General features: G+C 42.1%; 23 protein-coding genes and 4 long non-coding RNA genes across 51 annotated transcripts in view; 17 read left to right on the forward strand and 10 right to left on the reverse strand.

Annotated features, from left to right (window-relative positions):
- LOC130210218 (uncharacterized) overlaps positions 1 to 4,523 on the reverse strand; it is a 5,831-nt gene extending 1,308 nt beyond the window's left edge. Inside the window, exons 1-6 of one of the 4 annotated variants that reach the window (XM_056440241.1) lie at positions 4,324 to 4,523; positions 3,594 to 3,911; positions 3,198 to 3,455; positions 2,976 to 3,107; positions 2,657 to 2,713; positions 1 to 2,276 (exon numbers count right to left, since the gene is read on the reverse strand). The exon at positions 1 to 2,276 is cut by the window's left edge and continues 1,308 nt beyond it. In XM_056440241.1, coding sequence (XP_056296216.1) covers positions 2,134 to 2,276; positions 2,657 to 2,713; positions 2,976 to 3,107; positions 3,198 to 3,455; positions 3,594 to 3,911; positions 4,324 to 4,372 — 957 coding nt within the window. In that variant the 5' untranslated portion in view covers positions 4,373 to 4,523 and the 3' untranslated portion in view covers positions 1 to 2,133. The other 3 variants (XM_056440240.1, XM_056440239.1, XR_008834770.1) reach the window with 3 other exon arrangements.
- Positions 4,524 to 12,843: 8,320 nt separating this feature from the next.
- Positions 12,844 to 15,420, forward strand: LOC130209659 (uncharacterized). The gene is made up of 2 exons (XR_008834662.1): positions 12,844 to 13,348; positions 14,141 to 15,420. It is a non-coding gene; the product is annotated as an uncharacterized LOC130209659 (long non-coding RNA).
- An 18,807-nt stretch (positions 15,421 to 34,227) lies between these two features.
- On the reverse strand, positions 34,228 to 39,689 carry arsia (arylsulfatase family, member Ia). Of its 2 annotated transcripts, XM_056439663.1 has the most exons (3): positions 39,622 to 39,689; positions 36,503 to 36,694; positions 34,228 to 36,009 (listed from the first exon to the last, which is right to left on the reverse strand). In XM_056439663.1, the coding sequence occupies exons 1-3, from the start codon at positions 39,687 to 39,689 to the stop codon at positions 34,608 to 34,610; spliced, it is 1,662 nt and encodes a 553-aa protein (XP_056295638.1). In that variant the 3' UTR covers positions 34,228 to 34,607. The 2 variants fall into 2 exon arrangements, with proteins under 2 accessions (XP_056295638.1, XP_056295637.1); XM_056439662.1 differs by lacking the exon at positions 39,622 to 39,689 and having other exon boundaries at positions 36,503 to 36,816.
- A 6,348-nt stretch (positions 39,690 to 46,037) lies between these two features.
- Positions 46,038 to 52,855, forward strand: tcof1 (treacle ribosome biogenesis factor 1). 3 transcript variants are annotated; one of them, XM_056440186.1, is made up of 8 exons: positions 46,038 to 46,205; positions 46,784 to 46,830; positions 46,926 to 47,008; positions 47,926 to 47,981; positions 48,099 to 48,246; positions 50,540 to 51,922; positions 52,017 to 52,090; positions 52,534 to 52,855. In XM_056440186.1, exons 1-8 carry the CDS (start codon positions 46,098 to 46,100, stop codon positions 52,564 to 52,566), a joined length of 1,932 nt encoding a protein of 643 aa, XP_056296161.1. In that variant the 5' UTR covers positions 46,038 to 46,097; the 3' UTR covers positions 52,567 to 52,855. The 3 variants fall into 3 exon arrangements, with proteins under 3 accessions (XP_056296161.1, XP_056296162.1, XP_056296163.1); XM_056440187.1 differs by having other exon boundaries at positions 46,929 to 47,008; XM_056440188.1 differs by lacking the exons at positions 46,038 to 46,205; positions 46,784 to 46,830; positions 46,926 to 47,008 and adding an exon at positions 47,145 to 47,296.
- Positions 52,856 to 55,039: 2,184 nt separating this feature from the next.
- Positions 55,040 to 60,218, forward strand: tmco6 (transmembrane and coiled-coil domains 6). Of its 3 annotated transcripts, XM_056440190.1 has the most exons (13): positions 55,040 to 55,215; positions 55,781 to 55,887; positions 55,993 to 56,105; positions 56,217 to 56,400; positions 56,496 to 56,600; positions 56,929 to 57,020; positions 57,153 to 57,269; positions 57,394 to 57,520; positions 58,459 to 58,639; positions 59,033 to 59,127; positions 59,222 to 59,389; positions 59,486 to 59,620; positions 59,707 to 60,218. In XM_056440190.1, the coding sequence occupies exons 1-13, from the start codon at positions 55,125 to 55,127 to the stop codon at positions 59,758 to 59,760; spliced, it is 1,569 nt and encodes a 522-aa protein (XP_056296165.1). In that variant the 5' UTR covers positions 55,040 to 55,124; the 3' UTR covers positions 59,761 to 60,218. The 3 variants fall into 3 exon arrangements, with proteins under 3 accessions (XP_056296165.1, XP_056296164.1, XP_056296167.1); XM_056440189.1 differs by having other exon boundaries at positions 59,222 to 59,620; XM_056440192.1 differs by lacking the exons at positions 55,040 to 55,215; positions 55,781 to 55,887 and having other exon boundaries at positions 56,029 to 56,105; positions 56,189 to 56,400; positions 59,222 to 59,620.
- Positions 60,219 to 76,892: 16,674 nt separating this feature from the next.
- On the forward strand, positions 76,893 to 78,388 carry LOC130210161 (uncharacterized). The gene is made up of 4 exons (XM_056440150.1): positions 76,893 to 77,186; positions 77,287 to 77,348; positions 77,491 to 77,709; positions 78,041 to 78,388. The coding sequence occupies exons 1-4, from the start codon at positions 77,129 to 77,131 to the stop codon at positions 78,386 to 78,388; spliced, it is 687 nt and encodes a 228-aa protein (XP_056296125.1). The 5' UTR covers positions 76,893 to 77,128.
- Positions 78,389 to 79,490: 1,102 nt separating this feature from the next.
- LOC130210162 (splicing factor 3B subunit 3-like) lies at positions 79,491 to 90,884 on the forward strand. The gene is made up of 14 exons (XM_056440152.1): positions 79,491 to 79,523; positions 80,014 to 80,026; positions 80,450 to 80,622; positions 82,836 to 82,973; positions 83,087 to 83,190; positions 83,392 to 83,557; positions 83,662 to 83,757; positions 84,251 to 84,323; positions 84,994 to 85,145; positions 87,366 to 87,521; positions 88,169 to 88,312; positions 88,717 to 88,842; positions 88,972 to 89,117; positions 90,557 to 90,884. Exons 1-14 carry the CDS (start codon positions 79,491 to 79,493, stop codon positions 90,735 to 90,737), a joined length of 1,701 nt encoding a protein of 566 aa, XP_056296127.1. The 3' UTR covers positions 90,738 to 90,884.
- A 1,619-nt stretch (positions 90,885 to 92,503) lies between these two features.
- Positions 92,504 to 97,648, forward strand: LOC130209405 (splicing factor 3B subunit 3-like). Its single transcript, XM_056439036.1, has 3 exons — positions 92,504 to 95,131; positions 96,647 to 96,790; positions 97,453 to 97,648. The coding sequence occupies exons 1-3, from the start codon at positions 95,042 to 95,044 to the stop codon at positions 97,498 to 97,500; spliced, it is 282 nt and encodes a 93-aa protein (XP_056295011.1). The 5' UTR covers positions 92,504 to 95,041; the 3' UTR covers positions 97,501 to 97,648.
- A 1,286-nt stretch (positions 97,649 to 98,934) lies between these two features.
- LOC130209406 (uncharacterized) lies at positions 98,935 to 99,792 on the reverse strand. Its single transcript, XR_008834595.1, has 2 exons — positions 99,548 to 99,792; positions 98,935 to 99,385 (listed from the first exon to the last, which is right to left on the reverse strand). It is a non-coding gene; the product is annotated as an uncharacterized LOC130209406 (long non-coding RNA).
- Positions 99,793 to 101,346: 1,554 nt separating this feature from the next.
- On the forward strand, positions 101,347 to 104,548 carry LOC130209402 (membrane-spanning 4-domains subfamily A member 4D-like). Of its 3 annotated transcripts, XM_056439031.1 has the most exons (7): positions 101,347 to 101,553; positions 101,703 to 101,847; positions 101,969 to 102,079; positions 102,387 to 102,443; positions 102,544 to 102,672; positions 102,762 to 102,875; positions 103,606 to 104,548. In XM_056439031.1, exons 2-7 carry the CDS (start codon positions 101,716 to 101,718, stop codon positions 103,651 to 103,653), a joined length of 591 nt encoding a protein of 196 aa, XP_056295006.1. In that variant the 5' UTR covers positions 101,347 to 101,553; positions 101,703 to 101,715; the 3' UTR covers positions 103,654 to 104,548. The 3 variants fall into 3 exon arrangements, with proteins under 3 accessions (XP_056295006.1, XP_056295004.1, XP_056295005.1); XM_056439029.1 differs by having other exon boundaries at positions 101,347 to 101,847; XM_056439030.1 differs by lacking the exon at positions 102,387 to 102,443 and having other exon boundaries at positions 101,347 to 101,847.
- Positions 104,549 to 104,837: 289 nt separating this feature from the next.
- On the reverse strand, positions 104,838 to 107,501 carry aldob (aldolase b, fructose-bisphosphate). Its single transcript, XM_056439028.1, has 9 exons — positions 107,385 to 107,501; positions 106,751 to 106,863; positions 106,449 to 106,660; positions 106,294 to 106,348; positions 106,044 to 106,204; positions 105,866 to 105,949; positions 105,581 to 105,755; positions 105,293 to 105,492; positions 104,838 to 105,065 (listed from the first exon to the last, which is right to left on the reverse strand). Exons 2-9 carry the CDS (start codon positions 106,860 to 106,862, stop codon positions 104,970 to 104,972), a joined length of 1,095 nt encoding a protein of 364 aa, XP_056295003.1. The 5' UTR covers position 106,863; positions 107,385 to 107,501; the 3' UTR covers positions 104,838 to 104,969.
- A 2,352-nt stretch (positions 107,502 to 109,853) lies between these two features.
- On the forward strand, positions 109,854 to 118,921 carry rnf20 (ring finger protein 20, E3 ubiquitin protein ligase). 2 transcript variants are annotated; one of them, XM_056439014.1, is made up of 22 exons: positions 109,854 to 110,116; positions 110,514 to 110,699; positions 110,829 to 110,897; positions 111,015 to 111,113; positions 111,227 to 111,374; positions 111,478 to 111,663; positions 111,806 to 111,921; positions 112,139 to 112,285; positions 112,391 to 112,465; positions 112,582 to 112,701; positions 112,940 to 113,119; positions 113,202 to 113,337; positions 113,467 to 113,588; positions 113,731 to 113,887; positions 114,020 to 114,326; positions 114,968 to 115,085; positions 115,228 to 115,377; positions 115,468 to 115,680; positions 115,964 to 116,089; positions 116,553 to 116,693; positions 117,138 to 117,242; positions 118,166 to 118,921. In XM_056439014.1, the coding sequence occupies exons 2-22, from the start codon at positions 110,529 to 110,531 to the stop codon at positions 118,340 to 118,342; spliced, it is 3,063 nt and encodes a 1,020-aa protein (XP_056294989.1). In that variant the 5' UTR covers positions 109,854 to 110,116; positions 110,514 to 110,528; the 3' UTR covers positions 118,343 to 118,921. The 2 variants fall into 2 exon arrangements, with proteins under 2 accessions (XP_056294989.1, XP_056294990.1); XM_056439015.1 differs by having other exon boundaries at positions 109,854 to 110,105.
- A 204-nt stretch (positions 118,922 to 119,125) lies between these two features.
- LOC130209403 (transmembrane protein 109-like) lies at positions 119,126 to 123,674 on the forward strand. Of its 2 annotated transcripts, XM_056439032.1 has the most exons (4): positions 119,126 to 120,103; positions 120,519 to 120,578; positions 121,865 to 121,967; positions 122,259 to 123,674. In XM_056439032.1, exons 1-4 carry the CDS (start codon positions 119,864 to 119,866, stop codon positions 122,615 to 122,617), a joined length of 762 nt encoding a protein of 253 aa, XP_056295007.1. In that variant the 5' UTR covers positions 119,126 to 119,863; the 3' UTR covers positions 122,618 to 123,674. The 2 variants fall into 2 exon arrangements, with proteins under 2 accessions (XP_056295007.1, XP_056295008.1); XM_056439033.1 differs by lacking the exon at positions 120,519 to 120,578 and having other exon boundaries at positions 119,129 to 120,103.
- Positions 123,675 to 124,400: 726 nt separating this feature from the next.
- LOC130209400 (uncharacterized) lies at positions 124,401 to 137,776 on the reverse strand. Of its 5 annotated transcripts, XM_056439024.1 has the most exons (16): positions 137,394 to 137,774; positions 137,207 to 137,252; positions 135,610 to 135,758; positions 135,343 to 135,463; positions 134,944 to 135,216; positions 134,552 to 134,848; positions 134,099 to 134,457; positions 133,224 to 133,268; positions 131,279 to 133,058; positions 130,469 to 130,744; positions 128,974 to 129,267; positions 127,929 to 128,231; positions 127,696 to 127,853; positions 127,530 to 127,601; positions 127,374 to 127,418; positions 124,401 to 126,963 (listed from the first exon to the last, which is right to left on the reverse strand). In XM_056439024.1, exons 9-16 carry the CDS (start codon positions 131,319 to 131,321, stop codon positions 126,799 to 126,801), a joined length of 1,356 nt encoding a protein of 451 aa, XP_056294999.1. In that variant the 5' UTR covers positions 131,322 to 133,058; positions 133,224 to 133,268; positions 134,099 to 134,457; positions 134,552 to 134,848; positions 134,944 to 135,216; positions 135,343 to 135,463; positions 135,610 to 135,758; positions 137,207 to 137,252; positions 137,394 to 137,774; the 3' UTR covers positions 124,401 to 126,798. The 5 variants fall into 5 exon arrangements, with proteins under 5 accessions (XP_056294999.1, XP_056295000.1, XP_056295001.1 ...); XM_056439025.1 differs by having other exon boundaries at positions 135,343 to 135,758; positions 137,394 to 137,776; XM_056439026.1 differs by lacking the exons at positions 137,207 to 137,252; positions 137,394 to 137,774 and having other exon boundaries at positions 135,610 to 137,131.
- A 1,899-nt stretch (positions 137,777 to 139,675) lies between these two features.
- LOC130209407 (uncharacterized) lies at positions 139,676 to 142,711 on the forward strand. Of its 3 annotated transcripts, none has more exons than XR_008834597.1 (7): positions 139,676 to 139,899; positions 140,438 to 140,506; positions 141,221 to 141,311; positions 141,423 to 141,549; positions 141,647 to 141,782; positions 142,226 to 142,296; positions 142,462 to 142,711. It is a non-coding gene; the product is annotated as an uncharacterized LOC130209407 (long non-coding RNA). The 3 variants fall into 3 exon arrangements; XR_008834598.1 differs by lacking the exon at positions 139,676 to 139,899 and adding an exon at positions 139,910 to 140,005; XR_008834596.1 differs by lacking the exon at positions 139,676 to 139,899 and having other exon boundaries at positions 139,910 to 140,506.
- A 3,395-nt stretch (positions 142,712 to 146,106) lies between these two features.
- On the forward strand, positions 146,107 to 152,350 carry LOC130209398 (uncharacterized). 2 transcript variants are annotated; one of them, XM_056439018.1, is made up of 11 exons: positions 146,107 to 146,208; positions 146,526 to 146,583; positions 147,802 to 147,816; positions 148,010 to 148,140; positions 148,218 to 148,353; positions 148,869 to 149,153; positions 149,339 to 149,674; positions 149,771 to 149,952; positions 150,978 to 151,079; positions 151,198 to 151,293; positions 151,375 to 152,350. In XM_056439018.1, the coding sequence occupies exons 1-11, from the start codon at positions 146,122 to 146,124 to the stop codon at positions 151,600 to 151,602; spliced, it is 1,656 nt and encodes a 551-aa protein (XP_056294993.1). In that variant the 5' UTR covers positions 146,107 to 146,121; the 3' UTR covers positions 151,603 to 152,350. The 2 variants fall into 2 exon arrangements, with proteins under 2 accessions (XP_056294993.1, XP_056294994.1); XM_056439019.1 differs by lacking the exons at positions 151,198 to 151,293; positions 151,375 to 152,350 and having other exon boundaries at positions 149,771 to 149,821; positions 149,890 to 149,952; positions 150,978 to 151,066.
- An 893-nt stretch (positions 152,351 to 153,243) lies between these two features.
- Positions 153,244 to 159,517, forward strand: prpf19 (pre-mRNA processing factor 19). Of its 2 annotated transcripts, XM_056439020.1 has the most exons (17): positions 153,244 to 153,393; positions 154,514 to 154,792; positions 154,986 to 155,135; positions 155,884 to 155,960; positions 156,597 to 156,738; positions 156,910 to 156,983; positions 157,095 to 157,160; positions 157,268 to 157,309; positions 157,427 to 157,501; positions 157,597 to 157,672; positions 157,788 to 157,897; positions 158,030 to 158,185; positions 158,285 to 158,354; positions 158,442 to 158,615; positions 158,844 to 158,926; positions 159,144 to 159,249; positions 159,357 to 159,517. In XM_056439020.1, the coding sequence occupies exons 2-17, from the start codon at positions 154,774 to 154,776 to the stop codon at positions 159,452 to 159,454; spliced, it is 1,518 nt and encodes a 505-aa protein (XP_056294995.1). In that variant the 5' UTR covers positions 153,244 to 153,393; positions 154,514 to 154,773; the 3' UTR covers positions 159,455 to 159,517. The 2 variants fall into 2 exon arrangements, with proteins under 2 accessions (XP_056294995.1, XP_056294996.1); XM_056439021.1 differs by lacking the exons at positions 153,244 to 153,393; positions 154,514 to 154,792; positions 154,986 to 155,135; positions 155,884 to 155,960 and adding an exon at positions 155,997 to 156,103.
- Positions 159,518 to 160,992: 1,475 nt separating this feature from the next.
- tcirg1b (T cell immune regulator 1, ATPase H+ transporting V0 subunit a3b) lies at positions 160,993 to 168,821 on the forward strand. The gene is made up of 21 exons (XM_056439016.1): positions 160,993 to 161,107; positions 162,201 to 162,319; positions 162,600 to 162,678; positions 162,810 to 162,958; positions 163,083 to 163,178; positions 163,320 to 163,381; positions 163,464 to 163,590; positions 163,731 to 163,813; positions 163,916 to 164,009; positions 164,167 to 164,379; positions 164,462 to 164,612; positions 164,728 to 164,867; positions 164,964 to 165,121; positions 165,212 to 165,302; positions 165,379 to 165,497; positions 165,633 to 165,846; positions 166,303 to 166,413; positions 166,498 to 166,584; positions 166,677 to 166,797; positions 166,969 to 167,140; positions 167,965 to 168,821. Exons 2-21 carry the CDS (start codon positions 162,203 to 162,205, stop codon positions 168,056 to 168,058), a joined length of 2,478 nt encoding a protein of 825 aa, XP_056294991.1. The 5' UTR covers positions 160,993 to 161,107; positions 162,201 to 162,202; the 3' UTR covers positions 168,059 to 168,821.
- A 955-nt stretch (positions 168,822 to 169,776) lies between these two features.
- On the forward strand, positions 169,777 to 171,242 carry mrpl18 (mitochondrial ribosomal protein L18). Its single transcript, XM_056439035.1, has 4 exons — positions 169,777 to 170,005; positions 170,133 to 170,301; positions 170,699 to 170,933; positions 171,033 to 171,242. Exons 1-4 carry the CDS (start codon positions 169,939 to 169,941, stop codon positions 171,108 to 171,110), a joined length of 549 nt encoding a protein of 182 aa, XP_056295010.1. The 5' UTR covers positions 169,777 to 169,938; the 3' UTR covers positions 171,111 to 171,242.
- An 11,562-nt stretch (positions 171,243 to 182,804) lies between these two features.
- On the reverse strand, positions 182,805 to 187,049 carry LOC130209340 (uncharacterized). Its single transcript, XR_008834586.1, has 3 exons — positions 186,912 to 187,049; positions 184,554 to 185,315; positions 182,805 to 184,439 (listed from the first exon to the last, which is right to left on the reverse strand). It is a non-coding gene; the product is annotated as an uncharacterized LOC130209340 (long non-coding RNA).
- Positions 187,050 to 188,192: 1,143 nt separating this feature from the next.
- On the reverse strand, positions 188,193 to 198,756 carry si:ch211-203d1.3 (protein phosphatase Slingshot homolog 3). Its single transcript, XM_056438902.1, has 17 exons — positions 198,623 to 198,756; positions 197,659 to 197,817; positions 196,240 to 196,277; positions 195,949 to 196,135; positions 195,044 to 195,159; positions 194,846 to 194,914; positions 193,983 to 194,048; positions 193,680 to 193,862; positions 193,416 to 193,509; positions 193,210 to 193,338; positions 192,923 to 192,969; positions 192,642 to 192,788; positions 191,609 to 191,809; positions 191,231 to 191,420; positions 191,061 to 191,135; positions 190,832 to 190,918; positions 188,193 to 190,485 (listed from the first exon to the last, which is right to left on the reverse strand). Exons 2-17 carry the CDS (start codon positions 197,698 to 197,700, stop codon positions 190,348 to 190,350), a joined length of 1,809 nt encoding a protein of 602 aa, XP_056294877.1. The 5' UTR covers positions 197,701 to 197,817; positions 198,623 to 198,756; the 3' UTR covers positions 188,193 to 190,347.
- A 510-nt stretch (positions 198,757 to 199,266) lies between these two features.
- grhpra (glyoxylate reductase/hydroxypyruvate reductase a) lies at positions 199,267 to 202,312 on the forward strand. Its single transcript, XM_056438903.1, has 9 exons — positions 199,267 to 199,465; positions 199,674 to 199,804; positions 200,159 to 200,231; positions 200,314 to 200,430; positions 200,523 to 200,611; positions 200,801 to 200,902; positions 201,063 to 201,198; positions 201,367 to 201,497; positions 201,633 to 202,312. Exons 1-9 carry the CDS (start codon positions 199,380 to 199,382, stop codon positions 201,752 to 201,754), a joined length of 987 nt encoding a protein of 328 aa, XP_056294878.1. The 5' UTR covers positions 199,267 to 199,379; the 3' UTR covers positions 201,755 to 202,312.
- Positions 202,313 to 202,391: 79 nt separating this feature from the next.
- On the reverse strand, positions 202,392 to 205,052 carry LOC130209337 (zinc finger and BTB domain-containing protein 5-like). The gene has a single exon (XM_056438900.1). The coding sequence runs from the start codon at positions 204,669 to 204,671 to the stop codon at positions 202,692 to 202,694; it is 1,980 nt and encodes a 659-aa protein (XP_056294875.1). The 5' UTR covers positions 204,672 to 205,052; the 3' UTR covers positions 202,392 to 202,691.
- Positions 205,053 to 205,585: 533 nt separating this feature from the next.
- tomm5 (translocase of outer mitochondrial membrane 5 homolog (yeast)) lies at positions 205,586 to 207,023 on the reverse strand. Its single transcript, XM_056439291.1, has 3 exons — positions 206,933 to 207,023; positions 206,296 to 206,500; positions 205,586 to 206,078 (listed from the first exon to the last, which is right to left on the reverse strand). The coding sequence occupies exons 2-3, from the start codon at positions 206,414 to 206,416 to the stop codon at positions 206,044 to 206,046; spliced, it is 156 nt and encodes a 51-aa protein (XP_056295266.1). The 5' UTR covers positions 206,417 to 206,500; positions 206,933 to 207,023; the 3' UTR covers positions 205,586 to 206,043.
- An 88-nt stretch (positions 207,024 to 207,111) lies between these two features.
- On the forward strand, positions 207,112 to 229,889 carry frmpd1b (FERM and PDZ domain containing 1b). 3 transcript variants are annotated; one of them, XM_056439288.1, is made up of 18 exons: positions 207,112 to 207,234; positions 207,498 to 207,557; positions 212,943 to 213,126; positions 215,316 to 215,426; positions 216,311 to 216,483; positions 217,707 to 217,809; positions 218,273 to 218,318; positions 218,614 to 218,718; positions 218,807 to 218,902; positions 220,243 to 220,368; positions 220,458 to 220,577; positions 221,505 to 221,638; positions 222,465 to 222,591; positions 222,834 to 222,926; positions 223,190 to 223,372; positions 223,700 to 223,901; positions 224,110 to 225,069; positions 225,305 to 229,889. In XM_056439288.1, exons 4-18 carry the CDS (start codon positions 215,320 to 215,322, stop codon positions 227,881 to 227,883), a joined length of 5,154 nt encoding a protein of 1,717 aa, XP_056295263.1. In that variant the 5' UTR covers positions 207,112 to 207,234; positions 207,498 to 207,557; positions 212,943 to 213,126; positions 215,316 to 215,319; the 3' UTR covers positions 227,884 to 229,889. The 3 variants fall into 3 exon arrangements, with proteins under 3 accessions (XP_056295263.1, XP_056295264.1, XP_056295265.1); XM_056439290.1 differs by having other exon boundaries at positions 207,113 to 207,234; positions 223,700 to 223,847; XM_056439289.1 differs by lacking the exon at positions 207,498 to 207,557.
- A 1,249-nt stretch (positions 229,890 to 231,138) lies between these two features.
- Positions 231,139 to 235,561, reverse strand: slc25a51b (solute carrier family 25 member 51b). The gene is made up of 2 exons (XM_056439282.1): positions 235,474 to 235,561; positions 231,139 to 233,742 (listed from the first exon to the last, which is right to left on the reverse strand). Exon 2 carries the CDS (start codon positions 233,667 to 233,669, stop codon positions 232,734 to 232,736), a length of 936 nt encoding a protein of 311 aa, XP_056295257.1. The 5' UTR covers positions 233,670 to 233,742; positions 235,474 to 235,561; the 3' UTR covers positions 231,139 to 232,733.
- A 650-nt stretch (positions 235,562 to 236,211) lies between these two features.
- Positions 236,212 to 243,348, forward strand: ints10 (integrator complex subunit 10). 3 transcript variants are annotated; one of them, XM_056439277.1, is made up of 18 exons: positions 236,212 to 236,344; positions 236,482 to 236,549; positions 236,645 to 236,748; positions 236,870 to 237,009; positions 237,094 to 237,175; positions 237,245 to 237,385; positions 237,535 to 237,709; positions 238,138 to 238,307; positions 238,419 to 238,558; positions 238,708 to 238,861; positions 239,035 to 239,117; positions 239,465 to 239,620; positions 240,879 to 240,987; positions 241,305 to 241,384; positions 241,513 to 241,675; positions 241,811 to 241,904; positions 242,183 to 242,251; positions 242,753 to 243,348. In XM_056439277.1, the coding sequence occupies exons 1-18, from the start codon at positions 236,216 to 236,218 to the stop codon at positions 242,907 to 242,909; spliced, it is 2,214 nt and encodes a 737-aa protein (XP_056295252.1). In that variant the 5' UTR covers positions 236,212 to 236,215; the 3' UTR covers positions 242,910 to 243,348. The 3 variants fall into 3 exon arrangements, with proteins under 3 accessions (XP_056295252.1, XP_056295255.1, XP_056295256.1); XM_056439280.1 differs by having other exon boundaries at positions 240,879 to 240,960; XM_056439281.1 differs by lacking the exon at positions 242,183 to 242,251.
- The last annotated feature ends 445 nt before the right edge of the window (positions 243,349 to 243,793 follow it).

The following is a 243,793-nucleotide window of genomic DNA, read 5'->3' on the forward strand; positions in this document are numbered from 1 at the left end:
AAATATATATTCTGATGATGTTTAGGCCAGCAGAGAAGGCCTTGCTGGCCCTGACGGCCCGCCACTGAGTGTAAGCCACTCCATTTCTTACCCAGAGTTATCTCAGGGTTTTCACTAAACCATCAATAGTGGCCTGCATGGCACTATGGTCTGCCTCGCCACCAGTGGCCTTTATTTGATTCCCCAGTGTTGCTTAGTTTATGTTGGACAGGGCTTTAGAGTATGTGTAAAGGTATTTTTATCGAAGATTTGGCCATTAATATAATTTCCTTGACAGCAGCTCCCGTCCCTGCATATTTGATTATACATTTTTTTTTAAAGGATTTTATATTGAAAACACAAACTGTCTTTTGTCAGTAATGGACCTGTGGCCTTACCATTTTTTAAAGCAATAACTAAGGTTCTCTGGCTGGCGTAATTATTATTATTTTGTAGATTTCTTTTCCCCCTTATCATCCATGATACATTTGTTTAAGCCCCTAATATTGTGGTTTGTGATTAGAGTAATTTCAGGCAGGAATATGTACCACTTTTAAGATCTGAAGTTTGTATTGGTACTTTCTCTTACAATAAAGCATGTTTAACATGACCTTAGTTTAACCATCTATCCCTTTTTCACTTGCCAATGGCACAACAATGGCTGCAAATTACATGTTTATTTATTTCCGGGCAGATGGCTATATTTGTTTCTTGAAAGTTAACTGACTGGTTAATATTAGATTAGATCATGAAAAATAAGTCTAAATGTGCTCAACTGACTAACCTGAAGCCACAAAGGCAGAGGAAACATCGAGAACTAGAAACGTGATGATTTTAAAAGATTAATGCATTGAATGCTCAGTATGACCAGTTGTATAAGTTTTTCTTGGTAAAGAATAAAAAGTAAACACGAAGGACCTACATGTACCAGTTGAGATGCAATGTAATATATGCTGTATGTCGGCTGCTACTAAAATTTATAAAAATCTCTAACTTTTATATTAGAGTAGGCGACATGATTAAAACTACACAACTCACTCCTATTAATCACTACGTTAAGGGGAAATGTAAACATTAACTGAACCAAACATAATGACATTGTCTTAATAATAACACCGGCAACTGACAAACCAAGTTTGAAAAGAAGCAGAAGTGTTAACACCAAGCAGGTGGTTACTGCACACTTCCTGGCGTGAGAGCCAGAGGAAGATCGCATGATCTAATTGTAAATTAACTCCTACAAATGTTTAATTAATCCACACTACATGTTGAGGGCCAAAGTGAAACACTTATGTCCTTCTGTACACATGACATCTATTGCACCTGTCCATCCTGGAGAGGGATCCTCCTCTGTTGCTCTCCTGAAGGTTTCTTCCCTTTTTCCCCGTGAAGGGTTATTTGGGAGTTTTTCCTGATCCGATGTGAGGTTCTGGGACAGGGATGTCTATGTGTACAGATTATAAAGCACTCTGAGACAAATTAGTAATTTGTGAAATTGGGCTATACAAATAAACTGAATTGAATTGAATTGAATTCTGCAACATAATCCAGGAAAAGTGGAGAAAACCCTCCTATCTGCAGTTTTTGTGCATTTTTATTTATTTTGTATTATGTATTCCTTAATAAATAGCATTCTGCAAGAAAACAATAAGTTGTTGTTTATTCACAAAAAAGTGCCTTTTTTTAAACGAGAGGTTTTGCTCTTCGGCCATCGATATGCGTGAGCATAATAGTTTATACTCCGACCCTAAATTAATACAGCCGTTTCATGAATAGATTTCAATACCGGCAAATGCTAACTTTAAATTACTTTGACATCAGGTGAGTAATACGATGACAGACATTGAAAAGATGTTTGAAAAAACAATGTAAGTGTTTTAAGAAAAACATTACGGTAAATATGCTCATAAGTTAGAAACAAGTACAACTTAAGTATCTTAAGATAATTGTAATACAAGAAAATATATTGTTATCCTGTAATTTAAATATTTTACAAGTAAATCTTCTGAGAAAATGTCCACAAATTGTAGAATACAAGAGTGAAACTGGTTTAAAATCCGAGCGATTTTCTAACTGTAAATTGCATTAAATTAAGATGAAAAGCCTCCTGGCCTCTTGACAGACTCCTCCATCTGTCTTTAAAATCACCCGCCTTTATGGAATTTGTCGAGGTCGATCTGAAAACATGACTTGGCCGTACTCCACCTCCATCTCCATCTCGGCTCTTTGCTGCAGCTGCCTCCCCGGTCGCTGCACCATCCTCACGTCGGCATAGATCAATTCCTGTTCACCTCCTTCTGCAGAGTGAAAGGAAAGAGTGGCACAAATATATATTTAATGCTGAGATATACCCAGTACTCCAATTATGTTCTGAAATACACATTTGAGGTACTTTACTGGAATCTATCATGACTACTTAATTCAATCAACTCCAACAATGAAATCCTGCTTTTATATTCATGCTAAATAAATTGGTATAACTGAATAACATATGTACATATTTCTGCATTGAGTTCTTCGACCTTTAATACTTTATGTACATTTTCCAGATGATTACATATGTTTTAGTATGCTAATGTTCAAGACTTGATGCAGATTTACATTTTCTCATGTGTAGTATTAAAACTAGAGATTTAGAGAAGGTTTATGTTCGGGAAAAGTAAGTTTTGTTTCATACCTTTAGGTTTGTTGTTTTTCTTTTTCCTCTGAGCACAGACTGCAGCCACCCCGACCACTAACAGAAGTAAAAGTGCAGCCAGTACATAGGCTGTTATTTGTAAGTAGACTGTTTCTGTAAAGAAACAAGAGACACACATATATGTAAGTTAGCGAACAAAGATATGGGAAATGAACGAAATGAATCAATTGCAGCAGATTTAGTTTTCACTTACTAATAATTTCCCATGAGTCTTCACTGGGTGGGTGAGTCAAAGTGTTATTGGAAGATGTGCTATTAGTGTTGGGCTTAATTGACACTGTGATGCCAGACTCCTTACCAGGATGGGAGGTTGCTGTGATTGTGGTGGAAGCTGCAGTTGGCTCAATACACTGCCGGGTATTATTGGCTGCATACACCCACTGGGATATGTGCGTCCCATTGGGTGAGGTGCAGTTAATGTATATGAAGCCTGTGGTAAAGGCAAAGATCATTGGCGGGTGTACAGCTAATCATAGGTATCGTTACCATCAGACTGCTGTCTTCTCACACTCTCACTCACCACAGGTAGGTATGTTCACTTGCTTTAAGTCTCTACTGACGTTATTCCAGACCGAGCAGACCAGCCGTCCTGAGACGTGCTGTCTCAGAGTGATGTTGTGCGTCTCAGTGTTTCCAGAAAAGAGCTCAGAGTCTGTCAGAGCTTTTCCATCCAGAGTCCAGCTGTACTGAGGACTGTCCGCTCCCTGAGAGGAGCAGGACACCTCCACCTCTCCCTGGGACAGACACTGAGGGACCAGCTGGACAGAGGACACAGGAGCTGAAGGGAACACTCAAATTACTTTTCATACCAACCTAACCTTTGTCATTCTAGAGTTTCTAATACAGAGCAGTCCAGACATTGATACACATGAACAGCACGTAGAATATGAGATGCATGTAATAAATAGTTATTTACCTTGAATGGTCAACTGTAGGGTCTGTACTGACTCGCGTCCCGTTAAATCAAAGATCTGAAGTCTATATTCACCACCATCAGTCCTGCTCAGTTGATAGATCACAAATGTTCCATTATTGGGAGTAAATAAGGATCTGTTTGCTATCAGATTAGATTCCAAGACATTCCTTCTCACATCCAGTATGATTTGGCTATTTTTCAACAATTGGTATCTAAGTATGTCAGAGTGGTTGTTCATCAGCTGGAGGACCACCGTTCCTCCCAAAGCTCCATAACACTGAGCTCTGTCCTGTCGGCCATCACAGTGGGTTACTACACCTGGACATTTTGGAACAAAAAGATAAAAGTATTTTAGTCTTATGCAAATCTAAAGCATCATTCGTGGGTTTAGTGCAGCTGAAATAATGTCATGTGGTATAACTCATATAACGCTTCTTAAACTTTCAAGTGACTTTAAGAGAAAAATAAGGGATCACAGTCAGGGATGAAGTAATGTAATATTAATATTCAGAAAGTTCCCCTCATGACTTGAGATCCATTTCCGATTTGCTATTTTTTATTAGAAATTACGATATTTTTTAAAAGCTACAGAACCTCAGGAGAGCTCAAATAGTTTCTAACAGCAGACTCTTCTGTCTTAGTTGATCAATAAAGCTGGTATTTCCTCAGAACCAAGTTATTTGATCTGCATCATTGGTGTGAATGTCGTGTTAAAAGTGAAATAGCTCACCGTGAGAGACTCCGAGTAGCATCACTACCAATCCAACCACAGCTTCCATGTCTCCTCAGTGTTCAGCCTCTGTTGACTCAGCAGCTTACAGACAAATGTTTCTCCTTTTACCCCAAAAGCAGACATGCACATCTTACTGAAGAGCCTGAAATGTGTCCCGTCAGGGAACCAACTCTGAAGAGACTGTGTAAAAACGTAATAGCGACCAGAGCATTGTTGTATTCGTCTTTTAATAGGCACAGAAGAGAAAAGGAAGTGACATGAGTTTCACTTCCCCCTTTAGCCTCCAACCACATGACCTTTGTAGGCGATAGACTGAGTGGAAGAGAGGGACACATTCCTCCTTCCTGTTGAAAGAGGATTTGAGATAGCAGCAGCTGGTATTTGTTATCCCTCCATCTCAATATTTCCAATAAATTGAGTATATGATACATCCTCTCAATCATCTCTTAATGAATGATTACAAGTTCAATTCAACCAAACATTGTCTGAACCTCTCAAACTGCCTCTGTCACATAAAGTATTTACATAAACAAAATTATATTTTAAATTCTGATTATTGAAATCTTCAGATTAAGATTTTTAAATAATTATACATTATTATTTCTATTATAAATAAAGGAAGTTACATGCACATATGTGCGTGTATTGGATTGTACAGGCTTAATGTTCATTTCAACTGCATAATGATACATTTCAGATAAACTCACTGAAGGTTAAAGAGTGAAAATAAAGAGTTAGGATCCACTAAACTCTTTGAAGCTCATATAATCAATTGAGTGGACATACATTTCAGTTTGTATCATGTAACCTTGAATACTTGAATACTGCAGTAAAAATGAAATGATAGTTATATTTTTAGTACATGATGTCAGCCTCAATGTCAGAGCAGCATTATACAGCTTCATCAATTATTATTAGTCAATTAATGCTGCTGTTTCTTCAGGATACATCAGGTCTTTGCTATTTGACCAAGCAAAATGTCCTACTTTTTATTCCTGTGACAAAAGTATTCTGTGTTTTGTCAGATGTGTAAAACAAAGTAATAAAGGTGATGAGGAGGTCGGACCATGAGGCAGGAGGATATGCCCAGGCCAGGAACAAGTAGGCAGGAGGAAAAAAACAGGGCCAAGGAGTCAGGAGGCAGGGACCAGGAGCCAGGACCGGTTCCAGACACAAACACCATCCATTGAAACCTGAGAGGCGATAAGGCACAAAGACTCTGGGGAGGAAGCAGAGTTAGTAATGTGCAATGGAGAGACGTAAATGTGTCCATAAGGAGAGAGAGAGAAGAGGAGAGAGGTGCTCAGTGTATCCTAAACGTCCCCCAGCAGCTATAAGCCTATAGCAGCATATCTAGGGGCTGGACCAGGTGAACCTGATTCAGCCCGAACTATAAGCTCTGTCAAAGAGGAAAGTCTTAAGTCTACTCTTAAATGAGGTGACTGTGTCTGCCTCCAGACTGAAGGTGGAAGCTGGTTCCATAAAAGAGGAGCTTGATAACTGAAGGCTCTGGCTCCCATTCTACTTTTTAAGACTCTAGGAACCACAAGTAACCCCACATTTAGTGAGCGCAGTGGTACTACAAGCTCCTTAAGATATGGTGGAGCATCACCAATCAAGGCTTTGTAGGTGAGGAGAAGAATTTTAAATGTGATTCTTGATTTTATGGGTAGCCAGTGCAGAGCAGATAATGCAGGAGTGATGTGATCTATTCTCTTAGTTTTAGTGAGAACACGAGCTGCAGCGTTCTGGATCAACTGGAGGGACCTAAGAGACTTATTAGAGCAGCCTGATAATAAGGAGTTGCAGTAATCCAGTCTAGAAGTAACGAACGCGTGAACAGGTTTTTCTGCATCTTTTTGAGACAAAAATGCATCTGATTTTTGAAATATTACGTAGATGAAAAAATGCAGTCCTTGAGATTTGCTTTACGTGGGAGTTAAAGGACAAGTCCCGATCAAAGATAACGCCAAGATTCTTTACAGTGGTGTTGGATGCCAGGGCAATGCCGTCTACAGAAACCACATCACCAGATAATTGATCTCTGAGGTGTTCAGAGCCGAGTACAATTACTTCGGTTTTGTCTGAGTTTAACATCAAGAAGTTGCAGATCATGCAGGTTTCTATTTCGCTAAGACATTTGAGCTCACCTAAACAATGTATCATGTCACCCTCCTATCTCTAAGTTCAACTTGATTACATTCAATTCAATTAAAATGGGCTTTATTGGCATGAAAATTCCAAGAACAATGTTTCTGAAGCATTAAACTAAATGTCTCTTCAGACTCTGGCGACTGTTGATTAAATACAAATATCCAAAACATGAACACTTTTGACATTGCACTGACCTCTATTTGTAATTATTAATGGATGAGAAAAACACAAAATAATTTACATAACTCAATCTTTAGGAGATAAACACTTAAGTAATACATGTGACTATGCATGAACATTATATGGTCTTTAATACACATTTAAATGCAACATCTACATTTTTAGAATATGCATAGCTTCTAAGTCAAGTACCTGTTAGTTTGTAAACGTGTCGCTTCAGAAATCTCCGCTCCAGGACCAGCCGGCTCCGGAACAGTTTCTTCCACTCAGCTGTCAACATCCTGAACTCTGCCCCACGGTGATACCATCCATCCCCAAATCACCACCACAACTCCACCCCCACACACTTGGCGCCTTCACATTTATGTATGTATATATATACAAAATATCCTATCTCTAAATATTAGAATATTGTATATATATATATATGTATGTATATATGTATATACGTATATATATATATATATATATATATATGTGTATGTGTGTATGTATGTGTATATATATGTATGGACTGTATGTATATGGATGTATATATAGACTGTATATATCTGTTTCTGTTGTTTATATTATTTATATTGTCCAGCATTGTATTTATTCACATACTGCATTGCACTTTACTCTTGCTTCTCTTTTGCACTCTGGTCAGACGCTCAATACTTTTCGTTGTCTCAGTACTTGTACTCTGCAATGACAATAAATTGAATCTGATCTGATCTGTTAGTTTGTAAATGTGTCGCTTTTAAGAAAAATATCTGTTTCCATGCATTTTTCAGATAATCCAGCATGTTTTGAGAGATCAGATTTACACAAAGATGTGGGAGAAAGAAATGCTTAATCCTTCAATTATCAAATTAAATTAAAGGTCAACCCATTTGGAGATACATTGTTTTCCCCAGAGGGTGACGATGTGGAAATCGACTGTACAATAATTTCCAAATGGCATCAAAATGAGTTGCAGGGCTAATATGACAATTAAACTGCGCTGTGGGCCTCTGGATGCTTCATCACTCTCCAAAGGCACCAGTGCACCAACCATTTCACAACAAGACAATTTATTCAAAAGAAAGCTTCCTTCTTTCAGCAAACAACAACTGTAGAGATGCAGAACTTCTCACTTCAACCATCACAACAGAGTACTCTTGGTGTTCCATCAGAGCCTTCAGCCATCTGGTTTTTCTTTTTTTTCCAAAAAAAAGAGACGATGATCCCAATCAATGCAGTAATCACCACAGCGGCACACACTCCACGTATGAGCTGGGAGAAATATCCCTGGACTAAGACACAAAAGTCACATGTCAACTCAGTGTGTGTGTATTTATTTTTAGTGTCATAAACATCAGACTGCTGTCGTCTCACACTCTCACTCACCACAGGTAGGTATGTTCACTTCCTTTGAGTCTCTACTGACGTTATTCCAGACCGAGCAGACCAGCCGTCCTGAGACGTGCTGTCTCAGAGTGATGTTGTGCGTCTCAGTGTTTCCAGAAAAGAGCTCAGAGTCTGTCAGAGCTTTTCCATCCAGAGTCCAGCTGTACTGAGGACTGTCCGCTCCCTGAGAGGAGCAGGACACCTCCACCTCTCCCTGGGACAGACACTGAGGGACCAGCTGGACAGAGGACACAGGAGCTGAAGGGAACACCCAGATTACTTTTCATACCAACCTAACCTTTGTCATTCTAGAGTTTCTAATACAGAGCAGTCCAGACATTGATACACATGAACAGCACGTAGAATATGAGATGCATGTTCGTTTAAGAGTAGACTTAAGACCTTCCTCTTTGACAGAGCTTATAGTTAGGGCTGAATCAGGTTTGCCCTGGTCCAGCCCCTTGATATGCTGCTATAGGCTTATAGCTGCCGGGGGACGTTTTAGGATGCACTGAGTAGTATCTCCTCTTTTTCTCTCCTTAAGGATGAATTTTCATCTCTCAATCACACGTTACTAACTCTGCTTTCTCCCGGAAGTCCTTTTGACTTTCGTCTCATGGGGTCATCGGACCCCTGAGGGCATAGATCCTATCTGCCAGATGGATCGGCTGGGTCGTGGAATTCCAGCTGATGACTACACCACTGTGCTGTTGAGACTCGCCCACTCCTCCTCCCACCGCCATCTGCCTGATGGATCGTGGAGGTCTCCATCGTGGAATATGCCTACTATGAACTATTCATACACTCTGTCATATTCATTGAATGTATTTTAACTCTAAATCTGTCCTTCTGTACACATTACATCTATTGCATCTGTCCATCCTAGGAGAGGGATCCTCCTCTGTTGCTCTCCTCCAGGTTTCTTCCCTTTTTTTCCCCCTGAAGGGTTATTTGGGAGTTTTTCCTGGTCCGATGTGAGGTTTTGGGGCAGGGATGTCTATGTGTACAGATTGTAAAGCACTCCGAGACAAATTTGTAATTTGTGAAATTGGGCTATACAAATAAACTGAATTGAATTGAATTGAATGTAATAAATAGTTATTTACCTTGAATGGTCAACTGTAGGGTCCGTACTGACTCACGTCCCTTTAAATCAAAGGTGTGAAGTCTATATTCACCACCATCAGTCCTGCTCAGTTGATAGATCACAAATGTTCCATTATTGGGAGTAAATAAGGTTCTGTCTGCTATCAGATTAGATTCAAAGGCATTCCTTTTCACATCCAGTATGATTTGGCTTTTATTCAACAATTGGTATCTAAGTAAGTCAGAGTGGTTGTCCATCAGCTGGAGGACCACCGTTCCTCCCAAAGCTCCATAACACAGAGCTCTGTCCTGTCGGCCATCACAGTGGGTTACTACACCTGGAAATAATAAAAAGGAAAGGTTTACAAATTAATATATCACATCGCAAATACTGATGCACCATAGAAGTCATCTAGAATATTAAGATTTTAAGTCAGGGTGCAGCCATAAAACCAAGATGTCCAAATGTTTTCTGTGAAGGTTAAACATTGTGTAGCTGCAGTGAAATATTAATACAATGTAATAATATTTATATTTTGTCTTTCAAGCAACTTTCAGAAACAAATAAGGGTTTACTGGCAATATAAAGAACATGAGTTAAATATGTATTAGTTTAAATAAAATGTTAAAGAAACAACGTAGAGAAAAAAACTAAATACAATTATCTGAATTAGCTCATTTCTTTTAAAGCATAAAACAGGATGGTTGAATTGTACTTCCTTTTATGCAGAAACGAAAATGTTCTGTATTGAAATAAATAGATGTGACCACAAAACCTTTCACGGAGACCTCATGCACAAACTTCCCTCTGCCTGACAGGGCCTTTAGTTCTTGAATACATTGTCATATTCATTGATTGTGTTGTTACTGTGTTTTAATTTGTGAATAATGATTCTTCTGTACACATGGTATATATTACACCTGTCCATCCTGGAGAGTGATCCTCCTCTGTTGCTCTCCTGAAGGTTTCTTCCCTTTTATTCTCCCTGAAGTGTTGTTTGGGTGTTTTTCCTGATCTGATGTGAGGTTTTGGGACAGGGATGTCTATGTGTACAGATTGTAAAGCAATCTGGGACAAATTTGTAATTTGTGAAAATGGGCTATACAAATAAAATGAATTGAATTAAATTGTACTTCATGTGGAACAGCATGTTGTAATTGTGACTGAGAATTATCAGCATTAGCTTGATAACTGTGCAATCCTTCTTTTAATGTGCAGTAGTTGAGTGAGAATGAAATAAGGCTAACGTCATAAGTTACACCACAGTATGTTTCAACATAATACATGGTAGTCAATTGAAGATAAAATGAAAAAACAAACATATTTAATTGTATTCAATTATTGTATGTGTCATGAATTTGGTCACAGTGCATGAGGTCAGAGGTTGTACTGCAAAGCACAGCGATAAAGATGATGTTGAACTGGATATATTTGATCCAGCTGCATGAAATGTCTCAGTTTTAAAATGAAACAGCTCACAGTGAGAGACTCCGAGTAGCATCACCAACAGTCCGATCACAGCTTCCATGTCTCCTCAGCGCTCAGATAAGAGAGGAAGCCAATTATCACCTCAGTTCTTCATTTAGGAACATGCAACAGTATGAATAGATGTAGTTAAAGCTCTAAAAGGATGCTGAAGACAAACTATTTCACAGAAGTCTTGAAATAGTTTCTGAAGATTCTCAGTTGAGTTTCACCATACCAAGAAATGCATCCTTTGCAACACAGCTTATCACAGACAGAGTTTCTCTTTTATTCTTTTCTCTGTCTTTTACACTGAATCATCCTCGAAAATATAACATATGGGTGTTAATATTAAAAACATTTGCACAATGTGTACATGTGCGCGGTGTGCCATCTCTCTTTTCTTAATGAAGTGTGAAAAGTGTGTCAACGTTACAAACCTATATAGATGCAAGATAGTTGGATATTTCTTCTTTCTTGTTCCTGTTTCTATAATGTTGCACTCTGCAAAACTAATTCTACATCTGCAGAAAATATATTTATAAATTAGATGAGTGGTCCACTTAGAGGTGGGGTGTTGTTCCCCCGGGTTAAAAGGAGGAAACGGACAGTCAGTAGCACAAAGAGGGCCTAAAGGAGGAGAGACCAATGTGTCGGTTTATCAAGCGACCCAGTTAACTATCGACTTTCTGCCAAATGCGTCTGTTATTGTCGTACTTTTTTTGTGATCAAATCTTTTATTGGTTTACGAGATATGCATATACAAAGGAAAAGATGTACACATTGTACGTAAACAAAGGTACTTAGACGAAATAAATAATAAATAAAATAAATAATAAAATAAAAAAGAATATATATATATATATACGGGTAGATATGCAACAACCTGCACACATATCCACAGATATATATGCACATACCTGCATACCCTAATACATACACATGTGGAAGTTGCATTAAAACGCAAATCACAATTCCTCAAGTTGAGCACACAAGTGTGTGTCTCGTTTATTCCGTATAACAAAAACGAATGAACACAAGATGGCGCTGCCCAGATACCAAACCCGCATGGGGCTCGACGTAACCAACAGCAACACAACACTTAAAGGGACCGCGATCCCGGAACAGTCACACTGATGTGTGTGACTCATTACTTTAATAATTGTGTATAGAACTACACCAGGAACAAGGGTGAATTATGACATCACATTCACGACACACACATATAAATACTGTTAATTTACCCCCCTCCCACTGTTGGCGCCGCTCACCCCCCACCCCCCTCATACATCTTCAGATATTATAAAAGGGAATATATTATAGTATGTTACAATTATAACTATTGTTGAATTTTGCTTTAAGCCGTGGACGGACCAGGATACTTCTTTCTTTAGCACCATGTATTCTGGCTAAAAGTTCCATATTCACTACATCAAGGTAGCTAGCTAACCACTGGGGTTTCGTTAGAGTGTGCGGAGGACTCCAGTGCATATCTAGCATTTTTGTTGCAGGTGTTTAAGACAGGTGTTGAAGCCACATATTGCTGTCCTCGTCAATGCAGCATTTGTTTAATTCTTCAATTAAATGTCAAACTTCACGTGGACAGTCTCTGGTCCAAACATATCGCATTAGACGTTGTAGAGTCTGTTGAGGAAAAGAGTCGCCTGTTAAAATATAAACATAACAAAAGGTCTTTGGAGCCTGTTTTGTGCAAACATGTGTCTCGTGGAAGAACTCTGTAGCCCAGTAAAAAAGATATATATATAGCCTACGTATATATATATATATATAGATATATATATATATATTATATTCATAAAATTTAAACTCATATCTTTGGGTGTAAAACAATTGATGATAAAGGCATTTCAACTACACCACCAGAGAAAATTTGGGCGCGCGCCTAAGCCGTTTTCCCGAACGCCTATGACAAATCCCGAGCGCCTAAGGCAAAAAAAAGTCTGCGATGAAAAAAACCAAAAACTGTGTTCATCACGTGCACGTCAGCGAATATGTTCTCAATAGTATGTTTCAAGTAGGCTACAGCCGAACCCTCGTTCTGTTTTGTATAATGTCTAACGGTGTTCCCTGTTTAGCGGAGGCTACGGCCCACAGTCGCCTCTACTGTCCCCGAATAAACGGCAATAAGCGAGACAATGTCTCGTAGCGCTCCTGGCCCAGGGTCGCTACATGTTGTATTCATTATAATGCATTGGACGAGTCCAATGTGGAGATGAAATGAAAATATAAAATATCTTGACTATATCTGGAAATATGTTAGTGTACAGATGCTTGCTGTTTAATTTTAAGTTTGCCGACAGGAGGAACGATGTACTCATTCATGTTTTCTGGACATATTTCTGACACTGAAGGTGTATTTTTTTACATTAAAAAAAATGTATACACAGCGCTGTGGTTGTGATTGACATGAATGTTACAATACATGCATGATAAAATATTACAAACATTTACCAGTTGAATAACAGGTGATAATAATAAACATATCTCATTCAAATTACGTGACCCGGTCAGGTGACGTCACAGCAAGGGGCGACGTCACAGCAAGGGGCGACGTCACAGCAAGGGGCGACGTCACAGCAAGGGGCGACGTCACAGCAAGGGGCGTGGTCAAATGGAAGGTTCGGAGTTCCTCCTAGAACACGGATGTTCCGTTCAGAGAGTCTCACTCACTCAACCGCCTCACCAGTGAACACGGAGTTTTCTCTGGACGAAAAGCAACTCAACAAGCACCCAGTGAACAATAGGGTAAGAACTCAAACTGCTTATTAGCTAGTTGTACGTGTGTTTTCACCTAGAGTCCAAGTTAAACACGCACCAAGTAGCTCGCTAAAGTACGGTTTAAAAGATATTACAAGCTAGCTAGATTGCATTAGCTCTTAAACTTTACTTAAGCATATTTTCTCTATTCTGTGAATTCTTCACTTCATATAGTTGTTTAATCCTGATTGTCTTTACTGTATGAAACAAATATATGAAGTGAACAATTTACAGACTAGATAAATTATGCTTCAGTAAAGTTTAAGAGCTAATACAATTTAGCTAGCTTGTATTATCTTGTACACTTTACTTTTTAGCTCTCCACTTCGTGAGTCTGAACCTGAGTGTCTTTACTGGTTCAGACGTATTAGCAATACAATAACTATAAAATAAGTATGTATCACGCAGACTGCCTCATTTCAAAGTTTGATATAATATTGGATCCGGTTGGATTATTGATTCTGATTCATAAACATGTGAGCTGTATTTAAATGTCGCATGCTGTACAGTTGAAAGCAATTTAACACGTCCTATGTATTGTTGGGTATCATTGTTCACTCTTTAAAATGCTTTATGTTTAATAAAAGTAATGCGTGGTTGTTTCTCTGCAAAGTGTAGCTGTCAAATAAGTGGACTGAAGTCAAGGATCAGCAGCCCTGCTCCTCCTTCATCCCCTTGGATTCTACATTTAGAATGTGTCATAGATCTACTTTCCCTTCCCGATGTAGATAATGTGTCAAAAGAAGTGTAATCTTAAAGATCACTGCCGTCACATCACAGACCACAAAGAAGCTGGCCGGCCACTGCAGGGGACAGCTCTCTGGGTGACCTCCATCGGCAATGAGGTCGGCCAGATACTGAAGAGTGTCCTGACGGTGCAGGAGCGGCCGGGACTGGACCTGATGGTCTCCGGAGTGTCTGTGTTGGATGCGTACCCTAGAACTCGCAGGAATACAGGACTGGTACCTCTGGAGTATCCTTAAGAGGCAGTGGCCCCCTAGGGCCATCAGTATGTACGATTCCCGTCAACATACTGTAGCCTTGTGTCCGGGTTGAGCTGGCGGGACTCGAGTGGAGTTGGCCGAACTTCACGTTGATCCACATCTCCGGTGGATGACGAATCTCAAAAAACGTGCACGGGTTCTTATTTTCTCCTCCTGCCCCTTTAACCCTCGTGTTGCCTTTACTCAGAAATCATACACCCTGCGGTCAAACTGGAGCCTTGCGCACACACAACCACACGTTTTAGTCCCGAGGACAACGGCAGAGGCGATAGAGGGGACCCTAAGCATCGGCACACGTCGAGCAGTATGCCAGCGCGCAGCCCTTGCAGATGTACTTGTTGCACCCGTTGCACACGGTGTATGTTTTAGAGTCCTTCTTCGAGGGGCAGATCTGACACCTCTTTCGCTTACTGCCCCCCCCCCCCCCCCGCGCGGCACGGCGGCGGCGGCGGCTGCCTCGGAGGAGAAGGAGGAGGAGGAGGAGGAGGAGGCCACCCGGGCAGCTTTGGCGACAAAGGCGGCGGACGCCTCCGTGCGCGGCAGACGCTCCCGTCTCTCCATGAACGGAGCGGCGAGCGCCTTTCCCAGCAGCTCGAGAAACACCCTCCTCTTGTTGCGTTTGCCGGGCATCCAGTCGGGGTGGACCTCTCGCATCGCTCTGACCCAAAGAACGTAGGCGCGTGGGATTCAACTCGGGTCTTTTTGACCCAGAGTACGGATACGAGTCGGGTCTTTCTGACCCCGCAGAGCACGGACACACGCCGGCTGGAGCGCGAGAGACGCCGGGGTCACTCTGACCCAGACCTGGGTCACTCTGACCCAGACCTGGGTCTTTTTGACCCAGAGGACAGGGGTAGAGGCTTGTAATTCACATATGTACGTGTATATACAGTTACGAGGGTCAGATTGACCCGAGGACAACGGGAGGGTTAAAAGAATATGTGAAATTGTCTGATTGTTCGTATAGTTGGTTGTTATGTAATTGTTATTTATTCGTTGTTGTTTTTGACTGGTGTAACTTGTAAAAACTTAAAATAAAATGATTGAAAGAAAGAATATGTGAAAATAGAAATAAGTGTGTTGTCCATTGAAAGAGTGCTCCGCTGCAGAAGTTAATAAGGAGAACAAATAATGGGTTTCACTCCGACTACAAATACTTCTGGTACAAAATGAACTCTGTAACTATCATGAAACACAAATGTCTTATTTATGCAGGAGGTAAACTAAACTGAAAGTTACATTCAAAGATGAGGACATAATGTGAGTGAAATCTAATACAGCCAGTAGATTTCAACCCAACACAACAGGATTTTTAAACTGCAGCATCAACTAATACTAGACAAAATCTCAAGGGCTGCATTTTTTCATATATGTAACATTTAAAAAATCAGGCACATCTTGTCTCAAAGCAAAGCCAAAAAACGTGTTACTTCTACGTTAGATTATTGCAATTCGTCATCATCAGGCTGCTCTAATAAGTCGCTTAAATATCTCAGTTGATCCAGAATGCTGCAGCTCGTGTTCTCACTAAAACTAAGAAAAGAGATCACATCACTCCTGCACTAGCTGCTCTGCACTGGCTCCCTGTAAAATCAAGAATCACATTTAAAATGCTTCTCCTTACCTACAAAGCCTTGACTGGTGATGCTCCATCATATCTTAAGGAGCTTGTAGTACCATATTGCCCCACTAGAGAGCTGTGCTCACTAAATACAGGGCTTCTTCTTAGATAGTGTCTATCATTAGGCTGAATCAGGTTCACCTCGTCCAGCCCCTAGATATGCTGCTATAGGCTTATAAGCTGCTGGAGGACGCTTTAGGATACCCTGCTTTCTCCTCTTCTCTCTCTCCTTTCTCCAGACGTCTCCTCACGCTCCGCTGCCACAAGGACAGATACAGGAGAACATTCCTGCCGACGGCTATGAGGCTCTACAACAGATCACCTCTTGCCAGATCGCAATAACTGCAATAATAACTTCATATCCACACTATGTTGATCTGCACTTCACACATTTCATTTACTTACACTACACACATACACACACACTTCATTTTCATTTACACTACACACATACACACTTTGCATTTTGCACACTGTCTATATTTAATATTTTTAAATTTAATTTAATTTGTCATTAGTATTGTATTGTGTATTGTGTATGCATATATGTTGTATATATACATATATATTTTAGTTTATATTTTACTTTGTATACTTCTTGTATACATCTTTATCTTTCATCCCTGTTTTTTATATTTTATAATTTTTTTATTCTTGTGTGTTTAGTTTATTGGTGCTGCTACTGTTACGACAAATTTCCCCTTGGGGATTAATAAAGTACATATCTATCTATCTATCTATCTTTACATCTCTCCATCGCACATTACTAACTCTACTTCTTCCCCGGAGTCTGTGCCTTCTCGCCTCATCGGGTCCGTTTTGACCTGGCTGTGTCTGAAGCTGGTCCTGACCCCTTGACCCTGCTTCCTGCATCTGTTACGCCCCTGAATAAGGGGAGAAATAATCACATGAGTGATATTGTGGTGTTTCCACAGCAAGCTGCTTTACTAGAATGAGGAAAACACCGCGAAATCCCACTGAGTATCCAGGCGCAGCCAAAAGCAATCGACCCCAGATATCTGATCAGGCTACTCAGCAGATGACAGACAAAGCAATTTCCAATCAACCCTCAACACAAATAGATACAATAATACATGGACAAATCACCATTCAAAATAACAACAGATCATCAACAATAGCATTTACACTTGTTACACTCTCCCCTACACAATAAATGTCGTCTCGACATTAACAGAATCCACCTTCTCCATTTCTTCTCTCCACATGACTCGGATGATCTTCTGTGAGGTTGGACTCAAAGGTCAGAGGTCAAAGTTCGACGATGGTCAACAGTCCATATCTGGTAACTGGCCAGTTCTGTAAAACGACCCGTATCTTGTCCATGACAATAGATCAGGGAACCAGCCCATCCTTTTCCCACGACAGTCTGTCACCAGATTTTACATTGTCTCTGGAATTAGTCACATATATCCAGTCAGTAGGCTCGGGGAGGGCTGGAAGTAGTATGGCTGTAAAGATGGCAGCCATGGAACCAGTCCTGCTGCGTGATAGAACGGCAACATCTGATGTTCTGGCTGGACACAGTAGCAGGAGGGGATGCCAAGGTGGTTGTAGGTCATGCGCGTTGGCGGGTGTCTGTCTCTCTGTGGTCGCTGGTAGGGCAACTCCTCGGATCCAGCAGCAGCACTTGAGGGAGAAGTATCCAGTGAAGGTCCATCGAGCAAGTTTCCATCCGGTAAATCCATTGTCTCACTTAGCAACTCCTCCAGCTGGTCTCTCGCTGGGGGCTGTGCTGGCGGTGTCAAAGGAGCTTGTGGGCCAACTATCTTTTCTGCCGGTGGAGGCCTGTGTCTAAGTTTGCTTTCTGATTCACCAAATGCCTCATGTCTTTTCACTGGCACTATGGACCGGAGTGGCTCGTAACGGTGTTCGTACTCCTCACTACTATCTTCGTCAGATTCCAGCGGTTGAGGTACAGACTGATCTCTTCTCTCTTTCCGTTTTCCTCTAGTTTTGGTCAACTCTGGTTGTGTGTCAAACGGTAAGTGATCACAGGGCATTAGCAAATTTCTGTGAAGAACTCTGAAGCGTCCCTTCCCTTTTTCTGGTTTTACTTCATAAATGGGCAAATCAGAGCCCATTTGTCTCACTACTGTGTGAACTGTGTCCTCCCAATAGTTGCAGAGTTTTCCGGTTCCTCCTCTGGGCGACAGGTTCTTTACCAAGACACGCTCACCAGGTTGCAGCACTGAGCTCCTCACTTTTGTGTCATAGTATCTCTTGCTTCTCTCAGCAGCCTGTTTAGCGCTTTGGTTCGCGATGATGTATGCCTCCTCCATGCCGTGCTTCCATTTTTCCACATAGTCTCGCTGGTCACTGGAACCTGAAGTCTCATGCAATCCAAAGAGCATATCAACTGGAAGTCTTGGTGATCTCCCATACAAGAGGTAGAACGGAGAGTAGCCAGTTGTCTCACAACGTGTACAGTTGTAGGCATACACCAATTTGTTCAAAGAGTCCTTCCAGTTAGATTTCTCTCTCTCCGTCAGCGTCTTGAGCATTTGCAGGAGTGTTCTGTTCATCCGTTCAACTTGGCCGTTTCCCATCGGGTGATATGGTGTCGTCCGGGACCCAGCCACCCCGCTGAGTTTCTGTAACTGACTGAACAGTTGGTTTTCAAATTCTCCTCCTTGGTCGTGGTGGATGCGAGAGGGGAAGCCAAACTTTAAAGCAAAATCATTAAAGACCAGGTTTGCAGCAGTTTTTCCCGACTTTGACGTGGTGGCGTATGCCTGGGTGAAACGTGTAAAATTATCAACAATGACAAGTATGTACTCATATCCACCTTTACATCGGTCAAGGTGGAGGAAATCCATGCATACCATCTCAAATGGTTGTGTTGTCACCATGTTTGTCAAGGGGGCCCTCGTGTCACGACAGGGCCTTTTCTGTCTTAGACAACTGCAAGTTTTATTTACATAGTGCTCGATGTCTGACAGCATGTATGGCCAGAAGAAACGATCGCATACTAGAGACACTGTACGATCAGCTCCTTGGTGTCCCATGTTATCATGCAGCTCTTCCAATACTTTCCTCTTGTATTTTTGTATTTTTCTGGCAAAACCAGTTGTTTACGGGCAGTGGTAGTTCTGTACAGGATGCCATCACCATCTATTGTCAACTTGTCCCACTCTCTGAACAAACATTTTGTCTTTGTGCTGAATGTCCTCAGCTCCCTAGCCGGTGGCTTTGAACCTGACAGTTTACTTTTTAACACATGACAGATGACCAGGTCACATTTCTGTGCTTCCCTTAACTGTTCAGTTGGTATGGGGCTGATTGATGCGGTGGCTAGCTCATTTTCAGCTAAAACTGACATGGATGCAGCTGTGAAGGCCCAAGTTGCAGGGGACATGGTCTGTGCTCCCACAGCTTGGGTAGTAGCAGTGATGATGTGAGGTGGCAGTTCTTCAGAACATTCTCTCATTAACGACTCAACATCCAACGGCAATCTTGATAGAGCGTCAGCATCACCATTTTCCTTCCCTGGCCTGTACTTGATTGTGAAGTAGAAATCGGCCAACTCTGCCACCCACCTGGAAGTAGTTGCATTCAGTTTTGCGGTCGACAGGATATAGGTGAGTGGGTTGTTATCACTGTACACAGTGAAAATTGGAGCATAGTACAGGTAGTCGCGGAACTTATCAGTAATTGCCCATTTTAAAGCCAAAAATTCTAGCTTACCCGCATGGAGGTGATAGTTCTTTTCAGCTGCCGTTAATGTGCGAGAGCCATAGGCAATGACTCTGAGCTTGCCTTCCTGTTTTTGATACAGTACCGCTCCAAGACCTTGATGTGATGCGTCAGTGTGTAGAACGAATGGCTGAGTGAAATCAGGGAAACCCAACACTGGTGGATGGAGCAAACACTCAATCAATTGTTCAAGTACCTGTTGGTGCTTGTCTGTCCATTCAATCAGCTTTCTGGAGGGAACAACATGACTCACTTTCTTGAATTTTTGTTTTCCTTTGCCATTACTGCCAAATTTCTCATCGGGGCCTGCTTTTAGGAGGTCATACAAGCAGCTGGCTCTTTTTGAGAAGTCTTTGATATACTGCCTGTAATAGGTGAGTAGACCCAGCATTTTTCTAAGTTGGCCCACCGTCTGTGGTCTGATGTCTTTCAGCGTTCTCACCGCTTCCAGGTCAGCAGGATCAACTTTGTTGCCCTCTTTAGAGACGATTCTGCCCAAGTAGCGGATCTCTGCCTTGAATAGGTCACACTTACTTGGCTTGAGTTAATGCCGTATTCTCTAAGACGTTTCAGCACACTTTTTACGTCGTTGACATGGTGATTGAAGGTTTTACTGAAAACCAACGTGTCATCCAGATATGGAACACAGATTTCATCACGGAGTCCTTCCAAGCATTCCTCCATGCATCGTTGGAATGCTGCTGGGGCGTTCATGAGGCCAAAGGGGATACGAACCCACTCGTAGAGTCCCCATGGAGTTACAAACGCTGTCAGCGCCCTACTCTCTTCTGCCATGAATCCCTGATGGTAAGCTTTACTTTGATCTAGGAGGGAAAACCAAGATTTTCCACCTAGACTGTTCATGATATCCTGAACTCTGGGGATAGGCTGGCGATCTGGATGGGTCTTCCTGTTCAAGTCTCTATAATCTATGCACAACCGTAGGGTGCCATCTTTTTTCCTGACGCACACAACTGGTGAGGAGTATGATGATTTTGACTTTCTGACCCAGCCATGTGCGATTAGATCATGAAGGTAATCTTTCATTTCCTGATAGAGTGGGCTAGGCACAGATATGTACGAGCGCTTGACTGGTTCAGTGTCTTTGAGAGAAATGGACATCTGCAATTTGTCGATATAGCCAATGTCATCATCCGATCTGGAGGAGTGGCACTCTTCTCGAAGCATCTGTTTCACTGTTGCTCTCTGATCCTCTCTGAGGTGACTTAGATCCACAGGTGGATCCCACTGCTCACTGTCATGACTTGTAGGTTTCATACTAGTGTGATTCACTGTGGCTTGTATTTCACTCTTCTCAAAGATCTGAGTGGGCAGGACCGTCATAATGTTCTCTCCAATACCGATTGAAGTACGTCCTGGCAAAGTTATGTCGTGGTCTGTCGTGTTAGAAACATCAACAGTAATAACTGGAAGCACACCTTTCCTGACTTTCACTAGTGTGTCGTAAAACTCAAGACCATCTGGCCACTCGGGGTTCAGGTCTGGCTGGAACAGCATGGTCATGTCCTCTTTAAAGGGCTGCACAGCTACACGACAATTAATTTGGATGCAACTGCGTTTTGAAACTGCAACCTCTTCCCTCTTTGTTTTTACTGCATACTCACTTGATTGCTCCGCGCTTACAGCTCGTATGAAGGCTTTTACCTTGTTTCTTTTGAGACTTGGGAAAGCTTTCCTCACTGTGTTGTACTGTTTTGTCTTTTCAGTCTTTACCAGGATGTGTTCGATAACATTGAAGCCTATGATGGGACGAGACAGGTGCCAACCTTTCATCACAAGCACTGGAATGATCCGTTTTTCAGCTTTGTCAGTTTCAGAAGCTAGCCTAAAAGTCATTTCAACCCATCCCAAATAAGGCATTTCAGTTCCATTTGCAGCAGTCAATGTCAGATCATTAGGTGAGTCCAAGATCTCTGAAACATCTCTCAGCTTTGTTGTTGGTAAGTGTTCCTCTTTCCATCTTTCATCGATTATGGATACCTGAGAACCTGTGTCCCATAGAGCTTGAACGTGGTAGTTATTCAGGTGACATTCAACAAGACACTGCCTACCAACTAGTGAGGTGACTTTGTGGGCGTGGCCAGCTCGAGTTGACAGCGGTGGATCATTGGCCTTTTTCCCTTTACCGGAAGATTTTTCACAGTAGCTTGACATGTGGGTACATTTCTTCCTATGTTCAATTCAATTCAATTCAGTTTATTTGTATAGCCCAATTTCACAAATTACAAATTTGTCTCGGAGTGCTTTACAATCTGTACACATAGACATCCCTGCCCCAAAACCTCACATCGGACCAGGAAAAACTCCCAAATAACCCTTCAGGGGGAAAAAAAGTGAAGAAACCTTCAAGAGAGCAACAGAGGAGGATCCCTCTCCAGGATGGACAGATGCAATAGATGTAATGTGTACAGAAGGACAGATTTAGAGTTAAAATACATTCAATGAATATGACAGAGTGTATGAATAGTTCATAGTAGGCATATTCCACGATGGAGACCTCCACGATCCATCAGGCAGATGGCGGTGGGGAGGAGGAGTGGGCGGAGTCTCAACAGTGGGCGGAGTCTCAACAGGACAGTGGCGTAGTCATGAGCAGGAATTCCACGACCCAGACGATCCATCAGGCAGATAGGATCTATGCCGTCTCATAGGGCCCGATGACCCCATGAGACGTGAAGTCAAAAGGACTCGGGAGAAAGCAGAGTTAGTAACGTGTGATTGAGAGATGAAAATTCATCCTTAAGGAGAGAAAAAGAGGAGATAGGTACTCAGTGCATCCTAAAACGTCCCCCGGCAGCTATAAGCCTATAGCAGCATATCAAGGGGCTGGACCAGGTGAACCTGATTCAGCCCTAACTATAAGCTCTGTCAAAGAGGAAGGTCTTAAGTCTACTCTTAAACGAGGTGACTGTGTCTGCCTCCCGGACTGAAATTGGAAGCTGGTTCCAATTTAGAGGAGCTTGATAACTAAAGGCTCTGGCTCCCATTCTACTTTTTAAGACTCTAGGAACTACAAGTAGTCCCGCATTTAGTGAGCGTAGCTCTCTAGTGGGGCAATATGGTACTACAAGCTCCTTAAGATATGATGGAGCATCACCAATCAAGGCTTTGTAGGTTAAGAGAAGAATTTTAAAAGTGATTCTTGATTTTACTGGGAGCCAGTGCAGAGCAGCTAGTGCAGGAGTGATGTGATCTCTTTTCTTAGTTTTAGTGAGAACACGAGCTGCAGCATTCTGGATCAACTGGAGGGACCTAAGAGATTTATTAGAGCAGCCTGATAATAAGGAGTTGCAGTAATCCAGTCTCGAAGTAACGAACGCGTGAACCAATTTTTCTGCATCTTTTTGAGACAAGATGTGCCTGATTTTTGAAATATTACGTAGATGAAAGAATGCAGTCCTTGAGATTTGCTTTACGTGGGAGTTAAAGGACAAGTCCAGTTTTGTTGTTGACATGTTTTGGAACAGTACAGGGTTTCTTTACAGGATGAGCATTGTTTCAGTCTGCCAGGTGAAGCAGCACAGCCACAGTTTAAACATTTCTGGGACTCCTCACCGGCTATGGTTAACACCCGTCCCTCGGTGTTGACCAGTCCCCGTTTAAAGGGACCCTCTCAGGTTGTCTGGCACCTCTGTGTTTACATCCAGCTTGAAAATGCTCTCCACTTCCACATCGGTAGCAGTGCATACAAGGTTCATTTAGTCCGGTCTGCTGGCAGGCAAAACATCTCCGTGGAGCACGTGTAACACGGTTGGCAAAGTAACTTGGTCCATACTGAGGCTGACTGTACTGATTGTAAAACCGCTGTGGTGAAGCAGATGTCTGTGGATCTCTATCCGGGAAAACTGGTGTTGGGACATCGGGCCGTGGCTGAAACCGAGGCTGCTGTAAGCTTTCTTTAATCTGAGCTATTTCTGCGCTGAGGCCCTGTAAAGAAGCTACACCTGTCCGAAGCGCCTGTATTTCAGTCAGCAGTTCAGGAGAGACCTTAGTTTGGGCTTCCTTCTCTGGGCACTTAGCAGTTAGTACATTGTCTGATTGCACTACACTTGCACTTGTAGCTGACTGTGGAGTGGTGAACTTCTTTTTGTTTCTCCTTTCCAGCTCAGTAGCACAAGCAGTGTTTAACCTCTCTAGCAAAAGCTCATCTGCGGTTTCAGAATCTAGTAAGAGGGGCTGCATGTCTATCCTGATACTGTCGTTTTGGAGTCCAGTGAGTAATGTGTGCAGACACATGCGCTGAACTAAAGTTGGGTCATACTTCAGTCCGGATTCTGACTCCTGGGAAGCAAACAGCACTTTCTGCTTCAGATCTAAAACTCGCATGAGGAAACTCTGGGGGCTTTCTTTGCTGTTTTGTGCTTCTGCAGCTAACTGTTTGTAAAGTTCAGTGGCACTTTTTTCTTGGAAGTGTGAGCGCAGGATACGTCTCAGTGTAGAGAGTGTCAAGTGAGGTCTTCCTTCCAAATAGCTGCGTAACTGTGAGCCGGGGGAAATAGATCTAAGTACAGCATCTACTATCTCTATTTCAGGATAATTTCTATTAAGTCCATTCTCAATCTGATGAGCAAGGCTGGAAAAAGTCAGTTTCTCCTTCTGACCTAGTTCGCCAATTTGCCCTGCGATCTTGAAATCTTTGCGCCAACCTGTACTCGGCTGCACACTGCACTGCGGACTGATGGTCGGTTGGGACTGGTACTGCGTCTCAGGATCCCGAGAGGTAGCGGAGAGCGGCTCCACTCGTCCCTTGGTATGCTGCTCGGACGTTCTTTTTTCGTCTTTGTTCGTCTTTGTCGCTGCTGTTAACACAGCTTCCTCAGCCTGTGGTGTTCCAGGACCTGTGTCAGTGGTTAGATCTGTGATGTGATCATTTAGGAGTAACAGTTCTGACATACCTTCATCTTCCAGCTCTGACAGCTCTTCTCTGTCCAGGTATTTCATAATGTGCGTCAGAACCGACATGCGTGATTTCCCTTCAATCCTCGCTCTCTGCTCACCAATAATATGTAGGAAATCACACACTGCCAGCAAATCGTCTTTTGTGAGTGTATGTAGCTTTATCGCTATCTCCTCCTGTAGGTCTTCCAACGCCATCATGTTCACAGGTCAGTAGAAACGCTTACTGTGCAGGAGTTGACTACGAAGTGGATGTTCGTTGATGTCCTCGATGATCTTGACTGGTCTCGGTGACATGTACTCAGTCCACAGCTTCTAGCTCTCCTCGAACAGCAACACCTTTCACACTGCGCCTGGGTTATTTAATGGGGGGATTTAGCTGCCTCAGGGTTTAGTTGCCTGGTCGTAGACACCAAACGTCTAAAGAGCAATCCCAGCGGTGCCTCCAAAATGTTACGCCCCTGAATAAGGGGAGAAATAATCACATGAGTGATATTGTGGTGTTTCCACAGCAAGCTGCTTTACTAGAATGAGGAAAACACCGCGAAATCCCACTGAGTATCCAGGCGCAGCCAAAAGCAATCGACCCCAGATATCTGATCAGGCTACTCAGCAGATGACAGACAAAGCAATTTCCAATCAACCCTCAACACAAATAGATACAATAATACATGGACAAATCACCATTCAAAATAACAACAGATCATCAACAATAGCATTTACACTTGTTACACATCCAGCCCCTGTTGTCCTGCCTCAAAGGCCGACCTCATTGGTCCGGCCTCCTTTGCGATGCCTCATGCCTGGTGGGCCAGCCTCCTGCCATGGCCCTGCTGATGCCCCCCATCACCACCTCTCCTCTCCTTCTGTTTAATGGATTGTGGAAATCTGGATCATGGTCCATGCCTACTAATTATTAATAATAATAAGTCTTATTTATTGAATGTGTTGTAAATCTGTAATGTTGTTCATCTGTACACATGACATCTATTGCTTCTGTTCATCCGGGGAGAGGGATCCTCCTCTGTTGCTCTCCTGAAGCTCTCCCGCTTTTTTGGGGGAGTTTTTCCTGATCCGATATCAGGTCCTGGGACAGGGATATCGTATGTTTAGAGATTGCAAAGCCCTCTGAGGCAAAATTAGTCATTTGTGATATTGGGCTGTATAAAATAAACTGAATTGAATTGAAAATAGACACCGCCATCAGTTCCTGCTGGTATTTAAAGTCTTTATGTGGTTTACAGTGAAAACTAATGGCTAAATAATAGTCATTTCTGGTTTGTTTATCAATTAAATGATTGTTATTGTTGATGAAGATGCAACTTAATCCCATGTATTCAGCATTTTAATGCAGTGTTAACTTAAAAGCAGTGGCGGGCCGTGCATTTTCTATCTAGGCCTTCAATGCCGTCTTACTACAGCTGAACAACCTAATGTAAGATATTAGTTCACCAGTGTTCCAGTGCGGGGCTTTTATTGTGAAGGAGCAGACGGAAAAAGATAAAGTTGTCGTGTTTCTTGTGTTATTAAGTAACGTAAAACCCTCAGTTACACTGAGAATTCAGAGAATCGTATCGTACATGTATATTTCTATTGATGTATGTGTGTGTATTATACACACACATACATCGATATAAATATGATGAAGATGAAAGTTCCTGTTTACCCAAACACATGACACAATTAATGAGTCTTTTCGATATGTCCCTCTTGTTCTTCACCTGTTCATTGTGCAGCTCCGTTGCCGCTTGTTCGTTGATCTGTAGATCCGCTCCGTGTCCCCAAAAGTTGTCAAAGCACCGTTGCTTGTAGGTGCCGAGTCGTACTCTAGTGTCTCGTTGCTGCCTCGGTTAGACAACTCAAGTTTCAAAGCCAGTGTGGCTCCCAACACCAAATCGATCACTTGCAACAGGCATCCCCAGCAGTCCGGTGTGCAGAGCTTCTCGGAGCCTGAGCCATCGGTAGCGCTCGTAGTTGGAACTTTGAAAGTGGCGAATGAGCCCCTGTCCCGCCTGTGACGGGCTTTGTAGCGTCGGCGTCGGTCTTAAAGTTCGTTGAGAATGGCCTTATAATTATATCCTCGACCAAATCGATATCTTCTCCTCCTTCCGCCATTGTGGGTTGAAAAAACAGCTTAGTAGTACGCGAATTATTTCGTTTATCAAATTCAGTTTCCTAGTTCTGAGGTTCTGCATCTACCTGCCCATAGACCCCGCCTCTCAATATTGGTAATCCAATCAAAAGACGTGCAGCACTCCGCCTGCTCGCTGCTCATGTGCCGGTTCCGGGGCCTTCTAGAAGGCCTAGAGGAGCCAACTCTAAAGCTGATTGGTTGACACAACATTGTCATTCCCATTCACTTGAAGCTACCAGCGCCCGCAATGTCGATTCTGAAGGCCTAAGGGCAGATGTTAGCCCCCTGGCAACACACGATGGCTGAATATGATTGGATAAAAGATCTAACATAAAGACCAGCCCTCCAAATCTCAACCTGGCGCTGGCAGCAGCGCAACCAAGAGGAACGCTATGAAATTAAGAGAAAAACTCTTACTCTGGGAAATAAGTGAATACATATTTGTGGGCAAATATATTTAGCAAAAAATAGATATTCTGATGATGTTTAGGCCAGCACAGAAGGCCTTGCTGGCCCTGACGGCCCGCCACTGCTTAAAAGCAACATCCTCCCATTAAAAAGTGCCTAAGTAATGTGCCTAAATCTCCATCACATCTTTATTTTTGGTCTCAGGGCTACAGTGACAACATTAAATTTCCAAGACTTTAAATGGGCAAATGACACAAAGAGACCACTGTTATGAAATAAAATAAAAGTATTCTTCTTTATTCAACATAGATCAAGTACTAATATGTTCTTAGAGACAACACTAATTTTATACAACAGACTTTAAAAAAAACTTTTAGAGTGCAATTGTTAACAGTCAGTCTTATTTAAAAAAAAGATCAAAAATACAATTATTTACAACATATTTTCTGATCAGACTTTAAAAAACTGGGATTAGATCAGTCAGTGGTTCTCAAACTGTGAGACGCACCCATCTAGTGGGGTGCACTGGTATTACAGGTTGGTCGCAGGGGGAAATGCAGAAAGACCTTTGTTGAGAACTTCACATATTACAAAAGTAGAAAGTACACCGATAAAAACAAAGTCATTAATAAATACATGGCGAAATGGATGTACTTTTGTGTCAATGTTAACGTACAGTTTGGAGTTTGGACTTGGGAGTCCAGACGCCGAAGGACGGGAGGACGCAGGATGGTCTTTCTGCAATTGGAACAGGATATTTTCAGATTAGACAGATACATATATATATATATATATATATATATGTATGTGTATATATAATAAATATATATGAATTATATCTGTATCTATGTTTATGTACTATATATACAGGACTGTCTCAGAAAATTAGAATATTGTGATAAAGTTCTTTATTTTCTGTAATGCAATTAAAAAAACAAAAATGTCATGCATTCTGGATTCATTACAAATCAACTGAAATATTGCAAGCCTTTTATTCTTTTAATATTGCTGATTATGGCTTACAGCTTAAGAAAACTCTAAAATCCTATCTCATAAAATTTTAATATTTCCTCAGACCAAGTAAAAAAAAGATTTATAACAGCTGAGTGTTTGTCAAGGCTCAGAAAACGCTTGCAGGTGTTTGAGTTAATTAGACAATTCAAGTGATTTGTTTAATACCCTACTAGTATACTTTTTCATGATATTCTAATATTTAGAGATAGGATATTTGAGTTTTCTTAAGCTGTAAGCCATAATCAGCAATAAATCAGAATAAAAGGCTTGCAATATTTCAGTTGATTTGTAATGAATCCAGAATGCATGACATTTTTGTTTTTTTAATTGCATTACAGAAAATAAAGAACTTCATCACAATATTCTAATTATCTGAGACAGTCCTGTATATATATAGTATAAGTATACATATATATTTAAATTTGTACACAATATATATACAATTATATGTGTATGACAGGAAACCAGTGGCAAGAAGGAAAGAGCTGTACCATATATATATATATATATATATATATGTACATATATATATATTTACAGACAAAATTCTAATTGTGTTCAAAATTCAATTATATCTAAATGATAATTAAAAGGCAGGGTTGTCATATTTTGTTTGACTGTAAAAATACTTTAAAGTGAATAATTGGAGTAAACTCGTAAGCAAGAACAGCTGAAGTGGTGACGTCATCAAGTCAGCTGCTGTTCCAATTGCAGAAAGACCGCCTGCGTCCTCCTTTGCAGTCTGGACTCTCAAATCCAAACTCCCAAGTCCAAACTCCAAAAGTACACAAGTCTGTACTCTGTGTACTTGTTATCGATAAACAGCTTTTGAATTGGAACATCTACTCGGGCTGCGACTGATGACGTTTCACAAGTCCACAAGACCACAAGTAGGCCCACAGAGAAAAACGCTGATTGATAAACGGCACGACTTTTCTGCTGTTGCCCTTCAAAAAAAAAGCTCAACATTGAGCATGAATTGAGAGTGGGCGTAACAACCCCGTTTAAACAAGGTTTGTAGTGGAAAGCCGGCTCATTAATACTGATAAAACGTGATGGCTCCCACATTACTTTGGTATATTTGATAAGGGACAGTGCACATTAATAAAATAATTTCTGTAAATGTGCCAGAGTTAGGAAAGATGCTATTTTTCATCTGTGTTCCCGAGAGGTAGATGTCACAAAACAAACCTAAAAACAGAGATAAGATCACAAAATGACTGCACTAATTTTGTTTTGTTTTGCCAAGTTGCACGTTATTGTTGTTTTGAAAAAACCTGCAGTGTAAAACTCAGTAAAACTCTTTATTGCCAAATATTGGAAATTATTTAGTTTAGTTTTTCATAAGGTTGCACTTTATTGTAATTATCTTGAAAATATGTTCAGTGCAAAACAGGTTAATTACAGCCAGAGTAAGCTATTTGTTTGTCAAGTATTAGTTATTTTTTGCACAGACAGAACTTTGTTTGCATTGTTCTAACAGAGTGATTGCACATTGTATTTGTTTGTTTTTTCTGATGGAGCAATCTGGTTTATCCCTGGCTCCGCTACCCCATGTCAACGTGTCCTTGGGCAATATAAATGGGTGAATGATGTCATGTAGTGTTAAAGCGCGTTGAGTGGTCGGAAGACTAGAAAAGTGCTCTTCAAGATCAAGTCCATTTACCATTTTTTTTTTAAATCACAGATGGAGGAGTCACAAAAAGTGGTTATTTCAATAAAGATTCAGCATGGACCATTTTGTTCCAATTTATTTGGGGCAGTGGGGTATAAACATTGTTCTTCCTCTGAAGTGGAGTGTGACACAAACAATTTGAGAACCACTGGATTAGATTGACACACCATGCCCAACATTTCACTGAAACACATCGTCAGCGCTTCCTGTAACAAATCTGTTTCAACACCAAAAAGAAAACGTTTCCAGCTCCCAAGGAATGCAAGTAAAGTCTTGTTCTTTGAGACCTCAGTTCATTGTTGAACCTGTTCCTCAGGTGAGTTCACTGAAGTCCAAATTTGAATAGTTTCTTTTCAGTTATTTGCCTGAGGACAGACAACGGAAAGAATAGAACAGAATTATTTTGCAGTGAAAGAAATGACAAAATTACTCCTTTAGCAATGTTGTTGACTGAAACGCTGCCATTACTTTAGTGACCTTTTTTTAAATGTCCAAACAGGTGTATAACGGTTTACCTGTCTTCTTACAACACCTCACTTTCCAGCAGACACAGACTATCACCACCACGATCAGAAGAACACCCACAGCAGAAAGGACTGTGATCAAGATATGCGAGTTGTTTTCTGAGAGACCACAATGGTTATTATACGTAGAACTGCAGCACTTAAACGCACTCTTTTTCACTTGGTTGTTATTCATATATTACATTTTGTTCGGCGCTTTAACTATCTATACATTGGAAGAATATAAAAATATTGATGCTGATTGGAGAGAAAGTAGTCCTCCTTGTCATCCCTGTACCTATTGCACAACATCTAGACAAAAGGTGAAAAAGATTGTTTTCATGCACTGGTTCATTTTGAGATTTTGGGTTATTTTGCTTCCATAGAATGTGGAAGACAAGTGGGAAGAAAACATTCAAAATACACATTTTGATTTATACGTTGTGTATATGTATCTTTTGGCCTTGCTTCACCAAATCTTGGAATTAGATCATTCCTCCTTTGTATAATTACAAATTACATGTCAGACTTGTCTTAATAAACTGGGAAATAAACTGGGAAAGTTGTATGGGGATATCTATTAGATTACATTTGTTTTTACCCTGTTCAAACGGTATCTTGTTAAATGTATATGCAATACATATCTTTAAAGGGAGTTTTCTCAAATATATATATTTTTTATTTTTCTTTCATACAATAATCTCCACTTTATCCACTTGCAGTTATCGAACATTCTGGTTTTATTTACAGAGGGCTTTGTTCATGTCAATTATACAATAAATCGTGATTAGAAATTGTATTTATGTATTTTCTATGGCTTTTGAAAGTATTTTCTGATATTTTGAGTGATAAGAAAAACCAAAACAGAATGTTAAAAAATCCTTTAACTCTAATAAGTCAACAACAACAAAATTGTTTTCAAACCTGGCTCTCAAAACGTGTCTTAATGTAATAAATCAGCTTCATGGTGATATACAGTATATATGTGTGTGTGTCTGTGTGTGTTACCCTAGCCTCCTCATATGATCATGTGGTTTGTTTTAGTGTGAGTCTTTAACAAGGTACACATCCTGCAGTTTCTAAGAACTACAATTATACATAAGAAAAAATCTAGTTTTGGAATTATGTTTTTTTGTTTTCACTTCATGCTCTGATGTGAAACTTGGATATATTCATCTTTAAAATAAAAAAATTAATTTTGTCAGGAATAATTTGCAAAAGTGCAATGCAGATTTTTAAAATGCTGATTGAGGAAGAAGCTCTTGAAAGTAAAGATGTTTCGACAAACAACTCTACAAAGCCTTTATATCGGCATTTGGAGTGCTTGGATTACAGTAACTGTGTACAGTAGATTCTTATTCTGTATCCTTTAATCATCATGTTTTGTATTTTCACTCGCCCAGTACTGATTACATTTTGGATTACATTTATTGGAATATATAGACATGTTAGCTTACACAAACTGGAAAAGAGGAAGGTTATAAACACTTGCCTTGAACATCCAGTTTAACATGAATGGTTCTCAGGAAGATCCCATTTGGATCGAAGACGTCTACGGTGTATTGACCCGAATCATTCGTCTCCACTTTTGTGATCTTGAGTGTCCCGTTGTTGATGAAAAACTCCGTCCTGTTTCTATAAGGCCCCTGTATGGTCACCTTTTCTTTCTTCAGAGAGAATACATTTATGGATCCGGCGGGAGGCTTTTTTTTACACCACAGCTGTTGGCCGCTGGCGTTGGTCATCAGTTGGATGGACACAGATCCTCCGAGAGTAACAGAGCACTGAGATGAAATCTGTGTGGCATTACATTTCGTCTCTGGAAAGAAAGCTGGAAAAAGCCATATTCAAAGTGAATCATCTTAAAGAGTATAACATTTGAAATGTCATTCACTTTTACATATGATTACAATATTTCTTTCATAATGAGGATGTTACCATGCGATACTCCAGCTAACATCAAAAGAACAATAAGCACTGGCTCCATATTCCTCTGTGATCCACAATAACTTTAACCTTGAAAAGATTACTGAGCCGCAGAGATGTGAATAACATGAGGTTGTCACATATACTGACAGGAAACAGTATACCGTTGACGGTTAGATGTCGCTCGGAAGGCAGGAAATGGTTTCACTTCTCCTTTTATGATGATGTGGTGCCCTCGAAAGGTAGAAAGGTATGACGACAGAGACAGTGATGTTGTCAGGCCGGACAGCAAACTGTAAAACCAATCAAAAAGCTGAAATGCTTGAGATTTTAAAAAGCAGATAATGTTAGTCCAATAAAATATTGCCATTAAATCCACCAAACATTTAAAACATCCAGATGTACTCTGCTTTTAGGTATATGCTCAAAGAAACCGTGTGCCATCTACTATCTGCTATATTGTGTCTGTGTTTCAACCTGTTCAATACAGTATAATGTATATATTTATTGAATAGATGTAAGTATGTGATTTATAAGTAGCTTATCTATGCTTGCATCAAATCACATGCAATTCACTCTGATATTATAGCTGAGCTCTACAAACAGATGTGAGACAAAAGTGAGATAGAGGTTATAACTCCATTTTGACCAAGAATGTAGCCTAGTTAGTGCATTTTCTGTTGTAGAGCAGTATGCTGATAGGAAACACTGGCAGCATGTACATACATCTATTTTTGTTTTGCTTATTCAAACATGCTTTGAATAGGATGAAAGTTTTGAACATGTTCCAACCAGAGTGAATTTTTTTAAGTACTTCTTGTTTTTCTGGGAAACAAAGAAGTGAGAATTACAACCACACCCACATGTGGGTGACTGCAAGAGTCTGCTTTTTAAGGGGACATCCAGGAATGAGGTACTGTTTAACGAATAGATTACACCATTTATATATGCAAATAAGGCTTTGTTTTAGCCAACTCTTTGGTGGATTGAAGAATAATCTATAGACGCAAAAAGACAAAGTATAGTAAACACATAAATGTGTAATTGTATTGTTTTCTTTGCCCTTTTCTAAAAGACAATGCTTTATTCGACGCAAATTAGTCAAAATGTCAACATTTTGCATGAAAAATATGCTGATTTTGACTGGGGTGTCTCCATGAAACATAAAAACTGACTCCACCTAAAATATGGCTTGTAGTTTACATTAAATGCGAGAGATCTGTCAAATGGCAGATCATATGTTTCCCATCAGAGTTCCAGATCAGCTAACATTTCTGCGCACAACTTTCTACATGAGGAGAGAATTACGTGCTAATATCACTTGACAGTTGACACACACAGATACACATTCTTCTTTGTTATCTCCTCCTGGCATAAGCCTGGAGAGAGGTTGTGTTTATGCGTGTGTGTGCCTGACTCTGGATCTGTCCACAGCTAATGTTACATTCTGCTGCTGCAAACTGCTCAACAGCTCTAGCTGCAGCTCAACGACCTCTCGTGGTTGGAGTGACTCACGTTCTCAGAAGCGCAAAAACAGTTTGCCCACTGTTGTATTTTTGCCCAGTGTGTTGGAGCCCTTTGCTTGTATAACTTTACATCACTGCTTGTTTTTCAATTTAAATAAAGACTGGTTGTTGATGCTTCACAGCACTGGTTGTAATGATTCTTTCACAATACAGCGGTCGTCTTTGGAGACACACCAGAGATCTGCACTCTACTGAGACCATCTTTTCAGTTTGTACCTGTGTTTTCTAGTTTATGTTTTGCACGATGTTTTTGCAGAATTTGAAGCACCTTAAGCTCATTTCAATTCACAAAGCCTTGCAAGGCAATGATATTTTAGTAACAAAGTGATGTAAGTAGAAGAGGACCTTTTCCAATATTAGGGAAAGATGCTGAGAAAAGGAGTTTTAATGAAATAAATAAAGCTTGAGGTAGAGGTAGTCATTTTTTATATTCATAGTTGGAAATGGTTGCATAGGATGTATCCTTGTCACCTTGTCATCTATGTCACACACAACCATTCTGATATGAAATATTGGTTGTGTCTCTCTCACCCATACATTTGATTACGTACATCTCTTGTAAAAACAACTCTCATTTTCATTACAGAATATTAAAATTAAGCAGACATTTTTAATTCTAAATGGATACAAACTATTCAAACAAGTAGCACTCTCATTGGATTTTTTCTTCTTGACACACTAAACATATACCTGCAGCTAAAACTTCATAACTGCGGCCGGCTCTTGCAGACGTCTGGTTCCTTGTTCAACAAAAACACATTTTTCTTCAAGTGTCTCATCTGAATCTCTGTCAGTCATGTGCTTTCTATATCCTGTTGGACATTATCCTCGTGTTGAGTCTTCTGAAAAATGATCTGCTATTGGACAGTTTCAGCTTCTTCTTCTTCCAATCCTTGTTCTTTTTTGGGTAGACAGTGTCCCAGCTGTCCTCCTCGTCATCTCCGACCCAGGGTACCCAGGCCCCTCCATTCAGGTGGGGGTCAGCCCGTAGGTCCTCTGATGGGTACCTTACTGGCACCGCAGTGCGATTATAGTATACCAGTCTAGCCAGAAGCTCTTGGACAACATCTGGTCTCTGCTCAGAAAGGTCAAAGCGTTCGTAGGGATCTCCGGAGATGTTGAAAAGCCAGATCGATTGTTTGGGTTTAGTGTGGCGCTCCAGGTTCCACCAGCTGCCGGGGAAACCGGAAAGCATCTGTGGCGGTGTCCAGTCTCCGTAGCCAGGGTCTCCTGTGAGGAGCTTCCAGTCTCCAGCTCGTATGGAGGCCTGAACAGCTGTATTCCAAATGCCATATCCTTTCTGCAGGGAGCCACTGCGTGCATGGTTATACAGAGGGTCAATATTGTGGAGGATCTCCAACCTAGGTGACTCTTTCCCCTCACTGATGGCTTCCCAAACATCATACCCATCCACACCCTCTGTCAGGGTTTCATTGCCACCTGCTAATCCCACCAGTGTGGGGTACCAGTCTGTGATGTGCACCAGGGCTTTACTCACTCTCTTCTTCCTCCTCAACAAAGGGCTGTGGACGAACCCTAGACCCCGGATGCCGCCTTCCCAGTAGGTGCCTTTACGTCCTCTGAGCGGCCAGTTACTGCCACCGGACAAAGGCTGCCCACCGTTGTCAGTAGAGAAGATGATGACACTATTTTGGTAGTAACTATACTTGCGTAGAGCGTATGTTATATTGCGTACTGCCTCATCTACAGCTGACACCATAGCAGCATATTTCCTGCGTGCCACGTTTTCCAGCCCGCGGTACGGGTAGATGTACTCGCGCGGAGACTGCAAGGGTGTATGAACAGCTTGGAAAGAGAGAAATATGAATAGTGGCTGGGACTGAGGATCGTGAGTTGCCAGTATCCTGCGAACTCTCTGTGTGTAAAGATGTGTGGAATATTTTCCCCTCTGACCCCATGCGACCGACTCCCCCTCATGGAGGTCAAAACCACACCGCCCGGGGCCGTCACAGGAGTCGTAAGTGTAGTAGTTCACGCTGCCCGTTAAGGAGCCAAAGTATGTGTCGAAGCCTCGGCGAGTGGGCAGGCACTCCTTCTTGTAGAAGCCCAGGTGCCACTTGCCAACCATGTGGGTGGAGTAGCCGAGCTCCTGTAGCCTCTGGGGTAGGGTGACCTGGTCAAAGGGCAGGCAGTTGGGCTGGCGGGGCCGGATGATGGAGTGCTGCAGGCCAGTATGAATTTGGTACCTGTAGGATCATGATTCAGATAACTGTCAGAAGGACACAATGGTTGTCCATAATCAGACCCCTAACAAATGGATAAATAATTACACACAGAAAGATGCGACAGAGAGGAATAGAAGAGATAAGGGGGAGATTGTTCACTTTTCCTCCCTCAAACGTAACAAATGTTGAAATGCTGTGAGTTTAGTTTTTTTGTCAAAATCTTTTTTTTTTATTACAAAAATATTTTAGCATTTTAGGTGCTATACAATTCAAATAAAAGTATAATATACAGTTGCTTACAGTTGTATTACCAGGGCTAAAATATGAAATGATTTTAAAATCTCATATTATCTACTTTTTCAGACAAACTAATCTAATTTCACCTCTCAGTGGAATCTCAAGTGTATAATAATAATAATAATAATAATAATAATAATAATAATAATAATAATAATAATACAGATAATTACATGTGGCAAATAAAAGAACGCAACAAGAAAAAATTAAATGTTACCTGCCGGTGATGAGCTGACTGCGGGAGGGCGTGCAGATGGGCTGGATGTAATAATTCTCCAGCTTCACTCCATCGGCAGCCAGTTTATCCAGCGCCGGTGTCCTGATTTCAGAGTTGTGATAGCCGATGTCGTTGAATCCCTGATCGTCTGTCATGATGAAAATGATGTGAGGACGCTGTGGAACGGGAGACCTGTCAACATAAGTTTGATCTGGCTCGTTCTCCACCTGGTTAGGACTCATGAGGTCCCAGGTCAGGTACCCGAGGCTGAGCAGACTCATCATAGAGAACCCGGTCAGAGCTGTCGTTGCCATGATTCTTGTGACACTTAACGTCAGTCAAAGAAGTGTTCAGTATATTGTCAGCAAATCATTGTGCAGTGAGGCTGAGGGTGAACACATGTAGAACTCATCAAATGCCTAAACAATTGGTTCGGTGTTCCCTTAAATGCTGTCCAGCAATCCAAAAAGTGCCACTCCAAGAAAATCTACACCTCCTCCATTCTTACTGCTCTCCAAACTGTTTCAGCCTCCTTTGAAAACATTCTCGACTGGTCCCACTAACCCCGCCCCTTTGCCTTGCTGCCTCAATAAAATAACATCAGCCCCCTACCACCAAAAAACACACAGAGAAATGCCAGTGAGTTTACAGCCCATATGAAATCTCTTGTGGTATAATTTTAAATATCTCGGCAGTGATATATTTTTGCTAGATTTGGATATTTATCTGTAAAAACCTTGAATTTGATGGCTGTTTGGTTGCAAATGTTCACGTTTGCTCCCTTCAGTGTAAATGCAGCTTCAAACATGAAAGCAGAAAAGGTTTTTACCCTTCTCTTCATTCATGCCATTTCATGGAAATTTGATGTCAATGAACCACACAGCAAACTTTACAAATTACTAGAAAGCAAGAAAAAATATCATTCCCATCAGACCTCTTTTAGCAGAGGATGACAAAGACTCCACAGAAAAACCTGGTGTGTGGGGGAGATGTGAGTCTCTGGGCAGCTACGACGCACAACAGACACAGTCACAGACACTGTTCCCCACTCCCCCCCCCCCCCCTGTACTCACAAACACTCTCTTATTATTCCTGCTGTTTTATGAGTGCTGTAGACCTGAGGAGAGAAACCGAGCAGGCTTCCCAGACTCTGATAACATCTCCAACCGAGTCTCAAAGAATCACTCTACAAATCATTGTGCGGGTCAACAGAAAGCAGCAGGACTGCACCGCCTCCGCTCACACATACTGAAGAATAAGTTTGACTGGGAATCAAGACTCGGTGGAGGGTTGAGGAGCAGAGAACAATTAATGTAGAAGATATCATTAAGTACACGTCATGCCAGTTGTGCAGGAGGATATGCAGAATAAAAGAAGATGAGTTTTAGGAAAAACAGTTTATAATGGAGTGGGGGAGATGATGTGACATTTGTTGGTCTTTTAAGATGGTCTAAATGTCAGATTAGATGTTGCCCAAGAATCCTACACGTCAGCCTGCACGTTGAACCTGGACCAATCTTTCCATCTCTTACTATCTACAATATAGCATTTGGACCACATATATTTTGACTAGGTGGTCAGGCAGGAAGGCCCAGACCACCATGGTTTAATGGAGCACGTTGTCAAAGTATTTGTTTTTAATGGATTGAGACATTGCGCTGAAATCTAGGCTAAATGAATAACATACTAAAGTAATTGTGTTGGCCCAAATATTTTTCAAAACCTAAACCTAAATATGGGTTGTTGAGGTGAACCATGGCCTCAACACACTGGAAGGTAAAAGATCTTTTCACATCACTTTGCAAATGTTTCAGAGAGACAGCCAAAGGAAGTATGAGCCTCCCATAAAGAGCATTAAGCTGCGGCCGGGGATGTTTGCCCAGCAGCTGCAGCAAAGGCATCTTTGGAGCGGAGCGTCTGAGTTTACGGCAGGACAAATAATTGAGGTGCACCTGAATTTTTACACCCTGGTGTTTATTTATGTAGTTTTCCTTGAGGGAATGGCTCGGACAGATGAGCGTTATCGCAAAAAACAGCAAAAACAAAAAAGATATTGGGCAAGTGAGGGACTGGATGTTATGAACAAAAAACATATTTGGTTTTTGACAGTTATTTTCAGTTATTTGTTTGTCAAAACTTTTCTTAGGCTGCTCAATTTCAAAATGAGCTAAAAATGAAAAATAATTTATTAGCATTCTTGTAAACCGCAGATGTCATATACCAGTAATAGCATGATTCAAACACGGTAAACAGTCATGTCAAGAAGAAGAAGAAGAAGAAGAAGAAGAAGAAGAAGAAGAAGAAGAAGAAGAAAAAGAAATAGTCGAGTGGCTGTTGACCCATTTGTCTCAGTTGAAATTGAAGTATAAACCTGCTGGTCACATTCTCAGATTTTTCTCTCAACTCAACATCCCTCGCTCCTGCTTTCTCCTAGATTACTTTATATCAAATAGGAATTTTCAGACTAAGGTGGTTGAAAACACATCTTTCCTCAAAGGAGATTTAATGATGCGACAGTGACCTTGAAAAACGGCTGCTTCAGAAAGTCTATGATTGTGCTGTGAACATAGTTGTGCATCACACTCTTAATTTATCCAATTTCTTCCAGAGGAAGTGAATAGTGTCGTCGAACAAACTTAACAACGCTTTTTTCCTTCTACTTCTTATTTGAAAGTAGATGTATAAAACTCAGTGTAATTTCATTATGGAAGAGGGCATAGCTTCACACTAGAAGATTTTCTAAAACGTCCACCTTTTCTCCTGTGTCCATGGTTATGTTTTCTTTCAGTCAGATCAAAAGTGTAAGCTTAATGACTAAAAATCATGAGCAATATAAACGTATGTGTTTTGTCTCCAGAATGACTAGGTTCAACCAACATAACCAATCTTCAAACAAACACAAAGAAACACAGACAAACTCTTTTTGTCATGGGAGTATTAGGGTGGACCCAATAGCACGACTCAGGAGACAGAACTGCCAATAATGATCTTTACTCCGAGTACCGGCAGGTACAAAACAGGCAGGAACAGATAAATACAATTTGTAACGCTGGAGGGCTGGAGGGCTCGAGGGCTGGAGGGCTTGGTCAGAAAAAAGCCAAGACAAAGTGGCAGAGGACAAGACCAAGTGAGGGGACCTAAGTAGACAGGGACTAACGAGGGAATGGGCAACAGGTGAGACGGGCATGAGGACCAGGTGAAGGGAATGAGGGATTGACTAGGGAGTGATCAGAGGCAGGTGAAGGGAGTTGGACTGACGAGATGGGAAGCATCATCTGGAATGACATGATAGTTAGTGAAACAGGCAGACAGGATGAAAACAACTAATAAAAGGAAGGTGTGGAGCTAAACTGTTACACTTTTTACTTATAGGTCACTTTCCAACCAGGTTTTAAGCCATTTTTTTCGGAGAACCCAGAAGTAAAATAATGAGTTAAAAAGAAAGCAGGATCGGGGGGCTGCTGTTGCTCTGTGTTGGCACCAGATGTTGGTTTTGGCTGAAGGAAGAGGCGCAGTCACTGAATACGGCTGCTCCCCTTCACCATGAACACTAACCTCTTTCTAATCAACGTAGCCCTGCCAGTAAACCTTGACATTACTCCCCCTTTTGCCCACTTTTCTAATCTGAGTAAGACTGGATGGAGCTTTTCTTTCTGCCTGTGAGCCAACAGAGAGCAAAAACCTTCACTTCAATAGGTCGAGTACAAAAGTGCCTTTGTTAATCGAGTTTTTTCAACATCAGTTCATCAAGTCTTGGGTGAATTTCGGGCAAAAGAGTGAACGACTATTTCTATACAAAGATAGACCTGTACTAACTACAGAAGCTCAGAAGATAAGAGAAAAGGGTTGAAAGTGTTCAGGCTAGCTTGCAAACTGAAAGAGAAAACACTTTTTGAATGTCTTATGTTTATTTTTAAAAACAAAGAGCATATAGACCAATTTAAAGTACAGATAAAATCTGTTTTGCGATTATCTTCTGGCATTGTGCCATATCTTCTTAATCTGTATTTTCAGCTCAGTCAGATTTATGGGGTTCTATTGCCAGAAATGGAAAATGTCCAGTGGGGTGTTTGTCTCTGACAAAGTGCAGTGAGTGAGTGTGTAGTTACTGCTAAATTAAAAAGATGTTTTTACAGATGTTATACATATGTATAACATAATATATAGAACGGATCAAAAAGTCTGATAATTAGAACTGAATCACATTTTGACCAAATATGCAGTTACTCAGATTAGATAAATATATGCTAGTAAAAGCACAACAAAGTAAACATAATACCAGTTCTATCAGATCTGGGTATGGGAGTAACCCTCTCTCTCTAACAGGGGAAGTGGTTTACTGTGTACCAGATTAGCTTCAACAGCCCCCCCCCCCCCCCCCCCAACTCCACTATCAGTACATTTGCAGTGCAAGAAACAAGCGAATATAGAAGAAAAAATGATGAAGAGTAAGTTGTGTTCCAATCAGTGCAACTCTCAGTTGTATTCAGCTAACATTGCCTCTCCCCAACTCCACACACCATGGAGCACCAGGTGGGACCTCACATGTGAGGCAGCAGTCCAGGGCGTCACTGCTGGACTCCCCGGACTGACAGTGTGTTTGATTTGGCTCTTGTGGATCTGCAGCAGCACCTGGTCAGGAAGACCAGACCCAACACTTCATTATGACCCTACAGCAGAGCCACCTGGGTGAACATCTGAAAGGGACCCACTGAGAAATATCTCTGAGACTTAAAGGATTCTTATGTTTTTTAATGGACTTATCATTTATAATCCTTGATAATAAGATATGATTACATCTTCTCCCCAAAGAATTGTTCACTGCCATTCAAAAATGCGGGAGGGAACCCATTAAAGGTCCTCAGTAATAACACATCTCACCGGTGTAGTTGTAGGTAATTAGCTGCCAAGTGAGCGCAGACATGAGCAGCTAAATGTATGGAATGTAAAGTAGATTTATTTCCCGTGAAACAGAGTGCCATTTACAAGGGTAACCTGTACAAATATTTTGTCATCAAAGTCGAGGGAAATGCCCTGCTTCTTTTTTCTTGCGCTCTGGGAAGTAATGCTATTTGGTCTCCCCTGTCTCACAGATAACTTTACCCTTCTCTCTCTCTAAATTCCTTTATGAAACATATCTGTTATTACTTCAATATATTGTGACATTTCGGCAAAAGTGGCCAGAGGATTTATTACATTTCCAATTTTCCGAATTGTTATTCTTCCATAAAACCTTGGTGGTCTGTCCAATCAACACGAATGGGAGCTGAATCAGCCTCATAACCAGCTCCTTTTGCCAAATCTGTGATGTGTGTGTGTGTGTGTGTGTGTGTGTGTGTGTGTGTGTGTGTGTGTGTATGTGTGTGTGTATGTGTGTGTGTGTGTGTGTGTGTGTGTATGTGTGTGTGGGTGTGTGGGTGTATAGAATATGTATTTAGAGTAGAGGGATGGTGAAATCCAGCTTGGTGAGACCCACTGAGCACTGACGTTGAGTTTTGGAATACACACTGCTTTCCTTTTCTGGTTTGATCCATGAATAGGTCTCTTTCAACCGTTTGCTCGTGCTGACACTCGGCTTACCCAATATTCTCCTCCAGTTTGACCCGAGGTCTCACCACCAGCTCTCTTGGATGCATTGCCCGGTCACCTTTAGTTTCTTCCCAAACCAACCAGTCAAATAAACGTTATGCTTTCATCTAAACAAGTGCAGTGCCTGTTCTGAGTGACTGGAAGTGCTCATTGCAGAGTTATCGAGAACTGCTCGTCACGCGTTGACTCCAGGGAAGTGGAGAGTTGGAAACGTTTGTATAGCCAGCCTCAAGCACCAATAGGGAACTGCAGTCAGCTGCAAAAGACAAGCACGACTCAGTCTGTTTGTTTTTTAGACTTAAGATTTAAAAGTAACGGACAAAATATAAATGTTGTTGCTATAGCGCCACCATTCAGCCAAATTGCTGAATTTTTCAAGATACACAGACAGACAATTCCTTGCTTCATTCATATCCAAATACACCTGACCAAGAGGAGATTGATCTTTCTGGCAGCTTTTGAAAAGTTAGTCTGATTGGTCAAATTGACAGAAGGTTGTGGATCATCTGGCTCTGTGGTTGAAGGATGTTTTTCCAACATGAAGAGATTTCCGAAGAGAGCCGAGTCAAGAAACCTAGAGCTACAAGAGTAACAAATGAAATGGCAGATAACTAATATGATCTCCTTTTCAGTAAACTAACATTACTCCTGGTGAAGATTACCTAGAAGATTAGATTGATCCAAATGATCCAGACCGTCACGACCAGGGCTGGTAGAGGGAGAAAACTCAGGTGCAGAGGAACAGACAGGAGTCGAGGTGAGGCAAAAGCAAAAGTCATTTATAGGCAAATCTAAGGGACCGCCATGATAAGTGCCGGTCAAATTCTCTAAATGCAAAGGAGAAGAGCTTCAATGCTTCTTTATTTAACCACCTCAGCAAAGGAAACACTGGACCTTCCTTTCTGAAAATAAAGGAGATAATGCCGCCCCACAATTCCTTGCGGCGGCAACATTGAAATCGATGCGTCATTCGGACTTTCACGAGAACAAACGATCATGGTCGAGAAACGCAGATCATGTAAATAAGTTGTTTTATAAACTATTGTCTGCATATACTTATATTCATATTATAATCTCCATCACAACAAAGAGTGATATGAGACATTGTTGGTGGAAGATCAAATTCAGCATGTTTGACAGTTTAGTAGCTCTGTGACACTCCCTTGGTTTCATTTATATTTCAACAATGTTTAATAAAGTAATTAAACCAGGTTGTTTATGTTGTTAATAAAGTAATACTATGAACCAGGTTGTTTATGTTGTTAATAAAGTAATACTACGAACATGAGCATTTTTGTAGTCCATCTCCTGAACATTGTAGTTTCACAGCTGCAGACTGACGTCACTAACATCCGTCTGCCGTCGTGTCATAACTAACTTAGTGAAACTAGAGTTGGATTCTCTAAACACCTCATTTGTCTTTTCAGAATCAGAATCAGAATCAGAACCTTTTATTGCCAAGTGTGTTTTTTTAACATACAAGGGATTTGTCATGGTGGGTGGTGCAGTAACAATCAACAACAATCAACAGAGATGAGTCCAATGAGGGTGGTGTCATCCGGAAACTTCAGGAGCTTGACGGACTGGTGACTGGAGGTGCAGCTGTTGGTGTACAGGGAGAAGAGCAGAGGGGAAAGAACACTGTCTTGGGGGGAACCGGTGCTAATGGGCCGAGAGGCTGAGACATGTTTTCCCAGCTTCATGTGATGCTTCCTGTCAGACAGGAAGTCTGTGATCCACTTGCAGTTGGAGTCAGGCACATGCAGCTGAGAGAGCTTGTCATGCAGCAGAGACGGGATGATGGTGTAAAAGGCAGAGCTGAAGTCTATAAGCAGGATCCTGCTGTCGGTTCCTGGGGAGTCCAGATGCTGGAGGATGAAGTGAAGGGCCATGTTGATAGTGTCGTCTACAGAATTGCAGGGGGTCCAGGAGTGGGTCGGTGAGGGTTTGAGGTGGGACAGGACTAGGCATTCACAACCACAGAGGTCAGGGCGACGGGCCTGTAGTCATTGAGTCATGTGATCCTAGGTTTTTTGGGGACGGGGATAATGGTGGAGGCCTTGAAGCAGGCTGATATGTGTCATGTCTCCAGGGAGGTATTGAAGATGGCTGTGAACACCGGAGACCGCTCATCAGCATAATGCTTCAGGGTGGAGGGGGAGATAGAGTCCGGGCTGGCCGCTTTGCGAGGGTTCTGTTTTTTTAAAAGCCTGTTGACGCCTCTCTCCAGAATAGAGTGGGTCATAAGTGGAGTGGGGGGGGGGGCGGGGGAGGTGTTGGAATGGGTGGTACAGACGCATGAACCCCTGATGGGGGGACTGTTGTCCTGGGGCTGGTTAATGGAGCTATCAGGCATGAATTCAAGGCTGTCCCATTGTCTTTCAAAGCGACAGTAGAACTCGTTCAGCTCATCTGCCGGGCAGAGGTCATTCATGGAATTTTTTTTGGGGCTTCTCCAGACAGAATTCAATTCAATTCAATTCAGTTCATTTGTATAGCCCAATTTCACAAATTACAAATTTGTCTCGGAGTGCTTTACAATCTGTACACATAGACATCCCTGCCCCAAAACCTCACATCGGATCAGGAAAAACTCCCAAATAACCCTTCAGGGGGAAAAAAGGGAAGAAACCTTCAGGAGAGCAACAGAGGAGGATCCCTCTCCAGGATGGACAGGTGCAATATATGTAATGTGTACAGAAGGACAGATTTAGAGTTAAAATACATTCAATGAATATGACAGAGTGTATGAATAGTTCATAGTAGGCATATTCCACGATGGAGACCTCCACGATCCATCAGGCAGATGGCGGTTGGGAGGAGGAGTGGGCGGAGTCTCAACAGTGGGCGGAGTCTCAACAGGACAGTGGCGCAGTCAGGAGCAGGAATTCCACGACCCAGACCTCGATGATCCATCAGGCAGATAGGATCTATGCCGTCTCATAGGGTCCGATGACCCCATGAGACGTGAAGTCAAAAGGACTCCGGGGAGAAAGCAGAGTTAATAACGTGTGATTGAGAGATGAAAATTCATCCCTAAGGAGAGAAAAAAGAGGAGATAGGTACTCAGTGCATCCTAAAGCGTCCCCCAGCAGCTATAAGCCTATAGCAGCATATCAAGGGGCTGGACCAGGTGAACCTGATTCAGCCCTAACTATAAGCTCTGTCAAAGAGGAAAGTCTTAAGTCTACTCTTAAATGAGGTGACTGTGTCTGCCTCCAGGACTGAAATTGGAAGCTGGTTCCATAAAAGAGGAGCTTGATAACTAAAGGCAGAAGCAGAGTCCTTTGCTCAGAGCTGGTGTTGCAGTTTCTCAGAGTACAGTCGTTTAGCGCATCTCACCGCCCTGCTAATCCTGTAGTTCGAACATGCCCGAAGATCCTCCAGAGCTCCACTGGTCCACTTAAATTTCCTCTAAACAGGCTTACAGAGCTTTAATTTCTGCCTGTATGAGGGAATTAGGTGGACCATGACATGGTCCGAGTGTCCCAGTGAAGTACGAGGGACGGAAACAGGATACGCAACTGAACTGAAATTGAGCAAAATCTAATTAAAGTTAGGAGCAGACGGAAAAGAAAGAAATGGAAAAAGAAAAGGTCTTTGTTCGTGGGAATGCCTCGATAAAATACTGGGGCCACTGTGATATTCTGGTTTTTAAAAAGCAAATATTGATGAAACGGCAGACTGTGCCAAGATGGAAATAATCTAAAATAACCCAATCAAAAAGACTTTTCAACACAATAGGATATTTTATTTAAACTATAAATAGTTTGCACGGACCACCATGACTGCCATCGGGCCATGGCTGAACGGAAATTGTTTCGCGGAAGAACTACATCCCCCATGGTGCATTGCAGCTGGAAACGGAACCACATCCTGAGTTCAGCGTGCTAACATGCGTGTTTCAATGGAGTAGCAGTGTCTGAGAAGCGTGTTGACAGTTTTGATATGAAACTACTTTTAAGTTAGTCGGTACTGTGTGTTTCTTTGTCTTTGAGTTTAGAACATGTCCGTGAACGCAACACACCCTGAGCTGACTCAGCTGATCTACTGCTATTTGAAGGAGCAGGGTTTCCACTCCGCTGCAGATGAGCTACAGACTCACATCCCACAGGTCAGCTCTCTCTCACACACAAACACACGCACACGCACACACAAACAAACACATAAACACATATCCAGCTGATATAACTCCTGTACCTGCTGGAGTTTGTAAATATGTTCCAGTTGCTGTGTAACAAAAAAGGAACCTGTCTTTTGATTCTGTGCATCAGCAGACTGTCTTTACTTGTATTAAACTACCAACTTATGTTGAGTATACAGAACTATTCTATTCTCCACATATGTCATGAACAACATTAATATAATAGTTTTTAGTGTAATAAGTGTGCTTTTTGTCCCATACTCTCCTTTGCAGTAGTTTGCAATTTACTCGACTTATTTTCTACTGTATCTTTGTTTTTTTGCAATTATATTTTGTGTGATAGTCCCAGGAGCTCTCAACTAGTCAGGACCTCATAATATTACTGGATGTACGTGAATGCATTACTTTCATGTAATTTTTCTGCAAAATGTCTGTCATAAGTCCTATGCCAGTAAGGCTATCAACATCAGGATTGCATTGTGTGTTAGAATAGTCCCCCTGTAATAAACTGCCCGATCATTGAACAATTTGATGTTTTGGGTTTGCAGGCGTTGACAAAAACCTCGTTATTGGACATCTACAGTTCGTGGTTGAAGTAAGTATGATTTCTCAATTCTTTGCATGAATCAAACATCTCAATTTTACTTTATTGGTGGTGATATGTGTACTAAATATGATTTTTATCCCCAGCAGTGACTCAAAGAAGAAGAAGAAAAAGCCAAATTTGGCCAAACACTCCAGTTGTGAAGAACCAAGAAGGCCACTATCTAAAGGTATGACTGCTCTCGGTCTAGTCTTGAAATAGATGGATGATACTGATGAAGGCCGGAAGCCAAAACACATTGTTCTATCAGCAACATTGTTCGGTACACAATTCAATTCAGTTTATTTGTATAGCCCAATTTCACAAATTACAAATTTTACAATCTTTACACATAGACATCCCTGCCCCAAAACCTCACATCGGATCAGGAAAAACTCCCAAATAACCCTTCAGGGGGAGAAAATGGAAGATACCGTCAGGAGAGCAACAGAGGAGGATCCCTCTCCAGGATGGACAGGTGCAATAGATGTAATGTGTACAGAAGGACAGATTTAGAGCTAGTGAGAGTGTGCTCACCTGTGTGAACCACAGTGGGGACCACTGTTGTATAGTATCGGGTCAAGCCATACTTTCCTACAGACAGCCAAACCGGGGCTCAGGACACACACACACACACAGAGAGACACAGACAGAGAGAGAGAGAGAGAGAGAGAGAGAGAGAGAGAGAATCCAATTGGTATGCAACTAATGCCAACATGTTCATAATTCAATGCCCAATCTTGTGATATGCGAAGGTATGCGCTCTACCGAGTGCCCGTTCTAGTTTTACAAGCATTATTTCCTTTCTACACCACAGACCAAATCCCATTTCATCAGATTAAGCTACAGTTAAGATTTTCAAAGAGCAAGCATGGAAATGATTCACAGAGTCAGAAACATGTGTGTGTTTCACATTGTAAAGAGAGAATGACGGATGGCTTGGTGGAGAAAGTTAAGAGAGAGAGAGAGAGACCAGGTGTTGCCGATGACCCACCTGCAGGGACACGAGCCAGTGGCCGAGCGGGTCATCCCACAGTCCTGTTGGTGCAAAGTGAGAATTGATAGTATGTATATTTAACTCATTGTACACACTATTTTTCTGTCCAGCCACGCCAAGGAAAATGAAGGACAAACCTGCTAGCAAAACAGAGATACCAACAAAGGTGATTATTTCAAATATGATTTTTTTGATGTGACATTTGAGCCACGTTTAAGAAATGGTCCGGTTCATGTTCGGTAACTTTACTGATTCGCCTGATCTATATTTTCTATTCTTTTAGTCTGTGCCAGCAAAAAGGGAAAAAAGGGATGGAAATGTCACCACGGCTAAAAAATCAAAGAGCCATGCAAAAGACCCGGCTGGAGGAGATGATTCAGACTCTGACAGCAGTCTGGATGTAGATAAATGGAAGAAACTGGTCTTGACAGGTAGGTGTGAGATGGAGATAAATATTATTCAGAGGATCCTCTGCATGCATCGAAAGAATGAAAAGATTTAGGAGTTGGGCTGCAACAACGAATCGATAAAAATCGATAATTAAAATAGTTGGCAACGAATTTAATTATCGATTCGTTGTGTCGCGCGATTATTACGGCGCTCAATAAGTCACGGAGTATAAACAAAGTTGAGTTGAGCGCAGAGCAGCGCAGGAGAAACCAGAGCGGAGCGGAGGGAGAGGACAGAACGCTGCGTTGTGAGAGCCAATCAGCACTAAGCTGCTCCTCTGTTGATGAATCTAATTGGCTGCTGCTGCTCACGTGGCGCTGGATGCGGAAGTCATTCACGTAGTCGGAGACATTCACGGAGCTAAGTGTGCCTCCGGGTGACGTTATGAACCCAGACACCAGGGCGCTACATGTCACGACGTGTGTGGCATTTCCACAAGAGTATAACGTAGAAAACGTGGTTATTTATTCCGTGGCGGATAGCGGAAAATATTTTTCCGCGGAGAAAGGCAACGGAGATAAGCCACGACGCTACTCACTATGAGCGCTGCGCGTGCAGACAACATTTAACGGAGCGGAGCAGCGCATGAGCTCTGATCGGGCGCTCTTTTAATGAAGTATCGATACTAAAAATATGCTAAATCACATAGTTTTTAATGTACGGTTACTTTGTTAGCATCGCTACACCGTGCAGCGTGACAGCAGCAGATGTAGCGGACTAACATTCAAGCTAACCTAACTTCCCAAACGCTGTGGACATCTGAACGCTGATTGGCCGAGACTCGACACGTCCCATCAATGATGTTTTATTGCGAAGAGCACCACTCCACATTTTTTCCCCGTCTCACTGCAATCTCAACGGCAGCGGGCCAGGTGAAAAAAATAATAGATCGGAACGCGTCTCTGGTATTGTTCAGGGGGCCACGTGGGGACCACTGCTCAGGAGAGGAAAGCTGTCAGTCTGTTTTGACGGTTCATCACCATGGTGACCAGTGGATCTCCAGGACCTTTCCATGACTTTAAACCAAATTTCCATGATTAAACATTTTGTGAAAACTCTGTCTATACGTGACAAAGTGAGAAGATGTAGTATTTAAACTAACAATGAGAATTCCAAAGCATACCGTATATATACCGTGTAAATTAAAATTTGAATAAAACAAATTTGCATTACTTTTCCAAATATTTTGGGATATTTTTTTTTTCAATTACTTTTCTAGGCCTGCGAATAGCCATTTAAAAATTCCATGACTTTTCCAGGTTTTTCATGACCGTACGGACCCTGTTTTGAATAAAGGGTTGACAATTAAAGTTTTTTTGTTTTTTTATCCGATTAATCGATAAAATAATCAACCGATTAATCGATTATCAAAATAATCGTTAGTTGCAGCCCTATTTAGGAGAAGTCCCTAAACTACACTACAGTTATTACCTTCGCATTGAAAATGCGGAAGGTAATGTTTTGATCGCCGTGTATTTATTTGTTTGCGTGTTATTCGCATAAGTCCAAAAGTATTAAACCGAATCGCATGATATTTGGTGGGATGATTGGTTATTATCCGGGGACCATTTGATTAGATTTTGGGATATATCGGGTCAAAGGTCGAGGTCATGAAAAGGTCAAAATCTTCTTTGAAACGCATGAAATTTGGTGGGATGATTGGTTATTATCCGGGGACCATTTGATTAGATTTTGGGATCGATCGGGTCAAAGGTCAAGGTCATGAAAAGGTCAAAATCTTCTTTTTACCATAGGACGGTCAATTTGTATCCAATTGGCATGCAACTAATGCCAACATGTTCATAATTCAATGCCCAATCTTGTGATATGCGAAGGTATGCGCTCTACCGAGTGCCCGTTCTAGTTTTACAAGCATTATTTCCTTTCTACACCACAGACCAAATCCCATTTCATCAGATTAAGCTACAGTTAAGATTTTCAAAGAGCAAGCATGGAAATGATTCACATAGTCAGAAACATGTGTGTGTTTCACATTGTAAAGAGAGAATGACTGATGGCTTGGTGGAGAAAGTTAAGAGGATTGATGCAGTACATGGTGGAAGATGACAGAGGAGAGCTGGGTCCTCTCACTTAAAGGGAGGAAGACAACCCCGAGACAGGATGGCACCTCCCAAGAACAACCTCACCATGGGAAACAGTGATTTCATCCTAACGGAGCCGTGGACAGTAGCTCTGTAGCTGTTTTCTTTTAAGAAATTTGTGCCACCGTGCTATATTTTTTCAATGTCTTCACCGTGTTTACTCTGTCCACAGAGTTCGACATAGCCAAGATGGACACCCTCAAGGCACTGGACTCGTCTGCTACACCCCCCATAATAAAAAGAGTGAGGAAATCCCGGGCCAAGCCTCCCGTGAAAAACGACACAGTTGGAAAGAATAAAACAGTGGATGAGAAAGCCATGACACAAACATCAACAACAAATAGTGCACCCAAGAGGAGCAGGACAAAAAAGACTGCGCCTGTGACCTCCTCCTCCTCCTCCTCTGCCACCCCGAGTCAAGCGCCAAACGCCAACGCCGTAAAAGACAGTGCCGCGACACCCAGTCAAACACCAAAGAAGGAGAAAAGGAAAGATGTGAATCCTAGTAAAGAAAACACTAATGAGGCAACGTCTGAGCCAAACACGACGACGACGACGACGACGACGACGGCGGCGAAGAAGAAGAAGAAAAAGACTGAAAGCAAGGTGGAAGAGAATACACATGAGACTGGTGGAGATGGGAAAGACAAGGACAGTATAGTGGAAAAGCAGCAAGATATAAGAGATGATAATCCTGCAGAGGAGAAGAAGAATGCAAAAAGAACAAAGAGAGATAAAAAAAGTATCAATAGTGTCGAAGAAGCAATAGAAAAGAATAAAAGTGGAGATGGTAATTTAAAGAATCAATCTGAGCCAATAGTGCAAGAAAAGAAAACTGATGAGACAAATTCAGAGCCAGTTGCTGAGAAAGTAAATGAAAACTCAGAACTGATAGCTGAAGGGAAAAAAGCAAAGAAGAAGAGAAAGAAGATCGCTCACAGTGAGGAAACTTCAGAGCAGATAGCCGAAGAAGAGAACGTACAGAAGAAGAAAAAGAAGATCGCCAACAGTGAGGAAACTTCAGATCAAATAGCTGAAGAAGAGAAAGTACAGAAGAAGAAAAAGAAGATCGCCAACAGTGAGGAAACTTCAGAGCAAATAGCTGAAGAAGAGAAAGTACAGAAGAAGAAAAAGAAGATCGCCAACAGTGAGGAAACTTCAGAGCAGATAGCTGAAGAAGAGAAAGTACGGAAGAAGAGAAAGAAGATCGCCAACAGTGAGGAAACTTCAGAGCAAATAGCCGAAGAAGAGAAAGTACGGAAGAAGAGAAAGAAGATCGCCAACAGTGAGGAAACTTCAGAGTCGATAGCTGAGGAAGAGAAAGTACAGAAGAGAAAGGAAAATCCAGACCAGATACTTACAGAAAAGAAAAATAATGAGTATATGTCGGTAAAAACAATAATAAAGAAATCGGAGAGCAGTGACGAAGAGAAAAAGACAGAGCAGAATACTGAAACGAAAAAGAAAACAAAAAAGGACTCATTGAAAAATAATGACACACTGCCTCTAGCTCCACCCAGCCTCGGGGCATGTCCCTCGACAGAGAAAAAGAAAAGTGAGTAGATGGATCACACTTTAAGTAACAAAATGATGTTGTTGTGTTTGTTATTGCAAGTTTGTATTCACTTTTTCATTTGTCATTCTGTCAGAGAAAACCCAGTTGAAATCAGCCGAAGTCACAGTTTCTACCCCAGACTCTGCAGTTACACAAACTCACAAAAAGGTATCACAGCACTTTTCACCTACTCCTGTCCAAGCAGAATAACATGTAACTTTTTTTTGTTGCCTATTTTGTGGTGCCCCCTCAGGACTTGGTGCCCTACGCGCAGCGCGTAGTGCGCGTTATGGGAGCGGCGGCGCTGATCACAACTCTGATCAAAACATAAACTAATACTATTGAGGGCGCCCCATTTGACATTGTTTTGTTTGGCGGTCAGAAAAATAGGTCAGATAAAAGAATAACACGTAATTTAAATCATAAATATTTTTATATTAATTTCAAACTTTTCAAAATTGAAAATTAAAAACATTTTATTTATTTATTGTAAATGACCTCTCGCGGCCCACCTGCAGTACCTTCGCGGCCCACAGTTTGGGAATCGCTGCACTAGAGGATTCATTTACTCTGATCTCTTTTTAAATTTAATATTCTGCAATTCTTCACAGAAAAAGAAATCCTCCACAAGCACAGGGTCTTGAAGATGTTTGATTTTTCATCGGATCTGAAGCAAGAAGGCAACATATCCCATCCCGTCTTCCTCATTTCTGATCATATTTGAATGGTTTGAATATAATGTAAAGAGATTTTTTTGTTTGTATTTTGGTACATTTTTTATCTTTTTAAAAATATTTTTTTCCAGTTTGCTGTATATTTCTTTTAATTGTATCCAATATTGCCATTTTAATGGCATGAAAATGTTAATGGGATTAATAAGTGATTGTTTTATGGACTTGATGGTCACTCTTAATTAAACCCATGTAATGTTCTCCTAATTGTGATTACCTTTGGTCCTCTGGGGTAAAAAATGACTGCTTGGTTTGACTTATTTAAAGCATATAGTATAAATTGTCAACACATTCTGTTTCACACCTTTAGTCTTACTTCAGTCCAAACCATAACACACATTTTTGCCCATCTTTTTGGAATTTAGGGCCAATATACCTTGTTTACATAAAAATATACTCTCTTTTTTTTCTTCTTTTTTTTAAATAAAAAGGAAAAAATGAATTAATCTTACTTTATATTATTTTTGGCTTATTGCAGAGTAGCATATGTCAAAGTTGAGTGAGGATGCTTTTTTATTTTTATTTTATTGTTCTGATGGCAGCAACTATTCACACCTGTTGTCCTCTGGGGTCAAACCCCTTCTGGTTTGACTGTTATTTAAAGAATATAAAGAGGACACATCACCCAATTCTGTGTTGCACCCTAATAACGACTTCATTCAATCAAATTACTTCAAATGTATTTAGGCTAATCATGAAGAGCATAATATCAAACAACCCCCATTATTTTCATACCATTTAAAAAATAAAAAATATATTTTGACAGCAAAAGATTTAATTTTGGGTCTGCTAAGATTTAATTTGGGGCCTGCTAACTCAGCTCTTGAGGTAAAAAAAAAAAAAAAAGGTTACATCGCTCAAACATTTTTTAAATATGTATTCAAAATAATATGAAAACAATTTTAACAGCCACTTTGTAATTTGGCAAAAATACCTATGTTTTCAAAAAGTTTTTTTTTCTTTTAAACGTCTGATAAAGCTTTCTTGAATGCATTGTAAATACCACTTTTAATACAAATTAAACTCCTTTTTATTTTGTAAACCTGTACCTATCTGGAGTCTTTTGGTATGGACAGAGAGAAGATGAAAGCAGTGTGTTCCGTTTTACTTCAGTGGCTTATATTCACACAGGTGTGTCCGCTTGGTGGCGCTGTAGCAGCTGCCAGGTCTATCACAAGGAGATTAACATTCATTTATTTCTGGTGCAGGACTTTTTATTTTTATAAACACATGTATATGAGCCTTCAGTTATCAAGCTTCTCTTTTTTAATATTGCTTCTTTCCATCTGCTGCTCTGAAGGTTTCTTCCCTTTTTTCTGTTTCTTGGAAGTATTTCCTGATCCGATGTGAGGTCCTGGGACAAGGATGTCGTATGTGTACAGATTGTAAAGCCAAATTTGAAATTTGTGATATATACAGGACTGTCTCAGAAAATTAGAATATTGTGATGAAGTTCATTTTCTGTAATGCAATTCAAAAAACAAAAATGTCATGCATTCTGGATTCATTACAAATCAACTGAAATATTGCAAGCCTTTTATTCTTTTAATATTGCTGATTATGGCTTACAGCTTAAGAAAACTCAAATATCCTATCTCTAAATATTAGAATATCATGAAAAAGTATACTAGTAGGGTATTAAACAAATCACTTGAATTGTCTAATTAACTCGAAACACCTGCAAGGGTTTCCTGAGCCTTGACAAACACTCAGCTGTTATAAATCTTTTTTTTACTTGGTCTGAGGAAATATTAAAATTTTATGAGATAGGATTTTAGAGTTTTCTTAAGCTGTAAGCCATAATCAGCAATATTAAAAGAATAAAAGGCTTGCAATATTTCAGTTGATTTGTAATGAATCCAGAATGCATGACATTTTTGTTTTTTTAATTGCATTACAGAAAATAAAGAACTTTATCACAATATTCTAATTTTCTGAGACAGTCCTGTATTATCAGTGAGCTGAGCTAACGTTTAAGAACCGTAGTGCCGCTTCCTGTAAACCTCAAACATTTGGGGTTATTTTCTACACTGCGCATGTCATACCGCATACCTGTCCTCCTCCAGCGCCGCCTGCTGTAACAATGTATATTCTATTACATTGTTTTATATATATATTGTTAATACTTTCTTCTTTTTTTGTGTGGATATTGTATAGTTTATTCTCATTCTTATTCTTTTTTTAGTCTGCTACTGCTGTCGGGTGTTTTGCACATAAGAATTTCACGAACCGATTATACTTGTATAAAAGGGGATGTGACAATAAAAACTTGAAACTTGAAACACTCCAACATGGCAGCTCCAGTTACTGCGCATGCGTCAGACTCTCGCCATCCCTGTTAAACTGCACTCTAGCGCCCCCTGCTGTAACACTCCAACATGGCAGCTCTACGGTCATAAACCTAACAACGTTAGCTTTATTCAATAGTCCTGTTTTTGTCAACAAGCCTTCAGTGACCTCGACAAAACAAAATGTGGCGGTTAAACAAAGTTCGTCACAAAGCTGGCCGGCAATGTGACAGTTTGGAGGCGCTGAAATTAAAGAGACGCGAGCATGAGAAAGGTGAGTGTTGAGCAGCGTTATGTTGACTAACTTTAACGTTGTCGTGTAACTTATGAGTGTTAACTTATCGGCTAGTTAACGAGTTGGCGTAACGTACACTTTCCGTTGGTCGTGCATGGTCGGTTAGCTGTTCACGCTAATGCAGTTAATCAATAATAATAATAATAAAAAGGTTTACCTCACTTTAAGTGCTCGCTAGCTTTATTAAGCTACGTTAACTATGCTGCATTTTTTTCCTATCATGGTTCCTGTATAGATGAGTGAGATAAACAATCAACATAAAGCATGGATTTAACCCCGAATACACACGGACCATGTGTCAAACCACCCTGGGCACAATATCTTCTATATCGACGACACGAATATATGTCTCATCTTGTTAAAACTACATCTGTAACTCAAATGATCCTCCAGCTAGTTTGACATCATCCACAGGGTATTTGACAGATTACTGTCTTTTAAAGAGTATCTTTGCACTGAACAGTAGGTTTGATTGCGTACTCTCTGTCTCTCAGATGACTGAAGCACAAGGTTAAGTGATTGTTGTCTGTGTTAAATGTTGTAGCGCTGAGACAAGCCCGCAGAGACAGGCAGCTGGTGAGCAAGAGACTCCTGCTTAATGACGATGAGGACATGCCACAGGTCACTATGGACACCAACTCCGGAGAACAGGTGAGACAGACACTCATGAATTATGGTCTGGATAATATTAATAATAATGACCAGATTCAGATGATCAAGTCAAATTTCCCAATTGAATCTGCTCCTCGTTTATAGGACGTGGTCAGTTTATTCCTCAAACTTCAACACAGTGGGCCAGAAAGGGAGGCTCACCTGAGAACTTTGAGTAAAGTTCTCCGCGACCCATCAGCACAGCTCACCTTCATCAAGTAGGGTGATAACTTGTGTTGCCACATCAAGCGTGATATTAAATTACATTATTGACATCCATATCTCTGTTTCTCGTGTGTTGTCTGTGTAATAAAACATTCTCCCTGTAGGCAGGAGAATAGCATGCATCTTCTGGTTGGCTTCCTCACTGGCTCAGATGCTACTTGCCGTCTGCACGCTGTTCGGTGCCTTCATGAGCTGTCTCACTCGTCCCACACCAACGTGTCACCTGCCTGTCTGCCTGCCACCCCCTACCTGCTCACCTACCTGTCTGGCCAGAGCACCAAGTTCACTGTGAGTATCCTGTCATACCAGTTGAAGTGTATTATTATCCCCTAGTCACGCAGGATATTTTAACTTCCCATGTTTGTATGTTCATGTGTCCGCAGGAGCTGTGTCTGTACACGCTTGGTAATTTATGCCCAGACAGCGATATTGTAAAAGAGAAGCTCCTGGCCCAGGGAATCATACCAGCTCTGGCCAACTGTTTAGAGGTAAACTCACCTGTAATACCACCTTAGTCACACCTATATCTTCACTGTGCATTATTAATATGTCAGTAAATCTTTAACAAATAATAATAGCTGGACCTGAATATTTGTTAGATATGTATTTGGGTTTTAATTTTGGTATTCAGATTGATATCTATTGTTTTTTAATGATAGCAAACATGCATATACAATATATATATATATATATATATAATTTGTAGAAAAAGAACAAAGGAACTAAATCTAAATCAAATGTATGCCATAGCTCTGATGCCACACAATATAGTAATGTTAACATGTCCCACTTGATATTTTCTGTGCGTCTGTCCAGAACCAGAGCCATAACCTTGCGGTGGTGGAAGCGGTTGGATTCACCCTCTCTCAGTTTCTCCAGGCTAAAGATGCTGCAGAGAAAATAATCCTGTAATTACACACCAGTTTATCTCTCCGTTCTTTTCAGGACTGTTCTCTAAGAAAATGTTCATATGATTTCTCTTGGCTTCGCTTATAATAAACACTTTTCCTTTGCTTGATAGTCTTCCTCTGTGTCTGCAGGGCGGTCCTTGATTCCAGTTTACCCTCAAACTTGTTATCAGTCCTGACTTCTGACCCAAAGTTTGGCCTGGCACCTGCCATTGAGTGTGCGTGGTGTCTGCACTACCTCACATGCAGGTGAGAGCCAAGTGTCATTAGTCTCGTATACAGTACAGAGTAAGTTGTCCTTATATGTCATCGCTTCAAAAAGAGTGGAATTTCATTTCTCATAAGAGTGGTGATCTTTCTCTCGTGCTTTTAGCTCACTCAATAGCATGAAGGACAACCGAGTGCTGTTGGCCCACGGAGCTTTGTTGCAGTGCAGTTCCCTGGTAGTGTCACTAGGTGGTGCTGTGGCTGAAGGAAACAAAGAAGAAGGGATGGAGCTGGTAAGGATTAAATACATATTTCTTTATGGGTTGTTATTTTTAAGGCTCTTGTTTTTAGTTTTAGTTGTTGTGCTCTGTTCTGTTTTTAAAATCTCAGAACAAATCATGTGCACCACTGTTCATCACTGCGTGTGTTCAAGGAAGACTTGAGTCGGTAGCTGAAAAGCAATAAATAAACCATCTTTGTTATCAGATAATCCAAAAGTTACCAAAGATGTAAACTAAGTGACCTCATTGTGTGGTCTTGGTTTTGCTTTATTTCATTACACAAATTGTAAAGGAGTTCCGTACGGCCTGAAGCTATATTATCGTATTATGAGGATTTTGACATATACATTTACTTTGAAATCTAACTATAAAACAAGGAATTCCTTTCTGTCTTTCTTCATGCTCATTGCACATCTCAAGAACAACTCATCTGAACTACTTTACGAGTGTATTGCTGGGGACCCCCCATTACATACTGGCCCTCAACCTTTTAGACAAAATTCTCAAAAACTAAATTATTTTCTTTCTGGATTTTGTGGATCCAGAGGAATCTGACCATGTAAGCCATTTGCTCATAGAAATAAAAACGCCTATATATATGTGTATATATACATACATATACATGACTTATTTGATGCCATTTAGCCAGTCAATGGGAATATCCAACTAAAACACAAGAAGTCTAAATTACTGTGTGACCTTTGCATATCTTGAGAACCATTTATCAGATTTACTTCACACTTGGTGACACATTTAATAATAATAAACTTTGAATTATTAAGCAAACAGCACTCATCGTTACAAGGTCAGGGCTTTGGGAGTCTGCGGACTGAGTCGAGCATGTCATCCACAACTGGCACGTCCGCATGGGCCGTGCCCTTGACAGGCAAGGTAGGCTGAAGTATGCAACTTTTTCACTGACATGGCGATTTTAAATTGTTCCTCTTTAGTTCATCTGTCCTCTGCTGAGGTGCGTGGGAAACCTTCTGTCCTCCTGTCCAGGGAACGACCTGAGCACTCAAGTGGGTGACGTTGGTATCGTGGTTGCTCTATGTGCACTTCTTCAGGCCTACCTGCAGACCCAGCCAGCGTTGGCAAGAGAGAGTGCCTGGGTCCTCAACAATCTCACAGGTTGGAACAGTCTGTCGTAGTCACACCTGATTGCTGCTAATTCTCAAACACATCTGTCTGCACTGATTTGGGTCTTAAAACAGTGTAAATTGTTATTTGTCTTTACTATATTCTGGTCATTTGGATCTGGGACAAACGGGGCCACACAAGTAATATTCTATGGGTTATATATTATTCTATGGGTTTTACCAGGTAACGTATCCAGGGCTTGTTGTATGTAATGCAAAGCAACAAAAAAATCGATTCAGTAGAATCACACAGAATGCCATTTTTAAAAGTTTTAGATCTAAAAGCTGAAGAAGCCTTGTGTACCATGATGATTGTGATATGTATTATGAGTTCATGTGTGTGATGAAGTTTGCTCCAGTCCATTTTCCATCTTGTATTTTACAGCTCACTCCAGTGCTTTCTGCTCTGCACTCCTGGATCTCAACTTGGTCCCTGGACTGATACAGCTCCTCCCCTTTTCTCAAGGCATCAACACCATGGTCTGTGCAAGCTAGAGCCTCATTATATATTTCTCTTGGAGTTCCTTGTTTCTCACACTCAATCTTATTGCCCTTTTTGTTATATTGTTGTTAGATCCTGAGGATTCTAGCAAATATTGCCCACAAGAAAAAAGAGTTCTGTGCTCAGCTGGCCCATCGGGGATTGTTGTCTGCACTCTGTGCTACGCTTAAAATGGCCGACCAGGAGATGGTGACGTTGAGTATGGATGTCCTTTACATGCTGGTAGTTAGTGGTCCACAGGTAACTTATTGCAGCCTGCTCAGTTGGGATAACCAAACCAGAGAGCCAGCTACAGTGGTAGAAACGGCTTTAACTCTAGGTGTTCCTTCCCTCAAGGTGGCAGAGGAGTTTGTGAGGCAAGGCGGGCTTTCACTGTTGGAAGCCATTCAGTACAACAGTGAAGGAGAGATCAGACGAAGAGCAACACATCTCCTGGAGGACCATCTGGTGTCCTACTCATCGTATTGCTCGGTAAACACTGTGTTCCGTTTGTTGAATTGATGATAATTCATTATTTTATTTTGTTAAATTCACTAATATTAACTGTTTTGCTGCAGGACAACAACCCATGTTCTTCAGGCAACAGGGAGGCATCCCATGTACACCTATAGGGGCAGCGTGTCACCGCAACCATGAGGACACACTCGAGAGTACACGACTGCTTGTTTACTTCTTGCAATCTGTAAAAATGTAAAAACAATGTTGTTCAATTTAAAGTCATTTTTAATACCTTTTGACTAATCTACTGGTATCTCAAGTGTTCTTATGAATAGTATTTTATTATATGTAGAGATGAAATATGATGTGTTTTTAATATTGGAGACTTTTTGACTGTTGAATATTGTGCCACCATCACAGAAGAAGACTGAAGTATTTTTGCTCATCACAGTCTCTCATGGTCAACTGGAACAGCTGTCTTACAGAGGATGGGTTTTTATGACCGACTGTAGAGTCAGGGGATGCCAAAGCACCTTTTTGTTGGTATTGTGATGAAGTGTCATCCATTTTGAGCCAATAATGCATTGCCAGTGAAAACTGTACTTCCACGAAATATCAACTTTATTACAGATTTTGGATTCAAGTTTTTGAGAGTAACATATTCTCTGGATAACAATATTTAGGTTTTAGTTTCTGGACCAAATATATTTATTTAGAAATAAGGATTAATAATGAAGACAACATAAGAAGCAGCCTCAAGATCATTGCTCCAGAAAAATCCAACACTAGGTACTGTTATCCCAGCTGTTATCCCAGCTGATGAAATCAATCAACAGAAAAACTACCTGAAAATATTTTGACAATCTATCATAATAAATTAATATAGAAAATAATCAGCAGATTCATTGATAGTGAAATAATTAGTTCCAACCTAACTACACATGAATCTGCAAAAACTCAAATTATATTTTTGATACTAGTGCCAAGGGAGATTTAATCTGAAGACTGCAGTCTATACATCAATATTTCTGATCTACTTATCACTGTAACTATATATATATATAGTTATATAGTTATATATATGCAGGCACGTGCACAGATAGAGCCCTAGTGGTGCTCAAGCACCAGCCCCTTTGCCCTGGATGAGTAAAGTGCCCTTTTTGCTGGAGACACTTTTTTTTAATTCATCCGTATTTAAGAATAAAAGTTACTCTTTCTGTCATCAAGTCCCCCCAAATGTGTTTTAATATCCGACGGGGCATTTATTTGAGTTCTTGTGAGAATTTCGCCTAGACCCGCTCCGCGGCGCTCACGAGCCCCCCCGCCGCGCCCCTCCCTCCTCCTCGGTCCGTGTACGTAATGTTATTTTGTTTTTTCGTTTCATTCCAAATACGGAATACGGAAATCACGTGGTTTTTTCGTTTTCCGTCTGAAAACCAAAAACGGATAAACGGAATACCACCTCCGTATTTCGTTTCTGCTGTCTGAAACCAAAAACGACAGAACGGAAGTGCTTAAAATGAAAGTCAAAATAAAAGCCAGTGATACATATTCGTATTAACCTTAGAAGAATATTAATTAATCAATATAAAGAATAAAGAATTAAACCGGGATATTTTAACGATGCAAACACATAGCAGGGTAACGTTAGAAGAATATAATTTAGTCAATATAAAGAATAAATAATTAAACCTGGATATGTTAGCAACAGTGGTGACGACGGGAAGTTTAATATTCATGTACACAGCAAGAATCACCTTCTCACTTGTTGCATTGTTTGATGCAACACAGTTCCTAATATAGATTAATCAAAGTAATGTTTCTGTGCAGAGTTGTTGCTGTTATTATATTTATATTTCCACCGCAGAGTAAACGGTTCACCTTTATACCACTAGATGGCAGTATACCTGTTATTGATACATATGTATTTAATGCCGTTTATTTCCTCTGATATTTAATGTTCATGGTTAATTTCCAGCATAGTTGTATAAATCATGTATTTACTTCTTTTATTTGGGTCATTTTGGAACTAAACATTCCTACATGGAAGAGTGAGGATATGATGACCACGAGGCAATACATATTGACAATTGAAAAATAAAGAGACAGTAGTTGATTTTTTCTTATTAAGCAGCCTTCAGTTAGCAGCCAGTCACAGCACCACCTGTGCTTCACCTGTAACCTTCATTACTACGTCATCATTATATATATTATATATATATATAAGTTTTTTTCGAGAAATCATAGGTTAGGGCACTTATAAGCTCGTTAGCTTCAGCCTCGACCCTTTTGGTCAGCCACTTTCTTCATTTGTTGAATTATGATTGTTGTATATTTTGCTGATTGAAATAAACTAAATCATCATCAACATGTAACCTGTTCTGTTGTGACTCTGCTGTCTTACTCCTCTGACTACATCACATCACCATCATGTAGTCCTTTGGTCTCCAGAAGGATGGAGCTCTGTGTTGTGTGAACATGTTCTGAGGAGTTGACTCCATGAGTTATTGTATCAGACTGAAACATGGAGAGCACAGCTCCTCTCACATCTCTAAGATGTCTCACATAGTTTATAGTCGTGATTGTTAGGAGTTGTTGTCTGTGTTTAGCCGTATGGCTATATCTCTGCATGTACATTTAGATAAGCCATATTCAGCTCAGAGCCTTCTTTAGCTCAGAGCAATAGGCCATGGCCTTCTTTAGTTTAGAGCAGCAAGTCATGGCCTTCTTTAGCTCAGAGCAGCAGGTCGTGGCCTTCTTTAGCTCGGAGCAACAAGTCATGACCTTCTTTAGTTTAGAGTAGCAAGTCATGGCCTTCTTTAGCTAATAGCAACAGGTTTCGCTCAGAGTAGGCCTAACAGGTCATGGCCTTTAGTTTAGAGCAGCAGCTCACATGTAGCCTACTTATATCTGATCCAATGACATCTGCACACTTCTAGATTAGTAAAGAAAGACAATCTTTGGTATTTTCTAATTCTTTATGTCAAGCACAAGTTAACTACTCCCCTAAAAGAGGAAGCCTTCAGAATTAGTGGTAGCATTGCATTAGGATTACATTCCTGTATTTGAATTGTATTGCTGGATCTCAATTCCTCTGATTCTTCCATCTGCAGTTTTTCTGCTCGCATGATTTACATCATCAAAGTGTTGCCTTCCAAGAGCTGTTCCAAATGAAAAGTGAATGTCAGATGTATGAACCGTCCTGACTGAGCTTCCACTGAAGCTTTATACCTGCTACAAGCTCAGGTCAAAATGGTATTTAGTATTATGTGATTTATAGGTTGGCTCAGATTGTTTATCATTGATGTTTGTTCCTGCTGTGTGATTGTCGTGCTCAGACATCAGCTGTGTTCTTAGTGAAGCAATAGGTGTCAGATTGGCATCCAAACTGAGGGTGTCAGGGTCCTTAAGCTGCCCTTCATAAACAAGCGAGGTTCCCAACCACAAACATCACAAGTAAACGGTTTCTCTCCTGTGTGGACAAGCATGTGTCTCTTCAGATTATTGTGTTTTTTACATTTTTTCCCACAAACATCACAACTGAATGGTTCTTCTCCTGTGTGGCCTCTCATGTGTGTCGTCAGACTTCCATGTAGTGTAAATCTTTTCCCACAAGCATCCTCCAGTGGGAAATCTTCACACTGGGTCCAAATCTGTGATACCCGGCTGTCGGGGAGACCGATTTATCAGCCTGAAACAAGTGATACAATGGTGGCTAATGTATGAAGTTATCATGGCTTCACCGCCCTAAACCGGCTGCAACCGTCTTGTGTGTATATATTTTGGGGTGTACGTTTGTTACCTAGGTCAGAGGTCACTGAACAAGCCATCTTCCAGTGCCTTACTCACACTGGCAGGGGGTCAACACACCGTGTCACTATCAATAGTTGGTGTTTCAGGTCCAGCCTTTCCCATTACAGATTAAAAATGAAATTCGTGCCAGACATTGAAGACATAAGTGTTTATTCAATAAGAACATATTTCTCCCTTTAAACCCCCAACATTTGAAGAAAAGAAAAAAACATCCCGTCAGTTAAGTAAGTAAGTAAGTAGCTTTTATTGTCAATTTCTTCACATGTTAGACATACAAAGGAATCGATAAGACGTTTCCCACTCTCCCACGGTGACACATATAAAAGTGCACAGGCACAACAGACAAGACATTTCCTAATACTAAGTAAACATGAAGATAAATATTCACGTACAGTTGTTATAAATACTATATATATATAAATACTATAAATACTATATATATATAAATACTATAAATACGTAATATAATTTTAGACAAGTGAATACAAGTGATTAAAGTGCAGAGTCTTGAGTGATTTTTTAGGGGGGCGGGGGGATTTGCAGCTTCCTGTCAGACTGGAGGATTTGGCTGGGGGGAGTGAGGGGAGAAAATTTAGCTTCCTGACAGCTCGGTGTATGAAGCCATTCCTGAGTCTGGTGGTGTGGCAACGGAGGCTCCTATACCTTCTTCCAGAGGGTAGGAGGCTGAACAGACTGTGTGCAGGGTGGCTGGTGTCATTCACAATCGAGGTAGCTCTCCGGGTGAGGCGGGTGGTGTAAATGTCTTGCAAGGAAGGGAGTGGGGCACCAATGATCTTACCAGCTGTGTTCACTATGCGTTGCAGTGCTTTCTTGCTGTGTTCAGTGCAGCTACTGCCCCACACAGTGATGCAGCTGGACAGGATGCTTTCAATGGTGCCCCGGTAGAATGTGTTCAGGATGGGTATGGGAGCTTTCGCTCTCTTGAGCTTGCGGAGAAAGTAGAGGTGCTGCTGGGCTTTCTTCGTCAGTGATGCAGAGTTGGTTGCCCAGGAGAGGTCCTCACTGATGTGCACCCCCAGGAATTTGGTGCTGCTCACTCGCTCCACAGCAGCACCATCGATGGTCAGTGGTGGGTGTACAGTGTGGCTTTTCCTGAAGTCAACCACAATCTCCTTTGTTTTGATGACATTCAGCAAGAGGTTGTTGTCTCTGCACCACGTGGTCAAAAGGTTGACCTCCTTCGTTGACCTCCTTCGTTGAACCAATTAATTAAAAAGCACAGACAATAACAACTTAGACACACACAAAAACATCAGCGTTGACAATTTCTCCTTGAGATGTCGATGAGGCCTTTGAGTCCATCTTTGAACGGTTGTGGCAGATTATTCACTGCATTGTCCAGCAGGACACTTGTATCAGGGCACTGCAGAGCAAATTCCCTCACTGCAGCTTCCTGGTCCTGTAAACTTGGAAATGGGTTGGTGCCAAAGTCTGACACTCGTGTCAGTGAGCCCACTTCCTGGTCGTACCAGTCTGCAGCCACAGATGCATTTGGCAAAAGGTCTGTCGACAGCTTCTTTGGGCATCCATCTCTGGCCAAGTAATTTGGTATCCCCCTCCCTGTAATAATAATTCAATGTGGCTGTCACAACCATGCCATGTATTGCAACATGCTCCTTCTAGTATTTGATTAAACATGTTTAAGAAACATTCAATAGTAAAACATTTTGAAAATAATTATTCACATTAAAAAAGGATTGAAAGACCAACCCGAAGACATACCAGGAATCCTGTGTGCATTCCATGCTTGCACAGTTCGGTTAACACCGATCTGGGCCAACTCACACCTTGATAAACAAATATTTCCCCGCCCCCCCAGACTAACTTACTTTCACACATTTCAATATCTTCAGTTAACCATTCTGAATAATTAATGAAAGTGTGAAATAGTTATTTAATTACATGTTGATTAACTGTGTTGCATCAAACAATGCAACGATTAAGTTCCAAAATGACCCAAATAAAAGAAGTAAATACATGATTTATACAACTATGCTGGAAATTAACCATGAACATTAAATATCAGAGGAAATAAACGGCATTAAATACATATGTATCAATAACAGGTATACTGCCATCTAGTGGTATAAAGGTGAACCGTTTACTCTGCGGTGGAAATATAAATATAATAACAGCAACAACTCTGCACAGAAACATTACTTTGATTAATCTATATTAGGAACTGTGTTGCATCAAACGAAAAAACCACGCGCCACCTACTGGCAGATTTAGCTGGCGGATGTTAATCGCGCGCTCGCGGACAAGACATTCTCCGTGACGTCACTGAGTCACCATGGAAACAGTCTGCGCTCTGCGCTTTGAAGTCGTGACGTCACGGAGCAGCGAAACAGAGTTTGTATATAGCAGTGATTTCCAGTAGAGCAGTAAGAAGAGAAGAGAAGAGAAGAGAAGAGAAGAGAAGAGAAGAGAAGAGAAGAGAAGAGAAGAGAAGAGAAGAGACGAGAAGAGAAGAGAAGAGACGAGGCTGCCCGGGAACGCGTGATGTCCGATGGGAGAAGAGGACCGGCTCTGCTCTCCGGCCCTCGGTGACGAGGCGGGAGGAGCGGGAGGCGGCGTCGGTCCTCGTAAACCCCGGTGGTCACCGCTGTCATGCCATCACACACACATCTACAACTTCCTGTTATATCTTTTCACAATAGCTGAACATTTTAATAAAATTAATGTTCATGAATTCATGTGACTAGACAATGTGACAATATGTCAAGATAGATAGATACCCGATACGTTTGTGTGTATGCACTACCTGCATATACGGTATGGCTGAACTCATGCATACAAAGAGATTTAGTGGTTGAAAAGTGAAAGTAAATCGTGGATTAAAAACTCTTACGGTCTGTAATGAAGAAGAAAAAAGGCCTGTTCTCTGACTTTAGATCCGTTATTGAGATCTTTATCGACATCAGCTGGAGATTTGGCGGTACTACAGCAAGTCTCACATTTCCGTCAGGCGCCGTGTTGGTCACCTTGCATGACGGAGTTTTGGTTTGACGAAGGACCCCAAAACGGCGGCTCATCGTTGGCTTTTATAGTTTCATCGAGATTGTTTGTGTAAATGAAACCGAATCCATCTGAAATCAGGAGCATTTGATCTAACACGCCGGTAAATATTATATTGGGCACCTATGCAGCTTGTTAGCGTGCAGATGGACGTTGTATGTCTGTAAATGTGGACGAACTCGAGTGTTAACGCACGGAGCAAAAGTGGCGCTTTTCTATGAATGGGCTCTTAGTCCGTTGAGCACAAGTGAACTGTGTCGGCTTAAGTGCACAGGTGTGACTTATCGAGGCTAAACACAGGTACTGCCTCGGCTTTGCAACAAAGAAGCGATGTTCACAAACAAAGTTGGTTTCCAGACTCACTGAGCGTGAAGTTCGTCTTTTTGTAATGCTAAACTAACATTAGCATTGCTCTTCCGTCATTTGCATGTAAACTAACGGCCACAAAGTTCAGTTGGTGCATCCAGGCTGCTGACCCTCTTCTAAGTCACACGGGCTGTTTTTTTCCAGGAGATAATTCGTTGTAAGGTCACATTTACTAATCCGACCACATTGCTAATCGTTACTTCCTCTACAGTGCAGCGTTGTTCAGTTTGAATTATCCCTCCTTAAACACCCGTTCAGCACGGGGACATTTACAAGACTGGGCAATAACTGCTCAAAGAATGAGACGCAACTGTTCAAACACAGAACAACCCTCCTTATCCTCTTTGTTTGTTTCCCCACAGTCTTGAGCTCGGTGCTCTGTCTGCAGCCCCTGAAGACCGTTGTGGGGAAGCTAGCCCAGCGGCATAGTAAAACGATACGAAACCAATTGTTCTAAAAGCACCAAAATTGGCACACATGTAGATTAATACATTCTGAACAATTTTGGATATGGAGGCATTCAAGATTCTCCCCGTAGCACATTTGGCGGCCATTTTTTGAAAATGGCCGCTATTTACCATTAGCGTCATTGAATATGTACCATAATTTGTCTTTTTGTGGATGCTAGAGGTGATAAGTGTGCTAGAGGTGATAAGTAGTGTACAATTACACATACTTGTGTGCTTACCAAATAAAATGGCTACCATTTTACAAGAAAAATGAATTTTACTTTGCAGCGGCAGCGGTGGTGGCAGTGATGGCGGCTGCAGTAATAGTATAGTGTTGATAGTCATGGTACTTGTAGTAGTAGCTTGTGGTAACATGGTGGTGTTTTGTGTCTTTGCAGGTGAGGCTTTGATAACCATTCAACTGGTGGTGGATTACAGCAGCAGCAGCACCACCTGACATCAGAGACGCGTTGTTCCAGACTGCAGCCATGGCAAAGAAGTTCCAACTGGTCGATACTTTTGAGCAACGTACTCCCACAACACCTCCTGAGACAAACTGGAAGCTGTGTCTTGTATGTCAAGAGGAGACAACAGAGTCACTTGTGTGCCCAGTACTGTCTAAACGCCGAGACCCTGGGAGTGGATACACGACAATGGCTGCAAACTTGGTCAAGTTTGATGAACTAGGAAAACTGCCAAGAACTGTTCAGTTACAGAGACTAGATGAAGGACAAGGTGTTGAGGCGACAATGGTTGCCCACCAGGCCAAGTGGCATAAAACATGTATGCTCCAATACAATAACACAATGCTACAAAGAGCAGAGAAGAGACTCATCGCAAGCAGCTCAGCATTTGGTAGTACTGACAATGTCCCAGGCAAGCGCGCCAGAACACACTCTTCAGAAGCCACTACCAGCGGCACCTCCTGCTTTGTCTGTGGAAAGTCTGGCACAGAGACCCTACATGAAGTAGCAACCTTCCAGGTGGACACACGCGTACGGAAGTGTGCAGCGCAAGTTGGGGACAATGAACTCATGGCCAGGCTCAGCATGGGTGATATGGTGGCTCTGGAGGCCAAGTACCATTCCAAGTGTTTGTTGGCTCTTTACTATCGTGCAAAGACCACTGTAGAAGCCGAGCAGAAAACTGACCATGAAGGTGTGATGTCAAGAATCGTACTGGCTGAACTGGTCCTGTATATCGAGGAAACCCACCTAGAAGAGGGCACCGCCCAGTCTTCAGACTCGCAGATCTTGCAAAGCTATACACGACAAGAATGGAACAGCTCGGGGTTGCTTTGTGCAAGAAAGTTAATAGCACAAGGCTGAAAGAGCGCCTGTTAGCCCAGTTACCAGGCCTGAGATCCCAGAGCAAAGGCCGAGATGTTCTACTAGCGCTTGATGAAGACATTGGTGAAGCGCTAGGCAAAGCCTGCGAGCAAGACTGTGACACTGAGGCAGTTCACCTTGCGCTGCTGCACAGATAGTTCGGCGATATATGTTTGAAGACACTGACCGATTCCGTGGATCATTCCCGGCGGTTGTCAGGAGGACTCTGTGCCAAACGTACTAGTTGCAATGGTAAATATGGTGCTGGATGGCCCCAGCATCAAGAACCAAAGCCATTCCTCTTCGAGACAAGCAGCTCTTTCCATTGCGCAGCTTCTCAAGTTCAACAGTGTCAAGCAAAGTCGGAAACAGGGAGCAACCAAGACACAGGAGCCTCCAGCTGTCAGACACAGTACGTCTCAAGAAACTCCTCTTCCAACCTATGTTGGGCTGATGCTGCATGCTGAAACACGCAAGAGAGGACTTGTGCTGGGGCTGGCATCGGAGTGATGATGGGCCCTACACACCACTCTGGACCACACTCCCTGAGGCATCCAAGACCTGCTATGAGCTGGTGTCTTGCGGATGCAAGAAAGGCTGCAGAAACCGCTGCAAGTGCAAGAAGGCTTCACTGCAATGCACGGGTCTGTGTTTCTGTGAAGGCGAATGCCAGTAGATTAGGACAGAAAACTTGCTAGCCAACATTATGATCTGTAGACATTCATAATCCTGGTGACCAGATTTGAAAAGTTCAGAATCATAATTAACATAGTGTGGCAAAATCTACGTTATTGTATTACATGTATGTACTGCAGGATTACACAATACTGAAAGTTATTGTATTGGCAACTGTTTATTGTGTCCTCTTCTTGAAGCCACTTAGATTTGTTCATTTATATTAGATCTATCCATAAATGTATAACTGTAAGTACTGTGCCTAGAGACTGGGCTTTTGGTCGACTATATAACTACAATCTGACCATACTGTAAACTCCCCGTACTCTGTGTATTATTTTGACTACCATTCCATTGCAATTTTGCCAGCAATTTGAAATAAAAAAGCAACTTGAGCAATTAAAGTGTGTTCCTGAAATCATGTACTGGTTATTAGAGGTATTTGGAATCTTCATCAAATGTCCACTTTTTCCACAAAATGGCGGCCAGTTTGGGGGCCATTTTTGAGAAGATTCATCTAAATATATGTTAAACACTTATTGATGTTAATTCTGATGTAAAAAAAAGGAATTTTGGCCCATCTAGCACCATACTAACGACACATAATGAAGTCTATGTAATGACGCTAATGGTAAATGGCGGCCATTTTGAACAATGGCCGCCATATCTTCCACAGGGCTAATCTTGAATGCCTCCATATCCAAAAATGTTTAGAATATATTAATCTACATGTGTGCCAATTTTGGTGCTTTTAGAACAATTTGAACAATTGGTCTGCTATGCCGCAGGACTACCAAGAGTTCCAGGAAGTGAATAATGCAGATGTGTTCCATACATATCTGAAATCCCCTACAATAGCAATCAAACAATTTTAATGTATCAATTAGGACATTTTTCAAAGTAAAAGTCCTAAATGTTTAAAGAAATCGGTAATTTATTTAATGTTTGAGTTGCTTTCTATATGTATTTCCTCATAGTCCTCATAGCAATAATGCTACACAATAAATAGAATGCTTCAATCAACACCGTGATCGGTATTATCGGATCGGAAGATACTGATTTCGGTGATCGGTATTATCGGTGATCCCCAGATACTGATTTCAGTGATCGGTGATCGGCACCAAAAACCTGATCGGTGCATCTCTAGAAACCAATAAATGTTTTGATTGGCCACATCGAAGTGCAACATGCACATGCTCAAGGTATGTTTTCTCTTAAAATATGTTTAAACTCAATACAGTAACTTCTGAAGAGTTCTCTGTTGTGAATGTTTTGCAGTTCATGAAGGCAAACAGGCATAAGATTGTATATTGTCAAATTATTTATCAGTAATACAGTAAAAATGATGGGAAAACTTTGCAAGTCGATTTAAAATTTTAAGTTAGGGGCCACTGTGCTCCCAGTAAAAAAAGTTAGTCTGGAGCCCTGAAGAGTCACAATGTTTGCATGAATGACAGTTTATCCGCCCAAAAATGAAAATGTAATTTGTATGCCACAAAGACATAGTTAATATATCTCCAGAACACTTTAAAATATGCGACGTTTGTTGCACACATATGTTAGAAACAGTTAATTGTATGCAGGGCAGTTCAATACACCACGGTAAAGGTACAATAAACAAATATTAAAAGTCTGATTTAATAGACTGAGAATATATTTTTGGGGTGGCTTTAGCTCAGTGGGGTAAGAGGGCCGTCCTGCAACCGCAAGGTTGTGGGTTCAATCCCCGCTCTCCCCGCGTGGAATTCACTGACAGCCAATGAAATTGCAGTATTATCTACGCTGTCCAATGTCCTGAAAAGCCACATTTGGACGCGGGTTCGAGACTCAGTTGGGCTGTTTATCAAGAAAAGTGTTCCCTACTTTGCTATTTTGGGAGTGTCACTTTATCCCAGTGGCAGACAGATTATATCAGTACTTGACTTATTTATTTATAACCTATATGTAACATATTAGTTTTCTTCTCATAAACATTTGAATTGCAATTACTTAAATTAAATATGTCTTGACTGTTCACTAAAATGATTCACATATTAATGACACATGTAGACATTAGTCCATGAAATATATTTATTCACAACAAGGACAGTAAATATTGAACACACAGGCCATAGTGCAAGGTCACACAAACAATAAAAACAATAAAAATAGTAAAACAAATATAATTTATATCATAAAAGAATGTAATTATTAAAATAAGAAAAGATATATACATGACAAAACACTGCCCATCTCTCTTATTTGCTCTTGTCAACGGCCCATCTGTTTTTCCCGTCTCATAGAAGGCAGATGCCTGGAACTCTCCACGTCATCTCCTTCTCCATGCCCTGGTCTCTGTACAGGGAAAATACTTTGGCAGGACAATAAATGTACTTCCCTGCTACCCCCGGGAACCCGGTGTGAATGTGAGGGCTGTTTGGGCCCTGCTTCAGTCCCATCCCACAAAAGCGACACCTTGGACCAGTGTTCTGGGGTTCTGTGCTGGGATTCAGTCCTCTTCCTCTTCTGCTGGCCTCTCTCCTCCACCCTTTTCTTTGTGGCAGACAGTTCCTGCTGAAAGAACTGTGTTCCTGCAAAGTCATTAAATGGCATTTTTGGGTTTGTCAGACCCTCAGCACCGTAAGCTTTAAAAACTTTAGTGGAGCAGTAAAAGTATCTGCTGGTAGAAGAAGTGGATGGAGTAACCATCATTCTCATACCTGGACTTTGGCTGACCACAGGAAAGGCACGTTTTTGTCTGCTTCTTTGAAGCCACTGGTTGTTGTTGTTGCTGCTGATGCTGTTGTTGCTTTTCAATAATATTTTGCACAATTTGCTCAATAGAGGCTTTAGTGAGGGTCTGACTAGGTGGAGGTGGGTTCACGACTGCAACAGGCATTGTTACAACCGGCACCCGGGTCGCCTCGCTGCCCTTTGTCAGAGCGTGCCAGAGTTCCTGCCGCTCTTGCAGTTTTTCGGGGCTGGTGTTTAAAGACGAGCTGGTGTTCAGTAATTTGCAGAGGTGTTTAACATATAGTAAGATGTGGTGTTTAGTTGTTGGGTGGAGCATGTTGTTTGGGTCTGTGCAAGAGTTGTGAACTAGAGCAGCATAGTCCTGGTCCACTAGCTTGAGCATGTCCTTCATGCCACGGTGTTTATTGAGCAGGTTGTCAATAGTTGCCTTCATGGGGGCCGGCCACCGCTTGTGGTCCAACACAAACACTCTCCCCCCTGTCTTCACAGGTCCAGTGCGAGCGGCAGTCGGCGAGGACAGCAGCGGCAGAGACGGCCGACATGTTTCTACGAAGACAAAGACAAAGGATACAATAAGTTATTCAGATCTACAGAAGGAAACCTCCTGAAAATGAATATGATTAAAATTCAGTTCCTACTAACTAAAGTCTGGTCCATTACTATGCCTGTGTGTTTGATGTTACCTGGATCTGTCGGAGGCCCGGGAGTCACGCCTGGTTTGACAGCAGCAGAATCCACAGGAGGCGTGGAGGAAACTGGAACAGCTTCTGTGGTGCCATGAAGAGTGAGGATGACTGGACAGTAGGCACGCTGCTTTGAGGAGGTGGATTCAGGGCCGGGGCAGAGTCCGACTTGGTCCTGTGCTTGTCCCAGTCCACAGGAACTGGGCGGCAACCAGGCTCAACGTACTGCAGGCCAAACTTTTCTCCAGTGTCGGTGCTCGAGAGATGAAATGCTGGATACTTCATCTGTCCCAACACCCGTTCGGAGGCTGCGTTGAGCTGGGCCATCAATGCAGGATCAAAGACGGCTGGGAGGTGAACGCCTGGCTGCTGCAACGGAAAAACCTTTGTTTGTTATTTATACTTTGACAGTACACAAAAACTGCTGTTAGTAAAGGCAGAAAGTATCTTTACTTCACCTGCTTTGTTCAGCCAAATCCAATCAATCAGACTGTTTGTAACATGATTACGTACAGAGTATATTTCATTCATACACATGTGTTCATGTTGCAATGGGTTAATATTCAGGAGCCAGTCATCACTATGTCACCAAGGCAGGGGAAGCACCTTGACTTCAAACACACAGCAAACACATGCCAACAGGTGTTAGGAGCACAGCAGTTTCTTGTCATGCACATCAGAAAACAAAGATGGATACCCTCATCAGGACCGGAGTCCATTCATCGTCACGAGGACAACAGGCGGAACACCAAAAGACAAACACGACCAGAACACGGTCGACACCAGACGAGTCCTGCTGCATGTGGGAGAGGAACTCATGGTCCCAGTTGTGTCGGTCGGCAGCACGGTGCTCTGGGTTAAAGACCTCTTTCTCGTCGTCTGGCAGATGAGGAGGATGACGAAGATGCAGAAACAGCTATAAAACACACACAAAACAATATCAAATATGCTGAATAGAATACAGGATTAATAGCAAATCGTCTGAACTGTAAACGATTGTGAATCTTCAGGGAGGGGAAACAAAGAAATAAAAGAGAGCACATGTATACTCACAGCTCTGCACATGTTGCTTTGAAGGAGAGATGCTCAGCATCATCCTCTCCAGCTCTTCATCTTCATCCATCACTGTGATGCAAACAAACAAGTTAGAAAGAAAGAAAGAAATATCTTCTTGCATTTGTGCTTGTATGACTTGCATGTAGATCCCTGACAAGACACCAGACTCACCAATGGCTTCAGCAGGAGCATGTGAGGCGTGTGACATCACAGGTGAGGTGTGTGACATCAGAGGGGTGACAGTGGGTGGCTGCAGCTTCTTCTTCAGGTAGAGTTGTAGCTTATGCATCTTTGTGCCTGCAGTGCAGTTCTTCTTCTTCAGGATGAAGGATGCATAGCCGTCCTCCCTGCTCTCCCAGACCTCTCGCCAGGTGCTGTAGGCACGAGTCCCAAAACCCACCAGCTGGTCATCCTCCGATGCTGCTGCTGTCACAACTGGCTTGTGTTCCTCATAGTTGAGGAGAGACTGGATTCCTCCAAACATGAGGGAATAGTTGAGAAAGGACAGGAGGCTGTCCTTGTTGTGCCCCGCTGCCATGAACACTCCTGCAGCTTCCTCTCTTTGCTGGTTCCTGATGAGGTAGATGGTGTATCAAATGTCATTCTCCAGAAGCCAGCGGAAGGAATGAAACAGCCATTCTCCCAGGGTAAAACACATGTCTGCTCATCTCTCCTGTTATGAAAAAGAGTAGAGTATATTAGTAAGTATATTAATACGCTATAGACAGGCATTGTTTCCAAACAATATAGTTTCTGAACCTTAAGTCCTTTGTTGAGGCACACTATTTACATGTCAGTGGCAGGCAGGCAGGCAGGCTACCCCCCCCCCCCCCATCTCCTGTGCCCTGAACATCTTGTGGAAAAGCATGGAGGTGAACTCACCCATCTCCTGTGTACATGGAGGAATTAACACCCACCCCCCAGTCATGTGACTCAAGTAACAATTAAGTGTGAAGTGTCTTATCACAGAAAGGATCTCCATTCCCTTGTGACCATCCCAAAATACCTGCATCAGATTATGAGTATACTTTTATATACACACCTTATCACATTCTGCTGTTCTCTGTTTTAACAGTGGTGGAGAAAGTATACAGAACTTCTACTTCAGTAAAATATAAATATTAATACCACCACATGGTGGTCCTGCATTAAAATAAAGAAAAGTAAAGTTACAATTACTTACTACTATGTTTTAATATGCTGCTGGTCGTTTAATCTATAATTACACCTTTATTAGTTGAGTGTAATACATGGAGCAGTTAATATACGTGATATGTTAAAGTAAAGCTTCATCAGTCACGTTAACCGAGGAGAAGTGCGCGTTTAGTGAAGTGACGGGAGTCAATAAAAAGAGAAACCCGTGACCCGTGACCCTGTTTACAGTTTACCGTTCCTTCACAGCGTGTATGTAACGTAATATCCACAGTATTGATATGGTCATGTAACGTCATATCCACTGTATTGATATGGTCATTCCGACAGCATTATTTATTTAATGATGTCGCGTTAACTTCCGTTTCAACAGCGCAGAAAGTCACATACACGGAGAAACCAAACTGATAAAACACAACCAACTTTACAGTGCGAACAAGAGACTGTCAAGACTAATTTTCATTACATGTTAGTTCATTGTAATAAGTTAGAACGACTTACTGCTTGACGTAACGGTGGAGCTCCAGAGATCCGTATGTGCAGTCGGTCCTTCTCACAGCAGACTGAATGAGACGGAGGAGGGGGAGGAGCGGGAGGAGCTTCACTCTGAAAACAGCGCCACTGAGCTGCGAGTGGCCAGAGATATATTACATCGGCGATTTTAGACACCGCCATAGAGAATGAATGGGAAGCTGTTTAGGGCCGTTTAGCTAAAGAATCCCCGGTGCCCGCGCGGGTCAGTGGCGCTGTTTTCAGAGTGAAGCTCCTCCCGCTCCTCCCCCTCCTCCGTCTCATTCAGTCTGCTGTGAGAAGGACCGACTGCACATACGGATCTCTGGAGCTCTCCACCGTTACGTCAAGCTGTAAGTCGTTCTAACTTATTACAATGAACTAACATGTAATGATAATTAGTCTTGACGGTCTCTTGTTCGCACTGTAAAGTTGGTTGTGTTTTTTCAGTTTGGTTTCTCCGTGTATGTGACTTTCTTGCGCTGTTGAAACGGGAAGTTAACGCGACATCATTAAATAAATAATGCTGTCGGAATGACCATATCAATACTGTGGATATTACGTTACATACACGCTGTGAAGGAACGGTAAACTCTAAACAGGGAGTCACGGAGTCACGGAGTTTCTCTTTTTATTGACTCCCGTCACTTCACTAAACGCGCACTTCTCCTCTGTTAACGTGACTGATGAAGCTTTACTTTAACATATCACGTATATTAACTGCTCCACATGTATTACACTCAACTAATAAAGGTGTAATTATAGATTAAACGACCAGCAGCATATTAAAACATAGTAGTAAGTAATTGTAACTTTACTTTATTTATTTTTAATGCAGGACCACCATGTGGTGGTATTAATATTTATATTTTTACTGAAGTAGAAGTTCTGTATACTTTCTCCACCACTGTTAAAACAGAGAACAGCAGAATGTGATACGGTGTATATATAAAAGTATACTCATAGTCTGATGCAGGTTTTTTGGGATGGTCACAAGGGAATGGAGATCCTTTCTTGATAAGACACTTCACACTTAATTGTTACTTGAGTCACATGACTGTTAATTCACCTCCATGTACACAGGAGATGGGTGGGGGGAGTTCACCTCCATGTACTTTTCCACAAGATGTTCAGGGCACAGGAGATGGGGGTAGCCTGCCTGCCTGCCTGCCACTGACATGTAAATAGTGTGCCTCAACAAAGGACTTAAGGTTCAGAAACTATATTGTTTGGAAACAATGCCTGTCTATAGCGTATTAATATACTTACTAATATACTCTACTCTTTTTCATAACAGGAGAGATGAGCAGACATGTGTTTTACCCTGGGAGAATGGCTGTTTCATTCCTTCCGCTGGCTTCTGGAGAATGACATTTGATACACCATCTACCTCATCAGGAACCAGCAAAGAGAGGAAGCTGCAGGAGTGTTCATGGCAGCGGGCACAACAAGGACAGCCTCCTGTCCTTTCTCAACTATTCCCTCATGTTTGAGGAATCCAGTCTCTCCTCAACTATGAGGAACACAAGCCAGTTGTGACAGCAGCAGCATCGGAGGATGACCAGCTGGTGGGTTTTGGGACTCGTGCCTACAGCACCTGGCGAGAGGTCTGGGAGAGCAGGAGGACGGCTATGCATCCTTCATCCTGAAGAAGAAGAACTGCACTGCAGGCACAAAGATGCATAAGCTACAACTCTACCTGAAGAAGAAGCTGCAGCCACCCACTGTCTCCCTCTGATGTCACACGCCTCACCTGTGATGTCACACGCCTCACATGCTCCTGCTGAAGCCATTGGTGAGTCTGGTGTCTTGTCAGGGATCTACGCAAGTCATACAAGCACAAATGCAAGAAGATATTTCTTTCTTTCTTTCTAACTTGTTTGTTTGCATCACAGTGATGGATGAAGATGAAGAGCTGGAGAGGATGATGCTGAGCATCTCTCCTTCAAAGCAACATGTGCAGAGGTGTGAGTATACATGTGCTCTCTTTATTTCTTTGTTTCTCCTGAAGATTCACAATCGCTTACAGTTCAGACGATTTGCTATTAATCCTGTATTCTATTCAGCATATTTGATATTGTTTTGTGTGTGTTTTATAGCTGTTTCTGCATCTTCGTCATCCTCCTCATCTGCCAGACGACGAGAAAGAGGTCTTTAACCCAGAGCACCGTGCTGCCGACCGACACAACTGGGACCATGAGTTCCTCTCCCACATGCAGCAGGACTCGTCTGGTGTCGACCGTGTTCTGGTCCTGTTTGTCTTTTGGTGTTCCGCCTGTTGTCCTCGTGACGATGAATGGACTCTGGTCCTGATGAGGGTACGTATCATCTTTGTTTTCTGATGTGCATGACAAGAAACTGCTGTGCTCCTAACACCTGTTGGCATGTGTTTGCTGTGTGTTTGAAGTCAAGGTGCTTCCCCTGCCTTGGTGACATAGTGATGACTGGCTCCTGAATATTAACCCATTGCAACATGAACACATGTGTATGAATGAAATATACTCTGTACGTAATCATGTTACAAACAGTCTGATTGATTGGATTTGGCTGAACAAAGCAGGTGAAGTAAAGATACTTTCTGCCTTTACTAACAGCAGTTTTTGTGTACTGTCAAAGTATAAATAACAAACAAAGGTTTTTCCGTTGCAGCAGCCGGGCGTTCACCTCCCAGCCGTCTTTGATCCTGCATTGATGGCCCAGCTCAACGCAGCCTCCGAACGGGTGTTGGGACAGATGAAGTATCCAGCATTTCATCTCTCGAGCACCGACACTGGAGAAAAGTTTGGCCTGCAGTACGTTGAGCCTGGTTGCCGCCCAGTTCCTGTGGACTGGGACAAGCACAGGACCAAGTCGGACTCTGCCCCCCCGGCCCTGAATCCACCTCCTCAAAGCAGCGTGCCTACTGTCCAGTCATCCTCACTCTTCATGGCACCACAGAAGCTGTTCCAGTTTCCTCCACGCCTCCTGTGGATTCTGCTGCTGTCAAACCAGACGTGACTCCCGGCCTCCGACAGATCCAGGTAACATCAAACACACAGGCATAGTAATGGACCAGACTTTAGTTAGTAGGAACTGAATTTTAATCATATTCATTTTCAGGAGGTTTCCTTCTGTAGATCTGAATAACTTATTGTATCCTTTGTCTTTGTCTTCGAGAAACATGTCGGCCGCCTCTGCCGCTGCTGTCCTCGCCGACTGCCGCCGCACTGGACCTGTGAAGACAGGGGAGAGTGTTTGTGTTGGACCACAAGCGGTGGCCGCCCCATGAAGGCAACTATTGACAACCTGCTCAATAAACACCGTGGCATGAAGGACATGCTCAAGCTAGTGGACCAGGACTATGCTGCTCTAGTTCACAACTCTTGCACAGACCCAAACAACATGCTCCACCCAACAACTAAACACCACATCTTACTATATGTTAAACACCTCTGCAAATTACTGAACACCAGCTCGTCTTTAAACACCAGCCCGAAAACTGCAAGAGCGGCAGGAACTCTGGCACGCTCTGACAAAGGGCAGCGAGGCGACCCGGGTGCCGGTTGTAACAATGCCTGTTGCAGTCGTGAACCCACCTCCACCTAGTCAGACCCTCACTAAAGCCTCTATTGAGCAAATTGTGCAAAATATTATTGAAAAGCAACAACAGCATCAGCAGCAACAACAACAACCAGTGGCTTCAAAGAAGCAGACAAAAACGTGCCTTTCCTGTGGTCAGCCAAAGTCCAGGTATGAGAATGATGGTTACTCCATCCACTTCTTCTACCAGCAGATACTTTTACTGCTCCACTAAAGTTTTTAAAGCTTACGGTGCTGAGGCTCTGACAAACCCAAAAATGCCATTTAATGACTTTGCAGGAACACAGTTCTTTCAGCAGGAACTGTCTGCCACAAAGAAAAGGGTGGAGGAGAGAGGCCAGCAGAAGAGGAAGAGAACTGAATCCCAGCACAGAACCCCAGAACACTGGTCCAAGGTGTCGCTTTTGTGGGATGGGACTGAAGCAGGGCCCAAACAGCCCTCACATTCACACCGGGTTCCCGGGGGTAGGAAGTACATTTATTGTCCTGCCAAAGTATTTCCCTGTACAGAGACCAGGGCATGGAGAAGGAGATGACGTGGAGAGAGTTCCAGGCATCTGCCTTCTATGAGACGGGAAAAACAGATGGGCCGTTGACAAGAGCAAATAAGAGAGATGGGCAGTGTTTTGTCATGTATATATCTTTTCTTATTTTAATAATTACATTCTTTTATGATATAAATTATATTTGTTTTACTATTTTTATTGTTTGTGTGACCTTGCACTATGGCCTGTGTGTTCAATATTTACTGTCCTTGTTGTGAATAAATATATTTCATGGACTAATGTCTACATGTGTCATTAATATGTGAATCATTTTAGTGAACAGTCAAGACATATTTAATTTAAGTAATTGCAATTCAAATGTTTATGAGAAGAAAACTAATATGTTACATATAGGTTATAAATAAATAAGTCAAGTACTGATATAATCTGTCTGCCACTGGGATAAAGTGACACTCCAAAAATAGCAAAGTAGGGAACACTTTTCTTGATAAACAGCCCAACTGAGTCTCGAACCCGCGTCCAAATGTGGCTTTTCAGGACATTGGACAGCGTAGATAATACTGCAATTTCATTGGCTGTCAGTGAATTCCCACTATCCACGTCTTGCCAGCTGCGAGTGGCCAGAGATATATTACATCGGCGATTTTAGACACCGCCATAGAGAATGAATGGGAAGCTGTTTAGGGCCGTACCCCCAGTTGCTTCCCGGCGCTTCACTGCAGCCCACTGCTCCTTAATAACTAAGGATGGGTTAAATGCAGAGAACTAATTTCCCCTTGGGGATTAATAAAAGTGTATATTATATTTCCAGCTTTATTTTCAGAGATCTCACCATAAATCCTGAGTGATGTTGCTGTGTAATTCTAATATATTGTATCCTAAAATCTAAATGTTTTGTCTCAAACAGCCATGCATATTTAAACTGTTTCCTTCAGTTACATTAAATGAAGCCCGTTGTCCCTCCCCTGTCTAGGAGCGATAGAGAAGCAGAAGCTGGTTTATATTCTGAACAGAGATGCAGCTGCCAGGCTGACCATCTCCTCTCCGCTGGAAGCACACAAGGCGAACACACTGGTCTACCATGTCGTCGGAGTCGATGTCGGCTTTGAGAACCCCATGTTTGCCTGCCTCGAGATGGATTATGAGGTACGTCATGAAACATTATTATGGTTTATACGCCTTTTCAGAGATGACACACACTGGGTTGTGCTGCAGATGTGATGAGTTTGTCATGTCTCTTCTCTGACTATCCTGGAGAAAGATTTAACCTCCTGATCTCAGCACCGCACATCTGCTTCATTTCAAACTTTTTTGACTGCATGATATATGCTTGGTTTCACAATTAGTGTCAACGAGAGTAAAAGTAAAATGTCTTGGAAAACTATTACAGCGTTCTTCCCGTTTGCCTTTTGCTGAGAATGAACTGCGAGGCTTTCTGTCAGAATGCCACCAAAACAGATACCAAAAGGTCTGAGCGGCGTTCAGGATCATATTGACGTTCAAATAGTCATCTATAGAGTTTTGGAAAGGCTGCTCCCGGGTTATGTTGGAGAAACATTGTGAACACCCCCCCCAAGTCAGGGCACATGCTGGTTGCTTTCTCTCAACTTGTTGTTCAACGTTTGGATTAGGGCTGCAACTAACGATTATTTTGATAATCGGTTGATTATTTTATCGATTAATCGAATAAAAAAACTAAAAAAAACTTAATTTTCAAGCCTTTATTCAAAACAGGGTCCGTACGGTCATGGAAAACCTGGAAAAGGCTTGGAATTTTTAAATGGCTATTAGCAGGCCTAGAAAAGTAATTAAAAAAATAAAATCCCAAAATGTTTGGAAAAGTAATGCAAATTTGTTTTATTCAAATTTTTATTTACACGGTATATGTACGGTATGCTTTGGAATTCTCATTGTTAGTTTAAATACTACATCTTCTCACTTTGTCACGTATAGACAGAGTTTTCACAAAATGTTTAATCATGGAAATTTGTTTTAAAGTCATGGAAAGGTCCTGGAGACCCACTGGTCACCATGGTGATGAACCTGTTCACTGGTCACCATGGTGATGAACCCGTCACAAACAGACTGACAGCTTTCCTCTCCTGAGCAGTGGTCCCCACGTGGCCCCCTGAACAATATCAGAGACGCGTTCCGATTTATTATTTTTTTCACCTGGCCCGCTGCCGTTGAGATTGCAGTGAGACGCGGACAAAATGTAGAGTGGTGCTCTTCACAACAAAACATCTTTGATGGACGTGTCGAGTCTCGGCCAATCAGCGTTCAGATGTTGACAGTGTTTGGGAAGTTAGGTTAGCTTGAATGTTAGTCCGCTACATCTGCTGCTGTCACGCTGCACGGTGTAGCGATACTAACAAAGTACCCGTACGTTAAAAACGATGTGATTTAGCATATTTTTTGTATCGATACTTCATTAAAAGAGCGCCCGATCAGAGCTCACGCGCTGCTCCGCTCCGTTAAATGGTGTCTGCACGCGCAGCGCACACAGCGAGTGGCGTCGTGGCTTATCTCCGTTGCCTTTCTCCGTGGAAAAATATTTTCCGCTATCCGCCACGGAATAAATAACGACGTTTTCTACGTTATACTCTTGTGGAAATGCCACACACGTCGTGACATGTAGCGCCCTGGTGTCTGGGTTCATAACGTCACCCGTAGGCGCACACAGCTCCGTGAATGTCTCCGACTACGTGAATGACTTCCGCATCCAGCGCCACGTGAGCAGCAGCAGCCAATTAGATTCATCAACAGAGGAGCAGCTCAGCGCTGATTGGCTCTTACAACGCAGCGTTCCGTCTCTCCCTCCGCTCTTGTTACTATGGAAGCCCGTTTCCGCCACTGTGAAAAAAAAATTAACATCCTGTAAGTCATAATTATGAGATACTATCTCATAATTATGACTTAACTATCTCATAATTTCGACTTACTATCTCATAATTATGAGATACTATCTCATTATTTCGACTTACTATCTCATAATTATGAGATACTATCTCATTATTTCGACTTACTATCTCATTATTATGACTTAACTATCTCATAATTTCGACTTACTATCTCATAATTATGAGATAGGGTGAGTCCTAAATACAGAAACACATCATACTTGTTACACTCGGCCAACATTAACACACTCCTGAGATTTAAGCTGTAATTTAATGAGTAGTCATGTTGTATTCCAGTACAATTTTTTTCAATGATAGACTTTCTTTCTGTTTATTGGAAAGCTGTTTATCTATTTTAAATGCATAAAAAAGGCATCCGTACAGTTCCACTTTTTTTATGTGGTGACTTTGTTTCTTTTTTTTTTTTAATTCCTTTCTCTCTTCCTCGATTCACTGCAGAATGACCTGGATGACCCGGAGCGTGGGATGATATTTGTCTGCTCAGCCACCCACAAGACCAAGTCCATGTTCTTCTTCCTGGCCCAAACAGAGCAGGGAGACATCTTTAAGGTTACCCTGGAGACGGATGAAGAAATGGTGAGTGGCGATGAGGGGTTGATGGAGGGTCCTGCTTGTAATTTTTATTTTTATTTTGTTGATCTCCTTATTTTCCATGTGTTTATTTAAAAAGGTTTTGTGTTCTTTCTCAGGTCACAGAAATCAGGCTGAAATACTTTGACACGATCCCTGTAGCAACAGCCATGTGTGTCCTGAAGACTGGCTTCTTGTTTGTGTGTTCAGAATTTGGAAACCAGTAAGTCTTTTGTCAGCATTAATTCTTCTTTGTTCTTGTTAATTAGTATTCATTTTGACAGAATACAACTTTCGACCATTTTGTTCTTATATTACGAGTCTTGAAAACATTCAGATTAGTGTAAAAATCACTTCATAATTCATGTGCCTTTTTTTTTGCTGCTTCTTTTCTCTCATCTTCTCTCCTTTTGGTTTTCTTAAGTTACCTTTACCAGATCGCTCACTTGGGTGACGATGACGAGGAGCCTGAGTTCTCCTCTGCAATGCCGTTGGAAGAGGGAGACACATTCTTCTTCCAGCCCCGCCCCCTCAAGAACCTTGTGCTGGTGGACGAGCAGGAGAACCTCTCGCCCTTCATGTCCTGTCAGGTCCGTGTGGTGCCGGTGCAGCCTGGCCTCCCCGTTACCTGGGGGCAGTATTGCAGTGCCTTCCTTTGTCGGCTCATTGTGTATTTTCTCCCTGTTTTGAACAGATTGCAGATTTAGCCAATGAAGATGCACCACAGTTGTACGTTGCCTGTGGTCGAGGACCCCGGTCTACTCTGAGGGTCCTGAGACATGGACTGGAGGTATGCACGCAGGCTTATCGACACAATATGTAACATGCATGCAGGCCAGGACACCTATACATACACACACATATACACACTTTCTGTTGGCTGAAAAGTGATGAGTTTGTTCATGTCTCTTCTCTGAATAAAAGCTGAAGATTCTCTCAATTGCACTGATTTCAGCAAAAACAGAATGTGGTGTTTTTATGTCGCACACCGTCACCTCCGTGTACTTTCATTACTCGCTGCCTTTAAACTTAGCTGGTTGGTTTTTGATTTGTTATCATGTTCAGTGCAGATCCCACCTGTGAGTAAACACACGAAGCAGGTGTGTTTCTCCAGGTAAAGTGTTCCATGCTCAATGCATGCGCACACAAACGCACGATGAATGTTGCGAGCCTATTGCAGCCCCACTGTCGCTATCACAGCCACCATGTTACCCACACTGTCATGGGCTGCTCTCCCTGGATACAAATATCGCTGCCATTCTTTTGTCTTTCGTCTCTATCAGGTATCAGAGATGGCCGTGTCTGAGCTGCCCGGTAACCCCAACGCTGTGTGGACAGTACGCAAACATGTGGAAGGTAAGAAGCTTCGATGAAATGACACTACTGTCTAAAAATCTTCATGTATGGTGTCTGCCAGTAGTTTACGCTTTAGCTGGCTTTGCTCAGTTTTATCAAGATTATAATTGTAAGGAAACCGCCACATCAAAACCACATGGATGCCATTTTTTTATGTTTTTTGTCGCATTTTGTTCTTTGTCATTCGTATTATTGAAGATGCGTTTTGCAGAATAGCATTTAGTGGCACAGTAAATGTTTGTTTACTGTGCCACTAACCGGGGTCTGTGCAATCCATGTAGGATTTGATAGTTTGTGCATTAGCTTCAACCCAAAGTAGCACACACTAAAACCCGCTCCATCAGAACAAAGTTATGTGAGCGGCTTTACTTCTGTAGCACAGTGAATTCAGCCAGTGACTGAAGTGACAGCGGACGGTGGTCTGCAGCAGCTCAGGGTCTCACCTGTGTAACGGCAGCAAGAGAGGGCTTGCTGCTCAGTGAGTGCAGCTCCCAAGGATCAGACCTTACTGAGGGTCCGTGACTATCAATGACTACTAATTTCATTAACTTGTCTCAGGCATTACTCTGGCACTGCTATGATTTAGATTATCCCTCTTATTTTCCTATTCAGTAACATCCTTTTTCTTCTCTGTACTTTTTCTTTGCATCTATTCCTTTGTTTTTATTAGATGAGTTTGATGCCTACATCATCGTGTCTTTCGTGAACGCTACTCTGGTTCTGTCCATCGGAGAGACTGTAGAGGAAGTGACAGATTCTGGGTTTCTCGGAACGACGCCTACTCTCTCCTGCTCGCTGCTCGGCGAAGACGCGCTGGTGCAGGTGTGTGTGCCCTAAACATCGTCTTCATTCATACCTGTGATGATTCTGGACAACAGTTGCATACAAATAGTCTTGAGCATTTTATTATGTCACGTATCCCGAGTGGATTAATAAAGCCTCCCGTCTGTCCATTTGTTTCCAATCAAGTGGATCTCTATGCATAGTTTTATGATGTATAAATATTAGGGCTGTCAGCGTTAACGCGTTAATCTATGCGATTAATTTGGCCGCGATTAACGCACTAAAATATTTTAGCGCAATTAATGCAACTTTGTTTACTTCCGGTGTCGTTGAAGTTGTTGCACTCCTGTGAGTGTCAAACCGTGGCAGTCCGCCTCCTTCCTCCCGTCTGCTCCTCGATATTCACAGAGAAACAGAGGGCGACGTGTCGGTGACGCGGGGCGGAAGGTGCAGGTGATTATTTATTTTTTTCTCCGCTCGATGCGCGCGCAGACACGCCGGCATGGAGCTCTGCGGCGCGCGAGACGGAGAGCCGAGAAATGTGAACGACACGTCGAGACAGAATGACATGCTGGTGTAGAGACGACCAACAACAGACGTTTAGTTTAATAAAAGAACAAAGACGTCTTTAAGGAAAGAACCGTACGTTACTTCTGCTGTAATCTGGCGCTATAGAGAACATTACAGGGGGGCGGGGCCTCACCCTGATATAATGGTGGGGGAAACACTGGGATGTGTCACATGCAAAAGCTTTTAAAAGGTGAATTTATATTGTTTTGTAAAATCGAGAAAATGAGCCCAGACTCCAGAGGGTTAACGTGACATATTTGTCAGTTTACCAAGGCCACTGGTTCTGCTGTTGATCAGTGTTAACCCTTGTGTTGCCTTCGGGTCATTTTGACCCGAATCAATATTACACCCTCCCCCCGCTTTAGGATTAATTTGACCCCATTCAATGTTTAATGTCGGTGTTCTTTCGGTAGTCAACAAACAAACATAAAGTGCCTCACACTTAAACTTGGAAAACAATATTCATTCTAATAATTTTCTGGAGGTTTTAATTGCTGGCGTCAAATTGAACCCAAAGGGTAAAATATGTTAGTAAATATAAAGGTAACAGGAGGGTGAAACATTGAATCGGGTCAAAATGACCCAAAGGCGGGGGGAGGGTGTAATATTGATTCGGGTCAAAATGACCCGAAGGCAACACAAGGGTTAAAGACGAACTCAATTGTTCTCTGCTACCATAATAAACACAGGAAAGCGCTGACTCTGCATCTCAATCAGGGTTTTTCCTGGGTCAAAATGAGTCTTCAGTGCTCCCAAATTTTTTTTTTATGCACACGGTCTGTGTCGCTCTGTCCATTCACCTCACAGTTGCGTATTGATTAGACAAGAAGACACGCTTATCAACTCAATTACTATTGATCAAAACAGAACGAGGGTTCGGCTGTAGCCTACTTGAAACATACTATTGAGAGCATATTCGCTGACATGCACGTGATGAACAGTTTTTGGGTTTTTTCCATCGCAGACTTTTTTTTGCCTTAAGGCACAATCACACCACACGCGACTATAAAAAACGCAGCCGCACCAAAAACGCCTTGGCAAAAATGTGCCGGGCAAAACAGCGCTGTACGCCTGTGGAGCGGACCTGCGTGCGCAATCAACCATTGAGTTTTGGTTCAATATATGTTTTTTAAAAAGAAAGGAAAGAGTACGGCGAACACCACCATCTATTCCATGAGTTGTGTCTCATGGCGAGGCTTTCAGTTGCACTTCCGACCGAGCAGGAGTCAGTTTGAGTCGTGTTTAGATTTAGAATTATAAAGATCTGCGTAATTAAATACCGCTAATATAATATATAAAATGCGGTTCTCCTCGGGAAAACAGGAAGGAAAGCCTCCTGCTTGATTCGATTGGCTGCATTGGCCGAGTGTGACGTTGATGAGCTGTGCGCTTCCGCGCCTCGTGCTTAAAGTTGAGAATATTTCAACTTTTAACCGCGCCTGAAAAACGCAAGAAACCCGCGCCGCGTGGCATTTAAAAGGCGCGTCTGAAAGTCGCGCCGTACCAGAGGGAATCAATGGTTTTGCGGGCGACGCGTTTTTGAGAGGCGCGTCTGGTGTGATCGAGCCCTTAGGCACTCGGGATTTGTCATAGGCGTTCGGGGAAACGGCTTAGGCGCGCGCCCAAATTTCCTCTTTGCAGGAAAAACCCTGTCAATACTGTTTCTCTCTCTGTGTCCTTCCTCTCTAGTCCGGTCAACTCAATGAGTACACGGAGCGGAAGGAGATGTCTGCAGACGTGGTTTGTATGAGCCTCGCAAACGTTCCACCTGGTGAGCAGCGCTCGCGTTTCCTGGCAGTGGGGCTGGTTGACAACACCGTCCGAATCATCTCCCTGGACCCACTGGTAGGACCAGTATACTAGTTTGTAAATGTAATAGACCCATTAGCAAATATACCATCACTGAACATGTAATGGTTGTGTGTTTGACTTCACAAGTCCAAACGGATGTGAAAAATGAGTGATTATCAGTTGAGTGTATTTATATATATTTGCCTTTTGATTTAGTCAGCCAGTCTTGCTAGTGAGTTGGTCGAATGAACTCGAGCTTTTATGTCCCGATACCGTGGTTTAGGTGTCAACCGATGCATAATACACAGTTTTTAATTAAAGGCAGTGTGAGATTTGGTGGCATCTCGTGGTTAGGTTGCAGATTGCAACGATACGGCCCTCCAGCAAACAATGGTGGCCTATTACTGTCAATACAAATAAGCAAAGTCTCATTCAGGATACTAATAGTGGAGTCTCGCTTTGAGAAGTTCACATGCGCTTCATATTATTCATTAATAGAAGTTTCTACGGGCAGCTACGATACAACTTTTGTGACTTTCTCAAATGATTACTTGTTTCCAAAAGTTTCAATCTGCCTTTGGATAAACTCAATGTAAACGTTCATTGTTAATTTAATTTTTACACTTTAGTGAGACTATTGTCTTTGTACGTTTCCAGCCTTCTGAATTATTGTCAACCCTCTCAATCTTTATCACTTTCAGGACTGCCTTCAGCCGTTGAGTATGCAGGCCCTGCCAGCCCAGCCAGAGAGTCTGTGTATTGTTGAGATGGGAGGGGTCGAGAAACAGGATGAACTTGGAGAAAAGGGATCCATTGGCTTCCTCTACCTCAACATAGGACTTCAGGTATTCATTCTCCTTCACCAACTGATCCAGACATCTTGTTTTTCTATGACATCCCTGTGTGGTAGAAAAGATATTCATACACTTCTAGTATTCTCTGTAAAGTATATATTCTACCATTTTAAGCTTTTTGATACTTCCAGTACCTTATTTTCACAACAACTTTATCTCAATATATGATATACTTGGCACTGGACCCATACATATAGAAATTTGAGTAAATCTAAATCTCATAATTGTTATCTAACCACAACCATTACCAACCAATTACCCAAAAGCCAGAGCAGATGTCTGGACTTTTTTTTATTTTGTTAATATTTGACTCTTAGCACTGAAAAAAGGACAATCTATTTGGATATTTATTTGAGATCCTTTAGTAAAACGTGTGTGTTTGATCCCCCTCTCAGAACGGTGTGCTGCTGAGGACTGTGCTGGACCCAGTGACCGGTGGTGACCTGTCGGACACCAGAACACGATACCTGGGGTCTCGACCTGTCAAACTCTTCAGAGTCCGGATGCAAGGACAAGAAGCTGTATGTTACTGACATGTATATGCATCAATACATATAAGATCCAACTTGATAACATGTCATTTTTGTAATGTTATACGGTCAAATGGTGATTTATTAAAACAGAACTCGTCTGCCTCCTCTCGCTGACAGGTGCTGGCGATGTCCAGTCGCTCTTGGCTCAGCTACTCGTACCAGTACCTGACCCCTCTGTCATATGAGACCCTGGAGTACGCCTCCGGCTTTGCATCCGAGCAGTGCCCCGAAGGCATAGTGGCCATTTCCACCAACACACTGAGGTATGGATGCCACACTGCAAAATGGTCGCCGCCTTATTTGCCGTGTCGATTTTTAGAAAAGGCTGAAGTGTTTGAGAGTGATGCGCACACGGTCATCCATTCTTTGCTGTGTTCACTCCAAAGTAAATAATAAGATCTTCCTGATGCTGTACTCCACCTCCATCAAGTGTTGTGATGGTACCCTGTCAATTAAGTGTGTGGTATCACAGCTCAGTGGAGGACACGATGTCACCAGAATGCCATTGTATCGCATTTCCCTCTCGGGTCGACACAGAAAAACAAATGCATGTTTCTAAAACCTTTCGGCCTGATTATTATATACATATTATTAGGGATGCAGCGATCTGATCGGCGCCGATCCATATCGGCCGATATTGCTATTATCGGTTTTGATCGGCGTTCTCAAAACGGCCGATCAGATGACGTAACATCTGCGAGAACTATCAGACGTTTCAATCGCCGCGCACCGTAACGGAGACCATGCGCCCGGCGAGGGCCGCAGAGTGAGGGGTCCACGAGGGGATCCTCACCACCGAGCGGCGTCCCCGTCCCCCGAGTTGAATCACTGGGTCAACTCAGCCGACTCTTGCATGTCTGCCCCGACAGACTGATGCTCACGGTACACGCATTCGATCAGGAGCGCGCGAGGGTTTTGATAACGTTAGCGGAAGGATTTATGTGACAACATCCGGTTTTGCAAAGTTAGCGGAAAGAACCACGTGAAACAACATCCGTTTTTCAAAATAAGATGTCGACAAATCATACACTACTAGCATATAAAAGTAAACAATGAACTGATTTTGTATCTTTATAGATCGTTTCTGAGATTTAGCTTAAATTATGCTAACATTAAAACAGTTTTACTGTACCAAGGAAGAGTTTATAAAAATAAGTCAGACTTTTGTATGTTAAAAAAAGTCCTGTAAATAGATTTCCCCAAGAGTTCCAGGAAATGAATGATGCAGATGTGTTCCATACATATCTGAAATCCCCTACAATAGCAATCAAACAATTTTAATGTATCAATTAGGACATTTTTCAAAGTAAAAGTCCTAAATGTTTAAAGAAATCTGTAATTTCTTTAATGTTTGAGTTGCTTTATATTTGTATTTCCTCATAGTCCTAGGCAATAATGCTACACAATAAATAGAATGCTTCAATCGACACCGTGATCGGTGATCGGTATTATCGGTGATCGGCAGATACTGATTTCAGTGATCGGTGATCGGCACAAAAAACCTGATCGGTGCATCTCTACTTATTATTATATATTGCACAGCATTCGTTTGGTCGTTTTCTTTTTGTCTGTGCTGTTTTATTTATACTTTAGGTTTTCATGGTTGTGTGAAAGGTGGCATGTTAATTTTCTCGGCTCGCAAGTAATAATAATTTGTAACTGTTCTCCCCTTCTGTTTTCTCTTTTATTATTCGTCTGGCAGAATCTTGGCTTTGGAGAAGTTAGGAGCAGTCTTCAACCAGGTGGCCTTTCCTCTGCAGTACACTCCCAGGAAATTTGTGATCCACCCGGAGACTAATAACCTAATTGTGATCGAGACGGACCACAATGCCTACACTGAGGCAACCAAAGCCCAGAGAAAGCAACAAATGGCTGACGTATGAAACGCTGCTCTAATGATCGTATTGGTAAAACCTAACGCTGCTCTGTGGTCTTTCACAGTAATAATCCAACAGTGCAGTGTTATTATTTTGGTTAGATCTAATGTTTTTCCAATTAAAAGCTTAAAGAGCAACTCTTTAGAACAAACACTTTGCTCTACCTTTCTTGTCCCTTTTAATGGTCCAATATAATTAGTATCCTTTCAGTTTCCTCTGGGGAGTGTTTGATCCGGCTTATAGCCACGTTTCCATTCAATTGTCAAGTGAATTTGAACTCAACTGCAAAAACAGAAATACAAATTTAGGCACATCTCTATCAACAGGCTTAGATGGAACAAAATGGGCTGTTTGGCCAGAAGTTGGTGCTGTCGACTTAATTTAACACACAGCTGTAATCTGCCAGTAAACAGAAGAAATAGTCGGAGAGGATGCAAGCCAGAAATCAATCAAGTGCACACAAAAAAACTTCCACATGGAGTCAAGGATGAACTAATTAGAAATATATGTATATGACAAAGGTGACTGACTGTTTGCTTTAGCAAAAATTAGTTGAGCCATGACTTTGTCTAAATGTTTTCTCACTTAATTCTTTCAGCTGGATAAACATGTAGTTTTGGTCTTGTCCATTTAAAGCATGCATTTATCTTGGAACAAGTTGCCGCTATATCTCACCCACAATCATCTTAAGTGTGACCGTTTCCTTTTTTACATTACATTACATGTCATTTAGCAGACGCTTTTATCCAAAGCGACTTACAAGAAGTGCATTCAACCTAGAGTACAAACCAAGAACAACAAGAACACAGGAAGCAACACTTCCTCAACTCAGTCGAACCACAAAAGCACCACAATAAGTGCCATCCCAGTGCCACTGAAATGCAACTCTGTGTTTTAATCCAGATATAGTCGGAAAAGATGTGTTTTCAGTCTCAGGCGGACGATGTAGACTCTTTCTGCTGTCCTGATGTCAGTGGGGAGCTCGTTCCACCACTGAGGAGCCAGGACAGCAAACAGTCTGGATTTCGAGTGATTAGCTCGAGGTGCAGGAGTCACAAGTCGGTTGGCTGTTGCCGAGCGGAGCGAACGTGCCGGGGTGTACGGTGTGACCATATCCCGGATGTAGACGGGGCCCGATCCGTTCAGAGCACGGTACGCCAGGACCAGTGTTTTGAAGCGGATGCGAGCAGCCACCGGTAACCAGTGGAGAGAGCGGAGGAGCGGAGTGGTGTGGGTGAATTTCGGGAGACTGAAGACCAGTCGAGCTGCTGCATTCTGGATGAGCTGCAGGGGTCGGATGGCCTTAGCAGGTAGACCAGCCAGGAGGGAGTTGCAGTAGTCACGGTGTGAAATGATCAGAGCCTGGACCAGAACCTGTGCCGCCTTCTGAGTAAGAAGAGGCCGTATTCTCCTGATGTTGTGCAGCATGTACCTACAGGAACGCGTCGTCGCAGCGATGTTGGCTGTCAGGGAGAGTTGACTGTCTAGTGTCACCCCGAGGTTCCTGGCAGTCAGGGTAGGGGCCAACACAGAGCTGGTGAAGGTGGTCGTCAGGTCATGGGTGGGGGAGCCTTTCCCTGGAAGGAATAGTAGCTCCGTCTTGTCAGGGTTGATTTTCAGGTGGTGAGCAGACATCCACTGAGAGATGTCGGTCACTCCATCACTCCAGCTCTGAGGTCTCGACACTGGCTTCCTGTCTGTCAAACAATGTATTTAAAAACTACTGTTGGTTTTATAAAGCGGTGAATGATTTAGGGCCAGAAGACATTTATGATCTTCTGCTACGCTATTCAGGTAAGCAGGTTCCCATCTCAAGTATTGCATTCAGATTAGGAAAGACTGAACAGACAAAAAGATATGGCTCAGGGCCTGAACGCGGAGTATCGGGTAGACCTGCACACACAGGACCTATAGACTTGAGTTATTATCTATGCTGAAGCTGCTGCCAATCTGGCATACATCTGCAGGAAAGCAATATTTCTACTGCTGTGGAGTCTTCTATCTGCCTCTGGTTTAACACAGCTGGTTTCAGATGTTTTTCTAATAGTTACGGACAAGTTTAAATGAAACCATCTAGTCTATAAAGGTGTCTTAAAATGTGGCACATCTTGTAGACTTGGCAGAGAACCCTCACTCCAGACTTGCCTCTCTACCTGTTACCAGACTTACCTGCCAGGAAGTGAATCCACATGTGCGGAGGGGGTATGAAGGAGTAATCGTGGCAGTTCTTTCCTCAGGGTTTTGATTTCCGAAATATTATTTGTCACTAAGATTTTAGATCATAGAGTTTAAATGGGTGGTTTTCAGTCGTAAATATTTGTCTTGCTACCCTGGAAACTATGTACTTTGTTAATATTACATATTTATTCGAATCTAATCCAGTTCTAAATATAGTATTTTTCTTTCACAGTAATACAAAAGATCAGAAGCATTATGGTAAAACATTGTTTTGCTTTTCTTCAAGCGTTCTGAAATGATTCATAAACAGGAAGGAAGATAATTGAAGTAACTGGAGTGATGAGTAGATATCAGAAAGGGCCAACAGAGTTGTAAGATTGAAAAAGAAAAAGGTGAATCTATAGACTGAGAAGCTCAATGCAGAAGAAAAAGTTCTGCATGACATCTAGTCATGGATTTGAATTCAAATTGGTGTGTTTGGGGGGGAAATGAGGTAAAAGTCCAGAGATCACAGCAATCTTCATGCCCCTCATAAATCTTATTTCAATCTGAATTTGCCCAGCAGCCATTGTTCAATTTTCTGAGTAGCTGAAACCGAAGAAAGAATGTTTTGACAGATTTGTATTTCCTGTTATCTGATGACCAGTTGCTGGTTTTCTCTGGTTTGGTTCTTGTTCCTAAAAAAGAGTCATGTGTCAGTGGCAGCGCTTGAGGTAAATGGGCTCGATGTCAGGGAGTCAAGTACCGGTGATGCGCTGGGCAGTTTGAACTCTCTGCAGAAGTTTGCGGTCTGAAGCAGTTCCCAGACCGAACGGTGATGCCGTTCGTAAAGATGCTCTCGATGGTGCAGTTGTAGAAGTTCACCAGGATCTGAGGAGACATGTGGATCTTCTTCAGTCTCCTTGGGAAGAAGAGAAGCTGGTGTGCCTTCTTGACCAGGGTTGAGGTGTTAAAGGTCCAAGAGCGGTCCTCCGAGATGTGGACACCCAGAAACACGCTCAACCTCTGTTGATGGGGATGGGGGCGTGTATGTGGCGTTTGATCTTTCTGAAGTCCACACTGATCTCCTTTGTTTTTCCGGTGTTGAGGACAAGGTTGTTGTTGGTGCACCGGTTGCCGGACCTCCTCCCCCTGTAGGCCGACTCATCGTTGTTGTTGATGACGCCCAAGACCGATGTGTCGTCTGCAAACTTGATGATGGTGTTGGAACCATGTGCAGTCGTGGGTGAACAGAAAGTAGAGGAGAGGAGTCGGCACACAGCCCTGTGGAACGCCAGTGTTCAGGGTGAGGGTAGAGGTGGCGCGACTACCTCACCTAACATACTTGGGTCTGTTGGTTAGGAAATCCGTTATCCAGATGCAGAGGGAGGTGTTGATGCCAAGGTCACCTCGTGTGGCATTCAGTTTAGAGGAGGTGATGGTGTTGAATGCTGAACTGAAATCGATGAACAGCATTCTCACGTAGGTGTTTTATTGTCGAGGTGGGAGAGGGCGTCTTCTGTACACCTGTTCTGGTGGAGGGGGTCCAGTGTGGGTGGTAGGCAGTTTAAGAGATGAGTCTGGACCAGCCTCTCGAAGCACTTCATGATGACGGGTGTAAGAGCAACAGGGTGAAATTTGTTGTTTCCATATTTAAGATGGTTTGTCTTTCACCAATAAATGAATGTACTCTTCAAAAACAAGTGTCTCATAAAACAAAAATCTGTTTCTTAACTAAATGTAAGGAGATGGCCAATGCGTTGTTCCCTTTGAGGAGTTTTGAGCATCTTTTTATAATTATCAGGATCATGAGATAATCCTTTATTAGTCATGCAGCAGGAACATTTACACTATTGTTAATTGTAATTGTTTTTCCATTTACTTCCATATTATCGTAACATGCCTAATCAGGATTGTTAGTAGTAACTTTCCAACAACATAAATGTGCATTTGCCTCTTGTTGGCAAGTGGAAAGTTGATGGGTAAATGTTCATATTTATAAATGTATACTCTAACTTCTAAATTCTCCCAAGCGCCTATAACTCACACCTCCCGTGTTCCTTTTTCTTTGTTTGATATTTTCCAGCGTTGCCGTGTGTCGTTTCCCCAACACAGGAGATGATTGGTATGTTCTTGTGGGCGTTGCCAAAGACATGATTCTCAACCCCAGATCCGTGTCCGGTGGCTTCATCTACACCTATCGGCTCGTCAGTGGAGGCGAGAAACTGGAGTTCGTGCACAAAGTGGGTTTGATGCTTAACTTCTCCGAAACTAAACTGTACATTTTATTGCTAATCGCTTTTACAGGTTTATTCTCGAGGAACTAGATTGCAAATTGCTCACATAGTTCCTACCGATTTAGGTACAAAGTGGTATTGAAACTTCTCCAGTCAAACAATACCTGCCGTGGATCCGATTCTGGCCTGATTATGAATATAATGTGTATGGGTGTCAAGACACAAATAGTCAACCAGGGGCTGCAACGCTTCCGCTGCAGTTTTGACGGTTTGTGGCAACATCGGCTTCCTTCCACATTGTGCCGGTGGAAGCCGCTGCTACTATTATTTAGCTTGACTGGCAGATGCAGAACGCATAACTCATGGGTGAGACTGCAAAGCCTGGTTTTAATTTCACAGGTCTGTGATCAGGGTTTTTCCTGGGTCAAAATGGGTCTTCTGTGCTCCAAAATAATATTTTTGCTGCGCACGTTTTGTGTCGCTCTGTCCATTCACCTCACAGTTGCGTATTGATCAGCCAAGAAGACACGCTTATCAACTCGATTACTATTGATCAAATCAGAACGAGGGTTCGGCTGTAGCCTACTTGAAACATACTATTGAGAACATATTCGCTGACATGCACCTGATGAACAAAGTTTTTTTTTTTTTCCATCGCAGACTTTTTTTTGCCTTAAGGCACAATCACACCAGACGCGACTATAAAAAACGCAGCCGCACCAAAAACGCCTTGGCAAAAATGTGACGGGCAAAACAGCGCTGTACGCCTGTGGAGCGGACCTGCGTGCGCAACCAACCATTGATTTTTGGTTCAATATTTTTTTTTTTTAAAGAAAGGAAAGAGTACGGCGAACACCACCAAAACAAAAAGTCACCTGCACCAAAAACCTGATCGGTGCATCTCTAATATGAACCAATTTCCTCCCAGCAAAAAGATGACTGTCTTTTTTGGGACTTTGGCACAGAATTCATTTTCTTAATTTGTACATGCAGATTGTCAGGATGGATGATCTTGAGACATAAAATGCTTTCAATGACACAGCTCATGTCTTTTTATGATTTCATGATGATCTCTCGTCTTAATAAGACTGCAGACTGATGGAAGATATCGGTCCGAATCACTGAGGAAGTCAAAAGGTCATTAATAGATAATTGTTGGCTTTCTCTATCCTAAACCTGCCAGACTGTTCGTTTCAAAGAAGCATCTGTGTTGGAAACTGTTTGGAAGTGGGCGGGCACAAAGTATGTGGCAGGTGATTCGATGAAGAATCTGTCAATCAAACTCTTTAGCAGCAAGTCTCGCGACTTGAAAGCAAAAACACGGAAAAGACGAGGAAACGCATTTTTAACACGCATTTAATTTGAAATGTTTTACTTATAATTAATTCATAACATCTATTTATCTGTATTTCCATTATGACCTGTTGGTGTCTGACTGAAGTGGTCATCTGGTTGTATTTCTACCAGACAGCAAAAGAATATGTCTGAATTTCTCTTCCCCCCCCACAATTTGTTCTGCAGGCTGAGGTGATCGTGAACTACCATGTTGGTGAGACGGTGTTATCCCTCCAGAAGACCACGCTGATCCCTGGAGGTTCGGAGTCCATGGTCTACACCACTTTGTCTGGAGGCATCGGCATTCTGGTCCCATTCACCTCACATGAGGTATAACACACACATGTTGCTGTTGCCAGCCCTTCTTTCTACGCAGTCTTTTTATATAAGGGGCCAAATCTTTCATTACGTTTTCATTTATTATAAATGAGACAGAAAACAAGAGTTGGCTCATTCAATACTTCCCCATCGGTCCTCTAAGTTAAGGAGCCCGTGACTTATTCTCTGCTGCACCGTCCAGCAAATGGATCGGAATAAAAGCCGTGTGTACACGTGAGACGGGAACCCGTCCAGACACAGATGCTCGAGAACTTTATAATTTGAAAGGGAATGAGCAGCGGTGATTTAGACATAATGAAGTTTATTTATGTTGTGCAAGATCGTTTTCACGGTTTATTTCTGCCGCACGTGGCATGCGGAGGAAATGGTCGGAGCCCTCGAAACTCGAGAAGAGACGCAGCTGAGACGGTCCAGTGTGAAAGGCTCTGACCTCACGGAGACGCCGCAATGACAAGCAAGAGGTTCTGCACACGCCTACGAACACAGGCAGTGTGGCCCGGGCGTAATGCATCATGGTTAATGGGAGCCGTCTCATTTGATGAACCTTTGTTTTCTCAACTCTGTTTTCCTCATTGAATGTTTTTTAGCCATTTTTTTGACCACCTTATTTGAGTTTTTTTCTCATGTTTCCCGTTCTTTGTCTTTTTGTCCAGGACCATGACTTCTTCCAGCATTTAGAGATGCACATGCGCTCTGAATAAGTTTTTTCGAGAAATCATAGGTTAGGGCACTTATAAGCTCGTTAGCTTCAGCCTCGACCCTTTCGGTCAGCCACTTTCTTCATTTGTTGAATTATGAGTGTTGTATATTTTGCTGATTGAAATAAACTAAATCATCATCAACATGTAACCTGTTCTGTTGTGACTCTGCTGTCTTACTCCTCTGACTACATCACATCATCATCATGTAGTCCTTTGGTCTCCAGAAGGATGGAGCTCTGTGTTGTGTGAACATGTTTTGAGGAGCTGACTCCATGAGTTATTGTATCAGAGTGAAACATGGAGAGCACAGCTCCTCTCACATCTCTAACATGTCTCACATAGTTTATAGCAGTGATTGTTCGGTGTTGTTGCCTGTGTTTAGCCGTATGGCTATATCTCTGCATGTACATTTAGATAAGCCATATTCAGCTCAGAGCTTTCTTTAGCTTAGAGCAACAAGTCATGATCTTGTTTAGCTAATAGCAACAGGTTTAGCTCAGAGTAGGCCTAACAGGTCGTGGCCTTCTTTAGCTCAGAGCAGTAGCTCACATGTAGGCTACTTATATCTGATCCAATGACATCTGCACACTTCTAGATTAGTAAAGGAAGACAATCTTTGGTATTTTCTAATTCTTTATGTCAAGCACAAGTTAACTACTCCCCTAAAAGAGGAAGCCTTCAGAATTAGTGGTAGCATTGCATTAGGATTACATTGCTGTATTTGAATTGTATTGCTGGATCTCAATTCCTCTGATTCTTCCATCTGCAGTTAATCTGCTCGCATGATTTACATCATCAAAGTGTTGCCTTCCAAGAGCTGTTCCAAATGAAAAGTGAATGTCAGATGTATGAACCGTCCTGACTGAGCTTCACTGAAGCTTCATACCTGCTACAAGCTCAGGTCAAAATGGTGTTTAGTATTATGTGATTTATAGGTTGGCTCAGATTGTTTATCATTGATGTTTGTTCCTGCTGTTTGATTGTCGTGCTCAGACATCAGCTGTGTTCTTAGTGAAGCAATAGGTGTCAGATTGACATCCAAACTGAGGGTGTCAGGGTCCTTAAGCTGCCCTTCATAAACAAGCGAGGTTCCCAACCACATAGGGGTCCTCCTCCAGTGGGAAATCTTCACACTGGGTCCAAATCTGTGATACCCGGCTGTCGGGGAGACCGACTTATTAGCCTGAAACAAGTGATACAATGGTGGCTAATGTATGAAGTTATCATGGCTTCACCGCCCTAAACCGGCTGCAACCGTCTTGTGTGTGTATATTTTGGGGTGTACGTTTGTTACCTAGGTCAGAGGTCACTGAACAAGCCATCTTCCAGTGCCTTACTCACACTGGCAGGGGGTCAACACACCGTGTCACTCTCAATAGTTGGTGTTACAGGTCCAGCCTTTCCCATTAGAGATTAAAAATGAAATTCGTGGCAGACTTTGAAGACATAAGTGTTTATTCAAAAAGAACATATTTCTCCCTTTAAACCCCCAACATTTGAAGAAAAGAAAAAAACATCCCGTCAGTTGAACCAAATAAAAAGCACAGACAATAACAATTTGGACACACAAAAAAACATCAGCGTTGACAATTTCTCCTTGAGATGTCGATGAGGCCTTTGAGTCCATCTTTGAACGGTTGTGGCAGATTATTCACTCCATTGTCCAGCAGTACACTCGTATCAGGGCACTGCAGAGAAAATCCCCTCACTGCAGCTTCCTGGTCCTGTAAACTTGGAAATGGGTTGGTGCCAAAGTCTGACACTCGTGTCAGTGAGCCCACTTCCTGGTCGTACCAGTCTGCAGCCACAGATGCATTTGGCAAAAGGTCTGTCGACAGCTTCTTTGGGCATCCATCTCTGGCCAAGTAATTTGGTATCCCCCTCCCTGTAATAATAATTCAATGTGGCTGTCACAACCATGCCATGTATTGCAACATGCTTCTTCTAGTATTTGATTAAACATGTTTTAGAAACATTCAATAGTAAAACATTTTGAAAATAATTATTCACATTAAAAAAGGCTTGAAAGACCAACCCGAAGACATACCAGGAATCCTGTGTGCATTCCATGCTTGCACAGTTCGGTTAACACCGATCTGGGCCAACTGGCATGTCAAAGATGACACACAGAACCGAGTCATCAGGTCCTCCATGTCCAGCTCCTCCTGATCCACCAGTTGGACTTGGACCAATGCAGCTTTCAATGGGTAGTTAACCCGGTTGTTGATTTCTGGCCAGATTCTCTCGATTCTGTGATTCTGTCATTGCAAAATAGACATTTTCAGATTCTTGATAAACAAATATTTTCCCCCCCCCAGACTAACTTACTTTCACACATTTCAATATCTTCAGTTAACATTCTGAATAATTAATGAAAGTGTGAAATAGTTATTTAATTACATGTTGATTAATTGTGTTGCATCAAACAATGCAACGATTAAGTGAGAAGGTGATTCTTGCTGTGTACATGAATATTAAACTTCCCGTCGTCACCACTGTCGCTAACATATCCAGGTTTAATTATTTATTCTTTATATTGACTAATTAATATTCTTCTAACGTTACCCTGCTATGTGTTTGCATCGTTAAAATATCCCCGTTTAATTCTCTATTCTTTATATTGATTAATTCATATTCTTCTAAGGTTAATACGAATATGTATCACTGGCTTTTATTTTGACTTTCATTTTAAGCACTTCCATTCTGTCGTTTTTGGTTTCAGACAGCAGAAACGAAATACGGAGGTGGTATTCCGTTTTTCCGTTTTTGGTTTTCAAACGGAAAACGAAAAAACCACGTGATTTCCGTGTTCCGTATTTGGAATGAAACGAAAAAACAAAATAACATTACGTACACGGACTGTGTTTGTCCCCTAACGTTGTTTTGTGATCAATCAAAAAACTAAAACTGTTTCTGATTCTGATTCTGATCAACCACAACATTAGCGCTGCTGAAAACATGACGTCACAACTGGTCCGACGGTTCCTAAAAAAATAAACAAACAAAAACTCCGTGATTTCAAAGCCTCGTCCAGCTGTTTACTGACGTTAGTTAAGTTTAGAAAATAGAGAGGGAGAGAGAGAATTCAAGAGAAAAGGGAGAGAGAGAAGAGAGAGAGGGGGAGAGAGAAGAGAGAAGACAGAGGAGAGAGAGAAAAGAGAGAGAGGAGAGAGAAAAGAGAGAGAGGGAGAGAGAGAAAAGAAAGAGAGAGAGAGAATTCTTATTCCGTTCTATTTAACAGGGGCTTGTCTAGGATTTGCGTGGCCAGACTGAAAAAAAATCATAAGGCCTCTCTTGTTCATAGGGCCGGGCCAAATGTGGAGGCGGGCCGTATCCGGCCCGCGGGCCTTAGTTTGAGGACCACTGCTCTTGGCTGTTGATGTCTATCAATATCGCTCATTTTGAAAATGATGTCAGAGGGCAATACGGATCTGTATCAGACCAGCGAGGAGGGCAATACGTGGCTGGCATGATGCCCATTAGCCAATCAGAACGCTTGTACTGTTGTTGCTATATAATAATTCATCTTTATTCATAAAGAAAATGTAAGCTAGCTGTCTGATGCTGCCAGAGGAGACGCAGCATCATCAGTGTATTGATGCTTATACTTCAACTCTGGCATAATATTTTTTTGGCATTGGGTGCCCTTTTTTTTGGTTTGAGCACCTGCCCCCCAAAATGTCTGTCCACGTGCCTGTATATATGTATGTACAGTATATACGTGTGTGTGTGGGAGAGAGAGATCGATCAAAAGGTTGTTATTGTGTTAAGAACCTTTTTTAACATAAGATTAAAACAATTAAAAAGTCATTTTCCTACAAAGCATTCATTCAGATTTCTTCTCAGCATGGCTGTCTCTCGGTCCCTCGGTCGGTGCACACAGATCTCCGTGTGGCTGAACCCTGAGGAACGTTTTGGGTTGTAACTTGCAAGAGGCTCCACCCTTTAATGAAAAAAAGCAAGTCTCACATTTCCCCACTTCCTCTTTCCGCCCACAACATTCCCTTCCCGTTATCTGTCAGACTGCTTCTCTGCATGAAAAACCAAAACAAGGTGCGTCGCTGTGTGTTTTTGTTAAAAAAAACTCCTGTAATCTTTGAGACTGTTTTTACAATCTTGCATTTCTGCCTTCTTAAAGTTGTTTGTAGGGGAGAGAATGAACTTGGTTTGATTAATAATGTGTTCTACTCCAACAACCTCAGGCAGTGTGAGGAAATGGAGGAAACTGAGTCAACAACTATAGAGAGAACAACAGGACAGGATGGACATCAAGCGGCAGACCACATGCTATCGAAGTCCAGCAAACCTCTTCATCGCTTTGTCCAAAAAGGGCCCAGGATTCTTGGGGTAACACATTAAACAATGCAGGGACACATAAATTATGCTTTATGAACTTGGATGTTCAAGCAAAGAGCAGCTGCAAAGTGTCATTCTACTCTCTGTACTTAACTCCATCTCTCTATCTCAGATTGTCATTTTAATCTGTGGCTGTGCAGAGGTACTGATGGGATTTGTGCTGACCCGAGAAGAGGACCACACTTCTCATGTAGTCTACATCCCCTTCTGGCAGGGAGCGCTGGTACATAACATTTGAGACATGCTCTTCTCTTCAAAGTTGCAATATACAGTAGTAGTTCCTTCAAGCTCCTGACAACTTTGTATTAAGTATTTAGTTTCAAAAGTATATCTTTGTTAAATAGCTCCAAAAAAAGTTGTTTTTAACTTTCTACTCCGGTTCTGAGGATCTTTGATTACTTATCCATCGTGGCAGAGAAATAAACCTGACATGTGACCATGGCTTGAAAAGCCCTATACAATCATCAATACATATTGGGTGAATGACAAAGATAAATTAGTGCGATTATAATTGTTTTGTTTGTTTTAAGTTTCTTATCTGTGGAAACCTGTCCATCTACACGGAGATACATCCATCCAAGAAGATGGTTTGTATATTAGGATTTTCTGATCTAGTTTTAGTGTTTAACTTTACATCTCTTTCTTTCTTCATAACTCACCTAATCATGTTGCACTTATCTTTCCTAGGTGACTGTCTGTCTGGCTATGTATATGGTTTCACTTTTGGGACTCGTGGTCTCTATTGCCTTCCGGATCTCCTTCTTCACCGATTTGAGGTTCAGATACAACTCGAACAAATGGTCCCTTTACAAAATGGTGAGTTACAGCACATATGTTTGAGGCTAAATGGATCCATGTTCCCTCTGTATGAATAACTTTCTCTTTTGCTTTTCCTTTGGCTTTAGGACCAGCTTCTTGGTATTGAAGGCATATTGTTCACCTCCTCTCTGTGTGTGTCCGGGCTTCTCATCTTCTTGTCTGCTGTAGCACGCTTAGCTCTGAAATCCACACACACCGGGGTAAACACTCTCATCGTTGCTTCATCTTGAACAAGCTTTTTCCACTAACATTAGAGATTCATAATTCAAATGTAACCATTTGGAGGGAGATATGTTTGAACAGCAGACAACAATAGAATAAGTGAAAGCCACAAATACAAACAGTAAAAGGAATACAAAATGAAAGAATTAGTAGAGAGGAAAAAACATCTGTTGACCTTTCCAAAGTCCTCCAGACCAGTGGTTTCCAACTTTAAACAAAGCATTGTCTGTGTGTTACACCTCACCATCAGTTGTATATTTCTGTGGATTACGGAAAGAGAAACATATCCCATAATAGAGCGTTGTCTCCATGGGTGTTAATGTAATCAAACCCTTCAGATCATCTGACTCCTAGGTATGGTTGACATAGGTTCACATAATCTTAACCTCACTAAAAGAAGCCCTGACTGAATCCAAATCCAAAATGTTATTTATAATGTCTTTCTAACCAGAGAAGCCTCCTAGAGGAAAGGTTGCATTAACGAGTCAAACTAACAACATAACAGTCAATGCCACACAATCCGAATTAAACAGAAATACAATAGTAAAATATCCAACACAATGATATGGAGATATTTCTCGAGACAATCCAAATGACACCTAAACAACCTAAACAACACCTGATGAATACTATTATTAACCAGCTGTATGTCTGTCATCATGTTATTGTCCTCTTCCCTAACACATGGCACCTCTGTATCATCCACAGGTTATTGTCCTGCACATCCCGGCTCCACCGAGCAGCACATCAAACTAATCTCAACCTGTTGAGGTATTCTTCTCTAGCTCGCACCCTGTGAGCGCGTCATCATCGTGTACATCACACATGGATGCCACGCCCCCTAGTGGCCTAAACAGCTCAGCCACGTCTTGTTTTAGTCTACTTACTGTCTGGGTCCGATAGGAATGAACACAGCTATGGCACATGGTGAACTTACGCATCAAGGCGAACATGTTTTAATACCGTTACTGTACTAAAAGTCAGAGGTATGCTATTTGGAACAAATCGTTTGTCTTTAGCCACCAATTACTCACAAATGGCTGATCTGTGCTGTGAATGTGCAACTCTCAACAAAGAGGACAAAGGCCTGTCGCTCGCTCCATAGCTACTTCCATCACCTGCTCCGGTCGCAACAACGTCGAATTCTCTTTAAGTCATGTCATATTTTCAATAATGATAAATCCAAAATAAATTAACATATCTGTGTGTGTATGGGTCAATTTATAGTTCATATTGCATACAATTAGTTTTGTTTTTTAACCCTTATGTCATTAATAAATGTTATCATTGTCAATGTTACCTGCATTATTAATACAGTTTGTCAAGTGTATGGTTATTGAAACTTTTGATAATCAATGTGAACCTCTAATTAGCTGCAGATATTTTAGCGTTTTGGTTACAGGTAATTGCAATTTAAGATGTATAGTATATTGACATACATTTGGCTTGTAATATACTCATCCATCCAGCATGTTTTTTTAAAGCGCATGACTGTATACATTCACCTACATGGATATAAAAAACCTGCAGCAAAACTTTTTTTTGTGCCTGTGAATGTGAAAAAATATATATTTAGCTTCAGTTTCAGGCACAATACATTCAATGTATATGGTCTTTGTTAAAGAATAAAATGATTGTCTAATTGATTATAGACACTGTGTGTATATATATATACACATATTCTGCAAGTCACAGGGCACATGGGCAGACAATGAATCAAGATCTGCATTTTAAATAAAAGATACAAAGTTGAAGGTCCAACATTTTAGGTATATTAAAATGTTTTAAACCATTTCTACAGTCAGATAAAAACCAGAAGCAAATATCTTGCAATCATATAGCTTTTCAAACGGGTTAGAAAGACACCATATCACCTGCCAGACTCATCAACAATGTATAGCGCAAAAAAGCAATGACACCAGCAATGTTTGGTCATTGCATTGAGTAGACAAACAGTAGTTCATTTTAATGGAAGCCTTCCCCTGGTGTGGGAAGATAAATCCAACAGAAGCTTTTCTTTTTGCCATATTTGGTCCATGTGCATTCATTTACATGTTGGATGTTGACAGTATTTAATAGACATAGCTGGCTGTGTACAAAGACTGCAATAAGGCTGTGTCAGCTGCACTGGAGGGTTTGTACTCTCCTTTGGCAGCCAGACCATTGATCTGAAGAGCGCAACACAGGGGGAAAGTACAGGCAAAGTCAAATCGGAGTGTTAATGATCAGCCTAGGCCACATTATTGCAAGACTATAAGGATAAAATCAATCATTTACCAGTCAGTCTAGAGTTGTGTAATAAGACATGCAAGTCATTTAAGAGCCAGGTCTGTGCACAGTCCAACTACACATTATTTATGATTAGTGATTGCAGTTCATGTCCTCAGAGACTAACCTTGGCCCTGCTGCAGAAAGCTTCCTGTGCAGCTGCCTTATTGGCAGCTTTGCCCTGCCAGGCTGCAAGAGCAGAGGCCTGGAGTGCACGGCCGTAAGAGAAGGTCAGCTTCCAGGGGCGATGGAGGGGCACCTGGTTGATGGCGCTCAGGTTGCTGGAGGCCTCCTCCTCACTCTGGCCTCCAGACAGGAAGCAGATACCTGGAAAACACAAAGCAGCGTGCCACTGAGAACAGAGTAGTTGGTGCTTTTCTTAAACCGGTTTGCGGAGTGGAAAGGTGACACTCACCAGGCACAGAAGCAGGGACGGTGCGCCTCAGAGTGGTCACTGTGGCCATGGCAACCTCCTGAGGGGTGAACTTCTTAGTGCAGGAGTGTCCAGCTGTGACCATGTTGGGCTTCAGCAGGGTGCCCTCCAGGTACACGTGGTGATCGGAGAGAGCCTTGTACACAGCAGCCAGGACCTAAATCATGAAGAGGCATCTTTATTACTCCACGTGCCTCAAAATATAATCTGATGAGAAAATGTTTTACTGCTGGTGGTTTGACTGACTGCCAAACATCATGAACCAACCTTCTCTGTGACGTACTGGCAGCGCAGCAGGTCGTGGTCTCCGTCAGGCAGGATCTCTGGCTCCACAATAGGCACCAGACCATTCTGAAGAACATGGACGCCAATATAATATAAATGACTTTTTGATTGTCATTTTTATTTTTTACGGTGATGATCGTGCACACACACGGACACACACCTGTTGGCAGATACTGGCATATCTGGCAAGGACATTGGCGTTCTCTGCAATGGCGAGAGCCGTTGGGCAGCTCTCTGAGATCTTGAGCACACATCTCCACTTGGCAAAGTCACAACCGTCCTTCTTATACTGCGCACAGCGCTCCGACAGGCCATCGAGACCTGCAGTGTGTTATGTGTCCAGAGACATAGTTAGCAATAAAAACAGCTTGCACTTTTGGGCATACAATTAGAAAAACATAAATGTTCACCCTGTGTGGTGGTCTCTCCATTAGTTCCATTTAGACCTGCTGTGCCTTTGTCCACCTACAAAAAGACAATAAAAAAATAAAACATACTCATTAACATACGAGGTTCAACACATTGAAGATGTGTGCATGCCACGCTGCACTTTTAGGCTCCTCACCTTGATGCCGACGACAATGCCCTGGTCCTTGATGACCTGGGGGAAGAGCGTGCCACTGTCTGCTTTCTGGTAGAGTGTCTCATGGAAGAAGATGACCCCACCGACGCAGTTGGCGATTGAGGGGTCAGTGGTGAAGAGGAGGTTACGGAAGTAGCGACGGTTTTCCTCGTTGTTTTCCACATTGATTTTCTGGAGACGCTGCCCCATGGTTCCTTGAAAGAATAAGAAGGTATGGAAGTCATTTCAGTTGCATGCACACACATACACACCTCATACAGAACAAATAGAAACTAGAGGCTCACCTGTTGATTCATCTGCAGCCAGGATTCCCTTTCCAGGAGCCACGATCCTTTGAGCAATGTCAGAGAGCTCCTTCTTCAGCTCCTGAGTGAGGGATGGGAACTGACGAGTCATCCTAGAAGACAGCAACAAGTTAATTCACAGTTGGTTAGAAAGTCCTAAAAGACTGAAGTATGAGGAAGATTTTTTTTTCTCCATCAAAGCACAATGAACCCTTCTGGTGGCCTCTGACTTCCTGCTTATCTTGCATCACCTCTGTAAATATTTGTCATGCATGGTTGAACTTTGGCCTTCAAACATTTAGTGCCTAAAATCCTGAATTCCTAATTGAATAAAATGTTATTTAGGCTACTACATGACGCCTTCTAATACTTTTAGCAGAAGACAGAAAAAAAGCACAAAATACGCCTGCACCACAATATGAAGGCCAATAATTAGAATAAAGTAATTTCTGAAGTTCTACACAGTTTAGACTGTAGCAAACGTGCATATTAAGACAACTGCAAACACTCCTTTCATCGCTGCAGAGCGAACTCATTTCGCGAATGCATGCAGAATCACTTTGAATGAAAAAAAAGTGGGAATCTGCGACAGAAGGCGAATGCAACCGCATAAAAACCAGAAAACACGTCTTACTTTGGACTTTTTTTCAAACAGCGACGGCAACAGAAGTGTCAAGGGGCCCGTAAAGCCCGGCAGCAGTAGCTTGACTGGTTGAGCAGGCCGAGCACTGAACGTAAAGCGGTATTTATTGCCTGAATGGCGCTGTGGAGGAGGCGCTGCTCGTGAGGTGGCGGGGCGTGTGTTACCCCGGGGAAGCAATTGGCCCGGTCGGGCAGACAGGGGCGTAGTTTGCGTGATATGTCATCAATAGTCCTTTGTGGACTTTAAACTCACATCAGATCCTAACTGGGCGAGCCTAACATTTAAAGCAGAACGGGAACACTTCGTGTCGTCGGAAACACACGTACACGTTGCAAGGTGTGATGCATGCGCACGCAACCTGGAACAGACCCGCCTTCTTATTTTCTTGCTCGATGTGCACTTTGAGAAAAAGAGCTGTGATCGGAGAAACCTGCTGTGATGTTGCATTTCAGGTTCCTTTATTTCGTATCCTTGTTGTAGATCCTATCAGCATGTGATACTGTCTTTGTGTCATTCAGAAGACGGCTCAGTTTTTAATTTCCAGTCACAAAACGGTGGATGGTATTTTTTGTTTCATTATTATTTAATTAATATTTTATTAATATTTAATGTTAATGTTCCAGATTTACATTTTGAATGTCCAAAATGCAATTCATAAAGGGACATCTTTTCTTTTTTTAATTTGATTAATAAACATCCCCCAAATACCTTGAGATCATGAACTGTATATATGGCGTGTATTCTTTTATTATTATTATTAAAGTACAGACAATCAATCACCTTTTCCTTGTTTCCTTGTTTGTTAGATTTCAACCTGTGAATAAACAGAACTCACAATGAATGTAATGAGGAAATCCTGTTCACATTTCAAACCAACATAAATTGTCATCAACTTTTATTTTATGTCATTATATTTGTCATTATAATTGATTAATTTTCAGATAAAATGTGTAATCACAATAGTATAGGATAAAGTGTGAGCGTAGTTCATTTATTGGATACAAATATCCACATAGCAACAAATAAACATGCTGTTCCCCTTGTCTCCGCCTCATGCGTCACATTGCTTGACAAGCACAGCATCCATAAACAGTTGTCCTATCGATTGCTTAAAACTGCCCGAAAAAAAACATGTTTTTTTATCATTTCTCATCGCTCCATTAATGATTTCAGCAAATAGGGATATTTCAACTAATAAGCTGAGGTAGGCAATTCATAGTCAATTAATCCTTCTTGTACACCACCTGGACTCTGAACCCGTTGCAATGTATTCTCTTTAATAGTGCTGATCATAGGTCAGGTTCTGTCCAGAAATCCCTTTGTACTTAAGGACTGACTGAGAAAAAGAGAGTTGAGAAACTCTCACATTTGATTACCAGATAGCACCACAGGAATGTTGGTATCGTTGTTTTGGTTGCACAATAACTGTCCAGTATTTCACAATATTCCAGCATTACAGCTCAAATATATGAATGGATCTTTAGGAGTTGCAATCCAACACAGCAACTCAAAGTATCACTACTGTAACGCCATAATGCGAACATGTTGACATTTCTGATTGGTCTCAGTAATTTCAATAAAGGAAAATCCATGTGCATTACAAAGGGTTTTCTTAATGTTGCTGCAGGCTTGTCACTTTCTTTGGTTATAACACAACATTTTAGGATCTGGGGAATATATATTATTAAACTGCACTCTATATGATCCCCAACAACAAGAGAGGGGAACTTCCTTGAACAGGGCAAGGTGTTAATATTCTCCGATGCAGCTTCAGTCCTAGCAAGCCTCAGATCTTTTCATTCAAGCAGTCGGCAAGACATTCTCTATGAGGTCCTTCAGTCGGCCACTCACGTAACCAACCAGGGAGGTCAGGTGAAATTCATGTGGGTTCCAGCACATATAGGGGTGAGTGGGAATGAGAGGGCAGACAAGTTGGCAAAGAGGGCTTTAAAGAAAGGAGACATAGAAATGAGAGTTAGCATCAGTAAGGCGGAGGTCAAGAGTATTATCTGGGAAAACGTCAACCAAATGTGGCAAAATAGGTGGGACAGAGAGAAGAAAGGGAGACATTTGTATCTTATTCACAGGAGTGTTACGGCAACCAGGGTGGAAGTTGGAACAGGAGAGAGGAAACAGTGCTGACAAGGCTACGGTTGGGCCACACTCAACATGACACTGGAAATGATCGGGAAACAACAGACAGGCCTGTGTGAAGGATGTGGAGAAGAGGAGTCAGTGGAGCATGTGGTGGTTAATTGTAAGGCGCATGAGACTCATAGAGAGGTGATGAGGAAGAAACTGGGGGAATTGGGGGGGGGTGGGGTTTTGTTGGTTTTGGGGGTAAGGCGTCAACTGACGCAATAGTACTCCAGAGGGTGGCGGTAATGCACCAATTATATGGATGCCAACCGCCGTTAAAAAAGAAGAAGAAGAAGAAGAGGGGAACTTCCGAGGGTCCTCAGACCTCGAGGGACCCAAATAGCCCCAAGTCCAGTGAATTTGCTCCATCACCAACTTGTCCCTGCAGAGCCTCCGAACCGAGTCGCTGTTTACAGAGTGTGCCTCCCTCCACGCCGCTAGGGGGCGCCGTGTCAGCGGAAGGTTGTCGCACAAAATTCATCCACACTTCCGTTTCCGAGAGGCAGGGAGCCGCAACATCAACAGCCACAGACAGATTTAGTTAATAGCACAACACTTTAAACATTACAAGCGGTAAGACTTCGGTGAGGTGTTATTTATGTTATAACTATTACAAAGTAAATTGTATATTCTATCTGGTCAGAATAAAGTTCACCTGAGCATCAACGGCATTTAAAGCTAATGTTACGTTAGCTAACAGCTAACGCAGCTTTGACTGATTCGATCCGTTGGTTCAGGTTTTACAATGTGATACTTAGTTTTATGTGTATTTGTTTCGATATTGAGATGAATATGGTGTCATATTAAACATGCAGGTGACGCTAGTTATCTTTTAACACCTTCACGTCAACTAATGGACGTTACAGGTGCGCCATAACGTAACGTTTAAATAGTCGTTCATCCGGCTGAACCATTGTAGTGTCAACACGCCTCCCTGTTGTTTAGTTAGCTGACACTTTTGTTTGGCTTTTTCCCGTTTAGTTCAAGAGTCAGAGGATGTCGGGACAGAAGCGTCCCGCTGACCCAAGCGGCCCCTCGTCCTCCGGTGGGCCCCCGGAGAAGCGTCGGGAGAGGGACGGAGAGGACGGAGCTCCGGATGTCGGCGCCGCTGCCGGGGGGAGCACTGCGGTGGAGACGGTCATTAAACTGGGAGGTGTATCCAACTCGGTAAGGCCTCGTTTGTGATCCACTACAGAGCATTTATGTTCACAACCTTCACCTCAGAAGTGTAAAGCCTATCTGTCTTTTTGGCTGTGTTTTCTTTATGTACTCATGATTGATTTCATTTTATTTTAGGAAGAACAAGACATCAGAGCTCTCCAGGCTAAAAACCGAAAGCTGGGAGAATCTCTTGATCAAAGACAGGTACATTCATTCTCCAATGTTGGTGTACCAACCCGTTATATGCATGCACACTGGAAGCTGCAGTTACGCACCGTATTGTTTGGAGAGAGGTTCATCTCCTGGCTTTTTGGTTTGTAGGTTATTGAGGATGAATTACGAGAGCGAATTGAGAGACTGGAGACCCGCCAGGCCACTGATGATGCCAGTCTGCTGATCCTCAACAGATACTGGAACCAGGTAAACAAGTTCAGAGAAGGAAGCAACAATCACTTGTTCACCAATAATAGTTTCCTCTCCCATACACATCTAGGATCCTATATGTAATGCTCTTCTCTTCTCTCTCCTTTTAGTTTGATGAAAACATTCAACTGACCATCAGGCGTTATGACCAAGCAAGCAGCGAACCGGAGAAATCTCTGGCAGGTGAGGGACAGAGCCTGAAGCCAGAAACTCCAGAACCTGATGGCGACTCCAACCAGGAGCGGGCCAAGGAAAGAAGTAAAGACAGAGCTAACACGTGAATTTGAAAATAGCATGCAGAAATGTGTTCAACATACCAGACACTCAAGCCCAAACCCTCTTTCTTGCTGTTGTCACTCAGGCCACCAGGGAGAGACAACCAACTCTTTCCTGGCAACACTGGCGAGCAGCAGCAGTGAGGAGATGGAAGTTGAGCTTCAGGAGAGAGTGGAATCCAGCCAGAAGCAGGCCTGTCACGTGGTGGAGATCTATGAATGCCTGAAGAGCACAGTGGACCAACTGAAGGCAGAGCTGAACTCTGGTGCTGGTAAGATCAAAGAGGGATGGTTTTAGTGGAGGAGGACTGATGAAACTGCAGTAACGTAGTTTGGCTGAGGATTTAGGGGGAATTGATCTAGTCACATTGTGTTTATACCCATAATATGTGATATTGTAACTTGTCTTTTCAGAGGGCAGTCTATGGCAGACGGCTTCCAAACTGAACTCTCTCCTGGTCAGAGAAAACAAGCGGCTGCAACAGCTGACTGAGGACCTGAAGCAGAAGCACAGTCACATGACGAGCGAGGTACACTTCCTACGTCCTTCCCTTTTCAATGGTGCTGTGTGTTCCCCTTCAGGTTGAGCCAACTGTCAAAGTTAAAATCATGTGTGTAAAGTGTAACTCTAGAAAAGCTCGTAAAAGCTGCTTTATTTAAGAGTAATATCTGAGGAAGAATTATGTTTCTGTTAGCCCTTGTGTGTGTGTCTGTGTTGTCAACTCTCTGTGTTCCTGTCTTGTCCAGTCCCGGCCTCTGGGTCGTGCTGCTAACAAAGCAGACCAGCGTGTTGGCGAGCTGCAGGTTCTGATCGAGGAGCTCCAGTGGGACATGGAGAAGATCCGCCGCAGAGAGAACCGACTGAATGCCCACCTGACTGAGATACTGGAGAGGGTGAGGATGCCTTCTTCTCTGTCTCAGAAGTTGTCCGTGGCAGTGTCGTGCATATGTTTATATTATATTGAGGCATATTATAACGCACTGTGTCATGCATCCCAGGTGAACAGTAAAGGCTACAAGGTGTGTGGGGAGGCCAGCAGCGTTTGTGGGACCATCACTATTAACAAGAGAAAGGTACGAATTGTATTTCACAAATTTGATGATTAGGACAACGGTGTGTTTTGAAAGATTTCTCTCAATACCTTACTTGCCATACATTTTGACTTTTCTCCCTCTTCTCTCCTGTCAAGTTTGAAGAAATGAACAGTGATATGGAGGAAAACACGGAGCTGGCAGGCAACCGATTCATTGAGCTGCAGAAGCTCCAGCAGGACCTTCAGAGCGTGTACCAGGACAACAACAACATGAAGGTGGACATTCCTTTGACTTTCATTTGGAAATGACCCACAATGTTCTTACACCTCTAACTTAAATTCACTGCTATGGAGAGGACAAAAAGAGGACATTCAACCAAAATGATTCTTGGGAAAATATTGATTCAGTCTAAATGTTTACCTAGAAATCTGCCTCTTGAACCTTACAAGTGATTCAGTACTTTATTTGAATACATATTTTTGTATTTTTTTGGCTTCTCCTTCTTCCTCTCAGGTGGAGCTGGTGACTCGAGCAGCGAGTATGGTCAAAGAGACTTCTGAGTATCTCTGCCTGCAGTCACAGTTTTCTGTGCTCTACAACGAGTCTCTGATTCTCAAAGGTCAACTAGATGAGACACGTGTTCGTCTCAACACTACCAGGACATCCAGGCTTCGACAGCTGGAGCACATGGAGGTGTGTGTGTGTGTGTGTGTGCGTAAGTGTCTTTCTATGTGACCTTTCATCCTTTTCTTCCTCTCTTCCGCTCTGTGTGCAGAATGATGAGGTAGCTCTCCAGAGGAAGGTTCGTACAGAAGTCTTCCAGCTGGAGGACATGTTGGCTCAGGTCAGGAAGGAGTACGAGATGTTGCGCATCGAGTTTGAACAGACTCTTGCTGCCAACGAGCAAGCAGGTAACTAACACAATTGGGTTACACGGTGAATTAGGTGCATGATTTGTGCTGATAATGCTTTTGTTACTTAGATTCCTTTCAGCACCTCACTGACAAACTAACTAAGCTCACTTTCCTAATTCCACTCAGGTCCTATCAACAGAGAGATGCGCCACCTGATCAGCTCGCTACAAACCCACAATCAGCAGATGAAGGGAGAAGTGGTGAAATACAAGATCATACTGAGAGAGTCACAAACTGAGCTGAACCAGGTAGGTCACAAATAGAAACGTGTGCTGTCGCCCCTTACCAGTTTAAGAAATTGAAGAGTCATTGGTCATTTTCACAATATCTGTAGTATTGTAAAATAGGAGCACACAACACACTAAACACATTAGTCTGTTGCCTCTCTAGGTCCGTGCTTCAAAGGGCAACGCCATCCTTCAGTCCCAGACAAGCACAGAGTTGGATGTGAAGGATGAGGCGACCTCTCTTTCAACCCCAGCCGTCTCTGGGGAACCTGTGGTCAAGACAGAGACTGACAACGGCTCCTCCACCCCCAGCAGCACCGGTAACACCGAGATGACCGACTACAAATCAAGGAGTCAGCTTTTTACTGATTTCCCAGTGTTCTTGTGATACGTATTGAGACGTATGTGAACTGTTCTGATTGTAAATGTCTGCGTCACTGTGTCTTCTTTAGGGGCCTCTGTGAAAACGGAGCCTGGGGTTGAATCAGAAGCAACAGTAAAAGATGAGGAGAAAGAGGAGAAGAAAGAGAAGGAGGAAAAGAAAGAAAAGGACATTATAAAGAAAGAGGAGAAAGAGTGGGAAAAGGAGAGAGAGAGGCCAACTCGCAGCGGTGGTAGCAGCAGTGTGATAAAGGAGGAGAAGGAGAAACTAGGGAGCAGCAGCCAGCCTGAGGAGTCATCCGGGGAGCGCCTGTCGGTGGTCGGAGGGTCAAAGAGGAAGGAGATGGAGCAGCTGAAGATCGTCCGAGCTGAACTCAAGTAGGTTTTTTACGTGTGGACGTTGATTTTTATTTGAGATGATATTGTTCTTTTGTAAACTACCAAATTAGAAAAGGATCAACTGTGACCTGCTGGTTAATGATACTGTTGTCTATGCATCAGCATAGATTTCAATTGTTCTGGAGCTCTGAATAATCTGCATAGCTGAAAACATTAATACATATATATACATAAACTATAATGGCACACTCCAAAGAAAAGCTGAATAACTCTCAAATACTGTCAAAAAATATGACAAATGTTGTGTTTCTTTCACCACACCTAGCTAGCGGTACGGTGATTTTCAGTTTGGCATTTTTTTGCCTCTTGACCTGAATTTTTAATGGCTTTTGTGAACCTCGATTTAAAAATTAATATATTTGCCTGCCTTTTGGAAAACAATAAGTGGCATGTTCATATGTTTTTAAATAGGACCGTATATTATCCACGCACACGCTCATCGGGAATAGTACTCTCGTCTCAATCTGTGACAGGAAAATAATAAATGTTAGCACTGAGAAATGGGTGAAAAATTATTTCCACCCTTATTTCCATTAAAAAAACAACGTGCGGTATTATTGATTTCTGACCCCAGATGGTGGTGCTAGATTTTTTTAAAGACTCCATCTATGACCGTGCAGGAAAGCGCAGGAATCCCAAAGGGAGATGAAGCTGCTGCTGGACATGTACCGCTCGGCACCAAAGGAGCAGAGGGACAAAGTCCAGCTCATGGCTGCAGAGAAGAAGTCCAAGTCAGAGGTAATGTGTATGAAGTTTGTGACTTATGGTTCGGTCCCAGGTCCATTCATTACAATTTCTATCATGATTTATGCATATTTGCTCTATCCGTAATTGTTTAAGTTGTATTGTGGCAGTCCCATAATAAGAATGCTCATTCCAGGGAGAGGAGTTGCGGCAGAGGCTGAGGGAGCTGGAAGAGAGGGAGAGGCGGGAGGGCAAGAAAATGGCAGATGAAGAGGCTCTGAGGAAGATCCGCTCTGTGGAGGAGCAGATCGATATCCTCAACAAGAAGCTCTCCATAGCAAAACAGGTGTGCGAGCTGCTCATTGTATAACTATGCACGAACAAAACCTCCTTTTAATCTCACACACTCGCGTCGCCTTCACTGCTGCCCCTGCAGGAGGAGGACGCGCTGCTGAGCGAGATGGACGTCACGGGCCAGGCTTTTGAGGACATGCAGGAACAAAACATCCGTCTGATGCAGCAGCTCAGAGAAAAAGACGATGCCAACTTCAAGCTAATGAGCGAGCGGATCAAGTCCAACCAGATCCACAAGCTGCTGAAAGAGGAGAAGGAGGAGCTGGCCGACCAACTGCTTACTTTGAAAACTCAGGTGAGCCTACAGGCAACACCGAAAGGGGCAATTTTGCAAGTTTGTACAAGTTTGCACGGATGTTGTGATACAGTTAAATTGCAGTGAACCCCACCTGCAGTTACTTTCTTTGAAGGCTCTAGGGTTTATATTCAACTTTAAAAAAACACAGAGCAAATGTTGCTCTTCACCATTACTGTTGTGTGTTTCTGCTTGTTGTCTATTCCTCAAAGATTCACAATTGTCTTCTATCTGATATGTTTTATACTCCATTCGCCGTCATGATTTTGGGGGATTTTGTCAGGTGGATGCCCAGCTGCAGGTGGTGAGGAAGCTTGAGGAAAAGGAACGCCTCCTGCAGGGCACCATCAGCACTGCTGAGAGAGAGCTGGCGCTTCGAACACAAGCTTTGGACATGAATAAACGCAAGGTAACACGTTCAGTAATGATGAGCCACAGCTGCAGAGCTCAACGGTGACAAAGCGGTTGAGCTGCTACTAGTTCTTCTCTTCCGGCCACTCGAAGCGCTTAAACACCACAACATCATTCACCCATTTGTACACTGATGGGAGGAGCCACCGGCACAAGAGGACTAACTACCATTCACACACCACAGGCACAGCTACGGGAACAATTTTGAGTTAAGTGTCTTACCTAAGGACACATCGACGTGAGCTAACTGAGCCGGGGATCGAACCGCCGATCCTTTGATTGAAGGGCGCTGCTCACCACTGAGCACCTGTCGCCACTGTAATTACACTGTCATGACATTTAGATGTGCACAGTTATCCCTAAACACACATTCACATACTATACATAAAGGGTTGTACAGTAGGAGAAGAAAATACATTGCGGTTCAGGCTAAATATCCACATCTGTCTGTCGTCCTCCAGGCTCAGGAGTCCGCGTTGCTGTCGGAGGAGATACAAATTCTGCTGGAGCAGGTTCAGCAGAGGCTCAACCTGGTCAGAGAGGAGGTCATCGAGAACAGCATCTCCAGGGAGAAGGAGTCCTTTAACGCTCGACGAGCACAGGTATCATATACACGTACACACAACAATACACAATTATATTCGTTTATAACATAGTATATGTAGGTTTTTAAACCTTTTTTTTCTCCCCCATAGTCCCGAGACATCAGATTGTCTAATTGTAGTTAACTCCTTTTGACTGTCATAAGACTTATATGGGATGACTCTTTCTTAAAATACTGTTTACGAATAACAACCCCTTTGTTTACTCCTCGACGTATGTATGCTGAATAGTTATCCATAGTTTTATTGTCCACTTCTGAAATGGTAAAATAGTTTCACAAGATAAATATTTTCCCTGTTAGTTTCATGTTGTGCGTTCACGTGATGGCGTAAGCTCCAACCTTGAGTCTTCAATATTTACTGCTCGGGGTTATTGCTTTCATAACCTCGGCTGTCAAAACAAACTCCTTTTACTTGCAGCTGTTAACTCTGACTGTGTTTCAGGAGGACATCTCCAAACTAAGGGGGAAGATCGAGAAGGCCAAGAAACCTGCTGAGAAAATCAGCAATGGAGATGATATCCTAAATGAAGAAATCAATGACTATAAGGTAAGTTTGAATTCTGCTTTAGAGGCAGAATCAGGTATAGAAGCATCTGGATGCTGGTTAAGGGTTTACAACCACATGTGTTGAATGGCTCCGTTAAACACTGGAATGTATACTCCTTCCGTATATTTAATTTTGCAGATGAGAACAATTCCTTTCAAAGTCAGTTTATTAACTAATCCAAGATGCACCAATATTAATTGAGCTTTAAAATTTTTTGTGTGTGTGATTGTTGACCGACATTTTACACCCCCACTCATGTCTGTATGCTAAATATGAAGTTATAGCTGGTTAGCTGAGCACAATGACTGAAAACCACAAGCTTCCTGTTGCTCTTGCACATCGGCAGCTTAACTGAACGTATCACAGCAAACTTATCAGTTCCAGCCAATGAGACCAACTGCCAGTGTGATCACACTTTTTGTGAGGGAACACAGAAGGACACTTAAGATTCTGACCAACTGTGCAAAGACTCAACATCACACATTTTAAATGACTAACTTTTGCAAATAGTAGTTTGTGTCGTCGATGTCCGTTTAGCTTTCTGGACCTCGAATGGATCGTGCTCAGATTTGTCCAGATTTGGTCGTAAACGTGCGAGTGGTTTGATGTCATCGTGAGTGCTCCAAATGCCCCGATGTCCACTGCCATGCCACAAGCTCTGTGGGTCAACTGTTCTCTGTAATCTCCATGGTCCTGAGACTCCGTCCAGGCCCCATCGCAGCTCTAATCAGCCTTCGTATCATGTGATGTGTCCCTGAAATCAGTTCTGCTGCTGAAGGGCAGTTGAGCCGGAAGATATTTGTGTCCAACTCATTCAAAACCACTTGGCTCAGAACAATTTCTATCAGTTTTTTGTTCAAACCTTTCCCTCCCCCCCCCTCTCTCTCGCTCTCTCCCTTTCTCTCTCTCTCACCCTCCCCCAGGCACGCTTAACATGTCCATGCTGCAACTCTCGGGTGAAGGACGCGGTGCTGACAAAGTGCTTCCACGTCTTCTGCTTCGAGTGCGTTAAGACGCGCTACGACACACGCCAGAGGAAGTGCCCCAAGTGCAACGCGGCCTTCGGCGCCAACGACTTCCACCGCATATACATCGGCTGAAGCTGCGTTTCCACGCGGATTCTTGCATGGAAAAAGTTCAGCGTGATAAGAAGGCGTGCAGAAGCTGCCGGAAGTGAGACTCACCACTGTACTCACATGTCTGCTCTGAACACGTGCCTCCTCTGCTCCTGTGTGTTCAGGATACCTTCAGCGTGATACTTGCTGACGGTTGCAGCTTCACCGGGTCGCAGCGATGCTCTGAACGATTTCATTTCCTTTTCTTTTCTGTTAACACTGACTGAATTCAGCTTCTCCTATCCATGGTCCACTACTTCACTGTATGTCTTCAGATACTGGTGCAAGAAGAAGGTAGAGAACGATTCTGTGTGTTTGTCTCGCATACTGAGTGCTGTGCGTGTGTGTGTGTGTGTGTGAGAACAAACCAGAATACAGAGAGAAAAGAGTCCAGTGAAAATGGAGCGTAGTTTGTCTGTTGTTGGTGTGTACATACTGTGTAGCTATGTTTCATTTTTTTAATATCTGAAAACTTCTTTCTCCAAAATCTTCTGAAATCTTTCAAACCGGACTTCATGCTGTCTAATTGCTGTTCTGCTGGTTATTAAAGTGTCATCGAAACTGTCCAGCTCCTGTTTCCATCTCACTGTTTTTAATTCCAATAAAACCCTGTGGGTAAACTTAACATTTGAACCTGGAGTTTGAAACCACGATTCCCAGTGTGCAAATCTCTTCACCCATGTACAGAAAGCCTTCCTCCCCTCCTCCTCCCCCCCTGAACATCAGACGTGTTTGCATAGCCTACTGGAAACGCTAGAAGCGAAGGGAGCGCCACGCGGGGACGGCGACAAGGTTATTTGTAAAGGCTGCAACAGAATCCATCGTCACTGGATGCAAGTTCGGAGACAAAGGAGCACTAAACTCGACTAGAGGAGCTCAGAGCTGAAATAAGAAGCTTTCGGAGACTCGTGGTCACCAACGTCACCGCGTTTCTACTGTTTTTCTTCTTCTTCTTTTACGCGCAAAGCTACAACAGAAAACGTCTGGAGACGTTTCGATTTTTTTCTACATTTCTTTCTGCTGCATCTCGACTGACTGAATATCTCGGTGGCTGCTGGATCTTAAGCCTTTAACAGTGGCTTCCTTATTTATGAAATATAGCCGCAGTCCTTGGTGGAGCTGATCGGTCCTAAATTGGATATTTCCAGCGTTGCCAAAGTTTATATATAAATTCTCTGGTTATTTTGAGTCATTGCGCTGTTTTATAACAAACCCTTTTTTCTAATTTGCTATTTGCACACTTGATTCCGTTGGGGTGTAAAACTATAAGCGGTCGCGGTTCTTAACATGTTCTGCTTATTGTGAACTGCAGCGTGTTGGTGTATTTAAAAAAAACAAAAAACCCGACCCGCTGTGTAGCCGATGACTGCTCTCGAGAAGCCATTTTTAAGTCTTTGATTTTCAGTCATCGTACACGAGCCTCTCCACCGGCTCTGGGCTACAGCTTTAACCTGTGCACACACATTTAAGCACACTTCCCCCCCTATTGTTCTCCAATCCCCGACCATGACTGTTTGTGCGTCTGGCTCTGGGCGCGGTGCATGTGCCACGGCGCGGGTCTTCCTCGCCACCTATGTGCTGGCGTTGGCTGTGGGCTGGGCCGGAGCTGAAGCTGAGCAGGCCAGGCCGAGCGGGGCGAGCCCACCGACCGTCACCCTCAGCACTCTGATCACCGGGACCTGCCTGGAGATCCATCGGTACGCGGAGTCCGTGGTGGGAAGCGGTGTGATCCGGTCAGCTGCTGAGGTAACGTTACAGAGAAGAAGGGCAGCCCGGGTTGATGGCGACAGTGTCTCTTTCCACCAGGAAGTGGCTTTAAACTCTTCTTTTTCTCAATTATTTAACACCCTAATTTACTGGATATCTGTTCTAACGTTACTGTTTGCTCTGTCACTATTCTGGATCTATAACTGTACCTGATCACTAATGTTCATCTCCAACCCTTTCATCTCTCTCTCTCTCTCTCTCTCTCTCCATCCATTTCCTCTCCCCTCGCACACATTCCTCTCCCCATGCCCCTCAACTCGTTAATCTCTCCCCTGATCCCCCCCATCTTCTCTGCCCTCATTTCACACCTTCTTATACCCATGCACCCCCTCATCCATGCATACCCTTTTTCTGCCTCCCTTCTTCCACCCGGCTGTGGCTCCCTTTCCCCCAGCGCGCAGTGTTGTTTCTTGAGTCATTGCTTGGTCAGGAGAACGTCTATACAGTGGCCATGGTAAGAAACCTTCCTGGGTGTCTCCATCTAGCCCGACCAGAGTCCTCTCTTGTGGCTGTGTGTCGTTGATGTCACCTTCGAGTTAGTGCAGAGAGTAGGAGCATGACTAGTGACGCCGTGGCTTTATCTGTGTTTCTATACAGTGGTGATTGCATGAAAGGCCACAATGTAGTCCTCCTTGTGAACTTGTCAGCGCTGGCTCTCTGATAAGTTGGCTGAAATGGTTCCACATGGCTCAGGTGGTAGCTCTGACCTCAACAGTGTGTCCTTAGGTGATCAATTACATTTTAATGAGCCCCCAATTGAAATAAAGCCTTATTCTATGTGAATTTGTTTTGACATGATTCGGTTTCCAGTGAGAAAACACACTTTAAATAGATTTCAATAATCAAATAGTAATAACATTTAAACTTCAGGGTAGCAGATCTGCACCCGACGGGCATTGTCTGATAGCGTTGTTGTATTTACTGGGAGCTGCCAGGACGTTGGACAGATTATTTTGTTGAAAGCATTAATATTATGTTGGATCAAGTCAAATAAAACTATAGTGTTGTTTAGGACTTTGTAATAATATATAGGCCATTTCATGGGCTGCTTCACACCTTCTAAAAAAAGTCTCGCCAGCCTTTAGCACTAACGTTGGTATGTAATCGGCGAGGAAGTTGAGCCGTACTTTAACAAAGAGAGCAGTGTTCAATTTAAATAAGCTTTCTGAAGTGGAGTGACAGATGCTTGACTCGTGCTCTGACATACTGGACAGTTCTCACGTATGTGCCCGTGTGTAGTGCAACAGGTGCAGATAAGATACATGACCAACTGACTGGGCTGCCCTTGACCTTGCCGGATGAGGCTACACTGTGTATGTTTGTGTGTGTCGTGTGATTTTTAGGCCCTTGTGAGCCGCAAAGACTGGACAGGAATAGAGAGAGGGTCACTTTCCAGCTGTCGTTAGCATGCACAGCTGTTTGTCCAAGTCAGCAGTATCGCACTTCTTCTATCTTAAGGTGCAGCTAACCAGCAGCACTACAATCTATATGAGTTCTCTATTAATGTAATCTTCAAGTTTGTTCAAGCAGCTGCAGTGAATATCACTCCTGTCGGTATGAATACCAATGAATTCTAATGAATTATACTCTATCCGCCTGTGCATTGGAGCCATGAGAATAAATATATGTCGCTGTCAACCTATCTGTAATGCTTATCTGCATGAGTATTATTATGATTAGATTGCTGCCTTTCTTGAATGTTATCTTGTATGATAAACCTCTACCCTCCCTCCACCACAGTGTTTTGAGATGGTGATCCGATTCCTTGCTGAAGGAGCTGCCAGCGGCCTGAATGTCATCGCTGTTTACGTCACAGAGATCCTCAGGGTCACAGGATTTGATGGTAGGTGTCCCGCATTGATCTGTGCGACTGACCGACAGAGTATTTGCTTAGACTTTTTTCCTTCTGTATGTGGAGCTTTCTGTAAATAGTTTACCTGAGTAAGAGAGGTTCAGTGACAATGAAAGTTTGAAGTGAAAATATGCAGTGTTGCCTCTCCCTCAGGCAGTTTGTCAGCCACTCCCTGATGGCATGAATGTCTCCTCCTGTTACTTCCTGAGTAACAGACCGGTGTCTTTAAGCCTGTCTTCTTCCAATGAAACAATCCCTGAACTGGATTTCCTCCCTCTACAGTTGCACTGACGTCACCCCTCTTCACTCCTGAGGCCGTAGCCGCCATTGCCCAGTGGGGCCTGGTGGCCCTGATCGGCTACTGGGTGCTGACCATCGTTCTCCGTCTGCTGATTGGTGTGGTGAGGCAGGTGTTCTGGGTGGTGAAGACCGTCTTGGCGCTCTGGCTTTTTGGACTGATCGTGACTGACAAGCATGCCACTGCAGACATCACGGCGGTTCGACTAGGCGGCCTGGTGCTGGCGTGCGTCCTGTTGACTCTGTTCACCTCTTGCTCTGAAAAGACTTGTGGAGTGGAACACCGGCTGAGCTCCCTGGAGGGCCGGGTGAAGGCCGTCGAGAAAAGTAGGAAAAGTGAATAGTGGCCGGATAGAGCGGAGGGAAAAGAAATACAGATGGACAACGGTGATGGTAATGTGGGTTATGAAAACAGTAACATTGATGGTTTCTATATGTGCGTGTCAAACTATATGGGAAATAAAGTAACCTCTGGGATTTTTAAATCAGAAATGTTCCTTGTTTTACCGAAAGAAAATGGCTTAATAATGAAAACTGGAAAACCTTTACTATAATAAAAAAAAAAATCAAAGACGCAAAGGTAGTAAAAGGTTGCATTAACTCTGTGTGCACAGACGATTGAATAATACCACAGGTAGATTGTAAACTGTTTATGTTCTGTGTTTTTTCCCCCCCGCAGATGTATAATCACAGCAACATTTTACATAATAATTTAATTTAAATCAAGATTTACTGATTTTTAGCTGGTAATGGTTACCATGTTGTTTCGTGGGCCAGGATGCTAAAACTGCATTAATGAGCGCTACATAGCAAACACAGCTCAGGCTGTTAGTTGTGCAGGTCATAAAGCGAAGTATTAAACAAATTCAAAATGTCCCCTGAGGGTGGACTTGGATCAAGCGTTGGTTGGTCAATATTGATTCTCTGGGCAGCATTTATATGGACCAAATGTCATGACAATCCATTTAGTAGTTGAGATCATTCTTTAGATGAGCTTTGTCTGGGAAATTGGAACGATCCAGTGTGAAGCTGTCATCTTTGGCTGTCTGAGTTTGAACTTGTTACAATCAACCAGGCTGAGCGGTGGCCTGTTTACAGCCTGTTAAGTCCCCGTGGGCCTGGTTGGTTCCCTGCTGCTCAGTCTGCAGCAGTAAAACTCAGTTTCCTCAGAGCCAAGTCACCAGATCTGAATCCACAGGGAGACTGACGCCAACTCACTGCATCGACACAAAGACATGAAGCTTATTCGAGACTAAAATGCATTTACGAAATTATTATTTGATGATCTACACAGTTTGTGTAAATTGAGCAGTGATGAATATTTTTCAATTATAATCGATCGAATGGCTGTAATGTGGTGGCTATTTGTCCTGTTTAAAAATATATAAATGATAAGGCAACTACATATTTATCATTTAGAAGAGAAGAGAGCATGTTGTTTCCAAGTGGAGAGCAATCCACTGTCATAAGATCCACGGAGCGGTCAACAGGGCGATGTGCGGTCATTGTCTGGAGGTCTCTTTCTGTAAACTACAAACCGACTAAATATTATTTGTCTGAAATGTCACATAATGGTCCAAAGATTATGAATATTTCCATACCAATAAGAGTCCCGGCTGTAAACCTGGGGCATTATTAGTGTTTCAGTGAAGTGAAGTTCACTTTTCTTTACTAGTTTTATTCTATTGTGAGGAGAGAATGAAACACCAAACTAACTGTTAAAATTCAAATACTTTTCATAAAAAAGTAATCGGAGTGGACGTACTTACTTTATTGTTGAAAAAAGATCGGAAACGCTAATCTCAAAGCTAATTGCTAGCTTTGGTTAGTGAACAGCTAATAGCACGGGTACGCTACACTTATTGTGTTGACATCTAAGCCGACGCGATGAGTAGTTTCCACAGTTATAATTGAGTGTGGTTAATAAATTAAACATGTTTTGTAAGTTATAGGACTTACAATGTATACGTTACAGGTTACAAAGAAAGAAAAAGATAAATAATGAGTTTATTATTGCTAAAATAAAAATTAAGTATTACAATTAATAAAAACAATTTATATAGATTTTTCTCATTGTAAGTTAGTTATTATTTTAAACTCGATTTAAAGGAGCATTTCCACGCAAAGGGCATTCAATCTCTGTTTTTCTTACTTTATTTAATACTCAAAATAGCTCTATTTTTATACAACATTCTTGTTAACTTCAATTTTAAAAAGTATGGGTTAGTAGTCGTAATGAAGGGAAGACTCATCTTAGATCATGTTTTTTTTCTTTTCTCATAATTGGGGTCACAGGTTTATGTTTTGTTTCTTTTCATAACGATTTTCTAGATATATGTTGCAGCATAAACATTCAGGCATTATTCCACTGCAGTCTTACTTACAGAACAAGTATTGGGTAAACTTAGAAAGATTGCCAGGATCACCGAGGGTGAATGCCCCGCACCCAAACAGATTTATGTCTCTATGACACGCGAAGGCTTTGTCGTACTCCGGCTTGTGCTCCGGCTTGTGCTCCGTCGAGCTTCTTCTGTAAACCAGTCGATGTGGTGTAGAGGAATGCATCTGCCTGAATGAGCTTCTGGCTGGGTGGTGACATGGTGGGTGGGTGGCACTTGTAGTGGCGGTGAAGGGATTGAGGGCCATAACAAGTTGAGATCGTGAGGACATGAAGACAGTGGAAAAAAATTCAAATACAAACCAAAAAGTTGAGTGTCATTAGATTGAATGCACCTGACACAAAGTCCAAATAAACAACCAGACATGCACAAGAGGATTACTTGTCTTGATATACATACATGTTTATGTTCATGTTCTCCAAAAGGCTCTTGTTAGTACTTGAATAAAATCATATGTAGGCCTACATGTATATACATATTTAAACCATGAGATGTATTTGAAAACAAACACATAAAAGTACAACAACTGACAACTACAAAATTAATAAAGCTACAAATATGGCTTGTGTTGTTAAGTGCACATTGCAGCTGTAGTACATTCAATTGTGTGTATGTGTAAAAGTCTCGAATATATTTATTTATATTAAATTGTATTTTTAAAGTAATGCGCTTACGGTACAATGTTGACATACATTACATGCAGTGCAGTTGTTTTTTTGCCATGGGAAAGGCTACTGGGTCTTTTGATTATTTTTATATTCATCAAACAATCCATTGAATATAACTCCAACCCACATATATATGTTTATGTGACTCCCCATGTCAATTTAAATCCAGTAACTATGTATCAATATTAGTTAACATCTAAAACCCATTTGAAATTAACTTTTATTCAGAATCCACACAAAACTACAATTTAAGCATTACATGCTACGAGTTTTTAACTGAACTGAACTGAATTCCATCCCATAGAACGGCAACCAAATATGCAAGTAACTCAATAAAGGATTGTTATAAATCCAGAGAGAATCTTAGAAAGATAGGAGTAGTTTATGTTGGGGTCCTGAAAATGCTCACAGTCAAGCCGGTCTGCAATAAATATGTCCCTGAAGGAGGCAGGAAGGAAACCGCCATTCACTCAGTATCCTACTCTGACCATATAGTGAGCTCTCAAAGTGAGACTCATGAGGTAGGACATTATTGATAACAATGCAGGCGCTCTCAATTTATAGAACATTCTATATTTTAGTTTTTTAACGAGTGATCCTTTCGTACAAAGTCTCAAGCTCTGCTCTGTGAAACAAAAAAACCACAAAGGGCTAATTTAGATGCAAAATATGGTCTCCACTCTTCCCTTCAAACATTTTGTGAAATGTTATTCCTCTCTTGCTGACAGATGGAGAGGGATGGCGCTCCTCTCATCTAACTTAGCACACACACTAGAAACAAGGAAACTGCTAGTGTGCAAATGATATTCACCAACCAGCATGTCTGAAGCTCACTTGTTAAGATGTAATATGTTGTTTCTTTGAGTGTCGGTAATATTTTTGATCTGAAGTGCAATGTATTCCTTTTCTTATGTAACAGTGCACCATATCAACATTTAGATTAACATTAGCTTTACTCATAACACATTGAAATGTCCAAAAGGATCATAAAAATAACGTGCAGAGCAACATTGTGATACAAGAGAGAACTTCATAAGGCCGCGATCGTTATGAAAACATTCACACCTGAGTTGAAATCCTTAACTCTAATAACCTTCCACCAAACTTTTACATCAGCTATAAAGCAAACAAATAATGCAACAAAAAAAAGGCAACGAGTCCTGGCCAATCCGAGGCAGAGGAAGGCGGGTTTGGGAATGCAGTTTGGGGAAACAAATCAAAACTCTCAAAAAATACCAGGCGTCGCAAATATCAATGGCAGTGAAAAGTGATTTAGCATGTAAGGACACTTTTCTTGTCCACTTTCTGCCAGTGGGCCATTGGTTACGTTAAGGCTGCCTTCCCCTGGTTTAATACATTAAAAGCCAGCCACTGGTGATTTGCTGAATTTCCCAAAATGTCAAACTATTCCTTTAATGTCCCACTAAGGAGTGAGTGGATCTTTAGAAATCAAGGCTCTCAGAGGAAGTTGAATTTTTCTGAGGTATAAACATCACAGGAAGTTGAGTCTGAACTGAGGAGGGGAGTAGAGGGAAAGGTCACCCCCTTCATTTCAAACTTTGGCTCAGGGTCAGAGTAGACAGGGCCAGACGGAGCGTCTGGCTGCTCCACTGGAGCAGAAACCTGGAGAAGAAAAAGACATGCCACAGTATATTAGAGTCTTACAAGCAGGCTAAAATACAGATATTAGCTTCTGTGCTTTTAGAGTATATATGGGGTTAACTTATTACATATAAGAAGAAGAAGAACGGGATTGATTTGAGAGTTTCCCAAAAATGGCACACATCAATTGAAAAGCAAAAATTACACACATTTTAAATTTTAACGTGGATGGAAGTAATGCAGGTTTAGGTTTTAGGAAAAATTGTCTTTGCGAAAGGGATTTGAGGAAGTAAGACTAAACATGTTTGTTTGAAGAAACACCAACAAGCACAAACAACACATTGGAGAGCTACTAAAATAATCAAAATATGGTTTATAAATGGTAACGTTGAGAAATACAATGGCACTTTGATCGATCAAGTATTTTCTACCTCCGGATAAGGTGGCGGCAAACTCTCAGAAGGATATTCGTATGCCTAGAGAGAGAAGCAACACATGACATATAAGTTGTGAGGGGGCAAGAGCATAAACAGAGCTCAGGTGTTGAGCCAACAAGAGAATGGTTCTGTCTATGAAATGCAACACACGGGGGGGGGTTGCTCCGCCGCAGAGGGCTGCATGAGCTGGTGTGACGCCGCTCCAGCAGGCTGGTCGTCATTCTGCGGTTTGAATAAAACAGAAACACAATGCGTGATTATGCCATCAACAGCAGGACCGTTACGAGAGCGCTGCACACCGGTAAGATAGCCTTACCGCTTGGTACTGAGCGTCTGGGTCAGCAGCAGCAGTCTCAGATCCGTCCTCTTTGGAGGAGCTCTTCCCACAGCAGCAGCACTTCACGCAGTAGCAGAAAAGTGAGGAGAGGAAAACACCAAACCCAATACCAATATGAGAAGGCTCATACGGTAGTTCTGAAAGAATCAGTCGATTAGTTGATGAGAACTTTTACAACAAAGTGATCATTTAAAAACACAAAGGTGACTTACGCTTTATTTCCAGTGACACCACTGAGGCTGTGTCGTTATTCTGATCTTTGATCTCATAGCGTCCGGCGCAGGAAATCTGGAGATCCACTTTTGAAATCCCACATGGCTTTAACAGATCAAACCCTGTGCAATCAACGTCATCCGAACGCTGCGCCAGCCGGCCCCGATGAACGATGTTAATCATCGAATACCTCGACTCACTCTGACTCTCTGGGAAGAAGTAAATGTCGCAGGAGTCTGGTTCCTGATTCAAAGTGAAGTCAAACTGTTCACCAGCTTTCCGGTAATTCTTATTTGTGATTTCTGGAAGACAGCACAAGACCACAAAAGTTACAGTCCAGTACAATTTCTGCTTTTGTCTTTCACATGGCAGCTGTGATCAGCTGAAAGGAATAATCGAACGTTTGGGTAAAAATGAGCGTTCAGCTCTGATATTTGTAGTTTACTGTAAATATATGGGGTCGTACATTATTTAATATATTATGAGCGTGTTATCATGTGGCTCGTGGGGAGAATGGTCGACCCGCAACTACAAGGTACCCGGTTCGATCCCCGCTCTCCTCGTAGTTTGCATGTCGAAGTGTCCTTGAGCGAGACACTGAGCCCCCAGTTGCTCCCTGGGCTCTTCACTGCAGCCCGCTGCTCCTTCATATGGGTCTATTCCTATTCATATCACAATTAATCTCAACGATGATACGCTTTGTCCGTACGCTCACATGTTCGAGAGTATTTCCTCCAAAATATGGCTAGATGCACTTCTTACAATTTGTATGCATCCTCCATTGACTCCATTTACACATACATTCCCTGTTTGAGGGGTGAACTTTGGAGCCAATCAGTCAACTACAACTTAATTTAGACCAAAAGCCAAAGCAGAGTCTACACTACACTCTGCAAAGGATAAAAATGCAAACGCTCTAGCCTAGAACGCTATTTGAAGCAAGTTGACAAGTTGATTCTGAAGTATAATTACTTCAATTAATATCAAGCTTTTTATGACACTGATCATTCAAAAACACGGGCATCTGGCACACAGGTTACTTACTCTCCACTTCCAGGGACACCGCGAAGGCTGTGTTGTTATTCTGATCTCTGATCTCATAGCGTCCGCTGCAGGACATCTGGAGGGCCTTATTTAAAATCCCACATGGCATTAACAGATCAAACCCGAGGCAATCCGATTCACCCTCCTGCAGCATGCCCTGACGAACGATCTCATTCAACTTTCTCGGCTGACTGCCGCTTCTTGGGAAGAAGTAAATGTTGCAGGAGTTTGGATTCAGATTAAAGGTTACGTGGAACCTGTCACCAGGACTCTTTCTATTGTACATTGGGGTTACTGGAAGACAAAAAGAGAGAGTACATCAAAGTGATATCACAAAATCATGTTTAGTCTGAGTTCCATATATCACATAAATTTAGGAAAGGAAAAATCCAACATTTTGGGAAATGTTGATATTTGCATAATGTTTGAGGAAAAAACTTGATCTCATGACACGTTTCATAAAGAGCAGATCTAGACCACACTCTCTAACTTTAACGAGAGCATTAGCAAGCCATCTGCCTCGACCATCAGTGGACCCTCAGTGGGGAATATGAAGCTGATAACTGAAACGGCCTAGCTCTGTCCAAAGGTTCCAACGACGAGTCTCGCCCACAACTCCCCCTTAAACTTGCAGCTTACCAGTACAGATGTTGTTGCCTGTACACAGGCTAACTGTACCTGCTGTTTCCAGTTGATGTACTAAGCTAAGCAACCCCTATCATCCTGTAACAGGACCACGTCCGTTACCCGTGGGTTTCCCCCCCCAGCACCAAAGATCAGCCCGGAACCACGAGGTTTGGTTGGAAGACATGCTTTTATTCAGCAGCGCGCACACACACCGAGCAGACCGCAACACTATGCCTCTGCTCACTCCCCTGCTCCACTGAGGGCTTTTATGCGAGTGGCCTCGGCTGCTGACTGATTGCAAATCACCAGCAGCCGAGGCCAAATTAGCGACAGCTGCCACACTCCTCTTTACTGTTTCGACATGGGAGCTATAAATATTTTCATCAAACTCTCTGCAGGAAATTGAATGATCAAATTCCCCAAAATGTGTGACTGTTCCTTTAAATTTACAAATAATTTCAATGATGCTATGTTGTCATCCATATGTTCACATGTTCCAATGTATGTCCTTTAAATGAGGTCCTACAAATGTCAATTACTGTGTCACTGCATTACTACCGTGTCAAAAAAGCCTTGATTAACTTCCTGACAGTTGGTTCATACCATGATGACGACAAACACAAAGAAAATGAAGCGCTGTCTTCTTTTTTGCTTGACCTTAATGTGACCTTCTTGAGAGCGGATTTGGATTAACACAGTATTATCTTGGCCCTCATGGCCATGCAACCATAATATTATGCTCACTGACAGTCAATTTAATATTACGCTTGCTGAAAACAAAATGACTAAAAAAAGAGTGTGGCAGCCAAAGTGTCTTGACAAAAAGAAGTGTGAGGATATGAACATTAAATAGATTAAGAGTTTTCACCTTTTACATCAAGTGTGGAGGAGGACAGCTCGTTCAGATCTGTGTCTCTCATTATGTAGCGACCACTGTCTTTCTGAGTTAGACGATATATCATAAAGTAAGAGCCCGTCATCATATACTTTTTGTCAAATATGATTGCACGGTCACCCTTTTTCCACAAGGTGATAACGCTGGAGTTGTACTTGGGGTGGAATTCAATGTATTCCGGCTTTTGGCGAAGCCAAAAGCGATGATTTTCTCCATACTCCCTCTCCTGATCAATGCCACGGGAGAAGCCTGTTGAGAGGAAGTCCAAAAGAAACATTGTAAATGTACCAGAGACATCTTTTTTCGTTTTTCCCCCTAGATTATTTGTACATGCATCTTGTTGTTGACGACCATGCATTACAAAGTTAAATAATTGAGCAACACATGAGTAATACACCTCAAAGTGTACAAAATGTAATAGAACTACATGTTTACACAGGTTGAGGTATGTGTTTCCCATCTGGATTCAATAAAGGCGGATTGTCATTAACATGCAGATCTTTTACTTTCGGAAAAGTAAAAAAGACCACAAAGCAAAAACACCGTGTCAAATTAAATGTCCTGCATTCAAAAGTATTCTTGAGTAAAGGTAGCCTACAAGGGTATACCAAGGGTATACTTTAGCTCAAAGTAGAAGCTAGTTAGCTTTCAATTATGGACCCTACAGATATTATGACCACAGACATGTTACTTCCTGAGTCAAATACTCGGGAGAAACAAGCTAAAGTCTTTAAAGCCGTCCCGCTAAAGTAAAGATTAACCATTAGACGTAACGTTACTCACCCGTAGAAACAAAGGCACCCAGCAACAATAACAGTATCATCATCTACCGCGTTGCAAAACACGAGACCCACGAGAGTCCAGTGTCAGCCGTCTTGGGACCAGTTTATATTAATCAAGACGCAAACTGGCGACTAACACATCGCTATGTCCACAACACCCAGACAAGAGTCATACAACGCTCACATCCCGCACGACACCGTTATTATTACTGATTTACTAGAGCAGCCTTCTGCAGGTCTTGGGCTCCATGGCCCGGGACCACAGAGAAGGGCGTCAACTGGTGCACTCGTGATGCGTTTAGGCATCGTCGGAAATCCCTGTTGCGTTTAGCATGGACGTTTTCGACTGAATTAGAATGTCTTTGTAACTACTTATTAAAGGGGTATTTCACTCATTTTACACATCGATTTGAGCATAATACACAACTCACAGGTAATTCAGTTGTAAGAGTGTCTTCTCTATCTCTCTCAAGTCTAACAAAACCCCTGATACTTGAGACCTAAAGTGCCTTCACACCTGTAGTTTGGTTAATTTGTTCTAGCTCATTGTTACATTTGAGTTATTTGTCCTTCAACAATGCAGCGACATGAAGTTAGGCAATGACATCGAATATTAATGTCTCAACCATAAATAAGTTGCATTCAAAAGCTTATATCCAACAATAATGTCATTGTGAAAGGAGTACTTTGATACACTTATAAGTAGTATGGCATCCATACTTTTACATAATTGCCTTTTTATGTTTCAATACTAAATGTTGTAGTGGCCATGGTAGCCTACACTGATTGAAAAAGTGTGGTTCAGAGTAAATGTGGTAGTGCAGTTAGGCAGTTTATTTTGTTTTTCAAAATAGGAAAAAACTTTATTCATAAAAGCAAAAGTAAAAGTAGAGTTACATATCTTTAGACATATTTATATTTTAAAAATACCCTTTTACATTGAATGGAAAACGCTAAGTGTTTTACAAAGCATAACACTAATATATCACATATAATTTGTCAAAATGTTATAATAAAGGCCACATAGATAGGTTGATATATATGACTGAATTGGCAGTTTGATGTCCTCACTCACTAACATCTGCTACACAGACACACAGTCACCATTGTAACATTTCTATATCTTTGTTATCCTTTGCAGCAGGAGAAAGTGAAGATTAGGCATACTGTATATAACCTGAGTTTAAAACACATTACTAATACAGTTCACACAGATATCCTGATTATAGCTGTTCACTCTACAATAACTACAGTATAGAGCAAGAGGGAGTTAGCTTCGTTCTTAAATTGACTTATGTATTCGTAAAACTCCTGCTCTTTACTGCTTAGTTATTGAACTGGCCTCAAACTTATATGATCACATTGCATTTGGGTTTGGATTTATATTGAAAGAGAATACCCCACATTTAAACCCTACGTTAAGTCTGGTCCTGTGTGAATAGTGAGAAAGATATACTGTTTCTCGACACGGTCCTTATCCTGTGTACGTCTCATCACGTCTTTGCAGGTTTGCAGGAACTTAATTTATCATGCGTGTGTCTATCACACAGCCCTGTCAATGACTGAAATGGCTGTTCCCACCAGTCACAAAGTTCAATGCTGAATCCTTACAGAAAGTTGAGTTTATCTGAGGTATAAACATCACAGAAAGTTGAGCTTGAACCGAGGGGGAGAGCAGAATATACTCCTTTCAGCTCAAACGTTGGCTCAGGGCCCGAAGAGAGACAATCAGAGCCGAGTAAAGGAGCTGGACCGCCCCCCTGCCCTCCGAGAGGAGCAACCTGGAGAGAGAGGGGAGAAAAGAATAAAGAAAATGTGTGTTTTAATGAAACACACAATAAGCCTGATGAGTCAGAAATCAATTTAAGAATGACGCATCCCTTATTTGTTAGGCTTATAACCTACATTTCATGCATTTATGGTGGATTTTTTATGTTTGCGTATACCTCAGACAGAGGGGGGTTCACATCTATATTCACTGGGTTGTAACCCTATAAGGTAAAACACATGCAAGTCAGAAAGATTAGAACATATTGCAGGAATCACATAATGCTTTGTAGGATAGAAAGAATAATATTGTTAGCATAGATTCAATGTGTTATGTTGTGGGCTACAACTTCAGTTCTGTATTTTTAGTCTATATTTGTATACCTTTTGGCAAATTGGCATCATTTTAAATATGCAGAATTATCTATCAGCTGTTCCTATTTGCAATGTCCCCATGGATTTACAAACAACTATCTTCCTTTGAAATTGAATGAAACCTAAACAAAGTTATTCTGTATGCCCAGCTTCAGTGTAGCAGCTGGTTTGTGTGACATTATGTAAATCTTATTAAAAAACGTTGCAGTTACAAAAAAGTGATGGGTTTCACGCAAGTTCTGAAGTTGTCAGAAATCTTTTTACTGTGATGAAACTATAAAAAAACAACTATATTCTGGTGGCCATAATAACTATAAACATGTATTACTCGATGTAATCAATCATCCTGGTCATACTGGACATAAAGAGTTCCCTTCTTCATGTGAATCAATTCAAGCAATTGGCAACACAATCTTCCAAGCTTACAATCTGTATGAACAGGAACAATTGTTAAAGCAAGAAAACCTTTTTTCAAATAGCATTTGAGTATTGTTTTAGACTTGGGCCAAATCCGTGGATCAAACTATAATAACTAACTTCCTGTTGATTTCAGATCACTTGCATGCGCGCCTTCTTTTTACCTCACAGTGTCTGTCCGTCCACATAATCCACTACAACTCTCTCGTGACCCCCTGTGGAGGCGCACCTCGTCGTTTGAAAACCTTTGTGTAACACTTACCAATGGCTCAAGTGAGATAGTTTTACGTTCTTTAGAAACTAGGGAATTCCTTGAGTAATGAGTAGAGTGATCTGGAGCAGGTACAGCAGAGTAACTCGGGCCCGCCGGTTGATTCATATCCTGCATTTGAACGGAGGATATCGATGTAAAAATAGCAATTAATATAACAAAGTCGGTCTAATTTGAGCAGGTACTCACATGGTTATACACGGAAGGTGTGGCTGCAGTCTGAGGAGCAGACTCGGTCCTCTTAGAAGAACTTTTTTTACAACAGCACTTCCTCACACAGCAACAGCAGACAATCACAGCAAAGACAATCCCGACAACAATACCAACATAAACAAAGGTTGAAACGGAATCTGTAAGAGTAGAAGAACGGGGAGGGGGTTATGTTAATTTGAATCCTTCGTTCATATGTTTGTTTTTTCTACAAAATAATGTGCTGTTGCTCACCTGGTTTTACCAACAAATGCACAGTCTGGGCCAGGTCGCCTTGTGGATCAATAAACTCAAAGGTGCCAGAGTCTGTGATTTCCACAGGGTTAATCTCTAGGCCATTTCGCATATCCAGCATCCTCCCTGTAAAAGGTAGTGAGGACCATCCATCTTCTGTGAGCAGACGGCCTGTTTGCATCAATATGTGTTCTTTTTTTTCCTCAGTTGAAAAAGTCACAGTCCACAGGGCATTGCCCGCAGGATTTGGGATGAGGAGACGCTCATTCACCTTTGAAGTATAATTGAATGTTTGCTCTGTGGGTGATGAAGAGTATATATAGTGTAAGAACAGTATATTAGATGCGCAGCAGTCAAAACGCTCACATGCAGATTATTTTTCTTAACATCACCTCTGACTTTGAGCAGTATCCTAGACAGCAAAGTGTTGTCTTTTGCTCTGAAGTTGTAGTGGCCCATGTCTGCGCGATTGAGATTCTCAATCACCCACTCATTACGCCTCATCTGCCCTCTGCCTCCCTTATTGGTCCGAGGGTCGGTGCGATTCCACAAGACTGTTGACTGGTCCATATTGTGGAGGGGAGTGAACTCCAGGAATTCAGCCTGTCTAGGAACATGACGCGAGTATATTTCCCCGTAATACCGCATTACCTTGGATGCACAATCTGAAAATGCATATACAGAAAGACTTTTAGCAAAAAGCTAACAGAAATAATAGTTTTCACAAAGATTTTCTCATTTTTCTGTTGGAATAGAGCCTTTAAAGATACAAGATAGTGTAACATTCTTACCTTTAATGATCAGTATGACAACATCTTCACCTTCATCATTGGAAAAAGCTCCGTCATCGTTTTCTGTCAAATCGGTGAATTGAACTGAGCCAATTTTGACTTTAAAGCGTGGGTGCCTTGACTGAATCAGTGGACAACACAAATACAAAATATACTCAGGACAGAGAGTAGATTCTGCTCATTCAAAAACGTGTTTGCTCTGACTCAGATCTTGGATGTCCTGACGATCGTGGTGAGTGTTAATTAAAGCGCCAAAAAAATGCTCACCTCCCCCTTATCAATCACTAGCTGCCTGGATGCACTATTACTCGGAGTGAAGTACAACTGTCCATTGAAAAGAGGTGGTGCATAGAAATATGGTAAATTAAAATATCCGCCATAGCACTTTTCTTTGACCATAACATCAGCGAATGAACCTTCAATCAGAAAGATACAAGAGAGATATGGAGGGGAAATTAAGATATTTCAAAACATCTCAGGGACATGTGGATAACATACTTCAAGTAACTTCATTCAATTTGAAACCACAGAAGAATTTACAAATTCTGTTGTATATGTATAAATGTAATAAAACGTATCCTTGCATGTTCTGTTTGTTCCAGTGCCCACAAAATAAACAATAAGATATCATAAAATAAAATAAGCCATGTTTAAAAAATATTTAGACAGCAATGATACAACCTCATGATATGAACTAAACTTAAAGTAGGTCAAATGTACCGAAATGTACAAGGTCTGTACAAATAAAATAAAATGTTACTGAATTATTTCTATTTAGTTTAATTATTACCTCAAACTTTTTCTGCATTAATTTAACACGATGCAGTACTTAATTAGTACAATTAATAACTCAAACAAATGTCTTACAAATATAAAAAACACTGGGACTGGTGTTAATAAAAATTTACACTTCTGAGCGTAATGTAGAGTAGAATAATAACTCTTACTAGAGTTGCGTTAAGGCGAAAATGTTAACACTATGTTCAGTGTAACTTGAACACTCAAAGATTAGGGACCATATGTTCACTAGCTGAGTGTTAAAATGTACTCTTTAAGTGTTGAATTGACACTGCCAATTTTTCTGTGTGGGAACATATTTCACACTACAGTTGCTTTAAACACTTCTGACAGTTCAGGGGTGATCAGGGATGGTTGTAACCTTTCAGCACCAAAAGTCCTTAGATTTTTGACACTACAATTAATGTTTCCAACTTCTCCAATCTATCACATAATTAATTAAATGATGTCCAATGCAAGATGTTCCAGTACTCCCAACATGCCCCACTATGGGGTTAGTTTTAACAATGAGAGTAAAGAATTCAGAGCACTCTGCAACTTTATTAAGTGGGTTGCGAAGAACTTTAAGAATATCTGCATTCCACCATAATAACTGTTGCTGATACATTTACAACTTTAGAATGAATGCATTCTCTGTGGGCCAATAGAAATGTGTTGCCGACCTATATTTGACTAATAGGGTGAGTTGTTGTATTTGTTTGAAGTGTCATAACGATATCACCTTTCAACCATCTTTTCGCATGGTTAATTGAAATACGCTTGGATGAAATACTTCACATTTGACCTAAGAGGCTATTCTCTAATCTAATACAAGTTACCTAATTAACTTAACATTGTGATCTTACATAATTCCACAGAATAAAAAACGAATCAACACACTTGGTCCCACACTTGGAAGATGTCAAACATGATGTCAGTCCTTCTTGGTGAAGGTGCCCCCCCCCCCTCCCCTACACTGCCCTCATATAGAACTCGCTTATGGAAAAATAAAACAATGCATACCAAGAGATACATGCCAAAAAGATCAGACCTGTATCGCAGCACGTTTTTTTGAAATAATACTCACCACCGAACAAGACGCAGGCAACAGTCGCGTACAACAATAACATATCCTGCATAGAGAGGGAACGTTTACTAGCACGTGAAGAAGTTTATTACGCTCACTACGTTTCTCTAAACGAGAAATGAGAGCACACAACTGAACATAGAGCACTACATCTGAACAACGTGCAGGCAGGAGGATGTCTACTCACTGCAAAATAGTTTCCTTCTGTGTTACCGTCAAGTTTGCGTGTTAGACGAAAACCTGGACTGGGCGAGGCTTCCTTCACTCTCTGTTTGCGTCATATTCTGCGCAAAACGCAAACTGCGCACATACCGACTATTAGGAGGCTGTGAGTTCAGTAAAGTTAGAAAGATATTCACAGATTCGGACTTCCCGGCTCAATAGCTCTCAAACGACACGGAGTTAAAACACAAAAAACACCTCTCTGTGACCGGAGTGATGTCGACAACAAGCTACAACCTTCATTTTACCAAAAAAAGCCGGTCTTCGAGATCGATAAATAACGTTGGTCTCAATGTGCGATCAGCTGTGAGACCTAAGCCCAGGGACCGTCTGCAAAAAGCAATCCAGGAAAAACATATTCCAAAAATATTCAATAGCTCCACTGAAAGATTGTCTAGGCTGACACAACTGATACCGTACGTCAAATGGCCACCATGTGTTGTACTACAGCTGTTATTTTGGAAAAAAATCATCTTAAATAATGATTATGAATTATATTTCATAATTTATGGAAACAATCTTCAATAGCGTCACTGTTATCAAGTGTAGAGTGAAATCATTCAATATCTACGTCAATGGGCTCCACATGAGTGGACTACACCTCGTACTTTGAAGAAAAAAGATTTGGAATAATTTGTAAGAATATTTTGTCATAATTTATGGAAACAATTTTCAATAGCTTCACTATTATCAAGTGTAGAGTGAAATCATTCAACATCTACATCAATGGGCTCCACATCAGTGGACTACACCTTTTATTTTGAAGAAAAAAGATTTGGAATAATTTGTATGAATATTTTGTCATAATTTATGGAAACAATTTTCAATAGCTTCACTATTATCAAGTGTAGAGTGAAATCATTCAACATCTACATCAATGGGCTCCACATCAGTGGACTACACCTCGTACTTTGAAGAAAAAAGATTGGGAATAATTTTTATGAATATTTTGTCATAATTTATGGAAACAATTTTCAATAGCTTCACTATTATCAAGTGTAGAGTGAAATCATTCAATATCTACATCAATGAGCTCCACATGAGTGGACTACACCTCTTACTTTAGAGAAATGTGTTTTTGAATAATTATTATGAATATTTTGATATAATTTATGGAAACAATCTTCAATAGCGTCACTGTTATCAAGTGTAGAGTGAAATCATTCAATATCTACATCAATGGGCTCCACATGAATGGACTACACCTCTTACTTTGAAGAAAAAAGATTTGGAATAATTTTTATGAATATTTTGTCATAATTTATGGAAAGAAACTTCAATAGCTTCACTGTTATCAAGTGTTGGATGAAACCATTCATTTCCTACATCAATGGGCTCCACATAAGTGTACTACACCTGGCCGGCTATACCTCATGAATCATTATACCATGGGTTTAATCTTGTACGGCACGAGAGAGCAAATGGCCAGGCAAGGGTTAAAAAAAGGTGAGTAATTATATTATTATTATAAATCTTAACATCAAGTTGTTTTGAAACATTAATCCATTTGAAAAAGCAGCTTTAGTTTTTTGGTTGTTCCGTTGGAGGAAAAATACATAATGCATATACTGGGTACATTCTACTTGAGTTTTGCAGCAAAATTAGGGCTGTGAAACGATTAAAAATTTTAATCGGGTTAATCACAGGTTTTTGTGGATTAATCATGATTAATCACATATTACCGATATTCTCGGTATATTTTGTGAGAACATAGAGATTTATGACAAAAGACGGATATATACATTTATACATTCTTCTATACAATGGTGCTGCAACTCAGCAGTTATTTAGCAGTTTTCTTCCATATGGAACATGAATACATCTTCATCCTAAACAGAATGTTTAACCCTCCTGTTACCTTTCGGGTCAATTTGACCCCATTCAATGTTTAATGTCGGTGTTTTTTGGGGTCAATTTGACCCCAGGCTGTTTTTCACTGTGTCAAACTTATAAGAAATATCAACTTTTTTATATATTTAATGGGCTATTTAGGTAGTCAACAAACAAACATAAAGTACCTCACACTTAAACTTGGGAAACAATATTAATTCTAATAATTTTCTGGAGGTTTTAATTGCTGGGGTCAAATTGACGCCGAGGGTAAAATATGTTAGTAAATGTAAAGGAGGGTTAACCTCTTCCACTCCACTGAGGACGCCGGCGTCCTTAAGACCCTCCCCTTCCCTTTAAACGGCTTGCTCACGCAGACCACGTCAATAAACATGGGCATGTTTTGTATCACAGCATTCAACATATCCTCATCTTTGCAAAGAACATATACATTTTCTTTTATTTCGTAATAATTTTTCACAAGAGGAGCCCTAACACACAATGTCTAAAGTCGCGATCAATGCAGCAAGTCGGGTCTTGCAACATTTCGACGGAGAAAACGTACAGAATACACTTTCTAAGTAGATGTATTAGCGGAAGTACTAGCGGAAGTTAGCAAAGAGCTAGCGGAATCAGAAAAGGTAAAACGTTTTACAAAAAAAATTTTTTTTGGTGCGCTGTGTCTTCCCTGACAGTAACGTGTTGAAGCCAGGAGACCGCGCTGTCTTTGCCCGGGCCATGAACACGGTGATTTGCTCCGTTTTTGTTTGACTACATTTTATGAGTAACAGTTAGGGGGGTGCTAGTGACTTTTCATGCGCAAAGACCGGCATCTGAACTCTGCGGCAACCGCGATCGACATATTGAGCACCCCTGCATTAAAACATTGGTGCAAGTGACTTTTTTTCGTCCCGATGTGCGCACACACGCCGGCATCCGAGCTCTGCGGCACGCGAGACGGGGATCGGAGTCATGTTAACGTGACACGTAGAGACAGAATGACATGCTGCTGGAGAGACGACCAACAACAGACGGATTGGAAGCTCATTCTGCGCATGCGTTAAATGCGTTTAAAAAAAACGAAGTTAAACCTGTAATTTAATTAACTGAGTTAACGCGTTATTTTTCACAGCACTAAGCAAAATACAATTATTTTTCCATTTTTACGCATGTTGTCAGGTCACATTTGATGACTATGATGGAGCCATTGGATTTGTCAACATAAGTAATGTGCACTGGAAGCTTGTGGTGAGTATGCAGCTGGTCATGTGGTACAATGTGCCTTTACAGCATTCATGTATGGCTCATTGTTGTGAGTGTATTTTAAGGTTATCAATCTTAAAATTGCTTTAAATATTTATAACAACATACAATCAAGTCAATATAACTAAACTAATTTAATGTTAAATACAAGTTTTATTACAAGTTAATGTAATTTTTCATAAATTGTCATTAATAAATGAAGAGACAATGAGATTGTATATTTGTATCTAATGTAGCTGCATTGTGTACATGCACATCTGTAGCATGTGGATTGATTTTCAGACTGTTCTTTTAGTTTTAAATGTCTTCATGGTAGTCATCCCTACCTTAATGAAAAATATATATATGATTATTGTCCAATCAAAGCACTTGAATCATCCAACAGGATCCCGTTGGTAGTCCCCACTGCTACTCTAACAATTTGAGTTTTCTTTGATTGAGTATGACCCCATATTGTGGAACTTATTTTCAGACTAATATTCAGTACTTTCAAGTAAAATGTTAAAATATGCCTATTTAGCGTGGTTTGTTTCTTTATTTACTCACAGTTGTGATTATCTTGTGTACAATAAATATACTTCCAATGTTGCTCATTCATTTAGGTTTTACATAAATAAAATGTATTATGTTATTATTGTTGCTGTTGTTGGTACGTTTAAAATATGGCATGCTTTAACACTATATTACTTTTTAAAACAGTATCTCCATGCCCTTTTAAACCGCATATTTGTGGTTGATCCTCTGCAAGGGTTAAATGAAGTTGACGACTCCAGAAAGGCTGGCCAAAGATGTGGGTAATATTAATTAGATTATGGGAAATATATAATGTTATTCACATCTTTAGTAAGGCCATAGAGTAAGTGCAAATGTAAACCAAAATTATTTTCCTTTCATCCTGCAGACAGTATTTCAAAATGCGCCGGAACAGACTTGGAAAGGAGGACTGGGTTCACATCAAGTGGCAGCCGGGCCAGATGAGCCACAGCTGCCAGAAAGATGGCAGCAGTTGTGGGATCTTTGTCATGCAGGTTATTTAATGCAACCTTTTGTCTTTCTGATAGATTAAACAATATGCTGTTTTACTATGTAAATTCAGACAAGGTGTGTTGTTTTGCCATTTGACAGATGGCCGAGATGACGGTGATGGAACTTCCAAAGATTCCTCAGCATTTTCACATCAACTCATCTAAACAATCTATTGAAAAGCTAAGAAGAGACGAGGCTGAAGACATTCTAAAACAATCAGGTTTAAAAAAAATAGGTAATCAATATTTGTTTGACTTAATACATAATTGACACTAATATACATGTATTACTTTACATACACTGTCACTTTCAAATCACTGCTTGTACCTACACTTACATACTGTCTATTGCACTACCTGCTACTCCCATTTGTCTGTAGTTTAGTTTATTATATGTCACCATATGTGTAGTATATGTTATATGTATATATGTTAGTATTATATGTATAGGTTGGTATATTTAGTAAGGTCATTATATGTTATTACATGTAAATTATGTTCAGAGTACTTGTACAGAGTGTATGTCATGTTATGTTATATTATGTTTGCTATGTTATGCTATGGTAGTTGTTGTGTGGTGCCTTGTCCTAAGAATTTCAGTGCCCAGTCTGACCCTGTGTCATTCTGTGCATCTGACAATAAAAGACTTGTAACCTGTAACTTGTACCTTTATTTCTAGTTTCAAAGGATGAGCTCTGTTCCTTCTGTGGAATTGAGGACCTGCCCAAAACTGATGTTGATGCTGTTTGGGTGAGACTTGTTTTTAGACAATCTGAGTTGTGGATAATCTGTAGATAACCTGGAGTGAGTTTCAAGGAATAACATTAGTAATCAAGTATTGTTAACTTGTATGCATAACATGTTTCCTAAAGTTTCCATTTTTTAAATATGTTTAATTTATTTATCCCCATGTAGATTCAGTGTGGAACTTGCTCAAGATGGTTTCACACGCAGTGCCTTGGGATGACAGCAGCACAAATACCAAACAACATTGGTATTGTGTGTTGTGTAACTGAACACTTAGGAATATGTATGTCTGACTTTGTCGGATAAACTTGTTGACTTCAAGTTTATCCAGTTAAATGTTGTTCAAGCCGAACCAGTCATATATACATTGGTATCTGATCGTTCATAAAGATTAAATGGGGGAACTACTTGACTTCTATGATGGCTCTTATTATAATGTGTGTGGTACTATTTTTTAATTCAAGACGTATAAAGTACGAAGAATAGGTTTACAATTGCACTAATTTGACCAAATCACTGATATTAACAGACTTTAAGTAATGACCACTGGGTTACATGTTTTCTCAGAAGAAGCAATTAGTGAATATAAGATATATTTTTTGTTTGAGTATGTATTACAAATCATGAAAGTGCTCCTTAACCAATATGCTGGTTTCTGGAAAGCAAATAGGACACCGTTTTACATTGTATCGATGCTAAACACATTTCGGTTCAAAATAATCCAATTTGAACAAACAATCTTAAATACACATTGGTTTTTCAGAATCAATAGATATCCTCGTGACTGACGAGAAAATGGTGCCACTACACTTTGTCCTAAAAACAAAACTGAGATGATTAAAAGAGATCTTCTGAAGAAAGTATTGTAGTTTTACCAACACAGGATTGGTGGTTAAATATAATTTTTAGGGCTGTCAATCGATTTAAAAAAATTAACTAATTAATCGCACATTTTGAAATTGCGATTAATTAATTGCGATTAATCGCGATTAATCGCAGTTAAAAGTTAAAAGTTCATTCTTTTTAAAGACAAAACTTCACACAGCTGTGTTTTCAAAGAGGCTCCTACATATACAGTGCCAGCGAGGTATTTAATATCGTGGATGATAAATTGTTTCTTCAGTGAAACATCAGATTAGTAAAAAAAAAAAGTATATTGAGACCCCATTGGTCCTGTCATCTTTAACATTGAACACAGCAGAACCAGTGGCCTTGGTAACTGACTGACATTCAAATATGTCACGTTAACCCTCTGGAGGCTGGGGGCATTTTATACATTTTACAAAAAAAATTAAATTCACCGTTTAACCCTTGTGTTGCCTTCGGGTCATTTTGACCCGAATCAATATTACACCCTCCTGCCGCCTTCGGGTTAATTTGACCCCATTCAATGTTTAATGTCGGTGTTCTTTCGGTAGTCAACAAACAAACATAAAGTGCCTCACACTTAAACTTGGAAAACAATATTAATTCTAATAATTTTCTGGAGGTTTTAATTGCTGGCGTCAAATTGAACCCAAAGGGTAAAATATGTTAGTAAATATAAAGGTAACAGGAGGGTGAAACATTGAATCGGGTCAAAATGACCCAAAGGCGGGGGGAGGGTTAAATATTTAATCGGGTCAAAATGACCCGAAGGCAACACAAGGGTTAAAAGTGTTTCCCTTCTTTTTAAAGACAAAACTTCACACAGAGCTGTGTTTTCAAAGAGGCTCCTACATATACAGTGCCAGCGAGGTATTAAATATCGTTGATGATAAATTGTTTCTTCAGTGAAACATCAGATTAGTAAAAAAAAAAAGTATATTGAGACCCCATTGGTCCTGTCATCTTTAACATTGAACAGCAGCAGAACCAGTGGCCTTGGTAACTGACTGAGATTCAAATATGTCACGTTAACCCTCTGGAGGCTGGGGGCATTTTATACATTTTACAAAATAAATTAAATTCACCGTTTAAAGTCTTTTGCATGTGACACACCCCCACGTGTTATACATCAAACATTCCAGAACAATCTCAGCTCTGAAATGAGCCTCATTGTCCTCGCGCCGTGTGCTCTGGTTGTCTGACTGACAGGCTGCTAAATGAGCCTTACCTGTGAGGTGGGAGGTCCTTTGTGATTTACTGAGTGTTCATTGGTTTGACCAATCACGTTGAAGGTTTCGTGTGTCGCGTTCTTTCCGCGCGGCGTCACCCGACACGTCGCCCCTCCGTTCCTCTGTGTATCAGAGGGGGAGACGGGAGGAAGGAGGAGCAGGAGGAAACCCGACTGATTCATCCATGAGTTAAACTGATTTCTGCTCCTTATTTTCGCGGAGAAATGATTGTTTTAAAAACGGAAACAGTGTCAAACCGTACTGCCGCGGTTAAAAAAAAAAAAAAAAAAAAAGTGCGTTAATTGCGTTAAAATATTTTAGTGCGTTAACGCAGCCAAATTAATCGCATAGATTAACGCGTTAACGCTGACAGCCCTAATAATTTTATTTAAAATTATGCAAAAGCACATCATCAATATAGCTGATCTAGTACAACAAAAGAGAAGCAATTGATATAGGAAATGTTGACAGCCTACACTTTACTACAGTGGATATATTGAATATTGTCTCCATAAAATATTTTAAATAATTCATAATTATTCATATTCATATTTCTTCAAAATAACAGGTGTAGTACACTCATGTGGAGCCCATTGATGTAGATGTTGAATGAATATACCCTACACTTGATAACAGTGAAGCTATTGAAGATTGTTTCCATAAATAATATCAAAATATTCATAAAAATTATTCAAAATCTTCTTTCTTCAAAGTATGAGGTGTAGTCCACTCATGTGGAGCCCATTGATGTAGATGTTGAATGATTTCACTCTACACTTGATAACAGTGACGCTATTGAAGATTTTTCCCATAAAATATTAAATATAATTCATAATAATTATTTAAGATGAGTTTTTTTCACACAAAAAACAGCTGTAGTACAACACAGGGTGGCCATTTGACGTATGGTATAAGTTATGTCAGCCTTCACAATCTTTCAGTGGATATATTGAATATTTTTGGAATATGTTTTTCCTGGATTGCTTTTTGCAGACGGTCCCTGGGTTTAGGTCTCACATCTGATCGCACATTGAGACCAACGTTATTTAACGATCTCGGAGACCGGCTTTTTTTGGTAAAATGAAGGTTGTAGCTTGTTGTCGACATCACTACGATCACAGAGAGGTGTTTTTTGTGCTTTAACTCCGTTTCGTCAGAGAGCTATTGAGCCGGGAAGTCCTAATCTGTGAATATCTTTCTAACTTTACTGAACTGAGGCTGTGGTGTCGTCTGCACATGTTTTAATTCCATTTTGATTAATGTGTATGATAAAATACGAATGTATTTAATTGAAAAATGTATTTGTAATCAAATAAAAATGTTGTGCGAAGTGCAATACTTCCCTTTTTTTGTACAAAGTGCAACACTCAAAATGTAAGTGGAGTTCAAGTACCGTAAGTGCGATTGAATGGATACACTCACTTATAGAACCTCCGATTATTACTTCCGTGCATTACAATTTCTCTGCAGAAATATAATTAAGTAATAATACGTAGTAGTATAGTAATAATCTAATAAAAGTGAGCATGTGTACTTATGTTTTTGTACATTCTTGAGAACATTTCAGATGTAATATTGTCACATAGCCCGCCGAGAGGATCCCACGTTGTAACTAGGAACTTTCTTACGCTAATAGCGGGACCTGGCAAACATAACGAAACATGTGACGCATCTTGCGTAAGCGCTTTAGAGAATACAGCATACCATCGTCATAAATATAAGAAGTGGATCAATGCCCATGCGCGCTCTGCAGAGGACGTTGTTATATATTCACATTGACATAATCATTCACAAATATCTAGCGGTGGATTTATTCCAGGTGAGTTCAGATGCGTCACAGACGACGTGATCATGTGTGTACGTTTATCAATAACTGGCGGTCGAATGGCCCGCTGCATGTACATGTTGTCCATTGGCTGGGAAACATGTTGGACACCTCAGATAGCAGACAGGACGTCATGGATTACTGAGACTATTTTGAGTTGAGCTATTTTTGGATGTGCGTAAGCATCGCTCTGCAGAAACAACCACAGACGTCTTTGTTGATCGATGATGTGCCGCGGCTCGTTTTTAGAGGAGAGTGAATGAAAATCTCTGTCCACTGTGCTTGTTGATAATCACGGTTTGTCTTTACAGGTGAAGATGTCCTCCTGTGTCCTGCTCACTGTCCTCTTTGCCCTTCCTCTGGCTCTGGGTAAGTTCATGAGATGCACTTTTAATTAGACGCCCTCTGGGTTTCATGCCCTGCAAAATAACTGCTTAAATAATTGGTATCGGATCCTTTCCTACTACTTTATATATCATCTTTATTAGTCACTCCTAACAAGAAAACAATGTGCCAGGTCGTAAGAAATACTTTGACTGGTATATATCCTTTTTATGTGGTAAACCATCAACTGCGTGGTTTTCTCTATTTTAATAAGACGTAGTGTTCGTGTGCAAATGTTAATGAAGTCATCAGAGAGTTACAGATGTATCACTTTCTAAGAAGCTGCCAGCTGTCATATGCAATTATTAATGCAAATGCTTGCATTCAAGTCATCAATAAAGGATTCTTAACATAATATGTCGAATCCACAGTTTTAAACGTTAATTTGAGGGAAATGGATTAATGATCCAGCTCTTATTCAGGAAGTCAAAGGTCAAACAGCTCCATTTGACAGTCTGTATTTTCCACAAATATATTAAATGGTATTCTATTTGTCATCTTATTTATTGTTGATCAACTCTATTGATTAATACCTGCATGGCTTCTTTTGTTTATGTTGTTTGTTTTGGGAAAATACTGTGCAGATTTAAAGAACTACAACGTGTCACACTGAAGGAGGATAATCACCACAGCCAGGAAAACCCCACACAAATTCTTACTCATGACTTAGCACTGATTAATACAGCATTATAAGTAATACTCATGATGATACCTTATTTGTAAAGCACTTACCTTAACAACTTTACAAATTGCTTTACATGTAAGAGGAAAAAGATAACAATCAAGGAAAACAACAAAATCATTGGGATTGAAAAAGTTAAAACGGGAAGAATATAAAATAGCAATGATGGAAAAGTAAAACTAGGTAAAATATGCATAAAAGCTCTCTTTTAAATTAATATTTATTCTAATCAGAGTATAGTGTCTTTAATGAACCAAGGACAGCCTGATCATATCTGTCATTGGTGACTTTAACAAGAACTTTACCTCTAAAACCTGGCTGGAAATAATTCCATTATTCATTAAACATCAGTTAAGTCATTTATTACCGCATAATTTGTAAACCCATGACAAATCTATCTGTAATCTCTAATATAAAGTGGAACCATAACTTCCTCAGTAATACAGTATACCATTTGTATGTGAGGAGCATTGTGTTAGAGAGCATGAATGATAATCACATTAATTCTGCTCTACCCACAGGATGGGGGGTACTAGGTGAGTCAAATGCATCACACATCCTTCACCGACAAAACATATGCTCTGAATTTAATTTCAGTTTATTTTATACAGCCCAATATCACAAATTACAAATTTGCCTCCGAGGGCTTTACAATCTCTACACATACGACATCGCTTTTCCAGGACCTCACATCGATGAAGAGGTTGCTGACTTTCTCTTCCACTACAGGTGAAAGAGAAGAAGCCCAGATGGTGTGTGCTGGGAGGGAATTCCGCTTGCCTGTGTACTCGACATCCAGAACGGTGACTTTCACACCAAGCCCTGAGGGGCCGCGGCGCGTCCTGCTGGACAAAACCATTGTGAGTGGAGGTGTGTTGATGCTAGTTTGATGTTTGTCTGTACTAGTTCCCAAAACCTATGTATTGTACAACTGCAGGTAAAGGACCGGCGGTTTGAGTGGACCAGAGATAAGATGCTCGTCCTGAGAGAAGTGACTCACAGTGATCAGGGACTCTATGCCATCAAACTGTTCTCTGGATTTACCTACGAGGCTGTTCGGTTGACTGTTTCAGGTACAAGAGTCCCCTCCTTTTCTGGAATCCAGCCCTGTGTTTTTATCACAACACATCACCAATAAAATCATTACGATAAGTTTAGAGGGGCAACGTCTCTTTAGTTGAACTGCTGATAGACTCAAAGACATCTGCAATGTGATAAATGGCATCAAAGAGATTCTGCTTTGTAGTAAGCGGTCTCGGTATGTTAACAATGTTCTAATCTGCTTTAATCTTTAACAATCATTCTGTATTTTAAGCACATTGTGTGTTTTTCATGCAAAATATCAATCTGAAATGTAATCAGTAACTACAAGGGTGAATGCAGTTGAGTAGAAAGTAACTTGTGACATGTAATGTAATGTCATTTCTGTAATGTAGAAAGTGGAAGTATTGCAGCAAACAAAAACTCAAGTATAGTACCTCACAATGGTACTTCAGAACAAAACATGATGAAATGTAATTAGATACTTTCAATACTGCTGATAATCCTTTGCCTCTCTCTCGTCCCCCATTCCATCGTGCTGCTTCAGAATGCATCAAGTCCTACTACAAAAACTACGGGGATAAATTTGAGCACCACATCCCTGAAAATGGCTCCCTACTGGAGTTTTCTCCCCGCGGTGCTCCACCGGAGGCCATGCCCGTTGTTCTGTGGAACCGGACGGACCCTGTGACCAGCAATGCAGGCCGGGGCCGGCTGCTGCGGGGAGGGAAGTTCTGGGTGGCGGAGAGAGTGACGCAAGCGGACCAAGGCAACTACACCGTGAGGGACGGCGAGGGGAAGGTCCTGTCCCGCAACACTCTCACTGTTCGCGGTGAGCAAAGACGGAAGATGACAGGATGACTTTTAGGAAGATGACTAATGAATTTCTTTAACTTTAGGGTCCTGTCATCTATAACATTTATATTTTATCTTTCCCTTTCCACCTGACACCTTCTCATACCGTCACATTTCCTTCCTTCTGCACCCCTGTCTTTGTGTTCATGATCCTGTGTGCAGGGCACTCCTTCAATGTCACCCGCTTTACCAAGGAGTCTCTAAACCTGCCCCTCTTTCTTCCTGTCCCTCATGCCCATCTCATTTTTACCCCCACCCGATTCCCTGATGAATCCTCCCTGGGCCCTTTTGACCCCAAACCCCCACGTGGCCCAGTGCAGCTGATCCGCGGGGGCCATATAACGGACCATGACATGCGCTACAGGGGCCTCATCTCGCTGGGCCGAAGCGGCAGAGCGGAGGTCATCATAGTGAGGCTGACTTCAAGGCATGACGGGGTGTATGAAATCAGAGATGTGGTTGGCAACCTGGTATCCTCCACCTGGTTGCAGGTGATCGGTGAGTGAATGCATGTCTTTGAATGTGTTTTATTTTGATTCTGAATTTCTTGTTTTCTCATTCTAATATATGCCTCTGTGTCTCTGCTCTCTCTAGAAAAAGGAAGCAGATGGCGATCACTTCTCAAGTCCATCACTGTCCCTGCTGGTATGTTTGTGTCACTGATTGGTTTCATTCTGTTCATGAAGCGGTACCCAAACTGCAGCCTGTCGCAGATCATCACCAGCCTCAGAACCAACCGCACGCCAGCAGCCAACCCTCCGAGGGTTAACATCCAGGTGAGGAAATCCGGAGAACCTGGTTAGTGGCCCTGCTGTTTGAGAAAAGCTCAGCAGGTAGGAGAATGAATATAAGGGCAATACTTTTGGCCTCATGTTCTCAAAATAAATCCTCTCTCTTTTTATAATTTAGTAGGTTTAGTAATATTATGAAAGATTGCCCTCTCACACATCATTTTTTTAAACGTGTTCCCAGTATTTCAGACATTGCCGTTCTTCTTCAATACAGTTTCACATTTGAACATGTCAGTTCCTCTTTGTGATTTGCAGCAGTCTCCATATTTTTCTGATATGAAATACATTTTAAAATATCAAAGCCACCAAATACATTACCCCTAGGGCCCCCCCGAAATAAATATACCAGTGTTTGCATGTAGGTTAGGGGAGAATAAGTAGTGTGGGTTATTAGATCATTTAAACCATGTGGGGAGTTCATATGATACCGATTAAATAACCATATGGCGTTAATAGCCATTACAGGACTCCACTGCTTTATAAATCAAGGCTTGTGGAGCTTTACTGCATACGTGAATTAATCCATCTCTTTAAGCATCCACACTTCCATATTATAGACTGTATAGTCTATGATGTATAGTCAAATGCTTTGGTTTATTGAAGCAGACATACACCAACAAAAATACAGACAGGTGACATATTAAAGAATAAACCTGAATAAATTAATGTAGATGGAAATTGACAGTGCTTTCTTTTAGCATCATCAAAACTATAGAGGTAATATCTATTGAAGGAAAAAATTTCACTCGTCCATTAGAGACCCACATACAAGGAGCATTAAAGCTGTGGTGGCCCATCTCCTAACTAAGTCACTTAATGTCCCTGTTTTCTTAATGTATTACCCATGTGTAGATCATATAATGTGATATAATTGAAAGGTTGAGGTATCACACCAAACACAGCTATAGCTAAGTTAGGTAATATCAAGTCAGCTGTGAGCTATTCTCTGGTGTCATCAAATCAAGAAGCTGTGCTGACTTTTACATGTTTGTGTGTGGTTGTCTCTGCAGGATTACAGCCAGTCCAGCTCTCAACCCTCAGGCTACTACTGTCACTCTCAACTGCCTGCAACACCAAGAAAATGCACCCCAAGAGCCAGTCCTACTCGTCCTGTAAGTATAGACTCAGACTGAATTCAATTAGTTAACGGGTTTTGTGCCTTTGCTTAAAATTCTTCAATAGCATTGTGTGCGTGTACATGTACCATATATGCTGCGCTTTTATTTCTAGGGTTACAGTCCAGTTGTGGTAGAAACTCAGAGAGCAGAGAATCAGGAAGCACACGTATTGGCAGCAAGCTCACCGTGTCCGAGTTCAACCACTGAGGTAATACCACACTCCAGCTGCGAGTATTTATATATCAAAAACTAAAATATTTTGTAAACATGTGTCTTAATTCCTTCCTAGCGGGACACATTTCAACAAAATGAGGAAGAGAGAAGGATTTCCTTTTCGGTGCCTGGGGCTTCAGACTGCCTGCACTCCTCAGAAGACTGTGTTCAATTTCAGATAAAAAAAGATGGAGATCAAGGCAGGAGGAGCATGTCACAAGGTTACTTTTCCACACTGCCACTAGACAGGGACACTTCTGAATCCTGCAGTGTTTACACTTCAGAGAAACTGAACTTCTTATAAAACAGAGAATTGGAGCTGAAGGCAGAAGAAAGAAGACGTAACATAAGGCATGGAGGAACTGCAGTTTTGGATTAGGAAGAGAAATACCCCACCCGTGCCTTTTGTATCTTAGCCTAGTTTTAATGGTTTGGTATGATATATGCATGTCATATTTTCATGTGACTTTTTTATGAAGCACGAGTTGAGCATTATCCTTCCTGTCTCATAGTCAGTGGCGGCTCGTCCATAGGGGGCGCTAGTGCGCCGCCCCTCTTAAAATTTGGAGATGAAAAAAAAGAAGAAAAAAAAAAAAATCCTGTCAAAAAACATTATATGCCAAATCATTTCAATAGTAAATATACCGTGTTGACGCGCTAAATGTGTGTGGGAGACCGTAAGCCCCTGTCAACAACCACTTAAGTTAATGTGAAAAAATATAATATATCGCCATTATCACGGAGAGAAGCCCCTCCCCTTTTTCGAGGCGCTGCTCTAACGTGTGTGTGCGGCATCGATACAACATTTCAGTCGTTTTGGCAATGACCGGCTTCACATTGGCGGATGAAACCGGGAATCTTGGTGCGCACAAATGTGCGCACGCGATTGGATTATTCGGCAGATCAGAGACCCGTATGTTCCCTCAGCCCATAGAGCAGTGTTGCCAGGTCCGCGGTTTTCCTGCGGAATCGGGCCACTTTTGAAGTGTTGCGCGGGTTGAATTTTTTGTCCTTGGTTCGGGTAGACCTATTTTGCATGCAAATTACATGAATATCTTTAAATAAAAATCCATATTTTAAATGAAATAATTTATTCATACCCAAATCCTACCAAACTGACTCAAGATCAGCACGTACACATTTTATTTATGATAATATACTGTATAATTACACAAGGCCATTTTAGGACCTAGGTGAAATAACTTGAGGGAAAACTGCTTTTAATGCTGGCAAACTAAACATATGTTGTTACTTTGTAGATATTACAATACATTTGGCAATGATAGCAATGCTGTTGGACTTTAAAAGCAGTGTATATGGTTTGGCACGGGCATATTTTGAGTTCTGATATTGGGCTGGTTTTGGGCTGGTTTTGATTGGCCATTGGGCTGGTTTTGTCACACAGACCTGGCAACCCTGCTCACAATGGTTTTATATTGCTGAGGGTGAGTTGAGTGAAAACGATGTTGCACTATTTTGGCTATATTCTTTTATAAAATTAACCGTTTATGTTACATACAGTAATGGTCGCAAATACGATCACGGCGTCCAGCTGTCGTGTCATTTAGACCGTCAACATATACGTTTGGTGGCGGTCTCATTGAGCCACTTTGGCACCGTTTGTTTAGCTACATCCGGTCGCCCGACGTATATTTTCCTTGTGTAAATTGTGTTTTGCGTGTCTAGGAAGTGGAAGTGCAGAGACAGATCAGAAGGCAAATGTGTGTGTTCTGTTGTCTTCTGCAGGTATGTGTTTCCTTTTGTTCAAAGTTAGAATTTTCTCTGTTTCTGCTGAAATGACTCTAGCTCATGTAGTTATTTATTTTGTCCATTAGGGTCTCTGTTTTCCCTTGTATGTTACATGTCATGTTTTTTGATGAGATTTGTTATTATTTTGTTTTAATGTGGTCCTGTCTTCCAGGGACAATGGTTTTATTTTGCTGAGGAAGTGGAAGTGCAGAGACAGATCAGAAGGCAAATGTGTGTGTTCTGTTGTCTTCTGCAGAATAAATAAGTGCTGGGAAAATCCACCATCTGAGCCGACTTCTTCCATGCCCGTTCCACATCTGTAACATCTGCTCTGAACCTCTTTCATGTGAGGGTGAAACTCTTTTATTTTGCAAACCTCTAAAACCCAACCCAATGTTTCTTAAAGAATTCTGCTCTGAATCTCTCATGCCCAAAGTTACAGTGTGTTGATAGTTGTTATTGGACAGTGTTGAGCACGCTGTGTTCTTGAAATAAAGCTTTGGTTTTTACAATATTCTACTCAAAACCTCTTTTCTTCTCATTGTTGAGTGCTATTTAAACCGCGTCGCCCAACTGCGCCCCCCCAAAAAAAAAATTCACCAGCCGCCACTGCTCATAGTATACATTTCTTGACACTGATTATGGTGCTCCTGAAATCTCCTGCTGTTACCTACCTCCAGACCCTCAGGACCAGTATGATCTGCACTGTATTTGTACAATTGTGTTTGTGATGTGATGTCGGGGGGCTAATTAGAAATAAGAGTTGTGATACAAAAGTTTGCAAAAGGTAATTTTAAAGTATTGTACAGTAATAGAGAGTTTGTTTATGTGTCATTCTCCATCCACCATGGTAACCATTTCTAAATGCAACAACCATCAATTATCATGTTCAATGTCTGCTCTGCAGTTCAGTGATGTTTGCAGTCATATAGTGTATTTACCCTTAAGGTATACTTGTAGTAATAGCTTTGTGAATGATTCCACCAAATATTGCAATAGCCTATTAATCTATAAACATTGTGTACAGGATAATATCTCATCACCAAATCTTTCTATTTACAAAAGAAATGCGACTGCCGCTTGTGATATTTTTGGACGATCAAAACATCATCTGTTAAACAATAAATATATCTTTAACACACATTTTATACCACATTTTTATATGATTTGTACTACATCTAAATATGTTTTGGCTAAAAGGAAACATAAGATTATTATTATTATTTCTGATTAACCTGTAATTTGTTTAAATGTATTGTCAGGAATTGAAAATGTCAGGAAGTCAAGTCAACACATGGCCATCAGCTCACACAGCCCAAGGTTGCATGTTAAAATTGCAAAAACGACGATGTTGCTCTCATTTTTAAAGAAACAACGTCAACACAGCACGTCATACTCACAATTTAAACATACAATTGTCTAATGTGTTGTCAGTTAATCTTCTGTTCATCCACTCCCCTGTTCAGCACCTGCTGTTGGTGCATTCGTGAGAGCAGTGGTGTCTTTCCGCCAGTAGGGGACACTGGAGCAGCTGTGAAGCTTCGCAGGGACCGCTGGAAGAAAGCGTAGAAGAAGAAGTCCGTTTGTAGCGGCAATGAAAGAACAGCGTGCCATTTCCAATTTAAGCAAAACATAAGGAACGATTACTTTCGCGATAATAACTATCGAGGCACATTACTAGCATCAACCGATTCGTAGAAGAGACGATAAGGACTCTGTTGGAAAGATGTCGCTGGTTTGTTCAAGTAAGTGAAGTTGGATTCATTGATATGACGGAAGAAGTACAGGCTAGCTAGGAACCGCGCTAATGCTACTTGCTAATTTAGCTAACGGCCATGCAGTGTCGTCTTCTACTCGTGAGACTCAATCCGTCTTGTCTGCGGTTGTGTTCTCGTCGGTGTCGCGTGATCTTTAACCCTGTAACTTCCTTTCACGCAGTCTCCAACGAGGTGCCGGAGCACCCGTGCGTGTCCCCGGTGTCCAGCCAGGTGTTCGAGCGGAGGCTGATCGAAAAGTACATCGCTGAGAATGGGACCGACCCGATGAACGGACAGCCGCTGTCTGAGGAGCAGCTCGTAGATATCAAAGGTAAAGCTCCTGGGAGCCGCTGGAGAGCTACACTGCGTTGCCGGTGTTTTAGTTATTGCGCCACTTAACTCAAACTAACGCAGGTTAATTCCTCAGGATAATGGAGTGCGATTCAACTGCATTGCGAAATACAACAAAATGAAAGAATGAACTAGCTCTAAAGCAGTTTCAACCAAGCTACAGTAATTAGAGCAAGGTCGACGATAAAGTGGCAACTGAGAGAGTTTAAAAAAAGTGATCAGTGTTAAACTGGTATTATAGTATTTGTGGCCAATATTGTGAAATCGATGTACAATGCAGCAACTAATGATGATTTTCTATTAATTTCTTTTCTCGATACAAGTTTTAGTTTATGAAAAGTCAGAAAATGAAGTGTTGAATCAATGTTATATAGTTCTTGTTTCATCCAACTAGCACTTCAAACCCACCAAAAACACCCTACACCCTGTTTACTGTAATACAATAATAATGCTTTTCTTACAACTAAAGAGCTGGACATCTGCAATATTTAATATTATTGCATGAAAAAAAGTTGGTTTGTTTGACACATGGTTTCAAATACATGATTGTACAAATATTAGATGTTGTCCTTGCTTCAGTATGAGTCCCCCATTTTTTATTACTGTATAACTTATTTCATCCTGCAGTAAATGTTATAAAACGTCACATTACAATAAATAACCAACTTGATTGGTTATTTGAAATGAAACCACTTGTATTAAACATGAGCGACTTCTCTTTGTTTTAGTGTCCCATCCTATTAGACCAAAGGCTCCATCAGCAACAAGCATTCCTGCCATTCTCAAGTCACTCCAAGATGAATGGGTAAGTATTGTTAACCTTGAGTTGGTGGAACAAGAGACATCTACAACAAAATACCGTCTTACTGTAAATTGTACCCATGATGTCTGTTTTGAATCAACAGGTGACTTTTTTTCCAATGCCATTTTTTACCCACATTCTTAATGGTAATTAACATGTGAATCAGAATGTACCAATATTTTCAATGACAGTTTCTTTACTAGACCACAGTGCTACTTTAGGAATTATTAACCAACTTGACTATTGTCAAAGAGCTTCTACTATAGTACAGAGGCTCTTAATGAACATGATACCAACATTTGTTGGTTTCGATCGCAATTAATTAGAATGTAGCAAAAAATGTGCTTTTGCTTTCTTGTGATGGTAGAAAACAAAATAATTTAAAAGTAGACCGTAACAAGGGTTTTTGTTTTTAAGTAAGAGAAAACAACCTTTGGTTTTCTCTTAATAACAAATTAATATCTACAACAAAGCTTGTTTCCTCGATATGACATTCAAATATTGTTATCTTAAGATCACAAGTTTAAAACTGGTCAGTTTTGGGTTTCAGTCGCTCGGATCTCTTTTCCTTATTTTTCTAAATATCCATTTTAGGCAATGAGAAGAGTTTCTTCATCACGTTTCCCTTTTCTGTTTTAGGACGCTGTTATGCTTCACAGCTTCAACCTGCGGCAACAGCTGCAGACTACTCGCCAAGAACTGTCCCACGCGCTTTACCAACATGATGCTGCCTGCAGAGTCATCGCTCGACTCACCAAAGAGGTCACTGCTGCCAGAGAAGGTGGGTTGACAATCTTTGTGTCCTTTATTGTAGCACATAACTCTCCTTGTAAAGAACGGCTTTTAAACAATCAACAATTCTACAGGAATCTGCCCCACAAAAAAACACACGATCATGGATTATATCGTGGAAGCATTTTTTTTCCTAATGGGGTCTGTTATTTTCTTACAGCTCTTGCCACACTCAAACCCCAGGCTGGATTGGTTGCCCCTCAGGCACTCCCCACCTCCCAGCCAGCTGCAGTTGTGAGTGATGGAAATTAGTTGCATTCCATAAGATTCTAAACATACATTTTAATTAAAATCCTTTGCCATCCTTCCTCCTGACAATCTCTGTTGCTGCCCTCTGTATCTCAGGGTTCTGGCGGAGAGCCCATGGAGATTAGTGAACAGGTGGGAATGACCTCGGAGATCATCCAAAAGGTAAATTGTTTGTCCTTCTGTTAATCTCCTTAAATCATTATTTGGCTATAAGCTTTCCATTTTCTTCAGCAGGTCTAAGATGTGTTTCTAAATGTTTCTGTTTGCAGCTTCAAGACAAAGCTACTATCCTCACCACAGAAAGAAAGAAGGTATTGTATTCCTCTTTTATTTAGCTTCTTTGTTCCCATTCCTCCTTTTTTATATCTAAATGTTGTGGTAATATGTACTCGCACTCATTTTTTACTGCTTTTAATGTATTTCTCCAGAGAGGAAAAACTGTCCCAGAGGAGCTCGTTAGATCTGAGGATCTTGGCAAATACCGCCAAGTGGCCTCTCATGCTGTAAGTTTGGATTTATTATTGTTTTTAATTTAAATGAAATGTTTTATTTACTTCATGCACATAGCGTCAACGACAAATCTCTTTGTTGCCCTCAGGGTCTTCATAGTGCCAGTGTCCCTGGTATTCTGGCTCTGGATCTGTGTCCCTCAGACACCAACAAAGTTCTCACCGGTACATTGATTTCATCCAATGTTCAGCTCCATATTTCATCTTCCATGTTTTTTGTTGATAAACTACAAGTAATTTGAAGACTTTAACTTGATATCGATCCACTCGTGTTCTTTAGGTGGAGCTGATAAGAACGTGGTGGTGTTTGACAAGAGTGAAGAACAGATTGTCGCAACACTTAAGGGTCACACCAAGAAGGTCACCTCTGTCATTTACCATCCATCTCAGGTAATGCTTTGTTTAAAACGTCAACCAGTCAAAGCTTTCTCCAACAAACAAATTATGTAACTGCACAAACAACAGTCTTTGAATTAGTGTTCTTATTGATTGGTGTTGTTTTCCCATCCCCTCCCCCTGTAGTCTGTGGTTTTCTCTGCATCTCCAGACAGCACCATCCGCGTGTGGTCTGTCGCCGGGGGAAACTGTGTCCAGGTGGTGCGTGCCCACGAGGCAGGTGTCACCGGGCTCTCCCTACATGCTACTGGAGACTACCTGCTCAGCTCCTCTGAGGATCAGGTGTGTGTACTGACAGACCTCAAGTTAAATGTAACGCTGAAATACAAGTAACATCTTCATTGGTTAACCATACTAACGTTTTTCCTCACTGTTCTGTAGTCCTGGGCCTTTTCTGATATCGAGACTGGTCGAGTCCTCACCAAAGTTACTGATGAAAGTGCTAGCTGTGGTGAGTGCCTCAATGTAAACGTATGTTGTGTTTGTAAATAGGACTCCTCTTGTTCCAGGTGGTAATGTTTCTGTCTTCCCCCTACAGCTCTCACCTGTGCTCAGTTTCACCCTGATGGTCTCATTTTTGGCACTGGGACAGCTGATTCCCAAATCAAGATCTGGGATCTGAAAGAGCGCACTAACGTGGCCAACTTCCCAGGCCACTCTGGCCCTGTCACCTCCATTGCTTTCTCTGAGAATGGATATTATCTGGCTACAGGTTAGAACTACATTTTTACACTGTGTTGCTGCTGATCAGTTAACACATGTTCTACATTGGGTTAAACGGTTGCAGAAACGTTTAGGAATACCAAAAATGTCCCCCCCTCTTAACTTCTGTACAATATGTTAAAGTACAGTTAAATGTTTTGCATCAAAGGATCTGGAACTATATATTGAATTGTTTACTTTCAGTACGCCAACATAATTGTTTGGTATTGTGCTTCAGGTGCCCAGGATAGCTCCCTGAAACTGTGGGATCTGAGGAAACTGAAGAACTTCAAGACCATCACTCTGGACAACAACTATGAGGTGAGAAATAAATAAAACTATAAGATTGGAAGTATGAGCTTCGCAAGCACATTAACTTGTTCATATACAACCTGTGTGTGGATTTAACTGAGAATGTAATAAATAATCATGTATTATTTACACTGAGTTGAATATGGTCTTTGTTTCCATTCCTCTTTTGTCTAGATTACCTTTGATCTTTGTCTCATTCCAGTTGTGTGTTTTTCTTCTGTTTCAGGTAAAGTCCCTCGTGTTTGACCAGAGCGGAACCTACCTGGCTGTTGGAGGGTCTGACATCCGTGTCTACATCTGCAAACAGTGGTCCGAGGTCCTCAACTTCACAAGTGAGTGGGAAAGATAATTTTAAATGTTCATCCAGTGTGCATGTCATACGGTGTTTGTGCTGAGGAAGGAGCAGACTTTGACCTTGCATTTGCTGTTCTCATTGTAGACCATTCAGGATTGGTGACTGGAGTGGCCTTTGGAGAGAACGCTCAGTTCCTGACCTCGGCAGGAATGGATAGAAGTCTCAAATTTTACAGTTTGTAGAAAATGCTAAATTCAGGATGATGAGAGGAGAATAAAATGGTCCCTTTGTCTGAGCAGTCACTATTCTGGACACCGACCCATAATTGTTAGACAAAGAAGAGAGAAAATCACTGCTAACTTTGCTTCCTTAGTGTGTTAGTCCTCGTGTCTAGGAATGGGACCACATGAAATTGTCTGCTAGATGAAAACACCGCAGCATGGTTAGGATAACATGTTTGTTGGCATTGTAAATCTGACATGTGAAATGAGATGCAAAGCCAGTAAAATGTTCCTGTCTGATTGGCCAGAAATTATGATTTTACTGTAGTATTTTTCTTTTGTGTGTGTGCTAAAGTTTCTTTGAATGCAACTCCCAAAGTGTTGGAGTACACTATTGACAAAATTGGTGTGACAACAACCTGGTGCCCTGATTATGTAGACATTCTTCATTACAGTATCTTTAGGGTAAAATGTAAAAAAAAATACATCTAGTGAAACAACTAAGTGGCAAATGAACATTTGAGTTTCATGTTCCTCTGAAAAATGTACTTGTTTAACCTCCAGTTTCATTTGTTCCATTTAAACTTTTGTCGTTTTCCAATTGTATATTTCTCATTACTTGCTATTTTACCTGTTGGAACTCTGCCCTTTTACAATAAAATAAAATATCTTTTGTATTGCCATTCATCTATGAATTGGATCGAGACAACGGGCACTGTTGAGTGCATATATTCACATTTCTACATTTGAACAGTTCACACATTAAAGCTGCTCAGTAAGTGAAAATTAGTCCATAGCTGCATTATGATATTCATTTCTGGTCCAATGTTTTATGACGTCAAACTACTTTACCTGGGTGATTTAGCTTCACTGCAAACTGATGACAATGTGCGCTTACCCCAATGGTTTATTTGACGTGCTAAGATTTTGAGAAGTTCCCAGTGGCTCAGTAAGCCACTAACAAGCAACCTTAACATGCAGGTGACCTTTTAGGGAAGTAGAATACCTCACGTGCAGTTGGTTAAAGTGTTCAAATGAAATGAATTTGTTTATATATTTTGACATGTTACAAAGTATGAATTAAAACCGAAAATATTTAAGCTACTTTTGTGAAAAACGGTTCCAATACGCACACATAAATGACCTTGAACACTTTAAATAAGATATAACACATAATCTAGTGTATTCTGGCACCAACGATGTATTTGTTTTATTCATGTAACCTAACGGATGTTCTCTGTCTTGCGAGGAATGACTGACTGAACCGGAAACGACGACATTTAGAGCCACGGCGTGTGTTTAATTAGTTATGTCCTGATGGTGTTGCTTTTCAACTGTTTATCAACCTACACTAATGATATCGTTTACCTCGGCGTGGCAGAATAATATACATAATGTATTATATAATGTTACATTTCGCGAACGTTAGACGTTCATCTTTCCTAACTCCTGTCGTCTCGACCGGACCCCTCGTGGCCAAATGAGAGACGAACGCCAGCGGTCACGTGAGGCCGCAGTAACGTGACTTCCACAAACGGGAAGTGGGAGAAAAAAACAATAACTTGTGATAAACACGTCGGGTTTCGCTGCCAGTCACCGGTCTGTCCGTCGGTTCGGGGCCGGGCCGCCTGAAACACAGCAGACTCGAGTCCAACAGGACCAGGAGGCCGGCAGGTGAGTGACAGCCGGCGGGTAGCGGGGCTCTTCTGACGCGGGGTTCTTCTCCGGGAACCGACCGCAGCTGTTATCGACACTCAAATCAAAGCCGTGTCTATTTTATTGGACGTCTTTTTCGTCCCGGAGTTTCCCCAGTCAATCACGAGGTTTCGTTTCACGTTTTAAATTTCATCTGTTGTTTAATTGCCGTTCTTTTTAGACTTGTTTAATTAACATGACATGCAACTAACATTTGACTTATTGTCCTATTTATGATGAGTGTTAAGACAAATGTAGACCGAGACTTCTTATTTGTTTTAGAAAACTTCAAACTGTGTTGAGAAGGAACTAATCTGTGTGTGACGTTGCTTGAATTGAAGTGTATGTAGTCGACTGTCTTCATCAACGTGATCGTAAGTTTCTAGTCCGAGCTAAAACTAATCCATTCGGACCTGCCCGTCAAAAATTAGACTAGAATTCATGCAACTTAATGTTCATTTTGGGGACTGCAGTTGTTTGTGCTGCTGTGGCATTGTGTCCACCCCATTTATACCAACACGATCAGTCTAAATCAACACCATACAGTTCAAACAGCAGCCTCCAAAGGGACCACAACGTTAAATCCACACCTCTTTGAATCGGCAGAATATCATAAATGTAGGGTTTATTGCAGCTTTTTTTGTATTGGAGTGCATTCCTTTTTATTTTATTTAGCTATGCCTGTTTTATATACCGGCAATCAAATGTATATTTGTATGTGTCGCTATTTTTTTGTTTATTAAAGAGGGAATTAACTTGCAACTGAAAAAATAGAGAAAACATGCCGTCATGCAAGAATGGAAATTCCGTCTGCTCATCAGTCAGGGGACTTGATGTTCCCTGCCTCTCAGTTTACACTCATTAACTTGGTCACACAGGCTTTTATATATTAACTTGGTCACACAGGCTTTTATTTTTCAACTAAACATTAGTGCCCTGTGAGAATGACTGCCTCTCGCTTCTAGACTTTTCTTAAAAATACCCCTCATTTCAAAAGTGGCTACATTTGACAATTGTTCTTTAAAAAAAAGTACAAATTAATTTAGACTTTCCCCCCCCCCCCTCTATGCAGTTATGGGCTCCATGTTTCGCAGTGAGGAGGTGTGCCTGGTGCAGCTCTTCCTTCAGTCGGGCTCGGCATACAACTGTGTCGGTGAGCTGGGAGAACTGGGCCTGGTTGAATTCAGAGATGTGAGTTCATGGAACTCTTGGTTCATTGTCTTGTGGTTAAATGATCAAAGTCCAGTACAGATGGAGGCCCATTGGCCACCGAAGCGACTGCTTGGGACAGAACGCTTTCGCATGTGCAGCTACTTTGTTTTTCACGTGCTTGACTTGCAAGCAACATATTGTTTTCTTGTGATTCATATTACAAGCATCTGATGACCATTACTCTTGAGATGCAGCGAATGGCTGTCATCAGATGAACATGAATAACCCGGTTGCGCTGCCCTCTGTTCTGATGCTTTAGTTGAATCCGAATGTGAACGCCTTTCAGAGGAAGTTTGTCGGCGAGGTCAGGCGATGTGAGGAACTTGAGAAAACGTTTAGTAAGTTTTGACTCATTGTTCCTCAACTATATTTCCGTGCATGTTTTTAATTTTTTTTTGAACGTGTTAGTTTTGTTCTTTCTTCATCACCTTATTTATCTGCCCTTCGACCTTCTTTATCTCCGCTTCAGCCTTCTTGGAGCAGGAGATCAATCGCTCCCTGTCTCCCCGCATGCAATGTCCCCTCCCTCCTCCATGCCCGACACCTTTGGCCCCTCAGCCTCGCGAACTCATCACCGTGGAGGAGGAGTGCGAGAGGCTGACCAGAGAGCTGAAAGAGGTGAGCACTTAAAACAAGGCTGAGATGATGAATACATTTTGAAAAGCCTCCGTTGTCTCATGAGCATCATTCCTAAAGAGGTTGAACTCCATTGGCCTGACGGATTTATTTTGTGTCTTACTAGGTGTCCAGGAACAGAGACAGCCTCCGGACTCAGCTGACCCAGCTCTGTCAGTTCCAAGGAGTGCTGACCAGGACTCACTCCCTCACAGCCTCACAGGTGGGAAAAACTAAATTTCTGCAGCAATTCTTGCATCATGTATTGTCATTAAAAAATAAATATATACTCATTTGTGCTGGTGTGAACAAAGTGTGTGCAAACCAACACTACAAATGACCTTTCTTTGGCTTCGTCTCACAGGCACCACCACCTGTACTGGAAAGCCAAGGGCTGTTTGACAACCGCCAAGATATCCACCTCAGGTATCTCTCATTTTATGAAACGTTTGTTATGCGCTTCAGGTTTGTATCTACATTGAATGTGTCTGCATCTCCTCTCTCTCAGTTTCGTGGCAGGTGTGGTCCATCCTTGGAAGGTTCCTTCGTTTGAACGGTTATTATGGCGGGCATGTCGAGGTTATATCATAGTGGATTTCAGAGAAATGGAGGATCGACTCGAGCATCCTGACACGGTGGGAACTGGGAGACCGAGAGAGGGGATCCTGGTTGAGAGTTGGATCTGAAAGTTATTTCTGTTCCACGGGGTAGTCTCTGATGATGAGTTTTCTTGTGGGTGTTTTACCACAGCTGTTTGCTTTGTCTTCGTTCACAGGGGGAAATGGTACAATGGACAGTGTTTCTCATCTCCTTTTGGGGGGATCAGATTGGACAGAAAGTCAAGAAGATTTGCGATTGGTGAGTAAACCTGTGAATCAGTTTGATTTATTTAATTGTACATTTCCAGACTACAATGCCTGTTGAACCTGCAGAATGTCTTGTGATGTTCCCCCCTCCCAGCTTCCGCACACAGACGTTTGCATACCCTGAGACCACTGCTGAGAGAGAGGAGATTCTCCAGGGACTTCAAGGCAGAATTGAAGATATTAAAACAGTAAGTTCAGTTTGTTGAAAACTGCTCGAATCACCAGCATTTCACCTCTTTTTAAAAACATTTCTCTATCTGTACCACTTGAAAAAAACAAAGCACAACGATAGCATTAATGGCAAGTCAGTTATTCTAACACCCTCTCACTTCCCTTTTATTTCAGGTGTTGTTTCAGACCGAGTCCTTCCTGCAGCAGCTGCTGAATCGAGCGGTGGCTGTGCTCCCCCAGTGGAAGGTGCGTGTGCAGAAGTGTAAGGCGGTCCAGATGGTGCTGAATCTCTGCAGCCCCTCCGTCACAGACAAATGCCTGATCGCTGAGGCCTGGTGTCCCGTTAGCAAGCTGCCTGAACTGCAGAGCGCTCTGAGAGAGGGAGGGGTGAGTTGTCGATGCGGAGACTTGAAATGAGTAAGCACCTCACTCTCTTCACCTTTTTCCAACTGGCTTCTCCTTTTTTTAGAGGAAGAGTGGAAGTAGTGTTGACTCTTTCTACAACCGCCTGCCCTACTCCAGCACTCCACCTACCCTCTTCCCCATCAACTCTTTCACAGCTGGTTTCCAGAACATTGTTGATGCCTACGGAGTGGCCTGCTACCGGGAAGTCAATCCAGGTACGTCTGCACACCTCTTCATCAATGCTCTGAAGCTTAAGAGTTTGAGATTGAAAAGGTTCATTTCCATTTACATGCATTATAAGTCCAGCGTTTCCCCTCCATGCCTCTGCAGCGGTGTACACCATCATTACATTCCCCTTCCTGTTTGCTGTGATGTTTGGGGATGTGGGTCATGGGTTACTGATGACACTGGCTGCCCTCTGGATGGTCCTCGAGGAGAATGACCCCAAATTGAAGAAAAACGACAATGAGGTAATTCGGAGGATATTCACTGGCATTGCGTGGCCTTTTCAACCTTGCATATACAACCTTACAGAATGACATCTAATCGTTTCCTGCGTGTTTCAGATCTGGAGGATGATGTTTGGAGGAAGGTATCTGATTTTGCTCATGGGACTGTTCTCCATCTACACGGGGGCCATTTACAACGAGTGCTTCAGCCGAGGCCTCAGCACCTTCAACTCGGCGTGGCACGTCGGCCCGATGTTCGAGACCAACAAATGGAAGTGAGGACATTTAAAAACCATTTTTTTTTTTTCACTCCCCACACGCGTTGCTTCTTGTCCATCTCACGTAACCGTGTCATTTCTTATCAGTGCATCAGTCCTCGCAGGGAACAAGTACTTGTTCATGGATCCGGTTGTGCCTGGTGTTTTCACCACCCCATATCCATTCGGCATTGACCCGGTATGGCCATCACACTCTTCTTCTTCTTCATCTTCGTCTTCGTCTTCTCATTCTCTCTTACTTGCATCGTTGTCAGATCTGGGGGCTGTCCAACAACAAACTGACTTTCCTTAACTCGTACAAGATGAAGATGTCAGTCATTATCGGTGTCATTCACATGACATTTGGAGTCTGCTTGTCATTTTTCAACTATTGGTATGTAATGTTTAACTTTTTTTGGCGTGCATGTGTGTTGTGAATCCTCCTCCACTTTTCGATTCTTTTCATATTTGTGCTGGATTGCCTTCACACATACTTGTTTCCTCTTCATTGTTTTGTGTTTCCCCCCAGGCACTTTGGCAAGATAAGCAGTGTGTTCTTTGTGCTGATCCCTGAACTGTTCTTCATGGTGTCTCTGTTCGGCTACCTGGTGTTCATGGTGGTCTTCAAGTGGATCGCCTACACCCCTGAACTGTCCGAACACGCTCCCAGTATACTCATCCACTTCATCGACATGTTCCTCTTCACAGACAACCCTGACAACCCACCGCTCTTTGGAGGACAGGTGTGTGTTTTGTTCGTTTCCCTAAAAGGAATATATCAATGTTTTTAAATTAATCCTCCAGCCTTTCTTAAGCAAGTATTTTATTTTGCTAGTAAAGTATAACCTTCAAGAAACCTGTTGGTTCACAGAAAACATTTAATCAGCATTATTTTAGATCAAGGTTATTTATTTTGGGGTTTTGGAGGTGAAATGTATCTATAATTGGTATAATAAAGCTAGCCATCAGCCGTTTTCATACATGAAGCCGTGTGTGCCTGCGTCCTCTGGGTTTGATTATCTGTCGATGGAACTTGAAGGCAATGCTTTTGGACAAATCCCTCTGAAGTCTGCCACAATGGCATGTCCTCTTCAGACAATCATTGCTCCAACTGCAGTAATAGGCAACGATTATGTAACTGCTGCTCAGTTTCTAAATGAATGAATGTTAGTTTGACAAAGAGACAATGGTGTGTGCAGATTGTGGTGCAGAAGGTTCTGCTAGTGCTGGCGCTGTGTTCTGTCCCTGTCCTCCTGTTTGGGAAGCCCTTGTGCGAATTCATCACATTCAAGAGAAGACGACGCCAAGTTGTGAGTCTGTTCAATGGAACTTTATTAACTTTAACTAGAGTTGAATGTATTTCCTGACGCATTTCTGGTTCTCTGCAACATCAGGAGGAAGACAGACGTCTGCTGGTGGCCGAGGAAGGCTCCCTCAACACTGTTCAGGAGGAGGTGGAGGGAGGAGCTTCTGAAGAAGAGGTAAGGACGAAGCCGGACTAACTTAATTGACTAAATGGAGTCAATGATGTGCTATTGTGATTCTGTAAGTGTTTAATCTGCTCTGTCTGCAGGTGTTTGATGTTGCAGACAAGTTCATGCATCAGGCCATCCACACCATAGAGTACTGCTTGGGCTGCATCTCCAATACTGCCTCTTACCTCCGGCTCTGGGCTCTCAGTCTGGCACATGCACGTTAGTGGCACTCATACTGATGCACACACACTCAATATACATACTCACATGATGCACACACACACAGACAGACTTCCTCTTTCAAACCAAACACACTCAAGCTATTCTTTTTTCAGCCAGTTATTCAGACACTCATGATTGTCTGACATTGATTTATTTGTGTCTCCACAGAGCTGTCGGAGGTGTTGTGGGTGATGGTGATGCGTCATGCCCTGAAATGGGAGGGCTATGTGGGATCTGTAGTCCTCTTTGTAGTCTTTGCTTTCTTTGCTATATTGACTGTGTGCATCCTGCTAGTTATGGAGGGACTCTCTGCTTTCCTGCACGCACTCCGTCTGCACTGGTAAGGATATGATGGAGGAAAAGACAATGGAAAAATATTTTAAATACTAATAAGGAGGCTGAATATCTGCAGAGTAAAATCTGTTATAGCTTTTTGCTTTGGTCCATGTTCAAGTGGGTTGGTTATTCAGTTATGTTCTGAAAACAACTTTTTAAGACACTAAAAAGTACAGAACTTTTACAGAACTTTCACATAACTTTTACAAACATTACATTGCAAACAAAGACCAAGTCTTCATCTTCACGCTCCCCTAAATCACAAATCAGTCTAAACCTTTGTTTCTATCGCTTAAGGCAATGTACTTAAACCTTACTGAGCACACAGAAATCTGCTTTGCATAAGGTTCTGTACTAACGTCGGTATTTGTCACTATGTTTGTACCAAATATGCCGATGGTAAAGGGGTCCTGGGATTCACTTATCTTTCACGAGATCCTTTAGAGATCCATCCACAGTATTCTCAGCCTCTTGTCTTTTCCTATTGGTGTACAAAGTGCACACTGTTGACTGCTATTCAATTCATAAAAAGTGTATTCTGCGAAGTACATCTCAATCTTCTTATTTTGTATGTATAAGTTGTGCATCTTACATGCAATGTTGACTTTTTGGCTTACGAGTTCTCAGTGAGGCTCCAAGATGAAGAGGTTTCATCCTTTAGGTAGGATCAATGTGCTCAGTACAATGTTCAGCTCCATGTTCATGTACCCTGGAGAATAAACTGGACAGGATTGTTAAGGGGACGCAGAGAGACGAGGCAGGTGGATACAAATGTATTCTGCATTATAGAGTGTAGTGTTGCATGTTGACTTTGCTTTTCTCTTGCAGGGTGGAGTTTCAGAACAAGTTCTACAGTGGATCAGGCTACAAGTTGAGCCCTTTCTCTTTCTCAGCTCTGATCAATGCATCAGCTGCTATTTGATCGGCCGAAACATTACTTAGGATTTTCCAAATGATTATGTTTATGTATGTATGTTATTGAATACTTGGCCAACAACTAATCACATCAGAATGACTTTGTCTTAACAGTGGCATTCTATTGCCTGTAGACTGTGAAATTAGTTAATTGACTTGCGCAATTATTATGACTGTAAAGACTGTTATTTTTTCAGTCCCTATGTAATTAATTACAATTGCATTATAGGAAATGAAAAAATATACTTTTGTATCCCCTTGCTAATTAGTTTTTTCATTTTGGTTGTTATGTAGTAGTTTTTAATCTGTCAGTAGCTCTAAAAAAATTGGGATTTACACTGTACTATTCTATCTATTATAGACATCAATTACAAAAAGGGAAAGGACACCAATTAATGATCCTGTTCCACAATTTAAGGGAAGGTATGGTTGTTGAATTGGTGTACAAGCCAGCCCTGTAGGATTCTTCAATTTGATAGCGGGGAATAGCATGAATGATTTTCATGAGCCAAAGACACTTTTTCCTCATTGTCATGTCTTCCAAGGACAAAGCACAACAGGTATTTATTGGTAGTAGAAGTTTTTTTTCAGGTGCCTTATTGGGACTGAGCTCTTGTTTATCCTGTAAGTCTTTTGGACAGATAATAACTTCCAATATCATGCCAATATTTTGAACAAAACTCTGCCTGGACATTTCTATTTTCTTCCTGTCGTTTTGCACTAACATTGATCAAATTTGAACTGAAATTAAATATGATTTTCTTGTTTAATCTTTTTGTGGAAGTCCTTCACTGAACAGGCTACCTTACCTGTTACCTCACATCATGTATTAGGTCATGTATGTCTTAAATACATATTTGAAGTTTCCAATGGTGGAATGAGTATTACAATTGTTATAAGTATGAGTAATATCACAACGTAGAACTAGGCCATTATAAGTAAGAAGTAGTAATTTTATTATCCACAAAATGCACTCTACATATTAATCACGGTGGTATATGTATAACAATGGATTATATTTTTGATTTATTAACATGTAACTGCCATTTTAATGGAGCTGACTTAGACGGAACTCAGTTTAAGTTAAGTAGGTTAATTTCTTATAATGCAGCCTATTCTTAAGTCGATCACATGTTTTGTATGTATAATCGGTGAACTTCTTAGCTGTCAGATACATAGTATATTAGTGGGGTAAAAAGTATGACTGAAATTTAGTGAGGTAGTATTAGTATAACATGGAAATTTTAAGCACATGTACCTCAAGTCTGCTGAAGTAAAGTACTTGTTACTATGGAGTAAATGCAGTGGCAGGCCGTGCATTTTCTACCTAGGCCTTCAATGCCGTCTTACTCCAGCGGAACAATCTAACGTAAGATTAGTTCACCATGTATTTATATATGTACATGTGTATATATCAGAGAACCTCCCCATAATAATAATGATAATAATAATTTATGGTTTATTATTGTAGTAATAGACAGACATGCTCGGTTGCTAGGTAACCTAATGAAATACGTTGTCAATTTGTGTTGGCGAGTTGAAGATACACCTTTACTAGCTAAATGACGGAGGGACGATGAGGTACCGTCATTTAGCTGTAAATGACCAGAAATGTGCAGCAGAGCGTATGATTTTATTAAGACCTGTACGCGGAACCTTCCGAAGTGCGTGTGTTTCTGTCAGTTCTGCTTCCAACGTAACACCAAATGAACCGGATGTTATCTGAATGTCAAAGATGGCGCTCCGCATGTCACGGTGAATTCTTATCGGATAGCGAGAGTCAGATACTTCACATGTTAAGGACATGGCGTATTGTATGTTCTGCGGCAGCACATTGACCAGACTTTAAGCGTTATTTTAATTTATGAAGTGAACACAATTGAGGAGATGGCTTCCAGTTTACGACTGCTGTTTAGACAAATTCGACGTCCAATTGTGGCTACAAATCAGACGGGTAATGTCAAGTTTCTTTTCATCACGAATGTTTTTACCTTCATGCATCATAATTTGTGAACGTTAACGCAACACGCTGTAGTTCCTCCGTAGCTGCTGTTTGATGAATCCGCGTGTGTGTCACCCAGCTCGGTGTCTGAGTCAGGCAGCCTCTCGGCCGGAGCCCTGCTCGGAGGAAAACGAAGCCGTGAACCCGACCTTTGAGAACAGAAACCCGCGGAACTTGGAGCAGATGGCTCTGGCTGTGAAGGACCGGGGCTGGAAGACGACCTGGCCCCACCGGCAGTTCTACCACAGGTCTGCGTGTGTGTATGTCTGTGTGTGAGATTGTGTGCGTGTGTATATGAATAAACACAAGAAGGAAAACTTTAGATTATTTTAAACCAATGTGCATCGTTACATCTTTTATGTAAAATCATGAACTAAAGGTTTTAATGTTCCCGCTGATGCCCATCACACTCTCAAACAAATAATACTAATTGAATCTGTAATTCATAAATAGTTACTGTATGAAATCTGATGCACTAGTGACTTTTTAGTCCAGACGTCTAACATGGACTCATACAAATACGCATTAAACGGTGACTGTGCATATACGGCCTTATCATAACCAGTTAAAGCTGACTGAGACCTGAATATTTACAGAGACGTTCCCTCTTACTTCTGTTTGACCATGTTTGACTCGTGTTTTCAGGTTGGTGTTTTCTCGCACCCAGCAACATGTGACGGCACACGTGTTCTCCTGCAGCTCTCCGGTCCCAGTGCTTTCCTGCACCACCCAGGAGTGGGCGCTGAAGAAGGAGCTGGCTTCCACCAGATGCGTGGCAGCGTGTCAGGCTGTGGGAGAGGTGCTGGCACAGCGATGCCAGCAGGCTGGCATCACCAGGATGGTGTACAGGGCCATTCCCTGGACGTACCGCTCTGACGCTGTAAGTGCATGCAGCAACATGTACTGTTACTACATTTATTTGTACGTCATTTCTCCCCATAAGTTATGTTTTTCTCTTTCTGACTTTTCTCGTTTCCAGGTACAGTCATTCAGGGCAGCCATGAAAGAGGGAGGAATCACCCTTAGTGAACCCAGAAGAAAATACATTGGCACCTGAATTTATGTGTCATCTCACATGTTATTTCAAAAAGCCCTCTGTATTGTGAATCTAGACTGTATTGTTCTTAAGATGACCAGAAATTCAGTCAAGGACAATATAAAGTGAAACAAAACGAGTGGCGAAAGTACAGTTGCTTGTCCCTGTGGTTTGTTTTTTGTGGATAAAATGTGTGGTTGTAGAAAACTCCTGCCTGACACCTCAAAGCAATATCAATATCAAATGTTTTAATTATAGGTGTACTTTTACTTCAGGTATTATATGATGGTATGTTGACAAAGTTCAGGCCATACCATCAATTAAGAAAACTTTGTACAAATAAATAAAGGTCATTAAGTAAGGTAAAAGGTGTAAAGTGTGGAGTAAAGGGCATTAAAAAGAATTTAGTATAAAAATAAATACAATTATATTGTATATGTGTTTAAAACTTTCAAAGGATTTCATACCTATTTTTTAAAAATAACTAGTTTTTATGGTCTTCTTAAATCCAGTCATCTCTGTTGCTGCCGTGTAAGGGAACAAGCTGGAATCTTACCGACAACTTATAAGAATAAGAAATGGAAAATAAAAATGTATTAATACATGAACGCCACTCCAACTTCAATTCAGTTTATTTATATAGCCCAAATTCACAAATTACAAATTTGTCTCTGAGTGCTTTACAATCTGTACACATAGACATCCCTGCCCCAAAACCTCACATCGGACCAGGAAAAACTCCCAAATAACCCTTCAGGAGAGCAACAGAGGAGGATCCCTCTCCAAGATGGACAGGTGCAATAGATGTAATGTGTACAGAAGGACAGATTTAGAGTTAAAATACATTCAATGAATATGACAGTGTATGAATAGTTCATAGTAGGCATATTCCACGATGGAGACCTCCACGAGAGAGGAGTGGGCGGAGTCTCAACAGTGGGCGGAGTCTCAACAGGACAGTGGCGTAGTCAGTAGCAGGAATTCCACGACCCAGACCTCGATGATCCATCAGCAGATAGGATCTATGTCGTCTCATAGGGTCCGATGACCCCATGAGACGTGAAGTCACAAGGACTCCGGAGAGAAAGCAGAGTTAGTAACATGTGATTGAGAGATGAAAATTCATCCGTAAGGAGAGAAAAGAGGAGAGAGGTACTCAGTGCATCCTAAAACATCCCCCGGCAGCTATAAGCCTATAGCAGCATATCAAGGGGCTGGACCAGGTGAACCTGATTCAGCCCTAACTATAAGCTCTGTCAAAGAGGAAAGTCTTAAGTCTACTCTTAAACGAGGTGACTGTGTCTGCCTCCCGGACTGAAATTGGAAGCTGGTTCCATAAAAGAGGAGCTTGATAACTAAAGGCTCTGGCTCCCATTCTACTTTTTAAAACTCTAGGAACTACAAGTAGTCCCGCATTTAGTGAGCGTAGCTCTCTAGTGGGGCAATATGGTACTACAAGCTCCTTAAGATATGATGGAGCATCACCAATCAAGGCTTTGTACATTAAGAGAAGAATTTAAAAAGTGATTCTTGATTTTACGGGGAGCCAGTGCAGAGCAGCTAGTGCAGGAGTGATGTGATCTCTTTTCTTAGTTTTAGTGAGAATACGAGCTGCAGCATTCTGGATCAACTGGAGGGACCTAAGAGACTTATTAGAGCAGCCTGATAATAAGGAGTTGCAGTAATCCAGTCTCGAAGTAACGAACGCGGTGCGTTCGGCTGCGCACACTTGGAAATTACCACACACACACACACACACACACACAATCTTGAATCTTGAACCAATTTTTCTGCATCTTTTTGAGACAAGATGTGCCTGATTTTTGAAATATTACGTAGATGAAAGAATGCAGTCCTTGAGATTTGCTTTACGTGGGAGTTAAAGGACAAGTCCCGATCAAAGATAACGCCAAGATTCTTTACAGTGGTGTTGGATGCCAGGGCAATGCCGTCTACAGAAACCACATCACCAGATAATTGATCTCTGAGGTGCTCAGGGCCGATTAAAATTACTTCGGTTTTGTCTGAGTTTAACATCAAGAAGTTGCAGGTCATCCATGTTTTTATGTCTTTAAGACATGCTTGAATTTTACTTAGTTGGTTGGTTTCCTCTGGTTTGATCGATAGATATAGTTGAGTATCATCTGCATAACAATGAAAGTTTATGGAATGTTTCCTGATAATATTGCCCAAAGGAAGCATGTATAAGGTAAATTAAATTGGTCCAAGCACAGAACCTTGTGGAACTCCGTGATTAACGTTGGTGGTTATCGAGGCGTCATCGTTTACAAATACAAACTGAGATCGATCTGATAAATAGGATTTAAACCAACTTAGTGCCGTGCCTGAAATGCCAATCGACTGCTCCAGTCTCTGTAACAGGATGTCATGGTCAATGGTGTCGAATGCAGCACTAAGGTCTAACAAGACCAGGACAGAGAGGAGTCCTTTATCTGCTGCCATTAAGAGGTCATTAGTAATTTTCACCAGTGCTGTCTCGGTGCTGTGGTGTTTTCTAAATCCTGACTGAAACTCCTCAAATAAACTATTATGATGTAGAAAGTCACACAACTGATTTGCGACCACTTTCTCAAGGATCTTGGAGAGGAAGGGGAGGTTAGAGATCGGTCTGTAGTTAGCCAACACCTCTGGATCCAGAGTGGGCTTCTTCAGGAGAGGTTTAATAACAGCCACTTTGAATGAATGTGGTACGTGGCCTGTTAGCAGAGACACATTGATAATATCTAATAGAGAGCTGCCAATGAAAGGCAAAACGTCTTTAAGCAGCCTCGTCGGGATGGGGTCCAAGAGACAGGTAGACGTGTTAGAAGTAGAAACCGTTGAAGATAATTGGTCACGGTTGATGGGAGAAAAGCCCTCCAAATATACACCAGGGCATACAGCGGTTTCCAAGGCCATTCCACTTGAGGACAGATTGGCACTGGTTAAGGGCAAGAGATTATTAATCTTGTCCCTAATAGTTACAATCTTTTCATTAAAGAAGTTCATAAAGTCATTACCACTGAGGTTTATAGGAATACTCGGCTCCACAGAGCTGTGACTCTCTGTCAGCCTGGCTACAGTGCTGAAGAGAAACCTGGGGTTGTTCTTATTTTTCTCTATTACTGATGAGTAATAGGCTGCTCTGGCATTACGGAGGGCCTTCTTGTAAATTTTAAGACTATCTCGCCAAACTAAGCGGGATTCTTCCAGATGAGTTGAACGCCATATGCTTTCAAGCTTTCGTGACATCTGCTTCAGTTTGCGGGTCTGAGGGTTATCCCAGGGAGCAAATCTCCTCTTCCTCACTGTCTTCTTCTTCAGAGGGGCTATCGAGTCCAGTGTCATTCTCAGAGAGCCTGTGGCACTATCAACAAGATGATCAATCTGGGACGGACTAAAGTTAGACCAGGAGTCCTCTGTTATATTGAGACGTGGTTGTAACTTCCTGTATACTATAACACTTAATGCTGTTTTTTAAATCCTCTGAGGCTGAAGACATTTTTCACGATTTTAGATCCGACGGTTCAACATTATTTACATCTCTTTTATCAGGACAAACCGGGCTATAATCATACCTGCAAACTTGTCACCATTCGGTGAAATTCACCGTTTTGAAATAAAAATAGGTCATCCACGTGAATCATGTAGATCCGAAGAGTTTTTGTTTTGGGGTAGGGGGGTGGGGGTCAACTGGCCGGCCGGCATTTATGAGATTGGAGTGAGACACGGAAAAAATGTGAAGTGGTGCTCTTCGCAATAAAACATCTTTGAACGTGTCGCGTCTTGGCCAATCAGCGTTCAGATGTCGACATCGTTTGGGGCCCGCTACATCTACTGCAGTCATGTTGCACGTTGTATCGATACTAACAAGTTATCCGTACGTTAAAAACGATATGATTTAGCATATTTTTAGGATCAATACTTCATTAAAAGAGCGCGGGATCAGAGCGCACGCGCTGCTCCGCTCCGTGTCAAGCTGTCTGCAGGCACTGTCTTCGTTTTTTTTTTAAAGATGACAGAAGTGGAATGTTAAGTTCTTTGTCTCCAAGGCAGTGTTGAGTATTCTGAAACTGGGCACTTCGCAGATGGTGGAAAACAGGCTTCCGGATGCGCGTGGATTAAGTTATCCAAATGTAATGGCAGGAAGTGTAAAACAACATTTAAGGCGCTCTTCCTCGTGTCCTCAACTCTTGACCTCACTCACCTGTAGAAAGAGAAAGCATCTCTCCAAAATCCGGAGTCTCATACTCTTCCTGTTTCCGGTCAAAACGTCACTTCCGGTTCCGTCGCTAAAGTATTTTCACAATAAGAGTCCCGTCTTGTTATGACCGCATTAAAATCACTTTCACAATAAAAGTCTCTGTTATTGTAAGTCACTTCACGGAATTCAATCTATAATACGAACATACCAGTCACTCTCATGCAATATACATAAATTCTTGCCATTTACATTTGTGTAAAGAATATATATTCTAGCTTAGCATAGCCTAGTATTGTTTGCATAAATGTTATGTGGAAAGTGGAAAATCACTGTGGAAGGTTTGAAACTCTAGCAGGGCAGTCCAGCGCCTGAACTAATCAAAGAAGATAACAGTGACACACGAAATAACTTTATGCACCAACACTCACCCTAGATTTGAATAGAACAAAGCAACACTCATGAACAGGAGAGCCACAGAGACAACTACTGAGTGCAGATAAGATAAGGAAAGGTCCAGCTTTGACAATTTAATATCCGGATTCAACCACAGCCCTCTCTCACACACACATACACACACCGACACTGGCCCTTTGTAAATATCCTGGGAACGACCTTCTAGAAACAGTTCGTCCCACCTCGGAAGAGATAAGATTATCTTAGAAAACTCCCCAGCTCAGTCAAGGAAGCTACATGTGAATTCCATCTTCCTTTCTCACACTTTCACAACATATGCTCTCATTGGCTGGCCACAAGAACCAATGAAGGAGCGACAACGGCGGAAGCAGAGGAACAAGACCCAATGAGAAAACCCCACCCCCTTATCTCCTGACCAATCAGAACTGGTCCTTTCGGCTATTTAAAATGGCTGCACACTCTGAACCGGGGTCTTCTCTCCAGCGCTGGGGCCACTGGTCCCAGCTGAGGAGGGGGGTCCATGCATGATGTCTACTTGTATCCTGAATTCTGAATAAAACGCTAACAAATGTAACGTAGAAGTCTACCGCTCTTTCTTCCCGTGAGTGCCGTCCAGGTGGTGTGTCGCTGTCCAACTCCAACAAATGGTAGCAGAGGATGGTTGTGAAAGCCGGTCCAGAGACCTGAGGAGGACAGCACCTGAGACCCCCGGACGGACCACTGCTTTCAAGGCCCACTCCAAAAAACTGATCAAACACCGGTGTCAACAAAAGGTAAAACTGAACCTGTTTATTTTCAAATCAGTCAAATTGAACACTCTAAATTTGATCAGGAGTATTGGAAGTGAGTATTGAAACTGCCAAATTTTTGACTTGATTTAAATAAATAGAATAAAGCGTAAAAAGGGAATCACGATACAGTTTGACACAAAAGTCCTCTAACATAAGTGAGGCCAGCTAAAAAGCTGGAAGGTAGACCTCTAAGGAAACTGAGGCCGCATTAGTCAAGCCCTCTAACATAAGTGAGGCCAGCTAAAAAGCTGGAAGGTAGACCTCTAAGAAAACTGAGGCCGCATAGAAATTAAACACATGTGTATGCATAAAACTGTGAATGAATGTTGAATACCGGTGGTGAATAAATGTTGTCAAGGTGAATAAATGTTGTCAAAGTGGAATCAACAGAGCAAAGTCGAAACCTCACGGTGACAACGAAAGCTCTGGTCTGTTGAATTGCACGAGTGATAAATAAGGATTTAGTGTTCCGAAAGACACGTTGTCAAGTAAAGAACACATTGTATGGCAATTATATAATATGTTTAAGAGCAGTTACGAGTTTGAGATTGAGGAGGATACTGAGAAACAACGAGGTAACTCAACTTAACACGGCAATAATACAAGAGCAAAAACGTAAACACTGCGAGTGACAGAGCTGCGGCGCGGCCCCGCGTTCAGCACGCGCCTTCACACAACAGAGTAGCCCCCCTTCCCCATTTGGCTGCGCGCGCCGTTCTTCACCCTGCAGGCACTCAGAGCGAGACAATAACAGAGCAGGACAGAGCAAGAACAGTGACGGAAGAATTCCTTTTGAAGATAACTATGAATTAGTAGAGTGTGCGACCATCTTTTACTTTTTGAAATGATGTTTTAAAGAAATGCATTGTTTTGCCACATTTTTTATTTTTCTTTAAATTAACTAATCAGTTGCCCGGCTAGCTCAGTCGGTAGAGAATGAGACTTCTAATTCAAAGGTTGTAGGTTATTCAGTTTAAAATTGATCCCCTTTATTATATTATATAGTCATCTATTTTATATTTTTATTATAATTTTTCCTCAGTCTCTCTTAAAGATTTGACCCCTTTCAAGCATAACTGCAGTTTTTTCAGCCACAAGGCACCTCTCTTAGCAGTTCAGATAAGAAAAAATAATAAAAGAAAAAACTGAGAAAAAGGTTGATGTTTCTAAGATAATGATGATGCCACCATTTGATGGTGAGGGAGGAGCAGCCTATTTAGGTAGAATCAGAGAGTTGTAGAACGACAAACTAGGGAAAAATTTCCTTGAAGATAGCATGACTGAACAGTTTTTAGGTTATCAATAGAATCATCTGTGACTGTGACCATACAGACTGAACTGAACGGGATAGTAGGACTAAAGTACATGAACTTCTATGACTGGGAAGCTCAGGTCAGACGCCATATAGATAAAATAAACAGAGCAGAGAAAAGATGAACCTGACCAAAGCAGAAGTAAATGGCACAAGCCACGGTGCAGCAGACTGCAGCACAACTACATGGACCTTAAATCCCGTATAGTCCGTATCCAGCTCCTCCTCCAAATCCATAAGCACTGATCTATCAACAGCCACAGCACGCCACGTTTGCACCGCTTCAAGCTTAGTTCCCTCAAACCTTATGTCCCGCAACAGGCGGGTCAGCAGCCCATAAATGGGGCCCCAACAACAGAGAGATAATTTGCATAAAAGAAGCCCGTTCAGGAGTAAGAGGGGTAACAACTGGGGCAACGGAGGCTTTAGACGAGTATTAATAATTTTTTATTATAGTCAGGCTGGACATTGGGCTAATTTTTGTCCTTATCCACCACAGGGTTAGCAGTCTCAGTCAGGACCGCTTCAGTGCTCCCATAATGTCTAACCCCGCCATAACAAGCACCCAACACATAGCCACAGCCACAAGGCAACAGTGATCCACGGCACCAGGCCCGGACCAGAGACACATTAGGCGTGCCCAGATCCAACAGCTGACAGCGAACTGTACTCACTGAACAGAAATGTGCCACACCCACTAGTCACCCAATGATTCAACTGGAGACTAAAGAGACACTGAACAGGAAGCAAAGGGTCCGGTGAGACAGAGTAGATGATGATGACATCACACCTCTGCATGACAACAGCCAGCAGTGGAGACTTTGGTTCAAAGTCCTGCATCCCTACTCGCCACCAGGGGACCAAAGACATTGTGCCCTTAACTACTCCTTGATACAAGATGAGATCTGAGATCCTGAGGGACTGCCTGCAACACGAGATTGAGGTTCATGAAAACCCAACTGTGGAGGCTTGGAGATCTATGCAGAGAAGCAAGGAGTAGCAGCGGCCGGTGAATGAACACCAGAGCTGCAGGTTGTATGCAGTCGTTGACACTGCAGCTCCACATCACAGTGTTGGTCCAGAGTGGAGGCACAGAGAAGAACAATGGTGGAAGCAGAGGTTGAGGCTACGGACTGGGTGCACACAAAATTAACACTTTCATTACTCCACATTTGAGAATATGTACAGAACTGCACACACATCGGAGGTCCAGTTAATATTAGAGACACATGCTGAGACACACACATAGTAGAGAGAACACTGATCATGGGGACACTGACAACATGCTTAGCTTATTTCCAGACACTTTTAGGACTGAAGGGGTGAACTGATGTGTGACTGATTCCGATAGCTCCCATAGAGATAGAGCTAAAACCGAGTGCGATTCCAATTTAATCGTCACCAGCATCCCTTAAGGATGGAACAAACTGTAGATATTTCTAAAACAATAGAATGGTTGTTATAGGCAAGTGTACTGGAGAAGACGAGGGCACCCTGGAATACATTAATTAATATTTCCTAAACCTGGAAAATGGGCCTTGATTTGGGGCCAATAAATAAATTTGTAACCCGCTCTTTACTAATTAGGCCAACTTATTACGACATTCCTTACCCAAGCACAATGATGACGCTGTGAGTTCAGACAAGACATGGTTCTCCTGCATTGATTTGACATACGCATGCATTTTTTATTTTATTTCTCTCCTTTCTTCTAGAGGTTGACTGTTTATTAAGACTATTATTATTATTGAAAAGGACGGATTTAGGAATTCTATTTCAAAAGAGGGATATAAGCACACAACAATCTATATTGACGCCAGAGTAGATAGAGAAGGGCCAGACAATTACAGACTAATAGATCAGATATCAGTAGGTTTAGAATCAGTGACCCCAGAGAATCATAAAAAATAATTTTTTGAAATCATAAATATGCTTGATAAATGAAAAGATGTAATCTTATTTGTGTTCCTTCCATAGTTGTGGTGATAGTAGATGGGGTTCAACGTCGACGGATTCGAAGAAGAGCCGCCACTCCTGTACACATAACTTGTTAGTGTTTGATCACATCCCATATAGTGCACACATGTACACACTCAAGGTATAGAGTTACAAGACGCATCAGGTCCGACAACGGAACACATTTTAACAACAAACTGCTGGGGAAAGTTGATATGCACTGGGCATAACCCACAAGTTTGGGTCCATATATCACCCTCAGTCTCAAGGATTGGTCGAGAGAGCCAATCAAATTATTAAAAGGATAATGTGCGAAGGCGCTTCCACTTGGTATTGATGACCATGAGATCATTACCAGGGGGGAAGACGTCACCAAGTGAGTTGTTAACAGGAAGAAGTATGCCAGAGCCACCCAGAGATGGAGGTCATATGCCACCTCTGGATGTCTGCAAAATTGAAATGTCAGAATACATAAAAGCTCTAATTTCTCTCTCACCAAAGCTCTCTCAAACCAGGTTGTTCGAGCCCAGACGAGCGATCAGGAGGCAGCAGAGCAACCAAAGTAAAAGTAGGTGACTGGGTCAGGGTCAGGGTTCACAAGAGGAAGTGGACTGAGCCTAGGTGGACTGGTCTGTACGAAGTGAAGGAGGTTACTTCACACATGGTCCAGGTCAAGGGTAAGGCAGAGGCACCTTGACACCACCTGACACATTGTGCCCCAGCTACCTGTCCAACAAGGACATTGACAGAAACACGATCGGATCTAAAGATGTTGATGCCACAGAGGCCGTTCCGTAGGTGTTTCGGGGAGCCTGATAGCCCTGCTAGAAGGTCCCCCCGCAAACCACTATAGGAATAGTTGTGAATGAGCCAAAATGTTCTCATAGTCATGGGACGAACCCTTGCCATTATCGTAGGATTAGTCATGTGAGGTTTAGAGAAGAACCTGCCAAAAATACACCTAATCCATTAGCTTTCGGGACTGGAAATCTCTTTTAGTCCTGGGGGACTGACAACAGATAACCCAAAACCGTCCGATTAATAGTTCATTTTGATAACGTCTGCGGAGGTCTTATGTTTTAAATTAATACAGATAGAAAGACATTATAATAGAAAGGATTTGGAAGAATATTGTTTTTAATGTATGTTGCATGAGAGCGACTGTATGTTAATATTATAGATTGAAGCCAGTTGAATTACGCGAAGGGACTTAGAATAAAAAGACAGGACTTTTATTGTGGAAATGACTTTAATGAGCACAATAACAAAGATGGGACTCTTATTGTGAAAATACTTGTTTAGCGACTTGACCGGAAGTGACGTTTGACCGTGGGTTAGTGACATTTGACCCCTCCATTGTTCTAGTGGAACTTTGAACTAATCACTAGATATTAAAGGCTGGACTCACCTTTGGGTGAGGATTGGCTGATTTTGAGTCTAAGACTCTGGGGATTAGAGATATCTCGATGCCGGAAGGCTGAGGAAGCAGAGGACCGGGAGCCAATGAAGAGCACGCTCTACCACCCACGATGCTGCCCATGGGAGTCATGTCGTATCCAGGGCCCGTGCGACACCAGTGGAAGAAGAACAACAAGCCTGACCAGGACGATCCAGACGAAATCAAGTTCGAGACCACCGGATAAAAGACCCCATCGACAGCCGGAGGAGACGCTGACGCGGAGCAGAGGAGCAGAGGAGCAGAGGACCAGAGGACCCAGACCAGGATGAAGCAGATGACGCAGACCAGCCAGGGTTGAAGCAGATGGATTGCAGCAGGGACCGGATCGTCAACAGGCTAACAGGATGCCAACCTGCTACCCATCAAGCCGTTAGGGGGCGAGGCCCCCCGCCCCCCACCTAACCACTTTCAATTTCACCGCTTTCCTTTTACACCTGCACATTACAGATTTAACGCACACACACCTACTGACTTCCCTAGGATGGAAGATCTAAGAGGGTGGGTCGGGGTACCACATGACAGAAACCACGCCCCTATTCCCATCCCTAACAGAGAGAGATTCTCTCCCCGAGAAATAGGTATCTGCCCAAAGCCACCGTTCATAGCAAGGCATAAAAGTTTTCACTACGATCTTACAGGTCTTATGGGACCTTAATCTCGGCAACGAGAGATCATATTTCAGGAGACTCATTCACGTCAAGTGGCAGAGCTAAGACAGGACGAGGAGACCAGGACACATAGCCACTTAGGGAGGCCAGGCCATGACAACATTTTTTTGTTTTGTTGTCACCACACCACATCCACGTTGTTTGAAGCCTCAAAGCTTTTAGAACCACAACTACAGTCATTTTATTGTTCTGACCACAAATCTAAATAATGATAATAAACAGTTTAAGAACAAAAGGTTCTCCGCTCTGACTCAGCCCTATAATGATAGTAATAACAAATATACATTGTCATTATATATAATATGGTTAAAGTCATTCATGAACCAACTTCCTTTTTTTTTGCCTGAGCAGTCCTCATGGACTTCTCCCTGAATCTGTTCTGTCTCTACCTGTTTGTCACGATACTCGTATTATAACTTCTATACATATTACATACCTGCCATAAATATCATGATACCCGATACCAAATTCAATACACCATACAAACAATATGGTACCATAATTACGAGACTGGTATATTTATCTATAATAGTAATAAATAAAACATCTGTATGGTTCACTTTTTACCAACTTTTCAACACTTAACAAATGACAGTAATATGAGTATTCATACAGCCAGATATGAATGAAACTACATGGTTCCATCATAGCATTGATTATACACTATGAGGCCGTTAGTCTCTGACCAGATGATCCACAGTTCATCAGGATGAGCAGCTGGAGAGTTACAGAACTTTACAGACTGAAACATTTCACTTCTGGCATCTTTTAATTTTTTAAGCCGAAGTCTCTAAAGCTGCGCCACTTCTCTCGCTGTGAGCTGCGCAGCGCAGTGTGCGCAGACAGCTCGACACGGAGCAGCGCGTGCGCTCTGATCGCTCTCTTAATGAAGTATCGATACTAAAAATATGCTAAATCACATCGTGTTTAATGTACGGGTACTTTGTTAGCATCGCTACACCGTGCAGCGTGACAGGAGTAGATGTAGCGGGCTAACATTCAAGCTAACCTGAACCCCCAAACGCTGTGGACATCTGAACGCTGATTGGCCGAGACGCGACACGTCCCATCAAAGATGTTTTATTGCGAAGAGCAACACTTCACACTTTTCTCCGCGTCTCACTGCAATCTCAACGGCAGCGGGCCAGGTGACCCCCCCCAAAAAAACTCTTCGGATCTCCACGATTCACGTGGATGACCTATTTTGAGTTCAAAACGGTGAATTTCATCGAAAGGTGACAAGTTTGCAGGTATGTATATATATCACACTAAATAGTTAGACATTATGATCTTCTGGACTTTTGCTTCAAGAAAATTTCTCTAACTGGACCTCTTAACATTTTAGTTGAATACCCCTGGTTTAGAGTGTCAAACAGGGAACCAGAGGCAATGAAGTGCTCATTAAAGCAGTCCAGCATTATGGCTTTGTCAGAGATGTCATTAGAGTCCTTGACAATGCAAGCGGGAAGCTCAATACCATTTCTACTTCCAGATAAAGATTTTATTGTCCTCCAAAACAGTCTTGGATTGTTGAGGTTGTTTGACGTTTCACTTAAAAAATGCTCAGCTTTAGCTTTTTTAATTGCAACTGTACAAGCATTGCGCAGTTGCCTAAAAAGCAGCCAATCTGACTCCAGACCAGAACCCCTTGCCTTGGCCCAAGCCACATTCCGCTCATGTAGTATCTTGGATAAATCTGAACTGAAACACAGTAAAAACAAACACTCAATTACAGGACAAACAGACAGGTAAACGCTTGTGCCGCCATCATACTGACAGACATTAACAACAAAAATGTACGAATGGAGGACCGTCCAAAGACCGAGGTCTGTAGGCTCCTCTGCGATGAGGAGTTGGACGGCCCCCCCCCTCCCAACTACGACAGGCACACAGACAGTACACACACACATGGATCAAAACATAAAATGTCGTACAAGCAACAACAACAAAAAACCAGAACAGGAAAAACAAAAAGAAAATAAAAAAGAAACATAGTAAAAATAATAATAAAGGCAAATGTGAACTACTGATAACTTAGAAAAAATAATAATATCAAGAACATCAAGGTATGTATATAAAATAAAATTCAAATATCTTTCCTCTATTGTACTGTGCCGCCAGGCTGTATATCAATAATAATAACTTTTAAAGTGAAGTGAGATGGCGTTTAAGGCGAGAACCAAATGCCTTGGTGGTGGATGCTGATTTGACCTCGTCCGGAATTTGGCTCCAGAGCTTTGGACCTCTACGGATGAAGCTTTTAAATACAATGTCGACTGTATGTTTATTAATATGTATGCCACGCAGGCGCGTGTTGTGGTTGCAGACATTTGTGTTCCTTGTGAACATACGTAACAGATTGTGGGGCAGATTATTGTTCATAAATCTGTACATAAAAATTCCTGTCTGACACAAATGTAGATCGTTAAGAGGGTGTTGGCAATCCACCTCTGGTCCTGCACAGGGAGGGTCTTTCTCATCTCCGACGGCAACCAGAATGAAGCTGCAGCCCCAGCAGCGGCTAGCTGAACTCCTCCAGGCTCACCCTGTTTGGAAGACGACGACAACAAATGATAATTACGTCTTTGCAAAAGTAAAGGCAACACAAAATATGACTTATAATAAAGCAAGACCAATACAGTAAGCTGCATAGTACTCACAGCATCTTCTGCAATGCCATAGTTCCCAGTAGGGCTGCTGGGTGTCCTCACAGAGGATATGAAAGGAGGAGGAGGAGAAGGGCTGGGGGTCCTCCTAGCCACTAAATGTGGCTTTAGTGAGGCCGACTTTGACCCACCAAAGCGTGATTTACAAAACTGAAAGAAGAATCAGAGTGAATTTGAAGATGCAACACATACAAAATAATTCATTCTAAACTTTTGGGATTTTTAAATTTCCCCACAGTGGGACTAATAAAGGAATACCTACCTACCTATTCTATATTCTATTGTATTCTATTCTAATATAAACACAATTGAACCGCTCATTGGCTCGGGGTCAAGGAGCAAGCGACTCAGACTCCTCCACCACCTTAAAGGGGGAGGAGGAGAAAATAAGAACCCGTGCACGTTTTTTGAGATTCGTCATCCACCGGAGATGTGGATCAACGTGAAGTTCGGCCAACTCCACTCGAGTCCCGCCAGCTCAACCCGGATACAAGGCTACAGTATGTTGACGGGAATCGTACATACTGGTGGCCCTCGGGGGCCACTGCCTCTCTTAAGGATACTACAGAGGTACCAGTCCTGTATTCCTGCGAGTTCTCGGGTACGCATCCAACACAGACACTCCGGAGACCATCAGGTCCAGTCCCGGCCGCTCCTGCACCGTCAGGACACTGGTCAGTATCTGGCCGACCTCATTGCCGATGGAGGTCACCCAGAGAGCTGTCCCCTGCAGTGGCCGGCCAGCTTCTTTGTGATCTGTGATGTGACGGCAGTGATCTTTAAGATTACACTTCTTTTTACACATTATCTACATCGGGAAGGGAAAGTAGATCTATGACACATTCTAAATGTAGAATCCAAGGGGATGAAGGAGGAGCAGGGCTGCTGATCCTTGACCTCAGTCCACTTATTTGACAGCTACACTTTGCAGAGTAACATTTTACATTTTCCACAACTACGCATTACTTTCATAAAACATAAAGCATTTTAAAGAGTGAACAATGATACCCAACAATACATAGGGTGGAGCAGGCATGGAAGAAGTCGGCTCATGGTGGATTTTCCAGCACTTATATTATTTCTGAAGACAACAACACACAATTTTCTGCACTTCCACTTAGACACACAAACACACACAATTTAAGGAAAATATACGTCAGGCGACGGGATGTAGCAAACAACAGTGCCAAAAAAGTGGCTCAATGAGACCGCCACCAAGCATATATGTTTCTGAATAAAATGACACGACAACTGGACACGCCGTGATGTATTTATGTACCATTACTGTATGTAACATAAATTTTAAAAATTTATAAATATAAATAAAAATAATTATCGTTTCTCAACGGTCTACCCACCCAAGGAAAAAAAAAAAAACCACACACAAACTTCAAGTGGCCCGATTCATTCCAAAACCAACCGACCTGGCACAACTGCTCTGCTCTCTGAGGAACATACTGGTCTCTCTGCTGCGATAATCCAATCGCGTCCAGCGTTTATGCGCCCAAGATTCTGTTCATCCCCAATGTGTGAAGGGTCTTTGCCAAACGACTGAAATGTTTGTATCAATGCGTGCACCACGTTAGACCACCAGCGCGGAGGAAAAGGGAGGGGTCCGTGATATAATTATATTATATTATATTTATTTTTCACATTAACTTACAGTTGTTGAAGCCACCTTCACCACACACATTTAGTCGGTATAATTTGGCATATAATGTTTTTGACAGATTTTTTTTTTCTTCTTTCTTTCTTTTTTTTTTCATCTTTTTATGAGGGGAGTGCGCGCCCTCGGACGACGCCACTGTACATAGGACGTGTTAAATTGCTTTCAACTGTACAGCATGCGACATTTAAATACAGCTCACATGTTTATGAATCAGTATCAATAATCCAACCGGATCCAATATTATATCGAACTTTGAAATGAGGCAGTCTGCGTGATACATACTTATTTTATAGTTATTGTATTGCTAATACGTCTGAACCAGTAAAGACACTCAGGTTCAGACTCACGAAGTGGATAGCTAAAAAGTAAAGTGTACAAGATAATACAAGCTAGCTAAATTGTATTAGCTCTTAAACTTTACTGAAGCATAATTTATCTAGTCTGTAAATTGTTCACTTCATATATTTGTTTCATACAGTAAAGACAATCAGGATTAAACAACTATATGAAGTGAAGAATTCACAGAATAGAGAAAATATGCTTCAGTAAAGTTTAAGAGCTAATGCAATCTAGCTAGCTTGTAATATCTTTTAAACCGTACTTTAGCTACTTGGTGCGTGTTCAACTTGGACTCGAGGTGAAAACACACGTACAACGAGCTAATAAGCAGTTTGAGTTCTTACCCTATTGTTCACTGGGTGCTTGTTGAGTTGCTTTTCGTCCAGAGAAAACTCCGTGTTCACTGGTGAGGCGGTTGAGTGAGAGAGAGACTCTCTGAACGGAACATCCATGTTCTAGAAGGAACTCCGAACCTTCCATTTGACCACGCCCCTTGCGGTGACGTCGCCCCTTGCTGTGACGTCGCCCCTTACGTCGCCCCTTGCTGTGACGTCGCCTGACCGGGACACGTAATTTGAATGAGATATGTTTATTATTATCACCTGTTATTAAACTGGTAAATGTTTGTAATATTGTATCATGCATGTATTGTAACATTCATGTCAATCACAACCACAGCTCTGTGTATACATTTTTTAAATGTAAAAAAATACACCTTCAGTGTCAGAAATATGTCCAGAAAACATGAATGAGTACATCGTTCCTCCTGTCGGCAAACTTAAAATTAAACAGCAAGCATCTGGACACTAAAATATTTCCAGATATAGTCAAGATATTTTATATTTTCATTTCATCTCCACATTGGACTCGTCCAATGCATTATAATGAATACAACATGTAGCGACCCTGGGCCAGGAGCGCTACGAGACATTGTCTCGCTTATTGCCGTTTATTCGGGGACAGTAGAGGCGACTGCGGGCCGTAGCCTCCGCTAAACAGGGAACACCGTTACTCCCAAGTAACACAAACAACAACATCCCCCTTCACTCGCTCAGCCAATCACAAGACACTTTATATACAATAAATATTCTCACTTTTTGATTCAATTTGACTCAAAGGCATTACTGTTATTACTGTTAACTATTGATACTGTTGATATGAATAAAATGGAGAAACGGCCAGCAACGTGCAGTATAATTATTCCCAATTTTATTCAAATGAACTCAAACAACTGTTATCTTTACTGATTGTGTACCAGAACAGAAGGAAATTGATGTATCATTATACATAGATGTAGGTGCAAGGGAACACAATGTGACTGAAATATAAGGGGGAAACTGGGAATTTAATTCATTAATATCATTATTATAATTTGTATAACACTGCGGGTGCTTATTTCAAAATTTAATAAAGAAATTACCAACACTGAAAAGGCACCGATAACAACATAATCAAAATCATAATCAGAAACTTTTTATTGCCATGTATATTATATATACAAGGAATGTGTCATGGTGTATTTTTATGTTGATTTGTGGTCAGAACAATCAAATGACCGTAGTTCATACAACATGTGGCGACAAAAAGTCACCAGCATAATGTAGAAAACAAGTAGAAAACAAATGCATCTTGGAAATTCAGATGTTTATTCAAATGACGCATACCACAGTAAGACCTTTGGCTTATGAAATGTGTTCTCAGCCTTGGTGTTCACGGGGAAAAATATACATTGCAGCCAACGCAGATCAAAAACAGATTATATTACAGAAGCCAAATAATATGTCCAAAAAAACAAGAGTAACAACTATATGCATATTATGTATAAAGTGTTCAATATGGCCTGGGTGAAAATTTTACAATTAGTGCCCAAAGAATAATCTATTCAAAATGTATTACGATCACAATATTCTCTGCATTATTTTGGTTGCTACCCAAACAGCACAGACCTACACAATACTAAACTATTATTGACCATTTTTCCCACATACTAAACCATTCCTTTTTTAAAAAGCCACATATGACTTGTAATTACATTTTGGACATAATGTGGTCCGACTGAAAAGCCGCTTGCTTCAGATTGACTGATTTGATTGATGAGATTTCAGACCGATTTCAGACTGACGTAATTTGTGTTGAACTTGTTAAAATAATTTTTTTCATACGGCGCATTTTGATTACATTTAAAAAAAAATATTATTTGGGAGAAGTGAAGCCAAATTTATTTGTCAATCTACATCTAATCCACCTCTGAGGTCGGTTCCTTAATTTTGGATATTTTTGAAATACCTAAATGCAGCATTTTGTCTGTATTAAAAGTAGGATTGGATTACAAAAATCTGAATTACAAAATGATCAGAAATCTTTGGATCTGCTTCTCAATACCAAATTTCCAGATCACATCAGAATATAATCCTATCCAACCAATATAATCCCGTGAGATAATTTTTATCAGGAAACAAAGTGTTTGGTTAGAATATGATAACAACAAATTCACTCAGTGTTTGTTGTAAACAGGAGTGAGGTGCAGACATTGGAGAGCTTAACACAAGAAGACGTAGAGATGTAGACAGCATTTAAAGGAGGTGGGGGGGTCATAGTACAGTGTGGTGTTGGCTCAGCCAGGGGGGGACAGTGTCTGTTGGGGTTATAAAGTGCAGGTGAAATGAAGTAACTAGGCTTTAGCTTGGGGTTCACTGGATACAAATATTACCAGCATGAACAGACTATTCCACATCGGCATCCAGTGATCATAAGTCTGAAAGCAGTATTTTGAATAATTTACCTCAATCCAATACATGAGAAAACCCTGAACATGTTGCTCTCATATGTTGGTATAAAAAAACACATGACATGCACCCAGTAATAATTAGTTGATACATGTGTAATGTGTGTATATGCATACATGCAGTCACATTTATACTGTAATCAGAGAAACAGCACAATACAATAGGCAGCCACCACCTCATAGTAAAAACATTAAAAACACAACGTCATTCATATTCCGTATTTCATTCTCAGGCTGAAGGCACTCATACACCTGGTGTTTAACTAGAATGAATCAAAAACAAATGGGTGACATTGGTTCTTAACGTACTGACATGATACATATTTGTAATTGAATATAATAAATGGCACATTGGAACACACTGTTTGGCAAACAGTCTTGTGCCATTAAACTGGCCCTGACTTGGTCCGTGATGCACAGCTTAAATAAAGTGAAATCCTCCCAACTGTGGACAATTAACACAAGAGCAATAAGAGAGAATATGAAAACAATCTACCTTGGTTTGGCAGCTTACAGACTCATATTTACAGAGGAAAAGAAAAAGGAGAACAGTCATTGCATAGATATCATCTCTGGAGTGGTGATGCAAGAGCTGAAGAAGGGAAGAGGGAACCAGGGTGACGAAGGAGACTGATGGGCCTTGAATGTGGTAGGATATGTTCTCAAAACACAAATAACAATAATAACACAGCAATGGACACTGATAATGACTTTGCCCATCACATATCCTGGCTTTCATTGGGATAGCAATATTACAGCAAGATCCTTCTCTCAATAGTGCACCATCAGCTATAATATATGCAATGAAACAAAGTAAAAATGTCACCATCTAAATAATCTGAAATATAAAGCCAAAGCGTATCAGTGTATTACAGTGTATTAAAAAAAGGACACCCCCCCCCCCACTACCGTCACCATCTTTTCCCTCCTCTCAGCCTTCTGTAAGTGCCGCCCGTCCTCCTGTAAATCGCCGCTCCTCCAGCTCCTTCAACGCTTTAGGGTTTGCTCGGACTGGCGTCCCTCAGGCTCCGTGGTTCCGGTGAAACATCCACACACGCTCTCTGGTGAGCCAGACCCTGGCGCCCTTGGCTACACATCCGCGGCACTGGAGACCGCCTCGGACTGCCATGCAGCTTTAAAGCAACAAAGAAGGAGAAGAAGAGTCGTTTATAAAGCAGCTAAATCAAATGAGAATCGGCATTGAACTAAAACTTCAACAACGGAAGCTAATAAAGTCTCTTCTAATCAAAGAAGATCATATAGTGTTGTTGTTTTTTTAAAGACGCAAAAGAAGAACGGCAACAATTGAAATTAAAGTGAGATTGTAAACTGTTGTGCTTTTATCTCCCACCTCTTTCTTGACTCCATCTCAGCTCCAGGCTCCTCGAAATGTTCTCAACTCATACAAATCCACCATTTGTGTGTACGACATCAAAACTATAAAGAGTTTGAAAGACACTGGCACTCTGCTTCATTTACCTGCTCACGTCCTTTATCCTCATCGCTGATGGACTGCATGAGGGAGAAGAGGTTCATCCTGCCGCTGCGGTTGACGCTCGGAGCGACCTTGAGATGAGAAAGAGAAACAAAGTGAACATCGGCCGGTTTAGCGGAGGAGCGAGGTCCGCCCCGCCCAAAGAGACGGCGCAGATGAGCGGCTTTCCGATGACGAGTGAGCGAGTGACGTTGTGCCCGGCAGTCTGCTCACCATGTTCGGTTCATTTATCGTGATAAGCGGTGATGCCGTCTGCCCGGGTACCTGGATGGTTGGCTCTTCAAACACCTGGGTGTGTTGGGGAAGATAAAATAATTGAACATTCAAAAAAAAATCTGCAGGATTTAAAGTGCTAACATCATAGCGTTGATGCAACTCATTACCTGTATGTCCTCCCCTGGATCATCTTTTTCATCTGGGCTATCGACATCATCATCCTCATCGTCCTCATCCAGCTCAAAGTCGTCCTCCTCTTCCTCTTCTGACTTTCTTTCCTTCCCTCCGTCCTTGTATAATGACTTTTGTCTCTGGTCTCTCGACTTTCTCCTCCAGAGTGCGCTGTGACGCTGCTGGCTGCAACGATGAAGGAACATGCATTACAATCCTCACATGAGCACCCAAGCTAATACCTAAAAAGCCACGAACCGCGACAAAGTCAAGAAATATTTATACGTTCATGTCCGCAAAGCTTTTGCCTCGACGGACGACACATGTTTGAGTCGAGAGCTCCGTCCAGCATTCGGCCGAACACCATGTCTGACCTCGCATTCAGGATGCCGTTGTAGGTTTGCAGCTGCTTCGTGAAGCCTTCATTGGGTTTGATGATGGACCGGCAATCCCTAACGTAGGACAACGCCGTCTCCAGTGACCAGTGCAGATGCTTCATGGCGAAGGCAATCACCGTGGAAGCAGAGCGAGAAACGCCCATCTTACAGTGCACCAACACAGCCTGGCCACGCTTCCTGGAGCACACAGCCATCAAGGGAAACACACTCAGTGGTTTAGAGACGTTACCTGACTTGAGGATATTTAACTAAAGGGAAATAAAAGTCAAAATTTCAAAGTTGCTGTTATGTAAATGCACTCATTCACTTTCTAGCAGAGAGTTAGATGAGAGGACTGATGGAAATAGAACAGGGAGCTGTGGAGGTGCTGGTGGGCACATGTTATCACCATAGCACAGCGCACAGTGAGCTACTCCCAGTCTGTGGGGGGTACGCGAATATTCTCGTGGGTCCAGCTTCATATTTGCCAGACAGATCGGCATCAATCATTTCATCTCACTCTGTCAAACTTTTTCTTAAAAAGGACTTTAGTAAATCTGCACTGGTCTGCGTGACAACACACAGGAGGTCACCTGATCCTCTTTTAGTAGAAGAGGCGATAGGCCTCAATCAGAATTTCATGCTTTTCAATCGGCGCCAGGTGTTTTGCGTGCTGCTTTTGCTTTGCTGAGCGCCTCGTGTTTTCAGGAAGAGAACTCAGGACATCATGAGCATTTCTCTGATTGTGGTGACCTTTGCTGCATACTCTGAGTCACATGACTTTACCTACGATGGTTGTCATGATATGAGGAGAAATCAGCGGGCCCGAGGCTGATACTGGAAACACGGAGCTGTTGTATATGAGTTTACTACATGAGGTTTGTCTTATGTGTACTACTAACTATTAGGTTACACACAGTTCATGGTGATGTGGTTAATGTGAGGCCAATATTCTTGTCAACAACTGTAATCTGCACAGGACTGCACAGTGCCTTTTCACAAGTTTGGATTTTCAAATGTTTGTGGTTACCTGGCAGTGTTGATGAACTTGTATGTGTCTGTCCAGTGAGGGAGAAGGTCGCTGGCCTCCACATCGTACAATCTGATGTTCATATAAGTGAAGGACTCTGGGAAAAAGTTGTCAATCTCCCTCGTCACATTCAGAATATAGCCCACACTGAAAAACATAGGCATAAAGTTAGAATGGCGAAGCAGCGATGCACAATTCAGTATTAGTTTTGTCATGAGACAATAGGATATGTACAACAATACACAGAGCTATAGAAAATAGTTGCAAGCGAAAACACTGACTTGTTTTTCTGCAGCTCCTCAATGTTAGCTGCGTTCCACTCGGAGCCCTGAAACCGGATATATAAAAAATAGAGGTTTAGTCGAGGGCAAAAATGAAAGGGCCAACAGAGTCGTCTTCTCTATCGCTGTCAACACAGCTGTCTCACAAAAGAGAAGTCATGGTCACATGTTAACATCCTGGGGAAGGCTCACTTCCGTCAGTTTATTGACTAAAGCATAGGAAAGACTTCTTTCCATGCCGCTATAGCAAGGCTCATTACCGTCTTTGAAGCGCTGCAGGCACTCACCAAGTAAAGGTAGTCAAATATTTTGGAGGGTTTGTCCATCTGAGCCATGGTGACCAGGATCTCATTGTCAATGTACTCCTTAAAGGGTCTCATGTCGAAGCCCATCCTGGTCTCCAAGGCAGAGTGCACCTGCAGTGGAAAAGGAAAGATAGAAACATACATTCTCTTTTCCGTGTCACCGTTTATCTTCTGCCCGTGTGTCTCACCATTTTAGACGTGAGGTTGTCCAGGTCTTCTGTCCTCATGATTTCTCTCAGATGTACTTTGATCAGCCCCTCGTTTGAAATTCTCTCCTCCGAACTACCCGTAAAAGAAAAAGTGAAACCGAAGACGGCGCTGACATGCGTGTGCAAGGAATGAAAGCAGACATTTGTTTGATTTCCACATTCATAGCAGAGCAATTTAGCTAAATATATTTACTAAAAGTACTGCACTTAACTACGGTTTAGAAGCAGATGTATTTTACTTACCCATCTCCATAACTGTCCCTGCGGACCGACTCCAAGTCGTTCAGGGCCTCCCACTCGTTGAGGCAGAGGCGGTCGGACTCGATGTGCTGGTGGTAATGTTGAGCCCACTCCAGGCCGTTGCCCGGGATGACCGCTGCATTGACCGCCCTCTCGCAGCACCCATGCAAAACCTGCAGCACTGACCTTACAGCAGAGGGGAGGACAGCACAGATTTAAAGTGAGGTAAGACATGTCGTTGGAGATGAGTTGCTTTCGGCGTGCTGGATGCCATAGTAAGGACATCCATGTTTTAATTGGACTCACCACATGGTCTGCATGGAAACAGGCTTAAAAATTTGGATCTCCTCAGCTGTGGTCACGCTGAAGCCGCTGTGGAAAGAAGAAATAAAGAAGTGTGAGCTATACTTTGAAGAATTTTAGAGGAATTAACACTGATAAGAAGCATTATTGGACTGAAACGAAGGAGGCAGAGAGATTATTCAGTGTAAATTATGTTTGGCTCTTGTAACGAAAGTAGAGAATAAAAATGTGCCGACGGCGAGTAGGAAGCGTGAACCAGCCTGACGAGGGTGAACATGCTGGTGTGACATGGCAGCAGATCAGAGCCTCTTTTTTGACTCTGCACGTGACAGCAGATTAGTTTAAACAAAGCAGTCCACAGCAGCGCTCGACTGTTTCTAGAGCGGCCGACTGTCAGTTACACGGCGCCCTTCTCTACGTCCTCCTCTAAGCAGCGACAGCTAAGAAACACACGAGTCATGAGTGACCACAAACCACGAAAAACACTCAATCACTTCATTAGAGCAGAGCTGGTTGTTATCGTCACAAAGATGATCGATTGGGGATCCGGATGCACCATCACCCGCTAAACTCTCCCCAACCATTTTGTAACAGAGAGAAAGAAGCTCACCGTACATGACTTTCATTTCAATGCAAAAACACATGATCTCCACGCTTATGTAAGGGTCTACATGACGGATAGGAGCCGTTGTAATTCATGGAGAATGATTCAGCTCCACAAATAGAAACCATTACTCACATTATTTCTGGCCAGAATCCCAGACATCAGCCCGTCTGTGCTGCGGCCTCACAAACTCTTTGCTTGTTCGTCTACAGTGTCAATTTATTTCTCTTTCCTTTTAAAGACATTTTTTTCTTTTTCTCACCCGTCTCCATCCAGATAAACCTGAGTGTCGCTCCATACTGGCAGAACCAGGCCGATGGTGCACTGATCGCTGCAAAGAGGCCAACAAAATACAAGACATGGAAATACATTTTACTAGACGAGGCTGAACCAGCAATTATTCACTGAATGGAAATCGTATCTCTGTGACACAGAATGCCTTCATCTTGGTTACACACACCTCTCGGGGTTGGGGAAATCCATGCCCAGCAGGATACTCTCTTGTTTGTTACCGAGGGTGGAGATAACGATCAGATACCTGACTCTGACCGAGCTGACGGACTCCAACTGCACCGCCTGCATGACCGGACGAGAGCAGCAGGGAGACAAAGGATGTGTGAGACAGAAAGGAGACAAAAGAGGAGAGGCCCACAACAATTTATGTATTTTATATGCAACATGTTGCAGTATGACATTACCCTTCAAACCAAATAAACCTCTTTCCACACAGAGAATAATATCCCGTGCAGGATAGTTTTTTTCGCCTTTCTGGTTAAATATAATTACAAAAGTCAATTTAGTGTTTCAAGAGAAACACAGATACTGGTTGTAGTCCACTTAAAAGACCACGCCTGTTCTAAATCCTAACACACTTTAAAGCTTGTGTCGGTAACGTCGTAAAAAACCAGCAAGAGTATGATTTTTAAATTATCCAACCGAAAAACCCACCCCGGTGTTTCTAATTATTTTCCAATGAAAGCAGCTCGTGATCAAAACATTTAGAAATGTAGCAACAAAGTCGGCAGACTAACAGACGGTCGCTCCAGGCCTCCGTCCACAGCCCCAAAATTATCATTCTGAGCGTCAACACGAACATGACTATTGTTAGACCTCACAGCTTCGAGCTAGCCGCTTATTATTCAGTTGTTTTAATCAAGTTCCACATTGATGCGATGGCAACACAGCTGAAAGTGAGGCGGTGTATTCAACTCCTCACAGGAAGCTATTAACCCCACCTTTACCTGAGATGTCATTATATTATACAGATTGACAGGAATGGTACATTTGCGAAAATAAGCTATTCTTTCTGCATCATGTTTCTACTTTTATCTGATTTTCAAACTGCTGGTAAACACGAGGCCTCACCAGCTTGATGGTATCCTCTGGCCGGAGCTGTTCAACCATGGCGTGAAGGTGTCTGCGCCTCGTGTCTGGAGCTCCACCGTCTTCCTTTACAGGAGAGGGTGGAGTGGGACAAGTCCCCTCATCAGGGCTCACCCTCTCGCCCTCTTCCAGCAGCAGGACTGCCCCCTTCACCAGGGCGAAGCTCTCCCTGAAGAAGTGCAAAGAGCATGTTGTATTATGTCGCTGTCATCCACTGAATCATCAGGACTGGAATTAGATGGAAATTCAAAGATAACGCAGTTGTACATCTACCTTTTCTGAAGTCTCCCTCTTTTTTGGAGGGTTTCATCCTTTAAAAGAAATCAAATTAAGTAAATCCCAAGAAAGCCTTATCAAGAAGACAAAAATGTAGTTAAATAAATATTTTGCTTTTGTTTGTGTGGGATTCAGTTTCTCAGAGTTTTTGGTTTCAATGAAGAAGATTTATATAATTACATTTGCTTGATCCCATGGTATGTGCGTAACATTCCAGCAGACTGTGTATTTATGTTGTATGGACTGTCATTGCAGAAAAGGGTTCACACTCATTCCAAAGAAAGTAATACACAATTTGAGTCAACGTTAGTTTTCAATGTTCCCGGAGCGGCACGTTCCTAACTAGACGAGTACTAAAGTGTTGACACGCTAACACATTTTGTGGGAACATTGGAGGCAGTGTGTGTTATGTCTCTCCTGTTGAGTAGTGCGGACTCAAAAGGACGGGAAAATGTTTCAGTAATTCCTCGGGTGAAATGTGGTGCAACACAGATAATGTGCAGTGGAAGACTGAAGTGAAGAGACGCCACAAAGAGTGATATTTAAGCACAGTGAAAAGGACACTAAGAGGTTTTGGGGTAAAAAAAACAAAAAGTACTGGGAGTGGAATTATAGAAGGATAAGAAGTTAAGGAGAGGGGAGGAGTGAAGAAACAAGAGAGAGGAAAGCAGTCGTGATGAGGGTGCACAGAGAAAGAAACTTGAGACAGTAACATTACCTGTTACGCAACTGACAAGTCCAGACAGAGTCAAGAAAAAATAGAGAAGAAAATAAAGAGAAGTGGGCAGGAGCCAGGAGAGGAACGATGGGGGTTTGAAGAAACAAAACAAAGGAGAGAACACATGTTAAGATAGCAGAGTGATTAGACACCGTGACAAAATATGCAAAAAATGAGTCGGACCCACAGTCAGGTCCTTTATGGTTTAGTTAGCAATGACAAAGACCAGAAGAAAAGCCAGGCCTTGGACGTCAAGTTAAATCATCTTTGTGATAGAGTGAGAGAATGAGAGAAGATAAAGGTAAAGACAGCGCTTATATGATTATATGTATCCAATGAGAATCTACAGAGGCAGTGAGCATTCAGACAAACAAAAGGGGATCCAATCACTGTAATGAATGTGAATGGCACTTTGATGATGATGACTATATCTGTGGCATGATAGGCCTGTAGCCCACCAACGCAGTCACTTTCCAGGCAGCAATAGTTAAACTAAACTGCCTCATTCCTTTTCTGGAGAATGTGGTAATGAGGGACACGTCTAGGAATGGCTGCTCTTTACGCAGAGCGCAGAGGGTCCAGCATCAACAGCTCATATGGTTCTGGATCTCACTTTCTAATTAAAACTTAAAAAATAACATATGATGCAAAATGCCCAACTTGTGTGTACAACAAGGCGTGCGGATGATTGAACTCACTGGAGAGATGGAGGGAAGCCTATGCAGGGTCAACAGAGCCATTGCAGAGCACAGGACAGTCTCCACTCAAGCTGTTGTTGAAGGCAGGCTCAGACGGGCGCTGCAGGTTTCCTCAGTCAAAAGTGAGCCGTGAGCGTGGCGAGTAGTGCTATTTTTTATCTGAAATGAAATGTGGATATTACGATTTGGTTACTACTAATATATAGGCTTCATATCAGAGGCTCCTGAAAATGAATCTGAGGAAATTCATTGTCTGCTTCAGGTTGAAATGGAAGGAATAGTAATTCATAATAGTTTCACTGTTATTAAACCCCTTGGAGGTGGAGTTGGGCCATGTGAGAATATATAGCATGTGATACATGATTTAGTCACGCCTCAAGTATCTAGTATCGATGTATTAGGCCATCCTTGTTTCATGAACTTATTGGATTTAAAGCATACGTTTGCATCCATGTGGCATGATGTGCCTTGATATTTTAATAATTCACTAGCCTAGATCAGCAGAATTACGAATAGTTTTAAATTTGGTTAATTAATATATATAATTGTTATTCAATTGAGATACATGAAACAAGTTAACATGCTGAACATCTTGTTCCTTATGGCCCTTATAGACAGAGCGTACTGATTGCTGATAGGCCCATCCTACACACAAGGATGTGCCTCAGGTCATTCCACATGTTAAGTTCCAACACACATGCGTCTCCTCGTGAGTCTGTAGTCCGCGGTAACGCCCGCGTTATGTGACAGCGCAACTGTGACAGCGCGTCAGCTCGTTACATGCACACAGCCCACTAGTCTCTATCGTGACATTGTTACCAGGGAGTAAACATAACGATGTGGTTTGAGCCTCATCATCCTGACCGACGAGCTCAACAACGCGAGTGCAACCACGAACAAGTAGCTCGTCTGTCCGACCTCACAGCTGACGCTGTCCTTAAAAGAAGACGTTATGGAGTCTCACCTCTTCCAGACCGGGACCTCACTCGTATTTCCTGCTTTTGAAGTCGCCTCGTTTGTTCCTCAAGTATCGAGCGCGTCTCGTTCCGCCCTGTGTCGCCTACGAGGGTGAAGTCTTCACCATTTACGCCTCAGCAGCTCCTCCGCGGGGCTGCGCGCTTGTGGAGGCGTCGTCGGAGCAGCTCGGGGACGAGGAAAACGACATTGCAGGCGTGGACAATGACGTCATACGCAAAGACACGTCGACGCCAGAGATGAGCCACTTGCCGCAGCCACAACAACAAAAACAAAAGCTTCTTTGAAAATGATTTAAAATCAGGTTTCTTTGATTTCTAGCTGTAAGAAACGTAACACGTAAAATATGCCCTCACTCCCAGATAAATTAATAACACATAAAACATCTGAACGATGACAGAGCCAACCAATATTATATTGTTCATGTATTTAGTCTTTGGTGACTATTTAACACCCTAAAATTGTTAATTTAATATTTGACATTGAATTAGAGAGTTAATTAGCACTAAAAGTATTAAAAACGTCCATCAGGGAAGAAGATAGCAGGAACCAAACCACTACTCATCGCGCATGCGCAGGACTATGAACGCAAGCACTTCCGGGTTTCTTACTGATAAAGTGTGGTTTTCTCTCAGAGTTGAGCCAACTTTGAAGGTTAAAACCGGTCGTGTGCTGCCTGACTCCCCTCAGAGTCGCGCGGTCTTCTGTCCCAAGAGGACATCACTTCGTTTCGACTGTTCAATGAGATGCAGACAGCTGGAAAACTCATGAAAGTGTTCGTGACGAGGCGCATCCCGCCGGAGGGGATGAAGATCCTGTCAGCGGGGGGAGTGTATGCATTTTTATTTACAATTGCCAATGCAGCATTTACTCACTCATTGCTGTCCTTCCATATATGAAGACAGTCCACAGCTTTACTTTCGTGTCGTGCTACAGTATTTTCACACATCAGTCAGCTTCCTGTGCCGCTAGATCCTCCTCTGAGCCAGAATGTCATGCCATCTTATGCATTTGGTCCTTTTCGGTCTCCACGTAAACAGATGTGAGGTGTCCCTGTGGGACTCGGATGAACCTGTGCAGAGGGCAGACCTTCTCAAAGGTGTGCAGGGGGCTCATGGTCTTCTGTGTCTGCTGTCAGATCGGATCGATGCAGAGGTTCTGGATGCCGCAGGTACTATGTGTGTGTGCTTGTGCTTGTGTGTGTGTGTGTGTGTGTGTGGGGGGGGGGGGGGGGGGGCAGTACACTGAACAGTCAGTATATTTACTTTATTTCAGCAGGCATATGATACAGGGTGTCCTGGGTCCATAGTTCGATAATAACCATAATAACTTTATGTATTCAGCACATTTAAAAACAAAGCAACACAGTGATTACTTGAATATCCAAATTGTTGAAGATGAATTGTCTCATGATCAGCGAATGAATCGATCCACTCATCATTTCAGCTCTAATGAAAACATCGAAAAGAGTATTTCATTGATTTTCTGGATGTAAGTGTTTCAACTGGTCCGTTTCTGATTCCAGGGCCAAACCTGAAAGTGATCAGCACCCTGTCCGTGGGATTTGACCACATGGCACTTGACGAAATAAAAAAACGGTATAGCTCATACTTATAAACATAACCTTCAATTTACTGGGTCAAGTGGCTTCTGAGTTCTACTGGTGTCTATTTTCCACAGTGGTATACGTGTTGGATACACTCCAGATGTCCTGACTGACGCCACAGCCGAACTGACCGTAGCTCTACTGCTGTCCACCGCTCGCAGATTACCAGAAGGAGTGGAGGAGGTTAAAAAGTCAGTCTCACCAAGTTCCACATTGACACTAATTGTTGTCTCATTTGATTCAGAGACACAGTGGTCATTTAGTCTTTTCCATTCTCTCTCAGTGGAGGCTGGAGCTCGTGGAAGCCTCTCTGGCTGTGTGGTTATGGTCTGTCTCACAGCACAGTAGGAGTCATTGGCTTGGGACGCATTGGTAAGGCTGGCTGTTGCTACTTCATTTACTTTGGCCCTTTACATTCACCATAATAGGATATTATGTCATACGACTAGATTCTTTCGCCAAAGTGTTGCTGTCATACCAAACTAGCATCGTGTGATATTATTTCCCTGACAAAGTTTAAGCCCTGCTTGTTGCTGAACACCTGGTTGCGCTTGTGTTCAGGCATGGCCATTGCTCGGAGACTTATGCCGTTTGGAGTGAACAGGCTGCTTTACTCTGGGAGAACAGCCAAAGCCTACGCTGCCGAGGTAAACGCAGAGTTTGGTAAGAAAAATAGAGAAACTTACACAGTGAAAGGGGACGCAAGGGGGAGGTGCGACAATCCAATACAATTTTTAAACTATGATATAAATAAGGACGTTTGGTGAGAAGGGCTGCACATTTGATCTGTTTCCTCTTTGGTTCCTCCTTCTCTGTCAAACAGTTCCCCTGGACACACTCCTGTCTGAGAGCGACTTCATAGTGGTTTCCTGCTCCATGACACCAGAAACCAAGGGGCTGTGTGACAAGGCCTTCTTCAGCAAGATGAAAAAAACAGCAGTCTTCGTCAACTCAAGCAGGTAAACTTCCAACGCAGCTCAAACATTAATGTGCGGAGCACACGGTGCATTATGGGAAAACCATTGGTTTTGGAAACATACTCTCTACTGATTGACTTACCCGGTTATGGGTATAAAAGATGTCATGGATTTCTAAAATATGAAGATGTGGTGAATTATTGGTTTTAGGGGAACTGTGGTGAACCAGGAGGATCTGTACGAGGCTTTGAAAAGTGGACAGATAGCTGCAGCTGGACTCGATGTCACAACACCTGAGCCACTCCCAACAAACCACCCTCTTCTGACATTAAAAAACTGTGGTAAGTAGACGAGATGTGAAATTGAAACTGAATGTGAAACATGAGACATAGTTTTGTTTTTGTTCTCGTCTCCCACTTTACCTCCTCAAGATTTTCTTTTGAACAGAGTGTTCTGTCCTCTCCTTTATTGTGCAGTGGTGTTGCCACATATCGGCAGTGCCACCCACTCCACGAGAGGCATCATGGGAGCGTTGTCAGCACAAAACCTGCTGGCAGGTTTACAGGGCACAGACATGCCGAGTGAACTCACCTTCTAGCCCCTGAGACTGACGGGCTGGGCCGACTGCCTCCGAGCCTCTGGTGCTGCAATAACTGATGAAAGTAATGTGCTGGTCTCGTCTTGAGCTCCTTGTGAGATCAACATGATGGGATGTATACTGATACTAATGTAGTTTAGATAATGCCTGAATACATGATTTCATCACATCAGTGTTAACTTTCCTCCGATCACATGTGCTGAGTTGTAGGTGCGTTGCTGAGTAAGGAAATGCTCAGTGGAAGGTTTTGTTATCTCAGACATTTATATGCAGGTTCTCAAAGAAAGCTAATGAATGAACTAGCAGCACTCCTTAATATAAGCTTTTATCAGAACACACTATACATGGTCATAAGTGCTGTTACAATGTACAAATATGTTCTAATTTGCATATAAATGTCTCCTTCAAAATAAAACTAAATGTTCTGCTCGCTGTAACGATTAGATTTATATCTCTTGGTCTGCACTTTATTCTGATGTTAATGCTGCTACAAAACAGGACAGCACTCCAGTTATGTGTAAAATGTGATTTCTCTGAATAATAAACAGTTACGGCCTAGTTTAAGTGGTGTGTGTGTGTGGACATATATCACGCTCAAAATAGATTGAGGATCAATACAAAATAAATAACATGAATTTATTATTTTAACACTCAATGTCACTCTTAGCACCAGTCATGGAGGATAATTTCAGTTCATTATCAGTTTGACAAAATTTGTATTCATTCTATTTTATGGAACATTTTCTAAAAACAACATGGTTTATCATCTAAAAAAACAATCGCATTCGCAAATTGACTTTAAATTCATGTGATTATATAATCCCAAATTAATCAGGGGAAGTGTGTCGGGGAATGCATAATCTAGTTTACACAGTACATTTTTTCAAAGAATTGTGTTGAGTTGTGCGACTCAACGAATGTGTCTATACGGTAACGGTCACAACAAGGAATCTGCGAAAGGTTGATCATCTTTCCAGTTCAGGCAGGTGTTTTTGGAGTGCTTGTACAGATGAGAGGACTGGCTGAAGCGCTTGCCACACTTTGGGCAGGGGTAGGGCTTCTCCCCTGTGTGGACGCGAATGTGTTTCTTACAGTCAGTCAAGTTCATGAAGGTCTTGCAGCAGATTTTGCAGGCGTACTTCTTGTCTCCTTCCACCAACAGCACATGGTCTTCAGCCGCTGCCTTCCTGCACTTGGACAACACCTCCTCTGAAGCTCTGGTTAGAGGCGGACGTTCAGCAGCGTCCGATGCGGAGGAGCAATCTGTGCCGGCTTCTGATCCAGGCTGCACTTTAGGGGCAATGCGACGGAATGTTGTTGCCCTGGGGCTTTTCCCAGCCCTTGAGGGTTGGATGAGGGAGGTTTCCAGACCGAGGCCTGGTCCGATGCCACTCAGGAACCCTGCTAAGGAGTTCTGCGAGGGCTGGAGGATGAGTGTGTCACTGAAACCAGGGCCCTGGGTTGAGAGAAGCTGCTGCAAGGGGACAGGGGTTATTGGGAAAACTAGTGAGGAATCAAAAGACTTCGCAGAAGAGACTTCTTCTGAGCTTTGATAGAGTTCATCAGTATCTCCAGCAGCTGCAGGAGCATCACTGGCAATAGCAGCAGCTGTAGCAGCAGCAGTGAGGCTAGCGAGGCTGTCTTCTCCCTCCAGAGCTCCCATTACACTTTCACTGCTAGGATTGAGGAAACAGGAAAAGGCCAGTTCTGACAGGCTATCGAGGCCTTCACCGTCCACTGGCCCCTCAGCCGAATGTCCAGGATCTGCACACAGCTGAGATTGTAAAGAGATAACATTGCACTTGATTGGGCAGAGGGTGGCCATTTTCTCCTCATTTAGTTGGGCTTCAAAGTTGTCTGTGAAGTCTTGCGGTGGAGATAGAGGAGAATGGTTTGCTAGACCTGGAGAGTAGGAGCTCAGATTTTCCCTTTTCACCTCAATCATCACCATCTCTGGCTCCTCTCTCTCATCCTCTCCTTCTTCTCCCACCTTTACTTTGACCACAGTGTCTCCCTCTGTATCTCCACCCTTCTTCCATGCACCAACACCTCCTGTGCTGCAGTCCGATTGGCTAGGCAGCTGGATCTCCTCTGACTCTCCCTTAGTTGCTTCATATTTCTCCTCCACCTCCTCCTTCTCGCCTCGGTCCTCCCAGAGTCCGTCGGTCGTCTTCAGGCAGTCCGGCGACAGCAGCTCCTGTCCAGCCAACTCCGCACTGACGGTGCTTCTAGTTACAGTCGGTGAACACTCTTTATAATTTCCCTCCGCCAGCCTGCAGGACCTCTTTCTGCAACCGAGCTCGTCCTCATGAGACTTCCTTTTGTGCCTCAAAAATAGCGCAGCACTCTGCTCCCCAATCACCCCCTGATCTTCAACCCCTCCAGACTGACTAACCTCCACTCCCACGTCCTCATTGATGGACTCCTCCATGACCGACGTGGCCTGTAGCAGCAAGGCGGAGGTCGAAAGCTGCTGCTGCTGCTGTTGCACTGACTTCCAGCCTTTCGGGGGCGATGCAGGAAAGTTTTTCCTGGACAGGTGGAGCTTGCAGGCCTTGACCACAGTGTTGAGATGCAGGTGCGATGCCGCCAACAGTACATCCATAACATTGGAGGCCCCTGGAGAGAGGGTGGAGGTGTAGATCATGTCTAGCAAGGTGGAGAAGGCCTCTGGGGTCACCACCTCTGGATCTAACTCCATCACACTGGGGCCCCCATTTCCTGCTCTACCAACCTCATCCCCACTGTCATTGGAGCTCAGAAGAGCCCTAAAGTGGGAGCTGCATGCAGCCAGGATGGAGCGGTGAGCCTGGAAACTCTGGCCTCCAACCACGACCACACAGTCACACAGCTGAGCATGGAGGCGCTGGTGGTTGAGCTGGTTGAAAATGTGCTGGAAATGACCTGGAAAGTCCATAATAGGCGGTGGAGTGCGTTGTTATTTAATATCACTGGTGCAATTTCGTAGGATCCGTGCCACGGTTACACAACAAAGGTCATTTTCAGGAGCAGCGCTGAACAAACGCGTCTTCCCATTCTCTTTCATGTGCTGAAAATGTATCTCATTTTTCTCAGGAGCCTACCTCCTTGTAATGTATTGTCTGTGGGAGCGGGGTTTCCGACGATGCTCTGGAGTATGGGCGGGCCCGGTCCAACAATAACACGGAAGGATGCGGCGCGGTCTCAAGCTTCGTCTCCGAGCAAAAACAGCCGGATATCTGCACAGCAGTTCTTCTCCTGCCAACTCCAATATAATATACGAAAGGGTACCTACGTATGGTTATTTTTCATGTTACCGTTTTAGAGCGCGACCACACTCTCAGCCGCTTTAGCCCGACGCATCCATCGTCTGTGGTCTCATTCAGCTTCAGAATTAAGCCACACCGCCCCCTGGTGGCGATCTTGTTGAAGTGCAATCTGAATTTAAATTTGGTACACCTTTTGTAATATTGTCAAAACCAGCTAATTAAATAAGTAATAGTTCCTTCAAACTGCATTTCAGATTTAATTGAATATTTGTACAAATTTAAATTGTAAAGTGTGCTTATACTCATTAAAACATCCCCATTCTGAACTGATATTGTAAATACAAAGATTTAGAAGCTTGGTGGAGAACCCTACCATCAGCATAGCTGGAGTAAATGGCCTGGAGAAGCTACACCCTAATAATACTGAGAAATGTACATTGAAGACACGAATACTAAAACCTGTGAATTTGAGCACAATATTGTCAAGAAGCATGACAGGTTAATAAAACCCATTTAAAAGAGCAATCCTAAAGTCACAACATACAGCCATCAGAAAATTGTTGTACATATAAGAAGACAGTGAAACATTTGCCAACCTTTTCTTGGTCTGTGTTTTTATTTTTCCTTGATTTCATGATTACATTAACATTTAAAACTCATTCATGAAATTGTTGACCCTAGAGTCTACATTTGTAATGCAGTTTTACAGTGTATGTACAATATGTTCAGGACATAGCAGATCTGCCATGTAAAAACAAACCAACAAAATAAACATAGGTTCCTTTTAATGTGGCGACAAACATACTCACACTTTGCATTTAACAATAATGACAATATGTTTAACAACAAAGGCTCACTAAAGGTCACAACACGGAATAAATGAGGAGAAATGGGAACGAAGGTGATTCCTCGGGTGCAGTGATGGACAGACTCTGGTGGTCTCCAACACAAGTAGCTGTCATGGGTCCAGTTGTCTGCTGCTGATGAGCCGATCTGTCTCTGATGCCGTAAACTCTCAGTGGAAGAGACCCGGTGCTCCACTCATATGCTGTCCAGCTTCTTTAAAACATATGGGGCTGTAAACACACAACACACAGATTTTGAGATCATTATTTTAATGATGCATTAATGTTCTCTGGGATTAAGGAGTGTTGTTGTGAGATAGTGCACACGACCTATATGTTGGTATGCTCGTGTTTCCTCTGGTGCATACATTGATTATCAAATGCACGAGGTGACCAAACACAATTCCTATTATTTGGCTAAATGTCAATGTCATCCTACTGTACTCACTGGCTCGGAGAAGGGCAACGTAAATAAGAAAGTTTCGTATAGATGAGACGACATCTTGTCGCATTTTCTTCTTCATCTCCTCTGGGTCCATTTTAGGCCCGAGTCCTTCCAGTTTGAACATTATCGCAGGTTAAACCGGGTCTTGTTCTTCGCTCTGCCTTTCGGGTTGAACAATTCACCGTCTCAGGAGCATGGACGAAATGATCTACACCGGAAGTACGTACCAACGGAAGTTACGAGGATCAACGGCACCCATTGAGGGACATTTAAAAAAAGCAAACACATAAATGTAGCCCCGTAGAATTAAATCATTTAATTTTGTTCAGTTTCCATATTATTTCTTGCTGTATCCCTTGAATGTGTAACACTATTATCAATGTGTAACACGATAATCATATCCACTTAAATTACACTCTGGGGCATCTTTCCACTTTTCCTGGTGGGTATTCAAGAACTGATTTGGTTTGGTTTTGGAATCATTTATTAAATCAATGTGATACAAATATGTTGGTGAACTGAATTAATTCCAACTGTATTTTTATTTTATTATTCATTTATTTAAATTGTATTTTCATTCCAACTGTATTTAATCCCCCATATTTTTATTTGAATTACTCTGTAACTCGTTGAAACTGACCTTGCAGAGGAGGGTGGGGGTCCTCCGGGCAGACAGCGGAGGAGGACGGATGAGAGAGAAGAACAGAGGGAGGGGGTGGGTTATTTCTGAGCTCAGAGCCGAGGATTAGGCAGAGAGCAGTCCCAGTAAAATGACAGCATCCAGCATTTAGCCAAGCCCCCCCACATCATCATCCGGCCCGGGAGGACGCCGCGGATATTTTTGAGGCTCTAACACCGTTACCTTCAACATTGTTCGCATCGCTGCTCTTTTTGGAGGATAACGTGCTCGGAGTCTGTCTGTCTCCTCTTCAGACACACGAGGTGAGTGTTCTCGGTATTTCCCGGTGTTATTCTCTGATGAAGAAGCGCCCGGCTGTCCACGGAGGCGCCTGCACCTTGCATCCATTCCTGCCATTTAAACTGATTTGTATTTCATCGAAATGAATAATTTAACTGATGGCCGTTTTCACAACGCCTGCAGGCTACACCCATGCCCCTTTTTGAGGGTGGCGGTGGATAGATCTAAAGCCGATTACAATGATAAAGGTAACAAAAGACTGACCTTTTTTCTTTTCTTTGTTTAGCCCCCTGGTTTGACCGGCATGGCTGAGCCCCTGATCAGTTAGTGTTTGGTCAGTGCAAAGGTAAATATCGATTGTTTAAAGGGCATCCATAACGCATTTAATAGCATACATAGTCTAATAGTTCATTCCACAACCAGATTGGGAGTATACATCGCTAGGATACTATACGGAATTACAGTTAACATTGTACCTCACTGAATGGCATTGATTCAACATATTCATAAACACACGTCTTATGCAGTGATAGTGGAGATGCGCAGTGAAATCACCGTCACTGGCTACCGATTGGGAATGAACGGACTAGATCCTAACGATCAGCGGCTGTCAGACTCCGGGTAGTAAAACACGCACATTGTGAATGGGCGTAGGCGATGTGTAGCCACCCTGGGACAGTCGCCTCTCCTTCTTTCTCTGCTCATATATCCGTTGGCCAGCAGCCTTTTTCCTGCGCTTTTCCTTGGCGTGCCAGGTATGACACGCGCAACACAACTAGACCGGAACAATGCGTTTTGCTGTTCTGGGGCCTTCATTTAATGCATGACAGGATTCAATATGACCGCTGGTTACGGTTCCCTTTAAACACGTGTTATACCGTGCATAGAGACATCGTTTTTTAACAGCATCTTATGCAGCTAAACACACACTCACACACACACACACACACACACACACACACACACACACACACACACACACACACACACACACACACACACACACACACACACACACACACACACACAGATGCACAATTAAATAATGAATTCCATGTTGTCCCTGATGAGCAGCCGAGCTGTGGGTGATCAGTGTTTTTGGTGTTTTCCTTTCTCTCTCGGGGTCACTGAGTGTTTGACTGTGCTCTGCCACTGCTGCAGGCACTGGGCTATGACTCTGTGCTGTATGCTACAACATGTGATGGGAGTTGCTACTCCGAGGTCAGTCTGCCCGAGGAGAAACTCGACGGGCATAACTTGCACATCAGGGAGGCCTTGATGCCGAGCTGCATTAGGCTCGATCTGCCCCACTGACTGCTCCACTGTCCCACTTATATTGAAGCCAGCCAGCCATCCTCTCCCCCTCTCTTCCTCTTTGGTCTTGGTTTCATGTCTTTAGGGCACACTGTGCAGCTGGGCTGGTGTTTGCTACTCCAGCACGATCCATGGACCAACTGATCATTAGATGAGTCAATAATGGGAGCTGTTCAGAAATGGGATTCATATTGTTCAGCCACTGGCCACTGGAAGCTGTTGATCAATCAATAAAGGTGTTTCTCAGGAAAGGGATTCACTTATTTCATGGGTCAGTGGTTACATTGGTGTATGTTAATTGTAGTGGATACATGGATGGATATGTTAATGGATGGGTTGATCGATTGATCCATAGTACAGATGAATATTCTGAAGACGTGTATTTTTCCTTCAAACTGTTCCAGTATTACTCCTACGGAGGGGAAATGAGACATGACCTCATTGATGGACGGCTCCATGGTGATGGCACACTTTACTGACAGTGGTGCCATAATGTAGGCCAACTCTATTTAATAACATGTCTTGAAACATTCAGAGTATGACAAACTAAAACAATCATAAAGCCTTTCAGTAAATAATCAGCGTTACCAAGTTTATGCCCCTTCATTCTGTTTTGTGATATGAAATATGAAGTTGTACTGTGGCTGTACGTAAGTAGTATTCCAATGCCATATTCCTATTGTAGCTGCTGGCTCACTGGCTGCCCTCATATTACTTTTATTTAAAGATAAGCTCTTCATTGTGAATTTTCTGGAGGAAATTGTCTCAGACAGCAACAGAAGAAGAACAGAAGCAGACAGTTTTTCAGACTTGCAACATCTATCATCTTTGAACACCCAAAGATCGTCCTCTCTCTTTCTGTTTCGCTGTCTGTCTGTCTCTCTCCGGAACCATCAGAACCATCGATAGACATCTGGAACACAATGCAGCACACTATTAATCTTCAAAAGTCCCATTATTTAATAGTGCACTGGGGAACTCAAGCCTCGCCAGGTCGCAGATGAAAGGGGAAATGAAATGAGCGGCACACAGAGAGCCCTGTCTTCATAATGCTAATGGGATGATCTGACAGGCTGAATGAAGTAAAGGGAGATGTGATTATGGACAAATAATTACCAGCAACACACAACAAGCAGCAGACTTAAACAAGCCACCAAGCTGATGTTTGGCAGTTGACTGTAATATTGGTTTCCCCTCTTGTTTCTTTGGTGAACTTCAGTGCATGATGATTTTATTTGAATGTGTTATTTTAGTTATCTAAAATAACAACGTCCTTACTTGGTGCTTTATACAAACACAAACAACAGTTGAGGTCTAGTTGTGTTATAGCTGTCTGTGCCACCATTTCTGGGGGCACAGTAGGAAAAGACTGGTTATCAATAAAGTTATTATACTTTTACTGTGAGGGGGCATGCATGTCAGGAGCAAATGGTGAGGACAAGTGTAATAACACATCCTCTCTCTGGTGAACATGAGTTGTTCCCATCAGAATGGATGCACCTGTTCCCAAAGCTCCTCCACACCTTCCAGGAGGGCTCTGTTAAACACATCTTTGAGAATTTTTTTTGTGTCACTTACCATCTGTTGTATTTTTTTTCGAATGGTGATGTTGTTGAGGGGCACTATGCCGTCTGATGTGTGTCTTTACCTGAGATGTATTTTGTTGTATTTGTCAAACATATTTTTCGAAAAAGATGATAAACGCTATTTACTGAATTTTCAGACTAACTTGAGTTTTAAATAATTTCAGTCATGATGTATTTTGAGTTTTGTGAATAAGGAGTTCCACATATTGGTCCTCTCATATTGATCCTAATTTAAATGAAAGGACATTTTACAATTCTCTATGCACCCTGAGTCCCCACATCAGCTCAGTACCTCAGGAGCCTGGTTATTTAGACGTTAAGGATAAGCCTAATGATCAACACTGATTGTTTAATTTGTTTAAAACATACTTTATTGGCTTCCTATCCTACATTTAAATGTATTGATTGTTGTAGAAGCTGCTTTTGAACATGAAGTTGCACAATAACTGTAATATTTGCAGCATATAGTCTCTGATGAGTGTAGATGTATTTGAATTGGCTCTTGTAACCCTCACACCTTTGAGTGGAATCATAATATACCTGTTAAAATAACTATTCATTGACCTTAATCTAAACTTCCCACAATAATCAACCCCTGAATTAAAATTGCAGCATATTATCTGTATTTATTTTGTTTGCTGTCTTTTGCAAAGCGAACATGAATCTTATATAGTATTTATTGTCGGCAACAATCCACTCACTTATCATAATACGCCCTGTGAGTTGTCTATATGTGTGTAAGTGCATCCACGAGGTGTGTGCTTGAGTGAGACATAGTGTATTAATGCTGAGACCTGATTGACAATAATTTAAGTTGGTTCTTGATACATTCATCCTGTCAGTCAGATTGTCATATCCATTAGCCCAGATTGTGTCATTTAGTGCAACAGCAGCTGTATCTGAGCCTTTTCCCTCCCACGCTGTGTCCCGATGCAACCTCACCAGGCCGTGTCCAGGTTGGTAGACCTGCTGTGGCCGAGCCCAGCAGCGCTAATTGGGCTGTTTTCTATCCAGCTGGCTGCACAGAAGTTGCCAGCTCATTGCCACCTCCTTAGTCCTAACCCCTGAGGAGCGATGGGAGTCGGTGTATGAACGGCATGTGTGCTCATACCAGGCGACAGGACTGAGGAACCGACTGGCCGGCCGAGACAGAGAGGCGTTGTGTGGGCAAAGGAGCAGAGAAGGTCGGACATTGTCTCAGAGAAATGAGACAAAGACACAAAGAGATACAGACAGCCTTCATTAACTAACAGCACGTTGTACATTTATTCTCCATGTACAGTACGGATTGGTGGAGGGGTGACAAGGTGAAAGAGGGAGAGGCGGGAGAAAGAGTGAAAGAGTGAACGAGTGAAAGGCCTGCAGATGAAGCTGTGTGTGTGGGCAGCTCAGGGATTTAAGGACAGCGGAGGACAGGATTCAGGATTACTATTGATTCTGAACCAGATTAGGAGAAACCTCATCGCCAGCTCACAGGCACACAGATTTGTTTGACTTCGGCTGGTGTAGAAATGCTGCATTGGTCAGATTTGTTTCCACAGACTCCTTAACGTCTCACTGAAGATACTTTTCTTATTTCTTTTCTTATCCTGCAGCTCTTTACTCTCCTGGTTCTTTGCCTCATCAGCCTCTTTAAAATGCTCTCCCTTCACTCCCTCTTGCAATATCCTGTCCTTTCTCTTTTTTCTATGCCTAGACCAATTCTCTTTTCTGTATCCCTTCCCCTTTTCTCAGCCCCTCAAAGCCCCCCCCACCCCCACCCACGCCCCAGACCTCTGCAAAAGCCATACGTCTTTCCTGTGAGTCTCTCTTCTTCTGTGCTCCGCTCTTCTCGTTGCCTGTGTTGGCAAAGAGGTAGAAGAAGGCGGTCGGAGGCTAGCTGCATTAGCTACATGCATTATTCATGTGCGCTGCAGTCTGTGTGGGTCTTGGTCTTCTGCTGGCTTTTACTGGTACACATGTGTTGTGTGAAAGATCTCTGTGTGTGGGACACAGGGCCTGATGGAAGAGCTGCAAAGACGAGACTATCAATTCCTTGATTTTTGCTCCCTCTTGTAGATGAAAGCCCCAGGGAGTGAGAGTTTACTTCGCAGGTCAACATTTAAGTACACAATGATGTGGTTTCCTTAGACAAGATTAAGAATGTTTACTCGGTCTCTCTTCTGAATCAACAGCCAGGCTTTTTCACAACAAAGATTTTCCCAAGTGTGTTTTTCTCCCCAAACCAGAGGCTGGCTAAGGTTTTGGTTATATCTACCCTGGTGTTCATATGAATGAATGCGTGTCCTATCTTATCCGAAGCCAAAATTTGCCTCTGCCTGCATGTTTTCTATTTCTACCACATCAGGATTCACAAGCTGTCCTCTTTGCTTTTAGAGTGCACCCAGTAAGAACTGTTAACTGAACTGGGCGGTATGACATTTTAATTTAGACAACCAAACGTAGATGGAGTGTCTCATCTCGACATTGCCATGTGCTTTTGAGGCTGCGGAGGAGTAGAGAGAGCGAGCGAGAGAGGGAGAGAGAGAGAGAGAGAGAGAGAGAGAGAGAGAGACAGAGAGAGCCTTGGGGATCAGAGGAGGAGCCTCTTGGAAAACCACAACCACATAGCTGGTTTGGACTCACATCTGCTTTGCTTGACATACTTGCGTGTTCTCTCTGAAAACATAAACAAGTGGAATATAGTTCTGTGACTCGTAAAAGGGTTAAAGAATCAAGGTAGATATATGGCTGAGCTGACTTAATCAGACATGGTAACTTCTTGCTTCAAGCTCCAATTATAAAAATTAACTTGTCATGTGGTTTTGCATCTTGTTTATGGGTTTCGACAGGTCTCCCCGATGGTCTTGCTCTGCTCTGAACAGGTGGCCGCACCAAATTGGGATTGGCCCTGATGATCACAAAGACCCCCCTCCACCTCTTTTCAGCCAATCCTGGTAGGGCAGCAGAGCTGATGTCTCAGAGGGCGAGAGGGTATTTGTGTTCTGGAGTCCTGAAGAGACAAGCCACATCACGGTGAGTCACACTCACAGTCTTCAGTTAAAATGTGCTTCTTTCTTAAGATATGTGGACAGGATTGGAGCTCTTAAAAAGGCAAGTTTCCTGAAGACAGACTATGGGCCTATGAGGTTTACCACATGTAACTAATGTGAAGTAGGCCTACCTTATTTTTGTTTCGTATTTCAATGTTTAGTTGTGCATTTCAAAGGTTGAACCATATACACTAATATACACTATCTGCTTTATTAATGTTACATTGGTGGGCTGTTATTGTCAGAGTGAGGATCGTAAACCCTGATACCAAGTGCTAAGGATGTGCATGGATACAAGAAATGGCTGGATGCTGCTGCCCAGAGAGACTGTCATCGGAGATGACTACCTGACTCGGCAAGGACAGGGAGGGTGAGAGAAAGAGAGAGAGGGGAGAATATAAAAGACAGAAGAGAGAAAGAAGGAGAATGACAGCAAAAACGGTCACCTGACTCAGCACTGACTGCAGCACTACAGCACACACATGCACAGCAATACACCAGCAAGCATGCTGTACATTCAACACAACGCATAGAAGTCTCGATTAGCAGTCCGAATATCATTCGTGATCTATATGATGCTTCTCTCAGTGATCAAGCGTTGTGTGCAGCTGTCAGCTACCGAGCCTCGCTCATCCACGTCAATCTGCCTCAATCCAGATCAGCGGGAGGTGCTAAAGTGAAAACCTGACCAGTGTGGGCCCGTGCAGAACGAGGGCCTCTAATCCTCTTCAAGGAAACACCTACACTGCATGCTTTAGTAATACAGAGGCAGGCTAGTCATCGCTGGCAGAGACCGGCTGAAATCTGTTAGAGATGCTGACTGTTTGAAGAAAAGTAAAGATAAATTAATTTTGTTTTCGATCACATGAATATGACCTAAACTGCTTGCAGTTCTCTATTGATTGCAATGCAGGTGTATTATCTTCCGGTTAAGTCAGACCATTAATGTACGTGTGACCAATAAGGTATGTGTGATGTAATGGCTTTACCTACCTTCTCACACCACAAAGGCTTGTCTTAAAATACCTCATACACGTGTGGCAGATGGCCAGAACGTTGCTGCGCTTCTTTCAGATCTTCACAAAAGTCTTGGCTTGCAAAAAGTTACCTGCATTATGTCAGAGAGTTGATCAAACTAAGCTGTCTGCAGTGGTTGGCTGAGACCAAGGTGTGATCAGTAGGTTTCAGGGTCACATTCATCATCATTAGCTCTATTGATCAGCTCTGGGCTGCTGCTCTTTCACATCCCTGCCAACGTTTCCCTTGCTTTTCCCTGCTTCATGGGGTGAAACAGTCCAACACAAACATGAAGTATATCACAAGACAACGGTAAAGCAATGTCTTATCACCATGATGCCAAAAACAAACTAAACAGCTACAAATAATCAAAAACACCTTGAAATCTGATTCTATGACACATCCGTGCCCTCAAAATATTTGTTACTGTTACACAAAAAAACTAGAAACAGGAACATGAATAATGCATCACCCCTCGTAGAGCATATTTTCAATAAAACCTGTAAAAGAATGATCAGAGCCGGCACATTGATTGGCTGACAGAAACAAAACACAGTTGAGAGGAACCGAACGGTTTGTGAAGGATTCAATGCTGACCAGCGTTGCCTCCCCGGGGTTCGACTGAGCCCTCCATTCTTCATTATGTCCCGATAACCCTCCTGGTTAAAGGGCAGGCAGAGAAGAAAGCGCACAGCTGCAGATTTGTAGTGAACCTGCAGATTGAGCGTATTTACGTGGAACTCTTTGTGGATCCGGTTATTGTGTGATGGTGCAGTTGTTGAGAATCAGGTCATTAAATCAAACGTTTGTGTGTGACGTGTTGTTGTTCATGCTGACTACACTCCCACCACTCCCCTCTCTTTTTCTCATTCAGCCTCTCTTGCTCTGTTCACATATCTGATTATTCATCGTATTCAAGGCCGGCGACATGCTCTGAATATAAAAACAGAGCAGACAAAATGCTAATTTAGCTGAAGCCCAATGCTGGTGCTGAATGCATAGCTACACAAGACAGAGCTGAACTCAAAACAGTTCCTCGCTTATCTTCTGTCTCCAAATCCCTTCATCTTGTCTGCACGTCTCTTTTTCTCTCTGTGTTCAGCTTGTTGGGATTATGTACACAGTTTATATGCTTTTCTCTTTTTGTCTCTTGAGATAAATGGAGGAGAAGGAGCGATGTCGGAGCAGGTCTCCAGCTCGGAGAACCTGTCGGGTGCAGCAGGTGGTGGGAACAATAATACGACGTACCCGAGAGTCGCTCAGCAGGTACAGAATGAACAAAGTTCAGAGGTTAAGGATAAACGACAATCCAAAGTTCAGGAAATGTTTTTAAAAGTAAAAAGTTGGAATTAACAGTACCCCCTGTGAGGTTGCTTTAACTTGACACAATAGAGTAGGTTTGAATGGAAAAACAACTGAGTATGCAGTAGAAAATGTTGGCAGCACACAGCCGGTCGTAGCAGAAAATGCCAACCCCACACAAACCACTGCAGCAATAACAACAATAACTGATATAAAGAACAAACAATGGAGTTTGGAGAGCGTACAGAACGGCTCCATTCACTTCTCGCTCTGCTGCCAATTTCTGTGGGAGGTGTGGGAGGTGTGGTATATATAATTCAAGATTCAAAAGAAAGTAGCTGTACAGATGGTGTGTTTTATAGCTGAGAATTTATTTCTCTAAAAAGAGAAAATAATAATAGCCCTAAAATAAGAATAAAAAGTAAAAAATTAGATTTCTTAACCTTTCATGAACGCTCACACATATCATCTCCCCACACCCACGCACACATACGCATAACACATAGTTGAGTACATATTCAAAACCTGACACACAAACACACCCCACAGTTGACCACAAATATGCGTTCAAGAGCCCTCTATTCCCTTGTTGTCCATGAAGCCTTTCTCGTCTCAGCCAATGGGGAAGCCCAGTTAACCCCCTGGACGTTATTCTTGGGAAAGTCTCCCCATGTCACCAGCTGGTCCGGACAGCAGGCTGAAGGAAAAGGTGTCACTGGTTTAAACATATACAGATACTGTGTCCGGCAGCCATGTGTTCTCCCCCTTGACCAGCCTGAATGTATCTCTTGATGACCAATGTTACAGTCTCCAGAAAGTTAACCTGTTACCCTGTTTGACCTCCTCAGAGAGCGGTTGCTCGGCGACGGGAGGTCGCAGCGCTCCAACAGTCTGTCCAATCAGAACTTCCAGGCCAAGCTGACGCTGCAGATCACCAGGGACCCGGTCCTGGACAGCAGCACTGGACATGGCTTCATTCTCACCACCAATGCACCCCTGCTGGTCAGGGACATCGCTGCAGGTACATGGGCAGCGAGCTGGTGACGGTGTGTGTTTGAACTGTGGCATGTTCGTCTCGAGGAGGACTGCATTTTGTTTTCCTGCTCCCTCTCCAAATGGCCACCTGCTTTATGCTACAGTGAACCAACACACACACACACACACACACACACACACACACACACTGGCCATTGATTGACTCTCCCCTGGAATTCCAACCGCAGGGCACAGTGCCAGAAAATCCCTAGAAACAACAGAACAACCTGTTCATCATTTGTAAATTAAATCACTTTCCATTCAAGTAACTTTGATAGGTGAGAGAAAGAGAGAGAGAGAGGGAGAGAGAGAGATATATTGATCCATTACTTTTATGTCTATCCAGTAAGATAGATGATAAATTGTCCTACCCTGCCACCAGCTCTGTAATAGCTATCTGCTGCCAAGTGATAACAGAAAACAAGATTTAATAGACAGAGAAGGTGCTATCAGGGAGACCAGTAGGGAGGGAGATGACACCTTTGGATGTGAGAGGAGTCAGCGAGGAAAAGCCATGTGAGGAGGTGAATGTGAGAAGAAAGTGGTAAATGAGGAAGGAGAGAAAGAGAAAGAGGAAGGGAGGGGACTTGAAAACCACACAGATCAGGATATTGGCAGAGCTACCATGAAAGCTCAATAGGGTGGGGTGGGAGGTGGGGGTGCTTGTTTGGCAAGAGAGAGGGAATGTGTGCAAGTGTTCCCTCTGTTTGTGTGTGTGTGTGTGTGTGTGTGTGTGTGTGTGTGTGTGTAAGCCCACAAAGCAGTGTGTGCCGTCAGTGGGTAAACAAATCAGGTACAGACAGGGCTTTTTTACACATACATACACTTCGTATGTTTGAGTGTGTGTGTGTGTGTGTGTGTGGGTGTGTGTTCGAGTAAAGACTAAAACGGCTGTGCCTTAGCCATGCTCTTTTGCCTGAAGACAAATGAGTATAAATAACTAGAGAAAGCAGAGCGGAGCCGAGCTGGATGAGACCCAGAATAACTGTAACCCGTCACATCCTGGAGAGATCAGCTGAACACTGATGAGTCAGCCATGTAGAGTAACCATGTGTGTCGTTGTGTGTGATTGTGTGAATGTGTGTATATCTCCTCTTCTTCAAACTGAAAATGCAAACCCATTTGTGCAGCTTGGTTTTTATTTTATGCAAGCGCTCACTCTTTTAATTGTGTGTGTGTGTGTGTGTGTGTGTGTGTGCCTATGTGTAGGGAGTCCTGCAGATGGGATACTGTACCCAGGGGACCAGGTGCTGCAGATTAATGACATAGGGGTGGAGGACCTGAGCGATGAGCAGGTGGAGAACCTCTTACGGTAAGAATAACTGTTGATCAATCAATCTGTCAATCAATCTATCAATCAATCAATGTATCTATCTATCTATCTATCGATCTATAATTGTAGCATTTTTGGACAGTGAGAAGTCCGTTCTGTCTCTGTGATTAGTGTCATACTACTAGTGTGTCTGGTCCATCCAATGACTAAATGCTCGGTCATAGTTGCTTACTGGAGTGCATTTCTGAGAGTGTGAGTGGAGGATTTTTTGTGTGAGGGTGTGTGTGTGTGTGTGGGGGTTTAATAGAAAGGCTTAACAAGTTAAGGGCAAAGGTCAGAGGAGATAGTGCTTAGTTGACAGCTGGAAAGAAAGATAATGATCTCTTTCGTGTGCATGTGAGTGTGTGTGACCATGTGTGTGTTTGTGTTTTTTGCACATGTTTCTGTGTCTGTGTCTGTGTGTGTGTGTGTGTGGGTGCGTGTGTTTTGTCTCTCTACCCAGGGACTTGGAGGATTGTATCACTGTGACTATCCTGCGGCACATGACAGTAAGTACAGAGAAGACGTCAATGCCCTCCCATCAACTCAAAGACACTTTCACAAAGAGTCATAACACCATCCTTCATTACTGTAAAACACAAGCATGTGACTGTAAACCCATGTCTTCTGACAGGATTAACTGCCTTCACATTGCTTTTAGATTGTGATGTGCAAGTGTAAATATGTGCGTGTCGACCGTTTAATTATGGCTCTGTGTCTAAAATGTGTCATTGCACTTGTTGGAGCTTGGCAAGTGTGCGTCTCATCCTCACATGATGGCACTGCCGTGTCTTTGTGTTGCAGAATCCCAAGTCATCCATCATGTCGGCAGAGAAGAGAGCTCGTCTGAGGAATAATCCAGTTAAAGTGCGCTTTGCAGAGGAGGTGGTGGTCAACGGGCACACTCAGGTCATTCTCCCTTTTCCCATTTTGTCTTCCCTAGTTTGAAATTGATTCCTGTCGAACCACAATGACATCTCTCACTTCTCTCCATCAGGGAAACTCTCTTCTCTTCCTGCCCAATGTCCTAAAAGTCTATTTAGAGAATGGACAGACAAAGGCCTTCAAGTTTGACAACAGCACCACCGTCAAGGTGTGTATTAAACAGGTTTTAGTTATTGAATGTAAGAAGAGAGGCAATTTCCCCAACTTATTCTCAGATTGTTATGTGTATACTTAAAATGAAAGACCCTTTAAATGGCCATATGACTGCTACACTACTGGATCACCTTTGATGAAAGTTGAATGGCAGATAGGTAATTGGACGATGCATATCGTTACTGGGAACAGCATCATTCTCGGACGGCTGACATCTTTGTCAATACCAGTACGCCCTGTGGAAGCCAATGAGCAGCAACCTCCATTATATGGAATATGCCTACTATGAACTATTCATACTCTCTGTCATATTCATTGAATGTATTTTAACTCTAAATCTGTCCTTCTGTACACATTACATCTATTGCATCTGTCCATCCTGGAGAGGGATCCTCCTCTGTTGCTCTCCTGCAGGTTTCTTCCCTTTTTTTCCCCCTGAAGGGTTATTTGGGAGTTTTTCCTGGTCCGATGTGAGGTTTTGGGGCAGGGATGTCTATGTGTACAGATTGTAAAGCACTCCGAGACAAATTTGTAATTTGTGAAATTGGGCTATACAAATAAACTGAATTGAAAAACTGAAACTGAATATATATATATATTCATTATATACCAAGCTAAATTAGCCAAATGTACCTGTCATACTGTAACTTTAGCAATAAGAAACAATTAGACACAAAATAAAGATTTAAAGACTATATAAAGATAGTTCAACTGTGTTATGTGCTGCCTACATTAGTGTCCTCAAAAGAAAGTTAATCAGGCCCCTTCTGTTTCTCATCAACATTATAATACCAAACAGTGGATCTAGTTGTGAGTGTCTTCTTGGAAACAAGTGGGTGTATTTCTTAATTAGGCCCACCCAGAGTTATGCTGTGATTGCCCCAAGGGTGTATGGATAGGCCGTGGCTGTTGTAGCTGTTCTTCATGGTGAAATAATACTATATATATATATATATATATATATATTGTATTAGGTAATAAGGTATTGTATATATATATCTAGAGAAGGAAGTTATGAATCATTTAAAGAAGAGAAGAGCGTGCTGTGATTCAAAACAACACTCGAGAGCTGGATTTTGTGAGTAGCTTGAGATATCATCTCTAAGTCCAGTTGGGCTTCACAATGAGAGAAAAGGTTGATAATTGGGTCAGTAGCTCACCCCAAGTATAGGTACATATTGGTTGCACATAATTATTATGAATTAACAGGTTTTGTATTTCAGTTTCTATTTCCAGCCAAAGAGAAATTGAGAGGGGGATCAGATTGAACCGTCAGACAGGGATGAAGCATGTTTGTGTAAGTGGGTCTGAACTGTTGGTTTTTCACCATTGCAGGACATTGTGCTGACTCTGAAGGATAAACTGTCCCTCCGGGCCATTGAGTACTTTGCTCTGGTGCTAGAGCAACAGTACAGCATCACCAAACTGCTGCTGCTGCACGAAGACGAGTTCATACAGAAGGTGAATCAATGGATTCACAAATTCACACACAATCATGCAGTCGCTGTGGATGGCTTTTTAATTTACCTCTATTTTATCGTCCTTACCAGGTGGTGCAGAAAAAAGACTCCCATGACTACAGATGTCTGTTCAGGGTGTGTTTCGTCCCGAGAGACCCCATGGACCTACTGCAGGATGACTCCTCTACCTTTGAGTACCTATTTCTACAGGTTAGAAAAGCTCATTCTCTTCTTAAGCACGATATTCTCTCTGTTTCCTTTTTTAGTCCATGCTAGAGACTTTCTGTTGTTCAACATCATTCAGAAGGTCCATTTCTCCTTTTTTACATGTGGAAATCTGTCTAAATGTTCAATAAGAAAAACTAAAAAAACAGTTTCTGTACCCACCAAATTAAGCTGTATATCTGATATTGACACTTGCTCGAGTGTGCTCTGAACTGAATGTAAAACATTAGAAAAATAGAGCCTGGAGTCAAAGTTGAGAAAATGTTTGATGTTTAACAATATAATTCAATTCAATTCAATTCAGTTTATTTGTATAGCCCAATTTCACAAATTACAAATTTGTCTCGGAGTGCTTTACAATCTGTACACATAGACATCCCTGCCCCAAAACCTCACATCGGACCAGGAAAAACTCCCAAATAACCCTTCAGGGGAAAAAAAGGGAAGAAACCTTCAGGAGAACAACAGAGGAGGATCCCTCTCCAGGATGGACAGGTGCAATAGATGTAATGTGGACAGAAGGACAGAAACACAGTCTATTACTGTGGTCTTGAAAATGTGTTGAGTTCCAAAGAACTCCCGTATACAGTCAGGTATGTGTAGTTATATAGCTCAACTTTGAGACTATAATTTAATTCTGGATGAAAAGCCTCCAAGCCATTACTTACTTACTTATGTCATGTTGATTTATTGTTCTAGAGGAGTATTTGCCTCATGCTGCATTTTTCTTTGCTGTATGAGACACACTTTGGTGTCCCAGTGTTAATTCACTTAAAAAATGCTCACAAGCTATATAATTTATCAAAGTCTGATTTGAAGTTCATGCTGGAATAATAAACAAGTCGATATAAAAATAAGATGATTTTCAGTTGGTATGGTTACTGTAATGTACAGGTGCATTTGTGTTCCCAGAGTGTTGGGGACGTGCTGCTGGAGCGTTTTGCAGTAGAGATGAAGTGTAACACTGCGCTCCGCCTGGCTGCCCTGCACATGCACGAGAGGCTAGATAGCTGTGGACAGACCAGAGCCTCCATCAAGAGTATTACGTGAGTCATATGTGTGTGTGTGCATGTCTTTTTAGAGTCGCACCAGAGGGACAGTACGGTTCTGAATCTGGCAGTCTTCATTATAGATTTCTTTATCTAAGGCTTAGAGCTTGTTCTGTTACTGCATTCATTCTAATGTGTGGGATAAGGGAACACTCTAAATGCCTAATCTGTGTCCCTTTTTCCAGCGTGTCTTTTGGGGGTTTTCAACTTCTTTCTGTCTTTTTCGGTCTCTCTTTCACACATGAAAGCTATAAATGCACAAGCAAGTGCAGATCTATTTCCCAAAACACCACCTCGCTGACTCATAGATGAATATGATTATATACGTCATCGCAGCCATAAATACTCTGTGTTCCGCAGACGCAGCCTTTTTCCATCTCAAATTAAACTGATGATGCAGTCACGGTTACAGTTTGGTTAAAATATGGCTAGTTAGTAACACCTAGTGGCAGCTGCAGATATTTCTACTGCTCAAAACTCCACAAATCTCAATGTGCTTTTTTAATTTTTAGGAAAACCTGTCTTTTGTTTTAATCCAGTGTTTTCTTTAAGGCTATCATTAGCTAGGTCCTAGGTCATGTTTCTTACCTGTCCTCCAAGTCTACATTTGCTTTACTTTGTCTTAGTTACAGCCTCCTTCCCCATTCAAATGCAAAGTACCAATATTTACTAAGAAACCTAATCAAGTGATTTGTGCATGTGGGGTACTGTAGTTAATTTTCAGTTACAATTTTCGGAGACGTTGAGGATACAGAGTTCTTCATTTTGGGTGTGATTTTCATTCCTGTGTGTGTGTGTGTGTGTGTCTGTGTGATGATGGCAGGAGGGAGTTTGGCATGGACAGCTTCATCTCTCCCACACTGTTAAGCAACATGAGGGAAAAGGACCTGAGGAAAGCCATCAGCTACCACCTCAAAAAGATCCAGTCCCTGCTGGAGCCGCGCCAGAAGGTAGATGCAGACTGATGGATAGATAGTGACAGTATAGTAGTGGCATCAGGGTACTTTTTAGTTGACACTTACAGTATTCTTCCTAAGGTTTAAAGTGGTGGTTCTGTGGAAATACGTATTTCACTGTGGAAAATTGTTTTGGTCAGTGAGTCAAACATAACATCCCTCTGGTTTTCTATTATTCTATGACATGCCTCACTGTTATTCCTCTCTCTTCTTCTTTGTCTATTGCTCTGTTTTAGGTCATTTCTGCAAGTCAGGCTCGGTTGGCCTACCTCACTCAGCTCGGAGAACTCATTTCCTATGGGGGACGCTCCTACGCAGCCACGATGATGGTAAGACTGAGCAGCCGGATATCACCTGGTGGGTCTGTTTGTGAAGGATTGAACTATGTAATAACTTGATTAGAATTCAGTCTTGCATCTTTATTACAGGTCAATATTCAAAAGGCTCGCAAATCCGTCTGAGCATGAGCATAGATGTTGTCTTTTATATCAAAACACATTTGCGCTCCTCCCGTTTTCAGCATTATTCTACCTCCTCTTTTCTGCTTATTTGGTTTCATTATGTAACTCTAGTCGCTCTTATTCACACTCAGCTTCAGGATAGGGAGGTGTTGGTCAGTCTGATGGTGGGAGCCAAATATGGGATGAGTCAGGTCATCAACCACAAGCTCAATATGATCTCTACCCTGGTTGAGTTCAGCAGCATCAGCCGAGTGGAGCTGCTCTCTGAGTCGGACAAAGTCAGCGTACTGCGCATCTCACTGCACGACATGAAGGTAAGAAAGACATTGGCATACTCAACTCTATTATTCATACGTGGGCCCCATATTCTGACACAGATTTGATGAAAATTAGTATTCACTCGCCACACCATATTCACACCAAAGCTCATGCTTGAGTAAATATAGGTCAAGCATTCTCCTCCAATACACAAACAGTATACAGCCTAAGGGCATGTGTGGTGGCCATATAAAGCTCATTCACTGGACTCAAAGGTGACTCTCTCTCCCTCTTTGTACCCCTCCATTGCCTTTTCTTCTTTATCCTTACCCTTTGGCTTTAATCACTTAACCTTATCTTCTGCATTGCCCTCCCCCTTGCAGCCATTTGCCTTACTGATGGACTCTCCGGCAGCCAAAGACTTAGGGTGTCTGCTTGGAGGCTACTGCAAACTCCTTATAGATCCCAGTGTCAATGTCTTCCGTCTGGGGCGCCCAAAAGTGAGGGTGCACCGAATTCCTGCTGAAGAAGGTGTGTGTGGGAAGTTCGGCGTAATAGAGGGCGTGTGCTATGAATCCCTATCAAGTGAGCAAAAACTGTTTCACATAAAAATAATAACTTTTTGGCTTTGGCCATTTGATAGATATTTTTTACATCACATACTGATGTATTTCACAAGTCAGTAAGGGTACTGTTAGAAAAGCCAGTCACTCAATATTGTTGTTTTTCTAAATTATATCGTGCTCTACTAATTTATTATCCTTTTGTTTCTATATTTTTCTGGGGTTATAAGGTTATGTGTCTCGCTGCTGTAGTGACTCAGATGACTCATCAGATGAGGATGACCCAATGGATTCTCAGAATTACAAACGCCCAGACCCAGCAAGCCAGGACTGGGAAGAAAGGAGGAGAGAGGAGGAAGAGAAGAGGAGAGAGGAGGAAAGGAAAGAGAAAGAGGAGCACAAAGACAAACAGGAAGTGAAGATAATAGTGACAACAGAAGGAATAGAAAATGAGGGTGAAGAGGAAGAAGGAGCAACAGGAATTGGTCTACGTACATTTAGTATTATGGATGAAGAAATGAACCTGGAGAGTAACTGGTACCACACTGACTCACGGGTCACCAGCAGCTTCTCCAGCTTGTCCAGTGGCTCCTTGAGTGCTGCCCTGGAGGAGAGCAGTGCCGCAGCCAAAGCCCCATCGCGTCTGGATGCGCTCCGTGGAACATGCACAAGCGAGGATCGACCAGGCTTGGATGTTCACCAACCCTACCTCCTGGAGCCCAAACGCCACCAAGGGCCCTTGCGACCCACCAACCTCAATTACCGTGGCAATGACAACTCGTGCCTTTGCTTTTCTGATCTCTCCAAGGATGATTTACTCCCTAGCCCTCCTGAGGCTACTAGTGATGATGATAATGAGGATGAAGAGCAAGGAGTGGCAGGACTCAGACGCATTTCTAAGATACCCAGTTCAAGAGATTTGAGAATGATTGACAGCATACCCTTTCAAAGATCACCCATTAAAAGAAAGAAAAAGGTCCCTCCAAAAGTCCCAGTGAGGACTAGTTCAATACCTGTGGATAAAGAAGGACAGGCTGAGCAGCGCCTCTCCAAGGACGAAGAGGGTCTATTTCTAACACCGTCACCAAATCCCAAACCAGCTCTCTTGGTCAAAGAGACTGCCTCAGAGTCTGAAGATGAGTTTTTTGATGCACAGGAGAGATTTACTCCTCCAGTTCCAGATTTATCAGGTTTGTTTACAGCACATGTGTTACGACTTTGCAGATAAATAAGATAATGTATTCGTACCACGTTTATGTAAAGGTACTCGTCTATTGGGGATATGTGTGTTTTTTCTATGTGATGGCAACGTGTGACAATACTGAGACACTAATGCCATTAAAAGAAGTGAGGGGAAGATTTGTGTAAATCCACTGATTCCTTTCCTTTCCGTTTTTTCTCTTTTGATTTGTTTCTCTCTCACAGACGCTGAGCTGGCTGACCGACGGAATGCTAATCGGTTAAGTGGAGGCTGGATTGGTCCTTCAGCTGTCCTGGGGAAAGAACCATCCTCCCCCCTTGCCAATAAAGCTAATTGCTCTAAAATCAAAAGAGAAGTGGAGACGCTTAAAGGCCCTACAAATAAACTTACCAACCAACAGGCCAGTTTACCAGAGCCATCTCAGAAACCTCAAGTTAAGGTCAAACCGCTATTGGCACCTAAGCCCCAACTGCCTCCCAAACCTAAGATCATTCCCCCTAAATCCCCCAAGCATGGAAGATCATATGCCCACTGCAATGGGGATGCCTCTGGACGACTTTCCTCTGAACTTCTGGAAATGGAGCCGGACACCATGGAGTTCAAGTCTGTCACATCAGGGGCAGGTGGACTGCCTCTCTCATCACCCCTGATCAGAGCAGTGCGGTGCAGCAAGCAACCACTACCCATGACAACCCGACGAACTGAGGAAAAGACAAAGAAGCAAGAAAACAGCCCAACAAAGAATACAGATTTGATGCATGATAATGGATCACATGTTGTTTCCAATGACAAAGCATACATTCTTGATGAACAGGAAACTCCTAGGATTGAGGAAAAAAGCAATGGAAGTGCTCTACCCACAAGAAAACCACCAAACTTACTCCCTCTCCCTCGCTCTAATTCAGGTACAAAGTTAGCCATTCCCCCTCCAGTAGCACCCAAACCCACTTCTCCCACCAATTTCCACCCCTTATCACTTCCTGCTAGCTCTCCTGTCTCCCCAACAGATCCAAGCAAAGGGATATTCAAAGATAGCGTCACTACGCCAAATGGAATCCATCCTTGGAGCAGCCGCAATGGCACCGTCCAGTCCGGATCCAGGAGGGTCTCTCAGAGTCATGAAAGCCTGTCGCCCAAAAATGCAGATCCTCCTCTCACCCTTACCACCTCCCTCACTTCAACCAACTCCAAAGGTGTTGGGGGCCTTGAAAGCAGAGAGCCTGCAAAATCTGGATCAGGATCAGAACTGAGGACCAGCTCCTCCAGCCTGGGAGGTAGACTGCCAGCTTCTGCTCTGAGAGGGAAGATCCAGTCTCTGCCTTGGTACATGACCCGTTCTCAGGAGATTTTGGGAACTCTGGACTATCCCTCCACTAGCTCCATCAATGGAGACACATCTGGATTTGGCTCTGGCTTGTCTGTAGCCAGCGGTCTATCAGAATTTAACAAAACCCCTGTTAAGGAAAAAGAGACCGTGAACTCAAAATCAGGAGGGAAAAAGAACATTTTAGAGGATGGAGCTGAGGTTGTCATAGCCACCATCAAGGAGGCCCAGGAAGTGACCTCACACATAAAAAAGGCCTATGGGACAAACAGCTCCCACACTAATCTAACTTTTAAAGACAATAGTGCACACAGTGGGAGTGTTTCCTCCGAGCAGCCTCAGTCACGGACCCATTCAGCAGTGGGGTTGGGAGGTGTGTCCAGCATGCAAATCGGGGATGACTCACTAACCTCCTCAATCTCGGACACTGCGCCTCCACAAGAGCATCGGGAGGCATGTGGCTGCCGCACCGTTTACGCCAACTGTTTCAGTGGAGACACTGAGGATGGCATAAGCTTTAATGAGGAGCTCACCATTTATGAGTTCTCACGTCGCACACGCCCCAAACCTGCCCGACCTGCAGCTGTCTCTTCTCCTACACCTTCTCCAAAGCCCAATATTCTGTCACTGCTGAGGGACAATCCCCGTCCACTCTCCACTTTCTCCACTGCATCCTCTGAACTCAGTCCTGTAGTTTCACGCCCGGTTTCCCCCACAAACTCATTTGGTGGTCCTCTTCGTACACTTAGCAACAAGAATATTGGTGGGCTTAAGGGAGGTTTTGCCTCCCTACGTCAAGATATAGACCAACTTTTGCTGGTCTTAGAAAGAGGATCACTTGAGCAGACTCAACAGAAATCATCTCAAGACACAAAGCAGGATATTACAGGTATAAAAGTGGGGCCTGACCTAAATCACAATGGAACTGTAGGCAATACTATCCCAGTACCGGACCCAAATTGTACTGGGACAAGCATGGCCGCCATGACAGAGGCCGAAAGAAGTCTTCTCCAGGCAGAGGCTCGACGATTAGCATCTGGGTGTCAGCGGGCCACACGTGTAGGCTGGGCTCCTGATGAAGCCCTACGCTCTTTATCGAACAGCTTCAGTGCCCTGGTTCACTTGTCTGCTGCCTGCCTGCGAACAAATCCATGCCCTGGTTGTGAAATCTGCCAGAAGGCAAGTCTGGTCCACGGGGATGAGGACGATGACAGCCAGGAGGCCATGGACAAGCTGAAGGAGATAGTGGGTCTCTATCAAGAGTTTGTTGGGGCTGTTGAGACAGCTGGAACTGGTGCCGGGGTTGGGGGTAAAAGTGTGGGCCTCACTGGGTCTGGACAGGGTCAGAGTGAAGGAGTCAGGCTTCTGGCCAAGCGTTGCACTGTGCTCATCTCGTCCGTTTTCGCACTCACACAGCTCTTTCGGACACGCACACCAGACACCGCAGACACGTCTGTCCACATACCTGTCAACTTTTGACCTGTGAACTTTACCCACTAATAACCCACTGACTCTAGAGGCGAGACAAGAGGAAACAGCACACAGCCATCTGGTGTGCACCCCCTGTGTTCTTGTAGTGCCATGCACACCACTGCACACAAATGTTAAGCCACATTACATTTATTAACATGGCAAAAAAATACACCAAACAAAACCCTAAATGAAGAGAGAAACTTCATGGCTTGGCCTCTTGGTGGACGCATATGAACTATGCATTTGTACATATGAATTTTATAATTCTCTTATAATTCTCTTATTTTATGATACGATATGTGTATGTATGTACGGATCGATTACCCATGTATGTATTTATGTATTTATTTTTACAATATTTGCACCATTGTCTTTGATGTGCAGGTCTCTGGTGGGAAAAAAACTATGGATGTCACTGGAATTTTTTATTTTTCCTTCTCTTTGAGACAGTATTATGTTATCTATAGCTGCTTTAAAAATGTTCAACTCCACAAGGTGTAATCTGTAAATTGTCATTTTTCAAGTTTGGTATAACAGTACGTTTTACTGACAAGATACAGAAAATATACTGTATCACACTTACAAAATACAGTTATTAACTGATTTGTTTTATATGTGCACCTTTTTAAGGATTTAGTTTTTCAAAATTACAGTCACATAAAAATGGGGAACAAACTTATACCATGACAAAGCAGGGAGAGCACTTTCGACTGTTACAGATTGCACCTTTTTATGAGACACATACCCTTGTGTAAAGTGTTTTTCTACCCTTTCCCTAATCCTGACTGACTCTTAAGTGAATGCCTCTTAGAAATACTCCTATTACCCACAAACGCATACGTACTGTATGCAGTAATAGAACATTAATCTAGTTTTCATCCAAAGTACATTACATATATATTTTCTGTGAATGCGTGGATGAGGCCCAGGAAGCAAAACAGGACCTTATTTATGTAGTTGAAAAAAATGTTTTGACTAGGCACAGGGGTGACTGTTAAACGATGTCCACAAGTAGCAAAGATCCAAAGTATTGAAACACTGAGCCACAACTGTTCCCCACCGTGGTTTTTCTCTTTGGGCCCACCACATTATTAATATCATACTGACTGACAGGTGGACTGACTGCTGCTGTGTGCTGTCGTCAGAACTGTAGATATACATTCATATCATTGTGTCCTATTCTGTCTCGACCTTAGTTTATGGCTATGCAAACATAAACTCCTCATGCCCCACATCCTGTATCCTTGTTTTTGTGCTAACATTAAAAACAACAATAGCTGCATTATGTTTGATTGAATATAATGGCTGCTTTCTTTGTTTGGAATGTTGGCTTTTGTCGTGTTTCGGGAAACACTGACTGCATTATGAATTGCAACGTTGTGCAAAGTTGCAAGGCATTAATATTTGTCAATATAATATAGACTATACTGATGTCTGTGAATTGTCAGTAAAAGGGTTACAATGCTCAATTAGTTTGTCATATGATGTCAACTGCTTTGATGAGCCATCCGCTTTGGAAGGATGTACTTGAGCCACCTATGACAACAAGAGGGTAATTACTTGCTGATAACAAATATGTTGAGGGGATGAGCCAAAATCAAGACTGCTTAAGTGTTCAGAGACAGCCGGTGAGGAGGTAGGTAGTATATTTAATCTTCCAACTAGATGACATAGAATTTCGTCAAAATAGCTATGCTGTAAAAAATAAGAAAGCAGGTCTCTTATGTGAGATTTCAGAGCTTCCAATCCCTATGGAGGTCTGGTAGCGGGGTCCATCAAGGCATGCTGTATGTCTCAGGAGCATCTCGAGTTGTTCATCAAGCAGGCTCAAATGGTGACACGTACCTGTGTCACCGACGTGTTTCGTTTTTGTAAAGTAAAACTGTATCAACTGCATTTCATTTTTCAGTAAGAGGACATTGTGTTTCTACATGGGCAGTCACTTTTACGTACAATGAAGTCGATGTACCAAGAAATGTATTGTTTGGTAATAAATTACACATTGACCTTAATGTTGGACGTCTTGGTGTTTGGGTTTTGTCTATATGCCAGTTATCAACATATGAAATAGATTAATGTATACGACCTAAGTATGGAGTCTAAAAATCTGGTCAGAAGACTTTAAATGTACCTTTCTGGCATTGAACCCAAGGCGGAGTAATGAACAACAGCACATAAAATAAAGTTATACCTCGACAGTCGAAACAGCTCTCTATTTATACCACCACTGCACTACTAATTATGAGGACTAATGTGGGATTTATATCCCAGTATTTAGTTGTTATACTTCGATGAAGGCAGCTTTCTCTCTTTCGGTGCTGAGAATGTTTCGAATTTATTCAGATAGCCAGCTGAGGTAGAAAGTACCATCTCCCCTCCCATTATTAACATGCATGCCTCAATAATGCTAAATGAGTGATGAATTTCAAATGTATTCTAAGATGAGTCAGACAGATATTTGTTACGGTAAAAAGTAACTGAAAGAGTTGAGGCTTTGTAACCACAGTAGCTCAACCCTCCCTGATCCAAAGTCCACATGTCCGATTGCCCATAATCTGATCATTATCTGCTGTCTGACTTCTTGACATAGTAATCTAGAAAGTCACAGACGTAAAAAAATAACCCATAATCTGACCGTGTCCGGCTGCTGTGACATTTCTGTTTACCGACACATTCTACGTGAGGCTTTGCTCCATCCCTCATTGTGATCCAGTGTTAGGTCTGTTCACCTTGAGCACAATACATCTGAGTAACAGTGATGTCATGATTACAGTGCTTATATGGTAAATGGACTCCTTTAGTCACACTTTGACACTACATTCTCCCATTCATACACTGAAGGGTGGGGCTACCATAAAAACTGTCTCACCATTCATACATTAAGTTGATTTAAAGTTAAGTGTCTTACCCAAGGATACATCAACCTGGACTAGTGGAGAATGAACTGCCGATCCGCCGATTGATGGATGACCCGCTCCATCACTGACCCAGTCGCCCATAAAGTAGAAAAAGCAGTTCCACAATGTACGGGTGCCTCCATTGCATAAGCAAAACATAATCTGTCATATCTCTTTGGGGAATGATGCTCATTCTTGGAGAAAACATGACAGTCGACACACGTTTTCCCCTAAACACCTACATAAGACGTATTCACTGTCAACATGTTTAATTGGTTGATTTTGAAACATTTAACTTGGTTGCAATTATCCATTTGACATTTTCATAGGGATTTGGAGACTGGCACTCAGGAAAACTGGAAGATACAAGCAGCATTATTTAATGTAAGGGAGGGTGTCCCACTTTCAAAACATAATTACCATCTTACTTACAAAAAGGAAACCCTGGAAGATCCTGAAAAGATGCTCAGGAAACGTCACGCGGTGGACAACCAAAATAAAGGCCACGTGAGCGATTTACATGGCAGCTTGAGCTTTTTGTTCCACTGAACATTCCCCTCGGAACGCCCCCGTCTTCTCTCAGCACGATTACTAGTGGGTCTCTCTCTGTGTCCGGGCACTATGCCTCTCCTCTTCGGGCTGTCGTAGCCAGCAGGAGCTGCTGCGTGGTGACAGTACCTACTCACGCTTGAAATCTGAGCCCATTATGCCAACAGATGTTACAGACGGACAGGAGAGCAAGCATGAGAGAAGGAAAGCTCGTAGAAGGAGAAATACAAGTAAAAAACAAGTGATATTAAAGTTCAGAAAAAGAAAACAGACATTGAGAAGCACTTAAATGTCATTATCGTAACGTCGAAGACAGTGTCGGGAAATAAAGGTTTAGCTTTAACTGGTGATTTCGAAAAAACGTTTGTTGTTGTTCTTTTTTCTTTCTTAATATCCACGGTTAATAAATATATACGAGCTAACTGAATAACGCTAGTGTTGAACAGTTGTACCCAAGATGTCAGGTGGTAGGCAGCTATGTTGCGAGCTGTATTCTTACATTTGGCACAGATCAGCTCACTTACATGGACAGAAACAATCGTCCTAAAGTCAACAATTAACATGTATGTTCTCTTTTACAATAAATGTGGTTTACTGACATCAATGGGCAAAATACAGAAACATAAAGAAAACTCAAGATAACACATGCCAGGAGAATTTCATGAAACAAACCATGACAAATAGTGCGAGACAAGAGCATCTCCAAGTGGCAAAGATGAATCGTGTGAAAGGAAAAACTGTTCAAAATAGCCAGCATGGGTCTGCTGGACAGCATCTCCAAGATCGGCACTGATATTCATTTCAACTATTTCTAAAGTGTTAGCCTCCTGCTCTCAGAAACAAATTGGTGGTGAAGCATAAATAAAAACTAAATGTATTAAACTCATTTAATTTAAATAGTCAACAGAACAAAAGTGTTTCAGTTAAGTTGCAGAATACAGCCTCACAGAGGAAATGCTCTTGGTCAAACAAAGAGACAGGTGACGTTCACCAAACATCCACAGCACCGACGAGGAAACAGTTGATTCAGTCAAGTAAGCGTGGCTTGAAACGGTGGGGAAAAAGCACTCGAGTTCAGTTTGCTCAAACACATTTTTGAACAGAGAGCAAACAAGGGCAATGAATTGGACCCTGGCACAAGTTCTGTATAGGCTAAAGCGTGCATCTTGTTTAATATTTTGAACAGTGGATACTCATGGCATGTGGCAGGTGGGTCATCTCACACTGACTGTTGGCCCCCATCAGAAGTGCAATTTCACTGCTGTATTTAGGTCATGAAGAACGACAGCAAGTACATCAGCTTTACTTTACAATGCATCTTGTCTTCAACAAACTGGCTCCATCTCATTATACGGGTGTTTCCCTTTAAAAGCGTTCTTTCTCTCTCTTGTGTTATCTCTCGTTCCCATCTTACATGACATTCAGCAGCAGTTCATAGGTGGCATTAATGATTCCCCAGGAGAGGAGTGAGCGGTGGTAGTTCAGGTGGGCCCCTCTGAAGAGCATGGCCACGCTGCCACCTCGTTCCCTCCACACTGTGAGCAGCACCTCCCTGCAAGGCAGGAAGGCTCCACCAACCTGAGACTGAGCCCGGGACTTCACCACATTTAATGGATAGAACATGATGCCAAGGGCGGCCCCCAGCAACCCCCCACACACAAAATCATTCACCATGTGACCTGCCCGACTACTGGCGCCTGGGAGGTGCTCCTTAATGGGCCCGCGTAGCGCGAAGAAGAGCACATTGCTAGGGCCATTACGGAGGATTATGGGCACCAGGCCGCGGTAGCACTCTCTGACGCCATACTCAGTCAGAAGTGTCCGGAAGGTGTGGACTGTGTTGTTGAAGCGCCCGTGATGCCGATGGTCTTGTAGGAGAGTCTGCACGCGCTCAAATGGCGTCAGGACGGCCTCTGCTGTTCCTGCCAACGCTGCAGCGAAGCTTCGAGTGACCAGCTCCGGCACCCCGCTGCCATCAGCACAGTCTAGCAGGACCCTCGAGAAGTCCTCGTACAGGCCAAACATGATGGCGACCGTCGTGCTCTTCTGGAGCAGCGGGGGCAGCAGGCCCCGGTAGAGAGTCCTCAGCCCATCCCTCTGGAGCTGCCGCACCGCCTCAGTGGCCAACACGCCGTGCAGCTGCTGGCGGAACAGCACCTTCTGCAGGGGGAAAGTCACCATGATGTTGGCGAAAGCTGCAACGGAGCCGCAGACGTAGTGCTTCCTTCGAGTGCCCAGCATGTCACTCAGAGCGCCAGCAGGCAGCAGGGAGCGGCCTCCTGTAGTCAGGGCGGCCGGAGGCTGAGGTGTTCGGGCGGACTCGGAGTCCATGGTGCCAACAGCCATGGGAAGCTCAGTGCTCCACAGCCGGTTACTCCTGCATCACATCCGCAACACCCTCTTTTGTAAAGGATATACCCTGTGAAAGAAAGAGGACATAACCCTGATTATCTTTTTACAATTATGTGTGTGGCTTGTGTATGGAAGGACCTCCAGACACAATGAAAATAGGGCCATTGTACGCAGAAGTCAACATTTAAGAAAAGGACAAATGGGATTTGAATGGGAACGAGTTAAGACAACGTGACAAGGGTTAGTTAAACCAACATGAATAGAGATATACTCAAATTGTTTTAATTTAACACATATTTGACAAATCCCTAACATTCAATTTGCTATAATGTATATATATATATACAAACACACAAATTAAAATAAATAAGAACATAACACAATTTCTTGCATATCTGCCAACATGTGTGCTGATTCAAATATTTGTGAAATAAATTATCTTTAATATGAGATATATATCAGAATATTAAGTGGCCCATTTATGCTACATGTTGCCTTAAACAGCTTAAACTGTTATTAATGTGTACAACCAGACAGCCCCAACTGGCCACAGATAAGGGTTTAATCCACAACTTGACGGATTAAAAAAACGTCATCTTAGTCGTGGGGCAGGAGAGAACACTAGGTCTGTTCATTTGATGCAATTACAAAGCACTATAGTGAACTTTAACATGATATAATCTAGTTTGTAATCTTTGTGAATGATAAGTTAGTGGCACAACCCACAATAAACAATAGTATTAACAAATCTACTCAAATGAAAGCAATATCCTCTAAATACCTGTAACTCCGCAAATTGTCTAGGAGTTTTCTAAATGTAGACCAAGGAGGGGAAAGTTGTTTACAGGTCATTAGAGGTCACAGCAAGTCAACCAAAATATCACTCTAGAAATACTGACACAGTTTCAGAGAAACCACACTGCCACATGGCTACTGCCCTCTGAGTGCCTCTTATGTAATTTAGAAGTTTTCCAGGTTTAAAGTACAGTACATGTGTTCGAGCATTTTAGTTTTGAAGTCTCAGTTTAGTTCTACTTTGTAATACTTTACACAATTACCTCCATGCCATTTCACAGGAAACTACTGAACTAGACTGCATTTACCTAATTCATGCAACACATACACAGCAGTTTATTAGATACATAATTCGAGAGTGAATTACTATTAATTGGGTAAACTTGAATGCTGGTTCTGTACTGCACATTAAAAAGCAACCACATAATGATAACGATACTTTAACTATATCAACACACTACATCAGCACGATGACGTAATCACTCGATATGTTTCCACTAAATCTTCCGCGAGCCACGCCCTCGGCGTACCCCTTCCTGTTCGCTGGCTTGTCACGTCATGCCTGTTGTCCTAGCATGCTCGCTGTCAGTGGGCTGACACGGACACAAAGGCCCAACTCCATTTAACGGCCGAATTATCAAAAGAACACAAAGCAATACTACTGTAGGGTAGCTGGCGGAAAAACAACAAATAATCGACGAGCGAGCACATGAGCCACACATGGCTGTTTCATCAACTTAGCCAGCTCAACATAGCTCGTGACTGGGCCTCGTCGGTTGTGTTAGAAATACACGCTCAGATGTTTAAGGCAAAGAGAAAACCCGAGAGCAGGGTGAGCTATAACGGATGCGTGTTACAGCGAAACAAATGTAAGAGCTAGCATGCCAAGTGTCGAGCACGATCCTTATAAAAACACAAGCGTTGTTTAATGTTTGGTTGGAGACTTCGTTGACAGCGACGGGATGTCAACAGGCAAACTAGCGGCTCATTATTCAGTCTTTACCTGCCGTTCACGCCAGACGCTGTCCTGTCCCTGAACAGGTGGAGGACTGGAGTTTTTTGCAAGGTAATTGGGCCACAGTTGTAGGTCGTATCTGCAGCCCGAGCTGGAGCAGGTGACTGAACGCATTCTAGCGCATGCGCACTGCTGAAGATCTGCGAGCATATGGATGGTCTTCTAAGAGCTCAGTTCCCCTTTGCTCTATTAACGTCAGTTAATTGTGTTTTACAATATTGGATCGTGTTTGCTGCTAAATTACGCACAAAATATTTTGATAAACTGCTTAAACGAAGGTTTTCTTCACGTTGTTTTGTCGTAAAGCAGGGTGTCGCGACATGTTTACGACAATGATGTGACGTCATTATCGTAACGTCGAAGACAGTGTCGGTAAATAAAGGTTTAGCTTTCACTGGTAATTTCGAAAAAACGTTTTTTGTTGTTCTTTTTTCTTTCTTAATATCCACGGTTAATAAATATATACGAGCTAACTGAATAACGCTACTGTTGAACAGTTGTACCAAAGATGTCAGGTGGTAGGCAGCTATGTTGCGAGCTGTATTCTTACATTTGGCACAGATCAGCTTTCTTTAGCTCAACGCTAATGTTGGCTAACGTTAACTGTTAGAGCGTGCACTTCGCATTTATCTTCTTGTGAGACAACGAGCTATATGACGTAAACTGTTTTCTGAGCTGCGCGTGAGTTCAGCTTGTCGCCTTCTCCAACGAAAGCTCGTTTGCATGTGAAATGTCAGCGCAGAAAGATTGCGAGTTTTTGGTTAAGCGAGCTCGTGAGCTGGTCTCCGATGATCCGTGTGCAGCCAAAGCCTGGCTCATAACTGCCAGAACCCTCTACCCTGCAGATTTCAACATACAGGTAACATTAAGCATGTGTCTCAGCTGCTGATCGTCAAACCCCCGGATGCATTTCTACTGATGTATCAGTCAAGCACCATCACTGTTTGAAGTGTGCGTCGAGTTAATTGTTGTACTTTGGTTGACATACCTTCACAGTATGAAATGTACATCATTGAACGCAATGCAGAGAGGACAGCTTCTGCAGGGAGACTGCTGTACGACATGTGAGTTACAGTGTACGCTATGCAGTACAAGGGTTAATGTCGGGGGCCCTTGACTGACTGACCTAACAGATGCTCATCATTTGTCCATTCTTTAGGTTTATTAACTTTCCAGATCAGCCCATTGTTTGGCGAGAGATCAGTGTCATCACAGCTGCACTTCGCAGTGATTCTCAGGACAAACATGCACAGTTTCTACGAGGTGAGAATAGTTAGACTCACTATCAGGAGTGTGGCGATCAAGTGTCGGGTACAGTGTTGGTTTTAAAATCTTATGTGTGTCGTTTAATATATATATATGTGTGTGTGTTTATCTCCCTCAGGGCTTTTTGAGACGCTGCCCGGCCGTGTGCAATGCGAGATGCTACTGAAAGCCACAGAACAATGTTTCAACACTTTGGAGAAGGCAGAGATGCTGCTCCTTCTTCTTAAGCGCTTTCCTGAGTCTGTGGTTCAACATGGAGTATGTAATAATAACATAGCCCTGATGTGGTGACATTTGAACCTAGATTAAATGGTCACTGCTAACTTTCTGCTCTATGTTTAGGTCAATCTAGGAGAAAAATTGTTAGAGGCGGAGGTATCAGAGAATGTGGAGAATCCTGTCAACTGCTTCAGAAAACTTTTTGGTGAGTGAAACACTTGCATTAAAAATTGCACAAAAAAAGCAGACTTTTGATTTTTCCTTGTCATTTCAGTGTGTGATGTCCTTCCTTTGGTCATAAACAACATGGACATGCGCTTGCCGGCCAGCCTGATGCAGAAGTACATGCTGAAAGCAGCTGAATTCTACATCGGCTATGTTACCCGTGGACCCTCACCTGATGTACAGATACAGGGTAAAGCAGCACTGTGTTGATGGTGCTCTTTGTGCTAACTCAGTGTGTAATCCTCAAGGTTTCTTGTCCGATAGTAGGGATATCTCCATATTGTTTCTGTTCACTGTGTGTCTGACATTTGTTGCTGCTCCTCTTGTTCTTTGTTTCAGGCTCTCAAGAAGGTGGGTCTCTGAAGTCCCCGACTGTGTCCCGTGGCTCTCAGCGTTATGTGATTGACGGTCTGTCTGAAAAATCGTCAGTGGTGGCAGAACCTTGGGAGAGGCTATTGGATATCCTCGCTGTGGTTGGAGCACGCTGCGAATGGCAGGGAGACAAGGGACAGAGGTAGTCTATCTGACTCGTGTCACTCAGATTCAAAGTTGGTATTTTGGAGGCGGAGTTGTTGTGCATTTTACTGATCAGTGTTTTGGAATATAAATGGATTAATATATTTTTTTGTCTGACCATATAAAAAATCAGAGGCCCAACAAGAGTCAGAATGGATCAGAATGAAGTGTAGTTGTAAATAATGTTTAATATAATTTAAAGAAAATGAATTGAGCAATTTGGTGTAAAAAATATATGTTCAGATGATGGCTCCATCATTTAAGAGGTCGGTAAAAGTGAGAGTCATCGGAAAGAGATTGTCTTCATCACATGCAATACTTACAGATGTAATATACATGTATATAGGAGTAGCATTTGGCTTTTTAAATGTGAGTGTAAATGTTCTAAAAGGGGGTGTTTCTTTTTTTGCGTGCCTTATGCTCTAGTGGTTATGTGGACATGCTGCAGAGAGTCAAGGAGCTGTGTCGCTACCTGCCCGGTCTGGAAGGAGACACATGGTCCCGCTGCTGCAGTCAAGTGGTCATCTGTGCTGCACTCGTCCTCTTCCACAGCGCCTTCCTCTATGTCTCAGCTGTGCAGCCTGCACTGTTCCAAGGTTGGCTTCCGTCGTTGCTTGTTCGTTTAACTCTAGTTCTTCTGGATTTGCCTCTGTGCTGTCTTTTCAATGAAAGGTAAAAAGATCAAAAGATGGGTTTATGTTTGGCAGGTTTGAATGCGTTGAGCTCGGGGCCGTGGATCCTTGTAGAGGATTTGAGCTTGGTGTATAATGATGTGGAAGTGGAAAGAGGAGCATTGAAACATGCACATAAGAAACGCAAACTGGCAGATGGGAGAGAGAAGACAATGGTGAGGACAGATCAGAAATAATTCAAGTGTTTCTAGTCATGAAAAACTGTGCAAGGTTGTGTATTATGTGTTCTGAAGAAGTTAACTGTAGTATGTTTCCCGTCTATGTGCTTCTTTTTTTGTTACCCTGTGTGTGCGTGTCATTGTAGAGCTCAGATGATGAGGAAGGGTTGGGAAAAGGTCGCGGTCGACACATTTTGGTGAACAAGACTGAGATGCCCAGCTGGTCAGAGACTCTGGAGAGCTTTCGCACAGCAAGGGAAAGCTGGGACCTTCTTCACTCCCATGATGGCCTGGAAACCGGTACGCCCCTCTTCTGTTCATATGTATGTTTGTTTTCAGTCACTCCAACACAATATCATAAATAGAGAACCACAACAGCTGCAGTTGTATTATTATGCCTTATAAAAGTTTCCCCATTCAATTCATTTTGAAGAGAAAAGGTGTAATAATTTGTTTCTTGAACATTTTAACAGAGTTTAAGAAGATCTGTGCCTCTTGGAAGACGGACAGCTGGCTGTGGTTCAGAATATTCCTCACCGATACAATCATATACCAGGCAAGCAACAATTATGAGGATTTTTTATTTGTTTATGACAAGGTTCCTGTTGCGGTTTTTAATTTTCATTAATATTTTTTATAAAGTATTTAATCAATTTGTACTTGAATAATGTAACTATTGATTTGTGAGGACATAACATAGCATATACAAGATCTAGAAAATACTTATTTATTAATGTATACAATATTTAAAGAATGGGCCAAATAGAGGTTATGGAAGTGGATTGAACCAACACAATGGTATTGATTAAATATATAGTTTTACTAATTGGCATATGTTTAGAAATATTAAAATAAATCTCTTACCATGAGCCTCATTAGTTGTGTGTGTGTGCATGTCTCCAGGGACAGTACCGTAAGGCCCTCTCCAGCCTGCACCAGATGGCTGCGGTGCAGCAGCCTCAGCCTGGACAGCAGAGCCCCTCAGGGCAGGCCAGTCTGGAGCACCACAGGGCCCTCATACAGCAGGCGTCCTGCCACTACGCACTGGGAGAGTACAGGGTACGCACGCACACACACACACACACACACACACAAACACACGTACACATTGCATCGTTTGGTCCATTTCTTCCATATTGTGAATACATTCCTGGCCCAAATATATTGTGATGTACGATTTGTATTGAGCAGTAATTGTTGTATTATTCCTATTCAAATGCATTTTAAGTCTGTTATGTAATGCTACTAATCTGTTGTTCTAATTTTGTTCATACTGATGTCTAAATGGTGTTATTATACAAAATATAATGCATGTTCCAAGAATAAGTACATAACTCCATCTAGCCTGGAGGTGGCATCATAGTTATTACATTTTTAGAAGCACCCAACGGCAGCAGATGTTTAGACGGACATATATACTTATCAATTTAACCATTCTGACTAACTGATATGTGTTTATTTTGCCCCAATGGTTCTATGTTTATTACATGCAAGGCTTTATTATGTAGCATTATTTGACATGCATACCTAAATTATCTATAATATATTCTATAGATATAAAAAACGTGTGTATGGTCACCATACTTTCAGGACAGGTTTTAGCCCAGTAAAAAGGTATCCACAGCACACTGATAACATGTGATTACAGCAGGATTTAGAGTACAAGTGACACAATACAGGACTGTCTCAGAAAATTAGAATATTGTGATAAAGTTCTTTATTTTCTGTAATGCAATTAAAAAAACAAAAATGTCATGCATTCTGGATTCATTACAAATCAACTGAAATATTGCAAGCCTTTTATTCTTTTAATATTGCTGACTATGGCTTACAGCTTAAGAAAACTCTAAAATCCTATCTCATAAAATTTGAATATTTCCTCAGACCAAGTAAAAAAAAAGATTTATAACAGCAAAACAAAATCAAACATTTGAAAATGTGTTTCCAGGTGTTTCGAGTTAATTAGACGATTCAAGTGATTTGTTTAATACCCTACTAGTATACTTTTTCATGATATTCTAATATTTAGAGATAGGATATTTGAGTTTTCTTAAGCTGTAAGCCATAATCAGCAATATTAAAAGAATAAAAGGCTTGCAATATTTCAGTTGATTTGTAATGAATCCAGAATGCATGACATTTTTGTTTTTTTAATTGCATTACAGAAAATAAAGAACTTTATCACAATATTCTAATTTTCTGAGACAGTCCTGTACATGTAGACAATATAATTTATTGAATCTTTGTTCAACATTTTGTGTCATAGCCTTGCCCTGTTCAGACATGTGATGCTTGTGTTGTACCGTGTTCTCATAAGATGGCCTGTGAGAAGCTGCTTGATGTCGTCGGGGGTCTGATGACCCCGAGCCAGGAGCCAACTAAGAATCCAGAGGATCAAGGTAGAGTCAAGACCAAAATGAGGAAAGGTAACCACTTCCTGATTCCCACGGAGAGCTTTTAACTTTTTATGTAAAGTTGATATCTAATATACATCTTTTGCAAAACATAATAATTTCATATCTTTGTCAAACATGTTTGCATTGTGTGTCTGCACGTTTACAGATTGTTATGACCATTAACTCAATATTAAAAACAAGGTAACCACAGGTTACATTTGATGAAATGTACATATATTAACGATAAAAAACTACTTTTGTCCCTCGATACAAAAATTATATAAATTGAGAAATATACAACTGTTGTGTCAGAACGTTATGCAGTGACTTATTTTTGTCATATCTAGGTAATGACCTGCGCTTGCTTCCATGCACCAGCAAAGCTGTGTTACCTTTCTGTCTCCAGCTGATGTTTGCCTGCTTCAAGGTACTTAAACTAGTTCAGCCTGTGGAAATGCAGGAGTTGTCACTATTTGTGTCAATCCATTTTTCAAGACTATTAAGTTATTAAACTTGGCATAACCCACTTTCTCTTCCTCTTATTTTGTTCATCAGCTCCGTACCTTCACGGACAGCCGTGACGACCTGTCTCTCGGTCACGTGGTGGTGCTCCTGCAGCACGACTGGCCGCAGGGTGAGATGCTGTTTTTAAAGGCATTGGAAAAGATCTGTCAGCAGGGCAGTTTCCAGTATGAGAATTTCTTCAACTATGTCACCAGTATCCTTTTTTGTAACTCTCACACGCCTGACAGCAAGGGTTCGACAAATAATGTCTAGAGACAAATTCCTCTGTGGTTACCTTGTCTGTGTTTATCTGGGACGGTAGTTTCCATAAGCTCATGGCTTCTATCAGACATTGACATGTTGGAGGAGTTTGCCTACCTGCGTACTACGGAAGGCGGCAGGATTCAACTGGAGCTCCTGCCCAATCAGGGAATACTGATCAAGTAAGCACGACCCCTTCAGAAAGGTTCTAGTTGCATGGAGACTCTGGCACACCCGATAAGTTGCTGTTCTACAGAGAACAGTGATATTGATTGACGATCTAAGTAGACATGGCCTGTGCGTAAAAATGTACTTTGTAATGAAAATGCTGTTAACGGAGCGATATTAGAAAGAAGGGGTTTATCTTTAAATATAAACTACTCTCATGATTGCTGTAGAAGTTGAGACACTTAAATGCACCCTCACTGACTGAGAGTTGTTGAATGTTGCTGTCCCTCAGGAACCCTAGTCCCGCCCTGGGGGTGGAGTTAAATACCCTTCTGCTACAAGGGGTGCAGACGATGGACAGGTACCCCAGGCCCCCTCCTCCCACAGTCACATCCCCCCCCCCCCCCCACACACACACACCAGTCACCCTCCCTTCATTCCCAACTTCAAGGCTTGTCATCCCTCCAGTTTTGATTTGGGCCTGTCATTTTACATCCAGAATTAGTTTGATTTGTTGTTGGCATTTGTTTATTTGAGCCATTGCTCATCTTTTTGTGATCATCACTGTTGTTGTTGTTGTTGTTCTTCTTCTTCTTTGAGGATGATGTTGGTCTTGTCGTGCAGTCAATTTAGATGATTGCCTTTTCATAACACTTGAGCTCATTTCATTTGTAAACATGTTTTATGTGTTTTTTTTATTTACGATGATGAAACTTTTGTTGTGCGATCTTGAATGGTTGATTTATTTGTGGAAGAAGTAACATTGATTTTGTCTTTACTGCAAATGATGTCATAATAATACATCTCTGACGATATGTATGTTTGTGTTGATTTCATTTTTATCATTTCATTATATTTTCAGACACCACACCGTGACTCGTGGGATCACCAAGGGAGTGAAGGAAGATTTCCGTCTGGCCATGGAGAGGCAGGTGTCTCGTTGTGGAGAGAACCTCTACAGTGTGCTTCACCGTTTCTGCATCAACGAGAAAATCATCATCATCCAGTCCCTTCCTTGACACCTCGCCTGTGACCTTTGAACCTTTTCATAGTGGATATTCCAGCCACTGTTTTAATGCAGCGGCACTGACTTCATGTTTTCCATGCAGGACACATTTCTTACTCTCTCGTCTTCATCATCCATTTATGAACTCTTAAGAAAATATGAAATCTCCTTGCCTTAAAAGTGAATCTCTCTTTTCAGAGACTTGGTGAGAATAATTGTTTTCGGATTACACAGTGATCATGCTATTAACACAGTATGTGTGTAGTTTTCTTGTCAACATGTGCACAACCGCATTTTAAGTGGTTTAATCCTCTTGTGACATTTGTGGGAGTCAGTTATGACAAAATAATTTAGTGCATTTTTGATATTCTTGGGTGAAGATTGTTGTTTTTGTTACAAACTTGAAGTGTTAGTACATATTAATGTTTCCATTAAATGTCCTTTCAATGGTTTGAAGAATTGCTAAATGATTTCGATCTTACACGCTGACAAGAACTCAGTTTATCTTTAGGTCATTGTACAAGATTGAAAAATAGAAATGTGTATGGGTTTTAGAAAGAATACTGGAAAATGTTCTCTTTTTTGCTCCAGCGGACCAACGTTTTTACTCCTGTGTTCCCTATTTCACTTCAGACCAATTCACACATCCTCCTCACACTTCCTTTTCCTTTGTCAGTCAGTCTGCCGTCCAAACCCACTCTAGTTCTGTCGCTGGTGCATCTGGTAGGTCTGCCTGTAGCGCAGCCCTGAGATTAGCCCAAATCAGCCTGTGCTTGGCCGTCCTGAGGCCACTCAAGGCGTTGGTGGCTGGCAAAGTACAGCTCATAATGACGCCACTCGCTCTCGACGAAGTGAGCAGAAAGCACAAACGCGGAGCGTCGGCTCTTCTCCACACAG

This window comes from Pseudoliparis swirei, chromosome 19 (assembly GCF_029220125.1).
Source record: "Pseudoliparis swirei isolate HS2019 ecotype Mariana Trench chromosome 19, NWPU_hadal_v1, whole genome shotgun sequence".
Taxonomy (NCBI): Eukaryota; Metazoa; Chordata; class Actinopteri; order Perciformes; family Liparidae; genus Pseudoliparis; species Pseudoliparis swirei.

What these genes read in the sequence shown, in the direction of transcription:
- arsia (XM_056439662.1), bottom strand. Translation starts at nt 36,816, where the DNA reads ATGGCAACGACAGCTCTGACCGGGTTCTCTATGATGAGTCTGCTCAGC. An exon ending in AGTCAGCTCATCACCGGCAG is followed by an intron (nt 36,010 to 36,502) that starts GTAACATTTAAT and finishes ATGATCCTACAG; the next exon opens with GTACCAAATTCATACTGGCC.
- tcof1 (XM_056440186.1), top strand. Translation starts at nt 46,098, where the DNA reads ATGTCCGTGAACGCAACACACCCTGAGCTGACTCAGCTGATCTACTGC. An exon ending in AAGAAGGCCACTATCTAAAG is followed by an intron (nt 47,009 to 47,925) that starts GTATGACTGCTC and finishes TTTTCTGTCCAG; the next exon opens with CCACGCCAAGGAAAATGAAG. An exon ending in AAACAGAGATACCAACAAAG is followed by an intron (nt 47,982 to 48,098) that starts GTGATTATTTCA and finishes CTATTCTTTTAG; the next exon opens with TCTGTGCCAGCAAAAAGGGA.
- tmco6 (XM_056440189.1), top strand. Translation starts at nt 55,125, where the DNA reads ATGTGGCGGTTAAACAAAGTTCGTCACAAAGCTGGCCGGCAATGTGAC. An exon ending in GCCAGAGCACCAAGTTCACT is followed by an intron (nt 56,401 to 56,495) that starts GTGAGTATCCTG and finishes ATGTGTCCGCAG; the next exon opens with GAGCTGTGTCTGTACACGCT. An exon ending in GCTGCAGAGAAAATAATCCT is followed by an intron (nt 57,021 to 57,152) that starts GTAATTACACAC and finishes CTGTGTCTGCAG; the next exon opens with GGCGGTCCTTGATTCCAGTT.
- LOC130210161 (XM_056440150.1), top strand. Translation starts at nt 77,129, where the DNA reads ATGTCACACGCCTCACCTGTGATGTCACACGCCTCACATGCTCCTGCT. An exon ending in TGCTCCTGCTGAAGCCATTG is followed by an intron (nt 77,187 to 77,286) that starts GTGAGTCTGGTG and finishes TTTGCATCACAG; the next exon opens with TGATGGATGAAGATGAAGAG. An exon ending in GGACTCTGGTCCTGATGAGG is followed by an intron (nt 77,710 to 78,040) that starts GTACGTATCATC and finishes TTTCCGTTGCAG; the next exon opens with CAGCCGGGCGTTCACCTCCC.
- LOC130210162 (XM_056440152.1), top strand. Translation starts at nt 79,491, where the DNA reads ATGGAGAAGGAGATGACGTGGAGAGAGTTCCAG. An exon ending in GCGAAGACGCGCTGGTGCAG is followed by an intron (nt 85,146 to 87,365) that starts GTGTGTGTGCCC and finishes CTTCCTCTCTAG; the next exon opens with TCCGGTCAACTCAATGAGTA. An exon ending in GGATGCAAGGACAAGAAGCT is followed by an intron (nt 88,843 to 88,971) that starts GTATGTTACTGA and finishes TCTCGCTGACAG; the next exon opens with GTGCTGGCGATGTCCAGTCG.
- LOC130209405 (XM_056439036.1), top strand. Translation starts at nt 95,042, where the DNA reads ATGATTCTCAACCCCAGATCCGTGTCCGGTGGCTTCATCTACACCTAT. An exon ending in AACTGGAGTTCGTGCACAAA is followed by an intron (nt 95,132 to 96,646) that starts GTGGGTTTGATG and finishes TTTGTTCTGCAG; the next exon opens with GCTGAGGTGATCGTGAACTA. An exon ending in TCCCATTCACCTCACATGAG is followed by an intron (nt 96,791 to 97,452) that starts GTATAACACACA and finishes CTTTTTGTCCAG; the next exon opens with GACCATGACTTCTTCCAGCA.
- LOC130209402 (XM_056439029.1), top strand. Translation starts at nt 101,449, where the DNA reads ATGAAAAAAAGCAAGTCTCACATTTCCCCACTTCCTCTTTCCGCCCAC. An exon ending in AATGGTCCCTTTACAAAATG is followed by an intron (nt 102,673 to 102,761) that starts GTGAGTTACAGC and finishes CTTTGGCTTTAG; the next exon opens with GACCAGCTTCTTGGTATTGA. An exon ending in TGAAATCCACACACACCGGG is followed by an intron (nt 102,876 to 103,605) that starts GTAAACACTCTC and finishes TATCATCCACAG; the next exon opens with GTTATTGTCCTGCACATCCC.
- aldob (XM_056439028.1), bottom strand. Translation starts at nt 106,862, where the DNA reads ATGACTCGTCAGTTCCCATCCCTCACTCAGGAGCTGAAGAAGGAGCTC. An exon ending in ATGCCAGTATCTGCCAACAG is followed by an intron (nt 105,950 to 106,043) that starts GTGTGTGTCCGT and finishes CATGTTCTTCAG; the next exon opens with AATGGTCTGGTGCCTATTGT. An exon ending in GCCAGTACGTCACAGAGAAG is followed by an intron (nt 105,756 to 105,865) that starts GTTGGTTCATGA and finishes TTCATGATTTAG; the next exon opens with GTCCTGGCTGCTGTGTACAA.
- rnf20 (XM_056439014.1), top strand. Translation starts at nt 110,529, where the DNA reads ATGTCGGGACAGAAGCGTCCCGCTGACCCAAGCGGCCCCTCGTCCTCC. An exon ending in GACAGCTGGAGCACATGGAG is followed by an intron (nt 113,120 to 113,201) that starts GTGTGTGTGTGT and finishes CTCTGTGTGCAG; the next exon opens with AATGATGAGGTAGCTCTCCA. An exon ending in TGGACATGAATAAACGCAAG is followed by an intron (nt 116,090 to 116,552) that starts GTAACACGTTCA and finishes GTCGTCCTCCAG; the next exon opens with GCTCAGGAGTCCGCGTTGCT.
- LOC130209403 (XM_056439032.1), top strand. Translation starts at nt 119,864, where the DNA reads ATGACTGTTTGTGCGTCTGGCTCTGGGCGCGGTGCATGTGCCACGGCG. An exon ending in TGATCCGGTCAGCTGCTGAG is followed by an intron (nt 120,104 to 120,518) that starts GTAACGTTACAG and finishes CCTTTCCCCCAG; the next exon opens with CGCGCAGTGTTGTTTCTTGA. An exon ending in CAGGGTCACAGGATTTGATG is followed by an intron (nt 121,968 to 122,258) that starts GTAGGTGTCCCG and finishes CTCCCTCTACAG; the next exon opens with TTGCACTGACGTCACCCCTC.
- LOC130209400 (XM_056439022.1), bottom strand. Translation starts at nt 137,258, where the DNA reads ATGCAGGATATGTTATTGTTGTACGCGACTGTTGCCTGCGTCTTGTTC. An exon ending in TGCCTGCGTCTTGTTCGGTG is followed by an intron (nt 135,759 to 137,206) that starts GTGAGTATTATT and finishes TTCTGATTGAAG; the next exon opens with GTTCATTCGCTGATGTTATG. An exon ending in TAGTGATTGATAAGGGGGAG is followed by an intron (nt 135,464 to 135,609) that starts GTGAGCATTTTT and finishes CCACTGATTCAG; the next exon opens with TCAAGGCACCCACGCTTTAA.
- LOC130209398 (XM_056439018.1), top strand. Translation starts at nt 146,122, where the DNA reads ATGCCCATGCGCGCTCTGCAGAGGACGTTGTTATATATTCACATTGAC. An exon ending in CTCCGAGGGTTAACATCCAG is followed by an intron (nt 149,953 to 150,977) that starts GTGAGGAAATCC and finishes TTGTCTCTGCAG; the next exon opens with GATTACAGCCAGTCCAGCTC. An exon ending in GAGCCAGTCCTACTCGTCCT is followed by an intron (nt 151,080 to 151,197) that starts GTAAGTATAGAC and finishes TTTTATTTCTAG; the next exon opens with GGTTACAGTCCAGTTGTGGT.
- prpf19 (XM_056439020.1), top strand. An exon ending in CCTCGGAGATCATCCAAAAG is followed by an intron (nt 157,161 to 157,267) that starts GTAAATTGTTTG and finishes TTCTGTTTGCAG; the next exon opens with CTTCAAGACAAAGCTACTAT. An exon ending in TCAGCTCCTCTGAGGATCAG is followed by an intron (nt 158,186 to 158,284) that starts GTGTGTGTACTG and finishes ACTGTTCTGTAG; the next exon opens with TCCTGGGCCTTTTCTGATAT.
- tcirg1b (XM_056439016.1), top strand. Translation starts at nt 162,203, where the DNA reads ATGGGCTCCATGTTTCGCAGTGAGGAGGTGTGCCTGGTGCAGCTCTTC. An exon ending in GCGCTCTGAGAGAGGGAGGG is followed by an intron (nt 164,380 to 164,461) that starts GTGAGTTGTCGA and finishes TCCTTTTTTTAG; the next exon opens with AGGAAGAGTGGAAGTAGTGT. An exon ending in TCTCAGTCTGGCACATGCAC is followed by an intron (nt 166,798 to 166,968) that starts GTTAGTGGCACT and finishes GTGTCTCCACAG; the next exon opens with AGCTGTCGGAGGTGTTGTGG.
- mrpl18 (XM_056439035.1), top strand. Translation starts at nt 169,939, where the DNA reads ATGGCTTCCAGTTTACGACTGCTGTTTAGACAAATTCGACGTCCAATT. An exon ending in TGTGGCTACAAATCAGACGG is followed by an intron (nt 170,006 to 170,132) that starts GTAATGTCAAGT and finishes TGTGTCACCCAG; the next exon opens with CTCGGTGTCTGAGTCAGGCA. An exon ending in CACCGGCAGTTCTACCACAG is followed by an intron (nt 170,302 to 170,698) that starts GTCTGCGTGTGT and finishes TCGTGTTTTCAG; the next exon opens with GTTGGTGTTTTCTCGCACCC.
- si:ch211-203d1.3 (XM_056438902.1), bottom strand. Translation starts at nt 197,700, where the DNA reads ATGGCTCTGTTGACCCTGCATAGGCTTCCCTCCATCTCTCCA. An exon ending in AAGTTCATCAACACTGCCAG is followed by an intron (nt 191,810 to 192,641) that starts GTAACCACAAAC and finishes TGTGTGCTCCAG; the next exon opens with GAAGCGTGGCCAGGCTGTGT. An exon ending in ATCCAGGGGAGGACATACAG is followed by an intron (nt 191,136 to 191,230) that starts GTAATGAGTTGC and finishes CAACACACCCAG; the next exon opens with GTGTTTGAAGAGCCAACCAT.
- grhpra (XM_056438903.1), top strand. Translation starts at nt 199,380, where the DNA reads ATGCAGACAGCTGGAAAACTCATGAAAGTGTTCGTGACGAGGCGCATC. An exon ending in CTTGACGAAATAAAAAAACG is followed by an intron (nt 200,232 to 200,313) that starts GTATAGCTCATA and finishes TATTTTCCACAG; the next exon opens with TGGTATACGTGTTGGATACA. An exon ending in CATTGGCTTGGGACGCATTG is followed by an intron (nt 200,612 to 200,800) that starts GTAAGGCTGGCT and finishes GCTTGTGTTCAG; the next exon opens with GCATGGCCATTGCTCGGAGA.
- LOC130209337 (XM_056438900.1), bottom strand. Translation starts at nt 204,671, where the DNA reads ATGGACTTTCCAGGTCATTTCCAGCACATTTTCAACCAGCTCAACCAC.
- tomm5 (XM_056439291.1), bottom strand. Translation starts at nt 206,416, where the DNA reads ATGTTCAAACTGGAAGGACTCGGGCCTAAAATGGACCCAGAGGAGATG. An exon ending in CGTTGCCCTTCTCCGAGCCA is followed by an intron (nt 206,079 to 206,295) that starts GTGAGTACAGTA and finishes GTGTGTTTACAG; the next exon opens with CCCCATATGTTTTAAAGAAG.
- frmpd1b (XM_056439288.1), top strand. Translation starts at nt 215,320, where the DNA reads ATGGAGGAGAAGGAGCGATGTCGGAGCAGGTCTCCAGCTCGGAGAACC. An exon ending in GGTCAGGGACATCGCTGCAG is followed by an intron (nt 216,484 to 217,706) that starts GTACATGGGCAG and finishes GCCTATGTGTAG; the next exon opens with GGAGTCCTGCAGATGGGATA. An exon ending in GTGCTATGAATCCCTATCAA is followed by an intron (nt 223,902 to 224,109) that starts GTGAGCAAAAAC and finishes TGGGGTTATAAG; the next exon opens with GTTATGTGTCTCGCTGCTGT.
- slc25a51b (XM_056439282.1), bottom strand. Translation starts at nt 233,669, where the DNA reads ATGGCTGTTGGCACCATGGACTCCGAGTCCGCCCGAACACCTCAGCCT.
- ints10 (XM_056439277.1), top strand. Translation starts at nt 236,216, where the DNA reads ATGTCAGCGCAGAAAGATTGCGAGTTTTTGGTTAAGCGAGCTCGTGAG. An exon ending in AGTCTGTGGTTCAACATGGA is followed by an intron (nt 237,010 to 237,093) that starts GTATGTAATAAT and finishes CTCTATGTTTAG; the next exon opens with GTCAATCTAGGAGAAAAATT. An exon ending in GCAGCCTGCACTGTTCCAAG is followed by an intron (nt 238,308 to 238,418) that starts GTTGGCTTCCGT and finishes TATGTTTGGCAG; the next exon opens with GTTTGAATGCGTTGAGCTCG.